Here is a 288,358-nt window from a genome sequence, read left to right as displayed (position 1 = left end):
GGAGGCCCTCGTAATCCCATTCAAAGTCCCTGAAAGGCTTCTTCCCAGCCTCTGCTCAACTCAAAGTTTCCTTGTCAACTCCTACAGGTTCCTGCAGCTTCACCTGGTGGTTTGTGCATGAAAAACTCTAAATGCCTCAGTTGGCATATGAATAAAGGAAATGTTTTGGTTTTTTTTTTAAATGTTATTTACGTATTTATTTATGGCTGTGTTGGGTCTTCGTTTCTGTGCGAGGGCTTTCTCTAATTGCGGCAAGTGGGGGCCACTCTTCATCGCGGTGGGCGGGCCTCTCACTATCGCGGCCTCTCTTGTTGCGGAGCACAGGCTCCAGACGCGCAGGCTCAGCAATTGTGGCTCACGGGCCTAGTCGCTCCGCGGCATGTGGGATCGTCCCAGACCAGGGCTCAAACCCATGTCCCCTGCATTGGCAGGCAGATTCTCAACCACTGTGCCACCAGGGAAGCCCAGGAAATGCTTTTTGTTCAAACTAAAACCTTTGAAGAAACAAGCCAGGGGCTGACATAAGAGAGCAGCCTGACAGTCAGCACAGGCCAAGTAAATAGACTAACAGTATTAATAGAACTATGTGAACAATAGGAGGCACCATAACTCTCCCACATGTCCCCAAATAAACAAAGCCCCAATCCACAAGCACCACAGACTGGATGACAGCAGGCTGGAAAATGCTGCCTAGAAATCAATCCCCAGTCTTTGTTCTGTTTTCCAAATCATTTAGCACAGAGACATTTGCTACATTGGACCTTCTGACATGAAAGCCACCGCTAAATAGTTCTGACAATTCATGAGTGCTATTTATTGTAGTTTATGACCTCTACAAGGGAAAAGCTTGAAGCTGCTCTTCGAAACCCAACACTTTTTTAAACCTTCATTCACTTAACAAATATTTACTGGACACTCACTCTGTGTCAGACACTGAACTAGATCCTGAGGATCTAGCAGCAGCAAACAAAACAGAAGTGGTTCCTGCCCTCAGGGAAACTATATTCTAATGGCACAGACAGACAAAAGCAAGTAGACAAAGAAACAAAATAATTACTAATTGCGGTAAGTTCTACAAAGGAAGCAAATGAGGAATTGACATGGGAAATAATAGTAAAGTTTGAGGAAAGAGATAACATTTTAGCTAACATTCAAAGAACAAGGAAGGAAAGCCATGAAAAGAGATGGCACTTGTATAATTGCATTTGTATAGAATGTCCAGAAAAGCAAATCTATAGATACAGAAAGTAGATTAGTGGTTGCCTAGGGCTGGGGGTGTGAATGGGGAGTGAGTGTAAACAGGCATGAGGTTTCTTTTTGGGGTGATGGAAATGTTCTAAAATTAGATTGTGGTTGGTGATTGCACAACTGTAAATGTATGAAAATCACTGAATAGCATATAAAATAGGTGAATTTTATGATATAAAATTATCTCAATAAAGTGACAGAGACAGAAAATGGATGGATGGATAGATGGATGGATGAATGGATGACAGATAGATAGATAGATAACAGAAATATACAGACAGATAGATGGACAGATGGATGGGTAGATTGATGATAGAAAGAGAGAGAGACTGAGACAGAGACTAAAGCCGAGAATACAGTCTTTTCTGAGGGCTCCTGAGCAGCTCTCACCAAACTCACACAGTGCTTCTCCTGGGTTAGCCAAGATTCTGATCCCTGATATCAGTATGGAGGTTCCTTAAAAAATTAAAAATAGAATTACCATATGACCCACCAATCCCACTCCTGGGCATATATCCAGACAAAACTATAATTCAAAAAGATACATGCACACTTATGTTCATTGCAACACTATTTACAATAGCCAAGACACAGAAGCAACTTAAGTGTCCATCAACAGATGAATGGATAAAGGAGATGTGGTACATATATACAATGAAATACTACTCAGCCATAAAAAAGAATGAAATAATGCCATTTGCAACAACATGGATGGACCTAGAGATTACCATACTAAGTGAAATAAAGTCAGACAGGGAAAGACAAATATCATATGATATCACTTATATGTGGAATCTAAAAAAAAATGATACAAATGTACTTATTTACAAAACAAAAAGAGACTCACAGACATAGAAAACAAACTTATGGTTACCAAAAGGGAAAGGGGGGTGGGGGAGGGATAAATTAGAGGAGGTTGCGATTAACATATGCATACTACTATATATAAAATAGATAACCAACAAGGACCTACTATATAGCACAGGGAACTATACTCAATATTTTGTAATAAGCTACAAGGGAAAAGAATCTAAAAAGGAATATATATATTAGTTAGTTCCTGAAACTAACACAATATTGTAAATCAACAATACGTCAATAAAATAGATAAATAAAAATAAAATGGAGAAAAAAAATATTCTGATCCCTGAATTAAAGGGACTCTATAGGAGAGAACAGAGGTTTTTTTCCTTACTTATCTTTCTGGTTGCTTCAATTCAAAACAGAGACCATATATTAATTACTAAGAGTCATACTTAATCTGAGCCTATCTGCATAACAATTAAACTGTTCCTGAATTTTGGTTCAGGAGAGACAGAAAGAGAGATGGGAAGATCATCTCAGGTGGAGGGAACAGCATGCACAAGTGTTCTCATGAGGGAAGGCACCTGGCACGTGCGAGGACTGAGGGAACCACTGTTCTGGACTCAGCGAGAGGTAGGCAAGTGAAGAGAACAGGGCCACCAGGTCACACGAGGCCTCCATGGCCATGGTAAGGAACAAGGTGCTTTCCACTCTACAAAGTGGACTCGCTGTATTCGCCCTTCAAGTTATTCATGTTTTGATGAAGAAACAAAAGGCAGAATATAGAGAGATGATACATCCTTGATGTTTTATAATGTCCTGCCCGACACAATCTCCCATTGGCTCTGCCAACAACCCAGTCAGAAGACACGGTTTTATGAACTTCAGTTAGGAGATGAGGAAACTGATACATAATAAAGTTAAACTGACTTGCCCAGGTTGACACAGACAGTAACATGGAAGCTAGGAACCACCTTTATTTTATAAACAAATTCTCCCCATTTTCAAACTTGTGGTTTACCAAAATCCACATTACCAATCTCCCTATATTAGTTATCCAACTCAGCATAACAAACCTCCCCAAAACTCAGTAGCTCAACACAACCCTTAATGTTGCCCAGGAATCTATGGGACAGCTGGGCGATTCTGTTGATCTAGACCAGACTCAACCAATCTTCACTGGCCTTGTTCACATGTCTGTCACCTGGCTGGTCAGCTGGGATCCAGCTGGTCTAACTAACATGCCAAGCCAACAGGCTGACTGGTGGCTGAAGGCAAAGGAAGTGATTGGGCCACATATATTTTATCATATCGTATTATAGCAATAGGCTAGCTGAGGCGTTTTACATGGCAACCATAAGGTTCCAAGCGAGCAAGTGGAAACATGCAGTGCTTCTTGAGACCTAGGCTTAGAACTGGTACCCACCTCTTCTGCTGCATTTTATTGGCTAAAGAAAGGGACAAGTCCAGCCCAGAATCAAGGGGAAGAAAAACAGATTTTACCTCTTAATGGGAAGAGGTACAAAGACCCATTGCAAGCCAAGAATACAGGGAGGAATGAAGGATTATTACCATTTTTGCAATCTACTAAAATCCCATTCCCACAAAGAGCAAGAAGTAAAGTTCCCCTAAAGGACTACTGATCAGGAATTATTCCTGGAGTCTCACTGCCCTCTCTGGTCATCTCTGGTTGTGAGGAAGCAAGAGAGGATTATAATATCTGTTCATCAGTTTTTCTTCCCCTACCGACACCTCTTTCTTAGAGTCTCCTTGAGGGCCTCTGGCTCAACCCCTCCACCCTGGCCATAGCTCACCAGATGGATGGACAGGATGAACATTTCACGCAACCTGGCCAAAGACACTGTATTTGTTCCCTAGGGCTGCTATAACAAAGTACCACAATGGAGTGGCTTGAAACAACAGAAATTTATTCTCTCACAGTTCCGAAGGCTGGAAGTCCAAAATGAAAGTGTTAGCGGGGTTGGTTCATATTTCATGTTCTAGGGAAAATTTTTGTCCCATGCTTCTCTCCTAGCTTCTGACAGCTCCTGGCAATGCTTGGCATCTCATGGCTTGTGGCAATATAACTCCAATCTTTGCTTCTGTTCCCACATGGCATTCTCCCCTGTGCCTATGTCTCTTCTGTTTCATCTTCTTATAAGGACCCTAGTCATTGGATTAGGGTGCACCTTAATCCAGTAGGACCTCTTTTTAATGAATTACATCTTCAAAAATGTTATTTCCAAATAAAGTCACATTCTGAGGTTCCAGGTCAACATGCATTTTGGGGGATATCATTCAACCCAGTACAGGGATTCTCTGTCCCAGGTATTTGGAATTAAGACTTGGAAACACTTATTTGTCTTTGTTAATTCTGGAACAGAAGAGACATGTAAGGAGCTGGAATGGCCACTTCCTTCCATGTATGTAAAACAGAGAAAGTCAAACTACAGAGAGGAAAAGAATGAAGCAGATTTTTAGAAAGAAGCAGAGATGACAAAACATGCTGAGATGGACAGAAAGACAAAGAGAGACACAGACCTTCCATCTTGGTTTCTCAGGGTCTTCAGAGCCCTGGCTCAGTTCCTCACAGGACCAGGTTGCACTCTCTACCTTCAAACTCCAATAGATACTGTCATATCCTTCCAATAAACTTCTCTCTTTGGTGTAAGTTAGTGTGAATGGATTCTGTTACTTGCAACCTAAAAATTTCCACAAAGCCAGAGATGACTTCTTTATCCTGCCGAGATGTTTCTGGTGGCCAGCCTGGCTGGGGGTGCCACAGGAAGATGTCAATCATGAAGTGGACAGTCTTATCCTGGATATTGCTGTTGTCTCTGTTCATTGCACAATGTTACACACGGTGGTTAGGTTCCCAGACCAGCCCCCAAATGATCTTTAATCTTACAATGCTGTTAGCATGCTAACTCAGTTACAGAACAAGTAGATTAATAAGTCAATGTATAAAACTGCATTCAAATATGTCAAATAAACTCACAAAATCTCCTTTACAGCCTGCCAAAATTAGGGATGTCTCCTCTCCCTACTCATTTTTGTCTTTTGTTTTGTTTTTAATTTTTCAGGAAACAGAGATAGAGACTGCTCAAAGTGTTTTCACTCTCCTTGTAATCTCAATTGCAGTGTTCAGTGATGTCATAATATGTAATGGACAATTTGGCCACTCAGTATCCTGTGAACATCCGATAAGTCCATCATTTCCAAGGAACAAGCCAGAACTCACTTTCCCAGCCTCCCTTGCAGCTCAAGTTTAAGTGTATGACCTCGCTTTGCCAACCTGATACAAGTAAGCCTTAAATTTGGAAAGGAACCACACGGGAAAGCAGCACTATGCCAAATCCACATTTTAATGAACAAAGTTGTGAAAGTATCTAAGGGACATTTGTGACAGAGCTTCTGTTCCTAACATTACCAGTGAAAGCACCAGTTTTTATGCTGAGCGGTTGTGCTGTCCTCATTGTAGTGTCCCCACAGTGTCATTTGGGCTTTGTTTCTGAATAAATAGCCAGCCTCAAGCTTCATCTCTGGCCTTCTCTGAGATTCTGTGAGCCTCCTGTGTCCTTTAATGAAACCCTTTCTCAAATAAACCAGCAAAAGTGGATTCTGTTGCTTTGAATTAAGAACCCTGACTGAGGGCTTCCCTGGTGGCGCAGTGGTTGAGAGTCTGCCTGCCAATGCAGGGGACACGGGTTCGAGCCCTGGTCTGGGAGGATCCCACATGCTGCGGAGCGACTGGGCCCGTGAGCCACAATTGCTGAGCCTGTGCGTCTGGAGCCTGTGCTCCGCAACAAGAGAGGCCGCGACAGTGAGAGGCCCGCACACGGCGATGAAGAGTGGCCCCCGTTCGCCACAACCAAAGAAAGCCCTTGCACAGAAACGAAGACCCAACACAGCCAAAAATAAATAAATAAATAAATTTTAAAAAAAAAACCTCTTTTAAAAAAAAGAACCCTGACTGAGAGAAGATATTTCTGGTAGTATTGCTCCTACCTTCTACCAAAAGTAGGATTCTTCAACCATCTAGACTATCTTGAGCACTTGAGCTGGATTGTCTCACATAGCCTCAGATGTGGGTAACAGGACTGTTCTGACACCTTTCATTGTTTGCCTCTTAAAAGCAACTTAGAATCCATGGCGGCATCCCCCATCAAAACTGAAAGGTATATTTTTCATATATGTTATAAAGATATAAATACAAATAAGCATAATTTCTAAATATTGGGGCTTTAAACAATGATTTTTCAGAAACTATATAATCTATCCCTTATTACAAAAATGCAGCCTATCTTTTACGAGGGGCACCAAGACCTCAGCTTATCTTGCTTGACAGTAGTCATCGTAGTCTTTCAAACTCATCTGTTCTCACTGGAAGGAAAAAGTATGACATTCCAGTGACAGGTGTTTCAGGTTCCACAAAGGGTATCTTTCCAGGGGTCTTCCATAACTCAATCCATTTGTACATTTCTTTTTCTGTGAATTTAATTTTTCTGTGATATCTGATCATGCCACTCCACTGAGTAAAACTCAAGTCATTCTGTACTGACTTTGGAAAAAAGTCCAAATTCCTTAGCATTATACATAAGGCCAAACAATGCCTGTCTCTCCAGCCCCATGTCTTGCTATGCTTTAAAACTCTACTCCTTGTCTCCAACATTCCGCTCTCAGCTATACTCCACTACTTGTGCTTCATTCACTGAATGGGGTATACTGTTCCTTGCCTCTGTAGCCTTGCTCACACTGCTCCATCTGCCAAGAGTCACCTACTGTACTTTGCCCAAATGATAAACACTTATCCTTTTATCGATACCCAACACCAGTGTCAACTACTCTAGAGTATCTGCATATTCACATATGGATTTCATTTGATAAGAACTCTTTCATTTGTAAGTTAACAAATCATTCATACTGTCTTGAATTGGGAAAACGATTTGAACACTTTACAAAAGAAGATTTACAAGTGGCCAATAAGCACATGAAAATGTATTCACTATCATTAGTCATAATAGAAATGCAAATTAAAATCACAATGAGATACCATTTGACAACCATTAGAACGGTTAAAATTATAAGAACTGACAAAAAGAAATGTTGGCTAGGATATGGAACAACTGGTACTCTCAAAAATTGCTGATGGGAGTGTAAAATGGTATAGGTACTTTGAAGAACTGTTTGCCACTTTCTTCTAAAATTAAACACATATCTACCTATGACCCAGCAATTCCATCTCTGGATACTTATCCATGAGAAATAAAAATATAAGTCTACAAAAACACTCATACAAGTATATTCAAAGCAGCTCTATCATAATAGTGTAAAATGGAAATAATCCAAATACCCATCAATAGGAAAATGATAATCACATGTTATATATTCATACAACTGAATACTACTCAGCTGTATAATAGAACCAAACTCTAATATACACAACAGCATGGATGAATCTCAAAAACATTGTGCAGAGCAAAAGATGCCACACCAAAAAGTAAAGACTGCATGATTCCATTCATATGAAATTCTAAAAAAGGAAAATATAATCTATAGTGACGGAAGTCAAAAAGTGGTTGTCAGGGGAGGGGGCAGGAGGAAGATTAACTGGAAAAGGATACAAAGGATGACCTCCTGAAGTGATAGAAATGTTTTATATACTGTTTTGGATGGTGGTTGCTCAAGTTATATATTTGTGGAAACTTGTCAAAATGAATATTTAATCTGTACAATTTTTTTTAATTTAATAAACAGTACTTATTAAAAGTACATAGATCATGGAAGTACTTTTAAATAAGCAATCTCTGGGATGTGGGTTCACAAGACTCAACCAAGTGAAACCCCTGCAGTGAGTTCCTTCTTTTGGGGGGAGGGGTAGAGAGGTTAGAGTTCTAAAATGACAGTGACAATGATGGCAGGAGTCAAGAGTAAACGATAAGAAAGGTTGTTCCTAAGGAGGGAGCTGAGAGAAGGGAAGCTTATGGGCTCGCTGGGCTGTACCATCAGGGCTTGGTGTCTTCAAAGGTGTCAAGGAAGAGGATGAACAAGGAGTCAGGTAAGACTTGCTAGTGTGGTGGGAATTAGTTCAAAGAGTTACACGCATAGAAAATCAGAATGCTTGGAGTATAATTAGGAGGCTGGGAAGTTATTCTAAGGAAGAAAATGGCTGTGTTGTGTGTGCTATTGGGAAAGCGATTCTGAGTTGGTTACTGATATTCAAACACCTGCACAATTAGGTGTGTTCATCTGGTATGAGTGGGGTGAACTTTGATAGACATTCCAGGTGAGGGGGGAAAAGATGCAGGGTTAAAGCTACTTTGCGAAACCTAGAGTGGGAGGGAGACATTGTGAAATAACATTAAAAGCATGAGCTTTGGAAATCAAATGGATCTGAATGATAATTTATTTATTAACCAGATATTTGGTCAAATATTCTGGGCGTTTCTGTGAGGTGGGTTTTCAATGAGATTAACACTTAAATTGGTAGACGACTAAAGTAGATTGCCCTGTATAACGTAGGTGGCCCTCAGTCAGCTGAAGGCCTGAAGAGACAAAAAGGCCGACTCTCCTCCGAGTAAGAGAGAATTTTTCCTGCCTCATGGCCGTCAAACTGGAACATCGGCTTTTTCCCGCCTTTTGGACCCAGAATGGAATGATACCTTTGGCTCTCCTGGGTCTCCAGATTGCAACTCACCCTGCAGATTTTGGGACTTGCCAACCTCCATAAGCAAATGAGCCAATTCCTTATATCCTTATAACAAATATCTCTATATATGTATATATTATATATACACACACATATATCCACATCCTATTGGTTCTGTTTCTTTGGAGAACCCTAATACAACCTGGGTTCAAATCATGGTTGTTTCTTAATAACTGTGTGACCTTAAGCAAGCCCTTTAACCTCCCTGAGCCTATAAAATGGAAATAATTAAAAATCCATTTAGCACAGGATTGTAACAAGGATTAACTGAAATAATTTCACAAAGCATTGAGCACAGTATCTGACACATAGTGATCAATAAATGGAAGTTGTTGTCAACATTATTTTTATTATTATTATAGAAGGCTCTCTTTTGAGGAAAAAATGCAGGTAAAACAGGACCTAAAGATGTATTTTTGGTGAGGGTGGTAGGAACGTGCGTAGGAAATGTCAAAGCTTTACCTAGTCAACAGCAAAGAGTCCCTTGTTCTTTCTTGCTAGTGTTCTCCCCTATTTTCACGAAAGCTACTTCTCTGTTTCATCTCTCTCATGTAACTTATTATGGGAAAATTCAGCTGAACCACTTTCTAAAACCCTAATTAAAATCTTGTTAAAAATCTTCCAAATATACATCACTTTTTCTTGACTTAAACATAGTGGATGTAAAAATGTGGCCCTTCTGATTTAGGATGTCGCAGTGGTACTGAGTTTTTACAGAAAATATTAGTAATCACTGTAATGCATGATGTATTTTCAAAACTAAATCTCTCATAGCAATTTATTTTGCTGTCAGCCTTTCATAAAATTAAGTGTGGCATCAATTCCAGTTTACTAAGAGTTTTGGCTAGTAACACTTTATTGTAAAAATCCCCTCCCTTTGACAATTTTAAGGAAGAGAATAATATCTTCATTTTATATTCTTAAATCTTTTCTCAGGATAAGCATGAAATATCATTGTGCAGAAACTGATTCCATTTCAAATGTAAACATTTCATTTAGCAACCAGTCTTAACTATCCACAGATGCAGCTGAGGTTCTGAAATTCCCATTTTTTAAAAGAGTAAAAAGACTGGCCAACTCCTCTGTGAAAAGAACCTGATTAATGCCAGTGTGTGGATTAGTTCTGGCCTGGAGAGCAGACAAAGTTCTATCATCTTGAATCTAAAACTACAGCACACTACTGAGATCCCAAAATAACTTAGAGTCTGGTCGTTGGTTTTATTTTCCTTGGCTCCTTCCTCATGGGTGGTGGTGGTGGGACTGGGGGAGAGGTTAAGGTGGGCCTGGAAAAGAAGGGAACTGTGTTCGCTACAGCAGCAATATAGGTCCACTGCCCAGTCCTCTCAACTATAAAAAAAACTCTCCCTTCCCAAAATGGGCAATCTGGTTTGGAAAAATCACATTTACTCAATGAAACAAAACTACAAAAACTGTAGCTCTGACTACATGCTAGCCCTATTCTAGATGCTAGAGATACAAAGATAGATACTAGTTCATAGCCCCAAGAGTTTAGTCTAGTGGGAGACACATGTTAGTGAACAATCACAGCACAGTGAACAACTGAATAACACATGTGACTCAAAGAAAGCAGGGACAACTTGGGGAAAGGGAAGACTTCACAGAAATGCTAACAGGCTGTCTTCAGGATGCAGGTGGTCCATTCCAAGGTTAAGTATTTTTAAAGCAAGAACTCAATTTCCAGACTAAAAACCTTAATTTCTGAACGTGAAAACTTTACGTTCAGGTTCTTATAATCTATCATATACACACACAACAATAACCCAAAGGGAAATTAGCTCAGTTTGAGAACATGATTCATCATCATTCACACCTGCTCAATTTAAGTCCCTCCCCAAATACGCATTACACTGAGGAATATGTGGTAGCAACTCCCCAAAATTAGGACAGAGAGACTTTTGTTGCTATAGAACAATATAAAACACTACGCATACCTCTGGATGTGTTCAGTTGTTGGATTGTAAACTGTTAGTCCTTTTTAAACTCTGTTAAGATGGATACCGAACAAGGAATAATGCCCTAAACTCTTGCAGTTTCCATATTTATATCTGAAAAATCTCCAATTTACCAAGGCCAATGTGGTATTTCTGGAAAAAGAAAATGAAAAACTACACATTTGATTTATGGATTTCTGTCATTCATTCATGTCATAATCCTAAAAGTTACCTTTATTCCACAACTTTCCACCATTTCTTTCTAAGAAAAGGGCATATGAAAAGGTTTTTTTTTTTTTTTAAGGTTGTAGCCTTCAAAAACTTGAAATATAAATTTGAATGATCCAACAATTAGAAAATGTTCCCCTACTACCATCTGACATTCCCAGTTTATCATTCTATTTAATATTCTTTTGTAACATCTAACACCCTTCACCTAACAAGGTCAAAGGTTCCTTGAACACTGTTTTATAAGCTGCCTACAGACACAATCCCTGTGAAACCTGAGGATGCCACACCAACAGAATGCAGGTCACTGTGATACGGCAGACTGCTCCGCAAAGTCAAAACTGTAGTTCATTTTACACTGACAGCTTCTTTCCAGAACTCCCTCCCCGCCCCCAGCCTCCCCCCACCCCAAAGAACGGGAAAGTGTCGATTTTATAAGACGTCTGGCCCTGCTTTCTTCAAAACGAAGCTTTTATCTGATTCCTGAAAGGTCACCTCGGTACTCCCAGGGCTCAGGATGCAGCGCCTGGGTTTTTGACCATGGGTGTTGGCTCCTCAACCGGTGACCTTCAGGCCTCTGTGCTTAGCCCGACCCCTGGACGGCCTTCACACCACAGAAGGCACCATCTCTACCACTGCCACTGATTCAGACACGGCGGCTCAGTGGGGGCCCGGCCGCCCCCCCAAACCACTGTTGGCGACGCTGGCCAAGCACAGGGCCCCGCTCAGAAAGGCTGAGCGACCGCCCCACCGAGGTCACCTAGGACCGACGCCCCGATGGGCTCGGTCCACACCGCCTGACCAAGCCCTTGCCGAGCCCCGCTCCTGTTCTGACTTCAGCCCACACCGCACCCCGTCCACCAGGTAACTTTCCAGAACCCTGGCCCTCTCTGGGAAGTCCCGACTCGCATCCAGGAGGGAACCCCAATTCGTTTATTGAATGCCTACGCTGAGCTCAGGGCTGGGCTGGCACGCGGAGGAGACCCTTCGCCCTGGCCTAAGGAAGCGCCGGCGTTCCAGCAGCTCGGGCTGGGGCCTGTCCTCCAGGAGGACCAACAGCGGGGCAGCAAGGGACCGGGAGAACCGCGCCCCCAACCCCCAGGTCCCCTCTGCCCGCCTTTACCTAGCCAGACCCCACCAGGGCCGCCGGAGCTAAAATTAGAAACAAGTGTGAAGCGCGCTCACGTGCACTCGGCGCAGCTGGGCCAGGGCCGCGGCCGGGTGAGTCACGGCTCCGCCCCCACCCGCCGAGGACCTAATCTGTACAATTTTTAATGTAAAGTATACCTGAATTTAAACTGGCTTTAAAAATGAATCCTCTCCATAGATCCATACATGTGTATACACACATTCTTCCTGTAATTTCTGTATGTTCCCAGACCACAGAAGTTCACACACCCTGGATTAAGAACTCGTGGACAACATGACTCCTAAGAGCTTTCCAATATCTCACATTCTCTGAATTCTCTGAAGAAAAAACAATTCTGGAATCACAAGGTAATTACAAAGTCAATGGGGAAAAATTAGTCCCCCAAATTCCATTCATTCCCATTTCACCTATAACATAAACCAAGAAACACACACACGGTCTTCCTTGGAGGTTACCTGCAAAGGTTAACATCTTTATCCGCGCCCTGTGGAGCAGAGGCGGAAGTTAGGGAACTCATTGTAAAGAACAACATGGATTGGAGACCGCTGCTAGCCAGAGGAGACACAGCATGAAACAGAAGCCCTGGTTTGGAGCCTCAGTTTTACCACTAACAAGCTGAAGAACCCTAAAGGAATTCTGGAATCAATCAGGCCAACTGTCTCATTTCAAAGATCAACACTCTGAGTTCCAGAGAAAGGGATTAACTGGCTCAAGGTCAAATAGCAAGTAAGTAGCAGAGCCTGAGTTAGAACCCTGTCTTATCAAACCCAACTGTTGTGCACCCTGTTGTTTTGTTTGGCCAGTGTCTATTTTCTAGGAATTTCTTCTTTGTCCCATTATACACAGGGCTATAGTAGAGCTGCTATGTTCCTTCAAAGCAACCCACACTACCAGGCCTACAGTTTATGGGTCAGAGGGAGAGGGGAGAGGAAGGAGAGGAGGAGGAGGAGGAGGAGCAGGAGGAGGGAAGAGAGAAAGATTCCATCTGTTTCTTAAATTTTATTTATTTATTTATTTGTATTTTTTTCCTGTTAGAAGTTCGTCTTTTGAAGTTAGTTTTGTTGTTGTTGTTGTTTATTTTTCATTGAGGTATAGCTGATGTACAATAGTATACAAGTTTCAGGTGTACAACAGTGATTCACAATTTTTAAACGTTATATTGCATTTTTAGTTATTATAAAATACTGGTTATATTCCTTGTGTAGTCCATCTGCTTTTAGATGCTTGTACAAGGAGCCTGTGGCAATGGCCATTACCTGCAATGGTCTGGAAAATCCCTAAGTCAGAGGTACCCAAGGACTAGGCCTGTTAATCAGCTTACAGATTATTTATATAGAGCTTTTGAGAGTTCAGAGAATATTCAAGAAGGTATTTAGTAGAAGAAATTAGAAACATAGGCAGGATGCGCTTAGACATCAGTTTTAGTGTTTTTTGGGGGGGGGGGATATGTCTCCTCAGGCAAGGGAAACAAAAGCAAAAATAAACAAATTGGACTACATCAAACTAAAAAGCTTTTGCACAACCAAGGAAACCAACTAAATGAAAAGGCCATCTACTGAATGGGAGAAGATATTTGCAAATAATATATCCAATAAGGGGTTAACATTCAAAATATGCAAAGAACTCATACAATTGAACATCAAAAAAACAAACAACCTGATTAAAAACGGAGTATATGAATAGACATTTTTCTAAGGAAGACATACAGATAGCCAACAGACACATGAAAAGATGTTCAACATCACTAAGCATCCAGGAAACACAAATCAAAACCACAATGAGGGGGCTTCCCTGGTGGTGCAGTGGTTAAGAATCCACCTGCCAATGCAGGGGACAGAGGTTCAAGCCCCGGTCCGGGAAGATCCCACATGCCGCGGAGCAACTAAGCCTGTGCACCACAACTACTGAGCCTGCGCTCTAGAGCCTGCGAGCCACAACTACTGAGCCCATGTGCCGCAACTACTGAGCCTGCATGCCGCAACTACTGAAGCTCACGCCCCTAGAGCCCATACTCTGCAACAAAAGAAGCCACTGCAATGAGAAGCCCGCGCACTGCAACAAAGAGTAGCCCCCGCTCACTGCAACTAGAGAAAGTCCACACATAGCAACGAAGACCCAACACAGCCAAAAATAAATAAATAAATTTATTTAAAAAAAAAAAAAAACCACAATGAGATATCACCTCACATCTGTCAGAATGGCTATCATCAAAAAGACCACAAATAGCAATTGTTAGCTAGGATGTGGAGAAAAAAGAACCCTCACGCACTGTTGGTGGGAATGTAAACTGGTGCAGCCACTATGGAAATCAGTATGGAGGTTCCTCAAAAAAATTAAAAACAGAACTACCATATGACCCAGCAATTCCACTCCTGGGCATATATCTGAAGAAAATGAAAATACTAATTAGAAAAGATATATGTACCCCTATGTTCATAGCAGCATTATTTAAATAGCCAAGATATGTAACGAACCCAGTGTCCAACAATAAATAAATGGATAAAGGAGATGCGATATACATACAAAACATAAACAGAGTTATAGATACAGAGAATAAAAAGGTGGTGGCCAGAGGGGAGGAGGGTTGGGGGAGGAAATAAATAGATGAGGGAGACTAAGAGGTACAAACTTACAGTTGCAAAATAAATGAGTCATGGATATGAAATGTACAGCATGGGGAATATAGCCGATACCTATGTAATATCTTTGTATGGTATTACGTAACTAGATTTATCATGGTGAACATTTTGGAAATGTACAGAAATAGTGAATCACTATGTTTTGTAACAGGAACCAAAAATAGTGTTGTAGCTCAATTATACTTCAAAAACAAAAAAAACCATACAAACAAACTCATGGATAAAGAGATCAGATTTGTGGTTACCAGAGGCGGGGGTTGGGGGAGGGGGAACTGGATGAAGGCGGTCAAAATGTACAAGCTTCCAGTTATAAGACAAATAAGTACTAGGGATATAATGTGCAACATGATAAATATAATTAACACTGCTATATGTTATATATGAAAATTAAGAGAGTAAATCCTAAGAGCTCTCATCATAAGAAAAAAATTTTTCCTATTTCTTTAATTTTGTGTCTCTGTGAGATGATAGATGTTCACTAAACTTATTGTGATAATCATTTCATGATATATGTAAGTCACATCATTATGCTGTACACCTTATATATTGCTTTATGTCAATTATATCTCAATAAAACTGGAAGAAATGAAAAAAGAAAAAAAAGGTGTTTAGTCCAGAAACCATGAAAAAGTTATGAGGAAAATTACACCTAATGGTGGCAACAAAGTGTTCGTATGTGACTAAAAACGGAATCCCTCTGAAGCTAAGATTCCTTATTTTAACTATATTGTTCATCATATAGTTATCACATTAGCAAAAGTTAGAAATCATCTAAATGTTCAAAATGGGAAAAGTGTTCAATAAATTTTGATGTAGCCCTATGAAAAAATATTATATAGACATTAAATAATCCTGCCCTAGAAGAATATTTAATGATTTGGCCATTGCTTTCCAAAAATGTTGTTTAAACAACATAATACACAACTATATAAAACATAATAATCCCAATTCTGTAAAAAAAAAAAAAAAAAAGAGAGATACCTATTTAGATTTATATGCATAGAAAAAAGACTGGAAGGAGAAAATATGCTAACAGATGTCATCTGCAGTGAGTCAGATCATGGATTTATTTCAATTGGTCCCTGGTTACCTAACAGAAATAAGGACAGAGAAAAACAACTTTCTCTATTTCCGCCCAAACCATCCAATTAAATTCAACCCATCAAATGCCAGCATTCTTAAAAAGAAAGCAGGGCTTATTTATTGGAGTTGCAGACAAATAAAGAAAAGTTGGCATCAACTTTATGTTTTTCTAAATGTTCTACTCTTGGTCCCAGGCAGGATGTTTTCAAGATCCTAAGCATCACCCTCCAGCTAATTAATCAACATAAATCACCCTTTGTGAGTCCAGTTTGCCTTGCTCCCAGGTTCCTGCCAAAGATGCTTGTTCTGGGGAAACCAAAGTGGTCAAGGTAGCCTCAATGTGCCCTCTGATCAAATGAAGGTAACCTGTAGCGTCCCAGCCCATTACCTGGGTTTTGTCCTCTCATAGTACCCACCTTGCTCCTATTATCACTGGTCTCCCTCTCACAAAACTGACTCTACAGAAGCAAGGGCATAGTTTTCACTGGTTATTTACTCATATCTAACAACCTGATTGGCACATCTACCACCCAATTAGAACAAGTACAGGCAACAGCTCTAGAGGAGTGTTCTGGAGGCCTTCGCTGAGTTTGGCATTAACCTTTCAGTTCTGGATCATGGGGAGGGTCAGGGACGTGGTCTTTAAGGAGGACCAGGTCAGCAGGAGTCCTGGGGAGGGATCAGGTGGGTCTCAGAGCAGCATGTATTACCAACCATAGGGATGTAACTCAACATTTTTAACAACCACTAGGGTCACATCAGTATACAGTACCACCCAGAGACTGACAGGAAGGGTCCTACTCTGGCCCCCACATTTTAGAAGACCTCACACGTCAGAAAAAAATATATTCCTTGAAGAACACATGGGCACCTTTGTCCGACAGTGTTCAACACTATAGCAAGCATGGCCCGTTCCCTAAATACCTGCTTTTCAGACCAATGCCATTCAGGCTCCAGGGAAGCAGTTCTGCTCACCTCTTGCCCCATATCCTTGAAGAGATGGCTGAGTCCGAATGCCACGAAGGTTTGTGGGTCGTGGCTCTGCTGACATCAAAGACAGGAAGGCAGAGTGCAGGAGGGTTTGTGTGGTGGGAGTGCTTACGTTAGAGAAAAGACTAATTAATTTGTCAAATCCTTCCACAAAGATAGCATAAATGTGATAGATTCTTGAATAATGAAGTGTAATTTCCCAGTAGTGCTGAGGGTCCATTTTCTTTTTGCTTCTTTGTGTTCTAATATGTTATTCACAAATTAGCATGGTATTCATAATTGCACATGGTGACTAACGAATATTTGGCATATTAAACAATTCATCTGTATGTACTATCATGAAAAGACGGCCAAAATGTCTTAAGTAAAAAAATAAGATGTAGAATAGTATGTACATTATGTTCCCTTTTTTCTTTTTTCTTTTTAAGTTCATATACACAGAGATACACAATTTGAACAAAGTAAATTTCTGGACTTTCTGTCTGGAATTTTCTCTTTCTGGGGGTCCACTGAGAGGGCATCTTACTGTATTTCATGCTCTTCTAAAGTGTTTGAATGCTTTTTACTGCTCATAGATTACTTTTTCAATTTCAAGAAGTAGTATTTAATAAAAAAGAAATTCCTTATACACTGAGTAAATTAATTTTCTTTTTTGTTTATCTATTTTCTGATTTTTCTACATTGAACCTGTATTATTTAGTATCGTCTAAACAATTCACTTCTAGTGAATTCATAAAAGCTATAAAAGTTATAGTCACTAGTCACTTTCCCTCATTAACCACTGTGCTTCCACAGGATTTTCTGTCTCTATAACTCAGAATGTGGGTTTCTGGTTATGCTGCGAAAGGAAGCCACGGTGCAGGGTGTGTGTATGAGAGAGAGACACAGACAGATACAGAGACAGAGGCTGACGAAAACAGAGACAGCGAGACAGACAGAGAACAATCACAATAGCTGCCACAATCTCCCCAGAGTAAACCCAGGAAAGCAGCAAAGATAACACCTTGAGAAAAATATTTCCACCTGGGGGTGTCCAGAGAATCTTCCCGGCATCACTCCTCTGGAAATCACAACTCCCACACTGCTTGGGGAGCCTGGCTAAGAGAAGCTGAGGCAGAGAGAGAACACAGTCCCAGCAGTTGATGGTAGGTTCTAATCAGCCCTTCAGACTGCAGAGGCCACTCATACCCGCCAGCTTGCTAAAACCTCCCCTGTGCCTAAGCTTCCCAGTCAACCCAGCACACACTGCCAACCCCCTAGCTTTGCACACAAGCTGTCCAAAACTCTGAAACCAAAGCAAGAAGTCTCCACAGTCCTGAGTTTCAGACCTCCAGCTCCAAACCCTTCTCTTTAAAAAATGCCTGTTAGCTCCATTTCATCTCATCTCATTCTAAAATCCACTAATTCACTGGGGGAAACAGAAGCCTTTTGATCTCTGATTGCCTGGCCATTCATAATAGATAACCTGCCTTGGGGAAAAAAAAAGTCACCATTAGCTGTTCCATTTGATATGCCCCAGAGCTTCAATTATGGAACCCTACTAGTGGAACAGAACTTTATTCTAATGAGGCGAATCAATAATGGATGAGGGGGCAGGGAAGAGCAAGAGAGAGACAGAAAGAAACAGAGAGACAGACAGAGACCAAGAGTCCAACCAATAGACATAGAGGGAGGAATCAGAGAGAGGATGAATGGATCAAACCTCCAACAGCCAAAGCATCATCTAGGAAGGTTTTTAGCACAATCCTGGTTGTTTTCCAAACCCAGACTTGGTAAAAACTGCCCTGGGACTTCTTACTTCCTTCATCACAGATAAAAATGGGAAGCAGGGCTTCCTTTTCCTGACAGTTCCACAACTGCCTAGACCCTCTCAGCAATGACCTTCCAGTGTGCAGAGCCATTATCTTAAAGGCCTCAGCAGCCGGCAGCCTTAAGGGTGAGCAGTAATGGGGAGTCCGTGCACACTTCAGGATGCTTAAGTCATGAAAGTTTAAGTGTAAAGCAGATAAGGCTGGGGGGAAGGAAGCGTGGGGAGGTGGTTCACGGGGAGTGGGGGAGAAACCTGGGAACAAGTTCAAAGGAAACACACTTTACTACCAAGGACTTTGAAGTAATCAAGCTCTTCTCTAAAGAAAGCTCTGTTACTAGGTCATTTATATGTGTCTTGGGTGCAATTTCACTACTCAAGAAATATGTGTACAGGGTTCAATCACATCAGTTCTGGTGATAGGGGAATGCTTAAGATATCTGAGCAGAAGGTGCTCTTCTGGAATATTCTGTTCCAATGCAAAACACTAAATACACACACACACACACACACACACACACACATATCAAGTGACCTGACCCCAGGATATTTTCAGAGGCATCCAAAAGCCCCAACAGGGTGATTGCCCATACCAAATCTTATCTACAGAGGCTCAGTGGGAAAGAAAGTTGGAATTCAACCCGTACAAAAGACAGCTTGCAGAACAGGGTTACGGCGTCTACTTAATTCCTATCAATTTGCTTTGAAAAGCCTGACACACACATTTTTGAGCCCTAAACAGGGTAACTGCAGCTCTCCTCAGAAAATTTGATCAGCAAGCTATTTGCATTCAAAGTCCAAATCTCTTAATCGTGGGTACCATGTTTTCAAATAATGATACCACCTGGAAATTGTACAGCACTTTATATTTTTACAGTGCCTTCACCCCCCTGGTCTCCCAGTGCTAGCAGCCAGGCAGGGCAGGACACGGAGAAGGAAGCCACTCAAGGCAAGGTTGTGCCTAAGGTCACACACGTGGGAAGTGATGTCCCAACTCTACATGCGGTTGAGTCAGGGACAACTGACTCCACGGATCTTTCTGCGATGCCCGGAAAGCGTTGTACGTTGACAGAACCTCACATTTTAAATGTCATTACTCTGCTGGCTCGCATGGACATTCACATTCACTACCTCTGCTCCTCCCTCCTTCTGCCTGGAACGCTCTTCCCCCGGGGAACAGCCACTCTTTATTCACATCTTGGCTCAAATGTCATCTCCCCAGAGAGGTCCCCCCTAACTACCCTTTCTAGGAGGTAAGTCTTCACTCTGACATCCCTTGCTTTATTGCCTACATAGAATTTAGCACTTTCTGAAATTGTTTTCTAAACTGGTGATCATGTTAATCACCTGTTCCCCCAGCAGAACCATGAGGACAGGAACCCTGCCTAGCTTGTGCACCACTATATCCCACATGCCTAGAACAGTGCCTAGTATACAGTAGGTGCCCCCAAATATTTTCTGAATGACTAACCTATTTCATTAATACTCATAACCAACCTTGTAAAACAAACACAACAGCATTATTATTCCCATTTTACAGATGAGGAAACTGAGGCCCAGAATGATTGACTTGTTCAAGATTGACTTGTTCAAGATCTCAGCTAGAAAGTGACAGAGTTGAGAAAAGAGCCTGGGTCTTTGACATCCAGTCTACTGCTACCTGCACTATATAGCTTTTGTATACCAAAAGTTTGAGAAGTGAGAAATTCTTATTAATCAAGAATTACTTTACATACCATTCATTTATTCAACAAAAGATTCTGAGCAGTTACTAAATCCAAGAAATATATTAAACACTACGGGAGATAATAGGATATAGGCAAGATATATTTCCTGCCTTCAAGGAACTTACCATCTTTTAGGGGAGTTAAAATAAGCACACAAATATCAATAAAATAAAATTGAAAGTTGTAAGTGCTGTTATGGACTGAATTGTGTCCACCCCAAAATCCAAATGTTGAAGTCTGAGCCCCCAGCACCTCAGAATGTAACCTTACTTGGAGACAGGGCATTTTAAAGAGGTAAAGGTTCAACGAGGTCATACGGGTGGCCCCTAAACCACATAACCGTATCTGGAGATGCGCTTCAAAGAATGATTAAGTTAAAATGAGGCCATTTCACATATATACAATGGAATATTACTCAGCCATAAAAAGAAATGAAATTGAGTTATTTGTAGTGAGGTAGATGGACCTAAAGTCTGTCATACAGAGTGAAGTAAGTCAGAAAGAGAAAAACAAATACCATATGCTAACGCATATATATGGGATTTTAAAAAGCAGTACTGATGAACCTAGTGGCAGGGCAGGAATAAAGACGCAGACGTAGAAGAGAACAGACTTGAGGGCAAGGGAGGTGAGGGGAAGCTGGGACGAAGTGAGAGAGTGGCATGGACATATATACACTACCAAATGTAAAATAGATAGCTAGTGGGAAGCTGCTGCATAGCACAGGGAGATCAGCTCAGTGCTTTGTGACGATCTAGAGGGGTGGGATAGGGAGGGTGGGAGGCAAGCTCAAGAGGGAGGGGATATGGGGATATATATATACATATAGCTGATTCACTTTGTTGTACAGCAGAAACTAACACAATATTGTAAAGCATTTATACTCCAATAAAGATGTGAAAAAAAAAAAAAAAATGAGGCCATTAGGGTAGAGCTCTAATCCAACAGGACTACTGTCCTTATAAGAAAAGGAAGAGACACCAGGGAAGCTAAGGAGAGAGGACTCAGGAGAAACCAAACCTGCCTACACCTTGATCTTGGACTTTTAGCCTCCAGAACTGTGAGAAAATTAATTTCTGTGTTTAAGCTACTTAATTTGTGTCTCTCTCTCTTCTTATAAGGACATCAGTCACACTGGATGACTAGCCCACTCTGTTCCCGTATAACCTCATTATAATTTAACTAATTATATCTACAACAAAGCTATTTCCAAATAACATCACATTCTGGAGGTCAGGACTTCAGCGTATCTTTGTGGGGGAGGGGGGAGATACAATTCAACCCATAACAATTGGGTGGTTCAATCTTACTCAAAAAGACTCTTTCTAAAACTTTTTCTGGAATTAATGGAAAAGATAAACCCCACAAGGCTTGGGGCTTCCCTGATGGCACAGTGGTTGAGAATCTGCCTGCCAATGCAGGGGACAAGGGTTCGATCCCTGGTCCAGGAAGATCCCACATGCCGCGGAGCAACTAAGCCCATGTGCCACAACTACTGACCCTGTGCTCTAGAGCCCGTGAGCCACAACTACTGAGCCCATGAGCCACAACTACTGAGCCCATGTGCCACAATTACTGAAGCCCACACGCCTAGAGCCCGTGCTCCACAACAAGAGAAGCCACCACAGTGAGAAGCCCACGCACCACAACGAAGAGTAGCCCCCGCTCACTGCAACTAGAGAAAGCCCACGTGCAGCAACGAAGACCCAATGCAGCCAAAAATAAATAATTTTTTTTAATTAAAAAAAATAAACCCCACAAGGCTTGATGTAAAGATTACGTTAACACAGAGTGGTCAGGGCCCCACCAGCCCACCACTGGAAAGAGACTGGCAGAAAGCAGAGCCTGAAGAGGGAGAGATAGAACAACTGAAGAGGGAGAGACAGAACAAGTCCTGATGGCTTTCTCTGAGCCCCTGGATCCACCCACGCCTGATGCTGGTATTCCTCAACAGAAAAAAAAAAAGAACGGAGCAGGCCGGAGCTGCTGCCATCACCATGACCCGTGGTAACCAGCACGAGCTCACCTGCCAGAAGAATATGAAAAAGCAGAGCGACTCGGTTAAGGGAAAGCGCCGAGATGACGGGCTTTCTGCTGCCGCCTGCAAGCAGAGGGACTCGGAGATCATGTAGCAGAAACAGAAAAAGGCAAAGGAGAAGAAGGAGGAACCGAAGTAGCTTTGTGGCTTCGTGTCCAACCCTCTTGCCCTTCGCCTGTGTGCCTGGAGCCAGTCCCACCACGCTCGCGTTTTCTCCTGTAGTGCTCACAGGTCCCAGCACCGATGGCATTCCCTTTGCCCTGAGTCTGCAGCGAGTCCCTTTTGTGCTTCCTTCCCCTCAGGTAGCCTCTCTCCCCCTGGGCCACTCCTGGGGGTGAGGGGGTTACCCCTTTCCAGTGTATTTTATTCCTGTGGGGCTCACCCCAAAGTATTAAAAGTAGCTTTGTAATTCAAAAAAAAAAAAAACCTTTTTTTTTTTTTTTGGTGAAAAAAACCATCCAAAATTTATTCTCCAACAGACAGCATCAGCAGGTAAAAACTACAGTGGTTTCTCCATAGATCATACATTCACAAGGCATTATTACCTTAACAAGTGAGAAAGCCTCTCGTGTATTTTCTGTAATAATATCTACTTCACAGTGTAAACAGGTACTATTATTGTGTTCACTTACAATTCCAGAAGGAAAGGCACAACTTGGCAAAACAAATTTTCTTTGGATCCTAAAGTCAGGTGCAATGACCGAGAGACAGACTTGAGAACAGTCGCAATCCACTTTTCCACATAGAAGGGCAAAGACTTCACCCAGAAATGTGGGTCTTTCTTTCTCCTTCCTTGTTAAATCCTCAAGAGTAACGCTTCATCGTCTGCTTAATATCACACATACAAAAGAGGGATTAAGAAAAAAAGAATCACAACAACATCTTGAACTTCCAGCTGCTCCCATCAATACATCAACTCTTAGGTTTACAACTGGGCCTAGGAACACTTCAGCGGTCATCAAATAAGAAAATAGAGGCTATAGCTACAAAAATAACACATGAATGAGGTAGATAACTTAAAGCTTTCACATCCAGTACTTGCCTGTTCCAACTTGGTAGCCTTCATGCAATACTCAGAAGAAAAAAAAAAAATCTTCATAATTACTTGGCATAAGTCACAATCAAGGAACTTCTGGTACAAATTAGTATAAGAAGTTATTAGTTATTAGACTTAACTGAAGTAGGGGTTAAGTCTGTAGAAGTGAAAAAGAAACATCATTCCAGGTAGGAATGCTTGGCATATAGTTAAGTGCTCAATTATGATTTTTTAATGAATGGTTAAGGAAATGGAATGATAGAAGACCATATATGTTTGGGGAGAACCAAGAGACCAATTTGACTACAGGGATCTCACTGAGACTCTGTACACTTTATTTTTATTTTTTCTAATTTTATTGAGGTATAGTTGATTTACAATGTTGTGTTAATTTCTGCTGTACAGCAAAGTGCCTCAGTTATACATATATATATTCTTTTTCATATTCTTTTCCATTATGGTTTATCATAGGATATGGAATATAGTTCCCCATGCTATACAGTAGGACCTTATTGTTTATCCATTCTATACATAATAGCTTACATCTGCTAACCCCAAACTCCCAATCCATCCCTCCCCCAGACCCCCTCCCCCCTGGCAACCACACCTCTCTGTTCTCTATATCTGAGTCCATTTTGTAGATATGTTCATCTGTACACTTAAAATGGGGAAATTGTATGTTATGTGAATTGTATCTTAATAAAGCTGTTTAAAAAATTGTCCAAAAAACCCAGTTATTCAGGTTATTACATTCTCTCTGTTCATTAATCCAACATAATTGGATAACTTAAAAGCAACAGTCCCAACTAATAAAGAAAATAGAATCAATAAGATTTGACAAGTACACGACAGCAGGAAAAGGAACGACAAAGCTACCTCCAAATCCAAGTTATTGGGAGGAAGTAGGGACGAGAATGGACAAAGGGAAGTCTATAGGAAGAGTAAGTTAGGGAGGGAAAGTAATGGGGTTGGTTTTGGATTTCTTGAGCTGAAGATTCTAGGATGCCATGAATGGAGCTATATGCTATAGGACATAGGAAACATAAGATCAGGATCCATGGGAGAAAGATTATTACCTCCCATAAGTGCGATTTGTGCTAACACAGAGGGGTGTGTCAGAGTTCAGTGCAGGAAACCGAAGTCATTCTATGTGTCAAGCAGGAGATTTAATACAGGGAATTAATTACTCAAAAAGAAAAAAAAAAAGAGCACTGGAAGGCTAGAAGGGGTAGAAGTCAGGGGGTCTCCAAGGGACTGGGGAGATCAGTGACATGCTACCATAGCTGCAATCCCACCTGCTGCCACCCCTACCCCTAAAGCCCCTGGAGGCTGGTGGCTAGGCATTGGGATGCTGAGTGAGTCACCACGGCGGCCTCTTAACACATTTCCACCACCTTGACTCTCAATGGCCATGGCTGCAGAGAGATCTCATGCAAGGGCAATGAATTGGGGGAACTTATCTTGCATCTGGAATCCTAGCTGCAAGAAAGATGAGTTACCTTTCCAATCTCTCCAGGTAGAAGGAAGAGGAAATGGCAATTGAGAATGCCAAGGCATGGCTTCTACCACAAGGGATACATGAATACGATGACAAACTAGGTAAAAGAGCAACTAATTGTCAGTGTGATCACTGTACAGCTTTGAACAAGTGCTTTCACACACTGAGTCTGTTTCCCCATCTCTAAAATGAGGCAACTGAACTAAGCAATTTGTAAGGTCCTCTTCAGCCCAGCTCTTTTAGATGTCTGTGAAAGCCACTCAAGTCCTGACCTAAACAATTTTCTTCCTGGGAGTATTATCTTCCCAGACAACAGAACAGCCCTACACATTTGAACATAATCATTAAACACCTGGCAAGAAGTGCCACCCCACATACAGTTTAATAACTCACATTCCAATCCAATTACTGTGCGTTTCATAAGCAAGTACTTATTAGAATACAGTTGTTTCTCTGAGCAAGCAGGATTTTTAGAAGGGAAATTACAATGATGATCTTCCAGATACAGGCATGAATAATGTAATTATTCCTCCTCTCTCCTCATTGTTATTGTTTCCCTTCCAAGCTGTCTTAGATGGGAGGCTTCTAGCCAGTGGCTCAATGCACTCACCTTTCCCACTCTGGACCCTTTTGCCTCTTCCACTTAGGGTCCTCCCTATGTCTTTATCAAAACACATCCGTCCTGGGTCCTAGAGGAGCTTAGGGATTTGACAAGGGTCCTACTTATTACCTCTTCTTCTCTGACTTATGACTGCATGTGAAATTGGAGGGAATTTGCGGGGGAGACAAGCAGCAGACTGACAGTGAGGCAACTGTATGGTTTGGAGCATCTGTGACTTCTTCCTGGGTCTCTGAATCCCCACCTCTACATTAAGAGGATTGGATTAGACTAGGAATTCTTAACCTGGGATACATGGGCAAGCTCTGGGGGATTTAAGGATAAGCCTAAATTATATGAAGTAGGTCATGTGTGTAAGGAACATTCGTGTCCCCAGTTTCTATCTGGGGGAATAATGTGGTCATATCAGCACCACAGCAGAGCAAGTGATCTAGCTAAAGCAATCAGTGCTCTCTATTCCCTGGCAAAGGTACTGGTTGGGAGACGAGCATGTGCCTAAAACTTACAACCAGATCAAATCTTGTGACTTTTATTGGGAATGCTAAAACAGAGACATTCTTTCCTGCTAGACATATACTATTAAGAATGAAGTGCCAGGAGCTTCTACCAGCCATCATAGAACCCACAGGGGAGCCAGCCTTGGGATAAAGCTGACATTGTAGGAGGCAGAGCAGAGAGACAGAAGAAATGAGTCTTGGCGAAACTGTTGAAGTGCTGGATCAAGGTTCACCTGATACCCCTAAAGTTTTTAATTACATAAACCAGTAAATTTCCTCCACTGTTTAAGCTGCTCTGAATAGGGCTTCTTCTGTACCTTGAAATTAAAAGCAACTTAAATGATAGTATTATGTTTATCTGTGAAATGCTCTAAGGAGAGAAGCCACAGTTTTCAGGAGATCTTCAAAGGTGACCCCCCCAAAATATTTTAAATCCTTAAACTAGGAAAATCTTTAAGGTCTCTTTGCAGCATTAGCATTCTGAAATCTTATGACTCTATGGTATTCTAAATTGTTGGTTTGACTGATAATGTGTAACCTGCACCATTCTAAATATAGTTTTAAAAATAAAAGTTGATTTTTTCCATTACAAAAGAAAAAGATGCTTATTACAGAAACTTGTAAACTATAGAAAAAAAAAAAACTAAACAGAAAGACAACCACTGTTAATATTTCTGAAGTTTCCATGAAATTTTTTTATTCTTCTATGCATAATCTTAGGGAGATTTTCATTCAGCTGAGTTCATACTATATGTGCAATTTTGTATCATACTTTTTTCACTTGACATCATATCGTTCCCACATCATTATAAACCCTTTGTAAACAGCCTTTTTTAACAACTTCTTAACATTCTGTTGAATGAATATTCTATAATTTACTTTATCATTCCCCAAATGTTGGGCAAAATGAGGTTGTGTCCAGGTTTTGTTTCTGGTTGTTTATTTTCTTGGGCTTTTTGTTCTGTTTTGTTTTTGCTATTCTATTTCCTTTTATAACAGAAGCCTCCTTGCTGAATGTAAAGGAAGGAGGCACTGGTCCTGGAGTGCCTATCACGATGTCAGACCTCATGGGGAAAGAGGTGGAGCGCCTTCTGGACATGGGGCAGCCTCCGCCTTGCCATGGAGACAACTCCTGGGTCCCTACATCAATCCAATGTTAAGCCACCTCTGTCCCTCTCGTACTTCTTCCATTTGGATGGGGCGCCACAGACAGCACTCCTGGCCTCTCTCCACCTCGAGATGGAGTGTCTGCCCTGATCGGTGAGCTTGGGAAGGAGCCCCTTTCACTGAGGACCAGCACAGCCCTCTGTTCCTTCCTGCTTGTTTTTAGCAGGTCAGGCCCCAGTTTGGGCAGCTCTGCAGTGATCCAGCTTTGTCTGTAACAGGGTGAGCAGTCTCACTCTGTTGTCCAGCAATACAAATTCCCTTTAATCTCCAAAATCTGTCTGATTGGGATAAAGGTGATATTTGGTCACCTATCTCCTTAGTTTTTCTCTAATTTTTCCATTGGTTCAAGCAAAGAAGGATGCTATTTATCCAACCCCTTCAAAACTACAACTAAGACAACAAAATCCTCCACTGTTGCTGAATTTCTTCTGTCCTCATCCCGCAAGCAGGCTGTTGGGATTTGGGATTCTGTTTAGAGGACTTAGCTGAAGGTAAAACGTCTTGCTACCTGTGGATCTTGGCAATCAGTACTATGCTCAGACAGATACCACAGATAATAGAATTTACTATTATTTATAACAGCCACTCCTGTTTCTTGAGTGGTAATCATGCACCCTGCATTGTGTTAGATGCTTTACACACTTAGTTCAGGCTAACAAACACCCTATGAGGCAGGTAGTCACCTCCATTTTACAAGTGAGGAAGCCACAGCTCAGAGAGGTCCCGTAACACCCAGATTCACACCGGCAGCAGTGGCCAGGCTAGCATCCACACTTAGCTCAAAGCCCATGCTCTTAACCTCCTGGCAGCCCAATGGGTTCCTCTGAGGAGGGGTAAGGACAGGGGCGGGCAAAGGAGGACGGACCCCCATACTCCCTCAACACTCAGGCCAGGGAACCGCACCAGGCTCAGAGCCCCAGCAGAGCCTTCATCTTTCCCGAGGCCACCTCCACAGGATCAGTGTGGTTTAAAGGGAACTGCGGGGGTGGGGGGTGGGGTGTTATTTATTTTGGGCTTCTGTTTTTTGCGGTAAAATTCATATAACATAAAACTCACCATTTTAGTTGTACAATTCAGTGGCATTTAGTACATCCACAATGTGTGCAATCACCCCTATCTAGTTCCAGAACATTTTTATCACCCCGGAAGCATACCTTATTATGCAGTCATTCCCCATCCCCCCTGCCCCCAGCCTCTGGCAAGCACTCATCTGCTTTCTGTCTCTATGGGTTTACCTTTTCTGAATATTTCATATGAATGCAATTACCTGTAGATTTCTCATGGGTGATAGTAGCTCACAACTCATTCATTCTGTAGATAGGGAAGCAGTCCTCAAAGCACAGGGTAGAAAGAATTCTCCTCTCGCTGCCTACCCTGACCTCCTACTTTGCCACTGGGCTGAGCATCCACCCCTTCTCCCTACCTCCCTGATACATTCACTCTAAAAAAAAAAAACTTTCCCAACCAATGAGCCGATGACTAGGAAATCTAATGATTCAACCCTTCTTCTCCTGGCTCAAGAAGGTCAAGGCCAAAATGACAAGAGTTTTAGTCACAGTTTCAATTTCATTACTTGTGATTGGTCCATTCATATTTTCTATTTCTTCCTGGTTCAGTCTTGGAAGGTTATACCTTTCTAAGAATTTGTCCATTTCTTCCAGGTTGTCCATTTTATTGGCATAGAGTTGCGTGTACTAGTCTCTTAGGATGCTTTGTATTTCTGCGGTATCTGTTGTAACTTCTCCTTTTTCATTTCTAATTTTATTGATTTGAGTCCTCTCCCTCTTTCTCTTGATGGAGAAACAGTATGGAGGTTCCTTAAAAAACTAAAAGTAGAATTACCATATGACCCAGCAATCCCACTACTGGGCATATACCCAGAGAACACCATAATTCAAAAAGACACATGCACCCCAATGTTCATTGCAGCACTATTTACAATAGCCAGGTCATGGAATCAACCTAAATGCCCATCGACAGACGAATGGATAAAGAAGATATGGTACATATATACAATGGAATATTACTCAGCCATAAAAACGAATGAAATTGGGTCATTTGTAGAGACGTGGATGGATCTAGAGACCGTCATACAGAGTGAAGTAAGTCAGAAAGAGAAAAACAAATATCGTATATTAATGCATATATGTGGAGCCTAGAAAAATGGTACAGATGAACCAGTTTGCAGGACAGAAGTTGAGACACAGATGTAGAGAACAAACGTACGGACACCAAGGGGGGAAAATGGAGGGGGTGCGGCGGTGGTGGTGGTGGGATGAATTGGGAGATTGGGATTGACATATATACACTAATATGTAAAAAATGGGTAACTAATAAGAACCTGCTGTATAAAAAAATAAATTAAATTAAATTCAAAAGTTTAAAAAAAAAAAAAGAAGACCAAAATGGCACTGATTATGTCAGAAGTTCAGCAGTCCAAATAGCCTGGGCTCCTACAGGAGTCCTCAGTCAATTAGCACACAATTCCACTGTCATGTCCACCTCCACCCATGCTAGCCTTCACCCTTGGCATAGGAGCTCTGAACACTGTATACATTCTTATAATGTGTTATCTCTTCTTTCAAGACGAATTCAAGTCTTCCTGCAGTAGCTATAGCAGTGAGCAGTGAGCCTGGTTCATCATTCCTGTCTGTGAATGGAGAAGGTTGGAGAAGGCAGAGGAGAACTTCAGAGTTACTCAAAATGAGACTGCCAGAGTACAGAGTAGGAGAGGCAGAGAAGGACTGACTGATGGGAAGGCAGGACCAATGAGGCCAACAGGGGATGGAGGGATTCTGTGCTGGAAAAGGACTTCTACATCTTTCAGGACCATCCTGTGGAAACATGAATTGAGACAGAGACCACCTGGCTGTCTCTGGCAAATTATACAGGCACACAGCATTTCCCTGGAATTTCTCTCCTGGTCAGCACCTGACATGAAGAAAAAGGTATTCACTAAGGACTTATAAATTCCAACAAGTTCCTAGGTCAGTTCCAAATTCTCTGCATCTCAGCCCAACAAGAGAACTACCTATATTCACATGACAGAGAAGGGGAAGGAGGGAGACTTAACAGGAGAACTGGGACAGATGAGACACAGCAGCCCTTGTCCTTGGTCCTACTGTGTCCCTTCCTGCTTTTTCTGAGTGGCATTCTGTGAACCTGAATGTCCAGTCAGGATCATGAAGGCTCCTCGCTCTCATTAATCGTAGAACTCGTGTCACGCCCACCACCATCACCCACCCCCAACACACACACACACACACACACACACACACACACACACACACACACACCCCTCCAGTATCACTAAGTCTGTAGGCAAATACCCAGGATCTCTTTGGAAGGTTACCATTCAATGGATTGAAAATACAGAAATGAGTGTTCTGTAGCTAACAATCCTAACCCTAGAGGCTTAACTGGGAGCACAGAACACGCCCCCCTCCACTGACACCCTGTTTCCTAGGGCTGCCACAACAAATTACCACAAACTGGGAGGCTTAAAACGACATAAACTTATTGTCTCATAGTTCTAGAGGCTAGAAGTCCAAAATCAAGGTATTGACAGGGCCATGCTCCCTCCAAAATCTCTAGGGAAGAATCCTTCTTGGCCTCTTCTGGTTTCTGATGGTTATTAGTAACCCTTGCCGTTCCTTGGTTTGTGGCAGCATCGCTGCAATCTCTGCCTCTGTCTTCACATGCTGTTCTCCCTGTGTGCCTGTGTACACATTTCCCTCTTCTTATAAAGACACTAGTCATTGGACGAGGGCCCACCGTAATCCAGCACAAGCTCATCTTAACTTGCAAAGACCCTATTTCCAAATAAGGTCACATTCACAGGTTCAGGGAGTTAATACTTGAAGACGTTTTGGGGTAACATAATTCAAACCCCCACACCCTCTAATAAGGACCAAACCAGAGGCCTGTGGCATGTTAAAAGTAGAAAGAGTTCCTATTATCAGTTCCTTGGACCTCAAAAATAGATCATCATTGACACTACAAAACAGCAGTATTTATTTAGCACTTACCAAGTGCCAAGCGCTGTGCTATTTTACGTGGATTTTCTTGTTAATCCTCAAATTGACTCTGTGAAGTAGGAACTATTATTAGTCCCATCTGAAAAATGAAGAAATTGGAGCTTTAGAAAATTAAGTAACTTACCCAAGGAATATAGTGATCGATCCAGGATTTGAACCCAACTCTCTCTGACCCCAAAGCCCACCAAATTTCTTCCATGCTTTATCTTTCACGCCAAGCTGTGTGATTCGGGGCAAGTGAGCACCCCTCTCTGGGGCTTCAGTAGCCCTATCTGTAAAAAAGATCAGTTCCCCTAGTTTTCTAAGGGCTCTTCCCGCTATGAGTCCAGAGCTCTTTGAGTCTTTTCACGCAGGGTAAACAACCACTCTGGCCAGCTGATCCACTTTTAAAATCCACTGCAGAACGGTCTGCTCCCTGACCCCCTCCCCTCCCCTCCCCAGCAGCCAGGCATCTTGCAGAGTGTGTTTACGCATGATTCAAATAAACAGGACCGCAAATAACTTTTCCAAATTCCAATACCGGGTTCTGACAGCCTCATCAGAAGCAGGAATCACCTCCATCTGCACATACACTTCAGGGAGAGCCTAATTGACCCACAGGGAAAGACCAGCTCCACCAGCAACACACATCTTTACAGCACTTGGAAAAAACGAAAAAACCAAAAAACTTGGATTTCTAATTTGTTTCTCATCAGCTGTGTGCTTCTGGAGCTAAGCAAGAACCATCAAGTACGCAGAGTCTTTCACTTGACTTAAATGAAAGTTCAGGTTCCAATTCCGCATTTCCTGACCCCCTCCTCCTGGCATTTTCCCTCTGCTTTTCATTCCACTTTCCAACTAGGCCACATCTGTGGGGCTCTAAACATCACCACAGGAGAGAAGCAAGCAAGGGAAGGGAATGGGGAATAACTAAAAGATTAGGGGCAGTAAAGGAGCTGGTGGAAGCATAAAGAACATCTCTAAGAGGAGCTGGACCCAAAATGATCACAAAATCGTAAGATGAATCACATTTATTGGATGCTACTGGTTTCAGGCATATCTTCTCTTGTAAAGCTCTCAGCAATTGAGAGGCTGCTGTGTATGGTCCCACTTTGCAGATGAAAAAACCAAGGCTCAGCTAGTAAATGAGATTCAGAACCAGGTGTGGCTGATTCCAAAGCCTCTTTCTTCTACAATCCTGGAGCCCCCAGGGACCACAAAGAATAAAACAGTCCCTGTTTTGCAGTTTACACTGCTATTGGTGTCACAGCTGCCAACTTCCAAGAGTATACTCTCTTTTTCTCATGGAGGAAGAGACAAGATTTTATTTTAATGAAGCAATTAACAGATAAGATTACCTCAGATCTGGAGTCTCGGACAGAATCAACGCTTGTCGAGAAAGTGGTCATCTTCATTCTCCGTTCTCCTCCCTCTGGCTCCTGCGGCAATGTCAAAATCAAGGACTAAGGGATTGCTGAAACCTCTCCAAGCGACAAGATTTTACTCCCCTAAGCTACACTCCCCACCTGCTCCCAGCAGAAGTCGCACGTTGTGCAAACCTACGCTCGCGTCCTGGCTCCCTGAGCCTCCCTCATCTGTACGCTGAGGATGACACTGCTATATACATCCTGAATCCCACAGCTTCTCACTCCACCAATCCCTAAGGCCCTATCCAACCCCAATCCCCTACAATAGCCACCTAATTTATCTCTTGCCTTTCACTCTTGCTCCCTATAGCCACGCTGTCTACCCAGCAGACACAGCGATCTTTTTAAAATGTAAATTAAGTCACGTAACTGTCTTGATCAAAACCCTCCAGTGGAATCTCATCATGTCTAGAATTTAAAAAACGCTTTGTCGTGGGGGAATTCCCTGGAGGTCCCGTGGTTAGGGCTCCGCACTTCCACTGCAGGAGAGCGGAGAATGAAGATGACCACTCTTTCCAAGCGTTGATTCTGTCTGAGACTCCGGATCTGAGGTAGTCTTATTCGTTAATCGCTTCATTAGAACAAAGTCTTGTCTCCTCCTCCATGAGAAAAAGTAGAGAATGTACAGTCCCGTGGTTAGGGCTCCGCGCTTCCACTGCAGCAGGTACAGGTGACCAGGGAACTAGGATCCTGCATGCCACGTGGCTCAGCCAAATAAAATAAAAAATAAGATAAAATAAAATAATAAAATAAAACAAAATACTCTATGTCGTGGTCTCCAAAGCCCACTCCTGCCTGCTTCCCTTACACTCTCCGCCTTGATCCCTCCAAGCCAGCCACGTGGGCGCCTTCTATGGATAGTTCCTGAAACTGCCAAGTCATAGCTGTCTGCACTAGCTGGTCCTTCTGGCTGGCATTCTCTTCCCGAGTTTCACACGCTTCCTTCCTCACTTCATCTGGGTGTCTACTCAAATGTCCCTTCTCAGGACTTCCCTGGTGGCGCAGTGGTTAAGAATCTGCCTGCCAATGCAGGGGACTGGGTTCAAGCCCTGGTCCGGGAGGATCCCAAATGCTGTGGAGCAACTAAGCCCATGCGCCACAACTACTGAGCCTGCGCTCTAGAGCCCGCACGAGCCACAGCTACTGAAGCCCGCACGCCTAGAGCCCGTGCTCCACAACGAGAGAAGCCACCGCAATGAGAAGCCCGCGCACCCCAACGAAGAGTAGCCCCGCTCATCGCAACTAGAGAAAACCCGTGCGCAGCAACGAAGACCCAACACAGCCAAAAATAAATAAATGAATAAATAAAAAAATAAAAATTAAAAAAAAAAAAGTCCCTTCTCCGGAGAAGCTTTCCCTCGCCTCCCCAATTGCAGCTTCCCTAGCAAACTCTAAAAACTTCTTTGCCTCATGTTTTTCAGAACATTTAACACTACTTAAAATTTTACATGAGTATAAATTGTTCTGATTGGTCTCTTCCACTAAAATATGAGCTCCATGACAAAAGGAGTCTTGTCTACGTCATTTATCCTTGTCAAACAGTAGGTGCGTAATAAATATTAGTATAATGAATGAATGAATGAGACCACATAAGTTTTGGCAATGACTGCTAGCTGTCTCCAATATCCATTCTCCCCTCTTCCTTTAAGTAATCAAAACCCCAAGCTGTAGTTCAACACATTACCACTCACCTAAAAACTATGTTTCCCAGACTCCCTTGCAGCTAGGTGTGACTATGTCACTAAGTTCTAGCCAATTAGGGTTGCCAGATAAAATACAGGATGTCCAGTTAAATTTGAATGTCAGATTAACAACCAATAATTTTTTACTACAAGTATGCCCCAAATTAAAAGTCCAATAATTGTTTTAGTATAAGTATGCCCCATTAGGACAAAAAAAGTATTGGTTGTTTATCTGACATTCAAATTTAACTGGGTGTCCTATATTTTTGTTTCCTAAATCTGGCAACTCTATGGCCAACAGAATATAAGAGAAAGTAATGTCCACAACTCCGAGGTCACACCCTTAAAACTAGGGGACATGTCCTCACTTTCTTTTCCCCTCCTTGTTGGCTGAAACACAATCGTAGAGGGGGTGTGAGTCATCTTTGACCCTGTAGACCAGGAGTCCAGGCCCCGGACTGATATGATGGAACAGTGCTGCTCTGCTCTCCAGATCCACCTGCTACCTCAGACTTGTACATGAGAGAAAAACTACCTTCTGCTTCATTAAAGCCTCTGTTATTTTGTTCTCCATTAAAGCAGCTAAATCAGTATCAGAACAAACGCAAAATTATGAATGAATTATGGTAATTCGTGTGCCTGCTAGATCATCAGAAAGCCTCAATAAATGTTTATTTCCTCTTCTCCTCACTAACAGCGTTGTCCCCCCTTTACCAAATTTCACAGCCCTGTTTTGAAGGAATCTGGCATCTTCATGCTTTATCAGCAGCTCTTGCAAGCGCAGACTGTTTCAAAGCGGGGCTGTAGGATGTAGGAATTCAGCAGCCAGCAGAGGCTGTGCACCCTCTTGGCCTCTGAGGAGAGGGGCTCAAGGTGAAGCTTATTCATAGGGTAAAATTAGGCAAAGGGACCAATAAGATTTTCAGTTCTCCCAGCATTGATTGCCAGCTGCCTGGAGAAGCTCCGGAGTTCCCTGACACACAGCTCTGAGCTCTGGAAATACTCTCATCTATGGAAGCCCAGGGAAAAGAGAAGCAGCTCAGAGTCCTTCTGCACGGGCGTCACCATCAGCTAGCTCAGCCACAGTCACAGACGCCCAGACCGGGGAGGAACCTCCGGGTCTCCGTGGCAAGTTCTCCCCTCCACGCCCATCCACTGCTCCCCACACCTTCAGATAGCTGGTCTCTGCTCCAATGTCACCTCTTTAGAGATACCTCCCCTGGCCACTCCATCTAAAGGAGAAGGCCCTGTCACCCTCCATTCCTGCCTTGAACTTTACAGCATCTATCTCTTCCTATTGATATTATATATGTACTGGGTTATCGTCTGCCTTCCCCACTGAAAGGTAGGCTCCCTGAGGGCAGGGAATTTGTCTCTCTTATTCACTGCTTTACACCCAGCACCTCAGACAGTGCCCAGGCGATGAGGAGGTACTGGATAAATATTTCTGAATAAACAAACAAATAGAAGATAAATATGGATACAGATATAGATGTAGATATAGATCTAGATATAAATATAGACATATCGGGGTCACAAACAAGCCAAGCAGATTTTACCAATGGCTTCCAGCACAGGGTGACAAGAAAAGTGACAAAACCTCCATGTGCATGATAATGCTGATGTTTTGTTAAAGAAAACTCAGCTTTTAGTGTAAGGTTTGACTCCCTATTGACATAGAAACCTCTGCTGGGTAGAGGTAATGTTTGCACAGAATGTTAGAGCCAAAGGCATCTGAAGTTCAAGTGCCTGATGGGGAAACAGAGTCCAGAGAGATGATGGGGTCACACTAACAGTAGCAAGTAATATCTGCAAAGCACTTTTTAGTTTTGGAAGCATCTTCACTTCCTTATTTCCACTTGATCCTCACAACAATTCTACTGGGCAAGTGGTAGTAATATTAATAGCATTATATTATTTACAATTGCCAAAGTATGGAAGCAACCTAAGTGTCCATCAACAGATGAATCGATAAAGAAGATGTGGTATATAAATACAATGGAATATTACTCAACCATAAAAAAGAATTTAAATTTTGCCATTTGCAGCAACATAGTTGGACTTGGAGGGCATTATGCTAACTAAGTGAAATACATGAGACAAATATTGCATGATATCACTTATATGTGGAATCTAAAAAAATACAACAAACAAGTGAATAAAACAAAAAAGAAGCAGACTCACAGATATAGAAAACAAACTAGTGGTTACCAGTTGGGAGAGGGAAGGGGGGAGAGGCAATATAGGGGTAGGGGAAAAAAAGGGTTATTATGGGACTACATGAAATCATGTGTTTGAAACTTGAAAATTGTAAAGCAGTATAGAATTTAAAGAATCTTTCATTCAATAAAAAATAATAATACAATGCAATAAAATAAAATTAAAATATTGGTAACATTATAATTATATTGAAATATAATATTTAGCCTCCTGAACTGTGCACTTAAAAATGGCTAAGATGGTATATTTTATGTTATGTGTATTTCACCACAACCAGAAATTAAAATTATATATGGGTATATATATAAAACTATTAGCCACAACTCTATTTTGTACATAAAGCCAATAAAGCTCAGAGAGGCTGTGACTTGTAAAAGTCACACAGTAAGGGATGTGTGGGGAAGCCAGCCTCACATCAGGACTTGCTCTGGACCTTTTCTACAGGGAGAGGGAAACTTCACTCCACAAACATGCCAAGAACCAACCTCAAGTTAGAAGATCAGTGCCCTGAGTTTTCTAAGGAAGCTTCTAATACACTTAATCCAGCACAGCTGTTCACGCAACTCTGCTGGAGAGGCCTGCCTCTTGTGTGATACTGTGCCGAGGGGTAGCTGATCCAACAGACAACAGCTCAGTACAGACTTGCGTGTCATTTACTCTCATTTCATGACGATTAATTTGCTTGGGGACCAAGGGTGTTCAGTGGTTACATTAAGATGCAAAGAAGAAGTAAACATTCATGCATCCTTTATCTCCTCATTTCAAGACAGATAAGTCCCATCAGTGTCTGCAGAAGATATTCTCATTGACATTGTTTATCTGTTCCACTTGACTCCAAATTACACTTGAGAAACAAGAACTATCACATCACGGTGTTTTTATACAGCAGTGGTGACTACAGGGGGCCAGATATTAAAGAGAAAACATCTAGCCTGAGATTCTACTGCAGCATAAACTCAGTGAGATATGACACAAAGAATCAGGCCCAAACATGCAGGAGAGCAAGAAAGCCTTCCTGGAAAAACCCATCTGGGCTTGAGTCCCTGCTTAATATGCAGCATTGTGCACGTTGGGTTTCATTTCATGTGCCAACTTTGCTCCAACATCTAAATCACTGTGTTAAGAAAGAGTCTGAGGCCTAATCAGAAGCTACAGTCATAGCATGGAGCATAGTACATCATAAGTACCTGTGTTCTCGGGTTCGAGCCCTGGTCTGGGAAGATCCCACATGCCGCAGAGCGGCTAGGCCCGTGAGCCACGACTACTGAGCCTGCGCATCTGGAGCCTGTGCTCCGCAATGGGAGAGGCCGCGATAGTGAGAGGCCCGCGCACCGCGATGAAGAGTGGCCCCCGCTTGCCACAACTAGACAGAGCCCTCGTGCAGAAACAAAGACCCAACACAGCCATAAATAAATAAATAAATAAATTTATAAGTACCTGTGTTCTGATCCTCCTCCAGCTCTCCCACCTCACTTAGATCAGGCATCTCTCTTTCATACCAGCTGTCTGGTCTTGATTCAATATCAGGCTTCTCAAGATAGGGTGGCAAAATGGTTAACTTTGGAACCAAAGAGAGCTACAATGGAATCTCAGCTCCATCACTTACCACTTACATGACCTTGGGAAGTTACCTAACCTCACTGATCTTGTTTTCTCATCTCACAAAAGGGGAATAATATTGCCTACCCCATAAGATTGTTGTGTGAATTAAATGAGATATTTTGTGCAAAGCACTGGGTACGGTGCCTGGTGGCAGCAAGGGTTCAATAACTGGGCTATTCATGATGCCCTACTATGCCTTGCACTGTTAACCCCAGAGCACATTTTCAATAAGCATTTATTAGCGGTTATCTCAGGGTCATGAGAATGAATGATCTGTTGGTTGGTTTTTACTGTACCTCATTTGAATTATGCTTTATTGAGCACATATTATGTGCTAGACCCTGCTGCACGTGGTTTGTGTCTCAACTCATCTAATCCTCACACAGTCCAATCATTCTGTGGGCAGGGTGAGCAGGAACACACACCCGGGCAATCTGGCTCCGGCACCTGCCCTCTTAACCACTACTGCCTTTGCCCAGGAGCAGCTGCTTCTTGTTTTGTAACCAGAAAAGCAAAATATTTTAAAAACAATTTAAGACAGTAAATACACACTTGTTGAATGATTGTCAGCTCTCATCTGAATTTGCAAGAACCTGATGATTGAGAGATTGACACTTCTTTTTAATTCAGTCGAAAATTATTGAGAGCAGAGTGTCAGGTACAAAGCAAGATGCAATGGGAAATATAATAGAAGAAATGATGCCTTCCCTCAGGGCCTTTAGATGTGGAAGGTGAAATATTACTGCTAGTAGCTGACATACATTTACTGTGTGCCGTGTGCCTTGTCACTGTGCTAAACACTTTGTCTACATTATCTCATTCAATCCTCATGACAAATCGATGGAATAGGTATGATTAACGCCCCCATTGTGCAAATGAGGAAACCAAAGCTTTTAAATCTTAATAACTTGCTGGGGGTTCCAGGAAGAAAAACCTGCACAGGTTAAGTGCCACGTGGCTGCCACAGGCAATGATTCACATCCATCTTTCTCTTCCCCACTGTCTTAAAAAGCAGGCCACCTGGTGGGTGCTTGAAACATTCCTGGCAAAATGAATACTCACTTTTCAATACACTCTCATTGCTAAATATCCGTGCATTTACCAGACATTAAACTTTACATGCACATAATTACAGAGTCAGTGAGTTCTAAAGAATTCCACCTTCAGAGTTTATGGGCCTCTTCGTACATCCTCCCCACCAGCATCTCCTCTTCCACCTTCAGCATTTGGAGATGGGCCTGAAATGGAAAAGACATTGCCATCTCCCTGCTCTCGCTTGTTAATTCTCAATTTCAAGATGTTCTATTACACCTGATTTATGGTCTGACAGAGCTCATTCTAGCCCACAACCTTGAGCTTGTCAAATGCACGGGGGAAAATTTACTAACGCCTGTGTTCATCTTAATGTACTGTAGGGAATTTTTTAAGTGAAAAAGCCTCAAGAAGCAGGGACATTTCAAACATCCAATTATGAATAACAATCGTCTGATGGCTGAGCACTGTAGATCTTCCAGCTCACTCGGTTTTCATCTAATTAAATCTTTCATTTCCACGGGCAGCATGCAGTACAAACTTGTGCCTGCTTTTGTCAGCAGGAGATAATCAATAGGAGACATGTGGATGCATTTCAGCATTTATTAGCAGCTCAATCAGAAGTTGTTTTATTTTAATAACATCCTTGCCTTCGTTCTGTTCAGGATAAATCGACAGCTTTGATGAATAACAGACAGAAAACTGGTTTATATTATGCCATTAAGAGTAAAGAAATCAGAGAATGAAAGGGAGCTGAGAAATTGAAGAACACTTCAAAGCTGTATTTTCCTTGTTATCAAGAAAAGGGAGAAACGAAAATGCCTTCCATTCACTCTAAAGTATCACCAAACCTATTTGACTTCAGCTAGATATCCCTTCCAGGACCAAAACAATAAATTCCCTCATTCTGAAGCTTTCTACTGCTTTTATTTGTTGATCATAGTTAGTAATTCTTGGTTAATTTCCACTGGAGCTGCAATATGGATCAGAAAGGGGAGAACCAGGTACAAAATGTCATTCGTTCACCAGAAATGAACCCAAATGCCCAAAAGCTCACATCCTGAAATAGCAGGCACAGTGGCAGGGGCCGGATGCCTTAGAACAAATACACAAGGTTCACCATGGTGAGGCATTTACAAGAGCCTGCTGCACACCTTGGTCAGTGGAATTTAAACTGATCTGTGGGCCAGAAGACCTCTCTTTGAAAGCTCACTTGGTATAGCCAACCATTTACTTGACAGTGCCATGGAAATATCTCTCAGGCACCTCAAATATAACATCTAAAAATCTGAATGTTTTGCCACAATAAGACACCACTTCATACCCATTAGGATGGAGGTTATCCAAAAAGTTAATAAATAACAAGTGTTGGTAAGGAAGTGGAGAAACTGGAACCCTTGTGTACTTTGAGTGTGAATGTGAAATGGTGCAGCCACCGTGGAAAACAGTTTGGTGGTTCCTCAAGAAACTTAAAATAGAACTACCATACGATCCAGCAATTCCACTTCCAGGTATAAACCCAAAAGAAGTGAAAGCAGGGGACTGAAAAGATATTTGTACACCCATGTTCATAACAGCATTAAATAACAAGCAATAAGCAAGAGCTGAAAGGTGGAAGCAACCCAAATGCCCATCAATAAAGCGGATGAATAAATAAAATGTGGCATATACATACAATGGAATATTATTCCGCCTTAAAAGGGAAGTTCTGACATAGCCTACAGCATGGATGAACCTGGAAGACATTGTGCGAGTAGAATAAGCCAGTAACCAAAGGACAAATACTATATGATTATATGAGGTACCTAGAGCAGTCAAATTCATGGTGACAGAAAGTAGAATGATGGCTGCCAATACTCGGATTTTTCTTAGTGTGGTAAGACATATATTACCACGATAAGAAAAATCCGAGTATCGTAACGCCCAGGTATAGTTGCCCTCTGATACTTCCCACCTGAGCACACGGTGCATCCGTTCACTCAGGGGCTCCAGCCAGAGAGCTGGGAGCCAGTCCCGGTACCTCCACACTCAAGCCCCGAGCCCTCCAGGCATTTCTCCACTAGCAGCCAGACTGGGCTTTTACAGACCTAAACCGGGTCCTGCTACCCTTCGGCTTCGAGCTTCCCCTTGCACTCAGAATCCAGTGTGGACTCCTCACTCTGAAGCCAGGTGACCTTGCCAAATTCTTGTGCCACATCCTCCCTCACTCTGTACTTCTGTGCTTCTCCTCACACTCTGTACTTCCATTAGTTCCTCAAACTAACCAGGTTCCATCCCCATGCAGGGCCTTTGCCTGGAACATTCTCCCCTCATCCTCTGCAGGCCAAACACTCCTTAGACTTTAGGTCTCAGCATAAATGGAACTTCCTCAAGGGTGCTTCACAGCTGCCACATTGCAAAAAGAATGCCTCTGCTCTCCTGTCAAGTGCTCTCTTAGCCCCCTGGCACTTTCTGCATGCCTCTATTTGTATATCCCTCACTACCCAGGAGACGGTCAGATGCCTGAGGTCAGCGCCAAAGTCTGCCTTGATCCACAGTCCCAGCACTTATTGCAATGTCTGGCACATAGTAGGTATGCATTTGTTGATGAGTGAATAAACAAAGGAATGCATGTTCTTTTAAATCACCCAATCAACGGGAAGCAGAAACCCTGCCTTTAACCCAAACAGCCCCCACCTTCTACTTTCTTAGACACCCAGACAGGCCTTTGTACAGTAACGTGAAACACGTCCCACCTCCACTATCCCACATACCTGCTCATAACGACTGGCACTGGACATTCGCACCCAACGGCACCCTTGCAAAGGGGCCTTGCTTTTCCTGAGATGGGGATGAGAGTGATACCTGTCGAAGACAAGGTAATTGCTTGAGTTGTTTCCTGCAGTGATACAAATCCACTGACAAGCGCCACACAGCTGTTCCCATACTCAGTTCTCAATGGCACGCTGCCTGCTGTATTAGTGAGCAAATTCCTTGAAACAACATGAGATCGGCAATATTGATGGAATATAAAATTAGGTATGTAGCTGCCAAGCACCCCAGAAAGGTCCCGATTCCTTACCTCAGCAGTAATGATGAAGCCGGAGGCTCCCCGGCCATTCTTCCTCCCTTTGGCAAGCATCTTCCCCTAGGTAATGCTCCAACAAACAGTAACCTGGGTTACAGTGATGATGATTATTATTATGGACTCTATTTTATTCGCATTTAATTAGTAATTATTTTAAATTACATGGCTGAAGAGCTGCTACAATGGGTGTTTCCTGGCAGTCAGGGGTTAATTCTCCAAAAATGCAGAAATATGGGCTATTTTCAGTTCAGCCGTTAGACGCTGTAGTGATGAACGCCTCTCACTGCCATATGGTGTAGTCTAAACTTAGTGTCTTTTCACAACAATAGTTTCACTTCTATTACCATTAGAGAGAAGTATGTAAAAACAGTTTTCTCTCTAAACAGAGCTCCCATGCCAGCAGGCCCTGGAGTATCCTAGAGGAGGAAAGCAAACAATCCTGCAGCACAGATCGGTGCCAGTTGCTTTCTGCGCCCCCCTCAGGGATGCTCAAGTTTACAGCTGATATTTAATTGGCCATGAAATGCACATGTCTTCTTTTGGACTCACGAATCCGGTAACAAACCAGGGGTGAAATCCCAAACCCATGGGGCTTGCTGGTGGTGGATGCATGTGAAGCCACCTGGTAACACCCTGTTTTTGCATTTTTGACACGTAGCGGTGGCTTTATTTCTACAGATGAATACGCTCTCCTCAAATCACTGAATCCAGGGAAATAATAAGATGAGCCTGGAACATCTTTTTGTGTCATAAAGTAAGAAAGTCCTCAAACAATGATGAAGAAATGTCAAAAGGACACAGGAAGCAACTTGCAATGGCTCCCACTGGCCAAATCTGGGACATTTTGAGCATGAAAAGAAATACTGATAGCAACAGATTAGTATACAGTGAATGAAGTAAGTACTCATGAAGCTATACTGATAGAAATAAATGAATAAATAAATTAGAAAAGAAAGCTCTTCTTTATAGTAAACAACTAATAAATGCAAAAGAAATGATGGTTATTAGAAAATCACCATTTACTAACCATCATAGTAATGTTTAATTTAGTCAAGAAACATCAAAGGATGCTAAACTCTAGTGGGTGAGAGATTGATGAGGAAAGAGATACTTACATAGTCTCAAAGTATCTCCTCACAAGATACTTATTAATTACAAAGAGACTTTACAATAATTTTACAGTAGAGACACCTGGCAGACAGCAGCACAATAAGTGAATCAAAGTTAAAAATACCAATAACCAGGGACTCCTCTGGTGGTCCAGTGGTTAAGAATCTGCCTTCCAATGCGGGGGATGCAGGTTTGATCCCTGGTCGGGGAACTAAGATCCCACATGTCGTGGGGCAATTAAGCCCGTGCACTGCAACTACTGAGCCCACGTGCCACAACTAGACAGCCCGTGTGCCACAACTACAGAGCCCACGCACTCTGGAGCCTGTGCACCACAACTAGAGAGAAGCCCGTGTGCTGCAACAAAGGAGCCTGCGTGCTGCAACGAAAGATCCTGTGTGCTGCAACTAAGACCCGACGCAGCCAAAAATAAATAATTTTTTTTAAAACGATAGTAACTTAAAAATAAAATACCAATAACCAAATAGACATCGTGTGCCACCCTGTGGGGTGTGATTAAAAGAAAAAAAAAGCATCTTTGGCATTCCAGTCAAAACACATAACCTGAGTCTAACCATGAAGAAACTGGTCAAGACCAAACTGAAGGAGATTCTACAAAATGACTGGCCTACAATCTTCAACCATATCCATGTCACAAAACATAGGATTATCATATGATCCAGCAATTCCAATTCTGTATAAATACTCAAGAGAAGTGAAAGCAGGGACTTGAACAGATATTTGTACACTCGTGTTCATAGCACCAATATTCACAGTAGCCAAAAGGTGGAAGCAACACAAGCCTCCACTGAAGGGTGAATGAATAAACAAAATACGATATAGTCATACAATGGAATATTGTTCAGCCTGGAAAAGGAAAGAAATTCTGAAACATGCTATAGCATGGATGAACCTTGAAGACATTACGCTACGTTAAATAAGTCAGTCACAAAAGGACAAATAATGTATGATTATATACATTATACAATAATGTATGATATATGAGGTGCTTATTAGAGTGGGCAGATTCACAGAGACAGAAAGTAGCATAGTGGTTGCCAGGGGCTGGGAGGAGGGAGAAATGGGGAGTTCATGTTTAATGGATACAGAGTTTCAACTGGAGAAGATAAACATTTCTGGAGATGGAGGGTGGGGATGGTTGCACAACAATGTAAGTGTACCTAATGCCATAAAAATGTACACTTAAAATAGTTAAAATGGTAAGTTTTGTGTTGCATATATTATACCTCAATTAAAAAAAAAAGTATTCAAGCTTTCGAGTCAAACCTGGGTTCAAGGGCTGGGAGGAGGAGATGGGTAAGTTTATGGCTCTGACAGTAATGATAGTTTCACAGGTGTATACTTATCTCCAAACACCTCAAGTTATATACATTAAATACCTATAGCTTTTTGTATGTCAATCATACCTCAATAAAGTGCTGAGGAAAAAAAAAAACCTGGGTTCAAATTCTGACTGTGCTCCTAACTCACCGGGTGACCCTTAGGAAAGTTATTTAATTTCTTTGAACCTCAGGCTTCTCATTTATAAAATGGAGACGATATTCAAGCCTACAAGATAGGATTGTTATGAGGCAGAAGATAATACATTTAGCACAATGCCTGGCACATAGTAGGCACTGGATAATATTAGCAAGACGATAAATGTCCCCACACATGAGATAACATGCCACGTTTTTAGAGGGCTAAAGCTACTTTGGTGTGGTTGGAGTATGTGGCGCTGAGCGAAGGTACTAGAATGAAAAGCAGATCTTTTATGCCAAGATGAAGAGTTTACACTTTGTCCTGAAGCCTGTGAGGAGTCACTGGAGGGTTGTAAGCAGTGGAGGGAAATATTAGAGAAGAAGAGAGAGAGGGCAAAGACATCTGTATATTTCACTCCGTCATGGGCTTTCTCCTCTCCATCAACACAGATAATTAACACCACTGGCTTCAGGGAAAACAAACCATTAACGGAAACACCACATTTAACACTCTCACTTTGCAGCAAACACCTTACCAGAACAGGGAACTCGGATATAAAGAAGTAACTAGCCACGTAATAAAGTTAGGCTTAAGCACAAACTCCAAGAAGACTGCTCTGCCTTTATCTCCCACTTGAATCACTGGGTGGAGGGTACAGGAGCTTCCTGTGCTTCTATGACTTAACCAAGGCTTCCCACTGCCTTCTCCATCTGTCCCCTAACCCGTGCCAAGCTTCCTCTGACCCCTTAACATCTGTGATGAGCAGGGCTGGGTCAGAAGCATTTTGCTCGGGTTCAACCTGCACATCAAGAATGGCCTGTGTCACATAACCTCATCTCGTTTCAGTGTTCTAATGTGCTCACGTTTTCACCACTGTCGCTGAATGTCATTTTAAATAGCCGCTCTCTACTGATTTTTCTCTCCATCTATAACGCTTAAGCGTTTAGGTGAAACTCAAGGTAATGAAAGTAGCCAAAAGCACACATTTCTCCTGGCTAAACTGCATTTTTCACCTGGTTCTGCTCAGTACTCTAAATGAGATTTATTTTTGATTTTACTGTTTTATTTTCTAATTACCTAAGTAATATACATTCCACCTAGAAAATATCAAAAATATAGAAAAGCAAAAAGGAAAAATAAAAATTACCTATAATCTTATCAACCAGATATAATACGCTTAAAAATACTGGTATACATCCTTCTAGGTTTGTTTTTTTTTTTTCCTAGTTTCCTATGCATATTACTACTTGCTCTTTTGAAAATTGGACTCATGTTGTACACACTGAAAAACTTACGTTTTAAATAATAACTAGTAACTAGTCTTAACACTTCACGTTTTATGTCATTAATAGCATATTGTGAACCTATCCCTATGTCATTCAAAAATGTGTTTTAATGACTCCGTAGCACACCATCACATTGTGTGTATGAGAGCCATGATCTCCACTGTCGAAGCTGTTGCCTGCACAAGCTGGTAGGCCTGGCGTGGGGTGGGGTCCCCCTGGAATAAGAGGAGCCTTTTTTCTAAGTCACACAATGGTGCGCATTTTAGCTAGAAAACGCCCAGGTACACAAAGGGAACATAACCTAGCCAGTTCCTCATCATTGGAATGTTTTAGGTCATTTCCAGTTATCTTTATTATGAATATCTTTGTACATATCTTGTTAAATCAAAGAATATACAATTTTTGAGGCTCTTGTTAATGTTGCTGGACTGCTCTCCTACCAAGTGTTTCAGAGTGTTCTTTTCTCTACAACTTTCCAATTCTGGATGCCTCCCTTCTTTTTAATCCTGGACAATTATATATGTGACAGGTACACACTTTTAATGTGTAACTATTTGATTACTAGGGAGAATGAATATTTTTAAATGTTTATTAGTAATATGTATTTCTTCCCTTAAAAATGCTCTATCCATATTTCTTGCCTGTTTTTCTATTGCAGTATTGGTCTCATTGATTGTAGGGGCTCTTTGCATTTCAAGAATGTTAACCCTTTATCTGCCATATATATATATATATATTTTTTTTAATTTATTTATTTTTGGCTGCATTGGGTCTTCGTTGCTGCACGCCGGCTTTCTCTAGTTGCGGTGAGCGGGGTCTACTCTTCGTTGCATTGCGTGGGCTTCTCATTACGGTGGATTCTCTTGCTGCGGAGCACAGGCTCTAGGCACACAGGCTTCAGTATCTGTGGCACACGGGCTCAGTAGTTGTGGCTCACAGGCTCTAGAGCACAGGCTCAGTAGTTGTGGTGCACGGGCTTAGTTGCTCCGTGGCATGTGAGATCTTCTCGGACCAGGGCTCGAACCCGTGTCCCCTGCATTGGCAGGCAGATTCTTAACCACTGCGCCATCAGGGAAGTCCCCTGCCATATATTTTTAAAACATTTTCCCCAATTGTACGTTGTCTTTCAATTTTTACTTTGATGTTTTAAAATTTGTACATCATTTTTAACTTGGGAGTAATCAAATCTATCGATCTTTTCCTTATGTCTTCTGCCTTTACTTTGATATTTAAAAAGGCTTTCTCCATTCCAGGTCAGATTGATTTCACCCATATTTGTTTAATTTTTTATTGTACACCTCATAACTGCAACCTAGGTTCTTTTAAACTGGGTTTGGTTTATAAGGTTCAGAGTCTTTTAACCTGTGCTGAACCATGTGGCTGCTTTGGCTGGTAGAGCATTGGATAGGGAATGGGGAATTGGATGAGGAAATGTGAGGATTATCTTCACCAATGGACTTGGATCCTCTGTGCCTAAATCCTCTGTGTGTAAAATATAGGAAATTATATTTGGAACCCAAGTTTTACCTTTTTTAAAATTATAAAATATGGTACATATACAGAGGGCCGCACAGTGTGATGAACAATCATAAAACAAATGTTCATGTAACTGCTATCCACATTACTGAGATGGAGAGGGAGGGAGAGGGAGGGAGGGAGAGGAAAAGAGGGGGGGGAGGAGGAGGCGGAAGGGAGAGTAGAGGGAGGGAAGGAGGGACGGAGGGAGAGAGAGAGAGAGAAGACAGAGATTCCTACAATGGGTTCTTTCTCAAGGACACACTCCTTTTATCTCTTGATAATCACTATCCTGACTGTTGCAGTCTTCACTTCCTTGTTTTACTTTATGCTTTGCTCTTCTATATATTCATCACCTATCTTCTCTGCATATTTTTAAGTTTCTTTTTTTTTTTTTTTTTTGTTTTTGTTTTTAGTCATGGTTTTTTTTTTTGTTTTTTTTTTTTTCACACACACACTGTATTTTATTTTTACAAGAGATAAATCGACTGACACCAAGCATTGTACATGGATGACCACAACAAAAGCAACAATGATTGCAATTACCAAACATGAAACACACTCATACTATGTCATAGTATTGACATTCAGTCCAGTAATCCTCCACTGTAACAGCTCCTTTACTTTGCAGTGAAAATTGATTTGTATATTCTTTGCCTCTGAGTCCGTGTGGAATTTTTTTTTTTTTTTTTTTTTTTTTAATTCAGACAGAAAGTCACAAAAATTATACTCATCCTCATCAGTTCACTCAGTCCCATGTAATTAATTTTTTTTTTCGTCTTGATCTTTTGTTAGCACTTTTATGAGTTCATCAGTTTTTCATTAGAGTTCTGAAAATGCTTATTCATTCAGTTCAGCAGTACAGTCCGTTACCAGAAACCTGTACTTGTCAGAGTCTTTTCCATGTATTTCTTGAAGATGAAACCCTTTTATAGGAACATATTTGCAAAATCATCAGAGTACACCCAGAACTGTCTGTAAATGACAAAAGACTTAAAAATGACCACGGTTAAAGATTTGATGACAGTTCATAATAATGCAGTTGACAAGAAAATTAGTTATTTCTGAGATATACATTTTAAAGTAATAACTAGGATTATTACTTATAACATTATACCAGAACATATAAGATTTTTAGAACTTTCATGTAATGTCTGAAACATTTATATTAACATATTTCCATACATATTTCCATACAAGTACAAATATAAGATTTTTAGTAATTTCATGTAATGTCTGAAACATTTATATTAACATATTTCCATACATATTTAAGTTTCTAATGGTTTGATTTTTTTTCACTCTTATTTATAATCCATTTGGAATTTATCTTATCATATGATGTGAGGAATCAAAAGTTAATTTTCCACAAATGGTTTATCAATTTTTTCAGCACTGTTTAGCATAATACTTTCTTCCTGAATCAGTTTTTTAAAGTCAGATCTCTCAAGATGTAATTCATCCTCTTTAAGATTATAATGCCATGAACTTTGACAAATACATAATGCATAGTCACAACAATCTAGACATACAGATGGAGTATTTCCATCATCCCAAAAAGTTTGCTTGTGCCCTTTTGTAGTCAATCCCCCATCCCCACCTGCCAGCCCCTGGAAACCACTGATCTGTTCTCTGTCCATACAGCTTTGCCTTTTCCTGAATGTCAACCGAATGTAATTATACAATGTATAGCTTTTATTTTTTTCCCAATGCTTTTTCCAGCCTTTTGAGTCTGGCTTTTTCACTTACCGTAATGCTTTTGAAATTCATCCAAGCCGCTGCTTGTATCAGTAGTTCATCCATCTTATTGATGAGAAGTATTGTAGGGACGTACCACAATTTACAGATTCAATCTTCCAGCATTAAGTATGATGGTAGCCGTAGGGTTTTTGTAGATGTCCTTTATCAGACTGAGGAAGTTCTAGTTTGCTGAGTTTTCATCATAAATGGATGTTCAATGTTATCAAGTGCTTTTCATGCAGCTATTAAGCAACATATCTTGGTCTGTCTGCCCTGGGAGTAACAGACTCTGCCACTCCAGAGACTTGAGGTTGTAGTCTACTGTCCAGGGAAAACTGTCCAGGTTAGTAGGCAGGGCCTTGGGCCTCACATCCATTGATCACTTTGAACCCTGTGAGTAACTGAGTTTGCTGCCCTACCTCCAGTAGCTTAGAGCTTTTGATCCCTAAAGGAGGAAAATTCAGGGAAGCCAATGGCATTTTGTGTCCCCAACATCGATTGATTGCCTCCCTCTGCCTGGACCTCAGAGGTGGGCTCAAGAGGGCCAGCCTCCTGCCCTGCCCCCAATATTTCTTGTGAGCACCCAGTGGAAGAGAGTTTGTAGCTGAGTGGGAACTCCTCTTCTACCTCAGCTTTCCCAGATTTACACACTCACCCACACATGGATTTTGTGTTACAATTTAGCTGATTTCTTCTCCCCACGTGGATAGTGGCTGTGCCTCTCTTCCCCACGCTCTGCCAGAGTGGAGACAGTTGTGAAGCCCATTTCTCCTCGGAGGGGCTTGTCTCTCTTCTGAATGAAGTTACTTGGTTGCCTCACAACCTCATCTTTCTCATGAGCTCAACAAAAGGAACGATTTTGTAGTTTATCTGTCATTTTCTCATTATTAGGACAGAAGCGATGTGCTGAGCAGCTTTCTGTATCTTAAGCAGAAATACAAGAACATTTCAATTCCACCTTTATCCTAAACCATATGTATATACTTGAGCTTGTTCGGCGGGCTATTTTTATTCTTACACAAGAATCATGCTACTTTTATAATAAATCTTTCTTTCTAGCAGTGTAAGTCACCTCTCAATCCTCTAAAAATTCTTCAGCCTTTTATTAAGATTCCCAGGTGACCTTAGGATTATATTGTCTAGTTAAAAAGAAAAATACTTTTGACATTTTTATTAGAATTGAAAAGGCTGAAGTATTGAGTTACGACATCCAAGAATGTGGTATGCCCTACCATTTATTTAAGTCTTCAAGTCTCCCAGGAAAGTTTTACAGTTTTATTTATATGGGCCCTGCATACTTTTCTTATGTCAAGTTTATTCCTAGATATTTTCTATCTTAGTCTCTATTTTAATGCCTTCTTAAAATTGTATATTCTGATGATTGTTGATTTAAAGCATAAGCACTGACTTTTGTATACTGATTTTTTAACCAGCTGCCTTACTGAACTCTCCTTACTTCTAATCATTTTTCAGTTGGTTTTCTTCGGTTCCTAGGGAGGCAATTACACGCAAGTAATAATTTGTCTCTTCCTTTCCAAAGATTTTTCTCTTATTCCATCTTACTGCTTTGACTAAACTTTTGGGAAATATTAAATAACCATGTATAGTGGGCATACTTGACTTGTACCTGACTTTGGTGGGAAACTCCAGAGCTTCATCATTAAGTATGATGAAACCTGAGGCAGATACAACAAATTCGCTTACTGAACAGTCGCTCAAATTCCCTTCCAGCCTGTACTTGAAAAAGAATAGAAAAGAACAGCCCCTGACATTCAGAAGCTGGCCAGGCACTCAACGCAGTTATTCTCTTTTTGGACGTAAACCAGGTATCTCACAGAATACCAACTCAGACAAGGTCATTCTGAGAACATGATTAAATCAGATAAAGCAAGTCCACAACATAATTTTGTCTAAGCACAGACAAAAATAAGGTTGCTGTGCCATCCACATAATACCAAACATCACCCTCTTTTTGCTAAAATGAGTGACTATTAATTCTTTATCAATTAATTACACCTGTTTCCTCACCCTAGTCTGCCCTCCCTATGTATATAAAATTTGAGATAATCATAGAATTCCCCCCACACACGCTTTCTGATGGCATCCAATCCAGAGCAAACCTTAGCTTCCTTAGACTCTCCACAACTCAATCAACCAAAGCCCAAATCCTATGAAGTCACTCAACTAAAGCCCAAATCCTAATATCCTCTTGCTGAGGATTCCCCATGGTTCCCCACGGTGTGTGTTCTCCCTTGCTGCAATAAGTAATAAACCTGACTTGTTCAACTATAATTGTGATCATGGTGGTTTCTGGCTGGAGGACACTGACATGTTTTAAGAGGCTAGAAAACTAGAAAGTACATTTCTATACTCCTTTATAGCTAAGGTTCAGTCCTATGACATTTCTGCCAGTCACTGATACCCATGCTTAAATTAGTCTAACAATATGTTGGAATGGGACACTTGCTACCTTAGTGTGGTGTCTTAGACTGAGGCACCACTGTGATAGGTATCAAGATGCCAAAATGATTGTGAGAGAATCAATTCTAACTCCCAATTATGACTCAAGTTCATCTTTTGATCAATTCTAATCCAGAACCGTACAGTGAAATAGAATGATCCAGCTCATTCCTACAAAGAATTTTAAATTTTTTCTGTATGTTTTATACCCTTGTCTCATACGTATTTTTTCATTTGTATTTTTTTTTAATTGAAGTATAGTTGATTTACAATGTTGTGTTCGTTTCTGGTATACAGCAAAGTGATTCAGATACGTACATATATATACACACACACATATACTCTTTTTCATATTTTTTCCATTATAATTACAAGATACTGCATATAGTTCCCTGTGCTACACAGTAAGACCTTGTTATTTACCTATTCTATATATAGTAGATTGTATATGCTAATCCCAAACTCCTAATTTATCCCTCCCCCACCCCCTTTCCCCTTTGGTAACCCTAAGTTTGTTTTCTACGTCTGTGAGTCTGTTTCTGTTTTGTAAATCATTTGTGTCATATTTTAGATTCCACATAAAAGTGATACCATATGGTATTTGTCTTTCTCTTTCTGACTTACTTTACTATGATAATCTCTAGGTCCATCCATATTGCTGCAAATGGCATTATTTCATTCTTTTTTATGGCTGAGTAGTATTCCATTGTATATATATACCACATCTTTATCCATTCACCTATTGACAGATATTTAGGTCACTTCTGTGTCTTGGCTATTTGTATCATTTGTATTTCTTATTGGACTTACAAGATCTGTCCATTTCAATGATTCTTTCCCCCAAAGAACCAAGAATTAGGAGTGTTTTATTATCAAGTAGATTATGCTTAAACTTTTTTTTAAGAACAAATTTCTGGTTTTAGGGCACTATGATTTTAAAAAGTGATCTAGGGCTTCCCTGGTGGTGCAGTGGTTAAGAATCCGCCTGCCAATGCAGGGTACATGGGTTCGAGCCCTGGCCAAGGAAGATCCCACATGCCGCGGAGCAACTAAGCCCATGCGCCACAACTACTGAGCCTGTGCTCCAGAGCCCGTGAGCCACAACTACTGAGCCCACATGCCACAACTACTGAAGCCCGTGCACCCAGAGCCCGTGCTTTGCAACAAAAGAAGCCACCACGATAAGAAGCCCGCACATCGCAACAAAGAGTAACCTCCGCTCATCACTAGAGAAAGCCCATGCACAGCAACGAAGACCCAATGCAGCCAAAAATAAACAAAAACAAATTTTTTTAAAAAGTGGTCTATATAATTCTTATTTGAGAGAATGTGAGGCCTTCTTTGTAAATCAATTTTACAATTGTAGAATCAATTTAGAGTCTGCAACTGTAGAATCTAAAATTTGTAGAATCAATTATACAAATTGTTACGGACATTTGAAAAGGATAGGTATTCTTAAGAGGACAAAGTTTGATGAAATATTTATCACAGCTGCTACTATGTAGCAAACTACCTCAAATTTCAGTGGCTTAAACAATAAGAACTTACTAATTTCTTCATGAGTCTGTAAGTCAGTTTGGGGTGATTTACCTATTCTCACCTGGGCTCATTCATGCTTCTGTCATCAGTTTTTGCTGCATCTGCGGCTATGCTGATGTCTGCTGGGCTCTCTCATGTTTCGTGGTTGGCTGGCTGTAAGCTGGGGCCCACATCTCTTCCACGTGGTCTCTCCTCCTTGAGCAGATCAGCCCGGGCTTGTTTACATGGAGAAGCAGAGGTCCAAGAAAGAAAGAGGAAGCAAACAGGGCCAAGGCTGGAAACCTGTCAACTGTCACTTCTGCCACATTCTATTACAAAGCAAGCCCAAATTCGAGAGGTCAGACAGACTCCACCTCATAATAAGAGGCGCTGCAAAGTCACACTGCAAAGGGCATGGATATAGAAAGAGTCAAGAACTGTGGCCAGAGAAAATGAAATTAAATCATTTCTTATGCTGGGGTCCACTATGGAAACTTGGAACTTTTCAATGACCTTCAGGAGGTTTAGAAATGGTTTCACATTGACTGCAGAATGTATTCCTCCATATGTGCATTAAACAACACTTTTAGGTTCATTTATGCCTTTCCCTTAAATTCCACTTTGTGTGATATTGCCATCCCTTACTTTCCAGAGTGGAATTTTTATGAGTCTCCTTGGGCCATAAGTGAAAATAAAAATTCATTCAAGTCCCTATTGGACAAAAATAAAAAATATTTTACTTGACTGCACAAGTATGGTTCATTTCCCAATATTTTCTCTCTTTGATCCAATGTATTTGTGATTCCATACAGATAAATCCTAAGTTATGTACTAACATAACTCAGAGTAGGCTGGTTTGCTTAAGAATAAAGGCTAGAACCTCTCTCATATAGAGATCTGACCCTAGACAGTTATATCAGAGACACTGGGTTAAGAAGAGATGCCTATTCCTAGAAGTGTTAATAATGTCATCTATGTAGTTTTGTCCTGCTTTAGAATCTTTCTGGAAGCTCACCTATGCCAAAACATATCCTGTTTTAAACCCACACATGTGACTGAGCTCTTCTTAATCAACTAAAATTGTAATTACAACCTCTGCACTAAAATGAAATGCATGGAAAAAATCTAATCGTTTTCATCACATAGAAAAACACATCCCTTTTATTTTGCAATGTTTGCAGTATACTCACTTCGCATGCCTTTTCCCTCAGGGTTAGCTGGAGCCTCATAAAGTTTGGTAACTCTGAGTCAGCTCCAAAGACAGTATATTCCCCAACCGCATCACACATCCCACATCTTACTTCTGGAAGGATGAAGTGGTCTTAACATTTATAGAGTTGAAAACAAAGCCCAAGTCGGCATTCTGACAACATAACCCTTTACTGATCCATATGACATTTGTCATTTTACCCTTTCCCCTCACTGTATCTTTAAGAAAATAAACTTTCCCAAAAATCCAATGACTGTTTCCAGGTCACCCTGATGTCTGCTCCCATAGGCCCACGTCCCTCTGCTTTCGTAACAGCACAGTGAAGACTTGTAATTAGTGATTTACTGAATTACTCTGCCTTTCCCAGCAGACTGTGAGCTCCAGGAGCAAGGGCTGATTCCTCTTTCACTACCTGTATCCTCAGCACCAGGCATATAATGGTTGCCCAATAAATTATGTTGAGTTAAAGAAAACAAAAGCTAACATTTTTTAAAAAAAAAATCTATCATATGGTAGCAGTCGGGGTGATGGTTACCTCTGGGGAAGACAGGTGGGTAGTGACTGGGAGAGGGTATGAAGGGGACTCAGAGTTGCTATCACATTCTATTTCTTCACCTGTTTACCTGGGCACGTTCACCACTTGATCAATTGAGCTAAACTTATGATCTGTGCACTTCCTGAATGTGCTACACACCACTAAAAAAGTTTAAATCTATCATAATTCTCTGACAAAGAAAGAAGGAAATCACAAGCATTCAGATATTGCCATTAAAGAATAATTAAAACATTAGTTTCTGAACCATGTAAAGTTAAGTTTAAGTGGGGACCAAAATGTTCACTTATGTTAGAAAGTGCACTCTCAGCCACGGAAACTAACCAGATGTACTTAGCAACAGTCACAATGGGAGAGATTCATTGAGAAAATGTATATATACGGTGCTTAACACAGTGCTAGGTACCCAGTGCCGCATGTTAGCAATTAGTACACTTTAACAAACCAGAAGCAGTTCCAAATAAAGGCTGAATCTTAGATCACAAGCAAACTTTCTTCATTAGAATCCAAGATCTGTTTTGTCCTTAACTCTTTCAAAACTCTTTCAAAACAGCTTTAATAGCCTGATGAAGCAGCAACCTCATTTACGTAATTTATAGTTACGGAGTCCACATCACCACCTGGCGTGTTTCAGTCACACCCGAGGAAGTCAAAACTCAAGGCTAAAACTCATGGAGCATCTGCACTGAAAGAGAGCCCAGAGACCCTCTGGTCCAGTGATTCTCTAGCTGCACATCACTAGGGCATTCATTACAAGTGCAAACCCCCTGGTCTCCCACACCAGATCCTGACTCACTAAGTCTGAGAGTAGGGCCCAGGGATTTGGATCTTTAAACAAGTCCTTCAAGTGATTCTGAAGAAGGTGGTCTACAGACAACACGGAGCCTCTTATCTTCTAGATGAATGAAATGGAGGCCAGGGAGGAGACCTGCCCAAAGTCTTATTCTGGTTAATGAGTATGCCAGGACTAGAATGAAGTTCGCTTTCCACCACTCCAGTGTTATTTCCATGATTCCATGCTATAATAGCTTAGGACCCAGAATGAATCTGCCCTAAATCTCAGTGGCTTATTCCACTGAGCTCTTTACCTTTTTACCCACACATTAAGGTAACTGCAGAGGCCCAGAAACATACCTGCACATTCATTAGGTATGCAGAACCAGGTACTTAAACCTAGAGTTTAAATCATAGCTCCAATATTCACAAACTGTGTGACCCTGAGACAGTTATTTGTAAAATATAGCACGGAGCATGTCAAATAATGAGGTCCCAGTAAATAGTATGTATAATTAATGCCATCTTAAAACATGGCACTAAAGCTACATTCTTCATTTGACTAGAGGGATATTCTCAAGAACCCCAAGTTCTTCCTCTACATACAAACGTTTGAGAAACAACGGACTAGGGCTGTGGACAGAGTGCCTCTTGTCAATGAAAACACATGTATCAATGAGAACCAGGTAGTGCTGAACACTCTAACAATTTTCTGCTAACAAGAGGGAAGTGAGTGCCACCTACTGCCTTATTTTTATTTATTTATTTGTTTATTTATTATCATTATTTTATTTATTTTTGGCTGCGCTGGGTCATCATTGCTGCGCGTGGGCTTTCTCTAGTTGCGGTGAGCAGGGGCTACTCTTCGTTGCAGTGCGCGGGCTTCTCATTGCGGTGGCTTCTCTTGTTGCAGAGTACAGGCTCCAGGCACGCGAGCTTCTGCAGTTGTGGCATGCAGGCTCAGTAGTTGTGGCTCACGGAATCTAGAGCGCAGGCTCAGTAGTTGTGGCACACGGGCTTAGTTGCTCCGCAGCCTATGCGATCTTCCCGGACCAGGGCTCAAACCTGTGTCCCCTGCACTGGCAGGCCGATTCTTAACCACTGTGCCACCAGGGAAGTCCTGTGCATTAATTTTGTATCCTGCAACCTTACCAATTCATTGATTAGTTCTAGTAGTTTTCTGGTGGCATCTTTAGGATTTTCTATATATAGTATCATGTCATGGGCAAACAGTGACAGTTTTACTACTTCTTTTCCAATTTGTATTCCTTTTATTTCTTTTTCTTCTCTGACTGCTGTGGCTAGGACTTCCAATACTATTTTGAATAATAGTGGCAAGAGTGGACATCCTTGTCTTGTTCCTGATCTTAGAGGAAATGCTTTCAGTTTTTCACCATTGAGAATGATGTTTGCTGTGGGTTTGTCGTATATGGCTTTTATCATGTTGAGGTAGGTTCCCTCTATGTCCACTTTCTGGAGAGTTTTTATCATAAATGGGTGTTGAATTTTGTTAAATCCTTTTTCTGCATCTACTGAGGTGATCATATGGTTTTTATTCTTCAGTTTGTTAATATGGTGTATCACACTGATTGTTTTGCATATACTGAAGAATCCTTGCATCCCTGGGATAGATCCCACTTGATCACAGTGTATGATCCTTTTAATGTGTTGTTGGATTCTGTTTGCTAGTATTTTGTTGAGGATTTTTGAGCCTATATTCATCAGTGATATTGGTCTATAATTTTCTTTTTTGTGATATCTTTGTCTCGTTTGGGTATCAGGGTGATGGTGGCCTTGTAGAACAACTTTGGGAGTGTTCCTCCCTCTGCAAATTTTTGGAAGAGTTTGAGAAGGACAGGTGTTAACTCTTCTCTAAATGTTTGACAGAATTCGCCTGTGAAGCCATCTGGTCCTGGACTTTTGTTGGAAGATTTTTAACTGAAGTTTCAATTTCATTACCTGTGATTGGTCTGTTTATATTTTCTAATTCTTCCTGGTTCAATCTTGGAAGGTTGTACTTTTCCAAGAATTTGTCCATTTCTTCCAGGTTGTCCATTTTATTGGCATACAGTTGCTTGTAGTAGTCTCTTAGGATGCTTTGTATTTCTGCAGTGTCTGTTGTAACTTCTCCTTTTTCATTTCTAATTTTATTGATTTGCATCCTCTCCCTTTTTTTCTTGACGAGTCTGGCTAAAGGTTTATTCATTTTGTTTATCTTCTCAAAGAACCAGCTTTTAGTTTTATTGATCTTTGCTACTGTTTTCTTTGTTTCTATTTCATTTATTTCTGCTCTGATCTTTGATTTCTTTCCTTCTACTAACTTTGGGTTTTCTTTGTTCTTCTTTTTCTAGTTGCTTTAGGTGTAAGGTTACATTGTTTGAGATTTTTCTTGTTTCTTGAGGTGAGCTTGAATTGCTATTAACTTCCCTCTTAGCATTGCTTTTGCTGTGTCCCATAGGTTTTGGATCGTTGTGTTTTTGTTGTCATTTGTTTCTAGGTATTTTTTGATTTCTTCAGTGATCTCTTGGTTATTTAGCAGTGCACTGTTTAGCCTCCACGTATTTGTGTTTTTTACTGTTTTTTTTCCTGTACCTGATTTCTAATCTCACAGTGTTGTGGTCAGAAAAGATGCTTGATACGATTTCAATTTTCTTAAATTTTCCAAGGCTTGATTTGTGACCCAAGATGTGATCTATTCTGGAGAATGTTCCATGTGCACTTGAAAAGAAAGTGTATTCTTCCGCTTTCAGGTGGAATGTCCTAAAAATATCCATTATTTTAGAATGCAAGGCTGAGACTGGTTCAATTCTCCTCTCCATAATTGAATTCACTCTGAAAAATGAATCAATCCTAAACAAGACAGCCAAGCAATAAAAAGCATTGTTGGTAGGAGACATAAAAATAGTCATTATTTAAGTAAAATAAAACTTTCTAAGTTAAATGGTTTTTGAAGTTTTAGATTAATATATCTAATAAACTCCTGTAATTTCAAGTTACTGCTAAAACAGTAAAGGAAAATATAATCCCTCATCCACTGGCCTATGCCAACAGTGAAAGGAAAAACTGAACTACAGAATGCCCTAAAATACTGCACTGAAACAATGTGCAGGGATGCTCCCGTCCACCACCCCCTCCCCCAGTTCCAGGAGAAAAATCAAGTGAAATAATAAGGACAAGTTTTCTTATCCTATAACTTTCTACTCAAGTCCAGTATCAAAACTACCACCTGCAGGGCACAAGCTAGAAAGCTAACATTGCCTTCAAACATCACTCAAAAAAGCCTTCTGAATTATATAGTCTGTCCCTATGTTTAAAGCTGATTTCTCCTTCCTAGTTGCAAATACATAAAATATACCCAGAGGCTCAAGAGAGATAGGCAGAGCTTTATAAATATTCATGTAAAACTAGCAGTTGTACTTCATATTTCAATAATTCAATGACAAATCATAAAAAGCATCTGTCTTTAATTTTTGTTGGTTTTAGGAAATAAATGGTAAAATATATACACTGTGGAGTCTTAATACCCCCATCATAGAGTGTGAATGATGGTCCGGTTGCGAAGCTCCTGGATATACTCTTTGGCGTGGGTGATTGCTGTCTTTGGTGCCTCAGGTGGAGGTGGAGGGCCTTCCACCAACTTCACAAAATAATGGCAAAAAACCTTCTCCATAATCCCAAAGCGACCTCTGCCATGGTATCGGATGCGTTTCAGGTATTGGCCTCGCCCTGAGGTGGACTGAGCTAGACAGAGAAGAAAAAGAAAATTAGAGGAAACAACTGTATCCACAAGATTACAGCTTGACCAGCTGAGCAATTTCTGCCCTCTCCTCAACTGGATTCTAAGACTACATGAGCTCACTGGCTGGCTAGAGCAGGCTTGTCTCAAGACAAGTATCTCCTGAGTCTTTCCTTACTAAGGACCAGGCTCTACTCCAGATGCTGGAGAAATAGGAGTGAACAAGAATAGCAAGGGCCCTGGCTCTGTGCAGTGCACACAGAAAGAGAGGAGAAAGAGAGAAAATAAACATGATCATTTTAGTTAGTGGCAAGTGCTATGAATAAAAGAAAACAGTGATGTGACAGAGACTGATGGGGTGTTGGGAGGCAACTTCAGACTGGGGGGTGTCAAGAGGCATCGTTGACGAAGAGACATTTGATCCAAGACCAGAATGAATCATTCATGCAAATATCTAGAGGCAAGGTGTTCCAAGAAGAGGGAACAGCAAGTGCGAAGGCCCAATGGTAGGAACATGCTTGGCTTGGTTTAGGAACAGAACCTGCTGAAGCATAGTAAGCAAGAGAAAGAGTGACACAAACAAGGGGAAGAGATCAGAGATGAAGGCAAGATTACACAGAGCCCTGGAGGCTGAGGGAAGACATTCTGATTTTATTCTAACTGTATTATATTCTAACTGTTCCTTTGGAACCAATGATTCCCAAATGCTGTCCTCAGGCTACTACATCAAACTAACTTAGGGAACATATTTAAAATGCTGATGCTGAGATCCCATCTCTAGATACTCTGTATTTGAAGTGGGCTTTGAAAATTAAATCCTGAGCAAACAACACTCCCCCCACCCCAAGCAATTCTGATTCACAGCCAGGCTTAGGAACTCCTGTATCACATCTGTCCCCTCATCTCCCCTCCCCCATTCAACATGTCAAAGTTTGACCCTGCAAAATTTGAAGAAACCTTTTAAACAGTACAAGAAGAAATCTGTTCACCTGTTCACCCACAGTAAATCAGGGTAGTAATTACCTTCTACTACCTTCTGAATTTACTTAGTCTTACGTTTTTAGTTAATTTAATAAGCCTTTTAAAAAGGTAAAATCTATAGCATATGTAGCAAATTAATTCACTTCAATACTCACCATTCTTTTACTGTGACAGAACTTTATATTGCAGGGACCATATCAAGGTATGTGCTCCACAACCCTCTAACTACAAACCTCTCATGAAATGGTTTCAGCAGAAGCACCCTAGCTTTGCCAAAGAGAAAGCTAAGGCTGAAAGTGATTAAGAAAACTGCCTAGGGTCTCAGTGAGATAAGGAGAGAACTACCACCCTTTTATCAACTTCATCTACTGGCACTAAAGAAATGAATTTAAGAACTTCCAAAGATAGGGGTGGGGGTCAGGTGGGTGAAATGGGTGAAGGGAGTCAAAAGGTACAAACTTCCAGTGATAAAATAAATAAGCCATGGGGATGTAATGTACAGCATGGTGACTACAGTCAATAATACCATATTGCATATTTAAAAGTTGTTAAGAGAATAGATCTTAAAAGTTCTCATCACAAGAAAAAAAATTCTGTAACTATGTATGGTGACAGATGTTAACTAGACTTGTAATCACTTTGCAATATTGAATCATTCAGTTGTACACCTGAAAGTAATATAATGTTATACGTCAATTATACCTCAATAAAAAAAAAATCTTAATTTTTCCAAAGAGAAAGCAGCATTACACAAATCACTTTATAATAAAGTACTACCAGGTGCCCTGAATCCACTTGTCAGGAGGAATCCTACAAACAAAAACAGTGACACTGGGAAGAGTGTAGAAACTTCTAAACAGATTTTACAAACACGATAGCTAATTTTATCCAAAACTGCTACTCTACCCAATTTGAGCACCAATTTCCAAATACCCTGAGAATAAGGAATACTACTCCAGTGAAGGAAGTATCAAAATTAGCTAACTGTGCAGGACTACATAATCTATCAAAACACAATGCTCAACTCTATCAGGGTCTACGTTAACTACCATTTTCCTTCCATCTCTCCCAAAATACATAAGAAAAGACACTCAAAACCTGCTAAATGCCAGTTATGATTTCCTCCTTAAGCCATAAAATATCTGCTTACCTTTATGCATATAATGCCATCCCTTTTTTATGTCAAAACAAAAACATTAATTCTTCTGAAACACCAGGATTCTTTAACACTCTGGAATGGGAATACCCAACACAGCCACTCGGAGATCTGAATGAAATCAGGGCTTAGAGTATAAATTCCAAATTCGTTTTTTTTTTTTGGCCCCACCGCACCGCATGCGGGATCTTAGTTCCCTGACCCGGGATCGAAGCCGTGGCCCATGAATTGGAAGCATGGAGTCGTTTCAAACTGCTTTAGTACGGAACCATTTCAATTAAATGAAACAATATGTAGACGACTACTTTCATGTGAATCTGTTAAGAATGAAACAAGGGTGAGGACAGATCCAAAACTGCTGCCATTCATTCACCCAACATATAGAAATTCCAAGTTCCTGCTGGGTGTGAAGCTCTATCCTGGGCTCTAAGGATACAGCAGTGACCAAGATATCAAGAAGCCTTTCTGCTTGTCCCAGGCCCCACCCTTGGAGGCCTCAGAGCACAATTTCAAAACCAATGCTTAGAGTTAATAGTCTTAAGACACTGCCTTAATAACATAAATCTCTTACCCAAAAACTTCCTGTGGTTCCGCTTCAATACTGTTTTAACCAAATGCCACAGCTTGCCATGTTCAGCCCTCTGGAATCTAGGTCATGTTCACCTTTTCAATTTCATCTCCTCTAGGTTAAGCCTCTACTTCCTCTGCACTGTTCTACTCACTGTACCACACACTTACTGCTCATCCCAACCTATGTGCCTTTGCTTAAGTGGTTACCTCACTTTGAAAATTTTTCCTCTTGGATACTCCTTCAGATCCCCAAAAGCGTATCTTTAAAAACCAAAATTTTCTAGAAAATCCATGACTATTTTAACCTATACTGACCTTCTCTTCTCTATTCCAACAATACCATTTACCTGTTATTCTTTTTGGTCCCAAACCATATGCTACCTTGTGTAAGTGTTCATGTTTCACCTGTAAAAGTTACTTCCTCAACAAAACTTACACTCCTCTTGTATTGTCCCCAAAGTTCATGCCCCATAAGGAACAGAAATGATTTTGAAATACATCTTCTGCTAATTAATATCATTTTTTCAATACAGATGTCTCTGGTAAATTTGCTCAAATTCTAAAATAAATTTCAAAGTTTTCCAAGTACATACAATACTAATAGTGTACATGGTTTTGTTCCAACTAGGGAGAACAATTTATGTATTCTTCCAAAGGACTATTACTGTCAAAGAACAAAACTACTTGTGCTAAATGTTTTAAATTGCTAGAAAAGATATACTGTCACCTAACTGTGTGCGTGGTATACCCACTGAAGGCACTCAAATACTTTTTGAATGAAAAACATAAAGACATCTCAAAAGTAGAAACGACCTTCTAAAGATAATGCCCAATATAATGCTCTTCTAAAAATAATGCCCAGCAAGTACCATCTATTTAAAATATTGTCAATATTTCCTATTACTTGTATTTAGGTAAATACGAATCTTGACATTTTAACTTTAGAAACTCTCCCCCTTCCTCCTTCATCATTCTTAGCCCAGAAAACTGATTTACAAAGTCAATCGTTCACTTTCCCTGAAGTGAACTACTTTAGATGCCATGAATCATGAAGCAGTGACATTTTATTACTCCATGTCCACTTGTTAAGGCCTGTTCACAGTGTCATTAGTCATCATTTTAAGTTTGAAAAGGAAATGAACTTTCAAAGTCTGTGGTCATGCAACACCGGGTATTAGCTTTAGACTGATGACAAGCATTTGAGGGAATTACTACATAATGAGAACATATGCTACCAAAAAAGCAAGTCCCTTAAAATGCCTGTACTTACTTATTTCAGGGGACTGAAAGAGCTATTGCTGAGCCGAAACAGTAGCCAACAAGTAACTAGCCTTTCAAAGCTCTAAAAGAAGTCTATGGAATAAAATGTCTAGGCCTTTTCAAAGAATGTAAGAAGATAATTCCATTTCCCACATTTTATAGGTAAGAATGAATAGAACTTACCCAGGCCTCTCCCCTGGGGTTTCAGATTCAGTAAGTCTGTGGTGAGGCCTGGGAATCTGTATCTTTAATAAGAACCTCAGACGATTCTTATCAGGGAAGTTTAGCAAATACAGGGATAAAATGCCTGATGTGTCGTGGTCAGATACTTCATCTTCCTGGGGGTACTCATCTCTCTTCCCTTCATAATGGAATTAGGCAACAAAATACTTAGCAAATGAGTTTTTAAAATCAAAAGACAAATCCAAACTTATTAGCCCTGCTTAAGAAAAGAGATTTTGACCCAGAACTAGATGAAAGGAAGGTGTAGGAGGGGCAGAGGTTTTTCAGCAGAAATGTGCCTAAAGAGACCAGTGCATTAAAGGACCATTCACATGTGACTGGTTAAGTTGATTTTTGCTTAAAGGCAACATTGGACTTTGCTCCTTCATTTGGGAAGACAGGATTAAGCTCCTCACCCTCTCTCTCTATAGTACTACAACTGTTGAAAGAGATTTAACACAAATTCCATTTCACTTGCATCTAATTTCCATTATGAAATGTTGCCTATCAGCTAAGAAGCCAATATTCCTCTAAAATTGAACAAAATTAAATAAATTTGATTTGATATTCAGTCATGGGGCAGGAAAGGTCACCAAGAGGTTTTAAGCAAACGGTCTTGCTCTTCATTTCATCTCTTCCAATGATTCTGGGTCCTTCTAGCATTATTTATTCATGCTGCTCCCAGAAGAAAATGCTTATGATTAATTACTGTGGACTGCATCTTCTGAGTTGCCATTTGATTCCCCTCTGTATAAGAATATAATTAGTTATACAAGATTCAGCTTTAAAATAAGATATTTCATGGGCTTCCCTGGTGGTGCAGTGGTTGAGAATCCGCCTGCCAATGCAGGGGACACGGGTTCGAGCCCTGGTCTGGGAAGATCCCACATGCCGCGGGGCAACTGGGCCCGTGAGCCACAACTACTGAGCCTGCGCATCTGGAGCCTGTGCTCCGCAACAAGAGAGGCCACGATAGTGAGAGGCCCGCGCACCGCGATGAAGAGTGACCCCCACTCGTCGCAATTGGAGAAAGCCCTCGCACAGAAACGAAGATCCAACACAGCCAAAAATAAATAAATTAATTAATTAATTTTTAAAAAAAATAAGGTATTTCAGTTGCAAATCATAATTCATTTGAATTTCAGAAGTAGGTGTGGTTGCCGGCATCAATTCCAGGTGAGTTGAGGTAAGATATTAACTAAATCAGAATAAATATCTCCAGTAGAGCAGAGGTTATATGACAAAGTACAATTTAGATGTTTTTTTAAAATTCTGATTGTTAAAAAACTATAAGGCACGGCTAACTTCCCCCAGAATGATTCAGCCTTTTACCCTCCATTTGGAGAGTAGCAGTTCCCATATCTTGAGTTTAAAATATCTTTAGGTAAAACAGTCCTTCTTATATGCAGGTTTGGCAGATTGAGAAAATTTTGCTTTGACATCAACATCTCTGTTTGATTACAAAACTGCTAAGGTTAGCAGTAATTGCTGCAGTAACTCCAGCCACTGCTCTACTTTACTGTGGTGTTAGGGGAGCGAGGGGAGAGCTTTGTAATAACCATTGATCTCTTTCTAGAGCAGTAAGAAGGTATGCTACCAAAATATCCCTTACATTTGTACAGTGTACCAGGCTTCCCAAAACATTTTCACATACATTAATTTAATTTGATGTGGAACAAGCATACAAAACCAAGATAATGCTTCAGGATGTAATAACAAAGGGGAACCAACACATCTGGGTCATCTGAGCCTTCGAAGGCTCCTTGGCTTTTATAATTCAACAGATTTTCCATTCTGGTAATTGGAAGACTAACTTATAGGATACCTTTATGGATTAGGCACCTGGCTTGGCACATTATAAATAAAGATTTTTTTAAGTCCACCTGTGATCCTTTATATATCTCCTTTGGGTTGACAAAGAATTAATTTTTTTAAAAATCAGTTACATTCTTCCATAGTTTCATTATGATTAAAGGACCACTCTATGTATCATCTCGATATCCATTATTTAATAATTATCAGCAATAGGTTTCATGATCTCAGTCTCATTACGGAACAGGTAACAATAAAGCAGTAAAGTTAGGACCATTTACAACTGACTAACATTACCATGCTGAAGGCTGAAGAATAAGCGATTACCAGCAATTTTCACTGGCAAACACAGTCCAAAGTATTTAGATATCAAACACTGTTATTAGATGAAGAACTTGGCATCACTGTTGGAAGCCATTTTCCGAAGCTAAGAATATTAAAGATCTTACCTATATATAAATTGGATCTGAATTCCACATTGTGGTCTCTCACTGCCATATCTTGTGCTTCTAAGAGAACCTTAAATAAAAAGAAAAAGAAAGGCATTCATTTGGCTGACCTGAACTAAAACAGAATTAAATTTCTCATTTCTTATTGTTATCTCTATGACTGCTAATCACATGCCTTCCTATTGCAGTCAATTTTAAAAAGAGAATATCAAATTATAACAGTACTAAGGAAAAGGGATACAGTGAGCTTTCCTTCCTCAGACAAGAACTGCAAATGCAAAGAACACAGTTCATCCTGCTAAGTTTTAAATGGAATGTGTAAGCTGTAAAGGAGGAGATAGCAACACTTGCAACAGTACCCTTGGTAATGGGCATTATGGCTTTGAGTCATAGACTTGCCAAGAAGTTCAAGAAGCTCAAGGGCTAAATCTTATTGAAAATTCTTAAACTTTAGATCCAAAATAACCATTAACAACATCAGACAAGTGGAGAAAATCATACTTGAAAATTTCCTTTAAGAATTATTAAATTTGGGACTTCCCTGGTGGCACAGTGGTTGACAGTCTGCCTGCCAATGCAGGGGACACGGGTTCGAGCCCTGGTCTGGGAAGATCCCACATGCCGCGGAGCAACTGGGCCCATGAGCCACAACTACTGAGCCTGAGCGTCTGGAGCCTCTGCTCCGCAACAAGAGAGGCCGCGATAGTGAGAGGCCCGCGCACCGCGATGAGGAGTGGCCCCCACTCGCCGCAACTGGAGAAAGCCCTCACACAGAAACAAAGACCCAACACAGCCAAAAATAAAAATAATAAATAAATAATAAATTAAAAAATTAAAAAAAAAAAAACACTCATGTGCCTAGAATGAGTCAGCACAAATACCAACAGTCACGTGCACCTAGTGAATCAGCTACATTTAGAGCTAGAAGTGTCTTTAGAGATCATCCAATCCAACCCCACCTAGTTTACAAATGAGAAAAATGGAACCAGACAAGTGTCTTGCCCAAAGTCACAACAGAAACTGTCAGAGAAAAGATAAGACTCCCAGTCCCCTGAGTCCCAGTCCAGTGCTCTTTCCACTCAACTAGTTACAAAATCCCAAGCTCTCAGTTGTGGAACTGACAAAAAAAAATCTTTTAAAAAATTTATCAATCCCCCAATCATTAAAAATAAGATGTATCACTTCACTTCACAGACAGACCATAAAATATAAATCACTATCTGGTGCAAGTAAAAGCATCTCAGGAAAAAAAAATACTTAAAGCACAGAACATTCCTAAGGTATAAGGACACTAATAAAACTGAGTCCCCTCCCCTAAATCTGTATTATATAAACTGTGCATTTACACTAGCGAATTCAGGATTTAGGCAAAGCTTACTAACACCTGCAAGCCAACTATTCGCTCCCTCCCCATCAAACTTAGTTTACCTCTTTAATTATCTGGGCCCCTTTTTTGTCACTGAATTCCAACTGAGCCAGAGCCTGGTCAATGGACATTCCTCGTATCTAGAATTAAAGGGTAACAGACAAGAGAAAATAAACAAATTAGTTTACAAAGTCAGCATTCCCTTTTCAGTGAAAAGTAAAAGTCTTACATAATTCAAATAACTTCTAAAATTAGCTAACTAGTTACATGTTAATTACATCTCAATAAAAGTGGGGAAAAACATTTTTCATTAAGAATAAAAATAGCTAACTAAACGCAGGCAAAAGAGAAGAAAACAAGTTTGAGAAAGGATGCCACCACCCTCTGTAGGTCAAAATCAAACTTAAAATTTTTAACCACTAAACCTGGATTATAATGGTTTCAATAATAAAAAAAGAGAGCAGACATGACAGAGAAAGATCACAGGTTGGCAAGGATCACAGTAGGCACTAAAGGCATCTCCTTCTCCTACAGAAGAAATGTATTACATGTGTATTTGCTGCTTTTGTCTTCTCTCATATATAAATTTCATTTTCAAGGTAAAAAACTTAAAAAGGCAACAGTTTTGAAATAGGTTGAATCAACTTTTACAGATACGTAAGTTTGCTTCCTGGATTCTCTAACTATAGCCAGGTTCTTGACACCCTTCTTCTAAAGTATCTATGTATCCAACATGATTTAGTTTGTCAGGTAAAAATTAAGCAAAATCACCAATCTCTGAACTATCATTTTTGGATTACCTACGAAATGTCTAAAAATGTAATTATATTCCTCACTTTTTGGAAAAAACAGGGCAAGTTTTTTTGCTTTTTTCAAATCCTGGGGTAAAATTTGTAGCTTCTTTCCCTATGTATTACACGGTAATAGTCATTTTTGCTTACCAATTTTGCCAAATACCACATCTTGTCTTTGCTGTACTTTATTTGTCTTCGACAATGGTAGATTTCCTTACAAACAGGAAAAAAAATTAAGCAAGTTTATCAAAATGACAGTAAAACACTGTTAATAAAGTTTTTACTTTCTGTGCTTAATGAAAAGGCTGCCATAAGAAATAAAAACATTATTAAGAATTTGGAAGACTTCCCTGTGGCGCAGTGGTTAAGAATCCACCTGCCAATGCAGGAGACACGGGTTCGAGCCCCGGTCCAGGAAGATCCCACATGCCGTGGAGCAACTAAGCCCGTGAGCCACAACTACTGAGCCCGTGTGCCACAACTACTGAAGCCCATGTGCCTAGAGCCCGTGCTCTGCAACAAGAGAAGCCACTGCAGTGAGAAGTCCACGCACCTAGAGCCCGTGCTCCACAACAAGAGAAGCCACTGCAATGAGAAGCCTGCACACCACATGGAAGAGTAGCCCCCGCTCACTGCAACTAGAGAAAGCCCACGCGCAGCAACGAAGAGCCAAGGGTAGCCAAAAATAAATAAATAAATAAATAAATAAAAATTTTTTTTAAAAGAAAGAATTTGGGGACCCTTTTTCCCTATACAAAGTTATATTTTTCCAAATTCTCACTATGTTATAAAGATTACTAAGGGAAAAACAAACTGTAAAATGGCTAGTTTGTGACAAAATTTGCAACGCTTCTATACAGAGGAATAGTAAAAGACTTAAACTAAAGTATTTTAAAAACATTTAGCTGGCTAAAAGAACAAAAGAAAAGGTACAAAAAGGTTTCTTGTTAGTGAGGAGAACAATGGCAAAATGGATAAAGTAACTATTTTCATAAGAAAACCAATATTGTAAGTGTTCAGTCAAGAGCACAGGTTCTAGAATCAGACTCCCTGGGTTAGAATCCCAGCTCTACCATTTACCAGCTACAGAACCCAAGCTACTTAACTTCTCTGTGCTTAAGTTTCTTCTTCTTTAAAATGAAGATAATAGTACCTAACACATAAGACTATAATAAGGATTAAATAAAGTAACCTACATAAAGTAAGTACTTTACAGTGTCTAGCACATGGTAAGATCTTAGTAAATGTTAGTTTTTATTATCTTTTATTTATAGTGGTAGGTATAGCCTACTGAATTTTTTAATCAATCATCCATTAAACAATTTATAGTTCACAAAGCACTTTTCAAGTCCATTATTTCATATGCTCTAACTCTATGAGTTGGGAGAAAAAACATTTTAAAAAGCTTTTACAAAATGAAAATCAGAGAAATCAAGTGACTTGTCCAAGATCGCAAAGTTTGTAAGCTAGTGCCACCCAGGGAGGTATGTGAAGGGCTTAATACAATGTCTGGCAGGTGTATCTTTAAAGTTCCCCTCATGACTCTAAAACCCACATTCTTCCTACTATTATACCATAATGCCACTTAAAAAAAAATTAGAAAACATTTTTCAAGGCAAATAAAAGCAGAGAAACCTCAAAACTTTCTAACATTCTGACTCCTGCTAGAAGTTTACAAATGCCTTAGGATTTACTCATTGCCCCATCTACTATTATTTAACTACATATTCCAAATGCTGAAGATCAGAATGAGATAGAATAGTAAATATTATCTGGTCTTCTTCTAAACAAGAGATAAAACTAATTTTTAAAATGTTTGCAGGTAGCAGATTGGAAAGCCTAAGGGACACTGCAAATAATGGCACAGTGTATCAACTATGTGGCTAGGTGAGCAAATTATTCCCTGTTAATAAGCAAGGTGTTTATAAACAGCATTAATAATTTACTCATAACAGGTATAACTGTTACACCAAAATCAATTTACCAAATACTATTTAAAATCAGAAAATGTTAAGGCATTTTCCAAAAGTCTTAATTTGTCCCAAAAAAGGATTACTCCCTCAAACAAAATTTGTGCAAAATAGAGAATTGAATTAGGTTTCTCCAAAGTGCCTATATAAAATCTAACCAAATGTCTTCACACAGGCTCTTACAGAAGGAGTATATATGATGCAAAAGTTAATCAAAATAGTTTCAGTAAATTACAATATATAACAAATGATTTAACTGACACTGTTCTTCATTTACTAGAGTCAGGTAGATGATCTACTATTAACTATTTGAATTGTGCTATTTAGGATGTATCCTGAAGTGTGTTTAACATCCAAAAAGACTGGTACTTACAAAATACAAAATTTTGCTTTAGATTCTGGACCTGACAAATACTATTATGATTTCTTTATTTCCAGTTAAAGCCAAGTCCACAGAGCTCAAGTAAGAAGTAAAGAAAGCTCATTAATTATAGACATTATATATTTTTTTAAATTTTTACTTCACTTTTGGTTGTATTGGGTCTTTGTTGCTGTGCGTGGGCTTTCCCTAGTTGCGGCGAGAGGGGGCTACTCTTCATTGCGGTGCGCGGGCTTCTCATTGCGGTGGCTTCTCTTGTTGCAGAGCACAGGCTCTAGGCACGCAGGCTCAGTAGTTGTGGCGCATGGGATTAGTTCCTCCACGGCATGGGGGATCTTCCCAGACCAGGGCTTGAACCCATCTCCCCTGCATTGGCAGGCGGATTCTTAACCACTGTGCCACCAGGGAAGCCCCTAGAAAATATTTTATTTATGATATTTGTACAAATGTGTAAATTTTTGTAAATTTTGCTTGATTACAAAATGGAGTCAATGCTTAATAGCACAGATTCTATGACAAATCAAACTTTTAAGCTCTGATGGCATAATAAAATATGAAAGTTAAAAACTCATTTGTTTAAGCTATTAAGATCTCTTTTTCTTCTCAGTTCCCAATCAGGTAGGAGGTCTTCAAATCAATAAATTAACTCCCCTAAATGAGAAAAAAATAACCCATAAAACTGTACTAATTCAGACTAATATCTAGATAGCAACTGAATTTTAATAAAATGCACGCTGTCAAGTTCATATAAAAACTAAGCAAATGACATTACTTAGATTATATTGATTATCCAGTAGCCTTAAATCCCAAAGGACCTTAAAAGATGTTTGCTAAACTGAATGATTTTTAATTAACACAGTAATTCTATTTCTAAAGTACTTATCACAGTTCATTTTCTTAAGGATTCAAATGTTCCCACCTTGTTTATGCTATTATTACTTACTTAAACTTTTTAACAGATGGGTATGTATCCCACAGAAAATTCATATTAAGCTAGAAATTTGTCTTTTATTTCAGACTAGAGCAATCTCTAGCAATTTGGAGAGGGCAAAAGGATTCTGAGCAACTAAAGGTAAGTTAAAGTCTGGAAGGAATAAGGTATCCCTGGAAGGAATCCAATGATTAAACTCAAACCTTAGGTTCAAAGGTTTGTAAATTACAAAAAAAAAAGGGAAGAAAAACCTCACAACCAAGTGTGTCTATACTCAAGTATAAAACATTGCAAAATCATACATATGATTTAAATATTGGCCAATGGCTTAAGCCATTCTTGCCAACCCCTCGTGCTCCATTATCAAGCCTCTTGGAGTCAAAAATCAGTCGAAATGTCTCAAGTTATTAGCTCAGTTTTAGAGTTAAGGTTCCTATCCAGGAGGTTAAGTCTAGGCAAATAAGTAAAACAAAGACAATCATTTTAACTACAAAAAAGACAGATCTGGAACATTTTCTGTACCAATTAAAGGATCAAGCAAATTCCTGTATAATTTTTTTGTTTTCTTAACATGGAATAATAAATCGCTGCTAGCCACACAAGAGCAAGAGCACTTTACCAAAATCAAGAGATTAGTTCTACCCACAAACTTACAGCTGGTCTCCGAGGTTCTCCAGGCAGTTGTGGAGGATAAACAATTTTATTCTTCTTCTCCCATTTTCGAGATATTTCAAGAGAAGCACTTGTGTGAATATGTGATTGGGGTAAAACGCTGTGAGATGAAAAAAGCCTGTAAAGCAACAGACATTTAGAATCTTTTCCAAAGCTTATCTATCTTCTGAACCACATCAGCTCCATTTTGATGGAAACTATTTAAGGATCACAAGTGGAAACATTCTAGACATATTTGTTAACAAAGAATCGGGATTACATAAAATACCACAAACAGCTAGTAGTTTACTGAAGGCTAAGAAGAGTGAAAAGTCAGTAACTCATGTAAGTCAAATAATAAACAGATATTAACCCAAGATTTTAATTGAGGTATAGCTGGTGTACAACATTATGTAAGTTTCAGGTGTACAGCATAGCGAGTCACAATTTTTAAAGGTTACATTCCATTCACAGTTATTATAAAAGTTTGGCTATGTTCCCTGTGTTGTACAGTATATCCTTGGAGCTTATGTATTTTATACATAGTAGTTTGTACCTCTTAACCTCCTACCCCTGTTTTGCCCCTCACCCCTTCCCTCTTCTCACTGGTAACCATCAGCTTGTTTTCTATATTTCTGTTTCTTTTTTGTTATATTCACTAGTTTATTTTATACTTTAGATTCTACATATAAGTGATATCATACAGTATTTGTCTTTCTCTGTCTGACTTATTTCATTAAGCAGAATACCAACCCAAGTCCATCCACGATGTTGCAAATGGCAGAATTTCATTTCTTTCTATGGTGGCCAATGACTATTGATTCTCTACTGTAAGTCACCTCAGTCCTAAAATAGATTTAAAGACACAGAGGATCTCTGACATGATCTGTGGAATTCCTCAACTTTGTTGAATGATCAAGACAAATAACATCACTTTCTAATCCCTAAGAAATTAATGCATAAAGGTGGCTTCATTCGCCTCCTAATGTAAAAAGACACCACCCACCATCCATGAAGTAGTCCTTCTGCAAAAACAAACTTGAATTAATCAGCCTCTAGATTCAATACAGAAAATACAGAGACAGGGAAACCTGTTAAACATGAAGGGGATGCACTCAGCAAACTCCAAGCTGTACAAAACTCTACAAGACGAACAGCCCATTTTCTTCAACAAATAAATTACAAGGAGAAAAAAAAAAGAGCTGAATAAAGGACCTACAGATTACGAGAATTAAGAAAAAAGTCAGTTAATGGGTGGACTTTTTAAAAAAATTTTATTCAATGTATTTAAACTAAAAAAACAAAACAAACAAACAAAAAAACCCAATTCACCCATTTCTGTCACCCCCAACCCGCTGCCTCTTGCAACCACCAATCTGTTCTCTGTACCGATGAGCCCGGTTTGGTTTTTGTTTTGTTTTGATTTTTTAGATTCCACATATAAGAAATATCAAATGGTATTAGTCTTTCTCTGCCTGACTTATTTCACTTAACATAATACCCTCTAGGTCCATCCTTATTGTCACAAATGGCAAGATTTCATTCTCTTTTACGGCTGATTAATATTCCTCTGTGTTTGTGTGAGTGTGTGTGTGTGTTTATATATTTACATATATCACAATTTCTTTAACTACTCATCCACTGATGGAAACTTAGCTTGTTTCCATACCTTGGCTATTGGAATGCAGCAATGGACGTGAGTGTGTAGATATCTTTCCAAATTAGTGTTTTTGTTCTCTTCAGAAGTGGAATTGCTATATCACATGGTAGTTCATTTTTAGTTTTTGAGGAACCTCTGTACTGTTTTCCACAGTGGCTGCACCAATTTACATTCCCACCAACACTGCACAACAGTCCCTTTTCTGCACGTCCCTGCCAACACTTCTTATTTCCTATTTTTTGATAATAGCCATTCTAACAGGTGTGAGGCGGTATCTCATTGTGGTCTGGATTTGCATTTCTCTGATGATTAATGATATGGAGTATCTTTTCATGTACCTATTGGTCAATGGCATGTCTTCTTGGCAAAATAGCTATTCAGATCTTCTCATTTTTTAATTTGATTGTTTGCGGTTTTTTTGCTATTCAGTTGTATGAGTTTGTTGTATATTTTGGACATTAGCCCTTTATCAGATATATGACTTACAATTATTTTCTCCCATTCAGTAGGCTGCATTTTCACTTTGTTGATGGTTTCCTGTGCTATGCAGAAGACTTTTAGTTTAATTAGGTTCTACTTGTTTACTTTTGCTTTTGCTTTTGGTGTCAGATTCAAAAAATCACTGCCAAGACCTATGTCAAGGAGCTTACTGCCTGCTTTCTTCTAGGAGTTTTATGGTTTCAGGTCTTACATTCAAGTCTTTAACCTATTTTGAGTTAATTTTGGAGTATGGGGTAGGATAGGATCAAATTTCATTCTTTGGCGTGAGGCTGTCCAATTTTCCAAATACCATCTGTTAAAGAGACTGCCCTTTCCCCAACGTGTATTCTTGCTCTACTGTCATAAGTTAATTGACAACATATGTGTGGGATTATTTCTGGGCTCTATATTCTGTTCCATTGATCTATGTGTCTGTTTTTATACCAATATCATACTGTTTTAATTACTATACCTTCGTAATATAGTTTGAAATCAGGTAGCATGATGCCTCCAGCTTTGTTCTTCTTTAAGATTGCTTTGGCTATTGGGGTCTTTGGAGGTTCCACACAACTTTTAAGACTGTTCAGGCTTCCCTGGTGGCACAGTGGTTATGAATCCGCCTGCCAGTGCAGGGGACATGGGTTCAAGCCCTGGTCTGGTAAGATCCCACATGCTGCAGGGCAACTAAGCCTGTGCGCCACAACTACTGAGCCGGTGTGCAACAAATTCTGAAGCCCGTGCGCCTAGAGCCTGTGCTCCGCAATAAGAGAAGCCACTGTAATGAGAAGCCTGCGCACTGCAATGAAGACCCAACACAGCCAATAAATAAATAAATAAATAAAATTTTTAAAAAACAAAACAAAACACTGTTTGTTCCATTTCTGTGAAAAATGCCATTGAAATTTTGATAGGAATTGCACTGAATCTATAGATTGCTTTGCGTGGTATGGTCATTTTAACAATACTAATTCTTCCAATCCATGAACACAAAATATCTTTGCATTTATTTCTATCTTCTTCAATTTCTTTCATTAATGTCTTGTAGTTTTTAATATACAAGTCTTTCATCTCCTTGGTTAAATTTATTTCTAGGTATTCTATTCTTTTTGATGCAATTGTAAATGGGTTATTTGATTAATTTATCTTTCTGATAGTTCTTTATTAGTATAAAGAAACAAAAAATTTTTGTTTGATTTTGTATCTCGCAACTTTACTGAATTTGTTTATTAGTTTTAATAGTTTTTTGGAGTCTTTAGGGTTTTCTTATCATGTCATCTGTAAATAGTGATAGTTTTACTTCTTCCTTTGCAATCTGGATACCTTTTATCTCTTTTTTCTTGTCTAATTTCTGCAGCTAGAACTTCCAATACCATGTTGAATAAAAGTGGCGAGAGTGTACATCGTCGTCTTTGTTCCTGACCTTAGAGGAAACGTTTTCAGCCTTTCACCATTGAGTATGATGTTAGCTGTGGACTTGTCATATATGGCCTTTATTATGTTGAGGTATGTTCACTCAATACCTGCTTTGTTGACAGTTTTTATCAAAAATGGATGCTGAATTTTGTCAAATGCTTTTCCTGCATGTCAATATTGAAACGGTCGTATGATTTTTATCCTTCATTGTGTTAACGTGGTGAATTGCACTGACTGGTTTGCAAATGTTGAACCATCCTTACATTTTTGGAATACATCCCACTTGATCACGATGTATGATCCTTTTAATGTATTGGTGAATTCAGTTTGCTAAGAATTTGTTGAGGATTTTGCATACATGCTCATCGGGGATACTGCCTGTAACTTTTTGTGTGTGGCACCCTTGTCCGGTTTTGGTATCAGGAAAATGCTGGCCTCATAAAATATGTTTGGAAGAATTCTGCCCTCTTCTATCTTTTGGGAGAGTTTGAGAAAGACTGATTTTAATTCTTCTTTTAATGTTTGGTAGAATTCACCAGGGAAGCCATCTGGTCCTGGACTTTTGTTTGTTGGATGGCTTTTGATTACTCATTCAATCTCCTTGCTAGTAATCAGTCTGCTCAGATTTCCTATTACATCATGATTCAGTCTTAGTAGGTTATATGTTTCTAGGAATTTCTCAATTTCTTCTAGGTTGTCCAATCTGTTGGCATATAATTATTCATAGCAGTCTCTTAAGATCCTTTGTATTTCTGCGGTATCACTGTCACACTCCTCTTTCATTTCTGATTTTATTTATTAGAGTCCTCTCTCTTTTTTCTTGTTGAGTCTAGCTAAAGGTTTGTCAGGTTTGGGGTTTCTTTTTTTTTTTTAATCTTTTCAAAGAATCAGCTCTTAGTTTTATTGATCTTTTCTATTGTCATTTTAGTCTCTAGTTCATTTATTCCTGCTCTAACCTTTGTTATTTCCTTCCTTCTACTAACCTTGGACTTCATTTCTTCTTCTAGTTCCTTGAGGTGTAGAGTTAGGCTGTTTCTTCAGACTTTTCTTATTTCTTGAGGTAGACATTTATTGCTGTGAACTTCCCTCTTAGAACTGCTTTTGCTGCACTGCATAAATTCTGCTATGTTACATTTCCATTTTCATTTTCCTCAAGGTATTTTTTTATTTCTTCTTTGACCCACTGGTTATTCAGTAGCACATTGTTTAATCTCCTGAACTCACATCCTCCTATAGACACACTGAGTCTACAGCTACATGTGGAACAACTTCCTCTTAAAAAAAACTAAAGGCTGGCTGGGTGACAACTACATATCAGGCAAACAAGAAGAAAACGACATCAAAGCAGGTAGGAAAGGTTGGCTCACAATCCTGTCATAAACCCCACCCCCAGTATGGCAACCCACAACTGGGAGGGAACTCAAAACCCAGAGCTTCTCCCTGAGAAACAAAGGGTTCAAACCCCACATCAGGAACTGCAACTTTTAAGACACGCACTTGAGATGAACCCCCAAAACACCTAATTTTGAAAACCAATTGAGCTCATGGCCTGAGACCCACAAGATGGAGACAATCAGAGAAACACCTCTTAAAGAGTCACGCTCAGAAATTCACCTGCCCCAATGCCCAGCTCAGGGGCAGCTGATTGCACCCATACGTAAAGTAAAGGAGGCTCACCTGCTTACAGTAAAACCTCAGGCTAGGGGGACTTCCCTGGTGGCACAGTGGATAAGACTCCACGCTCCCAATGCAGGGGGCCTGGGTTCGATACCTGGTCAGGGAACTAGATCCCACATGCGTGCCGCAACTACGAGTTCACATGCCACAACTAAGGAACCCGTGCGCCACAACTAAGGAGCTGGCAAGTCGCAACTAAGGAGCCCTGGAGCCGCAATTAAGGAGCCCACCAGCCACAACTAAGGAGCCCACGTGCTACAACTAAGGAGCTGGTGAGCCACAACTAAGGACCCCACAAGGAGCAACTAAAGAGCCCTCCTGCCACAACTAAGACCCTGTGAAACCAAATAAATAAATAAATATTAAAAAAAAAACCCTCAGCCTGGGGACTTCCCTGGCAGTCCAGTGGTTAGGACTCCACACTCTCACTGCTGAGGGCCCAGGTTCAATCCCTGGTCGGGGAACTAAGATCCCACAAGCCATGTGGCACAGCCCAAAGCAAACAAACAAACAAAAAAAAAACACCTCAGCCTGTGGATCAGGCATCCAATTTAACACACCCATTTAGGAGCCTGCTGGAACACTCACTCTATGGGGATGGAGACTAGTGGGCACCATCTTTGCCCTCTCCCTTTGCCGTGTCCCCTGCATTGGCAGGCAGATTCTTAGCCACTGCGCCACCAGGGAAGAAGTCCCCAGGAGATAACTCTTGATTGCCTGGCTCTGGAGGTCAGGGGAGCTTGCGCTCCTGGTAACATGGGACTGTAATAATAGGTGTCACCCAGAAAGGAGCTCATAACCCTGTTTGGCACCATGATTTTTATGACTGCTGCTAGGGGACACATCTACATCGCCTGACTCTGGTGACCAGTAGGGCTTATGCCTGTGGGCCCCCCAGCACTGTAACCAACAGAGAAAGTGTTCCTAAACAGCTGCCACCCCCAGGGCACAGCAAGAGGCAATAGACCTTTGAGGTCTGTCTTTTTGTGAAGGAGGCCTATTAGCTAATCATCACGACTGTGGCCTGGGGGCAGGCTTCTAATTAAACAGCATATGGAGGGGCTGACTGTAATCCTTTACACACGGCTGGTGCAGTTTCTGCAGCTGACATCCAGAGGATGCCCATCACCTGGCCCTGATGGCCAAAGGGGCTTGTGTTCTGGGGTCTCATGGGACTGTGGCAATTGGGGAGGGATGGTTCTTGGCAGGCTACCATCCTCAGGAGACTGTGCAGACAGCAGACCAAGACACACTCCCCATTCTTTCTGTGAAGGAGGCCACTCTACCTGTCCTGGAGCTTTCGACTGAGTGGCAGGCCTCAAGCCTGGCACACGTTTGGTGGCCTATGGAGCTGCTCTCAACAATGCAGGCTGTAGACACCATCTTGGTGCTCTTTCTCTGCCTTGCTCCAGCTCACCAGTATCTCCCAAAAAAGTTTATACACTCATCTGGACAGTGTATCCTGATTTCTGCAACTGCTGCCCAGGGGACAGATCATGTGGCTCTGGGGGCCAGCAGGGCTTACATTTGTGGCCTCCCAGAACTGAATATATCTGCATACTTATAAAGCTGCTGCCTGAGGGTCTAGCTTCCAGTCCAACTGAATCTAGGTGCTGAAACCCTCCTCTTTGGGACACTGTCTATTCTTGGCACATCCTCAACTACTGGGAGCTACTAATAACGTAACAGGATGCTTGGACAAGCACAAAAGTTTGAGAGATGACCAAAAGCTGGGGCAGGGCTGAATAAAAACTTTTATCTCTTACATGAGGCCACTCCTTCAAGACTGGGAGAAGTAGTCGTTTCTTCTACTGTATAGAAACCAACACAGAGAGTCAAGCAAAATAAAGAAACAGAGGAATATGTTCCAAGTCAGTTAACAAGATAAAACCTCAGAAAAATATCTTAATGAAACAGAGATAAGTAATTTACCTGATAAAGAGTTCAAAGTAATGGTCATAAAGATGCTCACCGAACTGGGAAGACAAATGGATGAACACGGCGAAATCTTCAACAAAGAGATGGAAAGTATAAGAAAATACCAAACAGAAGTCACAGAGCTTAAGAATATAATAACTGAACTGAAAAATACACTAGAAGTGTTCAACAGTAGACTGGATAAAGCAGAAGAAAGAATCAGTCAACTTGAAAAAAAGGCAGTGGAACTCACCCAAGCAGAGCAGCAAAAAGAAAAAGAATGAAAAAATTTGACTATAGCTTAAGAGACTTATGGGGCAATATCAAACAGACTAACATTTGCATTATAGGACTTCCAGAAAGAGAAAGAAAAGGGCAGAAATCTTACTTGAAGAAATAATGGCTGGGGAATTCCCTGGAGGTCCAGTGGTTGGGACTCCGGGCTATCACTGCCAAGGGCCAGAGTTCGATCCCTGGTCAGGGAACTAAGATCCCGCATGGCCAAAATAAATAAATATGTAAATGAATAAATTACTATCCCTCTACTCTACCATTAAAACTCCTCTTAAGAATGGACTTGAGGACATGGGGTGGGAGGGGGAAGCTGGGGCGAAGTGAGAGTAGCATGGACATATATACACTACCAAATGTAAAATAGTTAGCTAGTGGGAAGCAGCAGCAAAGCACAGTGAGATCAGGTCAGTGCTCTGCGGATGACCTAGAGGGGTGGGATAGGGAGGGTGGGAGGGAGGCTCAAGAGGGAGGGGATATGGGGACATATGTATGCATATGGCTGATTCACTTTGGTGTACAACAGAAACTAACACAGTATTGTGAGGCAATTATACTCTAATAAAGACCTATTTTAAAAAAAAACAGGGCTTCCCTGGTGGCGCAGTGGTTAGGAATCCGCCTGCCAATGCAGGGGACACGGGTTCGTGTCCCGGTCCAGGAAGATCCCACGTGCCACGGAGCGGCTAGGCTCATGAGCCACAATTACTGAGCCTGCGCGTCTGGAGCCTGTGCTCCGCAACGGGAGAAGCCGCGACAGTGAGAGGCCCGTGCACCGCGATGAAGAGTGGCCCCTGCTCTCCGCAACTGGAGAAAGCCCTTACACAGAAACAAAGACCCAACACAGCCAAAATAAATTAATTAATTAATTTTTTTAAAAAATTTGAATTTAAAAAAAAAACTCCTCTTAAAAAAAAAAAAGGGCTTCCCTGGTGGCGCAGTGGTTGAGAATCTGCCTGTCAATGCAGGGGACACGGGTTCGAGCCCTGGTCTGGGAAGATCCCACATGCCGCGGAGCGACTAGGCCCGTGAGCCACAATTACTGAGCCTGCGCGTCTGGAGCCTGTGCTCCGCAACGGGAGAGGCCACGATAGTGAGAGGCCCGCGCACCGCGATGAAGAGTGGCCCCCACTTGCCGCAACTAGAGAAAGCCCTCACACAGAAACAAAGACCCAACACAGCCATAAATAAATAAATAAATGAATAAATAAAATTAAAAAAAAAAAAAAAAAAAGAGGGCTTCCCTGGTGGCGCAGTGGTTGAGAATCTGCCTGCCAATGCAGGGGACACGGGTTCGAGCCCTGGTCTGGGAGGATCCCACATGCTGCGGAGCAGCTGGGCCCGTGAGCCACAACTACTGAGCCTGCGTGTCTGGAGCCTGTGCTCCACAACAAGAGAGGCCGCGATAGTGAGAGGCCCGCGCACCGCGATGAAGAGTGGCCCCCACTCGCCGCAACTGGAGAAAGCCCTCACACAGAAACGAAGACCCAACATAGCAATCAATCAATCAGTCAATCAATCTAAAAAAAAAAAATTTAAAAAAAAAAAAAAAAAAAAAAAGAGAGAAAAAGAAATAATGGCCGAAAACTTCCCTAACTTGGGGAAGGAAACAGACATTCAGATCTAGGAAGCCCAGAAAGCTCCAAGTATGATGAACCCAAAGAGACCCACACCAAGACACATTATAATTAAAATGTCAAAAGTTAGACAAAGAATATTAAAAGCAGCAAAAAAAACCAAACAAAAAGTCTTGTTACATACAAGGGAACCCCCATAAGCCTATCCACAGATTTTTCAGCACAAATTTTACAGGCCAGAAGGGAGTGGCATAAAACATTCAAATGGTTGAAAGAAAAAAAACTTTCAACCAAGAATACTCTACCTGGCAAAGTTATTCAGAATTGAAGGAGAAAGAGAGTCTTCCAGACAAGCAAAAGCTTAAAAGGGTTCCTCACCACTAAACTGACCTTATAAGAAATAAGAAATGTTAAAAAGACTTCTTTAAGTGTGGACTACTATAATCTTAAAAGTACAAAAGTTATTTAACCATTGGAAATTTGAACATTAACTGGACATTTGATATTTTTTAATAAGATACATGGTGAAATATTTATGGATGAAATAATATACTATCTGGGATTTGTTTCAAAATATGATGGGGAAGAGCAGGGGCTCTAGATAAAACAAGAAAACAAGATAGGCCATGAGTTAATAATTGTTGGAGTTGGGTGATGGGTTCATGAGGGTTCATCATATTGTCTACTTTTGTTTACATATGGATATAGCCAAATAACAACAAACTTTGGTGTTTCCCTACTGCTCAGAATATAGTCTAAACTCCTTAACAAGACACAGAAGGCCTTTCATAATCTAACACCAGCCTGGCCATCTCAGCTTATTCACCTTAAAGCCTAACCACACAAACATTCACTGTTCCCTGAACAAGCCACATTCTTTCATATCTTTACACTTTTGCTCATGTTGTTTTCTCCTCCCTTATTATCTCCTGAATGAAACGCTTGTCCTGTTTTAAGTCCCAGCTCAAGTGTCACTTCAATGTGAACCTGATCCCTTCTCCAAGACAACCAATCCCCCTATTGCCTTAGTACTTTGTTCTTGCCAGCCATATAGCAATGAGTTGTACTACTCCTGAACTGTAAGGTGGCTGCAGAAGAATGAGTTCCTGTAGTAAGTGTATCGATTTGAGCATTTGGAGGGCAAGCATGACATCCTTTGTATTTTAGCACCAAAGACAATATCTGGCACATACATACTGAGTAAATATTTAACCCAGACTTAAATATTCAAAGTTGTTGTATATTGGCAGATTCTCACACAATATATGCAATTAGATTATATACTTGGCAAAGTCTTTTTTTTTTAGTCCTCAAACCATTCAGGCTAAAGAATTTTAAAAATCTATTCTTCTAGTGGCTCAATTCTCCTACTCTACATCAAGTTCACTGATCAGTGCCATCAAAATACCTAACAAAATCTGTACTTTTGCCATCCACATTTAGCTTGCACTATTTTAACTGAAAAGCACAAAACCAGAACATATGATGTAAGAGGACAGAATTTTCTAATAAAACTATAAGCCAGGTGATGAGGGCAGAGACTACAGAGTCAACAAGACCTGGGTCTAAATCCTAACTCTAATACTAGATGAATGGCCTTGGGGAAGTCACATAACTTTCTAGACCTCAGTTTTCTCATCAGTAAATGGAGTAATAATAGTAATTACCTCATAGGCTTCTTTTTTTCTTTTTTTAAACGGATATTTTTATTAATTAATTTATTTATTTATTTTTGGCTGTGTTGGGTCTTCATTTCTGTGCGAGGGCTTTCTCTAGTTGTGGCAAGCGGAGGCCACTCTTCATCGCAGTGTGCGAGCCTCTCACTATCGTGGCCTCTACTTGTTGCGGAGCACAGGCTCCAGATGCGCAGGCTCAGTAGTTGTGGCTCACAGGCCTAGTTGCTCCGCGGCATGTGGGATCTTCCCAGACCAGGGCTTGAACCTGTGTCCCCTGCATTAGCAGGCAGATTCTCAACCACTGCGCCACCAGGGAAGCCCACCTCATAGGCTTCTGTTTTTTTTGGCCACACCCGCGAGGCATGCGGTATCTTAGTTCCCCAACCAGGGATAGAACCCACGCCCCCTGCAGTAGAAGCGCAGTCTTAACCACTGGACTACCAGGGAAGCCCCCCACATAGGCTTCTTAAGGAGCTCAAATGAGATACTTTAAGTAAAATACTTAACCTGACACATAATAGGGCTCAATAAATTTGAGAGTATTACTTTTAGAATGAGAAGAATACCTACTTCATTCTGTTGGTGGTATATAAATAATTAACATACAACACCCTACAAAGGCTAGCACAAGATAAACACTGGTAGCTAGTATTAACTTTAAATTAGGCCCTCTGAACAGTTCATCTCTCCTGTTCTCAAAAAAAAATAAACAGTTTGAACTGTTTGAATTGCGTAAACTTCGTATTATACAATTTCAAACCTTCTTCTCATGTTTATAATCATGATCATTTGTTTCTATGAAGTTGTAATTCGTGGGTACACTAAGTTTGTCAATTTCTTTATCTATGAGAAGAGGAATTGGTGTACTTCATCTCCAGGGTCTCTCCAAACCTTAATTCTTCTTTCATCTCATGGATGACAGCAGGATTACAGAAATATGAATGCCTTGGCTTCTCTTTAACTCTTCAATGAAACCACTACTATACGAAACAGTCTGAAAGACTGCTTGAGGGTGAGGCCCATGCCTTCTATATCCCCCATATCTAGCATAGTGTTTTATACTCCTCAAATCCTCAATACACATTCAGTGAATTAAATACAATGGCTAATAAATTAAACACATGATGAATTAATAATGACAAAGCTTTCTGAATGCCTACAATACTTTCAGGGCCCAAATGCTTCATAAAATGAATTATCAAGCAAATACTAAACAACTGTAATCAAATTAAAGTAAAATATGATTACAAACGGGGTCTTTAAATCAGAAGTGTACTAAATCAATAAGTTTTATGCGCCCTCTCCTGGCCAACTATTGGAATAACACTAAGTTAAAGCAGGAAATGAAGTGCTCATAAGGTACAATTGAAAATAAAATTAATTCAAAATTTAAGGCTTTTTTTTTTTTTTTTTTTTGCCATGCCACTCGTCTTGCAGGATCTTAGCTCCCCGACCAGGGATTGAACCCAGGCCACAGCAGCGAAATCACTGAGTCCTAACCACTGGACCGCCCGGGAATTCCCAAAACTTAAGGCTTTTATGAGACCATTTTATGTAAGAAAGCCTGTGAAGAGTCACTAAAGAAAACAAATTCAAGAAAAGGAAGTTGGGGGACTTCCCTGGTGACACAGTGGTTAAGAATCCGCCTGCCCCATCATCAAAAAATCTACAAACAATAAATGCTGGAGAGGGTGTGGAGAAAAGGGAACCCTCTTGCACTGTTGGTGGGAATGTAAACTGATACAGCCACTATGGAGAACAGTATGGAAGTTCCTTAAAAAACTAAAAATAGAACTACTGTACAACCCAGCAATCCCATTACTGGGCATATACCCTGAGAAAACCATAATTCAAAAAGAGTCATGTACCACAATGTTCACTGCAGCTCTATTTATAATAGCCAGGACATGGAAGCAACCTAAGTGTCCATCGACAGATGAATGAATAAAGAAGATGTGGCACATACATACAATGGAATATTACTCAGCCATAAAAAGAAATGAAATTGAGTTATTTGTAGTGAGGTGGATGGACCTAGAGTCTGTCATATAGAGTGAAGTAAGTCAGAAAGAGAAAAACAAATACCGTATGCTAACACATATATATGGAATCTTAAAAAAAAAAAATGGTTCTGAAGAACCTAGGGGCAGGACAGGAATAAAGACGCAGACATAGAGAATGGACATGAGGACACGACGATGGGGAAGGGTAAGCTGGGACAAAGTGAGAGAGTGGCATGGACATATATACACTACCAAATGTAAAACAGATAGCTAGTGGGAAGCAGCTGCATAGCACAGGGAGATCAGCTCGGTGCTTTGTGATCACCTAGAGGGGGGGATAGGGAGGATGGGAGGGAGACACAAGAGGGAGGAGATATGGGGATATATGTATATGTATAGCTGATTCACTTTGTTATAAAGCAGAAACTAACACACCATTGCAAAGCAATTATACTCCAATAAAGATGTTAAATTAATTAATTAATTAATTTTTAAAAAAAAGAATCCGCCTGCCAAAGCAGGGGACACGAGTTCGAGCCCTGGTCTGGGAAGATCCCACATGCCACGGAGCCCGTGCACCACAACTACTAGAGAATGTGCTCTAGAGCCCGTGAGCCACAACTACTCAGCCCATGTGCCACAACTACTGAAGCCCACACACCTAGAGCCCACGCTCCGCAAGAGAAGCCACCGCAATGAGAAGCCCGCGCACTACAACAAAGAGTAGCCCCTGCTCCCCGCAACTAGAGAAAGCCCGTGGGCAGCAACGAAGACCCAATGCGGCCATCAATAAATAAATAAATTTATAAAGAAAAGGAATTAACAAATGATAGCATGGGTTATTGCTAGAATCCATTTCCTTCTGTAAAATTTCTTCCAACAAATATTAGATTTTTAACTCTGCCTAGAGCTCTAGCTTACTGTTAGCATTCTCAAGAATGAAAATAAGTTAAAATCTTAAAAACAACAACAACAACAAAAAAAAAGGCAACCAGGATCAACTTTTATCATTTTGAAACTCAAATATCACTACTGGTATTTACTATACCCTTTCATTTACTAGGAAACCCAAATTCCTTTAGCTTCACTGCATCTCTGTAAACTGGGTGAAGGAAGGTAGGCATGAACCACCACTCCAGAGCGCTTGTATACGAAACACACACAGGTTCCCACAGTACAGTGAGACTGCCTGAGCTCAAGCAGAAAGTGAATGGTATGCTGGAACTAGCATATGAATTTCCCTTCTCTCATTATTCTGGTGTTTTCTATCTACCAATACTTGAGGATTAAGTTTAAGTACCATGTTTCAAATCCTGCCCATAGTCATTAGGCATTGAAGAGTAGCAGATACAAGCCAAATTTTAGGATTAAGAGTTAACTCAGATAAGACAGAGTATCTGAAACTTCCTAAAGTCACAATTTGACAGAATACTTCCTCTTTGTTCCTCAAAGTTTACTTTGAAATTTAGTACAAGGTATACTCAAGTCCCAAGTGAAGATAATACTGGCCTCAGGCTCAATCTTAAGAAACTCATGTTATTAGATGCATCAAGGTAAAAAGTTCTTTGTTCCAAATTTACTTCAGATAACATTAATCCCACACTTGAGGCTGAATAAAAGAACATCCTCCCTCTTGCCTCCATTAAAATCTAAAATAAAAAGCTGAAGTGATATGTATATTCTCATAACTCAGTATAATTTTAGTACTTTGTGAAAGTCAAGGACAATCAAACAAGGAAACAAGAATTTAGCAAACAAAAAAAGTGAAAGCCCAGCAACCACGGACCATGATAAGCTCAGAGTTTTTCCGACCTCGGCATTATTGACATTTTAAGCAGGTCATTCTTTGTTGTGAGGGCTCTCCTGTGCCTGTCATAAGGATGCTTAGTGGCATCCCTCACCTCTACCCACTAGATGCCAGCAGCACCCCCTGCCTTGTGACAATCTTGCAGCGCCTCCAGATGTTGCCAAATGTCTCCTGGGGGGAGGTGAGAGGTAAAACTGCTCCCAATTGGAAGTCACTATTAGCTAAAGCAGCATTAAAACAAACAAACAAAAACAAAACGACAGTGCTAGTTTTTGCAGACTAGGGAGCATGACTTCTCTGTTCCAAAAGGTTCCAGTTATCACGCCATACACATGTGGATGGTTAGTAAGTCAGATTTTCTCACTCTGTAAAGCAATAATGACTAACTGCCTAAATTTTACATTCTTATTCATCAGAATAAGTGGGCCCTTAAGGCTGCCTGGCATTCCTACTGTATTTCTCTAGTCCATTTACTCTCCTAGCCCCTGTAGACAAACTTCATACCTCCTCCTTGCTAGTTAAACCTCCCATATCTCCTCCCTCATCCTCAGTCTCAGCTGATAATTGTGCTTATTCCCTGAGAAAATTGAACAATCAAAAGAGAACTTCCAGGGGACTTCCCTCAGTTAAGACTCTGAGCTCCCAATGCAGGGGGCCGGGGTTCAATTCCGGGTCAGAGAACTAGATCCCACATGCATGCCGCAACTAAGAAGCCGGCAAGCTGCTACTAAGGAGCCGGTGAGCTGCAACTAAGGAGCCTGCCGGCCGCAACTAAGAAGCAGGCGAGCCACAACTAAGAAGCCCGCCTGCTGCAACTAAGACCCAGCGCAACTAAAGAAATTTAATTAATTAATTAATTAATTGTTGCTTTAAAAAAAAAAGAAGAGAACTTCCACAAGCTCCCACCACCTAATCTATATACCCACCGGCATCCATAGCCATACACACTTACTATCTTCACTTGTTACTATGAATGCAAGTCTATGCCCTAATCAGGACCAATCTCGTCCCTTGCTCCCTAGATCCCATTTCTTCCCATCTACTCAAGGGCACTGCTTCGGCAATTCTTTCCTCCCCCTTTAAATCGTCAATTTTTCTTCTCTATTGGAACACTACCATCAGCAAACAAATATACTCTAATATCTCCCAACTTAACTGTCCCCTGACCACCTCCCTCTAGCTACTGCTGCAAAACTCCTTGATTGAGTTACCTAAACTCCCTGTCTCTAATCCCAGCCCTCCCATTCATCCTTAACCCTCTCCCATCATTCCACCAAAACTGCTTTATCAAGGTCATCAAAGATACCTGTGTTGTAAAATCCAGTGGACAATTCTCAGTCCTCATCTGAGAATGATCTAAGTATCCCTGGTAAAAGGGCTCTCTGACTACCCAACAATTCCAGTGTTGGAGGGTGGTTCCTCACACCACCACTAAGTAATGCTCTGACACCAGCTGGGTGTCCTACAATTAAATTCAATTCTGACACTCTCTACCTGGGGACAGCATCACATTAAGGGCTCTGTCCCACAAGACGACCCTCCACTTCAGATGCCAATTACAAGCTCAGGTTGTTACCTGTGCTTCTGACCAACCGGCTATAAATCAAGAGGTTCTCATGATGCCCTTCTTGGGTTTGATTAATTTGCTAGACCAGCTCACAAAATTCAAGAAACCCATTTACTCACTAGATTACTGATTTTTTGTAAAAGATATGAATCAAAAGCCAAATGAGGAGACACACAGGGCAAAGTCCCAAACAAAGGAGCTTCCGTCTTCGTGAAACGTGGGGCCCAGCACAGTGGCACATAGAAGCATTCTGGCTCCCCACTCAGAAGCTCTCTGAACCCCCTCCTTCTGGCTTTCTATGGAGGCTTCATTACATAGGCAGGATTAACTAACTCATTGGCCTTTGGTAACTGATTCAACCTGCAGTCCTTCTCCCCTCCCTGGAAACCAGGAGGTTGTAGGACTAAAAGTTCCACCCCTCTGTTCATGGTTGGTTCCCCTAGCAACCAACCCCTATCCTTAGGTGCTTCCCCAAATTCACCTCACTAACATAAACCCAGTTGTGGTGGAAAGGGGCCATGTCAGGAATAACAAGACACCCATTTCACTTTATGGCTCTGAAGCCATAAACTGAGGACAAGAGAACAAATATGATGACAAAAGAAGCTACCATAACCCTATGGCTCAGGAAATTCCAAGGGTTTTGGGAGCTGTGAGCCAGAACCATGGACAAAGACAAAATATACATGAGAAATATATTGTGGCCTATTTGTCATAAATCATAATATCACATCTGGTCACCTGCTCTTCCTTGAGGCACTTTCTTTACTTGAGTTCCAGGACACTACACACTCTGGGTTTTCCTCTCACCTCTCTAGACACTTCCCTAGTCTCCTTTGTTTTGTCCTCCTCAACCTGATCTGTAAATGTTGGCTGCCTCAGGTAGGAATCAATCCTTGGACTCTTGTGCTTTCTATCTACTCTCATAGTGAAGTCAACCAGACTCATGGCTTTTTAAATACTGTTCATACACTGATGACTCCCAAATCTGCAGGCCTTCTATGAACTCCCAACTCATATATCCAATTGCCTCCTCACATCTCTACTTGTATGCTTACCGGCGATCTCACACTTAACAAGCCCCAAACTGAGCTCCTGATAGTCTCCCAAAACTTGCTCCTCTGGAAGTCTTCCTACCTCAGCAAATGGTAACTCCACACTTCCATCTGCTCAGGTCGTAAACCCTGGTGTCACCCTTCTTTCTCACACCCCACATCCAATTCATCAACAGGTCCTGTCAGCTGTTGTTAATGCACTGCCAGAATCCAACCATTCACCCACCTTCACAGCCACCCTAATCCAAGCCACCATAATCTCAAACTTGAAATATCCAATGGTCTCTACTTCTATCCTTGCTCCTCATCCCCACTCTGGTCTGTTCTGAACACAGAAAGAGCCACCACCCATAAACATAAGTGCGATCATATCACTCTTATACTGAAAACCCACCAATGGTTTTCCATCTCACTAAGAATAAAAACCAAAGTACTTACAATGATCCATAAGGCTCTACATGATCTCCTATTCCTTCTTCTGACCTCATCTCCTACTACCATCTCCCCTCCTCACTCACTGCTTTTGACCATACTAGGTATGTTCCCTCCTCAGGGCCTTTGCACTTATGTTCCATCTCTCTAGAATGGTGTTCACCCAGATGTTGGCAGGCCTTGACAGCCTGCTCCCTGGTTTCTTTCAGATCTTTACGCAAATGCTATCTTAATGAGGCCTTTCCTATCTAAAACTGCAACCTCCCTCTTGTATACACACACTTCCTATTCCCATTCTCTGCTCTCATTTTCTCCTAAGCAGTTGTCACTATCTAATATACTCTGTATTTTACTTATTATTTGCCTCCCTCACTAGATTGTACACTCCATGAGAGCAATGATTATGTTCTTTGTTCACTACAAAATTCCTAGTGCTAGAATAGCCTGGCACACAGCAGACACTACATACATATTTGTAGAATGAATTCGAGAATACAGGGGACAGCCAAGTAATACAAATAAGAGGGCTGGGTATAGGTACCTATGTAAAAATTTCACATTTGGCTGGAAAATGAGGAAAACTTAAGAATATACATCCCATCTAAAGAGTGGTACACTCTTCTGCTCTAGAAAATTGTTGCCATGCTTTGCAATGTATAATAGAATCTAGAAACCTAGATTTTTATGAGAAAGCTACTACTTTTTAAACACTGATTGAAAAAGAAGGTTTTAAACACAATATAACATACAGACAAAGCATATCTGTAGGCTTGATTCATCAGACAGATCTCCAATCTGTAACCTCTCGGGGTAAGATAGCACAGCCCCAAAGTGGCTATTTAAAATGTTTCATTCTTCCCTGCCCCCATGTTACTCTTCTTTTTCATGATATAGCACATATTTATTCATTTACTTTTATTTTTATTTATACTTATATACTCTGGGGAGTTTGGCCCACTATAGAGGGGATGAGAACAAATTTTAAAAGTCACAATTCTCAGCAGAACAATTTTTAAAAAGAATCTGAGAATAAATCAAAAAGTTTATAAATATATTATTGTTCAACCTCCTAGTTCACAGATCTAACACCTTCCCTCAGAAAAGCTAGTGGAAGCCTCTGGTGTCAATAATCATGTGAAAATAAGGCATTAAACCTTTCAGATCACTACTGTATCATTCAGAGTAATAACAGTCATATTCTAGTGAGTAACTAACTGCATGGGTATATAAAGCTTCTAAAGCCCTCATTTTGTCCTAAGGAATACTTAAAAGAATTTGTATAATCAGCATAAACTATTCTATTACATAAAGCTGGAAATCTGTACCTATACTTAATTTGCCATTAGGATTCCTTCTTGGCACTGGAGTGGAAAAACCTGAATCTCAATTTCTGGCAATCTCTCAGACTACAACTTGCATCGGTTCAGGCTGACTGATGGTTCAACTTACACTTACTGACCAAGTAATAAGGATAGGGTACTACAGGTACTATTCTAGGTGATGGGAATGCAAAGAGACATAAAACCTATTTCCAGCCCTCAAGTGATTTAAAATTCAGTTAGAGAGATAAAGGATTAACCATAATGTGCAACAGGCATTAAAATGTCAGAAGTCACAGGAGGGCTGGGGTAATCAGGATGGCTTTGAGGAGTTGGGGTCTGAGCTGAGTGTTGAACAAAGTATGGACTTCCACATGCAGAAACCTGGGAAAAGAGCACTCCAGGTTAAAGGCATAGCAAAAGTAAAGGTGTGATTTACAGGGCATCTTTCTGAAAAAAAAAGACCTGAAGATGATACAACAGCCCTCAGAATACAGTGGGCTGAATGGTGGCCCCAAAGATATGTGCACATCCTTACTCCCAGAATCTGTGAATAATACATTCTATAGAAAAGGAGATAATTAAGTTAGCGATCTTGAGAGGAGGAGCTTATCCTGGATTATCTTGTTCGGCCCTAAATGTAAGTCTGTTTTTCTTAATGAGAAAGATGCAGAGAAAGTTTTGAAGCAGAAAAAAGGAGGGAAAGGTGAGGTGAAGACAGAGAGAAGCCGGAAGAGGCAAGGAATGGATTCTCCCCTATAGCCTCCAGAGGGAGTACAGCCCTACTGACACCTTGATTTTGGATTTCTGGCCTCCAGAACTGTGGGAGAATAAATTTCATTTGTTTTAAGTCACCCAGTTTGGGGTAATTTCTTACAGCAGCCCTAAGAAACTAATACAGAAACCTTTCAGATCCATTGAGTTAGACTTGAAGGAGATACAAACTCTAATTGAAAGAAGAGTCTTGAGAGTGCTTTCAAAGGAATAAAGTGTCACATAAACAAGAGACTCACTAAACAAACATAAATATTATGGAATTGAAAATGTCCATCTATAAGGTCTCCTTGTTTTAGTGCATGGCCATTTTCGGGCTTATTGTCAAGCCTCAATACTGGTCAATTTTTCTTTTTTCAAAAGTAAATATCAGGGAATTTGCGTGGTGGTGCAGTGGTTAAAAATTTGCCTGCCAATGCAGGGGACACAGGTTCGATCCCTGGTCCAGGAAGATCCCACAAGCCACAGAGCAACTAAGCCCGTGTGCCACAACTACTGAGCCCATGCTCTAGAGCCCACGAGCCACAACTACTGAGCCCACACGCCACAACTACTGAAGCCCACACGCCTAGAGCCCGTGCTCCACAACAAGAGAAGCCACCGCAATGAGAAGCCCACGTACCGCAACAAAGAGTAGCCCCTGCTTGCCACAACTAGAGAAAGCCCGGGCACAGCAACGAAGACCCAGTGCAGCCAAAAATAAACTAAAAAAAAAAAAAAAAAGTAAATGTCAGGGAATTCCTTGGCGGTACAGTGCTTAGGACTCCATGCTTCCACGGCAGGGAGCACAGGTTCAGTTCCTGGTCGGGGAACTAAGAACCCACAAGCCACACAGCGCAGCCCACCCCCCTCAAAAACAAAAAGTAAATGTCAGCATACACTTGATTTCTATTTAAATCCTTTTAACTAAAACATTAAAATAAAAGATCATCAAATTATACCATTTTGATCATGGTTTGTGGTTCTTGGGGACTGTTGTCACTTTTAGGAAATACAACCTGAAGTGATTAGGAGTAAAGTACCATAACGTGTACAATTCACTTTCAAATGATTCAAGGAAAAAAGCATGTATATTTATAGAGTTATGTTTACAACTGATGAATCCAGCTGAAGGACACTGTAATCTTTCAACTTTCCTGTAGGACTGAAATTTTTCAAAGTATATTGAGGAAAATATTTCACCCATTAACACAAGGGTCACTGCCTGACACACTTTCCAACATACTTTACACCACTAATCATTACTGTGTAGTTACGTTTATTATTGTGTATCATTATTGTCCTTTTGTTTAGTTATGATGTCCCAGTGCAAAGATTCCTATACTAAGGATTATGAAATTACAAGCCAAACTATGAATGTGATATGCATTTTTCTGGGAACATTTCTTGTGGCTTTCTTCATACTCTCAAAGAGGTCTGTGACTCAAATTTAAGAACCACTGTCCTAAAGGGCAAGGAATCACAAGCCCTCAGATCATAGGGTAAGATTTATTTAAGAGAGCACAAATCAGCGGGTCTGTCAAATCTGCCGGCCATGACAATCAGAACACTGAAAGCATTGATGCATAAAAACAAGAGATAATTTCTACCCCTTACACTGGAAAAGTCTCTTAAGAGTGACTCAACTGACCAGGCTAATGTATATTTCAGTTTCTTATCTTCCTGCCAATTGTTCTACAAAAGTAGGGCTGATAAATGAAATATGTAGTCTCATCTAAGAGTGTTAAGTAGCTACTGATTGGTTCCAGCATTAAATCTGATTCCTCTCAAACAACTTCACAGCAATATCATCCCCAGTCAAAACACCTCCACAGTGCCAGGCGCTAAAATAGACATTTAACGTATTAGTCTCTTAGTTCTCGCAACCATCCTTGAAGTTAAATATTATCCTCATTTTTTGATATGAGGAAACTGAGCCTCACAGAAGTTAAGCAAATGGCCCAAGACCACAATACTTGTACCTGACAGAGACCTGAAATCCAGCTCTATCACCTGAAGCCCAGTGTTTATTCAAATATATCACACTGTTCTCATCATTTATCCACCAAACTGCTGATTCATGACATTTCCAACTTGGTTTTTCTTATGGAGAATTTTAACCTATGTACAGCTTAGTAACCAGTGCCTTCAAACTTTTAAACCACCAAAATATACTCTTCACTCTTTAAACTTAAACTCACCTCTTCCAGAAAGACTCCCCCGACAAACCCCTTCAGGGCTCATCACTCAGTCCCTCCCATGATGTGATACAGCACTATTTTGAGCCAGAGAATTTTCTGTTTAGATCCTAGGTTTGCCATGTAACCTTCAGTAAGTCACAAAAATTCCCAAATGCTTGCATCAGTAAAATGGGAGACTTGAAATTCAAAGGTTGGAAATTGTCAGTCTGCTACCAAATATAGCCTGCAGAAAAGTTTTATTTGGTCAGCAGCATTTTTTTAATCCAATTCAATGCCTTTAGAGGAGAAATGCACTCTATGACTGCCACAGGCCCTACCACTCTCTTTTTACAAAGACCACTTCTCCTAGTTCATTCATTTCTATTACCTGTCTGGCAATTGGTATGTAATTACATTTCCAACCACTGAATTAGATATCTCTAAAATTTTACACGGTCATCATAAGCATTAGTTATGCCTTTTCTACTTAGATTTCATGTGGTCATTTCCCCACTAGAAAGTTCAGAATGGGGACTTGTAAAATCATATAACTTCAAAATTAGAAAGAGCCTCCAAGACTACCTAGCAAAATCCAACCCTCTTGTATTACACAGATGACAAGACTGAAGCCAAACTGCTTTAGTTACTTGCTCAGAGCCTCCCAATATAAGTCAGTGTGGGACAATTTAAATCAACAAAAATCAACAAAATATTCACTTTGTGCAAGACCCTATACTGGAGCTACAAAAAGAAACAAGAAGTGCCCCTAACTGTCCAGGATACACAAGGTAGCAGAGGACACAGACACATATATATGAGGCCATTATTTAAGGAACACATACTAAAGGAAAGGAGAAATTGATTTCTTTCATTTTTAGTGAGATCATGAAGGGGAAACAGTTAAAGAGGAGTCTGAATAATGAGAACTGCTGTTATTGACAGAAAGTGAGGGAAAAGCATGAAAAACCAAGAAACAAGTAAAGGCACAGCATACTCAGAAAAAGTAAGTAAATCAGCATGGCTGGGGGTAGAGTGATAGAAGATAATCTACGAAAGCAGTGAAGACAAATCCTAAGTGCCAGTACTTCCTACTTTCTTCTTTAGCCCACCTCTTCCTCCCTCGAGCCGAGAATCTAAGACAAAGCTAGATATAAGGGGAACTCAATAGTAGTTTATAATGATAAAAACACTAATGGCAGCTAAGATTTAGGGCGGGATTATTATACACCATGCACTGAACAAAACACTTCATAAGCCTTATCTCATTTAATCCTGATTAAAAATCTATGAGGTAGTACTAATTTTCCTCTCATATCATAGAAGATAACTGAAGCTTAGGAAGAATAAGTAACTTTTCCAAAATCGCAGTTAAAATGTGGACTCACACTCAACTTATCTGTCTCCAAAGTCTATGGACTAAACCAAAATTAATGTTAACAAATACATCGATCAGAAAATTTACAATCAGATTATCAACCTTCAAAGAGCCACAGCTGTACTACAGAAGAAGAACAATGAGAAGGGAGCAGAGAAAGCCTCTTGCCAGTACTGACTTCAGCTGCGTTCCCTAACCTTAAAGAACGCTTTGTCCTGAGGTCAAAGAATGCTCTAAAAATACAGTATAAAGCTTCAAAAGTCCTGTAACTGAGGGACCTTGGGCAACTTACTTTACTTGGCGGGCTTCAATTTCCTTGTCTGAAAAAATGGGTATAGCAGTACCTACACTACGTAGGATGCTCTGAGAAAGAGATAAGGCGTACAAAGATTTTAACACAATGTCAGGCACGATGTAAACCGCATCTGTCTACAATACAGCCCCTGCCCATATAAGCAAATAATTACAGAGATAACTAGAAAAGTACGCTCCCAATTTGGGTGGGAGAATCTAACCGTATCCAAAAAGATCAGAAAAGAGTGTTCAGAAAAGACATTTACAACGTCCCTTCGGTCATAGATAATCCTGATACCCGCAGGGCTATGCAATACGGCGGTGAAAACACAGGGTGGCAAAGCAGAGACTCTGGCTGTCTCGTTCGCTAGCCTCAGAGCCTAAAGCAGAGCCTGGCACTTAGGCTCTAAGTAACTGAGACTAGTAAGACTGAGGCTTGGACCCTTCCCTAACTCCGAGGCGAAAGACTTACCCCAAGGCCAGCTTCCCCCTCAGATTCTGCATCCATAACGCACCTGCAATATCAACACACGCCGTCAATTCAGACTCCCACCTCACTCCCTTCCTCCACCCACCAAGAAATCCTTACCCAAACGATCCAGTGTTGCCGCCGCCATCTTGCTCCCTCCCTCTACGGAAGCCTCCGAGTTCAGATGCCGTGTGGGCAAAACGCATGCGCAATTCTCCGGATTTAAACCCCTCTTATCGCGAGACCGAGCTGCACCGACACCCGAGGTGTTGTCATGGAGACCGTGAACACGCGGCCGGCGCTTGGTCAGACCAGCGCCGGTGTGGTCAGACCAGCCTTGCTTGGGAATGAATTACTTAGCAAAGGTCAAAGACTAGCGAGTTTCCGAAAATTCGTCGGGATCCAGAAAAACTGCGAAGCCTCACCTCACAAATGGTCTGAAAGGATTAGGAAAACAGAGACAGTGAACCAAGCCAACTAACCTGGGAGGGCTTCAGGTTTCTCTAAAGAACTAAGTATCCCTACGGCACAGGCTTGTGAAGATCACTAGAGATTGTGTGAAAGCTCTTTTAAAGAACAAACATACAAACTACTATGTATAAAATAAATAAGCTACAAGGATATTTTGTACAACACAGGAAATATAGCCAATATTTTATAATAACTTTAAATGGAGTATAATCTTTAAATATTGTGAATCACTATGTTATACACCTGAAACTAATATTGCAAATCAACTATACTTCAATAAATAAATAAAAATAAAGAACGAACAGTTCAAATACAAAGTATGATGCTAATCTCCAGGTTGACCTCCAAGAGATAAGAGTTAATAATCAGCAGGCACTTGTTACCATATATGGCCAGCAGGCATTTCACTAAATCTCATGTATTCCTCACAGCAATCCAATTAGACCTGTATTATCAGGTCTTCAATTGAAAAAAAAGATTTAGGATAGGTTAAAATCTCTCAGATAATAACTGGCAAAAACTGGTCAATCTAGGGTTGGGTGCCTCCAAAGTTAGTGCTCCCACCCACATCCGAATAAGTAAATGTATATATATATATGTATATATATCTTCATTAGCATAGACAGCTCAGGTTTCGTTTGCTACATATGCAAGAGTTCCAGGTATCCAATGCAAACAAGCAATACGGAGTAGAAGAGTGTAAGCGCAGAAACTGAGCATTTTAGGACGTTTGAGTTGGAAGGAAACTTTGGTTCTTTTTCCTCCACAGCACTTAACACATACAGTCCCTTCATAGAGTTGGTACTTAATCAGATCAAAAGAGAGTCACTCTATTCTGCTGCTTCTTGAGTATCAAAAACCAGAGCCAGAATTTCCACCCAGTTGCAGAAACCCTTGTTTTTGGTTTCTGATTCGAACTTTTATCTTTTTGTTAATTGGCTTCTTGTAGATACGTTTAAAGCATCTCCAGAGCTACCAAGGCGCCCCGGCACATAGCTTTAAAAAAATATTTGATGGGATAGGGTTGAACAGGTCCAGAGAATAAACCAGCAGTGCGGGGAGGTGACTCCATCAGTCTAACCTCTTAATTAACCTTCCTTGCTGTAGCAAGTGACAATACCTAACCAGCAGCACCAGACCCTCCAGCCGCAGGCGGCATTGGTGGGGCAAAGAGCCGCCCGCGGAGCCCAGCCTTTCCCAGCCCCGAGGCCGCAGGAGCGGCTCGCGCAGTGAGACCTGGACCTCCGCGCGCGCCGTAGCGGCGGGCCCCAAGAGGCGGGGCTGTAAATTAACACCGCCCCCTTCCCGGCTCCGGCGTAGGGCTACGAACTGTCTGCCTCAGAGCCTGCTTCCCTCATCCCTGGTTGCTCGTGATCATGGGACAGGAACCGCGCACGCTGCCGCCCTCCCCTAACTGGTACTGCTCCCGATGCAGCGATGCCGTGCCCGGGGGCCTCTTCGGCTTCGCGGCGCGGACCTCTGTCTTCCTTGTCCGCGTGGGCCCGGGAGCGGACGTGATCCCAGGGACGTCCCCATTTCGAGGTAATTCCCCACCTCTTGGCCCCCGCCTTCCTGCACTAATTGCGTTCCCCAGGGGCGCCGAGTGGGCGTGTCCAGCCACCCCCCTCTCTATAGATGGGGAAACTGAGACTCGGGCAGGGAGAAGGGTCTGCTCACGGTCATCTAAACTGAGTCGTGTCCCGGTCTCCAAGGTTGGCTGTTCACCACGCTGTGGCTGAGTGATCCCGCCTCCTGGCGCTCTCACGTGGATCCGCTGGCTTACTGAAAAGTTATCCATGTGTCTCGCCAGGCATTTATAACACCTAGGCCTTCCTCCCCAACCCAATGCGTGCGGGACCCCTGAGAGCCTTCCTGGGGTTGGGTGCTGCCTACAGCTCCAGGTCCTAAGAGAGATCCTACAAATATATGATACTCATTTCTGTAAGATGAATGACTTGAGCCGGATGCTTTCAGGCTCCAAACTAGGTTTTGATTATGCCTTGGGATATGGCATGCCAGATATTTATTCTTTTCCAAATGACTTCTGGCCAGATCTAAATAGGAATCCCTTTTACATTCTTCACTTGAGCTGCTCCTCAGCCTAAGAATTAGGCACATCAAGTGATATGAATGGTATTTTACAGTTGAGAAGACCGAGGCCCAAGAAGATAAAAAAACTTGTCTGAAGTCAGGTGGCAGAGCCAATACCAACACTTGGGGTTTCTGATTGTGAGTCCCTGGAAATTTTTGTTATTCCATGGGATAAGTGAGGCCCCAATCACCATCTAACAGCAGAAGGATTCTGCCAGGAATCCTTGGTAGCAGTTTAATCTGGAGTCTGGTTTTGCTTGAAGTCATAGGGGAGTTGGTGGGACACACCGAAAGGGTGTCTGGCTTCACGTTTTGTCATCACCCGGGTCAATACAACCTCTGCGCCACCAGCTCCGATGACGGGACTGTGAAAATCTGGGATGTAGAGACAAAAACAGTTGTGACGGAACATGCGCTCCATCAGGTACCATGACTTGCTGGTTTCTCAGACCATTGTTATTTATCTGTGCCAGAGTTCTCTTCCTTCAAGTATAGTTTTGCTAGCTCATCTGCTCAAGGTAACTTTTATAATTGTGTTTGTTGATTAGATTAGAAGCTCTATATTGTAAGGTACCTCAAAACTTTTTTGGAAGGAGATGCATATAAATCAGAGGTCAGCAAACTGCACTGCTGCCTGCTTTTGTGAATTCTTTCATTGGAATACAATCACAGTCATTCATTTAAGTACTGTCTACAATTTTAAGTATTGGCTGCTTGCACAGTACCGTGGCAGAGTTGAGTAGTTACAACAGAGACAATATGGCCCACATAATCTGAAATATTTACTCTCTGGCACTTTACCATGAAAAAGACTCCTGATATAAACTGTAAGTGAATGAAACTTGTTTCCAAACTAGATGTTTAATTGATATACCTGCCTAGAGAATGTAGGAAAGGACTCAGTTAATCTTAGTAAGAACTTTGCTTTAATCTGTCAAAGAAAGAAATTTTTTAAATGGCTCCTTGATCCCCAGTAGCCTAAATTCTCCTATCATTTGGTTATAATGTAGTCTTGCTCTACAAGTGGTCCTGACAGTATTTATTAAGTACCTATAATGTGCCTAGCATTATACAGGTTAAAAACTAAGTAAAAAAAATTCAGCATTGACAAATGAAAAGCAAAGATATCTTTGTTTTGTTTTAAAGCATACAATATCAGCATTGCATTGGTCTCCTCTAGTAAAGGATTTACTAGTATCTGGAGATGAAAAAGGAGTAGTTTTCTGTTACTGGCTTAACAGAAATGACAGCCAGCACCTCTTTATAGAACCCAGGACAATTTTCTGTCTTACTTGCTCACCTCATCATGAAGATTTAGTAGCCATTGGGTAAGTACTATGCCATCTGCATTGATGATCTATTTTTATGATCTTATTTTGCATTTTCTTTGCCTTCTCCTGTCGCTTTATTCCTCAGAGAAAACCATTTACAGGTATTAACCACTCTCTCTTCATCCCTGGTATCATTTATTCTTGTGACCTCTGGGTCCTCACTGTCTCTCCCATTCTATTTTTATTTCCTTGGTTTCCATGATACTGTACTTTACTCATTCTTCATATCTGATTTCTTCAGTCAACCTCCAAATGTCAGAAATGTCCTCTTTCATCTTTTTTCCCTCCATACTTACCCTTGGTTATAACATTTACTCCCAAAGTGTCAAATGACTCAGCTCTGTCTCTGGTTCTCAGCTCTCCCACTCAATTGGGAAAGCGATCTGGCATTGGGATCTGTCTCCCCAGTGATCACCAAGGTTGTTTCACACGAGCTGCCTGAGAGCGCAATCCCCACTCCTTCACCACTCCATTTACTTCTCTCCCAAAGATGTTCATTCTCTCTAGTTTGAAGACTAGACATAAGCACAAGAATGTAGGAGGAGAAAGTTCAACTGGAGTGGATTCAAGAGACTGGGAGGTGAGGTAGATACACATGGAGACAACTTTTCCACAGTTTGTTGTGACAACGTGCATATAGACATGAAGCCAGAGGAGGTGTATGGGGGTCAAGGGAGTATTAAATGGAAGATAACAAAGGCATGTTTTTATGCTGATGCTGAGGCAGAAAAAGGGGAGCCTGTGGCAGGGGTGAACAGTGAAGAATACATGAGTGATAATGGGAGGTCAACAGGGAACTGGATCCAGACCACAAGTAGAATGAACAGCTGAGAATGTGGAAATAGGTGCAAGTAGGTTCACAGATCTTGTTGGAAGAGGAGGGCGTTTCATTCTGATGGCTGCTGATTTTCTTAGGCAGAAAGAGGTGGAGAAGAAGTCAGAGGTGGAGTCAAGTTCAGGGTGGGGAAGGAGCTGGATGCAGGAAGAAGGTATGAAAACAGTCATCTCAGAGAAGAGGAAAATGAACTTACTGAGAGAAACTGCAGGTCCTGTGGTCCTGGCTGAGTGCCAAGCCAAGGATCGTGGTCATGAATTTTAAGTAAACTACTCAAACTGGTTGAGAAAGGAGATGGTTGGATTCAACCAGGTTTGGGGTTTTGTGGAGTAAATACCCCTGAGAGAAAGGGGGAACAAAGGAGATAAGGGTGTTTTTTAAGGAGTGATTATAATGATGGATCATGAAATCTGCACTGCATGGGGAGAAGGGCAGGAAGACAGGTGTGGGTGAGTTAACAGTGAAAATGGAAGGGGTCTGTGATTGGAGGTCTCCATGAAATGGGAGCATTGTCTTGGTGGGAGTACAAGAGAGGGAGCAGAAAGGGTGGTAGGCAGGGGTCAGAGAAGGGTGAATCAAACTGACCTTGAAAGATGAGCAGGAATTCAGAAGAAGAGAAGAGTCTTTCAGGTGGAAGACAATCAAACAGGATTGAATCAGAATTTGTTTTTAGAGGTTCTTCAAAACAGTCCCTGACGTCTTGACTGAAATTGCAAAACAGGTTGATCACATGACTATTAGGTTATATATCTTGATGGTTTTTCAAAGTCTGTGTCTTCAGAGATTTGATATATTCTATGATTTCATTTTTTTTTAAGTAAAGCTGTAATGGGGAAAATTTTTTTTAATAAAAGGAGAAAAATAAATAAAGCTGTAATGGTATTTTTCCCTGTAGGACTGTCTAGTGTATAGGAAATGTAAACAGGTATGTCCACTTTGGAGAGCAATTTTGCACTTTCTAGTAAAGCAAAAATATGTATATCTTAACATCCTATTACTAGGCATCAAACCTGAAACTGGCTTAAGTGTGTATAAAATTATTAATAGCATTTTTTGCTTGTGATAGTAAAAACCAAATGGAAGCCCTTCAAAAGGAAAATGAGTAACTAAACTTGTGGTATATTCATACGGTGGAGTACTATGCAATAGTATAAACGACTGACCAGGAACTAGAGTTACACGTGTCAACATGAATGACTCACAAAAAGAATGAGTGAAAAAAGCAAGCTACAGAAAAACAGACAACATGATACCATTTATATGAAGTCTCTAAATGTACAAAGTAATTCTGTATCTTATTTAGGAATATATACAAAGAAGGGCTAGGACTAATGTAACACAAAATTTAGGAATAGCAGTTTACCTCTGGGGAAGAAAGGGAGAGAGGTTTGATTGGGGCGGGATGTACAGAGGACTTCAACTGTATTGGTAATATTTTTTTTCTTAAGCTAGAGAGTAGATATTTCTTGTGTCTGAAATACTTCATCATTAAAAAAAAAAACACTATTACAATTTCTAAGTTTCTTCTGAATTCAAAAAATGACAGCCTTGGAATATCCAGATCTAGAAGTTAGAATTCTGCAGCTTTTGTTAGAAAAGTAAGATCATTTGTAAAACTAAGGAGATATTTTTAGTTTATTAGGACAAATTCATTTCCAATTAGGGAAATTGCTGGGCCCCTGTCAGAACTATTCTTCTGTAAGTTCCCCCTGAGCACAGGCATGGTCCACTGTTTGACCTTCGTGCCAGGCAGTGTGTATAGTATAACTTAATGCCAGGAGTTTGGCACGGGGGAGGGTTTTTTTAAAAACCAGAAAACATGAAATAAGTACTTTGGAATAAGGACAGAACAAGATTATTTCTTGCTCTTTTTCCTTCCCCCCACCCCAAATGCACTTAACTTTTAGAAATGCACAATAACTCCTAAGCCAAAATGTTTCCTAGAAAGACAGTCTGTCTTCATTTTTCAGTAGTATTTCTAACTCTTGTTTTTTAGCTACAAGGATGGCATAGTGGTTATAATTGACATCAGCAAGAAAGGAGAAGTTATACACAGGCTTCGAGGCCACGATGATGAGATCCACTCCATAGCCTGGTGCCCCCTGCCTGGTGAAGATTGTTTATCCATAAATCAAGGGGAAAATTCAGGTAGAGATGATTTAAGAGGGTTCAGTACTCTTTAGACCTAAAGAACAAAGTGGGTAGAATAGTATAATTTGAATTATGTTTAAAACTAGATTTTACAGATCAAATCTATGAAAACAGTAACTAAGTTTCAGGAACCCTTGCAAACTAATTTTTCTTTGGTAAGTGCATGTTTAATGCAAATTAAAAACAAAATTACCATCTCTACCCTAGAAGAACTTGAAATCCCCAATGGGAAAGTTATAGCACAGACTCCAGTAAAAAAAGGCTGCTACTTAGCCACTGGAAGCAAAGATCAGACCATTCGTATCTGGAGCTGCTCTAGAGGCCGAGGTAAGACTGACATTTAACGTTTCCTTTGTGATATAACCTATTATCAATCCAGTAGAAGTAGAAGCTTATTATTTCTTGTTATCCTCAGTGTGTGTCATCTGTCAGAAAGCAGTTCTTTACTTTTCTATCCAGAAAGTTTTAGCCTGGGCTAGAACTCTCTGCACTCTGAACATCTGGCTTTGGTGTTGGCAATGAGGTTTTCTATTGCATTCACAGAAAGATCACTGTTTGGCCTGGAGGGCAAGATGTTTGTTATGAGAATGGGAATATCTAAACTTGGCAAGGCCTGGATCAAAGAAATGGAAAAGATCTCTAGAGCTAGAGCTTTTAATGCACAAATGCAGAATTAATAATGTATACCTAATATAGAAGTACCTGTTTAAATGTAAAAGCTCACTTTACCCAAATTACATAGACCCTCAGTCATCTAGCTTTCCCAAGCTTCTCTTCGAACAGAACTTTTACCTTAAGTTTATATTGAATAGATTGAGAGGAACTCCAGGCAGAATGAATTCTACCTTTACAGTAAAAATCTAGCTTTTCTCTTTATAGCAGTCTTCTTTCTCCAATTTATGTAAAACCATGGAAGTTTTTTCATCTTTGTCCAAATGCATTAGTACACGTAAAGCAAGTAGCACAGTGCTTGGCACATAGTTAGGGTTCAGTCAGTGGTAACTAGTAGTATAATTTTGGAAAGCAGAATTTTTTAAGGTTTGTGGACTGCTTTTGGACACACTTTGTTTGGCTGATACTCCCTAGTGGGGAGAACATCCGGCTAGGAATCCCTCCAAAAGGGTAATCTCTGAACTTACAGATGTCTAATACAATGGTATTCAATTCTGGTCATGCAGCAGAATCAGCTGGAGGTGCCTGCACCCCACCTCGAATCTGCTGAATCAGAATCTCTAGGGGTAGAGCCCTGGCATATGTATTTTTAGAAGCGCCAGTGGTAGTTCTCATACACAGCAGGGACTAAGAACATCTGGTCAGTAGCATGTCAGGAGTGGAGAATTTACCACCGCAACTGCCAAATTTGTCCCCTTTGTTGGATTTCTTGCCAACTAGAAGATGGAGTCCTACTCTCTGTCCTTCCGACTTTGAAGAATCTTGGGTTGTGTTACCACCTGGGTTCTCAATCCCAGTTGGAACCTTATTTTCCCAGACACACCATATTCTTAATGTTTAAGTTGCCAAGACAGCCTGTAAGAGCTTGTTTGACCAAAATTTGCTAGACTGGTATTAACCACTATATGTGTAAATTTCCATGAGAAAATGAGGTCTGAATTCTAAGCAACCAAACTAACAAACTTTTAAACATGAACTGTATTGTGAACTGCTGGTGGCTTCATGCATGTACTTTCATTGTCTTGACTGTCCATGGACCTTCTTTTAATCTGCAGGGGTGATGACTTTGAAATTGCCCTTTCTGAAGAGAAGAGGAGGGGGTATAGACCCAACTGTTAAAGAGCGCCTTTGGTTGACACTCCATTGGCCCAAGGGTCAGCCAACACAGCTGGTATCCAGCTGTTTTGGGTAAGTCTTTTTGGTCATGCTCTCTGACATATTTTGTTCTCCTCTCTAGCCTCAGGAATTCCTGGGCTTCTCTTTCTAGACACAGAAGACGGAGAAAGCAATGACTAAGGTTTATATTATAATGGGCCATTTGTAATGGAAAAATCATGGAACTAATACCTGTGCTGTCTAATAAGAGTTGTGAAAAGATCAAATAAGTACGGCCTGGTGGTTAAGTGTGGACTCTGAAGTCAGGCAGAACTGAATTTCAGAATCAGTCTGTTACTTACCAGCTGTTCATAAGCAAGACCCTTCACTTTTCTGAGCTTCAGTGACTTCACATGAAAAAAGGGGAGGATGTAAGTGTTTCCTCTCTCTTAGGATGATTATGGCCATTCATTAAGCAAAATTTATTGAGCACCAGCTTCTAGTTGCTTGAGATGATAAGTGAATTTAACAGACAAGTTCCCTGCTTTTAAATGAGGTAATACAGGCAAAGCATATAGAAATACCCCAAAGTGTTAGTCACAACCCAACTACCCCCACTGCTCCAAAGAAGACATACTATGTCTTAAAGCCTTTGTGGCTCTGCAAATTATGGTGGCATTTTATAATTAAAGCTGTTAGGAAAATCTGTTCAAAAGGTAGTCCCGTACATTTGTATAATTCAGAAAGAATGAAAGGATATAGTAAAGCTCCCTTTTTGTTTTTTTTAATATTTCGGCCACACCACACAGCTTGCGGGATCTCAGTTTCCCAACCAGGGACTGAACCTGTGCCGCCGCAGTGAAAGCACCAAGTCCTAACGACTAGACCACCAGGGAACTCCAAAGCTCCCTCTCCACCTCTGTCTTCGCTACTTGGTTCCCCTCCCCATAGGCAGTGACTTTTTTTGTTTTTGTGTGTGTTTTTCCAGAGATATTTTGTGCCTATTTCAGAATATGTAATTTTTATTTCCTTAAAGGAACAATGAACAGAAATTATTTTGCAGCTGAGGGCCCACACTCTCTGGCCCAAAATCACTTGTTTTCAGATTGCTCATGAAAGAGAACTAATACTTATTTTTCCTTCACAGAGGCGAACTGCTACTATGGGATCTCTCTCAGTCTTGGAGACGGAAATATACCCTCTTTAGTGCTTCATCAGAAGGGCAGAATCATTCAAGAATTGTGTTTAATTTATGTTCTCTACAAACTGAAGATGACAAACAGCTGCTGCTTTCCACATCAATGGACAGAGATGTAAGAACAGCTTATTTTGCATTCAGCACTGTACAGCAGTGATTGAGGACTTGCATGGGATTAGAGGGCTTTTTCAAATCATACATCATTTCTCACACCTCACCTTGCCCCCATGTTCCAATTTCAGAGTTACTGTTACTGATTGGCATTAAATACATTAGCAGCAGAAAAGCAGGGGAAAGCTGAGGAACCACCAAGATGCCTTTTTGTTAAAGCGGTACAACAAGGAAGAGTAGATGTGTCCACGGAAGGCTGTGTGAGATCATCAAGCCTGAGCTTTCAAATACCCTCATCTATGGTTCAGGAAGCAGAGCCATCTTCTCCCGGCACAGTCTCTATAAGAGACAATTGGCTTTACTTGAGACACCTTTCTGTTTTACAATAAGCTAGGCTTGTTTGACAGACCGTTTTCTTCCAAGTCACTGTTAAACAAGTGACGATTAAAAACTTAGTCCTCTTCCACTGCCTATGATAACATATTTTGCTTTTGAAGATAATGATTCTGATTCTTCCACTGTCCTAAGGCCACCTTTATCCTTTTTTTTTTTTAAGTTTTCCAAATGAGAAAATTACCAATGCTGTAATACAGTGATACAGTAGAGTGGAAAGGCCGCTGAACTCTGGGAAATAGGAAGCCTGGGTTCTAGTTTATTGTGCTTTCAATTCACTTGGCATCTTAGGGAATAAATGCATTCTAAGATCCCTCTGAGCTCTACAATTTATAACTGATTTTTTTTTTTTTCTCATTCCTACTGGAATAGTTAAGTTACATTATCCTGATGTACTCTGAGCCCATCCTATTTGAAGTGTTGATTGTTTTTCCTGTTTCTTGGACCTTCTTTATAAAGACCCTAACCCTTAATCTTTTCAGGTAAAATGTTGGGACATGGCCACCCTGGAGTGCTGCTGGACCCTGCCTTCCCTTGGTGGGTTTGCCTACAGTCTGGCTTTCTCTCCTGTAGACACAGGCTGTTTGGCGATAGGTGCTGGTGATGGCATGATCCGTATATGGAATACATTCTCCATAAAGAACAACTATGATGTGAAAATTTTTTGGCAGGGTGTCAAGTCCAAGGTTACAGCGGTAAGGATGCTTTCTTTGAGCTTGCCACGAACTTTTTTCAAATAACTAATTCTGTTTTAGAGAATACCTATTCATATAAATAAACTCTGTTGGGAATTCAGACTTCTTCAAGGGTATTTTCGATGCAATTTGAAAGTGGAACAGCAGAAGGACTCTCTCTGACCAAACCCGTTACATACCTCCTAATTCAGAAATTTGGCTTTGTTTGTAAAATTAAGGTTTTGTTTGAGTCACACTATTTTCTAATAGTAAGAAATTAGAAATAACCTGGATGTGCATTCATAGGAGATATATTAAATTATAATATAACCACATGGGGATTAGTATTAAACTATTAAAAGTGATAATGTAGATCTTTCTTTGATGTGGGAAGATGTTAATGATTCATGAAAAATGCAAATTATAAAACATGGAATGCAGATTATAAAACAATATGTATAATTTTTTTGTTTTTCTTCAAAGTGATATCTTTTTGTTGTGGCTATTTAGTCTAAAAGCAATAAAGGTTTGTGGTTCAAAACGAAAACCATAGTACAGAAGTGTAGGAAGCAAAAAATGTTTCCTACCTCACCCTTGACTCCATTCTCCCACTTCCATCATCCAGAGAACCACTGTTGACAGTTTGTGATGTATCTTTCCAAGCTTTGTTAATGATGAATAGAATCATATTTTCTAAATTGTTCTGGAATCTTTTATTCCCCACTCAACAATGTATCATGCACATCATTTAAATGTTTGAACCTATTTTTGTTTTTTCAATTATATATAAAGTTCATCCACAAAAAATGTCTAGAAAGATACAGAATTGCCAATGGGGTGTTTTGGATGGTGAGATTCCAGGTGACTTTTACTTTGTTTTTAATACTTCTTTGTTTCTCTCTTTTAAATAATGAGAATTTGTTACTTTTAAAAGTAGAAGACAGAAAGAACAAGAAAGTTTTCCCACTGAACACTTGAAGTATAACCTAAGGATTCCCTTAACACTGCACCTTTCCTCATTTTTTTGTAGCTGTGCTGGCACCCAACCAAGGAAGGCTGCTTAGCTTTTGGAACTGATGATGGAAAAGTGGGATTGTATGACACCTACTCCAACAAGTAAGAAATAGATGATTCCTATTTAGCCCATTGACCAAATTGTCAGTGAGTTAATTTTGAGTTCATAAACCTGGATGTATATCATAATAGGCCTGGGAAGCATCTTTAAGATTCTGATACTGAGACTAGGCTTAGAACTCAGAATTTTATTTAAAAAATTTTTTTCAGGTCATGGTGGTTCAGCCCATCTGACCTGTGGGAACCACTAAAATAAACCATTTGCTTTTGTTTTCCCTCAACATTTTTTTACAAAAGTTTTCAGGCATTGAAGAATGTTAAAAGCCGAGAACAAAGAACATCTCTGTACCTTCCATCTTGATTTACCAGTTGTTAACATTTTGCCATACTTGCTTTATTTGTCTACACTTAACAAAAATTAACAGTAATCCATAATATGAGCTAATATCCAGTGTATATACAAATTTCCTCATTTGAGCCAAAAACGTTTTCCCTAGTGGTTTTTTTTTCAAACTTTTTTCAATCAGGGATCACACATTGTATTTTGTTATGTCTCTTTAGTCTCTTACTCTAGAATAATCCCCCACTTCTTTCCATAACATTGCCTTTTCAATTTGAAGATTCCAGATAAGTTGTTTTGTAGCATATTCTGCATTGTGGACTTGTTAATTCTTTGTGGTGACTTGTAACTCGTTTCACTATTCCCTGTATTCCCTATATTCCTTGTATTCCCTGTATTTCCTATAAACGGTCTAGAGCTGCACTGTCCATTACAGTAGTCTTTAGTCACAGGTGGCTACTGAGATGTGCTGAGTGTAAAACATACTCGAGAGTTCAAAGGCTTAGTCCCCAGAAAAGAATGTAAAATGCCTCAGTAATTATTTATTTTCATTATATTTTATAAGATAATACTTTTTATATACTGAGCTAAATAAAATACATTCTTAAAATTGAATTTCACTTGTTTCTTTTACTTCTGTTAACTTGGCTACTAGAAAGCTTTGAGTTGCAGATGTGGCTCACAGTATAAATCTACTGGGCACAGCTAGTCTAGATGCTTGATTAGATTCCAGACCTGCACTGTTCAGTTTGGTAGCCAATGGCCATGTGTGGCTATTTATACTTAAAGTAATTAAAAATAAATAAAATTCGAAATTGAGTTCTTGTCGCATGAGCCACATTTCCAATGCTCAAGGGCCATATTTGGCTAAGGGCTACTTTACTGGACAGCACTGTTCTAGGCCAGGGATTAGAGAATTATGGCCCATGAGTTAAGAATAGTTTTATCTTTTGAAATAAATGAAAAAGAATCAAAAGAATATTTCACAATGTATGAAAAGTAAATAAAATTCAGATTTCTCTGTCCATAAGTAAAGTTTTATTGGAGCCCAGCCACACTCTTCTTTTTTTTTTTTTTGGCTGCGTTGGGTCTTTGTTGCTGCGCATGGGCTTTCTCTAGTTGCGGCAAGTGGGGGCTACTCTTCATTGCGGTGCGCGGGCTTCTCATTGTGGTGGCTTCTCTTGTTGCGGAGCACGGGCTCTAGGCACACAGGCTTCAGTAGCTGTGGCACACGGACTCCGTAGTTGCGGCTCGCGGGCTCTAGAGTGCAGGCTTAGTAGTTGTGGCGCACGGGCTTAGTTGTTCCGCGGCATGTGGGATCTTCCTGGGCCAGGGCTCAAACCCGTGTCCCCTGCCTTGGCAGGAGGATTCTTAACCACTGCGCCACCTGGGAAGCCCCACACTCATTTTTTTTACCTCTTGTCTGAGGCTGCTTTCATGCTACCACAGCAGAGTGGACGAGTTGTGACAGAAATTGCATGTTTCACAAAGCCTGAAGCACTGACTATCTGGCCCTTTACAGAAAAAGTTTGCTTAAAGATCATTTGCATCTAAGTGAGAATCATTCATTATACTGTGCAGCTAACCTTTTTATATGCCAGTTTTTTAGGTACTTATGTATAACTGAAAACGCGTTAACTATTTTTCTTCGTTTCTAACTTTTTTTAAAAAAGGCTACACTATTTCAAAGAAGTATTTAATAAAACTACGTATCAATTTAAATAGGTTTGTGTCATCACAAAACTGCTGACTAATTCTAGTAAATTACTATCGTTTGGTTATTATAAGCTGAATATCCAAACTGATACCAGCAAAGGTATGTAGTAGGAGGAAGGATGTTGCTGTAGATATATTGTTAGTATTCAGCCAGAAATGCTTATTCTACTTCTTTCAGCCAAAGAAAAACTGGTTCATTGTCTAGAGTGATAATGATAAATGTATCAGATACATGGAAATAAAGAAGTCAACAGCTAAGTTAGTTCAGTCATAGGTTCTAGAATACTGGAATTCTAAAATCATACAAAGAATACAGTATATGTTAAAGGTAATAACCGCACTGCCCTGTCCTGACACATCACATATCATTAATCACCACAGCGACCTTCAAAAATACCCTGAAGAGCAACGTTTCTTTAAAAAAAAAAAAAAAAAATCAGAAACTCAAAAAGAACTACCATATGATCCAGCAATTCCACTCCTGGGTATATATCCAAAAAAAACCAAAAACACTAATTCGAAAAGATACATGCACCCCAGTGTTCACAGCAGCATTATTTACAACTGCCTAGATATGGAAGCAACCTAAGTGTCTATCAACAGATGAAAGGACAAAAAAGTTGTGTGTATACACACACACACACACACACACACAATGGAATAACTACTCAGCCATAAAAAATAATGAAATTTTGCCATTTGAAGCAACATGGATTGATGTGGAGGGCATTATGTGAAGTGAAATAAGTCAGACAGAGAAAGACAAATAGTGTATGCTATCACTTACATGTGGAATCTAAAAAATACAACAAACAAGTGAATATAACAAAAAAGAAGCAGACTCACAGATACAGAGAACAAACTAGTGGTTGGGGTAGGGTGGACTCTAGGGGTGGGGGAGTGGGAGGTACAAACTCTTGGGTGTAAGATAGGCTCAAGGATGTACTGTACAACATGGGGAATATAGCCAGTATTTTGTAATAATTAAATGGAAAGTAACCTTTAAAAACTGTAAAACAAATTTTAAAATTTTTAATTAAATAAATAAATGCATTATTAGGTAGAAAAGATGGAAGAAATGAATGTTTGTGAAGAATAAAAATATTAATCCAGGAAAAAAAAACTTTAAAATCTATCTACTCTAAAATCTTGGGAATTCCCTGGCGGTCCAGTGGTTAGGACTCTGAGCTTCCACCGCAGGGGGCACGGGTTCAATCCCTGGTTGGGAACAAAGATCCCGAAAGCCGCAAGGCACAGCCAAAGAAATAAAATGAAATAAAATCTTGTCTTAGTTTAAGAATGTGATGTTAACGACAGGGTAAGCCAAAAATGACTTCTAGTCTTTTACTTGACTATAAGGTGGATACATTTGCATGGTGATAATATATGCTTAGCAGTAACCCTAGTTCTGGGCTTAACAGTTTGCATTTTCTGTCTTGTCCTGTTTTTCTCTAGTTGTGATAGCCTTTACACTGTTATATAACTACAGTAATATTAGAATATTTGACAGAGATGGGGAAAATGATCCCAAGCTGGCCAGTTGGGGAGGTTAATAACAATTTTTTACTGGGTGAAGTATGTTTGGGACTTAATTATTTTGTTAGTAGCTATCATTACATGGTATATTATTTAAGTGTTTGCTTGTTTACAGTCAGTTATTTGGAGAAGGGTACTGTTAAATTATTTTTCTTTAATATCAGCAACTAAGTTTATATAACAGGCAACTTTTTGAAAAAGATGGTCTGTTTTCCACTATATCTTTTTGTTTTAAGTCTTTCTGTTTGTAATCCCCCTTCCCCCCAGACCTCCACAGATTTCTAGCACATATCACAAGAAGACTGTATACTCTTTAGCCTGGGGGCCACCAGTACCCTCCATGACACTCGGTAAGTGTGAGTCATTCTGTAACAAACGTGAGAGTATTCTCTTTCTTTCAACTTAATCCTAGGATATGCAACCTGGAAAGAGTCATAAATATTCTAGTGCAGTGATTACTTAAGCAAGCTGCTATGTCCCCAGGGGTCCTTGAGGGCAGCTCTAACAGGCGATAAATTAGAAAGCATTCACCCAGAATAAGCCTCTCCAAACTCCAAACTAAAGCATATTTGGTCTCTTTGAGCTGAATTTTTTCATTGTGAATATAGTTATCTCATGCTGGGTCCTGATACGTAGTCTAATGATTTTCACTAAAATTTGCTATCACCTTTTAATTTTATCAGAATTATAATGTTGGGAATTCCCTGGAGGTCCAGTGGTTAGGACTCCATGCTCTTACTGCCAAGGGCCCAGGTTCATTCCCTGGTCCAAGAACTAAGATACCGCAAGCCGTGCAGTTTGGCCAAAAAAATAAATAAAGTAAGATAAGCAATTTATTAAAAAAACAAAATTTTTTTTAAAAAAGAATTATAATGTTAATGATCATCTGTTTTCACCTACAGTTAAAGCAAACTTAGAATTTCTCAAATGATCTCTTGTTGCCTTTGACTGTATTCTGACCCTTTTCCTTTTCTAGCCCCTCAGCCTTATCTTTCTCTTTCTTATGCCTACAGTGGTAGGTCTTGCAGAATTTTAAAAATGAGTGTGTTCAGCAAAAGTCTTTGGTAATCTTTTCTTCACCATCTATAATGGAACATCTGTAAATTTCCATAATAATGTAAACGTTTACAGTGTAAATCATCAGAACTCAAGCAGCATTGCAGTGGTAGTTCATTCATTCATTCATTCAACAAATGTTGATCCTTGATTTGTGCCAAGCATAGTTCTAGCAGTGGTGAAAATAAAACTTGCCCTTACAGAAACCCACCAGAACCACTGTTTGCTTCTTAAAAATCAACATGATGATTGCTGTAACACCAAAGAAATCATTGCTTTGAGTACAGCTTCTTACACTTAGTCATAGCAAGTCCTGCAGCTCCATATATTTAAATGCCCAAAGAGTACTTGTTTCGGTAAGAGAAGGTAAATTCCCCAAAACTTTGAAAACATGTTTTCTGATCCCAGCTTTGGCACCCCTACTATTTTGAGTGGCAGAAGAATGTTTAAAGCAAATATGTTGTATTATAAATATTAATGTAGAATTAATATACCCTGTTTACTTCTGCCCCCAACAACTGTGTTCAGATGCAGAGAACAGTGACTTTATTCCAATATATTAATGCAGTTCTTTTAAAACATCTCATAGTATGAAATGGTCATACTATAGCAACAAATAGTTAAGTTGGTGAAATACAAAACTGATAAGCTTTCTTTTCTTATCTCATATAGGAGGAGAAGGGGACAGACCTTCCCTCACTCTATACAGCTGTGGAGGGGAAGGGATTGTCTTACAACACAACCCCTGGAAGCTTAGTGGAGAGGCCTTTGACATCAACAAACTCATCAGGGACACCAATTCAATCAAAGTGAGTTCTTGTGGTCTAAAGTCTTCTCATGATCTCTCCATCTTCTTGGCTTCTCATCTTGCATGATAAATGCCATTATAAGAGGTATCCATTATGCTCAGGCAGATTTCAAGCTTCTCTCAATTGCAATGGTGATTTATTATAATCCGATCTTGAATATAAAGCAGCCTTTTCACGCCAGCCACTTTCTCCAGAGTGAGGTGTTCGTAAAAATATTTTTTTAATATGGTATTCAAGTGCGGCTATAAGGTATTTTGCTCAAGACAGAATTGCATTTTGTTTTTAATTTTTTAGTGAAATAATTACAGATTTACACAAAAGTTGCAAAAATAATACAAATAATTTCCTTATATCCTTGACTGAGATTTCCACATTTAGCCACTTTTCTTTACCATCCTATCAATGTATCTGTATGCCAGAACTGTCTTTTTAAATGAAACCATAAATGTTGAGATTTCCTTACTCTTTCAAATGAGCATTTTTTACTGTTGCTCATTATTTTGTATGGCTAGCATAAAAATAACATTTAATCATAAATTGAATTACTTTTGTTGACTGTATTCCTTCATGTCTTAAATGTTATCTGAACATTAACATTCAACAATGAATAAAAGAGACAAAATTCCTATTCTTAACAAACTTTTAGTTTTGTGACAGTTAAATGTATGGATCAGAGGCTCATGTAAGGAGTTTGGGCTGGAAATAGAAATTTGGAGTCCCTTCACATGAATGGTAGCTAAAGAAGCTGCGGGTATGTATGAGGTGATCTAAAGAGACAAGTAAGAAAAGAAGAGGGCCCAGGAAGCTTTGGGGAACACCAAAAAAAGTTAGAAAAAAAAAAAAAACGATTCTGGAAAAGAAACAGAAGAGATAGGAAGAAAAAAGGGTAGTGTGTATGACTTCTATTAAAAAGGCGACCACCCCCATGTTATCAAAGCCAATGGATATGTTTCATGTCTTACTGTGGGACAAAAATCATTTTAATTAAGTTCATTTCACAAGGTTAGACACTGCAGACATTTAGTATTTACTGGCCTCTCTTTTTTATCCCATTTAGGAAATTGTATTTCAGATACTTCTCTTAGTAACTCTTTGGCGAATTATGTAGATTATTTATAAGAATGGCTGATGTACAATAAGAACATTTTTAAACTAGGGATTTTCTTTTTTTCCCCACACTGTCATCACTGATTTGTAAGAAGAACAATGTTTTCAGTCAAGATTGGTTTGTTTTGCTTTCTAGTACAAATTGCCTGTACACACAGAGATCAGCTGGAAAGCAGATGGCAAAATCATGGCTCTTGGCAATGAAGATGGGTATGTGTTTGTTTCTTTAAAAAAAAAAAACTTTGTAATTGCACATATATTTGATCACAAGCTAATGCCATCTGTAATGTTAGTTGGGAAAACCTAGTTGTATTTGATATTCTGACTTATCCTGGATATCCTTAAATGACTCAGCTCTCTGCACCTTTGAGAACTGCAAAATAAGTTAAATATTTTCAGCCCAAAGAGAATGTTTGCCTACTCCGTGTTTTGGCTATTGTGTGCTTCATAGAATCCTCATCTCCAGAATTAAACTGCCTAAATCTCCCTTCATTTTTTTTAAAGTAAACCTAGGCAGAAATGCTTTTTAGGCTTCACCATGCCCTTTCCAACATCTTTTTGTTTTTGTTTTTTTTAGGGTTTTTTTTTCCCCTTCCAATGTTGATCATAGTAACATAGTCCTATTTCAGCCATTGGTTTATTAATTCTTCTTTTAGCTTCTCCCTTGCACCACTTATTATAAGAGCCTGATAAACACAACTTTCCAGAGATTGTTGAGATTTGTGAAAACTGTTTGAAAGAACTAGTTTTTGTATCTGGTTCTTTGTGAGAGAGTAACCTCTGCAGTTTATATAGGGTTATCCTATTCCATTTCACCTTTTTTTGACTGATGGAATGAGGGAGATACCTGTTTGCATTGGACTGTAATTTGAGCATCCATCTTTCTTGTCTTGGTGTGTTTCTTATTCCAGATCAATAGAAATATTCAAGGTTCCTAACTTGAAACTGATCTGCACCATCCAGCAGCATCACAAGCTTGTGAATACTATTAGCTGGCATCATGAGTATGGCAGCCAGCCAGAGCTGAGCTATCTGATGGCCTCTGGGTCCAACAATGCAGTCATTTATGTGCACAACCTGCAGACCGTCATAGGTAACTTTGGTTTCGTTCCATATTGGGGGTGGTGTATGTGTTCCGCTACTTCTTGTTGCAATTTCTGTGCCTTTTTTCCTTTCTTTTTGGTATTAAAGTAAATACTACTTTTCTTATTTTTCTGCTTTCAAAAGTAGTATTTAATATTTAGTATTCACCTTATTTAAAATACAACAAAAGTTTCAAACATGACGAAATTCCCTAATCCCATTCCTCAGTAAAAACCAGTGTTATTAGTTTGCTGCATGTTTTCTCCAGATTTTCTAAAGTATAGTTATTGCTATAGTTATTCCAGGCCAGGGGTAGGGATATGACTTTGCATCTTGTGTGAAACTGTCGCTCTCCAAAGAGATTTTGCCAGTTTATATCCCCTTCCCTCAGTGTTTCCATGTGTGACTGCACCTAATTCTCACAGTCCTGGGAGGTAGGTTTTGTTATCTTCATTTTCCTGATTAAACTGAGGCTCAGAGGGGTTAGCTCACTACCATAAGTCCCACAGCTAGTATATGATAGAGCCTAGATTCAAACCCAGATTGTCTAATTGCAGAGTCTGCATGTGTTCTAGCAACTACTAGTCCCTGCCTGGCACGTTGATCTTTTTCATATTTTCATGATGTATTCCTTAATGAATCTTAAACTTCTCTGAATTTCTTCAGCACCCAGAAGAACCATAAGTGGTCAGAGGCGCCTGTTCTTTTAATGGGAAGGAGATGTAATTACTTTTTTTTCTAATATGAAGAAATTATAATGTGACACTAATCTGTTTCCAAAGTGCTGGAGAGTATGTACTGTCAACCATAGTGAAAATTTCAAGCTGACATTTTAAATTTCTCTAGAACTAATTTCCAGTGATTTCCTGAGAATCTTTATTTGTAATAACAAAAAAATTTTTATTCTAGCAGTGACTCTCAAGTTAAAAGGAATATAGGAAAACTAATAAAGTATACATAGATTTTTCTAATAATAAATAGTAGACAGTTTGTAACTAATAAGCATGATATGTTAGAAAGCTTATCCTAGTCCTCTGATTTCAAATTAAATATCTACTTTGGCAAAGAACATAAACTTAATTTTTTTAAACTGAAGTATAGTTGATTTACAATATCATATTAGTTTCAGGTAGACAATATAGCGATTCAGTATTTTTATAGATTATATCCATTTAAAGTTATTATAAAATAATGGCTATATTTCCCTGTGCTATACAATATATCCTTATTGCTTATTTATTTTATATACAAGTTTGTACCTCTTAATCCCACACTCCCATCTTGCCCCTCCCCTCTGCCCTCTCCCCACTGATAACCACTAGTTTGCGCTCTATATCTGTGAGTCTGTTTCTTTTTTGTTATATTCATTCATTTTATCTTTTAGATTCCACATATAAGTGAAAACATATGGTATTTGTCTTTCTCAGTCTGACTTATTTCACTTAGCATAATACCCTCTAGGTCTCTGTTGTTGCAAACAGCAGAACTTCCTTCTTTCTTATGACTAATATTCCATTGTACATATATACCACATCTTTATCCATTCATCTGTTGATGGACATTGAGGTTGCTTCCATATCTTGGCAGTTGTAAATAATGTTGCTATGAACATTGGAGTACATGTATCTTTTAGAATTAGTGTTTTCATTTTTTTTGGATATATGCCCAGGAGTGGAATTGCTGGGTCATATGGTACTTCTATTTTTAGTTTTTTGAGGCACCTCCATACTGTTTTCCATAGTGGCTGCACCAGTTACATTCCCGCCAATAATGTACTAGAGTTCTCTTTTCCCCACATTCTCACCAACATTTGTTATTTGTGTTTGTGTTTTGTTTTGTTTTGTTTTTTTGGCTGCGTTGGGTCTTCGATGCTGCACACAGGCTTTCTCTAGTTGCAGCAAGCAGGGGCTACTCTTCGTTGCAGTGCATGGGCTTCTCATTGCAGTGGCTTCTCTGTTGCAGAGCACAGGCTCTAAGCGCGCGTGCCTCAGTAGTTGTGGCACACGAGCTCTAGAGCACAGGCTCAGTAGTTGTGGCACACAGGCTTAGTCACTCCGCGGCATGTGGGATCTTCCCGGACCAGGGCTCGAACCCATGTCCCCTGCATTGGCAGGCAGATTCTTAACCACTGTGCCACCAGGAAAGTCCCTATTTGTGTTCTTTTTGATGATAGCCATTCTGACAGGTGTGAGATGATATGACTGTGGTTTTGATTTGCATTTCTCGATGATTAGCGATGTTGAGCATCTTTTCATGTGCCTTTTGGCCATATCTTCTTTGGAAAAATGTCTATTCAGGTGTTCTGCCCATTTTTTAATTGGGTTGTTTGTTTTTTTGACACTGAGTTCTATGAGCTGTTTAGGTATTTTGGAAATAATCCCTTATCAGTCATTTGCAAATATTTTCTCCCATTCAGTAGGTTGTCTTTTCGTTTTGTCGATGGTTTCCTTTGCTGTGCAAAAGCTTTTAAGTTTAATTAGGTTCCATTTGTTTATTTTTGCTTTTGTTCCTTTTGCCTTAGGAGACGGATCCAAAAAAAATACTGCTATGATTTATGTCGAAGAGTTCTCTTCTAGGAGTTCTAAGGTTTCAGGTCTTACATTTAGGTCTTTAATCCATTTTATTTTTGTATACAGTGTGAGAAAATGTTGTAATTTCATTCTTTTACAGGTAGCTGTCCAGTTTTCTCAGCATCACTTATTGAAGAGCATTAACTTAATTCTTAAGAGCAGTGCAGATCTTTTTCTACTGTAATACTGTCACCCTAGTTTGTTTTTTATTTCATATCTACTGAATAATAGAAAAAGGAAATAAATGGCCAGAATCCATTTCATTTTATTTTTACCTTCTTATATTTAAATAATTGAGACTTAGAGGAAAGTTGCAAGAATAGTACAAAGGACTCCCATATACCCTTTCACAGATTCAACAACTTATATTTTGTCATATTTGCTTTGTTCTGTGTGTGTGTGTGTGTATGTATGTATTTTTCCAAACTGTTTGTGTTGCATGTGTCATGCCCCATATCCCTTAATATTTGTGTATTTTGTAAGAATAAGGCTATTCCCTTACATAACCATAAATTCCATTATAAACTTCAGTTAATTTAATACAATAGTTTGATCTGCCATGCTTTAGTCTAGTGTTGTCAATTGATCCAATATTGTCCTTTATAGCTAGAACAGTCTCTCAGCCTTTTTTTTTTTTTTTTTTTTTGCCACACCACGCGGCCTGTGGAATCCTTGTTCCCCAACCAGGGATCAAACCCGTGCCCCCTGCATTGGAAGTGTGGAGTCTTAACCACGGGACCACCAGGGAAGTCCCTCATCTTGATTTTTTTGAAGAATACCAGCCCATTATTTTGTAGATGTCCCCTCAATTTGGTTTGGTCTCCTATTTTCTCATGACTAGATTCAGGTCACACATTTTTAGCTAGAGTGCCATATATGTGATATGTTCTTGGTATCACATCCAAAATGTATTACTTTCATTTTGATGGCTTTTAGAAAGAAAGAATGATAGCTAACACTTCTTGCAGTAAGCCCATGTGCCAAGCACTGTGGATATGCCTACACGCTTAACTACTAAACAACACTGCCCACATAGAAACAATATTGAAAATCACACAGAAAGCACGTGGCAAAATCTTGACTCTTGCCATGTTAATACCCTCCCTTTATGTCTTTCTGTTGTTGTTGCTGGTAGAAATGACATCATCCCCTTGTCTTACAGAGAGCAATCCTGAATCTCCAGTGACCATTACAGAGCCCTACCGGACCCTCTCAGGGCACACAGCCAAGATTACCAGTCTGGCATGGAGCCCACATCATGACGGAAGGCTGATATCTGCTTCCTATGATGGTACAGCTCAGGTACTAGTGCATCCTTGATTCAGTGGGTTCTTCACTATGTACTCTAACTTAAACTCTTCCCTCTTTTCCCCCAGTTTTGTACAGACTCCTTCCCTCACCATTATCTTCTATAGAAAGGGATTTTTCTGAGCTCTAGAGGGCATTTTAGTTTATTAAACATATCTGGGCCCTTGGCAGGCTAAGTTTGGGGTGTTTTTTACTTAGATGAAAGGGGAAATATTAATAGGAACTAGCTAAATTCTGATGTTTTTAAAGATTTCATTCTGACCTACTGTCAGTTTAATGGACTAAAGTTGATGTGAAAAGTACTCCTCCCATTCTGTTCTATCACAGAATGGTGACTATAAATAATGAAAAAATATTTCTAATAATAAATTGGTAACTCAATTTACCTCAATTTACCAATTTTGAGACCTCCAAGTTCTCAAAAATAAAGATGAGATGCCAAACCAGAGGTATTGGGTGAGTTTCGGATATCAGAACCAGAAGAGACCTTAGGAACTGGGGATCTATCATCTGTGATGGATGTCTGTCTCAGTAGTGAGTGGTAAATGAGCTATCGGCACAGAGCTGAGAGCCATGACGGGCTACCCTTTGTGCAGTGCAGACTGGAGTAATTCAAGAAACAGCAAGGAAATTGATCATTTGCCCACAGACAGAAGAATCACCTGTGAGAAGTTAGAACCCTAAGCATCCATCACATGTGCAGGTGTGGGCTCTGAATTAGAATTCTCTTCATGGTATCTGAATCCCCAGCCCAAAAATAACATACGATACTGGTTCAGGACAGTGAAATCCATAGGGCACCGTTAAAGCTTGCTGAAAATCATCCACATGGGAATGCCTCTATATCCCAGAATACATAAGCCTCCCACAGGAAATAGCACTTTCTGAAACTGAACTCCTAAAAGTACAAATCACAAGAGGAAATAAGAGTACACAGATTTTTAAGATTTTTTCAAAAATGTATACCCCCCAAAAAACAATAGAATAACCAGAAATTATTCTCTTGTGTGACTTTTGGTTTTAGGTGTGGGATACTCTCCAGGAAGAGCCTCTATGCAATTTCCGAGGACATCGAGGTCGACTGCTTTGCATCGCATGGTCCCCGTTGGATCCAGACTGCATCTACTCAGGGGCAGATGACTTCTGTGTGTACAAATGGCTCACTTCCATGCAAGAACATTCCCGACCTCCTCAAGGTCAGTCAAAACCTGGAGCCCATAAAGGCTTGCCTAATTCCCTTTCTCCTTTCCTCAGTAAATGAGTTGACTGGAGTCAAGCAAAGAAGACATTCGTGCAGGGCGGCAGCAACAGGATGGTAGGGTTGGAAGCCCAAGCAAGGATAGCAGCCATGAGGGGCCTGAGGACAACACCCAAATAGTAACAAGTAAACCTAGCACCCAGAGCTTGTTTTCTAAATATCATTCTCCATTAAAAGGGACCGACCAGGGCTTCTGGAGAAATGGCTAATTCCAGGTTAGGACAGGAAAAATACAAGATGAGCCTGCAACATCATATGCCACAAAGGAAGGAAGTGCTCAAAGAATAGAGATCATCAAAAGGACAAAGAAGCCAGCTTGAAGGGGCTGGCTACCCAAATCTGGGACAATCTGTACTTGAAATAATTAACAGAATTCCATTTCTGGCTATAAAAGAATAACTGGTACCAGATTTGCCCACTCACCAAAAATAGCTAGAAAACTAGACAGAGTATATAAACAGCTAGAAATATACCCGAAGAAATGAAATGATACATCCATATAAAGACTTATAAAAGAATGCTCATAGCTTTATCTATAATTGCCACAAACCGGAAACAACAACCCAAATGTACATCAGCTGGGGCTTCCCTGGTGGCGCAGTGGTTGAGAATCTGCCTGCCAATGCAGGGGACACGGGTTCGAGCCCTGGTCTGGGAAGATCCTACATGCCGCGGAGCAACTAGGCCCGTGAGCCACAATTGCTGAGCCTGCGCGTCTGGAGCCTGTGCTCCGCAACAGGAGAGCCCGCAATAGTGAGAGGCCCGCGCACCGCAATGAAGAGTGGCCCCCACTTGCCACAACTAAGGAAAGCCCTCGCACAGAAACGGAGACCCAACACAGCCATAAATAGATAAATAAATAAATAAATATTTTTTTTAAAAAAAAAAAGCCCTTGACCCTGCCTCTTCTCCATCAAATCTAAAAAAAAAAAAAATGTACATCAGCTGGTAAATAAACTGTAGTATATACTGTAGTGGAATTCTACTCAGCAATAAAAAGCAAGTAACTACTTTTAAACACGACAAAATGGATGAATCTCAAAAAGGATTATGCCTAGCAAAAGAAGCTGGGCACAAAGACTAAATACTGTATAGCTAATACAGAGTATGAAATGTAGTTATAGGGCTTCCCTGGCGGTGCAATGGTTAAGAATCCGCCTGCCAATGCAGGCAACAGGGGTTCGAGCCCTGGTCCGGGAAGATCCCACATGCCGCGGAGCAACTAAGCCCATATGCCACAACTACTGAGCCTGTGCTCTAGAGCCTGCGAGCCACAACTTCTGAGCCCACATGCCACAACTACTGAACCCTGCGCACCTAGAGCCCGTGCTCCCCAACAAGAGAAGCTACTGCAATGAAGAGCCCATGCACCGCAACAAAGAGTAGCCCCTGCTCACCGCAACTAGAGAAAGCCCGTGCACAGCAACAAAGACCCAATGCAGCCAAAAATAAATAAATAAAATAAATTAAAAAAAAAAAGAAATGTAGTTATAAATCATATGAATTTCTAAAACAGACAAAACTAAACTACAGTGACAGCAAATCAGTGATTGCCTATGGCAATGAAATGCATAACCTAAATCTAATCATGTAAAACATAAGGCAGACCCAATTTGAAGGAAATTTGACAAAATAACTGTCCTGTAATCTTCATGAGTTTCCAGTCATAAAAGTCAAAATAAAATCTGAGCCTGTTCAGGCTGAAAGAAAGTAGAGACATAACAAGCCAGTGCAACATGTAGTCCTGGATTGACTCCTTTTGCTATAAAGGACATTCTTGGTACAACTGGCAGAACTTAAGTGAGGTGGGAGTAGGCAGGAGTAATGTATCATCGTTAATTTCCTGATTTTAATGGTTGTGCTCTGATGATGTAGAATATCCTTGTTTGTAGGATACACACTCAAGTATTCAGGGGTAAATGGGCATTGTGTTTATGATTTAATGAAATCCCAAAAGAGTTTGGTTTGGTTAACATTTTGATAATATAACTAAGAATTCATTGGGAAGGAATGGAAAGGGTAAGAATGTTATCAAAAAGAAGAGAAATAAGGTTTTGGAGATTATCTCCTAGAGTGCTTTTAACCAAGAATATATACTTTAATCTATCCTTTTCTGAATTGTGATTTCTACAGGCAAGAAAAGTATTGAATTAGAGAAAAAAAGGCTCTCCCAACCTAAGCCAAAGCCCAAAAAGAAGAAAAAGCCCATCTTGAGAGTGCCTGTAAAGCAGGAATTGTGTAACGGGAATGAAGAAGAGAGCGTAACGGAGAACTCAGGCCCTGTTGAGAACGGAGTGTCAGACCAGGAGACTGAGGAGGAAGCCCGGGAGCCAGAGCTACCCTGTGGTGTCACCTCGGCAGGTATGTGGCCAAATCCTGTGTTTCACTAACTCTCTAGGACTTAGTAGTCATGACCAGGAAACTAAGCCAGGTCTACCTTTGAAGTGTTAAGGGGATCTAATGGATGATTGGGATGGAAATAGTGAAGTTCTATAGAGAAAACTTCTTATCAACTTGAGCAGGGTAAGACTGTGGGACAAAGTGAAACTAGGGCAATGTATACATAGAAACTTACATGGGGAAAGTTTTAACAATATGATGTCATCAGCCATGTTTACTGAAAGAAACCATTGTCCCTTACAAATATCTGACCTAGAAACTATCGCCACTCTGGGAACTTGCAGGCAAACAATATAAATAGGACTGACTCGTTTAATTCTACAGCAGAATATTTTGATGTGACAGAATTTAAAATGGCCAAAATATATGGTACAGAGTTCTCCCTGACCCTCTCCATCCCAAGGGATGGCCACTGGGACCCACAGTTTGGGTAAATAAAGATCTAAAAAGTTTAATGGATTTATTTTTTAGATTCATCAGAATACTTCTTTATCATAAAATGTTCTTTTACCCCTGTAGATCAACAACTTAGTTTGGGATTTTTGTTTTTTGTGTTTTTTTTTAGTTCATGGTGTGTACACTCAGGATTGTGACTCTGTATCCCATACACTTTAAATTTCTATTGGTAAAATTGTTCCTTGTTTGTGTAATTAAATATACAATTAGTACTTTGTCACCCAAGCCAAGTTTGGGAACTCCTAGACCTATGGTATAAAGCTGTGGAGGCTAGAACCTTTATAACTTTTCCTTAGATCAATTAGTCAAGAGTTCTAAGTGATAAACCTACAGATTCCTGGAAGGCAGTTTGTGAGATGGGGAAAGGGAGACTACCCATGCTTCCTATCTGAAATATTTCATCTTATATTTGGGGTAATAGATAAAATCACACCATTAAGACTGGTATACTCTTAATTTTTAAAAAGAACTAGATTCTACATTGTTCTTATCCAAATTTTTTTCTTTTTCCCCATGATGTAGTTTCTAAAGAACCAGTTATCTGCACTCCAGCATCCTTAGGTTTTGAAAAGTCAAAAGTCACCATTAATAACAAAGTCACTTTACTGAAAAAGGAGGCACCTAAAGAAAAGCCAGGTTGGTATTTAATAATTAAAATATTTGGGGGGACTTCCCTAGTGGTGCAGTGGTGAAGAATCCGCCTGCCAATGCAGGGGACACGGGTTCAATCCCTGGTCCAGGAAGATCCCATATGCTGCGGAGCAACTAAGTCCATGCACCGCAACTACTGAGCCTGCGCTCTAGAGCCCGCGAGCCACAACTACTGAGCCCACGTGCTGTAACTACTGAAGCCTGCGCTCCTAGAGCCCGTGCTCTGCAACAAGAGAAGCTGCCGCAATGAGAAGCCCGTGCACCGCAACAAAGAGTAGCCCCCTCTCACCACAACTAGAGAAAGCCTGTGTGCAGCAATGAAGACCCAACACAGCCAAAAAATTTTTAACAAAAGAATAAAAAACAAATTTATTTGGCTATTACAAATAAATAAATAAAATATTTTGTTAAAGTATCCTTAAATATTACATGCAACTGAAAACTCAAAAGTTTTCAGTTTTTCCTTTTGTTTTAGATTTTAAATATTTGTAAGTGTTTTGATTGGTTCAATTTGGGGTCATTTTTTTAGTACTTGAGGAACCGTCATTTTGCAGTTGTTGATGTTGCTTCACAGGTGTTCACAGGGACACGTTTGTGTGTGTTGTGAACACTGCCCCCAGCTAATTTAATTTGAAAGCTTCCTTACAAGAGTGGGAACTTTCTCTGCCCAGCAGTATCCCTCCAGTAGGTTACACACACAATGGGCATGCATTCAGTTTTGTGTTTTTGATCAACTCTTCTTCAGACAGTCTGTACTTTTATTACATTTCAGAAGCCTTAATCAAGAAGCGAAAAGCTCGTTCCATGCTTCCACTGAGTACAAGTCTGGACCACAGATCCAAAGAGGAGCTTCATCAGGACTGTTTGGTATTAGCCACTGCAAAACACTCCAGAGGTACAGAAATACACTTCCTTGGCCCATCCGTAGTCTTCTGGGAACTGACACATAAGAAGTGCTTGTTTATATGTTACATGAATGAGCCAACAAATGTCCAAAGTTGTTGTGTTTCTGCATCATCCCTCCCCCACACCCCGCTGCCAGGTTCTGTCCGCGCTCTGACCGCTGTCAGCACTCTCCAGTGCCTTGGAGGCATAATGCTCTGCTTTTCTATTATAAATCAAGTTGTTGCCAGCCATATGGGTGCTGGAATTGGTATGATGGCTTCAATATCTCAGCGTGAATCAATTCCATCAACTGTTTTTCCCCAGTAAACAGCATGTACATGTAGAAAAGAAAGTCACTTGCTCATTGGAAATAACCCTTAATACAGCAGTTCCTTTAAAAATTTTTGATGGAAGTTTTTGTTTATAGAAGGTTTTTTGGTTTCAGTTTTTCAAAGCCCTCACCTAATGTGTGTTATTTTGACATTTGAGCAACTTTTTTTTTAATTTTGAATTTTATGTGTTGAAAAGGGATGCACATGATAAAATGAAATTCAAACAGTATAAAACCTGAGCCTAACAAACCTGACAAACAAACCTAACAAACCTAATGAAGTATTTTCATATTTTGCTATCTTTGTAACCAGCAGGGGTCTCTGTTAGGGTAAACAAGGGCACAGGTCTCTTTTTCTCAGCATCTGAAATGGGTGTTACATACATTCGGAAGTAACTGGACAGAAAACAGTAACCTATTAAATGACTTCATCTGAATTTTTGTCTTTTTGAATTAGCAGAGCCAAAGGAGGATGTGTCTGCTGATCTTGAGCAAAGGTTTCACCTGGGGCTTTTCACAGACAGGGCTACCCTGTACAGAATGATTGAGGTTGAAGGTGAGACTAGTCCAATCAACAGAATCCTGTCCATCTTTATGCTTCCCTAACGCTTTATACATACCTCTTATACGGCTGCCATCCTGTGGTATGGTAATGGTTAGTTTTACATGTCCGCTAACTAGGTTTTGAGTTCCCCTATTTGCATGTTCACAAACACCCCTCACTCACATCTGTCACAGGACCCTAAACATACAGTGTCCATTCTGAGTGTCTGAGTGCAAGTGAAAGTGGGTGGACAAGTGACTGAGTGGGCTTCAGGCCCCATTATGAACACTCTGGGAAGTGACTTACCCATGAGCCAGTGACTACATATTCTAGGAATTTATTCCTGTCGTTCATCCTGCCTTTCTTTTTCTAGAAGACAGTACAGACAGATGTTTCTGAAACATCTTCCAAATATTTCTCCTCCAAATAGGAAAAGGTCACTTGGAAAACGGCCACCCCGAATTATTTCACCAGCTCATGCTTTGGAAAGGAGATCTAAAAGGTGTTCTTCAGACTGCAGCAGAAAGAGGGGAGCTGACAGACAATCTTGTGGCTATGGCACCAGTCGGTATGTTCTTTTCCACAAAAGCCCTAGCATCTCTAGGATACATCCACTAAAGATAGACATTGTCTTGAAGGACAATTTGGCCATGTCGAATAATTAAATTTAAAATCCACATCCCTTTGACCCAGCAGTTCTAACTGTAGGAATTTAACTGCACCTACACATGCAAAATGGCAGATACATATGGACTGGGATTGCAGTGGTATTTGTAATAGCAAAAGGTCGCAAGAACCTCTACGTCCATCAGTGTAAGACTGGTTAAATCTTGTATGTCTATACAGTAGAAACTCCTATAGATACCCAAAAAATGAGGCAGCTCTGTACATTCTGATACAGAACGGAGCTCCAAAATTTAGTAAGTGAAAAGAATCAAGGTATAGATGCACAACAGAATATTTAATACTGTCATTGATACTTATACATGTGTGGTAATATATTCATAGATTATTGCCAAAGGTTTCAAAAGAAACTAATAATAACGGTTGTCTCCAGGGAAAGGAATTTGGACAAGTTTGGGTAGTAGGGTGCCAGGATAACAAGGAAATTTTTTATGCCATGCCTCATTTTTTAGCTTTTTATTGAAGTATGCCAGAGAGAGAGAGATGGAAGTACACAGGTCATAAGTGTACTTGAATTTCACTAACTGAATACACCCTTGTAACTAGCACCCATATCAAGAAACATAACATTACCAGTACCCTAGAAGCTTCTCTCATGCTCCCTTTCCGTCAGTCTACATGCACCCCAACAAGGGTAAGCACTGTCTGACTTCCATACTCATGTACATTTGAATTTTGTACTATTTTTTATGTATTACATAATCAGAGAAACAATTTACATTTCAAAATGTAGGGATGGGGAGAGGTAGATGAAACAGATGATCAGAGGAAACAACAACTGAATTACTATCTAAATGTTCTGCTTAATGCAGTGACTAACAACAAGCATTTTCAACCCAAATGTACATGCTTTTTCCCCTTAAATCTGCTGTTTTTTTTTGTTTGTTTGTTTGTTTTAAGCCGGTTACCATGTGTGGGTATGGGCCGTGGAAGCTTTTGCCAAACAGCTGTGTTTTCAGGACCAGTATGTCAAGGCTGCCTCTCACCTACTTTCTATCCACAAAGTGTATGACGCTGTGGAGCTGCTCAAGTCAAACCACTTCTACAGGTCTGTATGACCCAGCAGGTGAACCAGCAGCTGGATGTAATGTGAAATCAATCTACATAACAGTTCTGTTTCATGATAACCACCATAAAAAATTTATTGTAATTAAACATCTCAAATGCACACAAATGTATGTTCACTAGCTTAAACATCAGTGCACCCACCACCTATACTTAACAAATGTTAACTTTCAGCAATATTTGCTACTGATTTTTTTTTAATTTCTTTACTGTTAAAGTAATACAAACAAAGAAAAGAGCATGATACAAATGAACAGCTTAATAAATTACTAAGAGAGGAACTTTTTTAAGCCCCACCTGTGAAGTGAGAAGTATAACATTCCAGACTTAGTTGAATTGCCTTTCCCCAATTCTGTCCTCATCCCTTCTCTAGCAGTAACCACTCTTCTGAGACTGGTGTGAATCCTTTCTGTTCAAGTTATTATTCTTCCACTACAGTACATATTTAAGTACAGAAAACAAAAGCAACAAAATATTTCTTGTAGACAGCATACAGTTGGGTCTTGTTTTTTATCCAGTCTGATAGTCTCTGCCTTTTAATTGGAGTGTTTTAATGTAAATATTAGTGCAACTGATTTAAATCTACCATCTTGCTATTTCATTTCTTCTTTTCCTGCTTTCTTTCAGATTAGTTAAATATTTTTTTATCTCCAGTACTGGCATGTCAGCTGTATTTATTTTTTTTAATGGTTACTTTAGGGTTTATGATGAGCATTATTAACTTATCAGTTTACCTTCAGATAATACTGTACCACTTCTTGCATACATCATACTTCTTTCTTTCTTCCTGTCTCTTCCACTATTGCTGTCATATATTTCACATACTATATACATGTTATAACCCCACATTACAGTATTAGAATTCTTGCTTTAAACAATTACCTTTAAGTTTTTAAACATTTTCTTATATTTGCCCATATATTTATTTCCAGCACTTTCCATTCTCTTACGTAGATCCAAGTTTCCAATTGCTGTTAATTCCTTCTTTCCCGTGAAGAACTTCAACATTTTTTTTGTAGTGTGGTCCCGCTGGTGACATATTCCATCAACTTTTGTTTGTCTATAAAAGTCTTTAATTTTGCCTCTATTTTAAAGGATCTTTCAGTGGGTGTAGACTTCTAGATTGGAAGGTTCTGTCATTCTGTGCTTCATAGATATCATTCCATTTTTTCTTGGCTTGCATTGTTGACTTGACTACTGCATTTATTCTTATCTTTGTTATACAGGAACTATGTCTTTTTTCTCTGACTGTTTTTAGGACTTTCTCCACCACTGATTTTCAGCCATTTCATATGATGGCTTTGGTGAGACTTTCTTTTTATCCTATTTTGGTGTGTTGTCTTCCTTTAGAGAATGCCGGACTCTGTTTTGGCAAGCCGTAAAGTTACCTGCAGATCAACTTGATCTTTTCCTGGCTGTTTTAAGCTTTTTTAGGGCAAGTTCAGAGAAATCCATACTCTAGAATTAGTTTGCCCTCCTGCCTTCTGGTGTCTTTACCGAATGCCTTGTGTAAGTCAACAAATCAGAACTCAAATGTCTGGGTGGTCAAAACTCGTAGGTCTCCACACCCTGAGTGAGCCCTGGGAATTATTCAGCTTATCGTTCCCTGATTATTCTTTGTACAGCCTTAAGGACTTTCCTACATATGCACAGCTTTGTGTTCAAACCAGAGACTCAACAGGATCCCTAAGCACCGTTGTGGAGCTCTTTCTCTGGACAGCTTCTTCCTTCCTACTCTCCTGCCCCACAAATTCCAATCGCTTCGTCTCCCCTCAGCCCTGACTGCTGAAGCTCTGCTGGGATTCCTTCTGGGAAAATGGTTTTAGGCAGAAAGCCAGGGCCATGATTGGGCTCACAACATTTGTTTCCTTCTCCCCGGGATGACAGTCCTGTGCTGCCTGGTGTCCAATGGCTGAAAACAGTTGCTTCATACCTATTTTCCCCAATGTTTTAATTTTGCAACAGGAGGATACGTCTGGTCCTATTTGTCACTCCATCATGGCTGGAAGTAGAGGTCTCAAATTATGTACTTCTTAAATATTGCTGTGTCTAAATCACCTTAGTCTAAAACACTTTTATTCCAGCTACGACTTTATGTTGGCTGCAACTCAGAAGTTGTATGTCATTTGGAAAATAGTAGTTCAGTCAGTTAACACAGATCCTCCAAATGTTAACACATCTCACTATAAAATATCAAAAAAAAATCACATTCCTTACTTCATCAGAAAAGTCTTTAACTTTGGGGAAGCCGTCAAGCTCACAGTGGCAGGCACAAGTTTCCTAAAACTCTAATTTTCACCTGAAAGCTCAAATTTTATCATTGGCAACAGTACTGTTGGTTGTTTTCCGTGAAATGACAGGCTTACTTTGTTCATTTTTGAGAAAACATCTGCCAAATACTCAACACTAAATAACTATAGTTTGTTAGTCATTCTTTCAAGAAGTCATGAGATTCCTTCAAAATAAAAGCAACTAGTTCAGCTTGCAATTCGTTCATATAAGTTTTTCATAGAACCATTGTACTTTGGAATTCAGCAAAGAACACAAAACGTTCTTCCCATTTTGTCACACAGAATATTAACAGGATGTGCAGGATTTTGTGAAATTCATCATTTTTCCTTTTCAAGGAAATTTACCTTTTTTTTTTTTAACAAGGGCCACTAACTGGATTCTTGCTCCAGATGCCAGCAGTTTACCCACCATTGCTTTCGCATAATCAGTACAAATGTCAACACACTGAGAAAAGGCAAATAACCTCTTGGCATTATTGTGAAAATAGTCTTGACCTCATGAACCCCCGAAAGAGCCTTTGGAACTCCGGGAATCCACAAACCACACTTTAAGAACTGCTGACATAGGTGAAGAATTGAGCACAGCACGCAGTTCTAACTTGCCCTGTAATGCAGGAATACAGTTTTTTTATGGGAAGTTGGAACAAGACAGACAACACAAAGGGAATGGCTTATCCTACCTTGCAGCCCCTCCTAGGGCCTCTTTCAGATTGCCTAATTACCTATTCTTGCCTCTAGGGAGGCTATTGCAATTGCCAAGGCCCGGCTGCGCCCAGAGGACCCGATCCTGAAAGACCTGTACCTCAGCTGGGGAGCCGTCCTAGAAAAAGACGGCCATTATGCCTTAGCAGCCAAATGGTAAGTCTGAGGGGAACAGGAGTGCACCCAAAGAAGAGCTTCTGAAAGAGCTGGACAAGGATGGAAGAAAGAAGTTTAGAGGTGGGGGTGAAGTAACTAGCAAATTAAAAAGCGTATACATATTAAAGCCAGCTTCATAAGATTCATCAGGATCTACCTACTTGGTATTTATGTAAATCACCATAACTTCAAGAAATCCAAGTCGTCGACTTGGAAATCACTCCTTTCTTTAGGGATGTCTTGTATCATTAAATATGGGAAATGGGAGGGAATGATTCCTTTGCTTGGGTTCAACTCAGCAACTGCTGAAGTTCCTTTATCTCCTTAACCTGTATAATGCTGCCTCTTCAGCTTCTGCTGCACTGGCCTCAGCCTTCACAGGGACAGCCACAGGTAATGACACACCTGGGACCACAGGAAGGCACGCAAGGCAAAGTGGACAGAAAGAAATGATTCGACCCTCTGGGGAGCAGGAGTAGGCGATCTGTTTATGACACTTTGCTTGAGTTTTCTTTTGTATCTTAGCTATTTAGGAGCCACTTCAGCTTATGATGCAGCCAAAGTTTTGGCCAAAAAGGGGGATGTGGCATCACTTAGAACGGCTGCAGAGTTGGCTTCCATCGTAGGAGAGAATGAGTTGTCTGCTACCCTGGCTCTCAGATGTGCCCAAGAACTGCTTCTGGCCAGGAACTGGGTGGGAGCCCAGGAAGCCCTGCAGCTCCACGAAAGTCTGAAGGTTAGTCTGTTACTGCCTCTCCGGCTTTTAAGAGGGATGAGCCCCAAACCCTTTTCTAGTCAGATTCCAAGTGAATTACCCAGTTGCACAAGCTGTACCAATTTGGTAAGTATCCTTAGAAGTGTCCAGCAAGCCCTGGCCATATTATCCCATTTAAGTACTGTGGCTTGTCAGTTGCCACATTTAGAGTAAAAGATAATGTGGTTATTGACAGTAATTCCCACTGCTTAGCAGTCGAATAGCCTTTAGTCAGTTCAGCCCCTGTGTTTCTTCATTGATGTCATCAGCACAGAAATGAAGAGGAAGAGGGTCTGCTTTGAAGAAGATGGATTGGCTTTAACAGAAATCATGGTGCTCTGCCTGTAGCAGCCCTCTTCAGCTATAAGCTGTAATTCTGCCTATATGAAACAGAGACCTTCCCAAGCTTAAGTGAGAAAATATTATAGGGATATACAAGGAATCTCACGGCAACTGAAAACCCAGCAAAAGTAGGGATTTTTTTTAGGCCTTTTCTCTGTGCTCTCTTCTCTTCCAGCTGATTCCCTCTGTTAAACCTACTTGGATATAGCCCCTAACCACTCCCCCAGCTCTCAGATCTACACAGCTTGTCTGCTCCAGCACCTTCTGCCCACGATGCTTTAACTTCTGTATGCCTTAATCTGAAGTTTGGGCAGAGAAAAGAACTAGATGAGTCCAGCCCATCTTTTCTCAAACTGGGCCACAAGTCTTAAGTGGCTGGCCTGCATGTGGCTGAAATTTCAGTGAGTAGGGCTATAGCTGGGGTGTCATATTACAAATATGGTTGCTAAAAAAAAAAAAAAGTAATAAATACGGTTGCTTGAGCTCCAAGAGCTGTGGGTAGGAATCCCCCAAAAGGCATTTGGAAAAACTGTCTGTTAGATCACCTCTTTTCCCCCTCCCACAAGACTCACTGGGCTGGCAGCACACGGAGGGGAAGGCTGCTGCAAATGCAAAGGTGGGGGGGGGAATCTGAGAGACTGGGGAGAGCTCTAGACAATGGAGCACTTCCCTGCATAACACCTCCTCTCCTTTGCTATTGGGTTCCAGGGCCAGAGATTGGTGTTTTGCCTTCTTGAGCTACTGTCCAAGCACCTGGAGGAAAAGCAGCTTTCAGAGGGCAAAAGCTCCTCCTCTTCTTACAATGCTTGGCCCGCAGGCAGCGAAAGGCCCTTTGTGGAGAGGGTGACTGCAGTATGGAAAAGCGCCTTCAGCCTCGACTCCCCAGAGCAGTACCAGGCAGCATTTCAGCAGCTGCAAGATATCAAGTACCCATCTGCTACAAGTAACACTCCCTCCAAACAGGTACCCCTTCTGCATGAGCTTTTGATATTAATCACTCAGTAGGCTAAGACTTCTCTAATCCATGTCTAGTAATAATAAGGAAACATGTAGAATGCCAGTTTGTATTTCAGAAAAGATTAAGCCAGGCCCAGGAAACCTGGAAAGATCCCTTCAGATTAATTAGAGCCCTTTATCTTTAAAGTTAGTCTTCAATCAGTATTCCCTTCTAAAAGAAAAAGAAAAAAGTCTAAAAACAAAGAAAAGCACAGAAACTAATATAATAAGTACCCATCAATTAGAATTAGAACAGATGTTCACATTTTGTCATTTTTGCTTCATGGAGTCTTTTGGTTTTGTTTTGTGTATTCTTTTGCTTTTGGTGAAAGAATCAAGTTGAAGTCCCTCATGTTCCCTTCCCCAGTGCCATTTCCCTGCCCTAGCTCACAAAAATTTCAGCCCCTGCATCAGACCACATGTGTTATTTTGTGGCTTCCTTATGTGATCGTTGTTTATAAAATCTTAAACATACCTGTGCACGATGACACCCAGCAACCCCATTGCTTAGATATTTCACTAAAAGAAGTGAACCCAGGTGTCTACACAGTCTTGTACAGAAATGTTCATGGCAGCTTAGTTCATAATAGCCAAATAGAAACAACACAAATGGGGGCTTCCCTGGTGGCGCAGTGGTTGAGAATCTGCCTGCCAATGCAGGGGACACGGGTTCGAGCCCTGGTCTGGGAAGATCCCACGTGCCGCGGAGTAACTAGGCCCGTGAGCCACAATTACTGAGCCTGCGCGTCTGGAACCTGTGCTCCGCAACAGGAGAGGCCGCGATAGTGAGAGGCCCGCGCACCGCGATGAAGAGTGGCCCCCACTTGCCACAACTACAGAAAGCCCTCGCACAGAAACGAAGACCCAACACAGCCATAAATAAATAAATAAATAAATTAAAAAAAAAAAAAAAAAAAAGAAACAACACAAATGTCCATGAGCTGGTGAATGGATATACAAACTGCAGTATATCCATATAGTGGAAAACTATACTATGCAACAATAAAAAGGAACAAATTACTAATGCAAAAAGAGTATCAGTGAATCTTGAAAGCATTAATGGTAAGTCAAAGAATCAAGTCACAAAAGACTACATACTCTACTGTTCCATTCATATGAATTATAGAAAAGACAAAATTATACTGGCAAAAACTAGATCAGTGGTTGCCAGGGGATGGGGAGAGGGGAGTTGAATGCAAAGGGGCACAAAGGAGTATCTTACAATGAAAATGTTCTATGTCTTGAGTTTGGTGGTAGTTACACCATATGTATGTGTGTGTGTATATATATATATGTATACATATATATATACACACACATATATATTTATTTGTCAAAACTCATCAGATTGCACACTTAAAATTGATAAATCTTAATTACACTCCAGATTTTTTTTTAATTACAGCTTTTAATTCAAGAAACTCACTTTTTGTTTAATTTTTTAAATTTTGTTTTAATTTTAATTTTTTGTTTTAATTTGCATTTAGCAAATGTCAAGGCATTTTCTTAGCATGAACAGACTTTAACACCAGACAGTGTATGTTGCTGTACAACTAAATATGAAAGTTTCCAATGAGGAAGCAAAAATGGGTGGTGGAGATAGGAGGACCTTTCTTAAATGTGGACTGTGTGTACTTCCCAAATGCAGTTAATAGGAACATTTCTGGTGTCATTCCCAGTGCCTGATGTGAGAGGATGTTTAACTGAGACTCTGGCTCCTCTCTGTAGCTCCTGCTTCACATTTGCCATGACCTGACCTTGGCAGTGCTAAGCCAGCAGGTGGCCTCCTGGGACGAAGCTGTGGAAGGACTGCTTCGGGCTGTGATCCGGAGCTACAACTCAGGAAACTTCACCATCATGCAGGAAGTGCACTCAGCCTTTCTTCCGGAGGGTAAAAGACCCCCAGCTCTGCTGGAGCACACCCACTAAAGGATGATATAACCACCGCCAGTGTTGTGGCACCAGGAGTACATAGGTTATTGAAAGACAGACATGGGCCAGTGTGTCATTTAGTAGAAAGTTTGAATTCTCTTACCCAACCTCCTTAAGAGGTAGCCAGAATGACTAAGCTGTTTTCCTTTACCTGGTCCTACCTACCTACCTCACTGCCTCCTATATACTTTCCTACACACAGCTCTAGAGAAATAGCAATGTGCTCACAAGTTATTAAGAATGGAGAAGACATTCCTTGAGCTGCACAATTAGTCACTAACCTAAAACACTGTGGTTTTTCAGAGACACAGTGGGATCTTACCCCCAGAGCCTTCAGTGGGACAGATGAAATACTTCTTTTTCTATCATGCTTTAAATGGCCTGTAGCAATGAGGACACTGCCTTAGGCCAAGACATGTTTAGCTCTGGTTGGCTTCTGGTGGAAAGCATGTGGTCCCAGGGACCACACATGCTGTTCTGTTTCTTGGGATCTGATCTGCCTCTTGGGTGATAGGAAACAACATGCGGGCAGGAAGCCAGATTTCTGACAGATAAAGAAATGAACAACCCTAAATCCTCTTCTTCTCTCCTAGGCTGTGACCACCTAAGAGACAAACTGGGTGACCATCAGTCCCCCACCACACCAGCTTTCAAAAGTTTGGAGGCCTTTTTTATTTATGGACGTCTGTATGAATTCTGGTGGTCTCTCTCCGGGCCTTGCCCCGAATCCAGCATCTGGGTAAGGGCTGCTCACAGAAGGACAACTTCTGTTGAGCAGAGCCAACAGCTTGACAATGTCAGCCCTGAAGAAACTGACCCCAAAGCTTCCCAGCCAGAGCCAAGCAGGACTCTAGAACTAGACCTGAGACTCACAGAAGAAGGTGAGCAAATGCTGAACGCCTGTAAGGAGCTCTTTTCAGAAAAGCACGCTGGTCTCCAAAATGCACAGAGAACCATTGCTGAAGTCCAAGAGACCTTGGCAGAAATGATCCGCCAACACCAGAAGAGTCAACTTTGTAAATCCACAGCAAATGGCCCTGATAAGAATGAACCTGAACAGGAAGCAGAGCAGTCCCTCTCTAGTCCTCAGAACCAGTGGTAAGTACTGATTCAATACAACATGGAACTAAAATACCCTGCTGGATTCTCACATAGTACTTGATGAGACTGATCAGGTCACTTGGAAGCACCACAATGCAGTCATTAAGGCACAGGCTTTGAAGTCACATGTGGGGTTCCAATCCTGGCCCTGTTCAGTGACCTCAGGCAGGAATCTTAATGTCTCTGAGTTTTAGTTCCCTCATCCATAAATGGAGTACCAACTCCATCCTTGCTTGTTTTGAGAATTAAACAGAATCACAAATATTGTTAATAACAACAGTACAATAAAACCCTACTTTTGTGCAATAGATTCCTAAATAATCCATCATGTAAAATAGGGAGTTGCATTATTGCATCATTAATGAAAACCATTGATTTTCTTTTTTTTTTTTTTTTTTTTGGCCGTGCTACGCGGCTTATGGGATCTCAGTTCCCCAACCAGGGATTGAACCCGCACCCTCGGCAGTGAAAGCAGAGAGTCCTAGTCCTAACCACTGGACCGCCAGGGAATTCCCAAAACCATTGTTTTTCAGTTGTTCAGTACTATCCCAAAAAATACACAAAAAGGGTAGTGTACAGAATTACACACTAAACTGTAAAAAACCCCAGATGATCAGATTGCTGCAGCATCCTAATCATTTCCATTGAAAATAAGGGCCAGGTAGATATAGATGATTATTAATCACTTTAGAGCCCTTCTGCATTATCACAGGGCACTTCGCTATGGGCATTTGCAGTGATTAACAGTTGCTGATTAGTTGTTATGCCGAGTGCCTTTACCTTGATTATGTCCCCCCCAGCACAGGGCCTAAAATACAGTAACCAGCACAGTCAATAAACTTACAGCTATTATTACTAAACTTTTAAAAATTAAAATTACATTTGTTGCTCTAAAAATACTACGAGTGAAATCTTGAGTCAGAGTTTTGAGTTACTTCTCTAGTGAGCTACCACACTCTAGGCAGCACTTTATGTTTGGTTTTAGTAACAAGAAAAACACAAAAAAGTTCTCTAACCCAGCGGCTCTTAACCTTTGGATCAGAGGGCCCCTTTGAGAAGCTTAAGACACCCTTCCCAGAAAAATGTGCATCCATACACCCTGAGGGTAGGAACCCCGGCTCTGTCTAACCTATTCCCCAGAGAAATCCAGGCCCTTTGCATTTGGCTGCAGATTGAATCCCCTAAAGGTCCTTAATTTTCATTGGAGCTCTATGTCTAAGAAGTGGGGATTTGGAAAGTGGTGAGGAACAATACTGCATTTTGAAAATTTTATATCACATCACATTAAATTCCCTTCTCTTAGCCTTTGTATTTAAAGATAAGAGATAAAGACCCAGGTGACAAAGTAATTTTATTTACAGGATAATAGATTTAAAAGTTACGTGGGGCAAGACATATAACTTGTGCTTTTATTATTATTATTATCACTAGCAAAGAAGAAAAAAATGAACCAGTTTCTTTGCCTGAATTAACCAAAAGGATTACAGAGGCCAATGAGAGAATAGCTAAGTTCCCTGAGAGTATTAAGGTAAGATTTATATAGCAGTTCATTTGGTAAAACATTACTTTTTATGTTATCAATTGACTACACCAAATTCTTTAACGTCATCTGAAATCTGTACGCATTTGTATGTGCTTAAAAATTGAAGATCCAGTTGCCTTTGGTGAGCTAAAATGTTTTGTGAGAGTAGAATTATTGACACCACAAGCAATTTTATACCTTAGCCTTCAGAGAAATCTAACAAATTTTCTAATTACGAGGTAAAGTAAAATTACAGTTGGTACCATGTATTTGATCGCTTACAAATGGATAGGTATATTTGGATGTGGCCCTAGTAGTAACAGAAGCATCATGTTTTAAATTCATTTGAGTAGGGCTCTAGGAAAAGATTGTATCATTTGAGAGGGACATCTCAGTTTTGAGTTTCATCTCTCCTTAGAGTAACTGATGAAGTCTTAGGAGAGAAATGGCTCAACCGTGCCAGAGAAGTGTCATTAGATAAGATTTGAGACACTCATGCCTTCTGTGCAGGTGTTTGTGGCTTTTTTTTTTGCAAATACTTCCTTGTTTATCCCTGTGTCATCTTTCAGACCTGGCCCTTCCCAGATGTGCTGGAGTGCTGCCTCATCCTGCTTCACATCGGGTCCCAATATTCTGGCTTCGTGACCCAGGAAATGCAGCAACAGGCTCAAGAGCTCCTTCAGAAATACGGCAGCACTAAAGTTTACAAACGACACTACCAGACCCTGTGCATGTGAACTTTCAAGGACCTCTAAGAAACTGTGCCAAATTCAAAACATCCAACACCTTTCAGCTCTGCATTTACACCTCGCCAGAGATTCACTTTGATCCCTACATGTTTCTGCAGTGATCCAAATAATACAAATGAGAGTCAAGTTTCAATCAACTCTACACTTAAACACAATGAAATCTGACTTTGGACTCAATTGTGGTTTCCTACTGGAGGAAAGATCATGAAAAGCCAGCAGTAGTTACTCAGAACTAACACCTGCAAAGTGATTGTTGATAATCTCTAAAGCCTTATGCAGGTTTCGCCCAAAGAGGAGAAACTTCTTTTTTAATCACCCAAAGTGTTACATTCTTAAACACAAGCTACCTTTATAAATGCTTTGCCTGACCATAAACATGTACACTCTTGTTGGAGGGTAGAGATTATGTCTTCCCTTTACTATTTTACCCCTAGCACTCACTTAAGAGTGTCTAGTATCTAATAGGTACATAATGGAAACTTTAAACTGAGTAAGTTGGGAAAATGAAAGAATGCTCATTAATAGCTTAGACTTAAAGGACTCTAACCTGAGCTCATTGATACCAGCACTGGCTGACAACTAAGGCTTGTGATTGGTAGTCGACCTTACTGCGTTAGCAGAACACAGGAATTCAAGAACATCTGGCAGTACAACAGCACCCCCCTCAGCCACGATTTCACTTTCCACAGTTTCAGTTACCCCCAGTCAACAGCAGTCCAAAAATACTGAATGGGAAATTCCAGAAATAGACAACTCATAAGTTTTAAACTGTGGCCATTCTGAGTAGCACGATGAAATCTCACGGCGGTCCCACTCCGTCCTACCCAGCACATGACTCATCCCTTTGTCCAGCATACCCATGCTGTATACACTACCTGCCCATTAGTATAGGAAAAACACGGAGCATACATTATAGGGCTCAGTACTACCCAGGGTTTCAGGCCTCTACTGTGGGTCTTGAAACATAACCCCCACAGATAAGGGGAGACTACTGTATATGGAGGGGCTGAATTACACCCATAGTTAGTATTCTCTTGGTTACTGCTCAGGACCATCTCTTTCTGAGGATGACCACTAACACAGCCCTACACACACTCACATATCTACAAGGCAAAGTTCTTTACAGTTCTACTACACTTGTGCCCCTTCTTTAGCACCACTTTAATAAGCTGTTTCTTATCTCTCCCATGCAATGAGCACACCCCTACTCAACACTGAGTTCCTCAACCCTTCATCTCAACATTTCTCCTGACATGTCAGTAAGCCTGCTGTCAACTGTGGCAAAAATAAACACCTATTTTAATCCAAATTTGTTAAGGATATATGTGTAGGGCTCAGTCACCAGCATGCGAAAGCACCTTGGTTGAGAACCACTGACCTATGCTGCTTTACCACAAATCTTAACGATAAATATATCTCTTCCACTATGTGAACATCCCAGTCAAAATCCTAGATCTGCTCCTGTACCTGACTTACAATCCCACATTTTTGGGCCAATAGAAAGGATTGGAAACAAAGTCCTGAACCAAGTCTAGGATATCAGACGTTCAATTTATCCAAAAGAAGTCCACTAATTAATAAGTGGATCTACCGTATATAATGGAGTAGCACCAGGAAGTAGAATTAAAACTGATTTCCTAGTAAGGCCCAATAATCAGCGAGGCATATGAAGTAAAGAGACAATTCCGTTTACACAGCTGCTCATTAAAAGCTTCCTACAAAGTGAGACATTTTGTATGCAAGCCAACTTGTGGAAAATGGAGGCAAGAGTTAGAAAACAGACAAGATGCTTCCATGTCACTGATAGCAAACAACCGTCTTCTAAAGCCAGCAATTCAGAGCTTTGAAAGACCAAACCTTCATGCCAGTGGTTAAAAAGAAATCTTTATTTTACAAAATTAAAAACATAAATAATATTTACAAGCATCTTAAATACCAGCTTATAATACTTGACATTTTTGAATCATTTTAGATTGAGTTTTCCATAAGCTTTTAATATGTAAGACTATTCAACCACTTCAGTGAGCTACCAGTTTTCATTTCTACTATTCCAAAGGAGTTTTTGGTTTTTTGAAATTGTCCACAGTGTAGTCATTCAGAAAAAATACAGTGTACTTTTTAAATGACTAGTTTAAAAAAAAAAAAAAAAATCACAGTCCTGAGCTTCCTACCCCAGTTGTGGGATATTACTCCAAGAGAACCCTATAAACCAAATTCCTTACTGTCCTGTTTACATGTTACCACTATAACTTTTTAAAGACTCACATTTCTGGTACTCACCACAATCCATCTCCCTAACTTCTCCTCAGTTTGCTGCAAAGGAGAGGCAGGGAAAACAGAGAAGAGAGGCAGCAGAATACAGATGACCATCTGAAATCACATTACTAAAAATGTAACAGACTTATGATCCAAAAACCTGCTCTTAGTAATTTCCTTCGGGATCAAATCCAAGGTATTTTATGAAATGAAAACTTAAAATGATTTCAAATGACGCACACGTGACAGCAAATCTCAGTGGCACAACGGAACACAGACTTAAAGAAAGTGGTTAATTTAATACCCATTCTGGAGTTCCTTGTGAATAAAGGGTAGACAGATTCAGTAGAATTTTGTTTTTAAGGAAAGTTTTCATTATCGGGTCTTCATATTTCAGCACTGAGTAATTCATTTCCACGGAATAATACATAAAGACCAACAAAGTGTGAGGAAAGCAAATGTTCTCGAGAAGGGTCAAAATAAACGAAAAGGAAGGAAAGGAAAGGCTCAACATCTATAACCCACTTCACAAGACCACCACTTGGTTCCACTTTCCCTTGAAGCCCTCAGCTCAGCTGAGAATCACAGCAAGAAGTCTTCATCCTCAGAGATTAGCAACAAATTTAAAAGAAAAAGAATGACACAGGTAAGAGTTATATACATTTTACTAGTTTGTTTCTGACTTGTCCTGGATTTTAGAAGGTGTCAAATGAGCCATGGATGCTGGTGGCAGGAGGCAACTGGAGAAGAGAGGCTTAGGGATGAGGAATAGGGAAGACGTGTTTACAAATTCAGAGCAAACTCCCTTCTTCTGGATCTAAAATAAAGACATCTTTTGTCTTCAGTAAAACAAAAGTCTTTCTGTCAGCGCAGGTGGTAGGTACAGTTTGCTCAAAAGACGCGTCTTCTCTTGGGGAGGAATATAAGTGTACACAGTCAGCACATTAAGCACCGCTCTGGGGCCAGGCCCACCCGCAGAGCCTCGCCGCCATCACTGCTGCATGTTGCTGATGATCGCCAGGATGCTCATCTTCTCCTGGGCAGAGTCCACGTCCTCGTTCTGCTTCTGGGCCACTCCCGTGCCCAGGCCATAGAGCCGCCCACAGTACTTGGCATCGTCAATACTGTCCTCAAAAAACAACTGCAGAATAGGACAGAGAGCCCCTGGTGAGAACCATGCCAAGAGTCATGCCAAGAATCAGGCCAAGCCGCAACACTACTACATCAGCACCTCCCAGCTCTCTTAAAGCCTTGAACACCTAGCCAACTAGAAACTAACTTCATAAAGAAAGGCTCCAGACCTTTCCTACACAGTCTTTTCATGCTCCTTTCTCTCTACATAGGCTCCCCTTTCTGAATAGACTTCCACTTTCCATGAGTTTTTACTGCCAGGATCCCTGTGCTGCTGTTGCTGTTTATTAATACAACTGCCTCTATCTCCTCCCTTCTCTTTAACAGGCAGTGCAATGGTTAAGAGCTTGAGCTCTAGACTCAGACTGACTCACTGTGTGATCTTAGAAAAATCACTTGAACGCTCCTTAAGCCACGGTTTTGTATCCATAAAATGGGTAATATAACAATAGGTTGTTACGAGTGAGAAAATGGCCAGGAAGCACACACACAGCAAGGTATCTCACCCTTTTGGGCACTACTGGGCAGGTGACTCTCTGCTGGGGGGTGAGGAAGGCTGTCCAGTGTATTGTAGCACTGTAGGATGTTCAGCAGCATCCGTGGCTAGTAGCACACAACCCTACTCCCCCAGGTTATGACAGCCGAAACCGTCTCCAGACATTGCCAGAGGTACCTCAGAGGGCAGAACTGGGAGCATGATGCTGCCAGCTTTGTTCTTCTTCCTCAAGATTGCTTCGGCTACTTGGAGTCTTTTGTGGTTCCATACAAATTTTAGGATTATTTGCTCTATTTCTGTGGAAAATGCCACTGGAATTTTGATCAGGATTACATTCAATCTGTAGACTACTTTGGGTGGTATGGACATTTTAACAATATTAATTCTTCCAATCCATGAGCCCGGAATATCCTTCCATTTATTTGTGTCTTCTTCAATTTCTTTCATCAGTGTCTTAGAGTTTTCAGTATACTGGTCTTTCACCTCCTTGGTAAAATTTATTCCAAGGTTATTTTATTCTTTTTGATGCAATTGTAAATGGGATGGTGTTCGTAATTTCTCTTTCTGATAGTTCACTATTAGTGTATAGAAACAACAGATTTTTTTATATTAATTTTTTATCCTGCAATTTTACTGGATTCGTTTATTAGCTCTAACAGTTTTTTGGTGGAGTCTTTGGGGTTTTCTATATATGTCATCTGCAAACAGTGACAGTTTTCCTCCTTTCTGATTTGGATGCCTTGTATTTCTTTTTCTTGCCTAACTGCTCCAGCTAGGACTTCCAATAACATGTTGAATAAAAGTGGAGAGAGTGGGCATCCTTGTCTTGTTCCTGATCTTAGAGGAAAAGCTTTCAGCTTTTCACCACTGAATATGATGTTAGCTGTGGGACATTTGATAATTAATAGAACTTAGCATAAAATAAGTGGGTGGTTTCACAAATGTGTTCATATTATAGAAATCAGAAGAAAAGCAAATAATTGCAAGGATAAGAGGTGCTAGGAACACCAAGTACACTTCTGAGTGACCTCCATTTCAAAATGCTTCTTTGCCTCCCAAATCACATCTAATATACTGAACATATGCATAACAAACAAACCAAAAAAAAAAAAAAAAAAACACTGCTTTCAAAGTGATCACCAACTTCCAAGAGAAACTATAAATTTTCAACAAACCTCAGCCCAAAAAACCTTTGCCTTACCTCTTTCATCCTGAAGAATGCCATTCCCGTTAGCAGTGAGTCAGAGCCTGCCTGGTGCTGCCTTCCAATTCTCTGCAAATCCAACTGATCAGCAACTTCCTGAAGACCTCCCTGGAGATGTAAGGAAACAAATATAATATTACAGACCCAACTTCTCTACTGGAGTCAACTATGTCTATTCTTGAGTTTACTTCTTGTGGTGACAGGAAGTAGGAACAGGCCATTTACTTAACAGGTCTTCCCCAGCACTATCCCCTTTTTAGCCCTCCAAATGATACACTGTGTTATATTCCACTTTTCACTCCGTTCGTTCTTTTCTGTATTGTTAATTCTGTCAGACCTCCGCCCCTGAAAGTCCTCACTGCTGTAAAACAAGGTTGGGGAAATAGTAAATGCCAATCCAATTCTAGATGGCCAACCTCTTTTATCAACAATTTATTAGAGGAGGGAGTTCTTAAATTGTCTAGAGCTAAGAACCCCTCTGAGAGTCTGGTACACTGCAGACCCCATTCCTAACGAATCATACATATACCTCATGTCTCCAACTGTTTCACTAGGTTCGTGGGCCCTAAGTGAAGAATGCCTGCCTTAGGGTGAGAGTAGCAGAAGGCTCCCTTCATGCCCAGGTTAAAGACAGTTACCACACAAATCCCTGTGCCAGTCAACTCTATATATACCCTGTCTAGCACCATGCTGGCACCTAGCAGGTACTCAAGGACACATGCTGAACAAACTGCAATAAAGCAAAATGACAAGTCTGCATTTTTGTCTTCTTGTTGTCGTTACTACTATTAAGAAAAATATTGTGTACCTTAAGATTTTTGCAACTTTTCATCAGGTATTTCACATCATAAATGGATGGGAAGAAAAGGTTCAGAATGTGAAAGAATTCATGTTCCTCTTCTGGCAAACGAGAATCCGTAAGTAACTTTACCATGTAGCCAAAGTCATAGCCACTGCGAGGAGAGAATGAGGCAGTAAGGTGAAAGAGCAGGAGTTAACAGGCCCCAGCATTCAACTGCTTCATTGCTCAGAGCTTATGATGCTACCTCACGTTAGGAACTTTCAGTTTTCCAAAGTAGTTTATCCTGTACTCTGAACTTTCCATTAAATAACCACATAACAGATTAATATGAGAGATACATTAGAGAACCCAAGGGTTTATAAACGTGGGTTTTATTCATCAAAAATTCAAACGTACTGAAAGGTATGGAGTCCCCTGGTGGGCTAGTGGTTAGGATTTGGCACTTTCACTGCTGTGGCCCAGGCTGAATCCCTGGTCGGGGACTGAGATCCCACAAGCCATGCGGGGGGACCAAAAAAAAAAAGAAAAGGTACTGAAAGGTAAAATAACCTCTCCTAAGGGGAATTTGGCCTTTGAGTACCCAGGAAACTCCAGGCCAGCCTTTTAAATGACAAGAAAAAGATGACCAAGTGCTTCCATCCTTCCCACCCTCCACCTTTCCACCTGACATATGCCCACTGCAGCCACATGATACAGCCTAGTACTGTGTGAAATAAACCAGTATGCGCTCCAAAGTGTTTTCTGAAAAACTGAAATGTTACCATTTCAACTCTGTAACTGCTAGTGAGCAACAAAAGAGTGCCAAGAGGACTGCAAAAACAACATAAGAATTCAATTCCTTGCTTCCAAAGGAAGAGAAAAACACTCTCTTAGACTGACCTGTGAAATGAAAGCCATTTGACATTGTCACAGAGAACCACTCCTGATGTCATAAGCAGCTCTGCAAAGTGCAATGTGTCAATCCCTTCCTCTTCATGCTTCTGAAACTGCAGTCCTGAGTTAGCAAGGAGATCTATGGAATCCTGGGAGTACATGTCCTCTCTGAAAAGAGAAGGTGTTTACTTCTTAGCTGGTGGTAAGGTAACAGAAGTAGTGGGCAACAATATTACCATCACCTTATAAATTATAGAATAAGTATTCTTTTTTTTTTTAATTTTTTTTTTTTATATTTTATTTATTTATTTTTGGCCGTGTTGGGTCTCCATTGCTGCACGCAGGCTTTCTCTAGTTGTGGCGAGCGGGGGATACTCTTCGTTGCAGTGCGTGGGCTTCTTATTGCGGTGGCTTCTCATTGTGGAGCACAGGTTCTAGGCGCGGGGGCTTCAGTAGTTGCAGCACGCGGGCTCCGTAGTTGTGGCTCGCGGGCTCTAGAGCACAAGCTCAGTAGTTGTGACGCACGGGCTTAGTTGCTCCACGGCACGTGGGATCTTCCCGGACCAGGGCTCAAACCCACGTCCCCTGCGTTGGCAGGTGGATTCTTAACCTCTGCGCCACCAGGGAAGTTCCTAGAGTAAGTATTCTTGAAATACTTTCATAATTTAAGAATAAATCAATTCATTCCTTCCAGTATTCTAGCAAACACACAAAGTAATCTTACCTGTGACAGAAAGAAAAACGGGATTTTTCCCCCACAAAATAAGTGTCTTAATAATGAAAGATCCACATTTTCTCATTATTTAATGAAAAGCAGGACTTCCCTGGTGGCGCAATGGTTAAGAATGTGATCTTTTGTGTCTGGCTTCTTTCCCTTAACATAATGTTTTCAAAACTCATCCATGTATAGCATATGTCAGTACTTTATCTCTCTGTACTGTGCAGTAACATTCCATGGCACGGATATACCACATATAGCCATTCCTCAGATCACAGACATTTGGACTGTTTCCAATTTGGGGCCTTTATGAATAATGCTGCTATGAACACTCACATACAAGTCTGACATGGATGTATGTCTTCATTTCTCTTGGGTGGAATTGCTGGGTCATATGGTAACTCTATTTTTAACCTTTTGAGAAACTGCCTGTTTTCCAAAGAGGCTGCATTATTTTATATTCCCAATAGCAATACATGAGAGTTCTAATTTCTCCACACCCTCACCGACATTTGTTATTATGTCTTTTTGATCACAGCCACCTAGTGGGTATGAAGTAGTATCTCATGGTTTTGGTTTGCATTTCCCTAATGACTAATGGTAGTGACCATCTTTTCATAAGCTTATTAGCCATTTCTAAATCTTCTTTGGAGAAATGTCTATGCAGATCTTGTGCCCATTTTTTTAAATTTATTAATTTATTAATTTATTAATTTATTAATTTATGGCTGTGTTGGGTCTTCGTTGCTGCGCACGGGCTTTTCTCTGGTTGTGGTGAGCGGGGGCTACTCTTCGTAGCAGTGTGCGGGCTTCTCATTGCAGTGGCTTCTCGTTGCGAAGCACAGGCTCTAGGCAGGCGAGCTTCAGTAGCTGTGGCTCGCAGGCTCAGTAGCTGTGGCTCGCAGGCTCTAGAGCACAGGCTCAGTAGTTGTGGCGCACGGGCTTAGTTGCTCCATGGCACGGGGAATCTTCCCAGACCAGGGCTCAAGCCCATGTCCCCTGCATTGGCAGGCAGATTCTTACCCATTGTGCCACCAGGGAAGTCCTTCTGCCCATTTTTAATTAGGCTGTCTTTTTATTGTCGACTTGTAAGAGTTCTTTAAGAAGGACTTTACTTTTTGAGATTCCTTACTCCATCTTCTGCTTGACTACTCTCTCCAACCCCTACTTGGGTTTGGTGGAAACAAAACTTAAAATTAATAAAATCAGTTAGAAATCAGTCTGCACAAATGTAGCACATCTAAGAATAACTTTGAGAAGTGTCTCAGACACTTACGTGAGGTTGAACTTGAAGTTGAACTGCCAAGTGTTGATTCCAGAAGGATATTCTCCCTTCTCATTCGTGAATGTAAGGCCCAGCTGGATAATTTTTAAAAGGTCAACATTGCACCGTAAAAGCTGATACTGGTAATCTATGGAACTACGAAATTCACCAATGGGTCGCACCACAACACCTGGAAATTCTGTGTCCTAGAAAAGGAAAAAGTCTCTCATCGTAAGGTTTCACAAAACTTATGCTGACTTGACCATTCATAAATAAAAGTTTTACCTCAATTTATAAAAGTTATGTGACAAGCCCCAAGCTCAGGCACAAAAATTCACCTTAAAATACTGATTTCATTGATCTATACAGAAGGAGCACTAGAAACACAAAGCTTTACACAACAACTTGGAGATCCTAAGCAGGATGTGAATAGAAGTAGTTGACTAACTCTAGGTCTATTAAGAACATTCTAGGTTCGGGAATTCTCTGGCGGTCCAGTGGTTCGATCCCTGGTTGGGGAACTAAGATCCCACAAGCCACACAGCACGCCCGCCACCCCGCCAAAAAAAAAAGAACATTCTAGGTTCATATACAGTTAATTAGGAATGGTCTAGGTTGAGAACGAAACACTATATAAATAAAAATGCAAATATAGGAAAGTGGAACAGCCATTCAACAAAAGTAATAAATAGCCACATTTGGCTTAAAGTAAAAAGCCTGGAACAAGATCAGAGAGAGTTCTGAATACCAGGCTGAAGACATAATTCTACACCCTCCACAGCAGGAGTTGCAAACTCCAGGCAGCTAACGTAACAGAGTAAAGTGTGCAGGGTGTTAAAATGGTTATGAGTAATGGGGACTGGAGCAAACTAAAGGGTACATGCCTCCCCTAAAAGAGGCTCTTGATATCACTATGATACGTGCCTCCCTCCAGCCACTCAGTGTCAGGCAGGAATGTAGACCCTATAATGCCAGATCTGTCCATTTCTTCCAGAGATACCAGAAATCTGGAATTTAAGTAAGGTCTCTTGATTTTTAAATGTTGGCAACTACTTTTTAAAAACTGCTTTAACACTGCCAGTCAAATTCACCATACCTGTGGAATAGATGTGCCCTATGGACTGAGACAACTTCTATTTAAAGACTTGCAAACAAAAGTAACATCATAAACACTAGATACTAGAGGTTACATCCTTTTCAGACACACAGGCTACCTTGATGTTTCATAAAAGCAACATAACCTTCCATCATGTTTAATTTACCACGGCTTTAGTGTAATCATTTCTTTCAAAAATCTCACACTGAATATTCCCTAAGTCCATACCAGAAGGTGAGTCAAACAGAGCAGAGCTCTTTACCATGGCAATATAACTGTAACTGAGCACGATTTCTCGGATCTTCCTCATCTCTTCTTCTAGATTGCTGGCCCAGACTTCACAGATGACCTGGCTGTTCTCCACAAGTGCCGCAGGCATCCTGAAGAAACGTGAAGTCGCTTTCAGCTGACTGTGTTAGAGGGCAAGTCAATGGTTGATCTGATCTACATTCAAAAACATATTTTGAAATCACATTAATTTACATACTGGCATTAAGACATTAACAAAGACATCAAAACAGTATTTTACCATCACTTCATCAGCTTAAGCTAAAACATTAGGACTATTATATTTATTCTCCATTTTATATGATGAGGGAACCTGCCTTTGTCAAAACAGACACACCCACAAACACACACACACACACTCACTCTCCCTCCCTCAGTTCTTTAACCTGAAGAAAATAAACTTACTTAAGAAACATGAAGAAACTTTTGCCCAAGCTGCCCGTTAGCACAGAAATGAAACCATTGCCCTAAACCAGTTTTTGAGCCCTCTCCAGACTACCTAAAGACTTAAATAGTCCCCTGTTAACACAAATATGCCCTTACCATGACTTTCACATCACTTTGCACAGGGACCAAATCATGGAAACATTTCTAAAGGAATCAGTTTAGCCAGTTGAAATGTACTGGGATCTCCAAAAGCCTGAAAGAATGTGGACCTGAACTCTCACACTGAAGTCCTAACACCGTATGATGAATATGGATGTGGGACTTGCCCCTCCACTCCCCCAAAAAAGGAAATTCTTTTTCCCGACAATCCAAAAGTCAAATACAACTAGAGGCAAATAGATCATGAAGTGAGAGATTTAAGTTGTAAAAACCAATCCCAAGTTGAACAACCACAATGAAAATCAGAATTTATTAATGTCTACTTTTCAACATACAATATTATAAAGAAACAAAGTATCAATTCAACAATAAAAATAGAGAAGACAGCAGGTATAAATAATTCAACCAGAAGCAGAATGATTTATAGTGTATATTCTGGGAGGAAACTGGGGAGGCAACAGTATTCTACACGATAAAACTCAACATGGTTCAGCCTCAGAGTAATGCTGTTACTATAGCAATGATATGCTTAGTTATAAAAAGACGAAAAGGAGCTTATCATCATAAGGGGATTTACTTAAAACGCAAGCCCACGCACAGATCCTCAACACAATGTAAGAGTGGGCTCCAGCGCATATATTTAAGGGACAATTCCTAGAAAGAGTAAAACGAACCTTTGCTTTCTACTTTCAAGATAGGCAGATACAACAATAAGAATCTGGATCAAAACAAAATTGGCATTCTCAAGTGTCATCATTTCTCTGAGACACTTCTGAGAAAACAATCTATTGGTTTGTCACCAACCCTTGAAGATTCCATTTATTCAAGTTACTCTACACTTTGACAGATGCTTCTCTGAAATTATAGTAGACTTACTGTAATTACTCTGAAACTTAAGTAGACTGTGGTAGCTTCCTAACAAATACGGGTGAATACTTCTTAAAGGCAGAATCCATTTCTTCTCATTTTTGTTCTATGCACAATGGGCATGAATTAAAGGCATGCAGATGAAGAAATCAAGAACATCAGAAAACGGCAGAAGTTCAGACTGAGCGTGGAGTAAATTCCACTCTCTGACCATAATCAAGAAAATGTTGGGGGAATTCCCTGGCGGCCCAGTGGTTAGAACTCAGCGCTCTCACTGCGAGGGGCCACAGGTTCAATCCCTGGTCGAGGAACTAAGATCCCACAAGCCAGGCAGCAAGGCCAAAAAGACAAAAAAGAAAATGTTGGGGCTCAGAACTTTAGATTCTAAACCATGCTTAAGGTTTTCCCCTGCAAAAGGGCATAAAACCATTTCTATGCCCATTAATGTTAAATCAGTACCACTTCGCTTCCTTATTTCCCTAACTGAAACAAAGCACTCCCTTTTTGGTGTCACGTTAAACACAACCATAAACTACTTTAGGGGAAGTGGGTATCACTGATTGAAACATTTCCATAAAAGCAAAAGCAACTAAAGGGACTCAAGCAAAAAATGTCTTTGGCCTCCAAGCAGCAAAGAGCAGACTTAAAAAGAGGGCAGTTAGATATTTACATTAAACCCTTAGAACAAGGCTCCCCAGCTAAGAAGCTCTTAAGGTTTTATCAAAAGAACTCAGGAAACAATATGAAGAGGCTCCCTCTCGTCAAATAAAATATGATATGAACATCATTATGGATAATTACTACGATGCATCACGACTTTTCAGATAGAGATTTAAATCCAGGAGTTCATAATGAACTAAGAAAATAAATTTCATTGGCCACCATTGGAGAATGCTAATGAATGGACTTATTTTTAAAAATAGGTATCTTGTCTTTCCTATATAAACTGTAACCCCAAGTAACCAAATAGTTGAAGGAAAGTTTCTCTTTATAAAAGTGGTATAAATAAAAATAAATAGGGAATGACAGACTATCACCGTTTTGTAACCCCTAATGAATTTAGAGATCTGGGCAATAATCATAATGGCATTTATATGGAATTTCCAGAAAAGGCAACTCTATAAAGGCAGAAAAGACTACGTGGTGGGATGGGACTGAGAGTTATATAAATGGGAATGAGGTATCTTACTGAGATGACAGAAATGTTCCCAAACTCCATTAAAATGATTATTGCACAGCTCAGTAAATTTACTAAAAATCACTGAGTTTTATATGAAAATGGGTGAGTTTTATAGTATGTACACTATATCTCAATAAAGTTGTTAAAATAATCACTAGGGCTGTAATCATCACAAAAAGAGACCACCAGGTATTATGTGCCTCAAAACAACACATCACCACTACGAAATAGTCTTGACCAAAAAAAAATCTAACTTGCATCTGACCAAGCCTCTAGATTTAACTACCAATGTACAGAAAATACAGACAGAGAAACATATTAAGTGACACCAGAGAAATGCAATCAGCAAAATCCAGAAACTTCTATAGGAAACTAGAGAACCCAGCTTCTTCAACAAATAAATTACAAGAAATAAAAGTAAAAGACTCTCAGGGGACCTATCAGTCAATCAAAACATACAGACCTAAATTAAACCCTGCTTTAAACAAGTGATAGGAAAAAAAAAAACAAAAAAAAAAACTATAACATTTTTGAGACAAGTAGAAGTCTGAACAATGCCTGATTTGGGTTTTTTGTTTCAGGGTTTTGTTTATTTTGCTTTTTTTTTCTTTCTGGTGTTATACTGTGGTTATGGTTTTTTTTAAAAAAGAGTTCTTACCTTTTAGAGATAATGAAAAATAGTTATAAGTGATACGATATGAAACGTGGGGTTTGCTTCAAAATAACAGTGAAGAAAACTCACAATAATTTTGTACAGTACTATCTTTCTCTACATTTTACAGATAAGAAAACTGAAATGCAGAGACATTAATTTTAAAAGGTAGTGTCCATAGCTTCCATTTCCAAGAAAATTCTTTTTACAATATAGGGGTTGGGGATTAAGAGGTACAAACTATTATGTAAAAAATAAGCTACAAGGATATATTGTGCAACACAGGGAATATAGCCAATATTTTATAGTAACTGTAAATGGAGTATAACGTTTAAAAATTGTGAATCACTATGTTGTACATCTGTAACTTATATAACTCTGTACATCAACTATACTTAAATTTTAAAAATTTTTTGGATTATTTTTAAAAGCTAACCATTGTTATACATATCTGACAAACAAGGAAGTCAAAACCAGACCAGTGGCAAAACATTTAAGACATTCTTCCATCAAACCCTTACCTAGGAAAACTTGCAAGCCCCAAATGTAGTGCCACACAAACACTGAAAAGGAATCACATTGCACACATTTAACTTAGCATAAGTTACTGGATATGCTAGCCAAAAAAGAAATAATAATAATAATAAAATAATACTAGCAATTCTGCCTGCCACTTTCCACTCAGTGAGCACATGCTCCAGTATGAGCCTAAAATGAGGATCACAAACATACCATTCCCCTTAGTTATTAGTCTTCCCCCTTCTAAGCCTCTCAGAGCCAGCACTGCACAGTGCAGAATGACTCTATGCCATTCACTTATGTTTATTTGTGCAACACGGCCCCTAAAGGTAAACCTAACTACTCTACCTGGGTTACAACCAAAGAAATAGCAACAAGTTTCAAAACTGAAGGAAAAACGACTGTGCTGGATTTACTGAGAAACACTATGGCCACCTCCAACCCCGCACCTTCCTAAGGAATTATTAAGGATAATTTTGGTTGCATGCATTGCTTGCCTTGCAGGCTGACTTTAAAACTTGACTGCCACATGAGCTACTCTACATGAAAGCAAAATACAAGCCCTGATACCTGCTGTTTCCCAGTACTAGACTGTGTAAGAAGGTCACCCAGGAGTTACTGAGGTCTCTGCCCTGCGTTCATCTGTAGAACAAACTGTGCAGTTCGCCCCCCAATGATATACAGTGTAAACTTCTCCAAAACAAAACTCCTTGCTAACCCAGGAAAGCTCTCAAGAGCAAGTAAATGATAAAGGCAACCGAAAGCTTTCTCTGCAAGCAATCCAGAGTGCCAGACCTTGCTGGAGAAAAGCATGTTTTGGTTTTTCTGATTTTGTTTTGTTTAAGGCTAAGAGTGCAAGGAAACAATAAACATCACTTCCCCATTCTAGACGACCGGACAAAGGCTTTGCCGCGCATGGGTAAGATGGAAAAGGAAGTAGCAGCACTTCAGAAGAAATGGCAGCCGCTTGGAAGAGGGTTCTTTCCATCCACGGCCGCGGGGGTCGCAGTCTTTCGTCCCCGCCAAACACAGTATCCCAAGATACCACCCTCGACCGAACCGCAGTTCAACCAGTTCTTCAAACCACCCACGTGGCCCAGGCCTGTGAGCTGGCTCCTCCAGAGCCAAGAGCTCGGGTTCATAAAGCCACCGAATAGCAAGGAAAAGTTGCGGGGACGCAAGAACCAACAAGGGGGAAGCCCGCAAGGTTCCAAAGTCAGGTCCTCTGACTCACACCGTCTCTCGTCATCCTTCTCTTCCTGTTCAGGATCATTCTCCCTCTTCAAACCACCCTCATCCCTCTCCTCCTCCTAACTCCCTTTCTTCTCTTTTTTTTTTTTTTGTAAAACGAAGATTTTTAAATTGCATGTCTTAGGGCCAGAGAGACCTAAATTCGAAGCCAGGGCACGGACGAGCTATGTGGCTTTGCGTAAGTTACTTAACCTCTCTCATGCCTCAGTTTTCCCTTCTTGTAAAATGGGTCGTCTACTGGTGGTGCACACCTCGGAGGACTGCTGTAGGGGGTAACAGAATGAAGCATATAAGGTGCTGGCACATATCACTAGGACATTAATATCGTGTGGTAGTGGTGGTTATTATGACTACTATCCGATGGACCTCTTTCTCTTTTCACACACCCTGTCCCTCTCGCACGCTCCCACTCCCCTTCCTCCCGCAGGCCCCCGATGGCCTCCCACACTCTCTCATCTCACGCTCCTCTCTGATAAGCGGGAGCCCGCTTACCCTGACCGGCAGGGCCCGCGAAGCGCGGGCAGACGGGCTGGCGAACAGACTACCCGGGAGCGGCGTGACCCAGTGTTCTCCGCCCGCTGCCCCGGATCGGCTCCTAGAACCGAGCGGCCCAGTGAGATGAACGCCCTCATGCCCAGAGCGACCTTACGCACAGCCCTCCAAACAACCTGGCCGCACCGCTCTACCCACCCGATCCTCCCGACTCGCCTGCTCCCTTCGCGTCACTCCAGGCGGGCGCGCGCCTGACGCTGCCTGCCCCGCCCCTTCTGCGCGCCCTGGCGACTCCGTGCGTGTTCGCCCAACCTGTGAGCTCGCGGGAGCGGCGCGCAGGCACAAAACCAAGAGGGCGCCGCGAAAACGGCGGGGCGGGGCGACCTCAGACGACGCAAGTGAAATACGGCCCCCTACGGCCTTCGCTGAGTTAGTTTCGCTGGTTCAATTCACCAGGATCACCGCTCCTCCATTTCGGTTCTACTTCTGTGCGCTCAGAGGCGGCGTGGTCTAGAACTAGCCCCCCGTGGTGGGCGTGGCCTAGCTAGACCAAAGGCCGAGGAAAGGGCGTGGCCCGTCTGACCAAATCCTCCAAATTACAACCTCCTAGTCTACCTTCTTCGAAGGGCCATTAATATCGACGGGAGCTGACTTGGGAGGAGGTTCGCTGGGGGAGATCCTGACCGCTTCCTTCTGTACTAATGCGGCCCCCTGGAACCTTCACTTACAAAACCTCTACCATACGGCTTCCTTTCTGGCAAACAGTGGGTTGGGGGTGGGGCAGCACCCCGAAACCGAGTCTGGGTGACGTCAGCCAAGGCCCGCCTCCCCCCTCCGAGCCTCGGGGAGCTGAGCGAGCAGCGTTACCATAGCAACCGGGCCGCTAGGGTCCGCTCGAGTTACAAAGAAGATGCAGCCTAGGCTGGGGAGACGCAGGGCGAGCGCTGGCGCCCTCCTGCTTCGCGAGAAGGTCCGAGACCTCGCGGGCGCTAAGCGAGCTCGTCAGATCTTCCTTGCGAGACCAGTGGGGTCCAGGCCTAGCTTAGGAGGTTCCTTCAAAGCTCCCACCCGCCCTACGATTCTCTGTGACTCCTGTTTGGAAAGAGAGCTCTTTGCCAACGCCTGTCCTTAGCAGCGTTTGTCCTCCAGTGGTGGGAGAGAAAACAAAGCACTGACTTCCCGCACACGACTGTCAGTTCCGGGCCGCCCTCCTAGTCCGTCGCGCAAGACCTCCACCCTGTCCCTACGAGAAGGGGCGGACTCCCCAGAGCATGGCTGTGGTCATACTCCTTGATGCCTTCCCTCGAAGGGGGCTGTTGAGTGGATAGCAAATTCACCCCCAAGTCCCTGCACCTTCCTACTTTTAACCATTTCCCCCTAAAGAGGCTCTCCAAAACCCTACCTCCGTTTCCGAGACTGGAGGCAGGGCAAGTCTTCAGCGGCAATTCCAACCTGGATTCCCAAAAGCTAGTCTCCAGGGACGTGAACCCGCGCCCCCCCCCCCCCCCATCAAATGCACTTTCTGAACACTCCTCCCCTTCTCCCCTTCACATGAGTGTCTGTCTCCTTATCTGTAACATACGGATATGAATAACTATCTCAGCGGATGTTTGCGTTAATAAATGGAAAAACCACCCCACACTGTAGAAGATATATAAGTGTATTCAATAAATAATTGTTTCTGGCCTGTCTCAGTTTGTTATCCCCGAGATATTCAGTGTTTGTTAGCTCTGCTGCAGACTTAGCACTTTTGTCATTCTGTTCAGCAATACAGTGATGGAGAAAGCAGGTAAACCACTCCCTTCCCCCTATCCTGTGAGTTTCTAATATCCTGTAATCCACTCTGTAATTACATTCAGGAGAGCTTAGGCCTATCAGCAGCTAGTCACATGAAGAGCAGCCTGTTTTTTCCTGCAGCACTGGGCCTGGTGTGCACTGAAACAATCAAGCAGGAAACGTACCCCATCTCCTTCCCCCTAACGCCCCCTCACCCAGAACTGATTGTTCATTTCTCAGGTTACTGAATACAAGGGTAACACAAACACAATGATGGCTTGTGTTTCCAGAGACCTTGGAGTGTTTGTTGCAAACAATGGATTTTATGCTGCTCTTATTGCAAAATTAGAACAATTGTGTAAATCACTGATTCCGGATGGGAGGGAGGCCCCAAACAAATAAGAGGGTAGTTGGAGTAGAATATATTCATTAATATAATATCACATTTGAAAAAAACCCTATTGCTTCTGAACTACAAACTATAGAAAGTAAGGCTTAAACATCTTCTCAGCTGGGAGAGTATAGGTTTTAAAAAACCGAGGAACATTGGTTGTAAAATGGGTCTCCTTAAGAACCAGACAGGGTGATTTCCTTAGCCAGCCAAGCCTTTCCGTTATTACCAATTCTAAATAAACCTAACAAGATGAATTTCTTAAACTGGAATATGTATAGGAAGATAAAATCTAAAATACATATTTGGGTTTGAAATATTTTGAAAATGGAGAAAAAGGTAAATGCCTCCAGGCATATAGTACTTCTATATGAGCCCAAATCTCAAAAACCTTTATAGAGTGCTGACACACCTAGATGCCTGTCAGCTGATTAATTCCATTCCATTACAGTACCCACTGCCCCAAGCTTAGACAAGGTCTGTCACTTTGTATAATGTTGTTTTTTTATCATATAATATATAGATATATCTTTACATTCAACTGAAGATGCATCCAGCTGGCTGGTTTCCTTGGTATAGTTGGATAAATTTCCTGCTTTTGAAGTGTGTTGTCCCTGCTTTTCCTACATAATAGAAAAACCTTTTGACTCTTGACAATTATCAGCAGAGCATCAAACTTCCCCTAAATGTAAAGCAAAGGTCATGTTTCATGACTAAGCATTTGAGTATTATTTTGATCTTTTGATTACAACCTGAAAAACCTTCTGATCTCTGATTAGATCAGAGATCAGAGTTCATTTTTTTTTTTTTAATTTTTAATTTATTTATTTATTTATTTATGGCTGTGTTGGGTCTTCGTTTCTGTGCGAGGGCTTTCTCCAGTTGCGGCAAGTGGGGGCCACTCTTCATCACGGTGCGCGGGCCTCTCATTAACGCGGCCTCTCTTGTTGCGGAGCACAGGCTCCAGACGCGCAGGCTCAGTAATTGTGGCTCACAGGCCTAGTTGCTCCGTGGCATGTGGGATCTTCCCAGACCAGGGCTCGAACCCGTGTCCCCTGCATTGGCAGGCGGACTCTCAACCACTGCGCCACCAGGGAAGCCCCGGAGTTCATTTTTTAAAATCCAGAAATAGGTATCATTTTATTTGTATCTCATTTGATTTTCCTTCTCCCTTCGAGCCTACTAAACTAACAACATTTCAAAATCTACCTGTAGTAATCATAAGACTTATTTCCACAGCTGAGAGGGTCCATCAAGGTGTCCTAACTAATACATTCCCCTAATTTCACAATAATTAAATAATTTTAGGTTACCCAGCTCCCAAAGATAGGACCAGGATTTGAGTCTTCTGATTTCCAGTCCAGTATGGGATTGGGTGTTCATCCAATCAGTTGTGTTTATGGTCCATTTGCTATGGGCAGGGCTGCATTTTGACACTGGAGGATGCACTGGTGAATGAAACTGACATGGTTCCTGGCCTGGTGGAGCTTAACATTTGGTGGCAGGGACTGACAATAAAACAAGTAAGCAAGCATTCAAGTAAATAAAAGGATAATGAAAATTTTGATAGCCATCACGAAGGAAACTAATGAGGTAAAAGTCATGGAGAGTAACTGGATTGGGGGAAGATATAGGCAATTACTTAAAGAAGACCTCTCGGAGAAGGTGGCATTTGGGCAGAGATGAGAAGGACAAGAAGGACGAAACGAGAGAGAGAGAGAGAGGGAGAGGCATGAGCAGTTGGGAGCAGTAAAAGGATCAGAAATGAGTTTTCTGTGTTAGAGGTAGTGAAAGGCCAGGTCAGCCACCAAGAGGTGGAGCGAAGGCAGAGTGGCTCCACAGGAAAGCAGAGGCCCAGTGAGCCTAAAGGCTGGGAGGCTTTAAACTGCACTCTGTTCAAAGTGAATCAGGAAACCCAGAAGGATTTTACTTACAGGAATGACCTGATCCAATCCATGTTTGTTTTTTGTTTTGTTTTTTGGGTATTTTTTGGCCACGTGGCACGTGGGATCTTAATTCCCCGACCAGGGATTGAACCCATCCGTGGCCCCTGCATTGGAAGCGCTGAGTCTTAACCACTGGACTGCCAGGGAAGTCCCCTGATCTATGTTTTTAAAGATTACATTAAAAAAATAAATAAATAGGGACTTCCCTGGCGGCCCAGTGGTTGAGAATCTGCCTACCAATGCAGGGGACACAGGCTCGATCCCTGGTCCAGAAAGATCCCACGTGCCGTGGAGCAACTAAGCCTGTGCACCACAACTACTGAGCCCGTGTGCCACAACTAGTGAAGCCCGCGCACCTGGAGCCCGAGCTCTGCAACAAAAGAAGCCACCGCAACGAGAAGCCCGCGCACCACAACAAAGAGTAGCCCCCGCTCGCTGCAACTAGAGAAAGCCCACGCGCAGCAACAAAGACCCAACACAGCCAAAAATTAAATAAGTAAATAAATAAAGATTACCTTGACTCTCAGGGTCAGAGAATGGAGTAAAGGCAGAAACATCTTAATTTTTTTTATTTGAATTACAGTAAATTTGATAAGAAAAGAAAGCTAGCTTCCCCCAGGCATGATAAATATGTTGCCTATGGAAATATTTGATGAAAACTTAGGTAATTTTACTAGGTGAGTCTAATTAAGAGTTACTTGCCACTACTTCTTTTGATTTTTGTTACTGTGAAACTCGTCAAGGCTGCTAACTGAATATTCAGTACTTTATAAAGAAGAAAGTTGATCTCTGTCTGTACAGAGCGAGGCAAACAGAAATACAAGCCAATGGAAAGAGAGCAGGAAAGCACATCAATATAGATAAGAGTAAAACTTTTACTTTGGGGCTCTCTAGTCACCTCTGAAAATCTCTTCTCTAGCTCCTCCTTCCTCTCCCTGTTTGTGAATGTAACAAACCCATCTCTGGTGTTACAGCCAGATCTCAAAAGACCCCTGTGATTTTTTTTTTTTTTTTAATGTGACCAGTGTTGAGAATCTTGTTTTGAACTTCTGTAACATTCTGTAATTTTCTAGGAGAAATGGGACCCAAAGGCTTCAGAACATCTCTGAAGTTTCTAACCAGATGTGTTTGTTTGTGGGATAAGGGATATATTCCAGAAAAATTGGTAAACACCATGATAAATCTCAACTCCATTATAAATACATTGGGCCTCAGGGATCCTCTAATCCAACTGGCTCATTTTACAGGTGAGGATACTGAGACTCAGAGAGGCAGAGGTCACAAAGCTGGTCAGTGGCAGTGCTCAGTTTGAACCCAGATCTACCTTCTTCCAGGATCTCAGGGCCTCTCCTCCCTTTAAAGGAGATCAGCTAAGGGAGGGGCCATCTTACACAACCTTGAAATAACAGGAAAGCTAAGCAAGTCCTCAAAATTAGAATGGAAAGAAAACCCAGAGGACCAGAGAGATATTCTCGTTTGTGCAAGCTCTACTGAGAACCCACTATGTGTGAGAGTTATTAGAGCCATGAAGATACATAAAGCTCCTATTTGACCTGATTACAGAAAAAATTACCTGCTACTCTAGGGAGTGTTAAACACATAAGCTAAGAAAGTTCAGAAAGAAAAGAACAAGTGATTTCCCTGGTGGTGCAGTGGTTAAGAATCCACCTGCCAATGCAGCGTACATGGGTTTGAGCCCTAATCCGGGAAGATCCCACATGCCACAGAGCAATTAAGTCCGTGCGCCACAACTACTGAGCCTGCGTTCTAGAGCCTACGAGCCACAACTACTGAGCCCACGTGCCACAACTACTGAAGCCCGCACGCCTAGGGCCCATGCTCCGCAACAAGAGAAGCCACCGCGATGAGAAGCCTGTGCACCACAGCGAAGAGTAGCCCCCACTCACCGCAACTAGAGAAAGCCCGCGTGCAGCAACGAAGACCCAACACAGCCAAAAATAAAATAAATAAATTTATATATATATTAAAAAAAGAACGAGAGGCAGAGTAGTGGTCAAGACCAGGAAGGAAATTCTAGGTGGGAGAATTAGTATAAGCAATTACTTGGAGGTAGGCATGACTGAAAATAGAAAAAGTTTTTCTGTACATAGCGATCAAGAAATATTTGCACATGACAGTGATGCTTAGAGCATAGGAAAATAGGAAGTAGTGAGGAATAATGTTATATGAGAGGAGCTAGATTAAGGCAGGCCTTGGAAGTGAGGTAGCAAAGGTTTGATCAGTGCACAAGGCAGACTTGGATGGCCAAGAATATATACATTATACAAATACCTGGAATATTGAAAAATATATTGGTACCTCTAAAAGGAGAGACGATGAAAAACAGGAACAAGTTGTACAAAATAAAATTTGTAACAAACATTGAATGTTTACTGAGCTTTGTGCTGTGCAAGGAGTTAGTCAGGGAAAGATGACTAAGATATGGTCCTTTATTGGCCAAATACAGTATGACACATCTAGACAACGGGACAGCACTCAGCCTTAAAAAGAACATTGTAGCTCTTAAAGGTACTTTATGGAACAATCTCCATATGTGCGTGCTAAGTGGAAAAAGCAAGGAGCATAACAGCATATATGGTAAGCTGTTTCTAAAGATGGGGAGATATAGATATGTTTCTATTTACAGAGACAAGCTCTGGATGGATATACAAAACACTCGTCCCAGGGGTTGCCTCTTGGGAGAAGTAGAGGACTGGGAAGGAGTAAAAAAAGACTTGCTTTTTACTGTACACTCTTTTGACCCTTTTGTTTTTTACATTAGACATACATATTGCCTATTCAAAAATAATTTTTAGAAATTTAAAAATAAAAGCTCACTTCTTTTTCAAAGGTCTCACCTTTTTACATCACGGGTCATCCTGTATTCTAATTTCACCTGTTTCAAAGTGTAAACTTCACCTCTCCAGGGGTTCCTTTCCTGCATCTAGACTGAACAGTAGTAGTTGATACATCTCTCCTCCCTTGGCTGCCCTCAGCAGCAACAGAAGCAATCAAAAATGAGAAAATGAGGCCCTGTGGTCCATGTCACCTTTTTATCCACTTGAACTGCCCATCTTCTGCCTTCAACATGATCTGACACCCATGCCTCTTATCGAAACTGCCTCCTAGGGGACAGCGACATTTTCTTAAGTTGAGGAAGATGCAGGAAGTTTTTAAAAAGAAGAAAAACAAGCCCAGAGGTCAGCCAAATGTGCTTTTTCCAGCTCTGGCTTGAACTGCGCATTTCCTCTCAGCTTTCAGTAGATGTCCTTTGGCAAGAAGGGCGCTTTTGTCTCTCGTCAAAACAGACCCAAATTCTTTCTCCCGTCACGTGCCCGGCCAGAGCCAGTCGGCTGCGCTGTAACATGATCACCTTGGCCAGCCTCCCAGCCTACCGAGTAATAACAGGGTGAGGCGGCAGCACGGCGACAGCAGCTGCCAACGTCGGGGCTGAAGGAGGAGAAAGCGGGCTTGAGCTGTGCCAGGACCTTGGAGGAGCTGGGAGACAGCCCACTGCAGAGGTGAGCGGGAGCTGCAGGGCAGGGAAGCTGGCCGCCAAGGTCAGGACGCGTCCAAGTTCACTTAAAGAAAGGCAAAGCATACCCTTCTCACCTCTGCCACCTCTCTGTCCTCTCCACTTACAGGGCAGGTGAGATCTGCCTCTGAACAATGTCCAGGGATGTTTTCTTAGTACACAGAGTCCCTTCCTGTCTCACTAATGTCTGCGTCCTCTGCCCACGTTTGTACAATCTACCTCCTCCGTAGTCTTGTTTTTCTAGCAATTGACAGGTAATTCTGTCAAACGGACTGGCTTTGGCTTCAAAACCACATGAAAGAGAAAATCCCAAATCAGAACTCGAAAACCCTACTGGAAAAAGACTGCCAGGAAGCAACTGTGGTTGAATTGCTTCTCCTCTCTAACCTGCCAGGCTCACCTGGAAGGGATGGGGCCAATTACAACAGTCTTAAAATTGCAAAGGCCCCAGGTCGATGTGGGGACTAGATGGTGGACAACCATGTCAAAGCTGCTTTGATCGACATACCGGGATTTATCAACAGATGCTCCCCTTTCAGACTTGCTGATGTCCTGGTAGTAGCTCAGGAAGGATTCCCACAGAGGTTACCGAGGGAGAGGAATACAGTGTGTGTAGGTGGGTGTGAACAATGGGCCACTGGTTTTCAGGATGCTGTACGGGTCTTTTGGGGCATAAGGCAAGCAAGACAAGATAAGAGACTTGTAGGGTGCTTCAGTTTCATATGCAATTCCAACTAACTTTCTCTGGTTGGGATATAAAGATTCAATTCAATTTGGTAAAACAAATGCTCTGAGCATTAGCTTCTGACCTTAGAAAGGTAAGTGGGTAGCATAGGAAAAGGTGCTGAAACGTTCAAGAGCAAATGTTGGACACATTCTGAGGGCAAAAAATAAGGCTTTTAATTCTTTTCTCTTTCTTTCGTTTATTCAACAAATATTTCCTGAGTATCTGCTACATGCCAGGTTTGTGTTTGGTACTGTGGATCTCATAGTAAACAAAATAGGCAGGCTTTCAGCCTCACGGGCATGCAGTCAAGTGGGGCAGTAAATCATAAAGGGTATAAGTACCCAAGGCAAAAGCAGTGAAGGGAGCATTGCTAAAACTGTCCAAAGGGAGTAATTTTTGTCTCAAAATTCAACCTTTTCCTTCATGCATTTTACCTTCTTGAATGAATATCTTTCCCCTCTGTAAAAGTCTCACGTACGTACAGAACTTGGTCATAGCAGCTCCTCGAAACCCTCTTCATCAGAGGCTTTAAGCTAGAGGCAGACTGTTCAGCTTTTCCCAAGAATACAAACAGCCTGAGAACAGAGGCTGAAGTAATGGGAGTTTCAGTCCTCAGGAGAGTAGCCCTCTCCCATATGAAATAGAATTTATGCTCTTCTGAAAACACATGTGGCACCAGGCAAAGTGTTAGGAAGCCTGGATTTTGCCAGAAACTGTGTGGAGTTTGCAACAAGTCAGTTCTGCTATCTAAGCCTATCTCTTTAGCTATAAAAAAAATGGAAGGGTAGACCAGATGGTCCATCAGGTCTTTTTTTTTTTTTTTCCTGATAATTTCATGAGATATTTATGAATAAACCATGCACATTCACATAAAGATAATATATCTTGTACCTATAAAATGGGAACCTTCCTCAACCGTGCAGAATATCCAGGAAGCTAGAATCTGAAAGAATCAGGCTGCAGACAAATAAAAATTAAAATTAAACTGTCTACTTCTCCCACCCTCATCCCATTCCCCTGCCCTGTCTTCAGATTTTTTTAGGTTGTGAACATGTACTATAGCCTCACTGTGCCACTTACCTAGATTGGGGATTCTGCAATAAATCATTGCTTTCAAAACAGTCAGAATCATCTGCTTTCAAAACAACCACACTAAAAAGTATCTAATTTGGATAATCTTATAATATCTATCGAAATCCCTTTAAGGGAGAATCAATTCATTGTTATTAAGTATTAGAATATTTACTTTTAGTGCATTTAATTTCTTTCTCTCTCTGAATGCATTCTCATCATAAATGTTATTTCATATCCTCCTCCTACATACTTTCTCACTTGGAAATTCAAAGTCATATACTATTACATTATTAAATAGGACCAAGAAGCATGTCTTATTCATGTTTGTATCCTCTGTAACTAGCATTGTATCTGGCACACAATAAATATTTCTTGAAAGAATGATTATTATCTTAGAAAAACCATGCTCTATTTTACCTTTTGTATTAAAAAAAAAAAGCACACACACACACAATATCTAATCCATTATTTGTGGCTAATAGAGGCTGATCTCATTCCTTTGTGTCCTTTTACAATCCAAATGCCCACCCTGCATTCACCGACATCAGCACATTCTATACCTTTCGCAGACTTAATCGGTATAATGAGCACTGAATTCAAGTTCTGCCACTAAATACCTGTAATTTGAAGCTGAATAATGAAGATTTCTATGCCTCCATTTCTTCAAATGGAACATGGGGGCATCAGAATAGATGAGCTTAAGACAACTTCTAGTTCTTAGATGGGAGACTTCAAAAGGTAGAGAAAAAGAGAGGAGGTACCATAAAAATGTAATTATTATAGTACCTTAACATAGTAAATATTTAATAATTGTTGTTGTTGATTTTGTTTGCCAAAATTTCTAACTTGAACAATACCACTGGCAAACAATGTCAAGGAAATTCTTTGGGTGAATACACATCGGCCCACCATGTTTGAGGTCCCCCCTGGAACCTTTCTGACTGACTCTGTTCAGTTAAAACTGAAAGCAAGTCTACAGATGTAGAGAGGCACAGAAAACAAGCTGCTTTGTCATAAAATATTCAGAAGAATGATATGGTTGTGTAGCTTAGAGGAGTCAGCTACCTAGACAAATATCTCAGGAAATAGCATATGGGCCTACTGGCTTAGCCGAAGAAAAATGGCATATCAGGAAATGTTTCATTGCTTCTAATGAAGTCAGATGTCAACAGATAAATGCTATGACTCCTGCAGCCAAAGGGCCTTCTTACCACCAAAAGATAAAGAGTCACTTTCCCTTTGACCAGAAGGCTGATGTTCCAAGGTTAAGCTTATGTATCAGCCCCTAATCACTCAGTCTCAGCAAAACAGTTTCTCTAAGGCATCAGCACCCTGCCTGTGGAGTCAACAGAGCCGCCACCTCCCAGGGTCTTATTGTACTGACAGCCATCCTAGTCTCACTTAGGTGTTTAATTTTAATACCTAGTTAATACTTTACATCCAGCCTCCATCTCAGAAGGGTTTGAGATAGCTTCCAATAAAAGGATATATGCAGTAGAACAGCTGCAGAAAAATAAAAACTGATTAGAACCCATCAGGCACTCAATAAATACCTTTTATACTGTTTTGATGTTGGGGGGTGGGCAGTGATCTGTAGAGAAAAGAACCAGGTGCTTTACTGCTATTGCTTTGCTTTTGGACCATGTAAAATCATTACCAAAAAAAAAAAAAAAAAGAAGAAGAAGAATAAACAGGGCACTGGTCCTTGTCATAGTTACCTTTAATAATCTAATGAACGCTATGACTATGAAAAATGAACATGGAAAAATCAGCATAAAATTTCAGGGGAGACAAAGATTTCTCAAAGCCCTTAAGGAACTGCAATTAATATGACGAAGAGTAAAGTAAAAATGAATTACTCTGTGAATCTTCAATAAAATATTTCCTATGAATGAGCACTGAATTCATTTAAAATTTTTAATATTTCTGTAATTTTCTGAATAGGTAAAATATACTCATGGTACAAAATTCAAAAGGCAAAAAATAAGGCACATTGTAAAAAGATAGCCTTCCTTCTGCCTTGTCCCCCAGCCACCGAATTCACCTCACCAGAAGCTACCACTGTAACCAATTTCTTATATATTCTTCCAGCAATAGTTTAATATTCTATGTATACATAAACAGCACACACACACACACACACATGTTCCATACATCACTTTTTCACCTAAGAGTTCTGGAAAGTACACATAGGGCTGCCTTATTCCTTTAATGGCTACAGAATAGTTCATACTAGATGTACTATAATTATTTAACCAACCTTTATTGATGGAATTCAAGGTGTTTCCAATTTTTAGTCATTAAAAACAATGTCACGATGAACATCCTTGGACACACATCATTTTTTATATACTGGATTATATAAAAGGAAAAAAATCCCAAGAAGTGTAATTGAGCATTAAATTTAACTCTGAACTTACAGGCAGCCAAAGCAAAAAGGGGTGAGAAGGACTAAAATGGATTGCCTTTTTGCATTCCACAAGTAAGCATACCACTTCTTCCAAAGAGGAGAACTTCTTTTAAAAAAAAAAAATTAATTAATTTTTTTAGTTGAAGTATAGTTGATTTACAATGTTGTGTTAATTTCTGCTGTACAGCAAAGTGATTCAATTATACATATATATACATTCTTTCTTTTATATTCTTTTCCATTATGGTTTATCATAGAATATTGAATATAGTTCCCTGTGCTATACAGTAGGACCTTGTTGTTTATCCATTCTCTCTATATATATTAGTTTGCATCTGTTAACCCCAAACTCCCAATCCATCCCTCCCCCATCCTCCTCTCCCTTAGCAACCACAAGTTTGCTTCCAAAGAGGAAAACTCCTGTGCACTAATTTCTTTATAAGAATTTATCAGCTGTATTCTCATAAAAAGTGCACTACTTCATTTGGGGAACTAAATAATGGGGTAAGGAATATATTCGATGGCAGTTTTGATATTCATGTGGCAGATTCTTACATCTATCTTGATTTAAAAAAAAAAAAAGTATGATATAACTAAAACCCAGCATTCCTTGGATAAGCTAAAATGCAATTTAGGAGGAAAAGGCTTGGAGGAGACCTTTCTTGTGGTCTCCAACCTTAAGGTTGGAGACCACAAGAAAGCCTGGGCACTGTGCTCCTTTAAAGATTTCTTGGGCATGCCAGATCTCCTGCCCTACTCAGTGTTTTCTTAGCTCTGGACCAGAACTTAGGCTAGCACTTTTCATATGGATTTTTGAAATGATGGGTTCATGTACCTAGACTGAGAGTTTGCACCTCCAGGAATCCTTGTACATAGTAAGTTCTTCGTAAATGTTCCTGGAAGGAATAGATGAGCTTCAAAAGGTCAAAGACCGTGTCTTTTTAGCTTTGCAAGCTCTTGGCAAAGATAACGGTGATGATAAGACATCGGGGAAAAGCTAGATGAGACTTTGACTTGTAAGTGAAGTTCCTGTGGCATGGCATGGCAGAAAGAGTCCTGGTAGCTAAAGAAACAAACAGGCAAACAAAGAAACAAACCAAAAATCCCCTCAGCTTCCATCCCAAACAGGATGGATATCTCGACAGGGTCCACAGAGCCTTTCACACTTCCTAACAAGCACTGAGGAGGGAAATCCATGGTGATGTGAAGGTTCTACCTTTCTGCACATGGTTTGCAGACATTAAGATCTCCAAGTCGTTCCCAACTTGAGGTGTTTCCTTTAATATTTGGTTCCTTGTCATTAAGACACTTTACAGGCTTAGCCCCCAAAGTACCTAGCACAACTAGGTACTTAAAGATCTGTGTTTTCTGGGACTCCAGGCCGAAGGCAAACTGCCAGATTGAAAATGACCTGCTTCATCCCAGAATTCTACCACTGTGTGAAAGGTAACTTCATGAATGGGACCGTATCCATCTTGAGGATGTGGGCCAAACTTGGGAACTGGGCCAATAGGAATTGCTCAGCACAATGAAGGTGGAGAAAATCACTATCTAAAGGAGAATTCTTAAGGACCTACTGTATACCACAGCAAACTCTACTCAATACTCTGTAATGGCTTATATGGGAAAAGATCTAAAAAAAGAGTGGATGTAAGTATATGTATAACTGATTCACTCTGCTGTACACCTGAAACTAACACAACACTGTAAATCAACTATACTCCAATATACAATTTAAAAAAATTTTTAAAAAGGATAATTCTTGGGAATCCTTATAAATTCAGGTTACTGAGTAACATCTGTTGTCCCCAATGTGGGGCAGGGCCATTTACCATAGTTTGGGGCTGAGACTTGTCATCCTGAAACGCTTGTGCAGTTCTCCTCTGGAAGCTTCAGGCGGTACAGAATATGACTATAGAGCACCCCTAACACTCAGGTAAGCAAAGGAATCCTGACTGCCCTCCTGGGTCAGAACAGGGAGTGAATGCCTGCAGCTTCACTTTATTCCTTCTCTTCTATTGTGTGTTCTTTTTTCTTTTTTTTTGAGAACTCAGCACAAGGTGGAGCTCCACACCTCCGAGCTACAGCAGGTTCTCCTGCTGCCGGCCAGGCAACAGAGGGTGCTGGATGAGGGAGCGGAGGTGACAAAGACGCAGGCCTGGTGGGGTGGGGCTCGGGGGGGCTATAGTGTGGCTGAAATCCATTCCCCTGCCTCCAGGTAGAGACTGGGCTGACACTGCACCAAACATTCAGGTGCCTTTTCTTAAACCAGATGCTATCTCCCTGACTGGGAATCAAACCTCCCAGTATTTCTCCCTGACAGGCTTTTCCTCTGAGCTGACTGCCTCCCTTCTGCTGTGATGTGATTCACAGTAGAGCTGGTGAGCAGCTTATCACCTCCCTCTGCTGTCCTAACTTCTCAAACCCCTGGAGGCACTTTATACGTCACCATTCCTCTCTTCCCTTCTCCAGCCTAAGTATTCTGTAAGAAATGAGGGTCAAGGGGAAGCTGTATCTCCTAAAGTCAAAGCTGGTAAAAATGCGTCTAGAATAATAAAACCAAGCATAATCATCCACAAAAGAATAAAACATCCTTAGAGATATTGGAAGTTGGGCCTGATCCTGGCTCTGCCATCTATAAACTCACCTGGCCTCCTTTCTCTAGGTTCCTTCACCCTTGTCACATGGCAAGACGATGATCTGTAATGCTCCTCTTCAGCCAGGTTATGACACTATTCGATAGCAACAATAATAAGTGTTGGTGAGGATGTAGAGAAGTTGGAACCCTCATACATTACTACTGTTGGGAATGTAAAATGGTGTAACCACTTAACATTCCTCAAAAAGTTAAATATAGTTACTATACGACCCAGCAATTCCATTCCTAGGCATATATCCAGGAGAAATAAAAACGTGTCTACACAAAAACTTATGCAGAATTGTTCATAGCATTATTCATAACAGCCACAAAGTGGCAACAACCCAAATGTCCATCAACAGAGGCATGGGTAAACAAAATATGATATATCCATATGACAGAATGTTATTTGTCAATAAAAAGGAATGTGCCACAGCTACTGAGCCTGCACTCTAGAGCCCATGAGCCACAACTACTGAGCCCGCGTGCCACAACTGCTGAAGCCCACGCACCTAGAGCCCGTGCTCCGCAACAAGAGAAGCCACCGCACGGCAACAAAGAGTAGCCCCCACTCACCGCAACTAGAGAAAGCCCGCGTGCAGCAACGAAGACCCAGTGCAGCCAAAAATAAAATAAATAAATAAATAAATTTATTTATTACCATAAAAAAAACTTTATGGTAAGACAAGTAGGGGGACAGTCAACCAAGTCAAGCTGGGCAGCAACTCAGGGTAAGTGCAATCCCCAAGCACCCTCCCGCCAAACCCAGCCACCGTCCCAGGCTGTCACCTTCACAGAGAAGTCATGGCCTTATTTCAAATATGGAGAAACACAAAGTTTGTTGCAAAACACTTAATAGAAATGCCAAGACATGTGATAAAGAAGAGACTGAAAAAGGCCAAGATCTAAAAGGTCATTCAGATTGGCACAGAGAAGTCACAAGAACACACGCCAAAGACACAAACCATCAGAAAAACTTAGCACTTAATTTTGTGAGAATAAAGCCTAGGATAAATGCTGTGGCAGCTGGAGACCAAAGTGCAGTAGCAGTAAGCAAAGGCAAGTCTGGCCGGTGTAGTCAGATCTTTGGATGCTACATTGAGGAGTATGAACACGGACAAAGACTTCTGCCTTGAAGGACAATTTGAACACCGGTTTGAAACACCGGATGTTCAAATGCAACAAATGGAAGACACAATGAATAGCATTTCAACCCTAACAACACCACAAAACCAAGAGGCTATGTCTCTTCAAGAAACACACCAACAGCAACAACAACAAAAAGAAACAGCAGATGGCACTGGCCTTGACCTCACTATGGAGCAGGGTCAGTCAGGTGGTGCTGGCACAAGAACAGGATGAACTGTCAGAGACGTACCCACATCCGTGATCAAGTGTAAGGTGTAAAGAACTGATGCTTCTGAAATATTCCCTGGGTGTATATGTATATGAATGTGTTACACTAGAGTTACATTGGAAACACTGCCTGAGTCAGCATGCATACTTGTCTACAATGCTTTCTTTTGGCTTGCTGTACCTTGAAAATACACTGGAAGATTCCAGAAAGTTTCTACCTTGCCAGATTTTATAGTTCTGTACAGTTTGTGTGTAAGTGTGGCAGATATACTTTTGTAGATGTTTTTGACAGTATAGAACTAGCTTGTAGTAAGAGGAATATCATCCTCAAAACTTAGATCAAAACTCTAGGACCAAAGTATTGTATAATCTTTAGAATAAAAGTTTTTATTTTTTAAGTAAAAAAAGTTTATCTCTGTATGCATTGACTTGTGATGCATAAAAATAAAAGCAGGGAAAAGCACACTTAATATGTTTACATGGCCATAAAAAGAAACGAAATTCAGTTATTTGTAGTGAGGTGGATGGACCTAGAGTCTGTCATACAGAGTGAAGTAAGTCAGAAAGAGAAAAACAAATACTGTATGCTAACACATATATATGGAATCTAAAAAAAAAAAAACAATGGTTCTGATGAACCTAAGGTCAGGACAGGAATAAAGACACAGAAGTAGAGAATGGACCTGAGGACACGGGGAGGGGGAAGGGTAAGCTGGGACAAAGTGACAGAGTGGCATGGACATACATACACTACCAAATGTAAAATAGATAGCTAGTGGGAAGCAGCCGCATAGCACAGGGAGATCAGCTCGGTGTTTTGTGACCACCTAGAGGGGTGGGATAGGGAGGGTGGGAGGGAGACGCAAGAGGGAGGGGATATGGGGATATACGTAGGCATATAGCTGATTCACTTTGTTATACAGCAGAAACTAACGCAACACTGTAAAGCAATTATACTCCAATAAAGATATTAAAAAAAATATGTTTACATGGCCAAAAATATCTCATTCAGCATATATTATGGACAATGCCATTTTTTATACTTTTTGTTTCATTTTGCTAAGTAGAGATGCAATTGGTTTTTAATCTGTGTTCACCACCTTTTGATGTCAGAATTTTTATTCAGTTGTCTAATAACTACTATTTGGATTCCTTAAAATAACTTTTATTTTTCATTTGATCATTATCTTTATATAACCAGGAAAATTCTGCAACATCACATCAGAAAATAAAAATGATCAAACCTTAATTTCTCCACTTATTAAATATTGGTTTTATTAAGACTTCCAGAAAGATTTATCCTGTCATACTTTCAAATGGAGATCTCAAACGCATTCCTAATTATTCTCCTTCTAGCCAGTTCTTGTTTGACTGCATTTTAGAAGGAGCTTCATGCACGGCATTCCTATCCATTTACTTGGCCATAGAATTGTTGACTGGTTTCAGAAAAACCTTGGTTGTTGTTTTTAAACTGACAAGTAATAACAAAGAATACAAAATTGAACCAAGTCAAGTTAGACCTACTGTTTAAGTCCCGGTTAAGAGTCCATTGATATTCTTTTATCTCACAGGAACAACTCTTTAATACCTTGAAGAAATAAGAAGAACATAATTAAGTTTTTTAAAAAGCCTTATAATGTGTTTTAAGAGTTGCTAGACCTAGTATCCCTTGTGCCTGCCCCTCCTCTACTCTTCTGCTGTATTCCTGGCTATTCTTGCTTATTTGTTTCTCCATGTAAATTTTAGAATCAGTTTTTTTGGTGGGTTTTTTTTTTTTTTTTTTTTTTGTAACTCTCAGGTGATTTTAATGAGTTGCCAGCATTAAAAACCACTGCTGGCCATTCACCTCGACCCCCTCTCTTCCTTACTGCCTTGGTTGCATGTGAAAATGACATCCAGGCTCACCTGTGCTTTTTTATTCCAGATGAAGGGAGAAGCTGGAAGTGTGCCACACAATGAGAAGCAAAAGCAGGTGCACGTGAGCACCTCACCCACCAGACTGGTGAGAATGCGGTCAGTGACCCTTTCCACATCTGCGCCTGCGGCATAACTGACAACACCCCCACAAGGTTTCGGGATAGCTGACACATTAGTGAAGTGCTCGCTTCAGTAGCTGAGCAGAATCACTTGAGTCTAGCTGCCTGCTTATAACTCCAGCCCCTTTGCCTGCATGAAGGTAGCTGAAGAGCCCCGTAGCTGTCCCACCAAGGTCTCTTGGCCCTTAGAATGCCCCAGGCTCAGGCCTTTGGAACCACCCCTTTCTACAGCTGCTCTGGGGACAAGAGAGGCCCACTGGGGGCTGGGAACTGGGGGTGGGAACCAGCTGTTGACCCCAGATAACTTCCATGCTGCATGTTCCTGCCCTTCACAGAGACCTTTGCCCTGTCTATTTACCTGGCCCTCAGGCTGCTAGAGAGAGAAAACACCACGATCCCTGAAAACACATCTAATCTTATATGTGAAATTGAGGTTTTAAATTTGACTTGACTTGATTTGATTAAACTCAATTGAAAAATCCCTAGTGAATCTGGAAAGCTCATGAAAAGGGTCCTTTGAATCCTAAAAAAGGAATAATTGCAAAAGCCCAAGATGAACTGTCTGGAAAATTTGGGGGTGACCTTTGAACAGCCTGTGTAAAAGAACAAGTTTCTGTGGTCTTGGCAATCCAGCCCTTAACGGGGGGAGACAGAGAGAGAGAGAGAGAGAGAAAGAAACAGAAGGTCATTTTCAGAGCTCAGAGAGAGAGAAGGTCATTTTTCAAACCTCAGGACCCGAGGAGTACTAGACCTTTAAAAACATTTCACTAGCCATGGAAAATGACTTACTAACTTCTTTTTGGTCTTCTGATCAAAAGTGGGATGGGGTAATCAGAGAAGAAAAGAGTCAGTGCAGATTCAGGTTGCTCTGAATGAGTCAGTCAAAACGGTCTGCTCCTTTAGATCTCCAAAGGCTGGATTAAAACATGGCCCCCCGTTAGATCTGCTTCCCCTACAATAGTGTATGTGACCTGGTTCACTAACTGCACACACCTATAGGGACCACCACCTCCAGTCCTCTCCTATGAAAGAATATGAGCAGACTGCATCTGGGCTTAGAAACATAGGCTGTAATGGACATTTGTCATTCCTGCCCAAGGTACTATAGAAACTGGTGACACACCTGGCAGCCAGGGTTTTCCTTCTGCAAGTCTGGGACCTGCTGGTTGACCATCGAGCTCGCAATGACCACTGTTTTAGGCTTTTGGAGGAGAACATGTAAGGACTGCCCAGTGATGGCCAGCGGTCTGTTCTTTGCCCCTAGAAGCCATCATTGTCCCGTTCAGCTGGCAGCCCAGACTAATATCTCTGGAAGGCAGAGGACATATTACAAGTCAGAAAATATGTTTATTTACTCTCTTCTTCAAGGGCAAAAGGGTGATGGGCATGGGAAAATAGGCCTGGCTCAGGAACACAGTTGAAGTCCCTGTGGCCTCATCAGGGATTCTGCAGATCCCTCTGTGATGGCCATCCCAGCTTTGCCTGTCCATTGGAATTAGCTGGGGACCTTTAAAAGACAGGGAGGCCCAGCCCCACCTCCCCTGCCCCCGCAGAGACTCTTATGTAATCGGGCTGGGGAGTAACCCAGATACTGGGATTTTTTGAAAGCTCCCAGGTGATTCCAATGTACAAATAATCTGCATCTCTGTTCAACAAGAAGACTGGTCATGAAATCCCACGGCTCTTGGAAGGCTCACCTGTCCTTCTCTGGGTGACGGAATTGCGTGCTAGATTCTCTGGATCAGGTTTTCTCTCTTCCCTCCCCCAACCTTAAGCTCTAACTTTCATACTCACCTCTGCACACAGCCTGAGAGCTCTTGATAAGGGAGAGCCTTCCACGGAAGTTGGGAAAAGGTCAGCAGATGTGCCATGGTGGCACGATTGAGATCCTCATGGCACCTCACTCCTGCCGGGCTCCAGCAGTGAGCTGCGTGTGAAGGCAGGAGGCTTGTTGGGACCTGACGCTTTCTTGTCCTCCCCTAGGAGGGACACATCTGGGGCTCCATGAGGAGGACGGCTTTCATCCTGGGCTCTGGCCTTCTCTTGCTTGTGGCCCTCTGGAACTCAGTCACATGGTGAGTCTTCTCGGCCAGCTCTAATTCGGGAGCTGGGGGCCGTGCGGTGGCGGTCTGTGGGCAGAGCATGGATTTAGGAGCTGTCCACCCACCAGTCTTCACCCACAAACATGAATGAGTTTTCTTTCAAGGCATCTTCAGAGATTTTGGGGTGCTTCTGGCTACTTCTGGCAAGCCCAGTGGGAGAGGCTGCTGTCTACATTCGAAGGGAAGGAGTGGCTCCTCTACATTCTAGGTGAGATTCCCAGACCACCAGCACTTAGGGTTTGGGTACATGGTTATAGCTTAATTCTTTTTCTTTTGTTCTCTACTTTGGGACTTCTCAGTTTATTACTCTAAGGAATGAGGACTTAAAGTTTAAGGCAGTGGTAACCCCAGAGTGCTAAATTTGGGGGTTAATCTGGAATGGATGTTTAAGGATATCTAAGAAAAGAAGCTGAGACACCTCCTCCATCCCCCCAAATAGAAAAATCAAAAAAGAAATAGTTTCTGTGAAAATGAATGCTTGTGAGAACAGTAATCCTGCTTCTAGATGTCAGGTCCACAAGGGCAAAAGGCTGTTCTGTCTCATGTGAGGCTGTGTCCTTGGACCTGGTGCAATCTAGCTACCTCTTGGGCCTTAACAGCAAATGTTCACTCAAAATGTATTTACTGACAGTGCCAAAGCCTGAAAGCAAGCTCAAAACATAGTAGAAGAAAAAACCTATTTTAACATAGATATTTATGCCAGCATTATCTACAATAGTGACTGTCCTCTGTCATACATTCATTCACTCACATAATATTTATTAAATTATTCTGTGCCAAACTCATTTGTAGGATATAGAGATATTTAAGATAAAGTATTAGGGTAAAATGTCTACCCTATTAAAAAACTATGTCACCGTTTGACTGGAAGAAAATTAATAATTACAAAACAAACAAACCTCAACCAAAAAAACTTTGTCACAGTCTAGAATGGGAGATTAAAGAAGTGTCAGCTGTCACAAAGCAAACATAGAAATAAAATGTTTCTGATAATTGTTTTCTTCTAGGAAGAGAACTCTGAAAATGGGCTGAATATTAAACATGACAGGTTAATGGAATCTTAAGCACTCATTGAAAAGAACAATGCAGATTGCAAATATACATGGGGAGAGTGGTGGGAAAACATTTTATATGTTTCTGTTACGATGATGGGAAAACCACCTATCACCACTGATAAGCAAATACCAGAGAGAAAAAATATTTGCCATTTGAAATGTTAAAACTGGAAAAAAGTTCAAGATCACCTCTTGTGATTTTCAGTCGGTATTCCTCAAGGAGCCCTTGGATTGACACGTAGGCGGGCACCTCAAAGGGTGGCCCGCTAGGCAACCACCAACTTAACCTTTTTTTTTTTTCAAAATAAAGTTTCTTATTTCTGAGGATAAAAGTAAATACATGCTCACTGTTAAAAATAAAAATCACACAATTCAAATAAGCATAAAGAAGGTGAAAATCACCTACCTCTCATATCCATGAAATAACCACTGTTAGTATACTGCATATTTGGTTAAACTTAAAAGACATCTACCATTTTTTAAAATTTATTTATTTTATTTTTGGCTGCTTTTTTTTGATCTTCGTTGCGGCACGCGGGCTTTCTCTAGTTGCGGAGAGTGGAGGCTACTCCTTGTTGCGGTGCGCGGGCTTCTCATTGCGGTGGCTTCTCTTGTTGCGGAGCACGGGCTCTAGGTGCTCGGGCTTCAGTAGTTGTGGCTCATGGGCTCAGTAGTTGTGGCTCACGGGCTTGGCTGCTCTGCAGCATGTGGGATCTTCCTGGACCAGGGCTCGAACCCGTGTCCCCTGCATTGTCAGGCGGATTCTTAACCACTGCGCCACCAGAGAAGTCCCGACATCTACTATTTTTTTAACTTTTTTTCATTGAATTGATTATGGACATCTGTCCATATCAACTGATATAGATTTGATCAATATTGTAAGCTGTCCTGTCTATTCCATTGTGTGGAAATATTCTAATCAATTTAGTCCATTCTCTGGGAATTCCAGTGGTTAGGACTCGGTGCTTTCACTGCCGTGGCCTGGATTCAATCCCTGGTCAGGGAACTAAGATCCGGGACATTTAGGCTACTTAAATGTTCTTGTACTTTTTTTTCAATTGCTGAGATGGACATTTATGTGCATGAGTGTGTGTATGTCTTTTCTTTCTTCCCCTCTTTCTGTCTTTGTCTCTGTCTTAGTCTGTCACTCTGATCTTTTCCTCACTTCAGATACTGCCAAAGTGCCCTAAGGATGTTTGAGCCAATCACATTTCCTCACAGTGCTAGCCAAGTATTTTTCAGGTATCAACTGCCAAATGGCACAGTGATTGCTGGAGCAAGAAGGGTACTGGAGGAAGAATACAGAGACAGAGAATTAAGTAAAACACCCTTGCTCCTTGGAATATTGAAATTAGAGGAGGCGGCAAATCAAGGAAAAATAAAGTTAATAGTACAAGAGTTAGGTAACACTACAACGTCACTTGAATAACTGCCAGCTGGGGTGGACAAAGTGCTTATTTGTTCACAGGAGGAGAACAGAAATACTTGGGATGACTTCATGGAAAAGTGGGATGTGGCACAAAAAGCCCTATCTAAATTTGTGTTGATGGGTATTTTCTAAAATACCCTGCAGAACATCAGTTCTATCGGAGGTTAATGGGTTGGGGGACCATACGACTTATCATCGAAATGGGACATTTGTGAGAATAAAGGAGGGGTTATTAATAATGATGCTGGAATGATGGATACATATTGAAATTGTCCTGGGCAGACAGGGACGAATGGCCAGTCTGTTCTGAGATGTTCTGAGAAGACAGAGTGCTGGGTAAAGAAAGGCCTGAGAAAGGTTGAGTTTAACAAAGTCAAACAGGAATTCTCAGAGCCGTGACCACACTTGTCTGGACCCTGACTCTCCAAGAAGGTAGGGTGTGAAGACTGTTTTAACCAAGGAGCCCCTTGAGAGGTAGGTTTTCCACTTTGGAAAATACTCATTGGACGCCTGAAGTACCCCTGCGCATGTCATCAAAGGGTCATGGTGATTGGGGAACCCAAGTGCCCGTGGTGAGTTGTACCCTACCAAACTCTTCCTCTGCTTCTCCCTTTGCTTCTCCCTTCCTTGGCTATTCTTAAAGGGCTCAGTGGGCACAGACGCCCAAATGTCAACCAAAATTCATTTCTGTTTGGAGTGTATCATACATCTTAACATAATTTTGTGTTGTTTTTTTCTCCAACCACCTAGAAGGTTGTTGTCCTCGTTCTACAGCTAAGAAAAGAAATAGAGACACTCCTTAAGTGACCCATCCAACTCCCCACAGCTGATTTGTCACCCCAAGACTGAAGGCAGGCCCCCAGCCCCGAGCACCAAGACACCAAGGCCCTGGCAAGGGCCTGCCTACAACGCAGCCTCAGTTACCACCGAGCATGTGTTCAGGGAATACGTGCGCCGCCAGCTCCTGAAGTTGTCTTGATGGTTTCCTTCTTCTTCCCAACCTTAGGTGCCACCCAGGTGCCCATTCTGTTCTTCTGGACCTTGAGTGGACTTCTACTGGTGGTTGACACAACTGGAAAGCCTAACTTCATCTCCCGCTACCGAATTCAGGTCGGCAAGAATGACCCTGTAAGTGTTGCTGCAGCTTCTCCTGGTCAAAGCACAGAAAGCAGGATCTAAAGCCACATTCTCCAAATTCTGCTGGCTGGCCCAGGAGAGACCGTGGCCAGTGGGAGCCAAGTGATTCTGTACAAGGCTCCCCCAGGTTAGAAGGTTAGAGAGAGGAAATAATATGCCCCGAATCTCAGAGCCAGCCAGCCAAGACTAATGTCAGTCAAGACTAATCTTCTGACTCCCAGGCTTGGCTCTCTACCTGCCTGTGCTGGCCTACGGCACTGTGGTCAGCATTTTAGGAACAGAAATGATTGTCTCAGCCCAGCACTGGACCGAGTCCCAGATATGTCAGGTAGGTCTCCACCTACCCATGGGAGAAGGGACAGCAATAATTAGATGCTGAAAACACAGATAACAGCTGTCCTTGTGAGGGAGGGACACAGCTGCTGAAACAATGGATAACCCCACTATCATATTAATTGTGAATGTGTTGGTGGTGGTTGTTTTTTAAGCAGGTCCTCCTTCCCAATTATTCAGTACCACCAATAGTACGTAGGTCATCCATGGTAAACAAGGCCTGGACCTTTGCTGACAAGGAACTCCTGGCCCAGAAGGAGAGAAAAAGCCAAGCACACATCTTGGATGTACACAGGCCGGGGAAGTGAGCCCCACTGTTCACTGCTCCCTGAGCCCGGCTTGCCTGCTTAGTGCTCTGACAACCTCAGAAGCCTTTTCTTACACAACAAGGAAGAAGTTGATTCTTAAACCCAGATTTTTTTTTACCCCAGCTCCACCAAAACCACATCCTGGCTTCTTTCCCAGACAAGACAATCATTTTCTTTCTTTTCTTTTTTTTTTTTTAATTATTATTTATTTATCTATGGCTGTGTTGGGTCTTTGTTTCTGTGCGAGGGCTTTCTCTAGTTGCGGCAAGTGGGGGCCACTCTTCATCGCGGTGCGCCGGCCTCTCACTATCGCAGCCTCTCTTGTTGCGGAGCACAAGCTCCAGACGCGCAGGCTCAGTAGCTGTGGCTCACGGGCCTAGTTGCTCTGCGGCATGTGGGATATTCCCAGACCAGGGCTCGAACCCGTGTCCCCTGCATTGGCAGACAGACTCTCAACCACTGCGCCACCAGGGAAGCCCCCCTTTTTTTTTTTTATAAATTTATTTATTTATTTGTTTTTATTTTTGGCTGCGTTGGGTCTTCGTTGCTGCGCACGGGCTTTCTCTAGTTGTGGTGAGTGGGGGCTACTCTGCGTTGTGGTGCGCGGGCTTCTCATTGCAGTGGCTTCTCTGGTTGCGGAGCACGGGCTCTAGGCGCGCGGGCTTCAGTAGTTGCGGCTCGTAGGCTCAGTATTTGTGGCTCGCAGGCTCTAGAGCGCAGGCTCAGTAGTTGTGGCGCACGGGCTTAGTCGCTCCGCGGCATGTGGGATCTTGCCGGACCAGGGCTTGAACCTGTGTCCCCTGCATTGGCAGGCAGATTCTTAACCACTGCGCCACCAGGGAAGCCCAGATAATTATTTTTAATTATCTGTCCAGGTGCCTGGGTGAGTCACCTCAGCTCTCAGGGAATTCTACCCAGGCCAGCACTCTAGAAAGTAGAGTGGCTGAGAAACAGTGCCCTTGATCCAGGCTTTCAGAACAGTCCCTTCCTGAACCAGAGCTACTGGCCTGGCTCACAGGTCCCCTCACTTGAGACGGCAGGGGCCTCCTCCATGTGCAGCTCAGCAGGCAGGGACCAGAGCCAAAGGGTTAAAAGCAGGGCTTGTTCCTTGAGAATGTTTCACCTGTCAGACCACGGAGATCTCCTTACCAGGCACCACTGACTAAATGCGTACGTCTTCAAGGCCAAGTACTGTAAACATCTTCATCATTCAGAAGAGAAAGCAGAGGCTTTGAAATGTGACATGGCTTAGAACCATGATTCACACTCAAGTTTTGTGACACTGGGGCTTGTGCCCTGAACCACTAGCACATCAGCTCTCAAGAGAATCACCTAGCGCAATCAACTTCACAGTCTACAATGAATGGAGGGCCACACAGAGAAGGTCTTGTGGCATTTGGCAGAAGCTGAGGTTCAGAAAGGTGCGCTGACTAGTTCAAGGTTAGACTGTTCTTGGAAAGAGAGCCAGGGCTCGTCTCATCTGCTCCTACACTGTGTGCACCCTCAGATAGTCACACAAGGAAGAAGGAAGCCCCAGACGCCATTTAGTCTTTGGCCCATTCCAAGAAGGTCTGACCCCTGACCTAAGACATCAGAAACAGGTCATCGAGTGGGACTTGAATGCAACGGCGTTCACAAGACACCAGCACCCAGCCCCGCCGCCCCGCACTCGTTACCCTCCCACTCTCCCGGACTGGATGGCTAGTTCACACCTCTCCTCCCTCCTCAGATCCTCAACACCTCCTCCTGTCACGTCACCTCCTCCAGAGGGTGGCCTTGCCTTCGAGCAGAAGACAGCTCCCACAGCCGTGCCCCACCGCAGCCGGGGGGCAGCACTTGCGCACACGCTCTGCCTGCCCACCTGCTGTGGCCCGTGGCCTCTCTCTGCTCCCACGCCGGCCCATTCCTCCACTGTCTGCACGCTACACCCACCACCTCTTGTTTACTCCAGCAAGTTGCTCCAGCAATTCTTTCTTCTCTTTCTTTTGTCCTTTTTTTTCTTCCTCTTCTGGATTTTACTCTCTGGCTTATTACAAACCTGCTGTAATTTTTCCCAGCTTAAAACCAAACCAAAACCAAAAACCTTGCGTCCATCTCCCATACTCACTCCCACTCATATTTTTGCCCCCCTTTGCAGCAAAGCTCTTTAAAGACTTGTCTATACAGTTTCTGATTTCTCTCTGTCCACTGTCTTTTCCCAAAATTTCATAATTATGAAAAATTGAAAACACATATACAGAAGTTGAAAAGGTAGTAGTACCCTGATCACTCATTTATATACCACCTAGATTCTCCAGTCTTAAACATTTTACAACATGTGCTTTTTCTGTATATAAAAATATAAATATCTATGCATCTATAATTTTTTGCTTCATCATTTGAAACTAAGTTCAGACATCATGAAACTCTAAATCCTTCAGCCTGCACTTCCGAAAATAATCACAAAACAATCATCTCACCTCCTCTGGAAACCTCCTCGCATCAGGCCTTCACCTCCACCGCTCCACCACAATTGTCCAGGGCAAGGTCACCAGTGCTCCTGTCGCAGGCCTGTCTCATTAGACCTACCAGGACTGTTTCCACAAGTTGCTCATCCCCCATCCTGTTGTAGCTTCTTATACCGGCTCCCAAGGCCCCACTCTGTCCTCACACCTCACCACTCACCCCTTCACAGTCTCCTTTCTGGTTCCTCCTCAACCTAACCTCCCCAGCCTCTTTATGTTGACACCCAGGGCACAGCCCCAGTCGTCTTCTCCGTCCTCATCCACTCAGCATCATGACTTTAAACAACCACCTCAACGCCAACAGTTCACCAACTTACCTCTCGAGCCCAGAACTCTCTCCTGATCCAGGATTAAATATCCAAATGCCTCCTGGACATCTCCAATCCAACATGAACCAAAGAGGATTCCTGATCTCCCAGCCCCCAAAGCCTTTGATATCCACAGCCTCCCCAGTCTCAGTTGGGGAGCATCTCAGTCCAAAGGCCTTGGAGTCACCCTTGACAACTCTCTTTCCCTCGTACACCACATCCAATCTATCAGGAAACCCTACTGGCTCAATTTCCAAAATGGATCCAGGACCCAACCATTTCTCACCACCTCCATCGCCACCTCCCTGGTCTGAGTCACCATCCTCTCCTATGCGTATTTTAGCACTTCTAGTCTTCCCGTTTGTATTCTTGGTCTCCTACTGTCTATTCCCAACACAGCAGCCAGAGTAGCCCTGTAAGATCCTGTCACTTCTCCGCTCACAACCTCGGGATGACCCTCGCTTCTCTTGGAATAAAAGCCGAGGTCCTCAAAGTGGCCTACGGGGCCCTATATGCACTGGCTCCTCCCTACCTCTTTGACCTCCCCTCCCACTTCTCCCCACCTCACACCTCACACCTCACTCTTCTCCAGCCACGTACGCCAGGAGTGTGGCCTGTCATAGAGCCTTTTCACCAGCTCTTCCCTTTGCCAGAAGACACTTCCCCCAGATACCGGTTTCCCTCATCTTTGTTCAAATCTCACCATCTCAATGGAGCCTACCCTGACCATTCTATTTAAAACGATAAGAGTATAAACTCAGTGAGGGCAGGAATCTTTGTTTTGTTCACTGCTTCCTTCCCAGCACATAGAACACTGCCTGAAACATAGAGGGTGCTCAATAAATATCAGCTGAATGAATGATCATATGTCACACCCACCTCCTGGTCAAGGTTGCCAGAAGAGGTGTATGGCTTCCTCTGTGGTGCTCTCAAACCAAGGCTGCCCAGACCTGGCTTCACCGTGGGATGGAACTGAAGGTTTAGAGAGTGAATTCTGGTCCATCAATACACGCAGGACATGGAAAAGCCAGAGGAACAGGCAGGCCTAAAGTATGAGGACCACGCTGAACCCGGCCTCACCTTGGAGCAGAAACCCTCCAGCTTGCAGACATTTCTCAGGAGGGCATCCCCTTTGAGAATGCCAAACCAGTTCATGAGGACCAGCAAGTGACCTGTGGTCATGGGGCTACTCCCAGGAGCTCCAGGGCTCTGACAAATGGAAGGGTCAGGGGTTACTGGCTCCCAAGGAAACGCTGGCTGTAGTCTTGAGGTTCAAAGGGATGTGAGCACGTGGGGCCAGCTCTCCACAGCGATCTGGGGAGAATGCGCAGGCAGCCCCTCATCCTGACAGCCCCACCCTGAAAACCAGCAAGACCTGCTCACAGCAAGTGGGACAAGAGGCCAGAGAGCAGCTCCCCGGCTCCTCCCGTCCAGTGAGGCTGGACCACATGAGGAGGCGGGCGACCCTGATCTCTGCATCTGATCCTGGTCAAGGCTCTCTGGACGAGCAGGGACCAAAAGGCTGAAGAAGGAATGAGGCTGGGAGCCTTCTCCAAGCACCCTGGAGGCTCCCCAAGATGCCTGTCGGGAGTACGTGGGGTTGGGCCTGGCCAGAGAAATGGGGAGGACAGTGGTGGAAGCTGCAGAAGCAGGAAGGAGCACGCAGCTTCAGGCAGAGACCAAGGCCGGGGGAGGGGAGTTTCCAAAGGCAGCGCATTACCAGGTGGTTCCGCCCCTGGGCTGCGCAGCACTCAGGGGTTGCTGGCTACAGCCAGACATCACTCCTAGCATCCAGCCCCGAGCGAGGGCCTCCCGAGAGCTGGTCGCAGAGGAGCCTGGTTCCTAGAAGGGAAAGACCTGCTTCCCACACTCTCGTCCACCTCCTTTCTTCCTTCTTCCCCCCGGGCAGGTGGACCCCATGAAACTACGCCAGGCTATCCACACGGTTCTCTTCAACCAGTTGGTGATCTCTTTCCCCATGATGGTCTGGCTCTATCCCATCCTCAAGTTGCGGGGAGACCCCTGCCGCCGAGAGCTACCCACCTTCCACTGGTTCCTCCTGGAGCTGGCAGTCTTCACGCTGATTGAGGAAGTGCTGTTCTACTACGCACACCGGTGAGAGCTTTCCTTCCTGAGCCCAGCCAGCTCCTCACTCTCCCAGGTTCACCCACCAGTGAGGGTGAAACCTGGCCTCCTTGGAGTTGTAGGGGTGCGACCAACAGCACCTGGCATCAAGAGCCTCCCGCTAACTAGTAAACACGAAGACGACTCTTCGCTCCACAGCTGACAGTGTGAGACCACCTATGAGTGTCCGGAATCTCCGTTCTTGTGTGTGGCGGGGTAGTTTCCCATTCATTCCCTTAATTGAATCCTTTCTGGCCATCATCCCCATTTTACAGCTCATACAACTGAGGTAGAGAGAGGCAACGTCACCAGAAGAACTCACAAGGCAGGGCTGTCGGAGCACCAATCCAGTGTGTTTTCACTGGATGTGAAACTTTGCTCCATGGATACAACCCCAGTTCCTACCTTTGGTTTCTCGTGTTCTGGTGGGGGAGAGGGAGAGGGAGGTTGGCTGATTTATCAACTGTTAACTCTCTTCCCAGCCTCCTTCACCACCCAAAACTCTACAAGAAAATCCACAAGAAACACCACGAGTGGACAGCTCCCATTGGTGTGATCTCTCTCTATGCACATCCTATTGAGCATGTGGTGAGTAGAGCTCGGCTTCCCCAGAGGAAAGGGCAGCGGGCGCCAACCCCCTTCCCTAAGCTAGTCTCCTGCACAGAACGGGATCACACTGGCTCTTTCTTCTGCCCATTCAACAGCTACCATTTGTTGTTGGCATATGCCGGGCGATGCTAGATGCCCAACGTAAGTTATCTCATTTAATCCTCCCAACAACTGTTTAAATCCTCATTTTGCTAATGAGGAAGTTGAGGTTCAAACAGTTAATAACTTGTCCTAAGTTTCATGTCTGAAGGAGTCCAGCAAATCAAGTCCAGAAACTCATTCAGCTTCCCCAGATCTGTGTCAAGAAGTCTTCCCGGACACCCACCTGCGTCCCCTCCATCCCCTTGGGCCCCTCTTCAAACAGCCCTCTCCTTGCAGGTCTCCAACATGCTGCCGGCGATGGTGGGTCCAATAGTCATGGGTTCCCACTTGTCCTCCATCACCATCTGGTTTTCTTTGGTCCTCATCATCACCATCATCTCCCACTGTGGCTACCACCTACCCTTCTTGCCTTCACCTGAATTCCATGACTACCACCATTTCAAGTAAGGCACCCCTCCCCACTGTGGGTCTCTGGGCAGTAACCCCCACCTTTACTCCTAGAGCTCCTGACAGCAGACACTGGTGACTCAGTTTAAATGTGGGTCTAGTGGAGGGAGAGGTCTGCAGGTGGGGACAAAGGTGACCATCCTGGGACCCAGATCACCTTGCCATTCTCTTTCTGTCTGATATTGGATCTTCCTGCCACTACGGGTCTTTAACCTGCATTTAGGTCCTAGACCCTTTGAGGATCTGGTGTAAGCCATGGGCACTACCAGAAAGATGCATACATGCATAGAATTCCTGCAGGCAATTCAGTAGAAGTTGTGCGCGCTCTGAAAGCCTCCAGGCTCGTCGGCGTGGTCTAGTAAACTCCTGCACCAGAATCACCTGAGATGCTTTCCCTCAAATGCACCCTCTTGGGTTCCACTCCAAATACACTGAATCAAAGCATCTGGGGGAGCAGGCCTTGGCATCTGCATTTAGTTAAGTGTTCCAGGGGATTCTGATGGAGGTGGTCCCAGAACCTACCTGAACAAGCTGGCTTTGCCGCAGGTTCTGACTTGTGTGCATCGAAATCACAGAGAGCTTTTCAAAGGAAGAGCATAGCTTTTCAGTCTGGAATGGCCCCAGGAATACGTACACCACCGGCTGGGTTACTCTGAAGCAGGTGGGCAGCATGGTGGGGATGGGTGTGGGATAGGAGGGCTCAGAAATGTGTGCGAGGCTGGCACAGGTGAAATGAACGTGAGCTCGCCCGCCTCCAGCACCCTCCTCTCTCCTCCAGGTTCAACCAGTGCTATGGGGTGCTGGGGGTGCTGGACCACCTCCACGGGACTGACACTGTGTTTAAGAAGACCAAGGCCTACGAGAGACACACGATCCTGCTGGGCTTCACCCCGCTCTCCGAGAGCATCCCTGATCCCCCGAAGAAGATGGACTAAGACACGGCCCGAGTGCCATCCTAGCCATGCCCTCTGCAGAGGTCTGCTAAGGTGGCCTGAGGCCTCCTGGTCGCACCTACCAACTTGTTCCTTCAGGCACACACTCTGATGACAAACCACGAGGGCAGGGGGAAGGTCAGCTTCCTGGAAAAGCAGGCCCAAGGAGGGGACCAGGGCTCCCCCAACTGCCCCTATCATCCCAAAGGGGACCAGGGATTGGCGTAACGAAAAAATATAGCTCCCTGGAATGGAGGCCAGTCAGAGGGAAGAAGCCACTTTGAGAGGGCTCCTGGGGGGGGGGTCCCCCTGGTCCTCTGCTGTGGAAGGGGAGAGGGACACCAGATGACTCCTTGGTAGCTCTGGCAAGACAGAGAATGACAAAGGTGGCAGGAGGCCGTGTGGCTCCAGCCATAGCTCCTCCTGATGCCAGGGGGTGGGAGAACCAGAAGATACTGCTTTGCCCCTTCCTGTCCCCAAAAGCCTCTCTCATTCTCTACTCAGGCCAGGGCCAGGACACCCTGGCAACGGTTCTGGGATCAAGTCCCCACTGCTTCCCAACACACACACGCATGTGCACGTACACGCACACGCACAGACACGCAGTGTGATAAAGACCCCACTTCAACTCTGCCCCACTGCAATTGGACATCACCCCTCTCTGAAAAGGAAAATACCAATCGCAGGAGCTCTTCCTGGGGTTACAACTGAGATACCAAAAAGAGGCGCAGACCAAACCCCAATACCTTCAGCCACAGGCGGAAACCAAAGGCCAAACCCTGTGGCCCCGCTCAGCTGGGGCCCCCTTTAAGCCACAGAGGGTAGGGTCAGAGTTGCTGACCTTTGGGGACACCCAACGGAGGCCCCTTATTAGGCTCTCTGAAGCAGGACCAAAGGAGCTAGAACTCTCTTCCTCCACTAAGGCAAGAAACACACGGCTCACCAGAGGGTAAAATCCTTATTTCCCCCTCAAATGATGAACCAGTTGTTTCAGCACCATTTTCACAGGATGACTTTAGCAGTGATGCCTTTTCCAATGAGACCTTATCGTCTACAACAAAACCACAGAGCTGCCCAGGTGGAAGCAGTCCCCATGCTGGGTTCGCTCAGCTGCTTCTGACATTGCCAGGAATCCTGTGGCTCCCGGTATCAACGTGAAGTCACTCTGATTTGCAAGGCCACCATTATAGTTTCCAAAGTCTGATATTTTCCTGAACATTCAGTTCTCCTCTGTCCAGAAAACCACCCGCTGTAGTTTTATAAAATACTTTAACATCTGATAGGGCCACATCTCCAGGCAGAGCTATCAAAGAGGACGACCTCCTGCCACGGGCCCTAGCTCCCCAGAGGACCTGCCCAGGAGGCCGACCAGGCGCTTAGCAGGCGGCGTCCTCCTTGGGCCTGGGTGGGCCCAGCCCCCTCCCCGGGACCGCACGCCCTTCGCTTGAGCACCGCTCCTGGTGCATCCGTGCTGGACGTGCCCATAGCTGCTTACCTGCACCCACAACCTGTCCTACGAATAAACAAACAGTTGGAAAACAGTCCTTCTTCAGTGCACTGAGCGAGGGTCGGGAATGAGGGGCGTAGAGAAAGAGGAAGAATGGCGGTCTTTCTCCTTTTGACATCTGTAGACCTGGAGGTACTGCTGGGGCGCAGAGGGACGAGGGGCCTCGTTCTCTCACCCTTTTTCTTAGGCAGGTCGCTGGGCCTGGCCCGGACACTGGTTACCAAATAGCCTCAAGGAAAGGTCGAGGTCTCAACACTGGCAGCAGAAAATGTGAATGTGAAAGGAGAAAGCACGGAAAACAAACCGGTCTCCTTTGACTGCAGTGGATACTTGGGTTTTTCTCTCCCTACGTGATCGTTCCGGCATCGTGACCACATGGTATCTGGGCGCCACAGCAGCACAAGGAAACACTCTGTGGCTTCTTTCAGAGTATTCCCAGCAAGCCGTGGAAGTAAGGTTGAATGAACGTCTTCCTCTCCCCAGAGCGGCCTGCAGAAGCCCTGCCCACTGTCTCCTAGCCTCACCTTTGGCCCCTGCAGGCCATCGGTGCTGTTAAAGTTCCTGTTCACCTGACACAAGGTGGAATTGTCTGGAAAACCATTTCTGATGGGACGCCCAAGTGCCAGGCCCAGGAAACAAATAGCTGTCAGTGAATGAGTAAACGAGCCTCATTTTCAGTTTTGTAATGACACCCCAAGGCCAGGCCGGCATTCAGACTGTTCTCACCGCTGGTGCCTGGCCTCATGGGCCAGGGAAAGGCACCAGCGGCTCAGGGGCCAGTCCCGGTGGGAGCGCTCATCCTTCCTTCCCCGGCGTCAATCCTCAGGGCTCGGCGGCCGACCTGGATTCCGTAGGGCCAGAGTGTTGGTCCCTCCTTTATACCCCACAGGGAAGTCTGTCCAGTGAGGAGTCACAGCAACTTCTATCTTCCTGGCTGTGCCCCGACACCAGGCCAAGCCACAGCCAGTGCGTGACATCCCGGAATTCCAGCTGCTGGACTGCTGTCGCTCTGGTCTGTGGCACTGCCTACAGCTCCCCCATCTCACTTGAGACACAAGGCGGACACGAATTCAAGGCTGGCAGAAGCTCTCCAGATCTCCGAGGAACCACCTGGAAGCGCTAGCAGCCGTAGCAGCTGTGTCGGGAGCCCCTGCCCTGGGCAGACGCCCCGACAGCACGGTGGCAGAGCCCCGCAGAGGCTGCACGTGCACACCCCGGGCACAGGCTCCTCCGGATCTGCGGTCGGAAGGCGAGCCAGCCTCCACCCCACACCCCCAGCAGCTGCACCCCTCATGGGAGACCAGCCAGGCTTTTGCCTTTTCAAGTTTTTATTTTTATACATTTTTTTGTATTAAAAAGAAAAGCATAATTACCACAAATTACAAACGACTAAAGCAGGACTAGAATAATGAATGAATCACTTCAGCCTGGAAAGCAGATACTCTCAATAATATTAATGTTATAATACAAGCTCATTCAAGTATTTTACATTTTTTTGTCCTTTTAAGTGTGATATCCTAGCACATGGTAAAGATAACGTACTATGAGCATAAGGTGGAACCTTCTCCGCAAAGCCGGTGACGAGTTTTCCTCTCCAGTCAGAAATGGGCTGTACGTTCTGATCTTCTCTGCCTCTGCTATCAACACGGCTGAAGGAGAGGGTGGGGCTGGGGCACATCCAGGGCCCCGTGCACACAGGAGAGACTCTGGGGCCCCGCTCAGGAGGGCACCAGGTGATCCAGACCGCTCTACCCAGGCTTTTGGCAAAAAACCACCCCACCCTCCCTAGCTAGTCGTCCTTCTTGCCCCTCCTCCCCACTGCCAGGGCTTTCCGAGCAACTTTCTTTTTTAAAATCAATCATCAGGAAAGGGAAAAAAAGAGCTACAATAGAACAAAACAAAAACATAACAACTTTGACATGGGGGCTCTGCACCTGGATCTGAGCCCAAGGGGTCCAGGCTGGGGCAGGGTCGGGCAGCCCCTCTCTACTGGTAGTGCCTTTTCTCCCGGATTCAGGAGAGCACGAGAGAAACCTGCCCCTTAGCAGGGCCGAGGTACACAGACCTTCTGATGTTTGATGCCCAAAGGTTGTGTTGGCATGGACCAATCTTGGAAGGGTACAGGATGAACAGAAGGATTTGGGCAGGCTGTTGCTTTGTGTCTCCGATCTTGGATCCCCATGGAGGATGGTGCTTGTCACAGATACATCGGTCCTAAATTCAAGTGTCTTCAGAAAGTGAAGATGTAAACTACTCTTTGCAACATTAACTCTGAACATGTTACAAAAAAAAAAAAAAAAGAAAGAAAGAAAAAAAGGAAGAAAAAAAGCCCCCCCAACCCCAGCCTGTGTGTTGAGATGACGTCCTCACCTCCCCACTCAAAAGGGGCTTCCTCTTTGTGGGGTGTCTGTGGGGAGGATCAGGGAGAGGATGGCAGCCCCCTGGCCTGGGAGTAAACTCTAGATAAGAACAGCTTTTCCCCACACTCCCAAGGCTTCCTTGTGCCCCCAAACCCAGCAGAGGACAAACACTGAGGTTTCTGTGGTGCTGGATACAGTACAGGGCCGAGCAACCCAAAGGAAAGAAAGAGGCAATGAAGGGAAGGAGGAGGGCGTCCGGTGTCTGGCACATTGGGGGGCGGGCACCAGATTGGGCAGGGGGGGCCTCAAACCCCACTGTCAGAGCAGAGACCAGACACTCATCCTTGGCTTTCGAGACAACCGGCTCACAGGAACTAAGGTGGGCTTCCCCATACTAACTGCTGGGAGGGCAGAGATGGGGGAGGGCACCGGCCAAAGCAATGAGGTGCCCAAGACAGAGGGCAAGCCCTAGCCAGCCTGAGATACTGTCTCCGACTCCCAACTTTAGGGCCCGACAGAGGAAGCAGTTGAAAAGGGCCAAGAGGCGTGAGCACATGACCACCACCACCGTGGTGAGCGTGCTGTCACACCCACACGCAGCCCCGTTGGTGAGGGTCAGTTCTGGGTCACCCTCCCGAGCTCTGGATGCCAGGAGACTCCAGCCATTCCACTGTCATTCACAGCCCAAGTCAAGCAGTCAGTGGCTGGAGAAGTCAGGTATACTCTATGTCCACATATACCTTCCTGCCACAGGGCTTCTCCAACTGGCAGGATCCCCCCCACCCTCAAAGCCTCCTCAATCTCTCGTTCCCAGGCGGGGTCAACTGGAGGGTGGGCAGAGATGGCTTGCAGAGGGGGGACGCAAGATGGGGATACCCACCCGGCCCAAGGGAGGAGAATGGCATCTCTCTCCACCTTTTAAGAGACAAAGCCTCCTTGAGGTCTCAGAGATCTATCAAGGGAACGCAAGAAAAGTTTCCAAGCCTCAGCTGCCAAGTGTTCACCTTTCCCCTCTGTGGTGGGGGAGGCAGTCAAGCTGAGCACAAGTGTGTCCCAGACCCAGGCCAATGCTGTCCTCCAACAGTCTGAAGCAAAATTGGCCTTGGCGTTCCAAGGGTAGGATGACGAGTGTCACGGCAGGACGGGCCCTGGCGTGAGGCAACAGCAAGCAGGGCAAGGACACGACAGTGGCAGCAGTGTACAGACACGGGACGTCAGCTTCAAATGATGCAACAGCGGAGATATTTTGGGCACGGCTCCGATCTGAGCCGCCCCCAACTCTCTTGCCTACAGGCAGGAGGCACTGTACATGCAACTCAATCCAGAGACAGATTCTAGTCAATCCAGCCCAGGCACATCCAGAGAAGGTGGGAGCTCTTCGAGTTGACTCCACCGAGGAAAACAGGCATTTGGGTATTTCAGATTCCCACTCCACAATAAGGCAACTTTTAAAAAAATACTATTTCCAAGAACAAAACAAGAAAATTCCAAGGGTAGGGGAAAGACATCACTTTCTGTGGATTAGGTGGGGGTTTTCTGATGGTTTTTTTTGGTCTTTTACGGTCGATTTTGTCTTTTTTTTTTTTCTTTTTTTCTTTTCCATTTTCCCAAGGATGGAAAGGTCAGAGAAAAATAAAATAAATCATCTTTCAATAGTCTCTTCTGGTATGAGCAGCGTCTCTCTGGGCTGGGGAGTAAGGGGCATGGGGGGAGGGGAGTGGAGAGAGGCCGAAACCTTCCCCACCCCCACTTCTAGATCCTTTGGTTTCCTTCTCCCGGAAGATGGCAGGAGGGCGTGGTAGGGAGAGCAGGGAGAGAACAAGGTGATGGCAAGCCCCAGATGATCAAGGGGCTGGTGCTCATGGGGCCCAGGGACGCTGCCAGAGCCTTCTGTGAAACAGTGCTGGGCAATGGGGCCCACAGGGCCTTTCTGTGGGCTGCATAGTTGGCTGGAGGGGGAGCAGGAGGCAGCTGTGGATGGGGACCAGGGTTGCGGCCTACCAGCCGCGGGCAGGGCTGCAGAGTGATTTTGGTAATCCAGACGAACTATCAATAATTTAAAACTTGATATATATATATATATATATATATATATAAAAAAAAAATTTCCCCCCTTACCCTCCCCCCCCCCACCCCTCAGAAGAAGCTAGGATGTGAAGAAGAGCCATGGAGAGAGAAGAGGGAGGGGGTGTGTGGAGGCTCCTGCCCAGGGGCGCCTCTGAGAGCCCAAATGGTGTACACACTGCTACTCAGCACGAAGGCCCATCCTAATGACTACAGGCCTGTCCCTTCTCTGTCCCCTCTCCTGGGACTGGGCACCCCCACAGACTCTCACCTACCCCTTCCATCCCTTCTCCCCACAAAACCCCAGGGCTGAAGGGTTTTTCACTTTCCCAAAGTCTGTGTGTCCGAATGCTGGCTTGTCCATTTAGCGTCTTCTCGGATGGGCTGGCCAGTAGCTGGTGTGGGGGGTTGGCTGACCACGGCGGAGGGCCTGCCGGAAGACTGGGAGGGGCACCGCCTCCTGCCCTCGCCGCTGCCACCTCCTGCTGCCACTGGGTGTCGCTTGTGGTTGCCCTCCTCACCCATGGGGGGCTGCAACAGAGGAGGGAGTCAGAGGTGATGAGGCAGCACTACCCACACCCCCTTCCTTGCCAGAGCCGTCTAGAGACCCCCTAACTTCCTACCTCCCAGATGTAGATGATGAAGAGGTTCATAACCCTAAAAACTCGTCACCCGTTTTATTAAGCACATCTCCATGCCAAGAGGCCAAGCCTTGTGCTGGTTTATGCACATTCACTCCTGTGGTCTACACCACCCTTTGATGTAGACATGACCATCTGATTTCACAGACGAGGACAGCGAAGCATAGAAAACTAATTTGCCAAGGGTCCCAGAGCTTTTAACTGGTAAAGACAAAATCTGGACCAGGCCCATCTACCTCTGAAGCCCAGGCCTTTATCCACACAAGTTTCTGCTCCCCTTCTGAGAAGAGGTCACTGCTCAGGAGATGGTACATGGAACGTGGCACGCAGTATGCTGCAATGCCTCTGCTCAGAAGGCCCAGGTGCTCCTGGGGACTGCCTCACGCCCCCCAAGGCCCTAAAAAGGACACTGATCTCAAGAGTCAGACCGGGACCCAGTCTAGCCTCACCACTGCCAAAGGTCCTGTAACCCCGAGGACACTTCCTTCCCTTTCTGGGTGCCAAGGGTGGAGCCCTTTTGCTCTGCTCCCAACAGGTCTCCCCATTCTCTGCACATGTACTCCCCGCTCCAGGCCCAGAAAGGAGGAAGACCTTAAGGATGGAAGACAATGGACTCATCTTTTTGTCAGGACACCTGAGCAGCGCTGCCACTATCTCACTGGCTAGCCATGGGCTCCAGTTCACCCACTGCTATAGTGATAACAGTAACCCTGCTTGCTTCATATTATAAAGGTTAAATGAGGTCAGTGTAAGTGCCCAGCACAACCAGTGTCAATTTTTAAATAAATGTGAGGACTATTATTTACTTCTATTTGCCCTTTTGCTAAAAGGTTGCAAGGGAATAAGATGACTGGCATATCCCTATTACATTATAAACTCTCTGAAGGAAAAAGTTTTACTTATCTCCGGAGTCCCTGAAGCACCTAGCACAGAAGAGGAACCAGTAGTAATAACTTTGACCCACCACTGGATGTCACTGTTGAGTCACTGCTCCAAGAAGATGAAGTGGGTGGAGCAGGGAAGAATCGGACATATTTTATAAACTTCTGGGGTTAGAACTGACCTCTCCCAGAAAGACATTTACCTTGGGTACTCATCCTGATCACCTCTAACTAGGGCACAGCAGCAAGGAGGGTTAGAGATAACAGGGAAAGAGCATTACAACGGTTTAGCCACATCCACCATGGGAAAGGGAGGAAGGAGCAACCATACACCCTCCAATTAGCCTTCACTGCCCAACTTCTCACACCCTGTTTAACAAAGAAACTAAGGCCCAAATGGGGGCAGGAAGGGTCCCTGAGCTAGTGGCACAGCTGGGATCAAAATCCAGGTATCCTGATGTCTGGTCCAGTTTTCTTTCTAGGACAATCAGGGTGGGAAAGACGAGAGACATCCACTCACATCCACTCGGAAGTCTTCAAGACGTCGGAATTTGCCGAGGTATTCTTGAAGTTTGGGGTCAATGTCCAAATTTTTGGCTTTGGAATATTTCAAGAAGGCCCAGAACTTCTCCAGCCCATACAGCTGACCTGCAGGGAAAGAGGAGAAAGAGGTAGAGAGAGACTTGGCTGCTAAGAAGTTGAGAATAGAGAGGCTCAGGAGAGGGAGGTATGACATGATACAGACAAGCCCAGGCAGAGCTAGGGCCTGAGAAGAGAAGACTGAGATGACCAGGGCTCGCAGAGCCCCAACTCTTGACTCTTACCAGCTTCATAGTCCTTCACGGTTTCCTCCTGAAAGTCCTTAAATATGTCCAGCCGGAACTTCTTTTCCAGGCCATAACTGTAGTATCGAAAAAGGCACTCCAAACCATATCTGTAGAAGAACACAAGCCAGTGAAATTGGGACAGTTTCTTTATCTGTAAAACAGGAAATGCACCTGGATGATCGATGAACTATGAAACAGTTTAAACACATGGATTATTGAGAAAATGGTAAGCATACTTTGAGAAGGCTAACATTTAATGCTAGTCTAAATGAGTCCAGCATTAAATGTTTGCCAAGGATCAGCAAACTGAGGCCGAATGAACGACAGCATCCTGCCCACACCCATTTGCCTATGAAGTATCACTGGTTGCTTTCTGCTACAAGAGCAGAGTAGTTGCAACAGAGACTTTATGTCCCACAAAGCCCAAGATATTTGTTGTCTGTCCCTTATGCAAAGTTTGTCAATCACTGGCATGAACTCTCTGCAAAGCCATTTGACCATGCCAATTAGTAGGTTTCTTCATTTACCTCAGAAATTTCAATTCTAGGAACATATACCAGGGAAATGACCAAAAATGTAGACTTAGATTGTATAGATGTACAAAACTGTTCATAGCAGCATTATTTTGAAAAATTTAAATGTCTTAGAGAAGCGATTAAGAAAAATCATGGTAACTTTGTACAACAGAATAATATAATCTATTAAAAATTATAATGTAAATATACACTCATGGATACTGAGAGATGTTTACAATATATTATAAAGTAGAAAAGACACGTTTCAAACTGTTATATGTAGAATGAACCCACTGTTGTAAATAAATATATAAAATTTATATCTACACATGCACACAAAGTCTGGAAGGGCACAGACTACATATATTAAATATATTGACACTGGTTATCTTTGGGAATTGGGAATTGGGATTTTCAAATGATCTTGTCTCATGTAACAACTTCTGTAAGAAGGCAAAAAGGTTAAGTATTTTAACAACATGGAAAAATGCTCATACTTATAAATGATAAATAAGACATAAAAAGGCATTCCTTGCATGACCTAAATATATATAATATGGCAGAACATTAACACTGGTTGTCTCTGGACTAAAGGACATTTTCCCCCTGCTTCTTTAAACATTTCTGTCCTTTTCAAACTGCTTACAGAGAAAACATTTTACTTGGGAAAAAAAGTGTCCCTTCAAAGTTTTTTGGTTTTTTTTTTGAATAGCAAAATGTTGAAAGCAACCGAAGTATCTATTAATAGGAGACTAGTTAAATAAGTTATGGTACATCTATACACTGTAAGACCATACAAGTTATAAAAAAGAACAAGAAAGCCATTAATATATGGATACAGAATGATCTCTAAAATACAGCCTTAAGTAAAAAAGCAAGGTGCAAAATAATATCTAATAGAGGCCATCTCTTGTGTAAACAAAAGGGGTGTGTGGGGAGACTACATAGGTCTGTTCTTGCTTACATAAGCAAAGTATTTTTAGAAAGGACTCACAAGAGTCTAACAATACTGGCTGCCTGTGGGGAAAGGAACTAGACGGTTGTAAAACTAGGATAAGGAGACTCCTCACTCGCTATATAACCTTCCGACTTCTTTGAATTTTGAATATATTACTCATTATGAGTAATATTACTCATTACTCAAACTAATAATTTTTTTACAAAGTACATGAAATATATACACAATAGATTTCCAATTACAGTTCTGGAAGTAGACCCAACAGACAACCTTCACCACGCCCCCAAGCCCCAGCCAGAGCCTTCACCTCAATCCCACTCACCTGTAGCCTTCTTTGGCATCCTCCAGAGCCAGCTGCTTGAACTCCTCATACATCTTTTTGTTGAAGTGATCTCGGAGGAAGAAGGACCAGAAGCGGAAGAGAGTGTTCATCTCCTGAGACTGGCCAATGCCCAAGCGTTTCCGCTCTGATTGGGGAGGAAGGAGGAAAGATGTGTTTTGGAGTCAGGCTGCCTGTGCTTCAGGGGACAAATGATCCTGGGGCTCAAAGACATCAGTCTTTTCTCCTCCCAATTCCCTTCCTCATCACCTGCCCCCTTAAGTCTTTGGGGAAGTGTTTATTGAGGACTAACTGCCCTGCGTCAGGCTCTGCTGCTGGGCACTGGGCCTGAGCACCCAAGGAAGTAGGTGGCGTCAGCTTCTGAACCAGGTCATCCTGGTCTAGCTCTCCACCTCAAACGTTAACTGCTCTCAGTGTAGTTATAACAAGGAAAAGCATGAACAAATAATTTGTGCACTGCAACAAATTATATTCTTCACTATATCATCAGTACCGATTATTTCAGCAGTCCTACAATACTAATGAGTAAAAATGGTACCATTAAAAAATATATGTAGGGCTTCCCTGGTGGCGCAGTGGTTGAGAATCTGCCTGCCAATGCAGGGGACACGGGTTCGAGCCCTGTTCTGGGAAGATCCCACATGCCGCGGAGCAACTAGGCCCGTGAGCCACAACTACTGAGCCTGCGCGTCTGGAGCCTGTGCTCCGCAACAAGAGAGGCCGCGACAGTGAAAGGCCCCCGCTCGCCGCAACTAGAGAAAGCCCTCGCACAGAAATGAAGACCCAAAACAGCCAAAAATAAATAAATAAATATTAAAAAAAAAAAGTCTAAAAATTAAGAACCTTTGCTCTTAAAAGGACATGATCAACAAGGTGAAAAGACAACCCACAGAATGGGAAAAACTATTCGCAAATTATGTTACCTGATAAGGGGCTTGTACTTAGAATATATAAAGAATCATTACAACTTAATAATAAAGACAAACAATCCAGTTAAAAAGTAGACAAAGGATCTGAATAGACATTTCTCCAAAGAAGACATTTCTTACAAATGGCCAATAAGCACATGAAAAAATGCTCAACACTGTTAGCTATCAAAACCGTATCAAATCAAATCAAATCAAAACCATAAAAAGATATCACCGCATACCCACTAGGATGGCTATACTCAAAAAGATAGACTATAACAAGTTTTGGGAGGATGTGGAAAAATCAGAACCCTCACACACTGCTGTTAAGAATATAAAATAGTGCTGCCACTTTGGAAATCAGTCTTGCAGTTCCTCAAAATGTTACACAGAGTTACACTATGGTATGACCCAGGAATCCCACCTCTTCCACTCAAGATAAATGAAAACCTATGTCCACACAAAAACGTGTACAGGAATGTTCAAAGCAGCATTACTCATGATAGACAAAAAGCAGAAACCCAAAATGTCCATTGATTGATGAATGGATAAACAAAATGTGGTATATCCACAGTGGAATGTTGTTTGATACTAAAAAGGAATGAAGTACTGATACATGATACAACATATAATGAACCTTGAAATTATTATGCTAAGGGAAAGAAGCCAGTTACAAAGGACTACATATTGTATGATTCCAGGTATATGAAAAGTCCAGAACAGGCAAATCCATAAAGACAGAGAGCAGAGCAGAGTGGTGGTTGCATAGGCCTGGGAGGAGTTGGGGAGGTGGGGGGATGGGGAGTGACTAGTAAGGGGCACAGGGTTTACTTCTAAGGTAATGAAAATGTTCTAAAATGGATTCTAGTGATGGATGCACAACTCCTAAATATACTAAAAGCCACTGACTGCACTGTACACTTTAAATGGATGAACTGTATGGTATGTAAATTGTTATCTCCATAAATTACACACAGACACTGACACACACACACGCACACATGAAGAGGGAAGTAAGGTAGATGAACCAAGCATTTAGCAGCCTTGTTTTGCTGAATAAAAGGGGGTTGAGTGACTTAATAACTCTAAGTGAGCATTAAGATCGACTCTGAGCATCTTTAGAAACAACCTGACAGAAACCTACAGTTAAAAGCTATCTCCTCTGTGATAAAAGGTAACGTGTGAGAGCGTCTAGAGAGGATCTCTCCTTGCAGTCTCATCTAGAGCAGGGGTCAGCCATCTCTTTTTCTGTGAGAGGCTGGAGAGTAAGTATTTTAGGCTTTGCAGGTCACATATGGTCTCTGTCATAAATTCTCTACCTCCCCACCCCACAAGCACTCAAAAATGTAAAAAACTGTTCTCAGCTCCAGGGCCATACAAAGATAGGCTGCTGGCTGGATTTGGTCCACAGGCCGTCACTGTTCTAGAGAATATATGCTGTCTCATGCACACCCTTTTGTGACACTGGTGGTCTTGCCAGACACAGGAAAATTCCTGATATTTTTTATATAAATAGAGAAAGATCAAGGAACAGGAATGTTCTAAGCACCAGATTCTTTTTGCCTCCTGTATTCCAAAACTACCTGGCTATTATGTCATGTCACTTCTTGCTCTGAGGTTAGAGAAAATAGTCACCTGCTCCACCAGCCCTTACACCGGATCTAAGTAGTGGTCCAGGAAGCTCAGCCCTCTCCCTCTGTGCTTCTTACCGTTAAGGCAGCGCCTACGATACTTGTGGTAGACGTGTTGTGTGAAGCCGTTTTCCTTGAGCAGCTCGTGGGAAGGATGCTGGAACTTGGGCAGCGATTGAGGGGTACAGCCATAGCTGCCAACCGCAGGCGTGCCTTCTGAGGGGCTGGAGCTATAGAGACCATGAAACAGAGAGTGTCACCGGGTTCCTCAGAGCTGCCAGCCATCAAATAGGAGGGGCCTCTCTGGTCTCTTCCAGCAGCGAAGATCCAGCCTCTCACGGTGCAACAAACAAAGAGGCCCAGGTACTGTGCTAGGCCCGTAACTTATTATAGCCATGGGTCTCACTCTTTGTATCAACCTTTGGATGCTTTTTTAACAAAGAGGTCACTGGGGCTCACAGAGACTGGGAGTCTTGCCCTGGGTCACAGAGCTAATATTTAACTTCCCAGATCTGTACAATGCCCAAACCTGAGCTTTTAGCCATTTACTTATCCCGTGTTAACATTTAACTTTCCTTAATGAGCTGTAATGGGTTAACCCAAACATATTTTTCTTAAAACCATGCCTATCTTCGCAGGGAATAGACCGCATAGGTCAGTGGCTCCCAAATCTTGCTTTGGAACTGAGAACACTGGGGTAGTTTTCCTGAGGAAAAGAAAAAAGGAATCTGGGCCCCACTCCCTGAAGCTCAGTCAGGAGATCTAGGGTGGGGTCCAGGAATCTGTATCTTTATTCAACTCCCTAGCTATCTTGAGGGAGGCAGCAGACACCCACTTTTGAAATCAACTGAGCTATCCTCTTGAGAGAATGCCACGTGGCCGCCACACCTCAGAAGGCAGCCTTCCTCTTCCTGGGATCTGGATTAAGCTCTCTAGACTACTCCTGTTTTTTTGGATTTGGATGAGGGCCCCTCCCTTAAATTTGCTTTAATTTGCAGACCGAAGAGGTTCTCTCTGCTTGGTCCCATCAATGTTATGGCTCTGCTGCCTGCCCTGCACTCAGCCTGACCTCCCCTCCCCACTGTCCCATACCTGATGGAAGCAGTCCGGGGCCTGTGCTCGCGGGAATCCATCACCCAGCCCACGTGACTCTCCAAGGGTGGGTTCGAGCTGTGTCTGGTCTTCCTTTTCCGAGGCATCTGCAAAGGTCAGTCCGGGACTTGTTACTAATTGTACTCATCCAACTCTGAGGAGCATCAAGCATTTGTAGGACTAAGATTCCCTCCTAGGTGTGAGTTATCTCACAATTTATAAAGCATTTTCATGTCTATTTTCACACGATGTCCACAGCTGTAAGCTAGGAGCTGACACGCCTACGTCACAGGTGAGGAGATCGAGGCTTGCTGGTGACATGATCTGCTCAAGGACCCACACCTGGTCAGTCCTCCTTAGGCCTTACCATGGCTACATGCGGCCACCACTCCCACGCCCAGTCCATCTTGCAGATGTGTCACTCAATCCTGGTGGGCCCACCAGCCTAAGAATATGGAGCAGGTGGGGGACGTGGCACTTGCTTGGCTCAAGGCAAGAGAGAGAAGCAGAGCCCTGGAAGGCAGTGCAGTGAGCCCAAGACTCTTAGCAGCTCAGCAGGAACGCCTCACCTTAGCATCTAGCGTCCGACCTTCCTTCACCACTGGATAAAACCGTGACGTCTGGCTTGAGTCTTTGAGCTGCGGTGTCCGGGGAGTGCGAGGGGTCCTGGCGTTGCGATAGTTTGGCGACTCTGGGACAGTGGTTGGTAGAGAGCGGGCAATGGTGGAGGGCTCGGGGGCACCGAACAGCTTGTTGGCCAGGGCGTCAGTGGGAACTGCAGAGGCAGAGCGGGGACGGTAAGCAGAGGTAGGCCTGTGAATGCCTGTCCCTGTAGGGCCCCATCGGACGGCTCCAGACCCTCCCACCCAGGCCAGGGTCGCAGGTGTCACCTCTCACCTTGCTGGAAGCGAGGGGGTCCAGGAGGGACCTCTTGGTTGGGATCCACAGGGGGCTCAGGGGTTAGTGTGTCAAACTGCTCCCGACTGATCATGTTGACTTTCTTGAAGTTCTCGACTTCTTGCTGCAGAGGATATGAGATGGGGGGTGGGGGTCGGGGGGGTAGGGGGAGATGCTGGTAAGAAGACTGCCCTAGCCTGTTTAGGGATCAAGACATGCAGGAAGCTGAAGAGAGCAGCTCCCGCGACCACATACAGGGAGTTCTGGTCCCCAGGCTCTCAGCTGCCCCATGACTGCCTCAACCCCAGGCACCCAGGCGTGAGTGTGCTGACCCAGAACGGGGGAGCCCGTGCCCAGCCCTCTCTGCAGCAGCACTGAGGTCAGGACTCCGGCTCCCCAGGAACGTGCTGTCGACTCCCCCACCCCGATTCTCTTCCTGCAATTCTCTCCTCATCTCCACCAAACACACTACTACTCACAACAGAGGCTCACCAAAGGCCAACCGACCACCACACATACCCACTCTGTAAACACCTACTACACCAGTTTTGACTGTTTCCAGGTAGCAGTGATTTTTTAAAAGACCTATCTTTCCTCCATATTTCACACTCAAAGCAAGTTCCTCAAAAGGCTTTTAAACTTTTATATATGCCTAAATATTTAAGAACAGAAATGACAATCCAATCCTTATTCCATTCCTCACACAAGTGTCTAGCCAACTTAAGACATTAACCATGGATGCTCAAGAAGCAGAATAACCACCTCTTACACTGGCACAGTCTACAGTGTTCACGTCGAGCAGCACCCCCTTCTGTTAGATGAGGATGCTGAGGCTCTGTGCCCAAGGTCACAGGGCTCGTCAGCCTTCCTCTTCCACACGCTACAGGCACCCCAGGCCCCACCACCACTGCTACACCCAAGACTCACCTTGATCTGGGAATACTCAGGTTCAAACTTCTCAGTCCACAGGTCCTGCTCGTAGTAGAAGAGCCCGTCGTTAATGACCTTGGCCAGCTCAGCGCTCATCTTGGCACGCGAGGTGTGGTTGCCTGTGCGGTCCCCCCCCGGGTGCCGGCGCATGTAAGGTGGTGTCTGGGTGACAATGAGGATCTTGTTGACATCCCGGTCATCAATCTCATAGTCAGAGTCCTCATCAGACCAGGCGGTAAAGGTGTTCTTCCGCCCATCCATCTGCTCCATTTCCTCGTCAAACAGGAAATCCAGTTCCTCTTGCTCGTCTTGATCCTTGGACGTCAGCTGCTGAGAGGGCAGCTGCTGAGGCAGAGTGGTCGGGTGGAGGAACCTGGGCTCCTCTGACTTCTAACATGGGGGCAGACCGAGGAGAAAGGGAATCACCAGGGAATCACCTTATACCAGGCTCTGTCGCTGTCCCCTGGGAGAAGCCCTGACCCCTCCACATGGGACTGTTACAACTGCGGCCCTGATAATGCCAGCAAGTCACAGCTGTCAGCCTCAGAGTCAGCCTCATGGAAAAAGGATGTCCCATACGAGTCCAGGTTTCTCCGCTCACAGCTCACATCACAGTCATTCATAAACACTGAGATAACGAGTTCCCTGCATGTAGGAACTGCACTCTCATTTACCTAAATATGTATCCTCCACAGCACCTGGCCTGAGAGAGGGTACAAGTTCAATAGGCTGATTCATCCATTTGTCCATCCCCAACACCTCCCAATAAACTGGAAGCTTCATCAGGCAAGAACCACCGCTGCCTTGCCTTCCATTATATCCCCAGTACTTAGACAGGGATCTAGCAACAGCACATGTTCAACTACTTGATAAATGGGCAAGTACCCACTGGTACCAGGCCCTGTATGAAGACCCTAAAAGCAGAATAATGAACAAGACCAGGTCCTTGAATTTACGGAGTTCTCAGTTTAGTGGGACAAAAAGTCAACCAACCAACCAACTGCAGTGTGTTACGGTAAGGACTATAAATAGGTCTTGTGGGAGTACATAGGGAGTAGCACTTAACCAATTGGGGGTGGGAGTGGGGACAGTCAGGGAAGGCTTCCCAGAAGAAGTGACTATGAAAGGACGCACGTAAGTAAGCCAGATGAAGGCAGGGACAAAGATGGTGAGAGGCAAAAAACACAGCATGTCCCAAAGGCAAGAGAAAACAAGACTGCTTTCAGCCAAAACAAAGTATTTCAGAGTGTTGATAGGCTGAATTTACCTGAAATTTTGGAGGTAAAGCATTTGTCTACCCCATAGTATATATCTAAACGTCAATTCCCTGCTGTGCAAAGAGCTTTCTGTATAAACTCTAACCCTATTCTCTTTTGGAAGGTTCACGATAGGTCAGGTGGGAGTAGGGGCTCTAATTCTGGAATGCGGGCTAAGCGTGGCTCCACCTTTCCAAAGCCTTTGCAGTCTGCAGGACTGAACTGAACTCTGTCAGGTCCTTGTGCACTTACTACCCTCTCCTCATGACTCCAGCCTAACCTCTGACACTTTCTGGAAGACCGCAGCCAGAACAGACTGGGAAGTTGGGATATAAACAGGAAGGGAGGACGAAGGAGTTGAGGGAGGTGGTCAAAATGGAAAAGGGAGCACAGAATTCCATAAATCCAAAGTCCAAGGTCACCTCTGAGGCCTCCTCACAAGCCCCAGACCAAGAAGGTCTCCAAAAAAGGGATGGCAATGGGCAGGTGAATGGAGCAAAAGTCTGCTCCTGGAAAAGGGGCAGTAATTTTAGTTTGAGATTGAAACACTTCTCTAACAGGGACTAAATGTGAGCTATTCATATACTGCTTTACTATTTCTAGAGCAGTCTAATCCCTCCTTACTTCCATCCGAAGACGGAGAAAATGAAGCCTTGAGATATTAAAGAAGCTTCCCAAGGTCACCAGCCAGCAATGACAGGAGACCTGTGTTCTAGTCTAGACTCTATCCAGACCGTGTGTCTGCTCCCTCCCCCTCCCCTCTTCAGAAGGTCTGAGGGGCTTATATATGGGACAGTGAGGACAAATTCAGGGGGAAGGCACTGAAAATGCAGCCCCAGGGATTTAGATGGGGCCAAAAGAACAGCCAAGGGACTTCCCTGGCAGCCCAGTGGTTAAGACTCCACTTTGCCACTGCAGGGAGCATGTGTTCGATCCCTGGTCGGGGTACTAAGATCCCGCATGCCACATGGAGTGGCCAAAAACAAAAAGAACAGGCAAGTATTAAGAAACACTTAATACTTAATGAGACACTGCTGCCAGAGGCTGCATGATCTCCTCCTGTGAAAAACGCCATTCAGGATCTCACGGAGCTAAGGTTGCCCTGAGGGGTGATCGCCACTGGAAATGGACACAGGCCATATCAGCCTTCCTGCAGTCACTGGTGACCTCCAGCTCGCATTACAACCCTGAGCCACCCAGCTTGGCTGCCAGCCCCTACAAGCCCAGAGCTCTGCGCCTTTGCAACACCCCTCCCCACACTCCAGGCCAGGCCCCTAGAACCTAGGGTGGGTGGCAGGCCTCACCCACCTTGGGTCGTGCTGGGGAGGGCCGAGGCCTTTTCTTCACTTCAATCCAGTTCTCAGAATCCAGGTCAGGGAGGCTGGCAGACAGGCCCTTGGGCAGGGTCTTTAGGTTGCTGACCTCCTCTGTTTTAGTTGGCACTGGGGTGACAGCACGGGGAGAGCCAGGCGCCGACTCTAAAGGGTGGAAAGGGGAGATCCTCATCCCTCCAGCCCTCCTCCTGATGGCCAGAGGACACGGGCAACAGGGAGGCATCCACATGCCAGCAGGGTACCTACCTGTCTCCTTCTGATAGTGCTGGCGGGGGACAAACTCTGGGCAGTTGAGAAGCTGGGAGAAATCAGTCTGGGAATAATCCACTATAGGGGGACCAGGAAGAGGCCATTTCTCTGGCTCCTCCCTCCGGCGGACTTTTTCATCAACGATCTCCACCACCTTGCTGTCCTTTAGGGCCTGCAGGGGAGAAAGAGGGAGAAGATGCAGAGGAAAGACATGGACAGACTGAGATCCTGGAAGCTGGTGGATGACTGAGCCCCATGAGCTCAGGGATAAGTTTAGTGCTGGCAGGAGTATAAGAAAACTGGTACCATCTTCCACGACCAGCGGACGAGTGAGATGTTCAAACTTGTAGGAGGGTACCAACATGAAAAACACACCTGCCCTTTGACCCTGCCATTGTACTTCCAGGAATCAGCCCCAGAGAAATACTTGCACAAACAGGTGACAACATGTATAAGATCTGGATACAAGGCTGTTCATAGCAACACTGTCTGTAAAAGGAAAAAACTGGAAACTACCTATGCTTGCCACCACATAAGCAATTTAAACCAATTATGGCACATCCATTCAATGGAACACCATTCAGGCTTAAAAATCAGCTTCAAATGTGCTGAGGTGGTAAGAGTCACAAAAAAGCAGGTGTAAGTCAGTGAGTTTAAGATCCCATTGGGGGACTTCCCTGGCGGTCCAGTGGTTAAGACTTTGCCTTCCAGGGACTTCCCTGGTGGCGCTGTGGTAAGACTCCACGCTCCCAATGCAGGGGGCCCAGGTTCAATCCCTCGTCGGGGAACTAGATCCCACATGCATGTCGCAACTTAAAGAGTTCACATGCCGCAACCAAGGAGCCCGTCTGCCTCAACTAAGGAGCCTGCCTGCCGCAACTAAGACCCAGCGCCACCAAATAAATTAAGTAAGTAAAATGAAAAAAAGACTTCGCCTTCCAATGTAGGGGGTGAGGGTTCGATCCCTGGTGGGGGAGCTAAGATCCCACATGCCTTGAGAACAAAAAACCAAAACATAAAACAGAAGCAGTACTGTAACAAATTCAATAAAGACTGGAGAGAAAAAAAAAAAAAAAAAGATCCCATGGTGTTTGAATTTTTAAGTAAAAACATACTAATGCACACAAATTTTTCTAGGATTCACAAGTAAAGTGCTACAGGTGTTTATCTCTGGGAAAAAGGGTGAAAAATGGAGGGGGGAGAAGAGTTTTCTTCTAAAAATCTTTTAGGGGCTTCCCTGGTGGTGCAGTGGTTAAGAATCTGCCTGCCAATGCAGAGGACACAGGTTCGAGCCCTGGTTCGGGAAGATCCCACATGCCGCGGAGCAGCTAAGCCCGTGCGCCACAACGACTCAGCCTGCGCTCTAGAGCCCGCGAGCCACTACTGAAGCCTGTGCGCCTGGAGCCCATGCTCTACAACAGGAGAAGCCACCGCAACGAGAAGCCCGTGCACCGCAACTAAGAGTAGCCCCCGCTCACCGCGACTAGAGAAAGCCGTGACAGCAACAAAGACCCAATGCAGCCAAAAATAAATAAAATGAAATAAATAAATTTATTTTTAAAAAAATTAAAATTAAAAAAAAAATAAATATCTTTTAAATGGAAGAGGAAAACATTTCAACATGTGACAACATACTCTGTTGGTGAGGCTGGGGAAGAGGCACTCTCGTATACTGCTGGTGAGAATGCAAAAGGCACACCCACTAGAAAGGGAATCAGGTAACAGCTAGCAAAATTACATATGCATTTGCCTTTCAGTTCAACCATCCCACTTCTAGAAATCTACACCAAAGACACTGGCTAAAACATGAAAAGATTATATATATATATATATATATACCTGTAAATAAGAAGGAGTAGTACCTTTCTTCTACTACTACTACTACTACTACACAGTCAGCTCCCAGATATATTAAGTGAAAGCAAAAAAAACGTGAAGAAATACATGTGCTATATGTTACCGTTCATCTAATAACGGGGAAGTATATAATACACACAGAGGCATTACTTCATTTTTTTAATGGAAAGATTCAAAAAAGGTTGCTTATAGTAAAAGAAAGGGAAAAAGGTGTAAGTAAGAAAATTTTAAGTTGGGCTCCTATGAACATACCATCTGACTTTAGAACCACATAAATGTTTTCTATAAATGTAAAACAAATAAGAAATTAGGGGTAAGAAAGCAAAGCGAAACTAATGAAATTAATATATATTAAGTTAAAGAAACAACCACACAAAAATTATTTCAAGTTGAAAATAGTCACTGACTGTATAAATAGGAAAAAAAACTTTTTAGGAGTAGGAGAGGTACTATAAGTATAATGTACATAAACTGTAGAGTAAAACAAATGAATAGTTATGTTGATGTTGTTAGGAATTAGGATTTTTGGCATGGGAGAAAGTAGTAGTTACAAATAAGATACTTGGGGTTATGTACAGACCCTATAGAAATTTTAATAGAAAATATCAGTATAACCTCATGATGTATTTTATTAAAACAAACAAACAAAAACCTCTAGAAACAACGACCAATCAAGTAGCAATGAACACCGCTGAACAAATGAACAAACTGTGGTATCTAAATACCAAAAATACCACTTCCCCAAAATAGAGGACCTAGAGTTCCTTAAAAAAAAACAGCCAATTTCAGATCTGGGACAGGAAATGTACAAGATGAACGAGGGTCCCACTGGCCAAAGATGCAACAATTTGATTCAGCATAATAACTACAATAAGTTGAAATAAACAAAATGTTTGAATCTACAAGTTTGTAATGATATCAAATGATACTAATACAAGAAAAACAAACTCGAAACTCACTGTTCACCTTTGAAGGTTATTAGGGATCAGCTCGTAATTCTGAAAACTGGTTAACAAAGGAAAAGATCAAGCACTTATCTGCCCTTCCTGTACAAAGTACCTACTTCTTGGTAACCAAATACTTGATAATGCAAAGTACCTCCTTAAAGAGGTATTCCAGCTAACAAATAAAGACAGATTGATAGAATATAAACATTTTGTAGTCCCTAATGAAGTAACAGGCAGTGATTTGCAGCTTATATGGCAAAAAAGAGAACCAAGTGAACCATTAAGTGCCATCTGAGAGAATACATCACTATCTATAAAGTATTCTTGACGAGGAGGGGGGAAAAAAAAAAAACAACCAAAACCTGAATCTCATCAGGCCACTCAATAACCAATTTACAAAAAAGTTTCGAGTACAGAAGAACATGTGAAATGGTATCACTCTGTCCTATGGAAAATTCTACAAGATATACAATCTAGCATATTCAAAAAATAAACTGCAAGGAAAAAGAGAGGGAGAGGAGGAGACTTAATAAGACAATATATTGATTGGTCTTATCTGGATCCTGATTCTCATAAACTACCAAAACAAAACATTTTTGACAAGTGGGGTGAATTTGCAACTGACCAGATATTTGGTGATATTAAAGAACTGTTAATATTTTTACATGCAATAATGATATACTGATTTTTTTTTTTTAAACAGGCCTTTATCTTTTAGAGACAGATACTGAAACATGGATGAAATGTCAGATTACCGGAGATTTCCTTCAAAGTAATTTGGGAAAGGAAACATGAGGAGACAGATGGAATAAGACTGGTCATGAGCTGATAGATGCTGAGGCTGGGTGATGGGCTCATTATACCATTGTGTCTACTTTTGTAAATTTTCCATAATAAAGGGATGGGTGGGGGGAGAAGAAAGAGAGAGAGAGAGAGAGAGAGAGAGAGAGAGAGAGAGAAGGGGAAGGGGAAGGGGGAGGGACAGAGAGGCTGGCCGAGCCTTAGAATCTTAGCATAAGTAATGAGATGGGGACTCTTCCAGGGTTTTCTGCCTTGGCCCAAATTCCAGCTCCTTAAGTAAGGATGTTTCTTTCCTCTGCACCCCAGCCCCAGGGAGGGAGACATACCGCAAAAATGAGTGAAATGTCAGTGGTAAGGGCCTGTACTCGGTGGAAGGACGCAATAAGTGTGATGGGAAGGAAACCGTCAGCATCCATTTTCCGTCGCAGGAAGAAGTCTCGCTCTAAATTGTCCACGCTGAAGTAGTATTCACTGGGTGGAGGGGAGAAGAAGTGTGATTGCTTCATCATTTGTGAACATGCCTTCCTTGTTCTGTACACTCCAGGAAGCTCACACAGCCTCTGACCAACCCCGTCCCTACTGTACTTACAGTCCTAAAGGCTGAAAAGAGATGATGTTACCCTTTCATGGCTCCCTAACCTTGGGTCAAACTGCTCTCTGCCCTTCAGCCTCTTTGTATGCCTGACAAGCTCCTCATCCTCCTGTAAAACCCAGTCCCAATACTGTTGGTCACTTTCTCTTCTGCTCCTAAGCCTCTTATCACACTCTTCTGCAATGATCTGTTTCCTTGTATGGCTCCCCCACTGGACTGAGAAACAACATATTAGAGAGGCTAGGAGCTAAGGTTTTGCAAATCAGACAGAAATGGACTCAAATCTGTGCCTTGTCACTTACCAGTTAGGCAAGTTACTGGGCCTGTATGCTCATCAATAAAAAGGGGATAAAACGCAGCTCATACAAATTAAGTAGACAACTACAGGACTAAATAAGAGAATGCTTATAAAGCACTGAGCACTGAGCCTCACCAATATGCTAGCATTCTGACAAGGCTGCCGTTACAGATAAAGGGATAAAGCGGAGTAGAATCTAGACATTTTCTCTCCTTTTAAAAAAATTAACTAATTAATTTTTTAAATAGTAGTATAGTTCTCTCAAGTTACCTTTCTCAGCTCCAGCCAGAGGCAGCAACTGCTGCTAGCACCAGAAGGGCCTGCACAGCCCTACTCTACCAGGCTACCATCCTCGGGCAGCCCCCAATCCTACCCATGTCTCCAGGAGGAAGGCGCCTGTCCACTTACATCTGGCGCTTGATGTAGTCTTTAAGCAGCTCCTGGTCCACGCTGTAAAGCTCAGTACTGCTGACATTGTCAAAGTAGTAGGTGATGTTGTTCATGTACTTGGGGGTGCGCGGCCCCTCTGCACCATCAAACTTTCGGTAGCCAAACTGGTAGTCAAAATGGGCTAAGGGGGAAACGGGCGTCATGAGGGAGAGGAGATCCCTGCCCGCCCCCCACCGCACTCCCTCGGACATCCCGGAGCCCAAAGGGGCCTCACGTACTTCGAGTGCCACCCCGGCCGCGTCCCCGGCCGCGACCACGCCCCCGTCCACGGCCACGGAAGGAAGCCCGCGCCCCACCAGCCCCATCACTCTTCACACTCGATGTCTCATCCTGGTCGTGCCAGGCAGGCTCCGATTTGGTCTCTGCTTGCCAGGCTGGGGTGGGGGGGGCCACGGGCACGGGCACGTAGGTGGCAGGCTCAGACCCTATGGGGAGAGAGGGCACCGGGTCAGGCCTGAGGAGGAGCCCCATGCCCAGGCCCTCCATGGTGGGAGGCGCATACCTTTGATCTCCCCGCGGTTGGCAGGTGTGTGTCGTGGCTCCGGCGGGCGAGTAGGGCGAGAGGCCAGTTTCTCTCTGGGCACTTCAGGCTTCATGTCTATTTGCAACGGAACCCACTTGTGTTTGTTCCCTGGAGGACAGCATGGGTACAAGAAAGGCTTGAAGGAGAGGTCCCTCCTGGCCATCCCTACCCCCAACACTTCTGTCCCTGTCTGGGGTTTCAGGCCTGAATCACCATCTGGTGACTTTGGGCAAACTCCTTTCCCTCACTGGACCTCATTTTCATCTCTAAAATAAGAAGGTGGTGGACTTCACTGTGATGGACACTCTTGGTTGACTCCCAATATCAATTTCTCCACCGTCAAGAGAACCCCCTCTGGAACCAGACACATGGCAGCCCAGAATCAAGACTGCACCTTCAGCCTCCCTTAGACACGTGCCAAAATTCTGCCCAGGGGAGCTGAGTGGAAGCAGTCAATTCCAGGGTGAGTCCCTAAAAGGCAGGGAGCTACTCCCCCCTTTCCCCATCCTGCTAGGTGGAGTGAGTCACCTGGAATGAGAAGAGCCAACACACAGCAAGACAAAGGAATCAAAGAGCTGCACCTGGCCTACTTCCACCCAGCTCTCAGGTGAGAGAAATAACCTTCCATCCTGGTTAAACCACTGCTCCTTTGGATATGTATGAGAGCAGCCAAACCTGTACTCTAGCCATTTCAGCCAGAGCAATGGGAATTCCTGTCTTTAAATGATATCTAACACGGGACAGCAATACATCAAGACACACAAAGAACACTCTGAGGCAGAGACCCCTGCCCCCGTCTTCTGCACTGCTAGAGCCCCAGGGCTGAGGACAGGGCTTACCAAATGCTTGTTAAAGAAAAGGAACTGATGGACAGATAGTTGGAGTGAAGCTTGCTGACCCAGTGGCCTACACCCATCAGCCTCCCAAGGACTTCTTGCGGGGGGCTCCTGAGATTGCTCCAGCAGCCCTGGCGTTCTGACATTTCCTGGTTCTGCCCTACCACCTTCTCCCGAGTCCTGCTCCAGGTCACTCACCTTTCTTCTTCTGCCCGCCTCGCTGGTAGTCCTCGTCCCCATTCTTCTCCTCCCCCGATTCATCTGATTTGGTTTTCGGGCTCTCCTTACTATCACTCCCCTCTCCTTTCTCCTGTTCCTTCATGTCCTTTTTGGGTGGCAGCTTGCGGGCAGGCTGAGACTTGTGGGACTGTGGCTGCAGCGGGAAGCAGAGGAACAGGGAGGTGATGTGAGTCTGAGAGCCTCTTGGGATGGGAAAGAAGGGAGCTCCCCGTCACTGGAAGGACGGGGTTGAGGAGCTGGAGCATGTGACGGCGGGTTGGGCTGGATGTATTCTAAGGTCCTACTTTCATGCCTGAGATGCTTTTGCTGGGAAGAGTAGTCAAACAGGCAGGAGGTAGAGGACAACCTGTCTCTCCAGCTTCCTTAAGTCTAAATGACAGAGACAACCCCCAGGGCCGGGGCTGCAGCCTGCAACAAACAATTGTTTTACTCCCTACAACAGGACCACATAGTTCAGGTCACCTGTGGGACAGAGGAGATGCTGGCCCCTGGTCTGTCCACACCAACCCTGTCTGTGAACTGAAGGCCAGTGGCCAGAGCCGGTGAGGGACCTAGCTGTCAGCCCAGAATGAAAGTGCTGGGAAGGAGAGGACAGACCAGGAGTCCATCTTCTGCTAGGGCTCAGGGAAGTTATATAAGCTTTCCCATGACCTGTGGTCTGGAGGCGGGTACCTGGCCTAATGACCACTGACAGGCAATCCAAGTGCAGCGATGGAGAACACAGGCTTTGGAACAATACAACACACCTGACTTCCAATCCCCACTTGGCCATCAAGGGCCAATAATTAACCTTCCCCAGCCTCAGTGGCCTCATCTGTAAAATGGGAATTACTGAAGGACCTATCTAGGAGTCACTGAGGGTTAGATGAAATGGTGAAAAAACAGCACTTGGCAGTCCCTGACACACAGCTAGGGTGCAAAGAATGATTCTTAGCTATTTCAATGTTGCCCATATTGTACCAACCACGCCTCTTAAAAAAACAGAAAGGTAACACCTGAGGCTCTGAAAGCTTGAGGCCAAATGTGAACAGGTAGACAGAATTCAAACCTGCCCATCCCTCCCCACAGACTCACCTGCACACTCTTGTGGGCTATCTCTCCAGGTGTTGGCCAGTTGATTGCATCTCCAAAGTCACCAACCTGCAAGGCATATTCTATGAGGGCTCCAGGGTAACCCTGCCTCCACCATTCAGGCCCTCATCCAAAATACAGCTCCACCGAGAGATCAGAGGCCAAAATCAGTTTGTCCACGAGGACCATCCACAATGTAGAGACCCAGAAAAAGTGCCCCTGCTATTCAGAGAGAACCCAGAAGTACCTTGCAGCCCAGAAGCACTCACTACAACAGAAAACAGGCTACCACCTCCAGGAAGTCCCTGCTTGGGCTGGCAACTCCTATTTCTTACCTTGCTACCTTTGCGCTGTTTAGGAACTGCTGCCCTCACCACCTTGGCCGGAGCAGCATGTTCTGTGGGAACAAGAAGGGAGAGATAGTTATGCAGAGCCCATGGGAGGGGCCCACGGCCAGCTCCTCAACCTCATCACTACCCAACTCCACCAAGCAACCTGCAGCTTCCCAAAGGAGGAAGACGTGGTGGGGATGGGAAGGACACATGCTCAAACACCTCTTTCTGAAGAAATCATGGGAAGTGCGACCATGGAAGGAGCAAGCAGCCGAAACCCCAAGAACTCAACTCGGAGGACTCTCACAGCTCTATACCCTCTTGTGAAAAAGGGAACTGAGTCCATGCCAGGGTTTGCTCTGTAATTCAGGGCTCCTGAATTGCCCCAGATTCCATAAAGGGATCTGAAAGACCCCCTCTGGCTCTAACATTCTAGAAGTCTGTGTGTGAGCAGACTTAGGAAGGCAAGATACAAACCCTAAGTGGGCAATCCAAGGACCTCTTCTAAGCCCCACATGTCAGGGCCAGCCCTGTCCTCAGTGACCTGTGGTCAACAGAAGACTGAGCCATTCAGAGAAGATGTGCCTGCCTTCCAAGTTCCTAAAGAAAAAGTGAGACCCCCATTTGACTCAATGGTTCCACCTTTAGGGATTTATCCTAATGATACAAATTAGACAAGTGTTTAGGGTTATGTGCAAAGATGTTGAAAGGGCTATTCATAATTTCAAAAAAACTGAAAACAATACATGTCCAATAGCAGGGAACTGGCTAAATAAAAGTTCAACAACTTTTAGAATGGTCATAAAAAGATAATGATCTCTACTGATATGAAAAGATAAACACAATAAATGAGAAAAGTTATAACCCTATTTTTGTAAAGTAAGTAAAAACCGTATACGTACACATACACACAGTAGAAACTCTAGAAGGAGACATAACCGAGTATTACCAGGAGTTAAGTAGTATGTTCACAGTGATTTTGTTTGGGGTTCTCCAGTAGTTTCAACAAGGGCAGGCGGGGATTTTTGTGTTTTATGTTTTAGTTTTCTTTGGCTGTACTGCATGGCCTGCAGGACCTCCGTTCCCCAGCCAGGGATCAAACCCACGCCGCCTCTAGTGGAAGGGCGGAGTTTTAACCACTGCGCTGCCAGAGAAGTCCAGGGGCTTTTTAAAAAGAAAAAAAAATTCTTTTAAGGCAGTGGCTCTAATAGGTCTGATCCTTCCTACACCTACGCTTATTTTTCCAACTTGGTTCTGAAGACCAAGAGTTTCTGAACCCTTCCTCCCCCAGAGATCCACGGGAAAAGATACATACCCTGGGGCTCTGCTCACCCACTGCTCACCCGTCACTTTGCCTCCATTGTTGGCCAGCCATGCCAGGGGTCAGGAGCTGCCCCCAGTCCCTGAGCAGAGAAATTTGTCCGGCTGGTCTCAAAAGGAATGTTCTACGCCTTGATCAGACGCGTGTTCCCTTAACGCGTAGAGAGAGTCCTTGCCTGACTCCTAACTGTGAGGCCACTGCATTCTTGGCTTCCACCCCACACCGGAGCCACTGCCCCCTCAAGACACCCCACGTGCCACAGGAGAGCTGGGGCTCTGTAACCCAACCCACAGCATCCCCCATTCCCAGTGCTGGGCAGTGGAGAACCAGAAAACCCCTCTCAGTCCCAAGAGGATGAAGCCCTGAGGCCCAGGGAACTACTTAGTCCACACTGATTTTCTTGCTAATTCTGGTTTGGCCCAGAGAAGGCTAATACCACCTAGTTCCCTGACTAGGACCAGCAGGGGCAGCCACGAGAAGATGACCTCCCTCGGCTACACACGAGCTGTGGCAGCAGTCACTTCTCCAGGGACCCAGCCTCCACACTCCAACAGCACCGCCTGCATGCTACCAGTACAACAGCACGCCAAAAGGCCTGCAACGTCAACTTCATCAACACAAAGTTGGAAAGGGGGGTCAGTCAGAGGGCAAGGTGTTCCTGAAAACTACTGGAAAAGGTTTAAGGCAAAGTTTTTCAGGTCACTGTCTATTTCCTCTAATAAAAACTCCTTCAAAATTGGGAGGAATCAGATCCTGTAATCACCCTGCCTGACATTCTGTTCACCAAGATCACAAAGGGACATGGTAAAGTACTAAAACTTCAGTCTCCAATTAATGGGAGTGCCCTACTGCCACCGAAAGAGCCCACTGATTCCCTACTCCCCCACAATCCCAAGCTGACCAGGGGAACGTGACAACACAGGGGATAGGGGCACCCACCCCCGACATAGTCGAAAAATCCAATCGCACATCATGTGGGGCTGCTTTTACTATTGAAAAAAAACACATATAAGTGGACCCACACAGTTCAAACCTGTGTTGTTCAAAGGTCAACTATATTTTCTATATTGCTTGTTCCAGAAAGATCCTAAAGCTGCTGATCTTTTGGAAAAAAAGCTACCTAGAAGGGCCAGATCTAGGAGGTCTAAGAAGCGGGAAACTAGGGGAGGTTTAGGGGGAGAAGGCACGTGGGTGAGTCAACCTCATCAGGTTGTGGTAAAAAGAACTGGTAAGAGGAAAGGAAAAGCTGGAAATGAAACAGGGATGAGTGCAGGTGAAGTGAGATGGGGCCGGGTAAGATGGGAGAAGGCCTGCAGGATGGGGCTGGCCAAAGGGAACTACTAGGTTTCAGGCCTTAGTGCCAGGAGAAGAGGCGAAGGCCAAATATTTATTGTGAGGCTGGCATCATCTCCTAGAGATGAGCAAAGTATCTAAAAAGACAGAATTTACCCTGATCGCAAAGAACTTCTACCTTGGGGAACAAGGTAATTTGTAGGGGCTTAGGGGCTGCATTACTGGAGTTCATATCCACCTGCTGCCATATACCTGGCCATTAGGTCGACCTCCTTGGAGGAGTCCAACCAGATCCTAGGCCAAGTGCCCTGGCTCTGCACTCTCACTGCGTTGTGTTAGGTGCCTGGTTACTTATCTACCATTCAGCCCACCCCAGCCCTTAAGAGCAGGTACCAGGGTGCTTTCATAGCAGTGATCCCAGAGTCTAGCTCAGGGCCTGGCAACACGGCTGACGTTTGTTTAATGAACGGAGAGTTCACACACCCATCTCCTCTAGGATTTCACACTAGAGAAGAAAAGAAGCTTTGCTTTCCAGTTGCTAGTTCCTGAGTCTGTGGCCTCAACCCTCAGCCGGAGCCTTCCCCCCGGCAGAGAAACAAGTATCCTAGGCACTGCTGGATCCCAGGGGAACCCACGCCCCAGCCCTGCCTTGACTCCAGAGGCAACTGATCACCTGAAATCAGTCTTGGGTCCTAGTCCAGACTCCAATACTCACCAGTTGTATAACCTTGGAGACACTACCTACCACCCTTCCTGGGGCCTCCCTCACCTTCCTCAACTGAACAAAGGGAATTCACATCTAGAGGTAGAGGGAAGAAAAGGTAAGATCTCAACCGATGAGACTTCTCATGAAAGCAGAAGAGATGCTAGCAACAAGCCGTGGTCATAATATTAACGGATCACTTACTAGATGCCACACACTGTTAATATTAACACTGTTAGTATTAATATTAACGGATCACTTACTAGATGCCACGCACTGTTCTAATGCTGAGTTAGTTTCTCTAATTGGTCTCATTTTACAAATGAGAAAACCCAGGTACATGGTGGAAAGGTTATTTACCAAGATCACAGCCAGCAAGGAACAGAACAGGATTTGAAGCTAAGCAATCGGACTCTAAATCCTGTGCTCTCAGCCACTTGGAGGACGGTCCAAATTACCTCCTCGTCGTGGCCAGTAGGGCAGGCCCTCAATGGCTGGGCTGCAGGGTATCATTCTACACACTGGAGAAAACCAAGGCCCACTGCAGGGAGACCTAAGGTCACAGAGCAAGGCAAGCGACACTCCCAGGATTGGACACTGGCAACCTGACAAGCCCCTCTCCTGCACCCAGAGAGAGACAAGGGAAATTGCCACCAAGCAGGCCCGGAAGAAGCCCCACATGTGGCACCCCCCAGTCCCGTGAGGAAAGAGGCATTGCTTCCAGGCCCGCTTCCCAGTCCCTCCACTTCAGCATCTGCCCCAGTGAGGATGGGGGTCGGGGGCGGGGGTAAGCCCCCAGCTGACATGGATTCTGCCCCCACCACTGCCTGAGCTACAGCCCAGGACCCTCACTGTGGAAGGCAGAGACACCATTTAAGGGCAGGGAGAGAGGCCAGTAGGAGTCTAGATTACATCACCCACCTGTGCCCGTCCCTCCCAGGACAGCCTGGGGACAGAGTCAGAAAAGCCTGATGTATTTTCAGCTGTCATCCAGCCTGGGGGTGTGGTGGAGTCACAGAGGAGGAGCTTGGGGACCCTGGTCTTTTCATCCCATCCTCACTGATCCCAACGCCACCCCCACCCCCGGCAGGAACACTCTTTTACAGAATAAAAAAAAAAAAAATGCTGTGTTAACCATCTTCACCTTCTTCACTGATTCCTACCGCTGCCACCACCTCTCAGAAGCCTCTCTCTATCCAGCCTTCCCACCCCAAGTTCCCCCAGACCTGCAGATGAAACACGGGAGGGGGCTGAAGGGTGCCCTTATGGAAAGGAGTGGACAGAGAGAAGAAACCTTCGGAAGGTCCGATCATCTTGAGGCTCTGCTCAAAGGAAGCTTCTGAAGAGTCTGCGCCCCTTGGCCTGGGAGGAGGGGCAGGGGCGGCGGGCTCTGGTCACATGATACCACCTGGCCCAGCCCAGCTCAGGCTCGGGCCCCAGTCAACTATCTATAGCCTGCAGTGACTCTCCCTGCCCAGACACGGACTCTGCTGTCCTGGGGTGGCTGTGGTCACTCCCACTACTGGTACTAGTCCCTGAAGTCCCACCCCAAAGCTAATTAACTAATCATCATCACAGCTGAAATATATCAGCAGGCAGTGAAGCCTCTGGCCTCCGAGCACCAGCTCCCTAACCCAGCCTTTCTGAAGAGCACATCTGGTTCTAGTTAGAATGGTAATCGTAATAACCACCTTTTACTGGGTACTAAGTGCCAAGAACTGGTTTAACTTGCTATGTGTAATTTCACATAATTGTTTCAGAAAGACATTCCAGTTGTTCGGAAAATGAAACTGACGGAAGAGACTTGCCCAGGGTCACACAGTATGTATTCTGTGTGACACACAGATCTCAGCATAAATTCTTCTCAAGTCCTTCCCTAATTGCCCAACTAGCAACTCTGGATCAAGTTCTAATTCAGTCTATCATGTGGGATCTTCAGAGTACTCATTAGCCCCCGAAATGGTTGCATTTTTGTGCATCTCAACCCCACTAGACTAATCAATTGCTGAGTCCATACACTATCCATGCAAAATGCCAAAGTTCTTCTTCACATGCAGTAGCTCATTTATTTTTCACAACCACGCTAGGAGCTACGAGGCAGGTAAGATGATGAAGACTCCCAGTTTAAAGATGAGGAAATTGAGGCTCAGAGAGCCCACCTGCCTAGTAGGTAGCAGAGATGGATTGAAACCCAGGTACAGCCTGACTCCACCTTGGGCTTCACCAGCCGGCAACGTGCTGGATGTGTGGACGACGACTGGGAGCTCCACGAGGGGAGGGATCTTTCCTGCGTTTCTCACTGGCCGCTGGAACCCAGGACTGCAGCCTGTACATGGCTGGCCCACAGTAAATATTTGCTGAAATAAGAAATTTACTTCGGGATGGGTGCTTCTTGAAGGACTTTCCAGAGCGTTCTTTTCTGGGAAAAGAGGTTAATTACCCCTTTGCATTATGTCTGAACAGCACAGCTCTGCAGTCTGGCAACTGCAACCCCTTTGGAGTCTAGACCTATGCCCTGTTCTCCTTCAAGTTGTAATCAGCGTGCTTCAACCCAAACACCAGACATCGGCTGTGGAAAACAGAACAGAGAGCGTGTGCAGCAAACAAAACAGCACAGGAACTCCCCAGAGGTCCCAGACTTAAGCCGCCAGGCCCTGGGCTACACCATGAATCACAAGGCTGGCTGGCTGGCTGGGATGGCAAGCTGGGAAGCACAGACACCAGCTAAGAGGGCAGCACCCACTCAAGCGCAGTCGCAATGCCACCCATGAACACAAGCTTATGTTGCCAGAGCTTCCGAGTTTTCAAGAAAGGTAGAAAAATAAGTTTGACATGGAAGGGACATTTTCTGCTTTCTAAATACTGTTAATGAATTCACGTTAAAAAACAAAACCCTTCTTCAAGCCATATCCAGCTTGTGGGCTCCTGCACGCTCTCCTAAGCCCTGCCGGAGGAGCAGGCTCATCACCCAGCAGCTGGGCCCTGGATTTCAGAGCCAGTCCTCGGGCAGGCTGCAATGCTCTGTTGCCCCACTGACTCCACTGTCCTTCTGTGGGAGGCTGCTGACATCAAAGCTGGTTTTCCCTTGTCCCTGTGGTCACCCACCACACCTGAGGTAATGCAAACTCATTTTTACTGTCCTAAGTCTAAGGCATTCTCTGCTGCATGAGGCTTCTGAATCTCCAAGAAATTACTTTGGATTATCCCTGTTATTGGAGTGAAGAGGCTGGAAGGGACCTGAGAACTCATGCCATTGTACAGATAGGAAAACTGAGGCCCAGGAGGGACCAGGCTGTGCCCAAAGTGACCAGTGAATTGTTGTGGAGCTGACACTGAACACCCAGTTTCTGCCTAGTGATCCAGAGCTTTTCCCACAGGTCAGGAAGCCAATTTTCTCACTCAACGAAATATGCCTTGTGCACAACTACACGCACTCACAGGCTGGAGGGCAGGGCCTCAGGGACCCAAGCATTCCAGGTACCACTCCCCACAACCACTGATGGTGCCTATAACAGAGTCCCAGAAAGTCCCCGTTTTTAAGAACGGCTTCTCACATGGAGCTGGGATACATAACAGAAAAGGAGGGGTGCTCAGGTTGAAGTGGATCTGGGAGCGGGGCCCCACTTCCACCAGCGACTTAACTTCTTCGCACTTCTCCAGGGAAGGCTTTTGGCTGCATCTGGAAGACGTGGGGCAGGCAGGCTCTAGAGGTCCTAACCAGCCATCTATCCAGTGTGACAGGTTGGGCACCCTCACTAACCCTTAGTTTCCTGCTCTCTCCAATGACCGGGTCCTAACAGCTCCAGCCCTGCAGGCTGGGGACACTCAGTAACAGGGAAAACTCCAGCAGAAATGGGAGAGACTTGCCAAGTGTCCCAGAAGCACATGGGGAATTGGAGTTCTTGGGTAAAGACTAGTTCCCCCAATCCAGTTCAGCCAGATTGGCCTTGCTCCCCAAAAGCCGCTGATTTGTCCCTGCTGCTGAGTTTGGGCAAGGCTTGGAGGTCCCTTCAGTGCTACTTATTATACCCCAGCTGGGTAAGAGAAGAGCCCTGGGACGCCATGGATATGGAGACAAGCTGCCCCACCAGGAGACTCCCCGCCCTTGCTCACTGGTGCCCTATTTCACTCCCTCCCCCTTCAGCAAATGTAGAGGGGATGTGACCCCTACACTACCCACCCCCCTCCCCGCCCCACCCCACCCCAATTAGGCTGTTGGGCTAAGAGGCAGGACAGAGCAGCTGTTAACAGCATAGACTCTGGAGTCCACATGAGAATGCTCTAACAACCAGCTGCCGTCAAATAAGTAACTCATAAGGCCAGGGGAGACGGTCTTATCTGACCAACTCCTCATGCAGCTTGTAACTCGATAGGCATTAACAGGGCCACAGAGGAATGAAAGCCAAGCAAGCAGGTTCACCAGGAGGCAGAAAGGCACCCTGCATGGAAGATCCTAGAGTAAGACTTAACCTCTCATTTTCTGAAACTATGATAGGGGTTCGTGGCGGCTGCTAGCTAACAGGGTTGTTCAACAGCTTAAATGTGGGCAGAGTTAAACAGAAAAGTACCATAAATGCATTACAGTTATTTTTTTAAATCTCTTTGAATCAATTCTTGAATCTGTCTGGTGCTTCAAAAAAATTTTTAAGGATTACAGTTGCCAGATTTAGCGAATTTCAGATAAACAACACTAATTTTTTAGATTATGTCCCACATAGTATTTGGGACACCTTATACTAAAAAAATTATTTGCTACTTATCTGAAAATCAAATTTAACTGGGCATGGTGTATTTTTAATTGCTCAATCTGGCCACAGTAGGAAGGAAGGACCATTGCCCCATGTTCCATGACAGTGAGTCAGTGTCCAGAACATGGGGCTAGTAGCCGGGAGACTGATGCCAGTCCTGGTGCCGGCACTACAGCCCCTGCTATTGGAGCTTGGAAGAATTCCCCTCTGGGTGCCTTCAGTTTCTCTACTCAGAGGTCTGTTCTTGGGGTGTGGGGATCTTGTCATCTTTAGTTCTAACGCCCTTTAATTCTACCCTCACACTCACTGATCACCCTAACCACAACCTTAGATGAAACCAGCTTTCCAGGGGTACAAGCTACCTCTGAAACTACTGCTACAAAGGACTTGGACTCTAAGATTTCAGGATGCAAAAAATGTATCTATCTTCTGAGAAGCTTGTCAAAATGCAGATTCCTGGGTCCCACCCTCCAGAGATTCTTGCTCAGGAATGGTGGAGCCAGGAATCTGCTTAGTAATTCTAAGGGAGGTTTTCTCTGGACACACTTGCAGTTATCTTGATAGACCAAATGAGTTTCACCTGCTAATTTTGATAGGGGTTACTCAGAACCACAACACCACATTTAGTATTTTTAAAATTTTTTATGGAAGCATAGTTGATTTACAATATTGTGTTAGTTTTAGGTTATAGCAAAGTGATTCAGTTATATATATATATGTTTCAGATTATTTTTCATTATAGGTTATTACAAGAAATTGAATAGAGTGCCCTGTGCTATACTATACAGGAAATCTTTGTTGCTTATCTATTTTATGTATAGTATTGTGCATCTGTTGATTTTATGCTCCTTCTTCATCCCTCCCCTTCCCCCAAGTTTGTTTTCTATATCTGTGAGTCTGTTTCTGTTTTGTAAATAAGTTCATTTGTATTATTTTTTAGATTCCACATATAAGTGATATCATATAATATTTGTCTTTCTCTGACTTATGTCACTTTAGTATGATAATCTCTAGGTCCATCCATGTTGCTGCAAAATGCAGTATTTCTTCTTTTTTTAATGGCTGAGTAATATTCCATTGTATATATATCCCACATCTTCTTTATCCATTCATCTGTGGATGGACACTTAGGCTGTTTCCATGTCTTGGCTGTTGTAAATGGTGCTGCTGTGAACATTGGGGTGCATGTATCTTTTCGAATTAGAGTTTTGTCTATATACCCAGGAGTGGGATTGCTGGATCATATGGTAGCTCTGTCTTTAGTTTTTTAAGGAACCTCCATACTGTTTTCCTGTAGTGGCTACTACACCAGTTTACATTCCCACCAACAGTGTAGGAGGGTTCCTTTTTCTCCATACCCTCTCTAGCATTTATTTGTAGACTTTCTGATGACGGTCATTCTAACCTGTGTGAGGTGATACCTCACTGTGGTTATGATTTGCATTTCTCTAATAATAAGTGATTTTGAGCATCTTTTCATGTGCTTATTGGCCATCTGTATGTCTTCTTTGGAGAAATGCCTATTTAGGTCTTGTGCCCATTTTTTTGATTGGGTTGTTTCTTTTTTGATATTGAGCTGTATGAGCTGTTTGTATACTTTAGAAATTAACCCCTTGTCAGTTGCATTGTTTGCAAATATTTTCTCCCATTCCATAGGTTGTCTTTTCATTTTATGATTTCTTCTGCTGTGCAAAAGCTTTTAAGTTTGATTAGGTCCCATTTGTTTATTTTTGCTTTTATTTCTTTTGCCTTGGGAAACTGATCTACCCAATTAGTATTTTAAAATCAGGGCTGTGCTTTGTAAGAACTGGTAGTGGGTACATGGGTCCTCGTTTCAATGTTTCCCTTTTTATTTTACATTTTTGTATTAAATAATACTTTCTTGAAAAGAAAAATAAATTGCAGAACTATCCTGGGACTTCCCTGGTGGCGCAGTGGTTAGGAGTCCACCTGCCAGTGCAGGGGACACGGGTTCGAGCCCTGGTCCGGGAAGATCCCACATGCCGCGGAGCAACCGAGCCCCTGCGCCACAACTACTGAGCCTGCGCTCTGGAGTCCGCGAGCCACAACTGCTGAGCCCACGTGCCACAACTACTGAAGCCCACTTGCCTAGGGCCCGTGCTATGCAACAAGAGAAGCCACCGTAATGAGAGGCCTGTGCACCGCAATGAAGAGTAGCCCCCGCTCGCCGCAACTAGAGAAAGCCCGCGTGCAGCAATGAAGACCCAACACAGCCATAAATAAATAAATAAGTAAATTTATTAAAAAAAAAAAAAAAAAAAAAGAACTATTCTGGTGGAAATGGAACCCAAGCCCCCTTCCCACTATACCTCCCACTCAGCTGGAGTCCCTGAGCAGAAGGCTGTATGAAAAGCCCTCACCTCAGGGCTGTGGAAACTGGGACCAGTAAGCTAGAAGACTGGCAACACCACTTCCACAATCTAAGGACACCAGAGGAGGTGTGGGTGGGGGACCTTGGTTAAATGCAGATTCCTGCCTTCTCCCAAGCTCCAGAAAGCAGTCTGCCAAGAGGGGCAGAGCATGAGCATCTGCATTTTTTAACAAGTTTCCTGTGCAACGCTGGTGCCAATTAATGTTTGAGAACTGAGCTGCCAATGAGTGAGACTGGTGGTAAGGGCCCCCCTGGTCTCCAAGCCCCAGTCCAGGGTCTCATATTTATGGACAGGAAGTGCAGACGGGAATTAACCGGCTCACAAGAGCAGGAAGGGAATGTGTTTTATTTTTTTTCTTTTTTTTTTTTTTTGGGGGGGAACGTGTTTTAATTACACACACAGACAGCAGCCTGAGGAGGGATGTATGGGGAACTCACCACCATCCAATCTCCAGCGTCAAGAGCAGAGATTGGTCAGGCCAAGAAGCCACAAGCAGAGTGTCTTGACAGACGTGAGCTCACAAAAAATCAGTCTGGGCTGAGCTTGAGGTTGAGTTTTACAGTGAGCTCCCGACTATGGCTGTGCCAGAAGAATGAAGGCTCTGAAGGGACCTGTCTGCCTCTTCCTTACAATCAAATAGCTTCCACTCTTCCCCTACACATCGCTGTTTGCACACCCAAGGCCCTGAGGTCTGGATCTGTTAAATAATAATGGCTACCACTTACTAAGCATTTACCTCAGGCCTCCTGCTGCAGGCCTTTTGTGCATTTTCTAATCCTCTCAAGGGCAGAGCTATCCCAGTTTTAGAGGAGACCCAGAGGCTAGGTGGCTAGCCAAAGGTCACACAGTGAGAAGGTAGCTGACTCCACGGACCTGAAAGTTCAGGCTACCCTAGGCCTCTCAGCACTGCAGGAGATGACACAAGGTTCTTGAGGTCCCAAAGGGCTCCAGCTCAAGCTGACCCTACAAGGGACTGAGGCCATCAGCACCAGAATCCACTTCTCTGAGCCTATTAGCTCACCTGCCAGGCGAGGATAATGCCACTCAGCACAGGGGACAGGAGCAAAGCACGGCCAGCAATCAAAGCACTATTTATTGCGAAGGCAACGCTCTAGGGTGGCCTGCAACCCAAAGGCCTGGGCTCTGGCTGCACCAAGCCCAGGAGAATTTTGCCTCCTCCAGCAGATCAGAACGGACAGAATGGAAGAAACTGCAGAGCCCCCATAAGGACAAAGGACAGACAGGAGGGAGAAAGGGAGGTAGAAAAGCAGAGATTTTATGTAGGCTCTGCACCAGGGCATAGGGTAGAGCTGAAGAGAGCATAAACCAGCCATTCAGATAAATTACCTTTCCTTATCGTTGGTGACCAGGGCTAATCAGCTCATAAGGTCTACCTCAACCATCACTGCATCTAAATGTCACAATTTCAGTTTGAGGTAGGAAGGGTGGACATGGTTCTCCCCAGATGACACAATAAGACAGAACTGAGACACAGTGAGCTTCCTGGCTTGTCCCAATATCAACTTGTTTTTGAAGATGCCAGCCCTAGGCTCCTGCCGCTCTTATCATGAAACGTCACCACTGACATGAGGGATTTTGTGTGCCAGGCACTGGGGAAGTAATGGTAAACAAGACAGGCCCTATCCTCTGAGGGCTCAGTTTATATAAAGTCTTAATCTTAACTCCACCTGTAATTGGTTGATCTCAACTGCCTGGGATGCTGTACGGAGGATCCTCAGTAAACAGGCTCAGGAAAAGCCTGTGATCAATTAGCAATGTCTTTTGTGGGCATGAGCAGGGACAGCAGTCACAAACGTATTTATAATTCCAGTTTGGTAACAACTGAAAAATGCTCTTCATCTCAACAACCATTTAGCCCATACTATGTATTGTGGATACAGAAATGGGTAAGATTGCCAAGGGTCCAGCCCATGAAACTAATGACTGACATGAGAGCTGACATGGGTGGTGGTGGATTCAATGCACTTTCCCTCCAGGGACCACTCTGTCCTCACCCCCAGGTAAGACCTGCAACCCTTAGGCCTGGCCTCTCCCAGAGAGATTAAGGCAAGGCTCAGGAAGAACAAACTGCAGAAACACAAGTGAGAATTACGGAATGGGTGCCTCTGTGGAAATCTCACCTGGCTGCTACTTCCCCAAGGTCAGCCCGGATCACCCCACTTCACTACCAGCAGGGCAGTGCAATGGTTAAGAAAGAGCCTGGGCTCCAGAGTCCTGGTTCTGCCAATACTACCTCAGCGACTCTGGATTTCTGTAAATGGGAATAGAGTTTCTAACCTACTGGGATTCTGCAGATTAAATGAGTTGATATTTGTAAAGCACTTGGGGAAGCACACAGGAAGTACTCATTACTTGTTGGCTATTATTTGGAAGTTCATACACATCTCTGATTAAGGCCACTGGCAAACTTTTCCAGCCCATCTCACTCGTTGGTGAGCCTGTTAGTTACCTAATCCTGGCTGTGTGAGTGTCCTCACCCCTCCTAGCACCATGCTTTACGCGCTTTATGCTCCATCTTGAAGAGCTCATCAGTCAGGTAGAGTGGAAAGGGGCAGGTGCTGCTGTTATTGGGAAATCGAGAGCATTTCTGAGCAATACCTCCTCCATTTGGGCAGGCCTTCCCTGGCTTGCTCAGGGTGTGTCAACCGCTGGCCCAGTGTAGGGGAGGGAAGAAAGCTGAAGGCTTGTGTCTGGAGGAACAGGAGTCACAGCATCGGCACCGGGTCACCTTGGGGCACGTGCTGCCAGACCTAGTCCTCTTCTAATCTTCACTCCTACAGCACCAACCATTCGAAGGGCCTCCCATTTCTCTATCCTTGAAGAAACAAGGCAGAAGGAAGAGAGAACTAGCATGGGCATCCTGACTCCTTTGGTGCCACCCGGGAGACTTTGGCTAACAGATGACATCAGCTTTCTGCAAAATGAGTAGCGACCAGATGGCTTCCAAAAGTCCCTTTGGATTCTGGCCTTCCTCAACTCTAGGATCTGCAAAAAGCTGCCACCTCAGAGGGGCAATGACAGTGATGATGCAAGCCAGGGGCTGGGACAGGGAAGACCTGGAATGGCAGAGACCATCCCAGAGCAACTGCAAGCCCAGCTGCAGCCAATGGAGAACTTTAACAGCCAGCCTCTCCATTCCCAGCCAGGAGTCTGGCATCCCCAGGCTGCCACTGCCCTCACACTCCTTTCCCCAAGAGAACCTCCCGCTCAGTAGACAAACTGCTATCCCCACAGGTCCTTGATCAAGTCAACTATCTTTCTAAACAAATGATTATGCAGCTACTATTGAGCCCTTCAGTATGATCTGTCACTGTGCTAAGTGCCTCCCTTGCAATATCTTAATAGAAAGACTGATGCTTGGGACTTCCCTGGTAGTCAAGACTTTGCCTTCCAATGAAGGGGGTGCAGGTTCGCGCCCTGGTCAGGGAACTAAGATCCCACATGCCTCGGGGATAAAAAACCAAAACAAACACAAAACAGAAGCAATATTGTAATAAATTCAATAAAGACTTTTAAAAATCCCACATGCCACGGAGCAACTAAGCCTGTGCTACTGAGAGCCCGCGAGCCACAACTACTGAACTCGCGTGCCACAACTACTGAAGCCCGCGCACCTAGAGCCCGTGCTCCACAACAAGAGAAGCCACCGTCTACGCACCTCAACGAAGAGTAGTCCCCGCTCACTGCAACTAGAGAAAGCCCACACGCAGCAATGAAGACCCAACACGGCCAAAAATAAATAAATAAGATAAATTTTAAAAGAGGTCCACATCAAAAAAAAAAAAATTAAGAAAGGAAGACTGATGCTTACCTTCTTTTTACTCTCCTGAATTTCTTCCATATTAGTTGTGCTTTAAAGGGGTGGGGGTTGGGGAGGGGGACTGGCTCTGCCAGTTTTTAACTCTGACCCTGGGCAGTCCCTTAATCTCCATGAGCCTATGGAGAAGGAATTTCTCCATAAAAGGGGGCCAATTACCACCCACCTCAAGGGCACTGTGAGATAAGAATAAAGAAGTGTTCTGTAAAGTCTTAAGGGCTATCCCAAAGGCAGTACCAACCCTTCCAATCTAAGGACTTGATGAGTAGACTAGACTCCAGGAGTAATCAGAGGATGGCGGCTTAGAATCCTCAGCTCTGGCAGGCCACCTTGGGCAGTGTCCCGCCTTAGGGCAATAGAGTACAAACCCAGGAGTACAAACCAGCTGCCTCCCTGGTACCTGAAACAGGCCCCTCCCAGCCTGTGGAGACTTGGCTCAGGGCTGCTGGATGCTACAGTGATGGGGGAGAAAGGCTGGATTCCCTGGATCCACCCAGTCTTCAAAACCTCAGTCATCAGGAATCTGATCACCTTACCTGAGGCCCAATCCAAGGTCTGCTGCTCAACCCAGCCCTCCTATGAAGGGCTAGTGATTTGCCTAGAACGCAGCCCCATTCTATAGGCTGAAAAACTGAGGCAAAGATTTGGGTGTGGGGGAAGAAGGAAAAAAATGACACCAGGCTCCCACAAACCTCAGACCTGCTAAGAAATGAGATTCTTGCCACAAAAGCCGCCTGGTGTGAAGCATGTGTCCCTGCACTAGGGGGACAGCACTGCCTGACACACTAATCAATTATTTAGAGATTTCTAAGTTCTGACCTCACCCAGTCCAACCCATGTTCCTTTCTGCACTCACTCTGGCCCTGCTGGTCTTTTTCCCATTGCTGGCCAGCTTCCACTAGGGATGTGCTGTGGCCTTTGGGGTACCCCAGGACAAACCCAAGTGGAGGGCTCTGCCCACCCCTCCCGGGTTTCCTCTTTGTACTTTGGCTAGTCGCAAACCCAAGCAGTAAGCTCTTGGAAACCAGCCGAGAGTGATGGAAAGAGCACTGAACCGGGCATCGGAGTGCCTGTATTTTAAACAATGCACCCCTGTGCAACAGCCTCGGTCAGTAGCTTCCCCTGCGTGGGCCTGCTTCCCTCAGCAAAAGGGTGGTATGCGTGCGCGTGTGCACAGGGTACGTGTGAATTCTGGCCGGGCTCAGCGGTCTCAGATCAACTCCAGGCGCCTGCAGGGTGCAGTGGAGGAGCAGGGGCCTCGGGTAGAGAGCGGGTGTGTGCGTCTGCCAGGCAGCAATGTAGTACTGGCCAGCTCCTTAACCTTTCTCACCAGGAAAACGTAACCTTCCTTACCAAGGCTGCTCTGAGGGTTATAAGCAACTTTGAAAGCCTATGTTTTTAAGTGGGGGAAAAAATTTGGCTCACAAAATATCATGGTCCCATTTTTTTTAAAGGTGTGTATCTATACAAAATATACATATGTGTGTGTCTGTGTGTGTGTGTGACTCACAAAGAAAAATCTAGAAATGTGTTGTCCAATACAGTAGTCACTAGCCACATGTGGATACTGAACACATGGAACGTGGCTAGTCTGAATTGAGAAGTACTTTAGGTGTAGAAGACATACCAGATTTCAAAGACTTAGTAGAAACAATAATTTTTTATACTGACTATATGCTGAAATGATAATATTGTGATTATCCTGGGTTATATTATTTAAGTTGATTTCACCTGTCTTTACTTTTTAAAAATATGGTTACTAGAAAATTTTTAATTGTATACACGGCTTGCATTGTATTTCTATTAGGCAGCACTGATCTAAAAGGATATGGTTGCTTACTAGTATTTCTGGTGGCTGGTGGAACAGATTATGAAGGGATTTGTTTTCTCTTTGCTAAAACACATTTGGACGTTTTTTCTACAATGAACTGGTGCTGCTTGAATAAGTTGAAAAGATTTCCCCTTCGAAAGAAGTTAAAAGACCGAACACAACGACTTCCCTGGTGGGTCCAGTGGTTAAGAATCCGCCTTCCAATGCAAGGGACGCAGGTTTGATCCCTGGTCAGGGAACTAAGATCCCACATGCCGCAGGGCAACTAAGCCCGCACACTGCAACTACTGAGCCCGCGCACTGCAATGAAGAGCCCTAGTGCTGCAACTAAGACCCAATGCAGCCAATAAGTAAGTAAATAAATAAATAAGACCCAACACATAATAGTATTTTCCATCCGCTTTGACAACCCAGAGCCAGAGAGCCTCCCAATGCCAGCAGAGAACAGCCCCCACCCCTCCCACTGGCCCAGAGGCCATGCCCGAGAAACCACAAGGTCAGCAGGGCTCTTTCCAGCAGGCTGCACGTGGCCTGACAGAGCTGAAGAGGAACATCTCTGAGGGAAGAGGGGCCAGGGTTCCCCAGCAGGACCAGAAGTTCCAGGGCCTGGCTCACACTCACTGAGGGTGGCCAGGGCAGGCAGAGCTGGGACCTCCAGGCTGGGCCACTGGGGCCCACACAGACTCCTGCTGTCTGAAGATTTGTGTGGGTCCTCCCTCCCCCAGAAAGTTTTTCAGGTGAGATACGTATACTTCTGTGGTCTGGGAGAATGCAAAGCCAGACGGTAAGTCAGTCTGCCGTGAGCTGGAATCCCAGCTGCTAACAAACTACTATGCAGCCTTGAGCAAATTACTGAACCTCTCTGAACTCCTATTTTCTGGCCTGTAAAATGAGGATCATGACTGTAGCAGCTGGATCTCACAGGGATGTGAAAATGAACCAAGATCATGAACAAGATGTGTGTGATGGATCAGAAGTTTGTTAATCACGGGAGACGTGGAAGCTCTCAGGCAGTCTGGCATGGCTCCCTGGGGCATCTGGCTTCAACAAGGCAAGCGACCCATGAGGCAGCTTCTAGGACACCTGGCTAAGCCCAGGGACAAGACAAAGGCACATCAGCAACGGATGAGCAATGCACTCATGAGCATGGGATCCAATCCCTTCATACAAGTCGTGAGAAATGAATGTCCAGCCAGGAGAAATGTGAGAGCGGGGCTGAAATCAGAACATGGATCTCCAGACTTCCAGCTCTGGCAGCTTGCTCTGACCCCACCCTGAAGTTCTTACCTGAAAGTTTCCAATAAGAAGTCAGGAATGGAAAACTGTGACCAAGAGAGCCCATGTCGGGCTCATTCCCTATCTCCAGGCCTCCCTGTGCCTGACGCCATGCTGTTTCACCCACACGCTCCCTCCACCTCCACCCCGGAGCATGGAACCTGGGAGAGGCCAGGGGAAGCAGAGAAAACACTCATACTCCTCCTGGCTCTGGGGCTAAGAGACCCAGATCCAGGGGGAATATACCTGCCTGCCTCAGGCCACTCTTCTGATTAATGGACACAATACAACTGATCTGACTTCTGGACAGCACGAGAAGAGAGGAGGAAGTAAAAAATAGCAATCAGAAGACGTCCTCTTTAAGTGGCCTAGTCTGGAGGAGGGGGGACAGGACAGGGCACTAAGTTAGTTGGATGGCCCAAGTCACTATGCCATCGTCTGTTCCTTTCCATCTCTTTCCTGGATGCCTGCCGAAGTCTCCGAGGGGCCTCCCTGCAACTCACCGGGCCTCTTCCCGCCCCGACCCCAGTCCACTCTCCACAGAGTGGACAAACCCTAAAGCAGAAGCCGGATCATGTCACCTCCTTCCTTGCCTTTAGAACAGCAGCCAAACTCCCTAAGCTGGCCTCCGAAAGCCTCCCGTGTCAGCTGCTTGGAGAACTCTGAATTCATCACCACCTAGTACCTGCTGCTCCTCCAGGCGAGCGTGCTCATCAGCAGGCTGCTTACCAACCCCGTCCTGGCTCACCCTCAGAGGTATTCCCTGACACCCGGATTGAAGCTACCCTCACCCACACAACCCCCAACACTTCTCTATTAGCTTGTTTCTTTCACAGCACTCACCACTATCAGAAACTGCCAAGTAGTACTAGAGATGGTGGCAAACCGACATTCCTCCCATTGAAAAGCAGGGCCCATGTCCCCTCCCCTTCATTCTCAGAAGGGTCTGTGACCTCTACCAACATAACATGCCAAAAGTGATATTGTGCCAGTGCTCAGGCCCAGGACCTTAAAATACTGACCACACCTACTTCCTGTCTCTTGGAACAGCTCTCCGGGAGCCCCAAGCCACTAGGTAGTAAGTCCTACTACTCTGAAATAACCATGCTGGAGAAGGCACCTGAAGGCACTCCAGTTCTAGCTGAACCCAGCCATCCCTGTCAAGGTTCCAAACATGTGAGTGAAGCTGTGGTGGGCCCTGTATGTAGACCAGGACCTGCCTGCCACCTCTATCACTACCACAAAGAAAAGAAGAATCACCTGGCTGAGCCCTGTCCAAATCCTGCCCCATAAATCAGTGAATAAAAGGGCTGTTTTTGATATAACTAGTAGCCTCCCCTTCCCCACCCCGCAACCCCCCCCCCCCAGCGAAGATGGCCATGTGTCCTGCCCCCCATCCACCATACATGGTGGGGTATCGCTCCAGGACCTTGCTTCAGACATGTAAGCTCCCCATCCATTAAACCACTGATGACTCTGCTGCTGACTCCAGGATCTTTCTTCAGTCTTGAAGCTGGGCAACAGAGGCCTTGGAGGCCTGCAGGGTGCCGCCCAACAACCAGCAAAGAAATAAAGATCTGTGACAGGCTAGTTAATCTTCAGTCTTAGCAAACACCAAAATCACAACTAACTGCTGAACTACCATCGACAAAAAAGACCAAAAACAAACAAGCAAGCAAACAAAAAACCACGCTGGAACTTACCAAAAAAGATACCCTACATCCAAAGACAAAGAAGCCACAACGAGATGGTAGGAGGGGTACAATCACGACACAATCAAATCCCATACCTGCCAGGTGGGCGACTCATAAACTGGAAAACAATTATACCACAGGAGTTCTGCCGTAAGAGTGAAAGTCCTGAGCCCCACGTCAGGCTTCGCAGCCTGGGAGTCCGGCAATGGGAGGAGCCCCCAGAGAACATGGCTTTGAAGGCCAGCGGGGTTTGATCTCAGGATTCCATGGGGCTGGAGGAAATAGAAACTCCACTCTTGGAGGGCGCACAAAAGGTCGCATGCGTACCAGGATCCAGGCTGGTTTTGGGGTGATTTGTTAGGCAGCAATAGATAAGCAGAACTACCTTGCTGGTTTACGCTGTCATCCCACTAGAATGTAAACTATGAGGGCAGGCCCCTTCTGTCTTATTCCCATCAGTATTCCCATGGTCTAACACTTAGTAGGTTACTGAAATAAATGTGTTAAATGAATGATTTTCACTTTGGTGGCAGCCAAGTTAGTTCCTTCCAGGCAAACAAAGGTTAGGCTCAAGCCCTGGTGCTTCTCTAGATAAGCCTGAGGACTCTGAATACTCAAGACAATCTCTCTAGGGGAATTCCCTGGCGGTCCAGTGGTTAGGACTCCACGCTTCCACTGCAGGGAGCACGGGTTCAATCCCTGGTCAGGCAACTAAGATCCCGCATACTACGCGGCCAACCCCCCCGCCCCCCCCCCCGCCAAAAACAGAGACTCTAAATGAAATAGTCCTGGGCTATAGTGCTCAGTTTGGCTCAAATAAACCTCTTAAAAACAAAAAACAAAAAAACACAATCTCTCAAGATGGGCTGGCTTCCCCTCTCACTGAACTAGTTGATACTTCGACGCTGGCCTCCACCAGTCCTAGGTTCTAAATCTCAGGGCCAGAAGGGGGTTCTCAGCAACTGCCCAAACTAACCAGGTACAGAACCTCCTCAACAACATTCCTGCCAAGGAATGAGCCACTTTTTGCACACTGCTGGGGGCACTCAACAACTTTCTGGGGCAGTTCACCTCGGCCCAGAACTTCCCAGAAGCCTAGGGCAGAATGCCCCATGCCTAGGTAGAAGAATCCCACAGCCTTGGCCAACTTCTTGGGGATGACACTCTAAAGCTGGTCCAATCAGGTGGGGAAAAGCAATCCCCATTAGATAAAATCTTTCTCAAACTAGTCTTGACCTCTGATTTGATACATAGAACTTAATCCTAGCGGGAAAGGACCTTGAAAGGTCTTCTGGCTCGACCACTTTCATTTACAGAAAAGGGAAAGAAGTCCAAAGAGGTTCAGTCAGTCACCCAAGGTGTCTTAGCAATTGAGCCAAACATCTGGGACTAGAAGGCTGGTCCCAAATTCTCCTGCCCAGAGTTCTCTGTCCTAGGGCTCACACCCGTGGAGAAGCCTCTTTCCAGTGCCTGTTGCCCCAGAGAGAATTCAGCGCTCCAATGAGCCTTAGTTCCACTGCCCAAAGAGCAGGATCATGATGCACAAGGCCTCTAGCCAGCATCTCTCCCCTTTCCACCCGAAGCACACTAACATCTGCCTTAGCTGCTCTCATACCTGAAGGGTGTTTGAGCTAGAAAGGGCCTTAGAGATTGCTATCAAGGATGTTACACCCATTTCACACATGCAGGGAGGGGAGTGAAGTCTCATTGGGGCCTAACATAACCCGCAAGCTCACGCCTTAGCATTCAGACAGCTTTCTACTGCTGCTCTGGGGCCTCAGGCCACAATGCCCAGTGGTGTCCTGTCTCCCCATCACACCTGCTCTCCCTAAGAGAGGTGGGTAAGGAGACCCCTCCAGGGACTGCATGCAATTCCTGCCCTCGGCCTTAAAGTCTTCCCCACCCTTTCCTCTCAAATTCTTCTCGAATAAGGATGTTCTCAGCTTGTGGGCCGGACAGACTGCTGTCCTCTCTCCTTTGTATGATAAAACATACAAAGACTGAGCCCATAGGCCCAATGCAGGCATCCTCGTCTAGAGGGAGCTAGATCCTGACATTGGATAGTAGTCATAAAGGAACAGAGGCCCAGTGTGGCCAGGTCTTCTCATTTTTTTTCACAACAGCTTTACTGATATTATTCACATACCATGCTATTGACCCATTTAAAGTGTACAATTCATTATTGTTTTTTTTTTTTTTTGGTATATTCAGAGTCTGGCTTTTAAAAGAGGAGGTGCAAATCTCCAGGTTTCCAGATACATTTTCTTGATTTTAAAACACAGATGATTACTTTCAACTGTTTTTAAATGAAGAGTAATCAAACGCTGTCAGCAGGCTGAACTGGAATTGAGGCAGTAAAGGGAGTGGATACCCATTTGTAACTTCTACCTTTCAGGACAAAAGCCCCATCATGGCTTTTGTGTCTTATTTACCCCTGAATTCTGGAGCCTGATATGTAACAAGTACTCAAAAATTTCGGAATGAACAAATCTAGGAAAGTACTTTGCAAATTTACAGCTGCAGAGCCCTACAGGAAACTGCCATCCAAACTCTTTAAATAATACCACCATGTCAAGGAACCCAGTACCTCCTGTGGCAGCTGAATCTGTCGGGGGCACTACTGAAAGTTACTACTTGACCAGAGCCAAAGTTACTACTTGACCCTCCACCTCCCACTTGCCATCAGAGCTTTACCTGTAGGGCCACCTGAAGCAGATCTGTTCAAATGCTGTAGTTCAGAACAACCGGCATTTCCACCCACCCCAAGCTTTGATTCTCTGGGAAAAATAATCCTGGTTTCTTCAACCACCCCCCCCCCCCTCTTCACAGTAAGGTGAATGCGTCCCAGTGAGCAGCCACCTCTTGTGCGTTCCTGATTTCCCGTCTCCCTCCCACACTCCCTGGAAGCAGCATCCAGCCTCCCACACCCAGCCATGTCCAAACTCCACCCCTACACTCGGCTCCACTTTGGACAAAACCTAAACTGGGCTATTCCATCCACATAATTGGCCTCTCTTTCTTGTATCACTGTAAAGATATATAAAGAACAGGAAAAGCGCAGACCTCCACTCCCCCAAGCAAACCCAAAGCTGCAGAAAGATACCAAACATGGAGAAGGAAGGTTTCACTTCAAAGCACCTGAGGGGCTTCCCTGGTGGCGCAGTGGTTAGGAATCCTCCTGCCAATGCAGGGGACACGGGTTCGAGCCCTGGTCCGGAAAGATCCCACATGCCGTGGAGCAACTAAGCCCGTGCTCCACAACTACTGAGTCTGCGCTCTAGAGCCCGCGAGCCACAACTACTGAGCCCGTGTGCCACAACTACTGAAGTCCGCGTGCCTAGAGCCTGTGCTCCGCAAGGAGAGAAGCCATGGCAATGAGAAGCCTGCGCACCGTAACCGAGTAGCCCCCGCTCGCCACAACTAGAGAAAGCCCGCGCGCAGCAAAGAAGACCCAACGCAGACAAAAATAAATAAATAAAATAAATTAAAAAAAAAAAAAAAAGCTCCTGAGCTGGTCTCTCACAGACATTCTACCACTAGGGCACTCCCAAGTGCCACAATATGGGCTTCTCATGCAGGATTATAGCCCCAGTGATTCCTTAAATTCCTCTTCACTATGGAGTTGTTTAACAGCCTAGGGCAAGGTGGGATGAACTGGCTCTAAGTGACATGGGCTGCTTTCCTGTGTATGCTCAGGACCAAACAGCAGCAATAAGGGGCAGAGAGGACCCAGGAAGACAGAGGAAGCCTGGCTTTAGCACTTGAGCTCTATTAGCAAATTGAAGACCTCGAAAGAAGAACCACCTTCAAATTCAAGACCTCGAAAGAAGAACCACCAACACTCTTACGATTATCACTTATTATCTGCCAGGCTCTGGCTGAGCACTCACCTTCCCCTAGCTCACATTCACAGTGATCCTACGACGTGCTTACTCCAGATATAACTCCATTTTACTGAAGCCCAGAAGTTACCAACCTTTCCAAGGGCACTCACTTGGTAGGTGGCTGGGCTAACTCAAACTGGATGACTAACTCCGAAGTCGACATTTTACCACCCAATGCTATTTCTTCCTCCAGAGGAGTGAAAACAAAATCGGAGTAGATCCAAGAGACATGGGTTCAAGTTTCAGCCTTGCCTTGAACTGACTGTGATCTTGAGCAACTCTATTTCCTTTCTGGGCCTGAAGTACCTAACCTGTAAATCAATGGTTTAGATTCAATGACCTCTGGGGTCCCTTTCAGCTCTAAATACTCCTTCTCCTCTGAAAGGAGAGAAAGGAAATCCAAGCCCCTGAGGGCACAGCAATGGGAACAGAGTTATAAATGGGCATTGGTCAGGGTAAGCCTGGCTCTCTGAAGCCCAGTATTCTCAGGAACTCACTACAGCAGCCCATCTATGGGCAAATGCAAACCCACTGTTAGCATAGGTGTAAAAATGGTTGAATTCAGCTGAAGGGAGGTAGCTCTGATGGGAAGGAAACCTTGTGCACGTAGCTATCTCTGGAAAAGCCCACAGAGCCAAGCTGCAGAGAGGCTGGTGGCAGGCAGCCTAGATGTGGACCTAGAAGTCCCACCACATGGGTGCTTTCCCTGGTGGAGGTGGGGATTCCCATATGGAAGCCTGTCCCCCTACCAGGGCCGCCTCCTCTTTCCACCTAAACAGCTGCAGCAGCACAAGCAGGCTGGGGCTCTTGGCTTAAGCATGGACTCAGCCTAGGCCAGTCCATCAGCAATTGTGATTCTCCCAGGAACTGAAACGCATTCCAGATAATCTGGCCTTCTGAAAGGTCAGAGAAATCCCATACACTGGAGCTGCTCCCTACCCCTGAAGGATGACAGCTGATAACTGTCCTAGACATACACTTCAGGAATGACTCGGAAGTCTACTCCCTTTGTAATCCAGGAACCTTGCCCCAAAGGATCAGACAGGAAACCCCCAATCATCTATTCTTAACCTAAGAGGTTCTGACACGTGGCAAAAGCAATCTTTCAAAAGCAAAAATCTGACCATGCCACTCCCTCACTTAAAATCTTCAAAAGCTCCCTACTGCCTTCCAGTTAAAATGAGAATTTATACTACAGCCACAGGGAGTTACTCAGTTCTCTGAACCTCATGGCCTTTCCTCAACCAAGACAGCTCTCTTTCCAGGCCTTTGCTCAGATAAGTCTTACCTGTCCTTCCCATTTCAGGTTAGCCACTGCTTCCTCCAGAAAGACTTCTCTGACCTAGACTGAACTGGGTGCTCCCTGCTGCACTCCCAAAGAATCCCACAGCTTTCTTACACAGCACTTTCCATTATGGATTGTGAGTGTGTGTGTTCTTTGTCAACACAGATTTTTATTATTCACTGTGGTATTCCTCTATGCCAGACTCAAAATGTGAATGATGCTGTTAAAAGTATGAGATTCATTCATTCATTCATTAAATGTTCACTGAGCTGCCTACTATGTGCCAGGCATGCTTAGGTGCTAGGGATAAAGCAGTGGTCAAACACCAAAGACCCTCATCCAATGGTGATAAAAGCTAAGAAGAAAAATGAAGCAGGGTAAAGGGATGGGGATAGACAGTATGGGGTGCAGGCTTGCTATTTAATATAGGGTGGTCGGGGAAGGCCTCTCCATCTCAATGAATGGAACAGGAACCTGAAGTAAGTGAGGGTGTGGCCCATGCGGCTACCTGGGGGAAGAGCATCACAGAACAAAAGCCCTGAAGCAGGAGGGTGCACAACATGCTTCAGGAAAAGCAAGGACCAATGTTGTTGGAAGGGGAAAGTGGTAAAAGATGAAGTCAGAGCTGAGGGTCAGGGCAAGGGGACTTCTGGGGACCCAGATCAAGAAGAAACTCTAAGGACTCTGAATTTTACTCCGCTATAGAAGCCATGAGAGGACTTTAAGCAGGAGTGACAGGAGACCAGTTCAGAGGTTCCTGCAACCTTCTAGCTGAGTAGTAATGGTATGTGGACCAGACTGGCAGCCAAGGAGGCGGTAAAAAGAAAGCATTTAGCTTTGGTCACAGTTTTTCGGAGCCAAAAAGGATGTACTTGTAAATTAGATGTAAGGTGACAGAGAAATAGAGGTGCCAAGAATGACCCCAAGGTTTTTCGTCTGAGCAATTAGAAGGACAGAGCTGCTTATTAATCTCTCCTGAGTCTCACTTTCCTCATCTGTGAAGAGGGGATAAAAAGAGCACCTGCTGAGCAGGTTACACAGGATAATTGCAATATCACTATTACTTATAGTGGGGTTATCAGGAGCTTCAATAAGCTAGGGTATGTGGAAAGGAGAGCAAAAACCAGAGCTCAGGTGGACCATGCATCCAGATGGCTCCTGGCAACTGTGGGACTGAATTCAGTTCCTCTGAAAAGCTGAGAACTTCATTTTAAAGGAAGGAAGAGAAAAGGCTACCTGGAGTTGCTGGAATGTATGTTCAGACGGGAAGGTGGTTACCACAACAAGCTTGGAGGGTTATTACAAAGTACCCTGTACACAGGCCTCCGATGGAGGGGCCATCTGGGTTTACCAATAATACCTCAAATTGAGGTGGTAAAACCCCTCACTGTAGGTCAGATTTATGTGGCCGGCTTTACAAAATTCATCATAAAAGCCCACATACCTCACCTTCCACACCGGCTTTGCCAGTCCAAAGGCGCAGTCAAAGGAAAAGTGCCACATCAAGACTGTCCCTCTGATTCTGGGAAAGTCCCTCATGGAGATACCCTAGACTATCCGCCACGAAAAATTGGCCAGTTGGCCCTGGTAACTATTACATAGCACTGCTTGACAATGAAGTTAACTCCAGATTATCCATCCTCACTTAGGAAAGGCATGGATAACCCCTCAGAATGGGTAATTACCTCAAACTACATATACAGTTGACCCTCAATAACACGGGGTTAGGGCGCCAACCCCCAGCTCAGTGGAAAATCCATGTGTAACGTTATGGGTTGTGCGGGCGATCTGCTGTGCCTCCCTATCTGCGGTTCTGCATGAGCGTGGACTCAACCAACAGTGGAGAGTGTAGGACTGAAGTATTTATTGAAAACAATCCACACGAGTGGACCCATGCACTCGTGTTGTTCAAGGGTCAACTGAACCTGGCTTTGGAATGCATCTTCTGGAATCTAAACCACTTACATCTATCTGTGTGGGACATTTTAAGTCATGAACTGGGCTACCCCAAAACAAGGTATCAATTTGACCCTCAAAACAACCTCAGCATAGGGGTTAGTCCCATTCTGGGAACAAGAAAAACAGCATGTTCTGATTTACATCCCATCACCTACCCCTTTGCTCCTTCACCTCGCTGTTTCCTGTGCTTTCATTAGCCAGTTATCAAAACTTATTTTCTTTCACAAACCCCCAGCAAGGAAAACTGTCCTCTCTCCTGGCCACTCCCTTAGATCACTCTGGACCAGCCAGGGAGGTTTGTGAGCCCTCTGGAGGCCCCAACACCCTAATTACCCCCTTTTAGGTTGTCTTGGATTTTGCAAACAGGGGCACTCCCATCTGCCAAGCTCTACATGTTAAAGAGGTTTTTGTGGTTTCAGGTCCACTGCTCCGCCTCCTCTCCCTGCCCAACTCCCAAAGAGAGGGAAAGAGTGCTGAGTAACAGCTCTAAAATACTTACTCTAGCCTAGGCCCCACTGCAGACAGGGGTTGGGTCAGCCAAGAGAATCCCCCCTCCACTCCGCCCCCCAACCCTGGAAGGCTCAGAGTTCAGGACTGCTGAGACTCCCCCTACCTGCCAAGGGCCTAGAACCACCTCTAAAGCACCTCTCCCTCCCTAACAGGCACTCATTTCCCGGTTAGGTTAAAACTCAAACTCCCTGCCCAGAACAGGGGGCAGGCAGCTGAAGGTTCCTGGGGAAGGCCTCCTTCCCTTCTCCCCTTCAGAGGGTGTCCTAATTGTGTGCTTTCTTCACAAGAGAAGAAAGTGACTTGAACTACAGGAAAAGAGCTTCAAGCCCTCGTTTATCAAGGCTAACCTAACAGTTCTTTGCCAGAGGTGCACAATATAACCAGCTATGGAGTTTAAAACAAACAAAAAACAACCATAATGCCATCATCACCCTTGACAAATAATTCCTTAGTATAATCTAAACTGATCAGTTATCCTCAATTGTCACGAAAATTTCTTCTTATAGCCTGTTTGTTCGAATCAGGATTCAAACAAGATCCACACAATGCATCTGATTGATGTCTCAACTCTTTTCATCCATAACAGTTCCCTCTTTTAAAAATGTTTATTTTTTTAATTGAACGTGATGTACAATATTATGTTACAGGTGGATAATACAGTGAGTCATGATTTTTAAAGGTTATACTCCATTTATAGTTATTATAAAATATTGGCTATATTCCCTGTGTTGTACGATATATCCTTGTAGCTTATTCTATACATAGTAGTTTGTACCTCTTAACCCCCTACCCCTATATTGCCCCTCCCTCCTTCCCTCTCTCCCCACTGGTAACCACTAGTTTGTTCTCTATATCTGTGAGTCTGTTTCTTTTTGTTATGTTCACTAGTTTGTTGTATTTTTTTGAACGCCACTTATTTATTGACAAGATAACCTGTCTTGTAGAATTTCTCACATTCAGAAATTGGATAACTGCTACCTCATGGTCAATCAATGCGTTCCTCTAACCTCACAGATCTATGGTTCTATTAGGTGTGGGTTCAATTTTTATTTGGTGGAGGCAATTTTCATAGACAGCACTGTGTACTTTCTATTACCACATTCATTGTAAGGCACTTAGTGCCTAGCTGCTACACAGGTTGCTCTGATATGAACCCCCAAGCAACTGGCTTAGGTTCCTGAAGCCAGAAGAGTGTCTCTAGCACTCTCAGAACCTGGATTCAAAACTGGAGTTCTTAACCACTATGGCAGATATGAATATACACATTTAAAAAGCTTTGCTTCGTAAAAATTGTGAATTACTGTTGTACACCTGAAACTTACATAATAATAATTTTAAAAAAGGCTCTGCTTTGGTTTCTTTTGTGGGGAAGGGGTTTATCAGAGAAAAAGTGTTTTTTGTTTATTTATTTATTTATTTATTTGGCTGTGTTGGGTCTTCGTTTCTGTGCGAGGGCTTTCTCTAGTTGCGGCAAGCGGGGGCCACTCTTCATTGCGGTGCACGGGCCTCTCACTATCGTGGCCTCTCTTGTTGCGGAGCACAGGCTCCAGACACGCAGGCTCAGTAGTTGTGGCTCACGGGCCCAGTCACTCCGCGGCCATGTGGGATCTTCCCAGACCAGGGCTCAAACCCGTGTCCCCTGCACTAGCAGGCAGATTCTCAACCACTGCGCCACCAGGGAAGCCCAAAAAAAGCGTTTTTGATACTAAAAAAAACTTTGAAAACATATTCCAATTCCCTCATTTTACAGATGAAGAAACACAGGTACACAGAAGTATGGGGGTTGCTAGTGTCCACAATGCTGGACACAAGCAGAATTACAAGTGAAATGAACACTCCTAACAATGGTGATCATTTATTATAGCTAGCACTTATTAGATGCTCTGTACCTGGCATTAAGCTAAAGGTTATGCTAAACATCTTGATTTTCACGACCCTATGAAATAGTTACTACCATTACTCCCGTTTTGAGGATGAAGGAACAATGGTTTAGAGAGGCTGAGTAATTTGCCCAAGATTGCACACCAAGTTAGAAGCAAAGCTGGGACTCAAAATTACATACTGTGTAATTCCACCCAGTCCACTTCTAGTGGTGAGGAAGGAAGGAGCCAGGGTCTCAAGTAGCTCTGACACCGTGAGGTCTTCATGCAATGAAGACTGACTGATCCACATGGATGCCCTGCGGAGTACAACCGGTTGTGGGGTTGGTGGGGGAGGGAAGATGGGAAAGGGCCCAAACCCAGGAAGAAAACTGAGACTGGGAGTGGAGGTTTATTTGGGGCCAGTTCAGTGTGGTGGCAGATTCCTGGGGTTGCCATGGGTTAGCTGGGATTATAACCCTTTTTTATTTTGTGTCACCAGTTAGCTGCACTTCAAAGAGACAGAAAAAAATGATGCCCAGAATATAAATATTCAAGTCTCAGGCCCTGCCCCCGACTTTCCTCTAAAGAGAAATGAAGAAAAAGATCACAGTACTGGTGTTTTCTTACTACACAAAATTAGAAGTGTCAGACAATCAACCCACTGATTCCCTGCTAGGGTTGCTGGAAGCTTGTGGGGATGATATGCTCTCAAGTCTCTACCTACTACATGTACACCAGCCACAGCAAATTTTTAGTTCAGTTAGGCTCGCCTTTCCCCAAACCCTGAGAGCACATGAACACTCCGCCAAAAAGTAATCTTTACAAAAGGCAAATACATTAAAACTTATTTTTAAAACATTCGTCATAACACATTCCAAAGAAAAAACAGCCAATTACTTGGGTCATCAACCTTTAAGATTATCCATACTATGCCCTTCATGTCTGTGGATAAGCAAAAGCCCACTTTTAAGGAGACAGATCCCATATGTTTCAGGGAGTACTAATACAATACCAGAAAAGGAAAGTACAACACTCTCCAAACCCCTCATTTTACAGGTGGAGAAGACGGAGACCCAGAAAAAGTCCCAGAAAATCCCACAGTTTCAGTCTCTCAGACATGGTACAACAGAAAACACATGCCAGGCACCAAGCTAAATACTTCACACATATCATCACAGTGAATGCTCACAATGGCCACATGCGGCAGATAAATAATTTAATTTCTAGAATACAAATGGAGAGGCTGAGGCACAGAATGGTTAAGTACCCTGCAGAAGGAGGCACAGCTAAGCAAGTGGTTGAGCTGGCATTCGAACCCATGCAGTTTTGACCCCAGAACCTTTGCTATGTATCACTTCTTTAACTAAGACATCTTGCCTCTCTCATACTTAAAGCGTTGTGCCTAAGATAAGGAAAAAATATTTAATGTTTTCAAAATATTCTAGGGGAGGAAAATACAAAAAACCAAAATGCAAATCCCAAGATTTAAAACTACTAAGACACAGAAGCTTAAACCAGACTAGAGAACCCCGCAAGAAAGGGGGGATATAGCAAAACATCTTTTATTGCTAGTTACTGCATGTGTCCCTTAAAGAACTAAAATACTAGCATCTGAGCCAAAAGGAGAGCTAAAAATAGGCATTTGCAGCAAGCTTTGGAAAGCTTTTGGCTTGCTTATGAGGCACCCAAAACATATGCATCACAGAACACAAAATTTCCCAAGACCACACTGTCATTCCATTGGTGTCTCATTTAAACTTGTCCAAGCTGTAAATAAAATCAGGGCTGGAAAAGGGCCTTAGTGACCCATGTAAACTTCAAAGAAAGTGCCACCATCTACCCTGACCACAAAATTCTCCCTCAAAAAGCATCCAAGCCCTAACAACTGGCTTAAACAGAGAAGCTACTGAATTCAGAGTTTGTCTGTCAAAGACTATTCTGCAAGTTCAAAACCAATGAGTAGACAAGACACATTCTTACCTAACAAGAACAGAGTAAACCTACCCGACTCAGAATTTTGCTGTGGGCACTTTAAAGCAAGTTGGCTTTTCTAAGAACTCAGAGGTAAAGGCGAGATGCCAGCCAAGCTGTCCTCTTCCCACGATCAATAACCCCGGTGATGCACCCTATCAAGGGCCCCTGGACTTGCACAAAATGCCAGCTCAAGCACCCAATACCACCTGATGTCATGGCTGATTTAAAACCCACAAGGCAGGTTCACCATTAGCTAAGCAGCAGCAGCCAGAGTGAGTAGCCCCATTTAAACTTCTGAGGAGTGCTCTCTCCTGGGCATGATTATACCTCTTTGAGTTTAAAGAGGGGGGAAGGACCAAAGAGTGTCTTAAAGTTGCAATTCCTCCCTCTGTGGGTGGATCAGGAGGGATTTGCAAGAAAATGGAGGTTTCAGCACTGCCCTTTGCATAAGAGGGTTCTGGAAGGAACAGGGGGAAGGGGAGGAGGGCAAAAGGAAGAGAACACGGTTTGAGGTACTATTAGTAAACGCCAAATGTCCCCTCCTCCAAATGAGGCAACCTTAAAAGAAATAAAAATTACAACATGCCATTTTCAGAATTCGCTGTTCTGGTTCCCCTAGGACTACAAGGGATTCTATTTCCCTTGAATGTGAAGGCATTAAGCTTCCCTTTCCCCATTTTGATGGTTTAAACCAGTCAGCCTCAACCAGCGCTACAGAAGAGGAGGAGTTTTGAAAAAGCAATACGGCTATGGCCACAGGCCATCGTTATAGCTCCAAGCGTGTTTTAACACCGATCCACTACAAAAAGACCCTGAACCAAAGAATCCAGCCCCACTCTGCCTCTACGCGCCGGCAAAGGGAGCAGGGCGGGCGCGCCCCCTACCAAAGCCGACGATCTATTTTTGGCAAAGGAAGGCCGAGCCGAACCTCCATATTCTGCACCGCCTCTCTCCCCCCAGCGCCACTGACAACGCTCTGCGGGGACTTCCCACCTTCCCCAAGGGGCCGGGTCCAAAAGGACCCAAAGCCGAGGAGGGAGAGGGAGGGCGCGGGGAGCGCCAGTCGGCGGTCACATGCCACTCGCCGCGCGGGGTGGCACCACGTTGTCCCGGCTGCGGAGGAATGCCGGGAAGGAGGAACGCGCACTCACACCCGCGCACACGCACACTCCCGGCCGCGCCGCCCGCCCGCACCCGCCTTCCACCCCGAGCGCCGAGGCGGGCCCCGAACGCCTAGGCCGAGCGGTCGCGACCAGCCCGCGGGTCGGCGGCGCGGCGCAAGGCGCCCAACTGTCACCCGCCCGCCCTCCCGGCCCTGCCCCTCCCTCCCCCGCCGCCACACGCCCCTCGCGTCGCCGCATGCCCCCTTACTCGCCTCACATTTCCCCCTCACTGGATGCCCCGCACGCTCTCCCTTCGGCTCCCTCTCAAGACGGAAGGTCCCCGGGAACAGGGAGGGAAAGCACCGAATTCAATGACACGTTGGGTTTCCTCTTCTCCCCATTCTGCCCGTAACCGACCCCTGAACCCATCGCCAATGGCCATTCTACCGCCTAATACTATCTACTCGAGAACAAAACTTGTTAACTTTTAAATCCCGAATCCCTGTGGTCGGTACGAACTCATCGCCGGGCGTTTTGCTGCCTATGACATATACTCATTAAACATTTACAACATGGGGACGATCGCAACGCTACCAAAACGAGGAGCATGTGGCGGGGTGGTAAGAGGGGGCTTCCCCAGGAAGGTTCAGGCTGGAAACCGTCTCTTACACTAACATGCGGTAGGGGGAGAGGGCCCTTTTCACCGAAACCAGCGCCCACCCTCTCCCCGCGAGGTAGGCCCGGACCACGCCGTTGCCCACTAACCGCTGCGGCCCAGGCGGTGGCCGTAGCCTCCCGGAGGCCGGGCCCTCTGGCAGGGGCAGGTTCCTGAGTGTGCTGGGGGACAGGGCACGGCGACCCGAATGAGCCAGGAGATAATAAAAAAAAAAAAAATCCCGAGTCACCACGACCAGTGGCGGACCCCCGGGCCCTGGAGGCCGCTGGGGGAGGGGACGCCTATGTCCCCGGAAGAGGCCCCGGACCCAGGATACCAAGCAGAAAGACCCACCTGGAGGAGACTGTCCGTTCACGGTGGCCAGGACCGGCGGCAACGCGTTCTTAGTCCACGGGTTCACCTTGGGCGGAGGGGCCTCCACGAAGTCTCGGCGCCCGGCGACCGCGGCTCCGGCAGCTCCTCCGCCAGCGGCCGGCTCGCCGCCGCCGCCCTCCTCCCCGTCGCTGACGGCCGGGCCCTCGGCGCCAGGCGGCTGCGGCGGCCGCGGGCTCTCGCGCTCCAGCTGCCCTGTGCCCTCCTTGTGTGGCTTGGCGCAGGGCGGCCGAGGTCTCCGGGCGCCGCCGTCCGGCTCCCCCCCTCCGACGTCGTTCGCCCCGGGCTCGCCCTTGCCCTCGGACGACGGCGGCGGCTTCTTCCTCACCAGCCCCCCGTGCTCTTCGGCCTGCAAGAGTGGGGCGCCCCCCGGCAGCAGCGGCTCCACCTGAGTGGCCATCTGCGCGCCCGCCCCCCCGGAGAAGCCGGGCGCGCCCGAGGCTGCCTCCCCCGCCTCGAACTTGGCTCTCCGAGCGTCCGCGACGCCTTCCTCCGGGGCGCTGGGCCCCAGTCCCGGCGGAGAAGGGTCGGGGTTCACGCTAGGCGCGGCCCCCCTCCGGGTCGGATGCAGCCGCCGTAGATCCAAGGCCCGCTGGCCGGGCGGGGGGGGGGGACGAAGGCCCCCCACTATGCGGTCCAGGCCTCCTCGGCGCGCGTCCCCCCCCGCCCGTTCCTCGCAAGGCGTCCCCACCCCGAGCCTGGCAGGCTTCTCGTCCCGTCCCTCCCTCCCCCCCGCCGCCGGGGCGGCCCGGGCTTCCCGGCTCGGGGGCTGCAGCAATATGGACGGACGGGGGAGAGGCGCGGCGAGCCGAGCTGACCACGCGATCCGCGGCAGGCGGCGGGCGGGCGCGCGCCTCGCGACGCAGCGGGCAAGGGGAGGGGAAGGCGCAACGGGGCCGCGCCCGCCGGGGCCGGCAGTGGGCGACGGGAGGGCGAAGGCGGCGGGAGCGCGCGCGCAGGGCCTCGCAGCCCCGCCCCTTTCCCCGCCCCTCGCCTCCGATTCCTCGGCGCACCTCGGGGCTGGTGGGTGAGGGGTACTCAGACCGGACGGGGGCGAGCACGTGCCTGATGCAATTCGGGAGCGGCGGGGGGGGCAGCGAGCCGGGCAGGAGAGAAGGGATGGTAAAGAGGGGGAAGTGTCTTAAAGAGCCAGCGCGTGAGAGCGGCCGCAGGTGGAGCACATGGGAGTGGGCCACGCGGCCGGCCGGGCCTGCTCGCGCTCTTTAGGTTGGGTGCTCCAGATTCCGAGGAAGGAGCCATTAATGTCACCCTCCACCTACAGGATGATGGAGGTGGGTGCTCACGGCTCCCTGGCGTCCCGTGGGCCTGCCCCTTCCAGGCCCCGCCTGAGTGACCTTGGGCCAGCCGGCCTCACCTCCGCGGACTGTGCTCGGCTCCTCCCAGGCGGCCCCGGCCGGGACACTGCCCGGAGTTGGATTCGACGCCCGGCCTGGAAGGCGGGCCCTTAACCCTTGGGGGCATTGGGCGCCTACGAAAATGAACGGGGAATTACCAATAGACCCCCAACCAAGCCAAGCTCCGAAACCGAGTATTTATGGGCAGAAAATGTCTTTTTTCTCAAGTGGATTTCATTTACGAGGCTTGCTTGGGGCGGAGACGAACAAATGCCCTATTGGGACTCTGGAGATCTGAGATTTTATCCTGACCCTGGTTCTGCCCCTTACCAACTCTGCAGCAGTTGGGCCTCAGTTTCCCTAGTATAAAATGAAGGAATGGTGTATGACAGGAGTTTCAAATTTTAGTGCACATTCAATTAAATAAATATTTACTGTAGGGGTTCTAGGAAACAGGGTTTGGAAATAAACCAGACTTACAAGGACCCTATCCTCATGTAATTTACATTCTAAGGTGGAGAAAGAGACAGTAAAACAACTTTAGTGATAAACAAGTGCTTGTCTCATAGGTTAGCCTAGATCAGCTACTTTGGATGATGAGGAAAAACCTTGAATGCAGATTCCAAAGCATTTGGAATCAGGCATGGCTGGGATTGGACTCAGAAATCTGCATGTCTAGCAAGACCCCTTGGGTGCTTGTGGTCCCACACTTCACTTGGAGAAGTCCTGGCCTCTGGCTGGCTGTGATCCCACCTGCTTAAGACATAACAGACTAAAGTGTTGGCCATCTCCAAAAGAAGGATTAGAACACACGACCTGCTGGATAGAGGATAAAGCTTATTAAAAGGCTTCCTGAAACCCCCCAAGAGGTGAGGCCAGTTGTAGGGTTGCTGTAACAAGGACTGCTGGGGGAGGGGTGCTCCTGGGCACAGCCAGGCAATCTGATGTTTAATCCCAACTCTTCCATAACATGGCCTCCACACCTTGGCCAGCTTGCAGCACTTCCCTGGGCACCCCCCTTCCCTGGTGGAAAAATGGGGGTAAATTAAGCTTGACTTGCTTCTACCGTCTCAGCTTTTGTGAGGAGTCAAGTGAGACAATGTCAGTCAAAATGCTGTGTATGTTATAGAGACTGAGGCCAGTGCTTCAAAAGAGATAACAAGGAAGCTAATGATTAAATGATTAAAGGGATCTTGATGAATTAAAGCAGGATTCTTCATAATTACATTATATATACCCTTAATCAGAAGGTAAATTATTGTACATTGTCACCAGAATGCACTATTTTTTATTTTATTTATTGATAAATATTTCCTGAAGAGGATTCACATTAGAACCTCTCTGAATTTTTTAAAAGGGGACATAATGGTCATTGTTGGTCATTCTTTTCTATATTCCTTTTATTTTTTATTTTACTTTATTTTATTTTTGGCTGCATTGGGTCTTTGTTGCTGTGCACGGGCTTTCTCTAGTTGTGGCGAGCGGGGGCTACTCTTCCGTGCGGTGCACATGCTTCTCATTTCGGTGGCTTCTCTTGTTGCGGAGCACGGGCTCTAGGCACACAGGCTTCAGTAGTTGTGGTGCATGGGCTCAGTAGTTGTGGCTTGCGGGCTTAGTTGCTCCGCGGCATGTGCGATCTTCCCGGACTAGGGATCGAAACTGTGTCCCCTGATTGGCAAGCGAATTCTTAACCACTGCGCCACCAGGGAAGTCCCTCTATATTCCTATAATTGGAGGTAGAGGGGAGAAGTGCCCCCATACACTTTGTGAGGGGACCAGGGCTCTGTGTGGACAAGTAACTTGTTCATGCTACCCAGTACTCAGTCTGAGCTGCACAAGCACCACCTGGCCCTGTGTTCAGGCTGGAGGGGCACTGAGATCTTCACACCCTGGGCCTGCCGTGCCCCAGAGAGGGGCTCCTAAACACTCATGTGCCATTTTACAGATGGGTGAACTGGGGCCAGAGGAGGTAAGAGAAGGTAACCTGCATGAGACCACATCTTAAACTGAGGCTGTCAGAGTGGAAAAAGGAATCTTAATGATTACTCAGTCCCCTTGTTTTTCAGGAAACTGAAGTTCAGAGAAGTCAAGTTCCTTAACCAAGGTCACACAGCTAGTCCATGGCAGAGTCAGGTCTCACACCTGACTCTCCTGATCCTAAATCCAGTAGCTTTTCCTGCTGGAAATGATGGAATTGCAATTTGAATTCAGTTTTTTTTAAATTAATTAATTGATTGATTTTTGGCTGCATTGGGTCTTTGTTGCTACACGCGGGCTTTCTCTAGTTGCAGTGAGTGGGGGCTACTCTTTGTTGTGGTGCGCGGGCTTCTCACTGCGGTGGCTTCTCTTATTACGGAGCACAGGTTTCAGTAGTTGTGGCACGCAGGTTCAGTAGTTGTGGCTTGCGGGCTCTAGAGCACAGGCTCTGTAGTTGTGGTACACGGGCTTAGTTGCTCCGCGGCATGTGGGATCTTCCCAGACCAGGGCTCGAACCCATGTCCCCTGCATTGGCAGGCGGATTCTTAGCCGCTGCGCCACCAGGGAAGTCCAGTTCTTGTTTTTTTTAATTCCTGACCTACTGTGGCATTCTATATGCATGTGTTCAGTTCTAAATACTACTAATGACCAAACTGTTCAGAGTAGCTACTTTTATTAAGTAACTACTACATGCTAAGTTCTATGAGAAATACTTGACATACATTATCTCATTTAATCCTCACAATAACCCAATGAGATAGGTATTAATTTTTTCCACAAATATCTGTTATGTCCCTACTATGTGCCAGGCATTGGAGCTGTTATTATCTTTGTTTACAAATGAAAACAACTGAAGTTCAGAAGAAGAAAGTAAGGTGGGTGTCTAAGGTCCCAGGCAGCAGCTAACTCCCAGGCCTGTTTTTACCCCCCATACCACACTGTAAGGCTGCCCCTCTTCCCTCCATTGCCACATCCACAGGTATTTATGGAGAACTCATCAAATACATAGGACTGGGTAACATACTAAAAAAGTTGAATCCTGTCTCTCCAAAAGGTAATTTCTAATTGGGGGGAACCAAGTAATTAAGCAATAGGTGACCTCAAGCCAAAAAAGAAGAAGTTAAACAAGATATGCTTTAGGCAGAAAGCAACACGGATCAGACATTTTTTTTTTTTTTTTTTTTTAGCCATGCCGCACAGCTTGCAGGATCTTGGTTCCCCGACCAGGGATTGAACCCAGGCCCAGGGCACTGAAAGCACCAAGCCCTAACCACTGGACCACCAGGGAATTCCCAGGATCAGACCAGCTTGTGCTGTGCCCATGGCTTCAACACATCCTAGGCTTAAAACTCACAGACACACAGAGAGAGAAAATCAAACTTAAAAAATAAAAATTATAAAGCGGGTCCAGGGACTTCCCTGGTGGCACAGTGGTTAAGACACTGCACTCCCAATGCAGGGGGCCCAGGTTCAATCCCTAGTCAGGGAACTAGATCCCACATGCATGCCACAACTAAGAGTTCACATGCCACAACTAAGGAGCCCACGTGCTGCCACTAAGGAGTCTGTGTGCTGCAACTAAGGAGCCCTCGAGCCGCAACTAAGGAGCCCACCTCCCGCAACTAAGACCCAGTGCAACCAAATAAATAAACATTTAAAAATAAATAGGGACTTCCCCGTTAGCACAGTGGTTGAGAATCTGCCTGCCAATGCAGGGGACATGGGTTCAATCCCTGGTCCGGGAAGATCCCACATGCCACGGAGCAACTAAGCCCGTATGCCACAACTACTGTGCCTGCGCTCTAGAGCCCATGCGCCACAACTACTGAGCTCGCGTGCCACAACTACTGAAGCCCGTGTGCCTAGAGCCCGTGCTCCACAACAAGAGAAGCCACCGCAATGAGAAGCCCATGCACTGCAACGAAGAGTAGCCCCCGCTCTCCGCAACTAGAGAAAGCCTGCACGTAGCAACAAAGACCCAGCACAGCCAAAAATAAATAAATTTAAATTAAAAAAAGAAAAGAAACCTTTGCTTTAAAATAAATAAATAAATAAAGTGGGTCTAAATACCTATTTGTATTTAATTATGTGCTTGTTTGCCCCTGGTGCTGACAGCTTCCTAAAGAGATACAAGGAGGCTGAATGAGGGACTAGAGACAGGAGACCTGGTTTATAACCCGGTCCCATCTCTGGCTTTGCTGAATGAGTTGGGGCAGCCTCCTGAGCCTTCCTGGGCTTCCATTTCTCTGTTCACAAAACAGGAAGCATAATACCTGCCCACTGAGCTTATGGGTGTAAAGAAAGATACAGTTTCCCTGAAACTATTTTTTGGGGGGAACACATGTAAAAGGGGGATGGTTCCTTTATCTGTGCTTGTTACCTGTGCTTGGTTGGAAGGAAAATTTAACATACTTGGACATTCACTTTTATTCCTCGTTGAGTTTCATTTTCCAAAGGACCTTTTGTTTCTGGAAGAACTTGGGCCGTATCACTTATCTTCTTCTGATACCAGGGGCTTCTGGGCTTGAGGCCTCTTTATACCAACATGGAAGAGTGGGTGGGGTTAGCAACGGAGGGGCATTGGCCAAACAAACAGTATCAGCTAGAGAGTGTTTTCCAAAACCTGAAGACTTTTGGGCCTTATGGCACATGCCAAGAAATTTACTTCAGTTCACAAGAGGAGGCTCAGCCTAGATCTCTTCTTGTCAAATAGATGCAAAAAGCAATAGTTAACATGTAAGGGGGCTAAGAAGTAGGGGAGGGTACTGACTGTTCCCATAATACATGGTTAACCCTCAGGGCAACCCTTTTCTGTAAGTGTGATTATCCCCATTTTACAGATGAGGAAGTAGGCTCAGAGGCCGCCCAAGCCACCCAACGAGGCTGGTAAAAGAGGAGGACAGGGCTTCCCTGGTGGCGCAGTGGTTGAGAATCTGCCTGCCAATGCAGGGGACACGGGTTCGAGCCCTGGTCCGGGAAGATCCCACATGCCGCGGAGCAACTAGGCCCGTGAGCCACAACTGCTGAGCCTGCGCGTCTGGAGCCTGTGCTCCGCAACAAGAGAGGCCGCGATAGTGAGAGGCCCGCGCACCGTGATGAAGAGTGGCCCCCGCTTGCCACAACTGGAGAAAGCCCTCGCACAGAAACGAAGACCCAACACAGCCAAAAATAAATAAATAAATAAATAAAAGAGGAGGACAGATTTGCAAAGAAGGTCTGATAGAAAATCAACTTTTAACACATTCACCACTGAGTTAGAGACAGGCACCACCCCACGCCTCTTTCTACTCCATTCCACCTACACAGCCTATTCCCTCAGCCCCACTCCCCTCGCTGGTATTCCTGCACTGTCTCAAGTGGTCTCCTGATGAGCTTCCCCACCAACTAAATTCTCCTCCCTGCCATGCAGCCTACCACACTGCCTGAGCCAATTCTCTGGCTCTTTGATTGACGGGCCCTGCCTCTGCTTAAAATCTCCGCGTGCACATCCCTGCCTGTCCTGCTGCCTTTAGCCACACAGGCCTACGCTCCAGCAACAGTGGACCACTCACTGTTTGTTTTATTCTTTCATTCGACAAATATTTATTAAGCATCTGTAATGTGCCAGCTACTGTCCAGGCCCTGGACATGGAGAGGAGGGCAAGACACACATTCCCTGCCTTTAGGAAGCTCCCGTCTAATCCCCTGTGGGTCCCATGCTTTCCTGCCTCAAGTCATGTTATTTCTCTCACTCTGACATAGCTGTGAGGTCCTGAGCGTGAATCCCAGCTTGACCACCTCGTGACTTCGGGAAAATATCCATCCTCTCTGTAAGCCTCAGTTTCCCCATCTGTCAATTGGAGATGATAATACTACTTTCCTCACAGAGCTTCAGTGAGCCTTAAATGAGAGAATGTGTGTAATTTAAAAGCACAATGCCTGACACATAGTATATGCTAAGTAAATATTACCTTTCATTACTTTTATTATTGCCAATGATGCCTTTCCATTTCCACCTGTCCAGAATTTTACTGGTCCTTCAAGGCTCAGCACAAAATGCCAACTTCTTCACAAAAATCTTATTTAATCTCCATAGTTCGAATAGATTTCTCCCCTCTCAACTCCTAGTGACAATTTCCCTAAAGCATTTACTACTTTCTGTCTTCAATTATGACTACTTATAAATATGCCTTATCCTCCATCTAGATTAATATATTTCTTGAGGGCAAGGATTATACCCCATTCTTCTTAGTGTCGCTTATAGTAACCATCAGTGCTGCCTTTATACAGCTAGCCCTCAGTATGTTTTCTGGACAAAGGAATGAATGAATGAATGGATGCAGGATCACTGCTGATCACATCAATGTTTTGGTAACTAGAGCAACACTGTCAAGGGCCAAGCACTAAATTTTATATGTTTATTTATATATAAACATATATAAATACTTAATATATATGTACTTAATGTATAATGTATATAATAAATATATTTATTGTATATAATAAATATAAATTACATATATACTTTTAAATGATAAAATATGGGGGCTTCCCTGGTGGTGCAGTGGTTAAGAATCCGCCTGCCAATGCGGGTGAAACGGGTTCGAGCCCTGGGCCGGGAAGATCCCACATGCCGCAGAGCAACTAAGCCTGTGCACCACAACAACTGAGCCTGCGCTCTACAGCCCGCGAGCCACAACTACTGAGCCCACGTGACACAACTACTGAAGCCCGTGCACCTACAGAGCAAGAGAAGCCACCATAATGAGAAGCCCGCTCACCGCAACGAAGAGTAGCCCCCGCTCGCCGCAGCTAGAGAAAGCCCGCGCACAGCAACGAAGACCCAATGCAGCCAAAAATAAAATAAATAAATTTTTAAAAAAAAGATAAAATATAATACAAAATGGGCTAACTTTTGCAAGTAGAAAAAAAAATTTAAGTCTAGCAAAGCAAAACCCACATATAAGTTCACAACCCAGAGGCAATCATAGGCAAGCTGGTGTATTCTAGTCTCTTTCCTGTTTGTATTTTACATAATTGAGATCATACTGCACATTCAACAGCTTTATTTTTTGCTTTTTTTCCCCCTTAACATTGTATTATGAGTATTGTCTCCACATCGTTCCAAATCCCCTCCACATAGTCAGTGAGGTGTCAACTATTGAGCACCTATGGTATGCCTTACCTCACAGCAGCCCACCTTCTATTTGTACCACACTGCATTTCCCAAAGGGCTTTCACGGAGAGAGGACAGATGTGATTGTCCCCAGTTGGCAGCTGAAGAACTGAGCCCCACAGAAGTTCAGTGACTTGCTCCAGGATTCTGGGGCAGCAGAATCAAGATCAGAGCCCAGGTCTCTCCCCACCCATTCCAGACCCCTGCATCACACCACAGGAAACAGAGATAGCACACACTGAAAATGCAAAACTCCCATAGCCAAATGAAGGTAACCATGTTTAAACATTCCAGGGTCAAGAAACATCCAAGTTCATGGGGGCAGGTAGGAATCAGCAGTCAAAATGAAGGCAGAAGGCAATTTTACTGGCAACATGATCATAACTGAACTCCAGGACAGAAGGGCCCTGAGCTAGGGACTGGAGTAGAAACAAGAAAGGGCAAGACAGGATGGGAGGGGAGTTTTGGGGAGAATGGCTACATGTATTATGTATGGTTGAGTTGCTTTGCTGTGCACCTGAAACCATCACAACATTGTTAATCGGCTTTACCCCAATATAAAATAAAAAGTTAAAAAAAAAAAAAAAAAAAAGGAAAAAGAAAGGGCAAGACATGTTTTCTGCCCTGGGGAACAAAACTCCCTATACCAGCACACTGTTCTCTTCACAGACCACTTGCCTGTCCTTTACATATGGCACAGAAAAAAGGGCAAAGGGTTTGGGGTCAAAGAGTTGGGTTCAAGCTCAGGTTTGCCCACTTCCAAGCTGTGTGATATCAGTCAAGTTACTTCACTTCTCTGAGCTTCAGTGTCTCCATCTATAAAATGGTGAAAAGGGAAATACTTGCCTGATAAAATTCAGAGAACATTAAATGAACCAGTATTTGTGTAAGGGTGTTAGAGTCCCAGCTCTGCCACCCACCACCTCTGTAACCTTGGGCAAGTTCTTTCACCTCTCTTTGCCTCAGTTTCCTCATCTGTAAAATAGAGATGATAACAGCACCTACCTCTTAGGGTTATTGTGGGGACTAAGTAAGTTAATACTTGTAAAGTGCTTAGAACAGTGCCTGACAAATAGTAAGTACTGAATAAATGTCTGTCATTATTAAAAAGGATAGTGGTCACTGGCATAGAGTCAAGGCAACCATTCTTCAAATTTCATGAAGAAAGCAGAGCCAGTGTTACGCTAATTATAGATAAGGAAACTGAGGCTCAGAAAGATTAGGTATTTATCTGGACTCACTGCTAGTCGGTGGCAGCTCCAGGACTTCTAAAGATTCTAAATGCAATGCCTTCTCCTCCAGATAACATTCTAGCTGTTGCAGGCTGCCAGCCCACTGGCCAATTTCAGCCCACAGCATGTTTTGTTTGGCCCACACGGTATTTTTTTTTTTTTAATTGAGTTTAACTGTGATTAGATGGGCCCAGCACACACTAGTGAGCCTCAGGTCCCAGCCTCCTCTGGTGTTTGTTACTCCCAGACAAGTACCCTCATTTAGATCCCTGCACAGGCTGACGCCCTGCCAGTCACTAAATACATGGTACAGACAAGTTCAAGAGACTAAAGGGGAGGTAGAGAGGAGTACAGGCCAGAGGGACAGGGAAAAGATAGTTAGGGAAGACGTCTTGGAGGTGGCTGTACTTGAGTTAGGACTTGAAATTGGAGAGTGGGAATTGTTTAGATTAAAAGGGAGGGTAGGAGGTAAGGCAGATTGATTTGGCATTTGGTGACCTTCAGGGATGTTTATGAGTTTCCCCGCCAAGACTTCCTCAGCCCTTTTCCTTGGTTGAGAAGAGGAAAGAAATGAGTTGCCCTTTATCTCAGATGAGGTCATGTGACTCAGGAGGTCACACTGTCAATGTTTGATGATTGGATTACTGATCTGTGTCATCATCCTTGAAGACTCACTGCACTGCTCAAGGCACCAGGAAGGAGGTGTGGTCACCGGAGCCAAAGTATGAACTATGGCCTAACTATGGCCATCTAGAACTAAATTTCTTTCCATCCGAGCAGTCTTGATGGTAGTTTCTAACATTTCACACCTCTATGGCAAAGAAGATGAGTGCTGGTCGCAGAAATGAGATGGGGAAAGGCTGTGGCAAACTAATGAAGCTGCCTGACTGCCTGACTCAGTGACAGTCACTGGATCAGAGAGGTTTGCCAATTCCCACAGGGTCCCATAGCACTTGAGTCTCTGGATCTGTGACACATGGTAGGATTAAGGAACTTCAAATAACGTGAGTGGCCTAATTACCTAATGTGGGTAAAGTGCGTAGAGATCACCAAAGACAAGGCTTAGCCGGGCTCATTTTGCACTGATAGCGTTGCCTGCCGTGTTTTCTGCAAACCTCCAGGGTGACAGGGCTCCCAGGGAGCCCCTCCACCGGGAAAAGCACGAAATGTTACCGCACATCTGCCACTCCCGTGCATAAAACCCTCCAGTGGCTTCAGAGTGCAACAGAAATAAACTCCAGACCTCTCGTCTCGGCCCACAAGACCCCGTGTGCTCCAGACTCCATCCACCTCAAATTTCCCCTCTCTGCTCCTCTCCTCCGCCCTTGCCCTGTGCCAGCTCCTCAAACGCTGGGAACTCATCCCTTCCTGGGGGCACCACCTGGAACACATCCTCCCAACACACGCACACAAACAGCCTGCACTTCTCATCCTTCAAGCCTCAGCTTAAATGGCCCCTTCCCAGAGAGACCTCCCTTAATCGACTTGGCTGAAGTACTTCGTGTGCTTCATAGCACAGATCACAATCTCTGCTTTTTCCCATTTCCTCCACTAACATGTAAACTGTGAGCCTGGAGCTCGTGGCTATTTTGTTCACCCTTAGTATTCCCAGTCACAAGCACAGTGCTTGGCACAGCAGACCCTTAATATTTTGCTGAAGGAATGCTGTGTGGTCTCTGGCAAGTTGCTTCCCCTCTCTGGGCCTCAGTATCCCCACATGTGAAATGCAGTGGCTGGGTGAGGGGCTGCTGAGGGCCCTTGGCGCTCTGACTGTGGTTCTGTGACTAACATCTGGGCCTTGGGCCCAGGAGTGAGCCTGGCGTGCTGCATCTCCACAGCACTGGACGCTCGCGCTGATTTAATCAGGTGGCAGACACCCTGTAATTTAGTGCTCTGCTGTCCCTCCTCCCTAGTCCCTGGGCTGGAGACCATGCTGTCAGATTTCCAGGATGATCCATGCACAGCCACCTGTTCTCCCAACTCACTGATCCCAGTGTCCACGAGGAGGGGATGGTTGGCAGGCAGGACGGGCTGGGAGAGGATGTTCAAGCCAGAAGCTTGAGAGCCAGGAGGACTTGTCACTGTCATGAACTGAAAGATTGGGATCTATGAGAGATTTCGTCAAACCCTACACTCTCTGGTTAGAAGGGACCTTCCAGGACAACTGACCAGCCCTCTGCCTACACCCTACCTGCCCTAAACAGTGCTCAGTAATGACCACCATCACCTTGATTCCACTCGAAGTGCCCAGAATAAAGGCCTCACGCCCTCTCAGAGCTGCTCATCTTGTCAATCAACAGCTTTGTCAAATCAAAACTCTTTACTCGGCAGCACAGTGAAACAGCAGGCAGTGTAGCATGGGGGTGAACGGCCAGGGCTCTGAGCCAGGTGGCCTGGGCAGAATCTCAGCTCCACAACCTCCTTGCTTTGTGAGCTTGAGCAAGCCAGGAGCCCTCTTGGTGCCTCCATTTCCTCTTCTGTGAAACAGACAGAACACTCGTTGGGCTGCTGGGAGAACTGCAAGTGTTAATACCTAGTGGGAAGGCCATAAATGTTTGTTACTGTTAACTGCCACCTATGAATGTTCTTCTTGGTTTTGTTATTGTTTTTAGTTCTTCTTGGACTCTGTTCTCAGGGTTGGTTGATTTGTTTGCAAAAGAGTGGGGCACAGCCCAAAAACATAGGGCTGGGAAATCAGAGGGCTGTGCTCGCTGGTGACTGTAAGAATATTCACTTCATCCTTCCGGGCCTCAGGAGCCTCACCTGAAAAAAGGGGACGGATAATCCCTGTCCTGCTTTCTGTCATACAGAACAAATGAGAAATAGACAAGAAGGCTTTGAAAAGTGAAAAATGCTATCTAAATGAGAGGGGTTCATCTTATGTTGTCAGAGAAGCCCTTTCCTCTTTCAGCAAGGCACATTAGATTCCAAACAGCAAAAGAGCTAAACTCAACCTATTTGGCAAACAGTGTGTTTTGGGTACTTGTGAATTTGAAGCTAATCCTTTCAGAATCTTCTTTTATTAATGTACCAGAGCAAACAAATTTGAGAAGGGCTTACTTACAAGCATTTGGTACATTCTTACAAGATGTAGGGCTTGGTTTGGCTGATTTCTGCCATCTTTGTTTATTGTTATAATTATTGTTTCTTCAGTTTCTCTTCTTCAGCAATTTGATTGGCAGGATCCAGGTGATGCGCATTCACTTTTGCAAATATCAGCAGGACACAGTAGCTCTGCATAATGTCAGGAATCTTGTGTGACCTTTGTTCAATACCTGTTATGCCATGTGGACCCAGAGACAGCCTCTTCACTGTACAGATCAGAAACCAAGGCCTAGAGAGGCGAGGGCACGGGCCCAAAGTCACACAGCTGGTTAATGTGAGGCTTGACTTGGTAACCAGGTCTCTTGACTCCAAACTCCATACTCTTTCCAACAGTTCTGTGGACTCTTGCAATTTCTCTAAATTAGCTGACTGTGTATCAAAATCTTGTAATTCATAGGGGTTTATGTTTGTCAAAACTCATTGAACTGTAAACTTAAAATCTGTACAGTAAAAAAAAAAAAAGCAAAAATGAGAAAATCTGTACAGTATATTGTTGTAAATTTAACACAATTTTTTTTTTTTTAGGCCGCACTGCGTGGCAGGCGGAATCTTAGTTCCCCAACCAGGGATCGAACCCGTGCCCCCTTCAGTGGAATCGCAGAGTCTTAACAACTGGGACCACCAGGGAGGTCCCAAACACAATTTTTAAAAATGATAAAATGGTATGGCGGAGTTCTATTTCATGAGGGGATCAATGTCTAAGGTCAGCATTTATGGCAAAAAAAAAAAAAAAGTATACCATAAAGGGCTCAAGAAAAGTCTTTAGAAAGGTAGCACATAGGAGCCAGCATGGTCTCTCAGACATGGTTTCTTTGGGCATTTTAACAGCCGACTGTTTCTTCAGAGGGTCCAGATTAGATGCTGACTGGCATATAGGGGTCAGGTTGTGAGAAAAAGAATGTGTCTCCACAATAGGATGATATTCAGTGTGGGGAGATGCACACGTGGGAACCAAGTCTGCAAAGGAATGACAGCTTGTAGTATCTCACCTTAGACACACACACAGGCGCTCGCGCACATGCACGTGCAGACCTCCCCCCGCCACCCCAGCAGCTTCCTGGATCAGGTTAACCAAGGGCCTGAAGCCAGAGACAAAGATCTGAGGGTTCCTGGGACCCAGTGTGTGAGTGAAGTAGGGGAATTTCAGGGCCTCTGCCAGGGAGGGCTGAGGGGAAGGGGTTGGAACCAGGCTGGAAAGTTGGAACAATGGAAAATACCTCATTCAAGAGGAGAGGGCAGGGATGGGAACCAGAGAAGGAGGAGGAGATTAAAGGCTTGGAGGAGATCAAAGAGAGAGACATTGGGAAGTAGTTTGGTTTTTGAGAAGGAGAAAGCAAGTATCAAGGGCTGACCTGCTGCAACATCACAAAACTAGTAACTGTCCTTCGATAAGTAAACACCCTAAATTTTGGAGTGATGGGAGGCTTATCCACAAAGCAGAATATGTTTGATGAGATTAAATTTTATAAGCTTCAGAAAGGTTGTTAGTCATTTATACATAAAAAGGAAGATTCCACATTTCTCAGTATCAAAAGGGTTTGCTCTTTTGAGGATTTTAAGCATTCCCCCTAGGATTGTGTTAAAACAATATATATGTTCACCTCATACCCATTAGGATGGCTACTATCAAAAAAGAAAAAGAAAATAAGTGTTGGAGAGGATGTGGAGAAATAGGAACCCTTGTACACTGTTGATGAGAATGTAAAATGATGCAAACACTATGGAAAACAGTAGGTAGCTGCCTCAAAAAAATTAAAAATAGAACTACTATATGGGGACTTCCCTGGTGGCGCAGTGGTTAAGACTCTGCACTCCCAATGCAGGGGGCCCAGGTTCGATCCCTAGTCAGGGAACTAGATCCCACATGCACGTCACAACTAAGAGTTCGCATGCCATAACTAAGGAGCCTGCGTGCTGCAACTAATGAGCCCACGTGCTGCAACTAAGGAGCCAGCAAGCCTCAACTAAGGAGCCTATGAGCCACAACTAAGGAGTCTGCCTGCTGCAACTAAGACCCAGTGCAATCAAATAATAAATAAATATTAAAAAAAAAAAAAAGAACTGCTATATGATCCAGCAATCCCACTTTTGGATATATAACCAAAGGAATGGAAAGCAGGGTCTTGTAGAGCTATTTGCATATCCATATTCATAGCAGCATTATTCATAATAGCCAAGAGGTAGAAACAACATCAAACTCCATCAGTGGAGGAATGGATAAACAAATGTGGTCCATACATACAATGGAATACTATCCAGCCTTAATATGGAAGGAAACTCTGCCACATGCTACAACATGGATGAAGCTTGAGGACATTATGCTAAGTGAAATAAGCCAATCACGAAACAACAGATACTGTATGATTCCACTTATATGGGGCATCTAAAATAGTCAAACTCACAGAAACATAAAGTAGAATGGTGGTTGCCAGGGGCTGGGGGAAGGGGGAAAGGGGAATTGTTTAGTGGGTACAGAGTTTCAGATTTGCAAGATGAAAAGCTCTGGAGATCTGTTTTACAACACTGTGAATATACTTAACACTATTGAGCTGTACACTTTAAAATGGAAAATGTTATGTTAGGTGGCTTTTATTACAATAAGAAAAAAACCAGACAAACAAAAACCCAGTAATTTGCCTGTAGACCTCCCTTTACTCATTGAAAAATAGCTGGCTATAAAACAGCTTGTTCAGTGTGATACTATTTGTGTCAAATGTCCTTTTTTGTTTTAATACATGTATGTCATCATCATTAGGATATACACCAAAAGATAAACAGTGGTTATTTCTGAGTACTGATTTTGTTCTTTTGGCCAATCTGTATTTTCTAACTTTTTTAAACAGAGCATTCTGTTACTTATTAAAACAACAAAAAAAACTGCACCCCATTCCAGCCCCTGTCTTGATGTCCACAAAGTTTACAGAAGTTGAATTCGTATTTTTTTTAATTAATTAATTAATTAATTTTTTTTGGCTGCATTGGGTCTTCATTGATGCGCGCAGGCTTTCTCTAGTTGCGGCGAGCTGGGGCTACTCTTCGTTGTGGTGGCTTCTCTTGTTGTGGAACATGGGCTCTAGGCACGCAGGCTTTATTAGTTGTGGCATGTGGGCTCAGTAGTTGTGGCTCGCGGGCTCTAGAGCGCAGGCTCAGTAGGTATGGCGCACGGGCTTAGTTGCTGCGCGGCATGTGGGATCTTCCCGGACCAGGGCTCAAACCGGTGTCCCCAGCATTGGCAGGCGGATTCTTTTAAACACTCTTTTTTAAAAAAATAGATTTATTTATTTATTTATTTTTGGCTGCGTTGGCTCTTCGTTGCTGTGCGCGGGCTTTCTCTAGCTGCGGTGAGCGGGGGCTACTCTGTTGCAGTGCGCGGGCTTCTCATTGTGGTGGCTTCTCTTTGTTGCTGAGCACGGGGTCTAGGTGCGTGGGCTTCGGTAGTTGTGGTTCACGGGCTCTAGAGCGCAGGCTCAGTAGTTGTGGCGCACGGTCTTAGTTGCTCCGTGGCATGTGGGATCTTCCCAGACCAGGGCTCAAACCCGTGTCCCCTGCACTGGCAGGCGGATTCTTAACCACTGTGCCACCAGGGAAGCCCTGGCAGGCGGATTCTTAACCACTGCGCCACCAGAGAAGTCCCTGAATTCGTATTTTTGAGTTTTATTTCATATATAATTAGAAATCACTGCTAATAATTATTTTTAAGATAATAGTAATATTTCCTATGTAGGGCAAGCTTAATCTGTGCCAGACACTTGTGCTTTTCATGAGTTATGTCACACAATAACCCTCTGAAGTAGGTGCTATTATTAAACCCATTCTGCAGATGAGAAAACAGAGGTTAAGTGACTGGTGCAAATTGATTTATAAATGTCAGAGGTATGTTCAATCTCACAGCAGTCTGATTCCAAAGCCTGTGTTGACAGCCTGACTATTCTGCTAGACCCGCATGATGTGCTTATCTGTCATCCAGTTTATGAGTGCCTTGTCAGCCACAGACATATAATTTATGTGTTACTTAGATTGTTCAGACAATACCTCTCACTCTCCCACAGGTTATAGGATATTTGTTTCAAAGACAGGGCAAAGATCAACCTCCCTCCAGAAATCCCAAGCCATGTAACATTCCAGGTGAGTCCCGACAGAGCTAATGAGCCAATCTTGGGGACTCGGAGCGGTCTGAGACCCTGGTACAGTACCCAGGACATTCCCCTTCTTCACCTATGTACTGACTCCACTGCCTGCTACACCAATCGGGATACACACTCACTTCCTGGGACCAAGTTTAACTGGAGGGGAGGGGAATGTGCGACAGGAAAGGCTGTCAAATGTGGCAACTGTCATAATATGATTTATCTCAAAAGAATTATTACAATTATGTAATTAACACTTTGTATCCAGACATTTTCATCTCTAAGGATCTCTGAGAGTCTTACGGATAACTTAAATATATATCACATACATTGCTGGAGACGAAGTCTATAGTTTCAGAAGATAATTAAAACTCCTTCCCCTTTGGAATTAAGAGGATTGCCTATGGGATGAATATTATGCCCACCAAACACGAACAGATGTAAACCCAGGAACTCCGAACACAGGACTGGAAAGGATCTTGAAGAGGAATATGTCCAGGAAAGACAAATCAATTTCGAATGAACATATACCAATTACAAATCCCCTGCTCATGGCAGGAATTATCAGTCAACCATAGCGCCCTTCCCCACTAAGCCTGGCCTTGTCCTCAGAATCCTTCTTAACACAGCACTCGAGGCAGCCGCCACCACCTAATCAGAGTTGAACCCTATTTGCCATGCAGGAAATTAGTCCACTGTCATCTTTCCAATGTGACAGACAGGGAACCGAAGTTCAGAGAGGTAAATTAACTTGCTCAAAGTTACAGAGCTGGTAATACAAAGCTGAAGTTTCCAAATGTTTGTTTTTTTTCTTAATCTCTTCCCCTGCTCTTTGCTCTGTTCAAAATATACTTGGATTATATGCTTTGCACCAGATTTCTCTTTCCTGAATGAGCTGTTTAGAATGCCTCTTCCAAAGATTTGCTGAGTGACAATGGGCCTATTGCTTAACCCTTCCAGCGTCAAGGGCTTTCAAATTGAAAATGGAGATGGTAATCTGGGTTCAGATCCCTGCCTTCTTACTGGCAAACTGGGGTACTCTTTTGAGAAATGTGAGCTGCTGCTGAAATTTATATGACTATAGGGAAAGGATCAGACATTTTGACAGCACCTTCTCTAGGTAAGGTACTGTGTTCCTGCTGCAATGTGGTTTTGCTCTAGAAAGTGTAAAAATGAAGTAAGACACTGGCTGGCTATGGTGATCTGGCTATGTTATTTGGAAGGCTACTTGGAAGGAGGTGGCATTTGAGCAAGACTTTGGAGATCAATAGGATTAAGTGTTTCTTTTGATTATAAAAGAGTACATGGTCATTATACAACTACTGGGAAAGACAGTATGTCAAGAGGAAAAAAATCACCCCTATTTCCTTTATAAACCATGTCAACATTTTGTTTTATTTTTCTCTTCTAATATCTTCTTTTACTCCATGCATAGGTATTTATTTTTTTCCCTCCTTTCATATGGTTGTTGCTAATCTATGCATACCACTTTATATTTTGATTTTTTAAAAGTTTTAATATACTGTGAGAGTACTCCATACCCAATAATTCTACTCCTAAGAATAACCAACAGAAGTACATACATACATAAGTTCACCATAAGGCACGTGCCAGTAGTACTTTTCGTAATAGGGCCAAACTGGAAACAACCTACATATCCACCAATAGAATAGATAAATAAACTGTAGTATATTCACAAAATTGAAAACTATACAGTGATGAAAATAAACTATAGCTACACAGAGCAATGTGGATGAATCTCACAGATATAATTTTGAGCAAAAGAAGCCAGACACAAAAGAGAACACACTGTATGATCTATTGACATTAAGTGCAAAACCAGGCAAAACTTACCATGGTATAAGAAGTCAAAACAGTGCTTATCCTTGGGGGCATGGCTAGTGACCGGAATGGAGCACGGGGGCAGGCATCTGACTGTAGTTTACAAAGCATAATCAACTGGTGGAAATGTATCAAGCTGTAGGTTTATGACTTGTGTACTTTTCTACATAGATGCTGTAAGTCAATAAAACATTAATTAATTAAGTAGTTGCAGGAAGATACATTCATTAGGCAGACAGGGCCAAGAACGTCACTTTGGGCAGAGGGAACTGTACAGACTCAAGAGTGGGAAATGGAAAACATTCCAGATTACTCACAACGTTGGTATTACAATATTTTGCATCAACAAGCTATCTCAAAACTTAGGGCTTGGGACTTCCCTGGTGGCGCAGTGGTTAAGAATCCACCTGCCAATGCAGGGGACACAGATTCGAGCCCTGGTCCGGGAAGATCCCACATACTGCGGAGCAACTAAGCCCATGTGCCACAACTACTGAGCCTGTGAGCCACAACTACTGAAGCCCACACACCTAGAGCCTGTGCTCCGCAACAAGAGAAACCACCACAATGAGAAGCCCGCGCACTGCAATGAAGAGTAGCCCCCGCTCGCCGCAACTAGAAAAAGCCCACTTGCAGCTACGAAGACCCAACGCAGCCAAAAATAGAATAAATAACTTTATTGATTTATTCAAAAAAAACAAAAAAACTTAGGGCTTAAAAACAACTACATTCATTTGCACATAATTCTGAGAGTTGGCAGTTTGGGCTGGGTTCAGCTAGAGAGTGCTGCTAGTATCATCTGGGTCGCTCATGCAGTTATAGTCATGGAGACTGACTGGGGCTGGATAGTCCAAATGGCCTTGCTGTTCACCCTTTTTGCCTGCTCTAGGAAAATGAATCTGGGCCCTTTAAATATCCTTTTCTTGGCATGCTGCTTAATTTTGTCAGTAGAGGGAACTGGAGAGACATTAAAGTAAGAAAGATTTTTTGCTTCCTGGTTTCAGAGTGCAGGCTCACCAGGCTCCTGCACTGTATGTGGGTCTCCAGGCCCAGCTCCTCCAAAAGATGGCTTCTCCAGCATCAGGCTCCTGCACTTCACAGCAGCCAGAGGCTTCCCCGGGAGTTCTTGTCAAGGGATTTTTGTAGCAAAGTGTCTCTGGTGAGACATTTCTATATGAATGGCTTTCTTGATAACTGAGATGGCACATTTCCGGCAACTTTCAGAGGATGATTTCTACCAAGTCCACTGGCGTGACATGGTACCACAGTGACTTCTCTGCCATTCAGTGGGCACAGCCAAGTCCTCTCCAACGAGATCTGGATCTCAGCCCTGGGGCAAAGGGGGAGGCTCTTCCTCAGGTGCTCTATGTCAGCTCTAGGGATAGTTGCCGCTCCTTATATCTGCTATTCCTATATTCTTTAGAGTTCTCTTTACTTCTTATTAGTGAGTCCCTTGTTTCTCCAAACCTCCTGTTATAACGAATAATTATTTATATTAAACTTTCCCTGTTCAAATACTATGTAGTTTCTCTGTCCTGGTTGGACCCAGACAGATCCATGCCGCACTCATCTATCTGGTGATTGGTGCTGGCTACTGGCTGTGCCTTGCTCCCCATATGTCTCCAGCAGGATAGGCTCACATTTTTTTTACAAGGCAGCTGGACTCAAAAAGGGTTAATGCTGAAAATGCAAGGCCTCTTGAGGCCAAGGCTCAGACGTCCCATAATATCACTTCGACTGATATCTATTAGTCAAAGTGAGCCATACGGCAAACCCAGATTCAAAGGAGAAAAAATAAACTCTATCTCTTGTGGCAAAGTCATACTGCAAATGGGCATGGGTACAGGAATGGGAGGAACTGTTGTTCCCATCACTGCTAACAACTACCACAGACCCACTGCATCAGAAGCAGCAGAATACTTCCTGAAAGCAGATTCCTTGACTCTACTCTAGAGCTGCTAAATCCAAATATCTGGGGCAGAATATGAGTATCTAAAATGTTAACACTCCTCTCCCTATCCCAGCCTAGGTGATTCATACTCATATTAAAACTTAAGAACCGTTCATCTATACTCACACAATATTGATACTCACTTGTCACTTTGAAGATATCTTTCTATTGCCTTCTGGCTTTCATAACTTCTGTTGAGAACCTGTCAATATTATTGCCACTGCCTTCAAAAATGTCCCCCTTATCTTTGGTTTTTAGAAGTTATAACACAGTAGGGCCTAGTTCAGTTTCTCTATATTTGTTTTGCTTGGGGTTGAAAGTGATTCTTAAATCTGTGGCTTAATGTCTTTCACCGGCTTTGGAAAATCATTGACCATCAAATACTGCTTCTGGTATCGCTTCATTTCTCTTCAAGTCTCTCCCCTCCACCTCTACCTCCCCATTCTCCTTCTCCTTTCTTCCTTCATCCTTTTCTTCCTTCTTCTTCTATTCCTTCTCTTCCTCTTCCTCCTCCTCTTTCTTCTTCTTTTCCCTCTCTCCTTCTCTCTGCCTCCCTCCCAATGGGACTTCAGTTATTTGTATTTACACATTTTCACCATGTTCCATATGACTTGTATTACATGTGCTGTAGTTTAAATATTTTCTACTGACCTGTTTTTCAGTTCACTAATTTCATCTTTAGCTGTACTATATACTGTAATCTTACATACTTTTGAGTTCTTAATTTCAGTTATTGTATTTCAGGCTTAGAATTTCCATTTGATTCTCCTTGATAGATTCTAGTTCTCTGCTGAAATTCTCCATCTTCTCATATAATGTCTTAAACATATTAATCACGTTTTATTTATTTATTTATTTATTTATTTGGCTGCACTGGGTCTTAGTTGCGGCACGCAGGATCTTCATTGCAGCAATGCGGGATCTTTTGTTGCAGCATGCAGGCTCTTCGTTGTGGCACGCGGGCTTCTCTGTAGTTGTGGTGCACTGGCTCCAGAGCACGCAGGCTCAGTAGTTTCGGCACGTGGGCTCTCTAGTTGTGGCGCACGGGCTATAGAGCACGCGGGCTCAGTAGTTGCGACACAAAGTCTTAGTTGCCCTGCGGCATGTGGGATCTTATTCCCCCAACTAAGGAACCCAAGTCCCTTGCATTGGAAGGCAGATTTTTAACCACTGGACCACCAGGGAATTCCCTTTAATCACATGTTTTAAAGTCCATGTCTTATAATGCCAATATCTGGATCTTCTGTGGGCCTATTTCGATTGTCTATTTTTTCCTCTTGGTTTTCAACCATTTGCCCTTGTCTACTGAGATGTCAGGTAAATTGTGATTGAATGCTAAATATTGCGTATGAAAAAAATTATAGGAAAATTTGAGGCCCTTGATGGTATTATCTTCCTTCAGAGAGATTTTTACTTTTGCTTCTGGCAGGCATTTAAACCTAAGTCATACAAAGGAGATTTAACTGATTAGATGTTAGTCTTCAGTTCTGTTGGGGCTGGTCAATTTCTAATTCACTTCTACTCCTAGGGTGTAGCCCTTTGGGGGTTACATTTGAAAACTTGGAGTGTTTATTAGGGACACTCCTGCTTGGTAGACCTAGAAATCCAATTTTTATACCCCAGCTTCATAACATCTCCAGATGCTCTGCTCAGATTCTTAGCCATCTCTTGAGAAACAGCATACTGAAGGGCACAGTGGCAGCTGGATATGGGGCTTACCTCTCTGCGTTTCCCTTACCTCTGGAATCTTTGCCCCTCAGGTCATTCTTGTTTTGGTAGTTCTCCAATGTCTTCAAATATACATACATAGACACATTTATTTTTTTCAGCTATTTTAACAATTTCCAGTGGGAGGGTGGATCTTCAATAAGCTACCATAATTATTAGAAATAAAAGACTCTTGTTCACCTAACATTTATGTTATATTTTTCAGTGGGCTGGAACCATGCTTTATTCTTCTTTGCAGTGCCAAGTCCTCACTTGCTTTAAGTTCTTAAGAGACACTATTTGAATAAATGGATAACAGTTTGTAAATTGCTTTCAATTTCATAATTTTAAACTGTAGGCAGAATTAGAATTACCCTTCTATAATCCTAGATATTGGGCCCAGAGAAGACTTGCCCAAAGGTTCCCTGACTAAAGTCCATTAAGAAGTCACTGGCTTACCTGGGGCTTGACTCCAGAACCAGAACAGGGCTTTTCCCCACTCTGCCATATTGCACTACAATATAATGGTCAAGAGCCTCATGGGCTTGGGTGTCAAGGAGACCTGAGTTTAAATCCCAGCTCTGTCATTTGCCAGCTGTGTGGCCTTGGAAAAGTTCCATGAACTTTTGGAGCTTTAGACTCCTCACCTGGTAAAATGGCAATGATAATAACAGGAAACACTCAAGATAGCGCTGTTGAGAAGATGAAAGTGAGCCAATGTGTATAATAAGGTACTTGGCTGAATCACTGGATCTATAAATAGAGGTTATTTTTTTTTTATGTATTTATTTCGTTTGTTTATTTTTGGCTGTGTTGGGTCTTCGTTGCTGTGCGCAGGCTTTCTCTAGTTGCGGCGAGCGGGGGCTACTCTTCATTGCGGTGTGTGGGCTTCTCATTGTGGTGGCTTCTCTTGTTGCAGAGCACGGGCTCTAGGCACGCGGGCTTCAGTAGTTGCGACACGTGGGCTCAATAGTTGTGGCTCACGGGCTCTAGAGCACAGGCTCAGTAGTTGTGGCACACGGGCTTAGTTGCTCCGCGGCATGGGGGATCTTCCCGGACCAGGGATCGAACCCATGTCCCCTGCCTTGGCAGGCGGATTCTCAACCACTGCGCCACCAGGGAAGCCCTAGAGGTTATTTTTTTTTTTTTTTTTTTTACTTTTATATATTTAATTTTAAAAGATTTGTTGCAAACTTTTATATTCTGTTCTTTTATCACCGTCCCCCATCCACTTCTGTACCCAGAAAATTAAATATTCAAGGATTCCTGGGTAAAACAGACAACCACTGGATGGATAAAACTAACATTTTAAAAATACCTGTACATAGGTAAGTTATTGTTCTTCATCAAATAGAAATTAGCAATCACTGAAAATAACATTAAAAATTAGTGTGGGCATGAAGTAGGGAATTTTAAAACATCAGTTTACTATGCTGATTAATTCAACATTTATATTTGCATCAGAACTTAATAATCGCATAAATAAATAGAGCTCTCAGTTATTTTAAAAAATCAAGGGATAACATATGTATTTAGACATATTAGCAGCGTAAAGATGTATGCTTCAACACACTTATTGGGAAAACGTCTGAAAATATTACTACACTGAATTCAAGGGCACCCGCAGGAATCTGACATAAAAGTTCTCTAGAATACCAACATTTCAGGAAATTCCAAAAAAGGAAAAAGGGTAAAATAGGAAATAGCCTCAAATTAATCGACAAAGTTCAGTGCTTGTTCCAACTTCATTTTTCTCTTCATTGCAAAGACAAAAACAAAACCGAGTCTCAGGATGCGTGGGTGAATCACTTAGATGAAAGTTCATCTACTGGAATAAATGGAGAGGCCGCTTGGGCAGGTGACACAGGAGAGTCGGTGGTAGTGCTGACTTTCGCTGGTGAATTACAAGAAGATCCGGCACTGCTGCTGTTTCCATCAAGGGTATCGGAAGATACACACACACCAGGATCTGACAGCTGTGCAACGTCAGAAGAAAGCATGTTGGTGATGCCCTGGAAAAATCTCTTTGGCTGATATTCAGTTTCCATTTCACATTTTCTTTTCAATGGTCCAAGAACACTTGGTCTAATGCAATTAATTGGACTCTGGCTTCTCCGGGTAGTAAATCGGGTCGTTGGGCTGGGAATAGGACTTGGAGGCAATCCATTGCTACTCACAAAACTTTGCAAGGATGGTGAAAAACACTGCTTCCCAATTCCCCGGGTGGGTGACGGTGCTGGCGACACCGGAATGAAATCGATGCGTTTCGGGGAGGCGGATTTCTCCACTTCGTTGTCACTCAGGCTGAAACTTTCCTCCCAGGAGTGGCTTATCTGCATTGCGTTCTGCACCTCGCGCTCGTGGACGGTCTCTCGATTGATCAAGTCCATGCCCTCCTCCTGTTTGATCTGGTGCAAGCGGCTGCTGTGCATGCGGACGGGGGAGGCCGGTAGTAGCAGGCCGTGGCGGTTCGGGAACGTTGTGCTGTTTCGCCTGGCGCTCGGCGCCTCGGCCTGGAACACCGGCGAAGTGTCACTGAGGCCGTGGATCAGGGGGGCGCTGTTAGACCTCCTGAGGCCCCCGCCGCCGCCGCCGCTGCCGCCGCCCTCCGCCGGGCTCCCAACCGTGCCCGGAGGCAGCTCCAGGTCCAGCTCCATCTTCTCCTGAGCCATGTCGCGGGCAGGGAGGCGGGGGCGGTGCTCAAAGACCTAGGATTCCCATTCCCCGCAGTCCAGGGCCGCTGCCGCCGCCACCGCCACCGAGAATCTAGAGGTTATTTTTTAACGGAGGGTTGGCATGGTGAACAGGTGCCTTATTTCCATGAGTTTCGGAGGTAGTGAGGCACCCAATGATGTCTTACTACCTTTCCCTCCCTCGGGTGTGGGGACTATACTGCAGGATCATGGTTTTCTTCATGCAAAACACCCACCCCAAGTCCTGCTGATTATCTCACACCCATGAAGGCAAGGGTTGGGGTAGTCTTTACTTCTTCAGGGTCTTCAGGACCCTACTGCCTGCTTCCCTCCTGCGAAAGGTCTCCCCTTTCGCAGACTGGGCCTCCCCTTTCCTGGCAGACTGGGGTGGTTGGAGACTCAGCAGCCCTGATGTCAGGGAACTAGGATTGAAAGGCCCCAAATCTTTCTCTGCCACTAGTCCCCAAACATGTCCATATGGCAGAGCAGTTAAGAACACAGAATCCAGAGAAAGACAGACTCAGACTCAAATCTAAGCTCCACCTCTCCCTAGTTGTGGGATCTTGGCTAAGTCCCTTTAGTTCCCTGACTCGGTTTCCTCATCTGTATAATGGAGCTGATAATAATACCTACTTAAAGAACTCTTTGAAAGATACCTTAATAAAAGTACCTCTTATTTTTTTCTCCTGTTATCCCCCCCTACCCCACCCAGAATATACAAGTTAGAAGGAAACAGTACAGCTAGAACTAGAATCTGTGTCTTCAGACTCCCCCTCTCCCCACCTTCGCCCACACCACCCCTAAAAGTACTCGTGCCTTGGAGTGAAGACAGTGCTTCCTGACTTTTCCCATCACAGTACATGATAACATTTGGATACCCGCTGGGCTAACCTAATGAGCCTGTTTGAGGCCTGCAGGTGACTGTCCCAACAGAGCTGGGGGCTCTGGCTACCCTGGGCTCCACCTGGGACCTGAGGGTGTTATATCTCAGCACACTTGTAACCTGTCTCTGGGGACCTTTGGGTTAAGGTGTTGACAACCCCTGGTAAGAGCCAGCATTGCATTGCCTAGAAGTGACACATTAATCCACTGTTGGTAAATCAGTCCTGGGCCAGTTATTCAGTCTCCTGGTAGGAGTTCAGAGGCCAGAGCCGAGGAGATGGAGACTGGGAAGAAAATCAGACATCAGCTCCAGTCCAGGCTCTGCCTCAAACTCATGTGGCCCTGGGCAAGTCATTCCCCGTTTCTGAGCTTAACCTTTCTGTTTGAAGCAGAAAGGAGTTAGGCTAGAGGAAACATCCACAGGATCCCTTCTAGCTCTGACATTCTAAGAATCAGGGATTCTATGAATTCCCCACTGCTCAGCTGTACTCTGTTCCTGGTGACCTGGTTTTTGCCTCTGGTTTGGGTAAGCGTAGCAAATGGTCGACTCTCCCTGACTGGGCAAGGTGCTCCCAACTCTCTGCACCGTTGCTGGCTGGTCTCTGAAAATAACCCCTGTCTGGCCCAGACAGAGGACAGAGCCACACCTGTCCCCTGCCCCTATCAGCAGAACTCCTTGGAGTCCTCTGCACGTTCCACTCCCCTGCCCATCACGTCAGCCTCTGGTTTCCCGAATCCTCTAGTCTTCCCACAGCTCCCAGGGCTTGCACTATTGTCTGGGCTCAGGCAGAAGGCAGGGAAGCCTCCGGAAGCAGTGCAGCAGTTCCCCTGCAAGAGGAGGTGGGGAATGCTAGAAAAGGGAGGGTGGGGGAGGCTGCAGGCAGATCCTGAGGAGTTAGGGTTGCCCTGCTCTGGAGGCAGGACTTGGCCTTGTGTGCACTGAGGAGACATCACAGGCCTTGAAGCAGGAGGACATGGTCAAAACTTACGGTCAGAATGTGTCTGGGCCCCATGGAAGGCAGACTGGAGCAGAGAGAGAGACTGGGGGCTGTTAGAGAAATGCAGGCCAGAGATCATGACACAGCAGCAGGGACAAGAAAGAGGAGGAATTGAGGAGGTCAACTGGCAGACGAGGTGACAGGCCGATTGGCTGTTCAGCCACAGATCTGACTGCATCAGCGAGCTCGGTGACTGGGGTCGTACTGTGTGGGTGAGAGGGTTTGCTGGTGTTGCAAGAAAGACCCCAAGGGAGAGTTGAGAAAAGGGTCTCTGGCTTAGAGACAAATATATTAAAATCCCTTCAATAGTTCTTTGTGTTTCTTAAAACTTTCTCATTTTGCAAATACTGTATGATATCACTTATATGTGGAATCTAAAAAATGCAACAAACTAGTGAATATAACAAAAAAGAGGACTTCCCTGGTGGCGCAGTGGTTAAGAATCCGCCTGCCAATGCAGGGGATGCGGGTTCGAGCCCTGGTCCAGGAAGATCCCACATGCCACGAAGCAACTAAGCCTGTGCGCCACGATTACTGAGCCTGCGCTCTAGAGCCCACGAGCCACAACTACTGAAGCCCTCGAGCCACAACTATGGAAGCCCGCGCACCTAGAGCCCGTGCTCTGCGACAAGAGAAGCCACCTCAATGAGAAGCCGGCGCACCGCAATGAAGAGTAGCCCCCGCTCGCCGCAACTAGAGAAAGCCCGCGTGCAGCAACGAAGACCCAACGCAGCCAAAAATAAATAAATAAAATCTACGTTTAAAAAAAAGAAAAAAAAAAAGAAGCAGATTCCAGACATAGAGAACGAATGGGCAGGCAAGAGGTACAAACTTACCTCTTACAAAGAGGTATAAAATAAGCTACAAGGATATATTGTACAACACGGGGAATACAGCCAATATTTTATAATAACTATAAATGGAGTATAATCTTTAAAAATTGTGAATCACTATATTGTACACCTGTAACATATAACAGCAACTATACTTCAGTAAAAAAACAAAAAAAAAAACAAAAAACTTTCTCATTTTGTCCTCTCAACATCCATATATTATTGTCTCCAAGACGCTCCAGGTTGTGTCAGATCTAGGGCCCCGAATTAAGGTCTCCTGACTCTTTTGTTCCCGCACCTGGCCCCAGCCGACTGCTTCCTCGGAACGGTTCGCAGGCAGAGCTAGCAGGAAGTTCACCCCCGCCCAGCTGCTTCCCACCACCTCCTTGGACTCCACAGCCCGACCCTGCCACCACACGCCATGTGCCTCCAGCACCCTTCACTGCTCTAGGCCTTGGCTTTACTTTCTGTCACAGGAAGAGGCAGGCAGGGCTAAGTGAAGGTTTTTGACATTCAGACAGGAACAAGTGAACCCTTTTTTACAAAGGGGTCTCATATGAACCACAAAAATGAACTCAAATAAAAAATCTGCTCAGGCAAGGCAGAGGTGGTAGATTCAGAGGCTGTTTGTCTGGTTGGACAGTGGTCCTCCTTTTCCCCATACTTTGGCAGCCTGAGACACTTCCCAAATCCCCAGCGTTCCATGGCCCACAGTTTGCAAACCACTGGACTAGCAGACTCCCAATTGAACACCCTAGAGCAAGGGAGCCTCAGCCTGGGACCACAGACGGGATTCAGGGTGTCTCTGAGTCTGCATGGGAAAACTTCCATCTTTATTTTCACTACTCTCTAACTCAAGTTAAGTACTTCGTTCCATTTGAATGTAGGCGATGACCACAGTAATTCTGATGGTTCCTGTGACTGTGAAACCAAGAGAAATCACAGGTATTTTTCTATCACATTACAGTTGTCATAGATCTTTTATGTTCATTATTACTCTAAAATTACAATGGTTATTATATCTGCCGCCCAATCTCATTTTAAATGTATTAATGAAGTACATATTATATCATAAACAATTTTAAAACTATCTTGTTAACCATATTTCAGTATGATTGGTTTCCTTTGTAGTCCTATGTATTTTATTTTATGCATTTAAAAACACTCTGAGAAGGGGTCTGTAGGCTTCACCAGGTTGCCAGAGGAATCCATGGCATCAATAAGGTTAAGAACCTGTGTCTTAGGACTTCTCTTCCAGAACAGAGGGGGCTGGGAAGCTCGTTCCCAAAAGAGGGCATGTAGGACTCAGGATCCCAGGAGGCGACATGCACTCTCTGAGCCTGAGGAAAATGAGACAGGAAACTGGGGCAGGAGCAAAGGGACTCTAAGAAGTGGAACAGGAGCCAACAGGTCATCTGGCAGGGCTCGGTCTAGTGGGACAGAGCTAAATTCCTTAGCTCCAACCCCAGCCAGGCTTCTTGGGGGAACCAGGACTCCTGGGTCCTTGGCTTGCTTCGGTCATTTTCCCTCCTATCCTCAGTTTCCTTCTCTGAGCTAATATAGTGGAAGCAATAGTGGCTTGCAGGTCAAGAGAGATCCTGCTTCTGGATCTGACTTTTCCTTGTCTTGCTGAGTATTTCGGGTAAGTCATCTCCCCTTCCCAGCCCAGTTTTCATATCTGTATAATTTCTGGCATAAGTACTGCTACAACCCCTTGCCATGCCCACAGTAGATATTACTGACAGATCTCAGTATATGACCATTCCATGCTCGTATGTAGCTTCAGAAGCCTTTTCAATGTTCTACGGATTGATAGGAATCAGCAAACGAAGTAAAATATATTTGCTATTATTGGACTAGATGATCTACACATTTCCATCTCTACTATTCCATGGCTCTAAAGACCTGATCTCAGAAATGTGAACAAGACACTAGATAGATGGGAAGACCTATAAAGCATGGCTATTTCTGAACCATATGTATGTGTGTGTGTGTGTGTGTGTATGTGTGTGCATGTGTGTGTGTGTTTAACAGAGAAAGAGAAAACATTCTCAGCTGGGCTGTAGATTTTCTCTCACGCACCCTATAGTGAAAATGGGGTCAGAAGAAGATACTCAGATTTTGAAATCTCAATCTGGCTTTCTGGAACAGGTAAACAGAGGCACGTGGAAGTCAGACTCTTTGATCAAAGTGTTAGGAATGGGCACCACACCAGGATTGGTGCCATCAGGCCCTACCTGTCGCCAAATGTCCTGTCACCAGGGACATCACACATGTAGTGCAGTGGAATGATGGTGACAAAGAGCAAATAACACCAGCCACTCCTGGCATAATGTACACAGACTCAGATCCTGCACAGCCAGGTCACCAAAATGTGGATGTGCTGGAGACTTAGGGCTTTTCCCCCAAGCAGCACAGAAAGCCACTTAGGATGTTATTTCAGAGTGTTACCTAGCCCAGGTTACAGCTACAGCCCAGATAGATGCCATTACTTATTTGAAGTCATAGCCAGCTCAAGTGCTAGGACCAGAACGCAGATCTCCACAGGCCTGTAGGGCCAGACTGGTACCATAAACGGGAAAGTGGATTGGATGGAAGAGTAGGGAGTGGTGAGGACTGTGGCAAACTAGAGGTCACACGCCCTGTTTAAAGGCAGCTGCTGATCATCAGTTCTAGTTGATTGCTGGCTATGAGAATGTGGACCCATAGTGCCACGTCTTCCTTCTGATCTTTAAAGAGAGATCAGAACCTAGATTTTTATGTTAAATAGCTGCATTTTCAAATGTTGGCATCTAAATTTTTTAAATGTTACAACAAAACAAAATACTGTGTAAGCCAAACAAAATGCACCTGGGAACTTCAGTATTTGGCCTGATTTGCAACTACCAGTGGAATGGGTAAGAGACCAGGCTCTGGATGTAGACATATAAAGATCTGAATCACAGTTCTGTCACTTGTTAGCTGAGCAATCTTATTCAAGATTTGTAGCCTCGGGACTTCCCTGGTGGTCCAGTGGTTAAGAATTCGCCTTCCAATGCAGGGGATGCAGGTTCGATCCCTGGTAGGAGAACTAAGATCCCACATGCCGCGGGGCAACTAAGCCTGTGCACCACAACTACTGAGCACGCAGGCCACAACTAGAGAGCCTGCGTGCCACAACTACTGAGCCTGCACACCACATGTAGAGAGAAGCCCGCATGCTGCAACAAGGAGCCCGTGCACCGCAACTAAGACCCGATGCAGCCAAAACTAAAAAAAAAAAAAGATTTGTAGCCTCTCTGAGCCTCAGTGTTCTCATCTGTAAAATGGGAATAATAGAAGGGGCTACTGTGACGATTAAATGAGGTAATGAGTTTAAAACACCTGGCACAATCATTAGCTCATAATAGGCACCCCATAAATGTAGCTCCTCCAAAGTGCCTCTAAACTTCATGGTGATTGGAGAAAACCTCAAATCCCTCACCGCACTGCAGTCCCTCCACCTCATACTTATTTTTCTGCAAGGTCTGAGTGCTCAGTGCCCATAGAACTCTAACTCAGACACCCAAGGCCCTCAAACATGCGCACACATAGCCTGTACACACCCTGGGGAGGATTTTGAGATGCCATGGCTAGTTACCAAGGAAAGATGTTTAGAAGGCTTCCCTGGGGTACAGCTGCAACCTTCTTGTGTTGGTTAGAAAAGACTCCTGCCCAGAGCAGGGGGCTGGCTAACATGACCTCTTGGGGGCCTTCACACTCTTAGAATTTTTCAACTTGAATTTTGTTAGCTCATGTGCACACACACGCACACTCTCACACACCATCTGCCCAAAGCCTGGACAAGAGGGGCTCCCTTTCCCTTTCCTGGGAAGCTTCTATTCCAGCTCTCACTCCACCTCATCCTCCTGCAGCCTCGCTGGGAGGGGAGACACTGTCACGACCCCTGAACTTCATTCCCTGTGATTGATGTGCTCAGCGGGGAGCTGCGGGAGAGGGGATCACAGGGTGAGGAGGCTCAAATGACCAAACAGAAGGGGCTAGGACCGTGGCTGGGCCCCCAAAGCAAGGAGCAGCAATAGCTCCATGCACTCGGGGGAATTTACTGGTTCCAAGCACTTGCTTCTCCAGCGTCTCCCTGGAGCCTCCTTCTGCCCCAGAAGGTGACAAGGGTGGGAGGGGCCCCAGATGGGGAAACTGACTGCAGTGTCTTGCCCTGAATCCGTTTATCTGGCCCACTTGAATCTCCAAGGGTCAGGAGCCCTCTGGATCTGGGCATCTCTAGTGGAACATATATGTGGGTGCTGAGTCCCTATCCTACGTTAAACCCCAACTTATCAACAACGATGTCAGCCAGGACTTGTGACATTCCCCCCATGCCATTTTAGAATTTAGAAGAGACTGAAGCATAGAAAAGCACGGTGACTTACACCCAAGGTCACCAGTAAGTCTCCCAGCCTGCATTTGAACCCAACATTGCGTAACTCCAAAGTGCACGCTCTAACCACATATCATACTGCCTCACGTACTAGGGCCACATTCCAGGCCTGGGTTTCAGTTCCAGAAGTCATTAGAAAATACCATTACTCAATGAGCTGTTCTGCCCTGCTTTTTGTTTAAGAGTCTACGTTTCAAAAAATCCCAATAAACAGTACTTTTAAAAAGGAAAAGAAACAACAAGCAGTCACATTCCCTCATCACTGAAATAATTCTTTATCATGGAGGTCACATTTTACAGAACATCCATTACTCTACTGCATCGATTCTAAAATGCATGTTTGTGGTTCTTTTAATCTCTGAATTTTGGATGCATTTTAAAGACTGTGAAATTTAAGCTTCCATGAAATACACAATATTATTTGGCTCTAAGAATAATCCTGGTAGGTGAGCATTGCCAAGATTATAATCCCCATTTTACAGATGGGAAAACTGAGGTTCAAAGAGGGTAGGAGACTAGCCTGAGGTCACAGAGCTAGTCAATGCAGATTAGCCCTGTTTCCTGATTCCCAGCACAAGCTGTGTCCAACGTACCCTCCTGGCTTTCAGGCCCTGCGCTCACAGTAACTTGTTCCCATCACCTCCCCCCCTGACCCCCGGCTACCCACCAGCAGAGGCTTGAGGGAGACCTCAGTTCCCCAACCCAGGGTTCCCCAGCCTCACTCAGAGCTGGAGAATGAACCCAGTGTGGGGACACCTGGGAACAGTCCAACCCCACACAGTAAGTTTTCAGGCCAAAGGATCCCACTTTCAAGAATGCATCCCATGTGGCAGGCAGCATTGTGGAGATCAAAGCTGGGCTTGGGGTGTGAAGTCAGTATTTCTGCCTGGTACCCTCACACACCAGGCAAGCTAGATCTAGGGGCTTCTCACCTAGGGTCCCCATTCTCCGGAACTACTTGCCATGCCCTATTTCTCCTATTTCAAGAGGCCAAATGAAAATCAAATATTGCTTCTAGATAAGATCTCACAGACTAAAACACCACATTTCTTTGCTATGGTTAAACTTACATCAGCTCAGTGGTAATGCCAGGGTTTGTTCCTGCTGACCAGAAAACACTGATTGATTGTGATAGGGCCCCAATTAACATGCAAGGGGGGAAAACCAATTAACGACTTATGTAACAGGTACAGCTTGGCAGACAAAAATCTTTCAAAACAAGGAGTGTGACAGGCGAAAGTAATACAAGGGGCAAGCTGACGTGGAAGTGTGAGCTCCTCATTTTCCCAGATGGGACATGTGAGGTTCGGAGAGCTGGAGTGACTTGCTCAAGGTCACACAGCAGGGCTGGAACTGGCACCCGAGGTTTCTGCCCCTCAGGAGAGGCATCTTCCCACCCCACCCTTCTGTGATGAGGTTCGAGAAGGCCAGAGCATCAGGACTCACCGGGGTTGCTGAAGGGGATCAGGATAGGGAAATGGCTTCTCCCTGGCACCTGTGGGCTCCTTCCTGGCCGGCAGCTGCCAAGGCCACGCTGTCTTTCCTCCCCAGGTGCCTGCCGAGGCAGCTAGGCATGGGAGACTCCTGGAAAGCCTGCTCTGGGCAAGGTGGAGGAGGCCTCCCTGAAGAAAGCACCCTCCAGGACGTGGAGTGACCAGGCCTGGGGTCACAGCATGGCCATAGAGGGCTTCGCTGCATCTAGCTTGCACAGCTACCTCCTGGCATCTGCCCGGGAGCTCTCCAGATCTCAGGGCTGGTTTTCCTGCTAGCTGCTGGGTGCCTTTAAGAGAAGGACAGAAGTTCATTGGCTGAGCAAGGCTCCCCCTACCTCCTTACCTGAGCAGGTGAGAGCTGCTAGGCTAGGGGCAGACCAGGGAGTAAACAAACTGTGGCAACCAGCTGGCTCGCCCCTCCTCCACAGCCCTGGTCCTGGGCTTCCTTCCCCTCCCCAGCCCCCAACTCCAGGAATTAAATGGGAGTAAAGAAAGGGCAAAACATTCTGCAAAATGCTTAGTACTGTTCAGTTTAGGAAGCTTCATTATTTCACAGTCACCCTAGACCAGAGTTAACAGTACGCCTTCTCTTTCAGAAGGAAAAACCGTGCTGGGAGAGGTAAAGGGCTTGTTGAGTTCATCTGGCTATTCGAAGGAGGGTTGACTAGTGTGAGGACCCAAACCTGAATCCCCTGCTTTTGACTTCCCATACAGTGCTCTAGACCACACCACTGCCTTCTCTGTGAAACCTTTGGCAAGTCACTCACTGCCTCAGTTTCCACATCTGTAAAATGGCACAGTCATGCTTGTGTGTAAGTTCACACTCGCTGTATTGTATATTGTATTACACTCACACTTAGAGCTAGAAAGGACTTTGGAGATTCTCTAAGTCATCTATTCATTTACCAGGAATTCATTCATTCAATAGGCATCACTATTCAGCAACTATTTTGTGCCTGCCTGGCCTGCTTTAGGGCCTAAGGATACATCAGTGAACAAGAAAGTCAAGGATCCTACTCCTATTGAGCTTGCATTCTAGAAAGAGGGGAGCTAGACCTAAACAAGTAAACAGATCAGATAGGTAACAGTCCCCTGAAGAAAGGAAATAGGCGATACGACCAAGTAATGGCTGTTGCTATTGTACATTATGTGATCAGAGAGACTTTCTGAGGAGGTGATATTGAAGGTGAGACTTGAGTAATGACAAGGAACCAATCACTGGAAGAGCTGGATAGAGAGTGTTCCAGACACAGGGAACTACAAGTGCAAAGGCCCTGAGCAGGTGTGTTTGGAGAACAGAAAGAAAACTGCTGTGGCGAGAGTAAAGTCCAATCCCTGCCCCCCTTTTTTAATAGATAAGGAAATGATTCAGAGGGATGACTTGACTTGCCCCAAAGCCCCTCCTGCAAATATCTCCTTCCTCTCTTTATCCTCATGTATTAGGGAGGGGAACTGAAGCCTGGAGCTTACCAGCACACGTGGGTTACCAACCCAACAATCATCTCACCAGCCTACACTGCTATAACCTCCTGTTTCTCCATTCTCTAGACACTTAAAAGGGCAAAAACTATGATTTTAAGAGTTGATCACACTGAAGAACAAAATCCTGACCAACAGAATACAGTATTAAAAATTCCAGCAGTAATGCAAACTGCCACACAGTTATACGGGGTCAGCACAGACCCTTCCTGCTGAGGTCCTCTCCTGTTTCACTTTCAGAATTTTTCACTCTGATGTTTATAAAGGGCTGCCGGTTTTCAGTCATCGTATTGTTAGCGGCAGCATTGGAATTGTTATTGTGGGACTGTCGGCTAGGTAGCGTGGGATGAAGCAAGTGAGTCCTGCTGCTGCTGGTGTTGAAAACCAGGACTTGGCTCCAGAGAAAGGAGACACATATGAAGGAGGAAAGGGGTTAAGTGAAAATCTTATAATTCTGGGTTTAAAATGGAAGTTTCAGTGTGAATTTTTGATGCAGCTGATCTGAAAACAGACACATATTCCCTAGCTCTGCCTTCTGTTTTCAGGTCTAGAAACAATGAGCGACACTTTAGAAAGCAACTTCATTGTCCAGACTGTAGTCTCTAAATACTATTTCACACTAAAAGGAACCAGGCTCCTCAATAAACAAACAAACAAATGAATAGCTGATACCAGCTTTAGGACAGAAAATGCACAATATGTACTTAGACTATCTTTTAATGCCAAAAATCAAGGAAGCTAGTTATGGCAAAGAGACTCAGCAGGCAACCGAAGAGTCTCGCATTGGCCAAAGTCAGGACAATTTGCGCATCACTAAAGAAAATAACTGCAATTAGTTGAAAAACATCAAATATATTTTAATCCACGCGTCCACAAGGAAATTTTAAAAATAAACAAAAAAACCTCAGTGATCATCTTCAGAAGATATTAAGAAATCAATTCGTTATTTTGAAAACTAGTAAATAAAAGGAAACAATTAAGCACTTGTTCTGTCTTTCCTGTAAGAACTGTGCCTCAGCCTCAGGCAACCAAATAGTAAAGGAGAGGAAGCTGCTCTTTACATAAGAATTCCAACAAATAAAATGAAAAAGGAAGGAAGAAGGATTGACTTGGGATATCATCACTTGTTATGAATTAGTTGATCTAACTGAAAGTATTACAAAAACAGAAGTAACTTGACATAATGGGCCTTTTGATGGAATCAATACCACCTCCTATGAAGAAATCATGCCTCCAAAATCAAGCAGGAGTCTGATCAAGACTTTAGACGCAGGGGTTGACAAACCTTCTCTCTGAAGGGCCAGGTAACAAATATTTTAAACTTTACAGGTTATATAGCTCTAGTCTCTGTTGCAACTATTTATTCAGCTCTGCTGTTGAATAGTACAAATACCAGGCATAGACAATAACTAAACAAATGGGCATGGCTGTGTTCCAACAAAACTTTGTTTACAAAAAAGAGCAGGGGCTAGATTTGACCCATGGGCTATAGTTTGTTAACCCCTGTTCTTGACCTCACTACCAGCTTACAGGAAATACAGGGACTGCAGAATACATGAAATGACACCCCAGGGATGCATTTAGCAAAAGCTAAACTAGGAAGAAGTCTAACAGGAAAATCAATCTGATTTCTTTAACAAATAAATGTCAAGATACTAAAAAAGAGAGACAGATTTAACATATAGATTAAAAGAAACTTAGCAAATATTAACCAAACACAACGCATGGACCTTGGGATTTCCCCGGTGGTACAGTGGTTAAGACTCTGCACTTCCACTGCAGGGGGCGCGGGTTCGATCCCTGGTCGGGAAACTAAGATCCCACATGCCACACAGTGTGGCCAAAAAATAAAAAAAAAAAATAATAAAAATGTATGGACCTTGTTTGAATCCCAATTCAAACAAATATAAAAAAAAAATAGTGTAATTGGAGAAATGTGAACACTGACTCGAATATCTGATAATATTAAGGAATTGTTGACATTTGGTGCTGTTTGATGATGTATTGTGGTTGTGTTTAAAAAGGGGAGGTCTTATCTTTTAGAGATGTTGCTGAAACATTTACAGATGAAATGGTATGATATTTGGGACTCAGTTAAAAATAATGGGTGGTAGAATATAAAGGGAACAAAATTGATAAGGAGTTATTAATTGTTGAAGGTGGATGATAGGTACAGTAGAAGTTCATTATACTATTCTTTCTACTATTGTTTAAATACTTGAAAATTTCCACTATGTAAAGTTAAAATATATTTATGCCACTTCACACTCAGCCAACTGACAAAATTTTAAAAATCTGATAAACTTCAGTTTTGGAAGGATATGGGGAAAGGGTAGCTCTTACAGATGGTGGGAATGTAAATTCCTACAACAACTTTTTTTTTTTTTTTCAGAAATTTCATGTAATGTCTGAAACATTTATATTAACATATTTCCATACATATTTCCATACAAGTACAAATATAAGATTTTTAGAAATTTCATGTAATGTCTGAAACATTTATATTAACATATTTCCATACATATTTCCATACAAATACAAATATGATTTTTAGAAATTTCATGTAATGTCTGAAACATTTATATTAACATATTTCCATACATATTTCCATACAAATACAAATATAAGATTTTTAGAAATTTCATGTAATGTCTGAAACATTTATATTAACATGTTTCCATACAAATAACCCAATGAAAGTTTAGTATTAGTTGTTTTGTTTGTTTTTTTATACTGCAGGTTCTTATTAGGCATCAGTTTTATACACATCAGTGTATACATGTCAATCCCAATCGCCCAATTCAGCACACCACCATCCCCACCCCACCGCAGTTTTCCCCCCTTGGTGTCCATATGTCCATTCTCTACATCTGTGTCTCAACTTCTGCCCTGCAAACTGGCTCATCTGTACCATTTTTCTAGGTTCCGCATACATGCATTAATATACGATATTTGTTTTTCTCTTTCTGACTTACTTCACTCTGTATGACAGTCTCTAGATCCATCCACGTCTCAACAAATGACTCAATTTCGTTCCTTTTTATGGCTGAGTAATATTCCATTGTATATATGTACCACATCTTCTTTATCCATTCGTCTGTTGATGGGCATTTAGGTTGCTTCCATGACCTGGCTATTGTAAATAGTGCTGCAATGAACATTCGGGTGCATGTGTCTTTTTGAATTACGGTTTTCTCTGGGTATATGCCCAGTAGTGGGATTGCTGGGTCATATGGTAATTCTATTTTTAGTTTTTTAAGGAACCTCCATATTGTTCTCCATAGTGGCTGTATCAATTTACATTCCCACCAACAGTGCAAGAGGGTTCCCTTTTCACCACACCCTCTCCAGCATTTGTTGTTTGTAGATTTTCTGATGATGCCCATTCTAACAGGAGTGAGGTGATACCTCATTGTAGTTTTGATTTGCATTTCTCTAATAATTAGTGATGTTGAGCATCTTTTCATGTGCTTCGTGGCCATCTGTATGTCTTCTTTGGAGAAATGTCTATTTAGGTCTTCTGCCCATTTTTGGATTGGGGTGTTTGTTTCTTTGATATTGAGCTGAATGAGCTGTTTATATATTTTGGAGATTAATCCTTTGTCCGTTGATTCATTTGCAAATATTTTCTCCCATTCTGAGGGTTGTCTTTTCGTCTTGTTTATGGTTTCCTTTGCTGTGCAAAAGCTTTGAAGTTTCATTAGGTCCCATTTGTTTATTTTTGTTTTTATTTCCATTACTCTAGGAGGTGGATCAAAAAAGATCTTGCTGTGATTTATGTCAAAGAGTGTTCTTCCTATGTTTTCCTCTAAGAGTTTTATAGTGTCCACTCTTATATTTAGGTCTCTAATCCATTTTGAGTTTATTTTTGTGTATGGTGTTAGGGAGTATTCTAATTTCATTCTTTTACATGTAGCTGTCCAGTTTTCCCAGCACCACTTATTGAAGAGACTGTCTTTTCTCCATTGTATATCTTTGCCTCCTTTGTCATAGATTAGTTGACCATAGGTGCGTGGGTTAATCTCTGGGCTTTCTATCTTGTTCCATTGATCTATGTTTCTGTTTTTGTGCCAGTACCATATTGTCTTGATTACTGTAGCTTTGTAGTATAGTCTGAAGTCAGGGAGTCTGATTCCTCCAGCTCCATTTTTTTGCCTCAAGACTGCTTTGCCTATTCGGGGTCTTTTGTGTCTCCATACAAATTTTAAGATGATTTGTTCTAGCTCCGTAAAAAATGCCATTGGTAATTTGATAGGGATTGCATTGAATCTGTAGATTGCTTTGGGTAGTATACTCATTTTCACAATGTTGATTCTTCCAATCCAAGAACATGGTATATCTCTCCATCTGTTGGTATCATCTTTAATTTCTTTCATCAGTGTCTTATAGTTTTCTGCATACAGGTCTTTTGTCTCCCTAGGTAGGTTTATTCCTAGGTATTTTATTCTTTTTGTTGCAATGGTAAATGGGAGTGTTTCCATAATTTCTCTTTCAGATTTTTCATCATTAGTGTATAGGAATGCAAGAGATTTCTGTGCATTAATTTTGTATCCTGCAACTTTACCATATTCATTAATTAGCTCTAGCAGTTTTCTGGTGGCAGTTTTAGGATTCTCTATGTATAGTATCATGTCATCCGCAAACAGTGACAGTTTTACTTCTTCTTTTCCAATTTGGATTCCTTTTATTTCTTTTTCTTCTCTGATTGCCGTGGCTAGGACTTCCAAAACTATGTTGAATAATAGTGGTGAGAGTGGACATCCTTGTCTCGTTCCTGATCTTAGAGGAAATGCTTTCAGTTTTTCACCATTGAGAATGATGTTTGCTGTGGGTTTGTCATATATGGCCTTTATTATGTTGAGGTAGGTTCCCTCTATGCCCACTTTCTGGAGAGTTTTTATCAGAAATGGGTGTTGAATTTTGTCAAAAGCTTTTTCTGCATCTATTGAGATGATCATATGGTTTTTATTCTTCAATTTGTTAATATGGTGTATCACATTGATTGATTTGCGTATATTGAAGAATCCTTGCATCCCTGGGATAAATCCCACTTGATCGTGGTGTATGATCCTTTTAATGTGTTGTTGGATTCTGTTTGCTAGTATTTTGTTGAGGATTTTTGCATCTATATTCATCAGTGATATTGGTCTGTAATTTTCTTTTTTTGTAGTGTCTTTGTCTGGTTTTGGTATCAGGGTGATGGTGGCCTCATAGAATGAGTTTGGGAGTGTTCCTTCCTCTGCAATTTTTTGGAAAAGTTTGAGAAGGATGGGGGTTAGCTCTTCTCTAAATGTTTGATAGAATTCACCTGTGAAGCCATCTGGTCCTGGACTTTTGTTTGTTGGAAGATTTTTAATCACAGTTTCAATTTCATTACTTGTGATTGGTCTGTTCATATTTTCTATTTCTTCCTGGTTCAGTCTTGGAAGGTTATACCTTTCTAAGAATTTGTCCATTTCTTCCAGGTTGTCCATTTTATTGGCATAAAGTTGCTTGTAGTAGTCTCTTAGGATGCTTTGTATTTCTGCAGTGTCTGTTGTAACTTCTCCTTTTTCATTTCTGATTTTATTGATTTGAGTCCTCTCCCTCTTTTTCTTGATGAGTCTGGCTAATGGTTTATCAATTTTGTTTATCTTCTCAAAGAACCAACTTTTAGTTTTATTGATCTTTGCTATTGTTTTCTTTGTTTCTATTTCATTTATTTCTGCTCTGATCTTTATGATTTCTTTCCTTCTGCTAACTTTGGGTTTTGTTTGTTCTTCTTTCTCTAGTTTCTTTAAGTGTAAGGTTAGATTGTTTACTTGAGCTTTTTCTTGTTTCTTTAGGTAGGCTTGTATAGCTATAAACTTCCCTCTTAGAACTGCTTTTGCTGCATCCCATAAGTTTTGGGTCGTCGTGTTTTCATTGTCATTTGTCTCTAGGTATTTTTTGATTTCCTCTTTGATTTCTTCAGTGATCTCTTGGTTATTTAGTAACGTATTGTTTAGCCTCCATGTGTTTGTCCTTTTTACGTTTTTTTCCCTGTAATTCATTTCTAATCTCATAGCGTTGTGGTCAGAAAAGATGCTTGATATGATTTCAATTTTCTTAAATTTACTGAGGCTTGATTTGTGACCCAAGATGTGATCTATCCTGGAGAATGTTCCGTGCGCACCCGAGAAGAACGTGTAATCTGCTGTTTTTGGATGGAATGTCCGATATATATCAATTAAATCTATCTGGTCTATTGTGTCATTTAAAGCTTCTGTTTCCTTATTTATTTTCATTTTGGATGATCTGTCCATTGGTGCAAGTGAGGTGTTAAAGTCCCCCACTATTATTGTGTTACTGTCGATTTCCTCTTTTATAGCTGTTAGCAGTTGCCTTATGTATTGAGGTGCTCCCACGTTGGGTGCATATATATTTATAATTGTTATATCTTCTTCTTGGATTGATCCCTGGATCATTATGTAGTGTCCTTCCTTGTCTCTTGTAACATTCTTTAATTTAAAGTCTATTTTATCTGATATGAGTATAGCTACTCCAGCTTTCTTTTGATTTCCATTTGCATGGAATATCTTTTTCCATCCCCTCACTTTCAGTCTGTATGTGTCCCTAGGTCTAAAGTGGGTCTCTTGTAGACAGCATATATATGGGTCTTGTTTTTGTATCCATTCAGCCAGTCTATGTCTTTTGGTTGGGGCATTTAATCCATTCACGTTTAAGGTAATTATCGATATGTATGTTCCTATGACCATTTTCTTAATTGTTTTGTGTTTGTTTTTGTAGGTCCTTTTCTTCTCTTGTGTTTCCCACTTAGAGAAGTTCCTTTAGCATTTGTTGTAGAGCTGGTTTGGTGGTGCTGAATTCTCTTAGCTTTTGCTTGTCTGTAAAGCTTTTGATTTCTCCATCAAATCTAAATGAGATCCTTGCCGGGTAGAGTAATCTTGGTTGTAGGTTCTTCCCTTTCATCACTTTAAGTATATCATGCCACTCCCTTCTGGCTTGCAGAGTTTCTGCTGAGAAATCAGCTGTTAACCTTATGGGAGTTCCCTTGTATGTTATTTGTCGTTTTTCCCTTGCTGCTTTCAATAACTTTTCTTTGTCTTTAATTTTTGCCACTTTGATTACTATGTGTCTTGGCGTGTTTCTCCTTGGGTTTATCCTGTATGGGACTCTCTGCGCTTCCTGGACTTGGGTGGCTATTTCCTTTCCCATGTTAGGGAAGTTTTCGACTATAATCTCTTCAAATATTTTCTCTGGTCCTTTCTCTCTCTCTTCTCCTTCTGGGACCCCTATAATGCGAATGTTGTTGCGTTTAATGTTATCCCAGAGGTCTCTTAGGCTGTCTTCATTTCTTTTCATTCTTTTTTCTTTAGTCTGTTCCGCAGCAGTGAATTCCATCATTCTGTCTTCCAGGTCACTTATCCGTTCTTCTGCCTCAGTTATTCTGCTATTGATTCCTTCTAGTGTAGTTTTCATTTCAGTTATTGTATTGGTCATCTCTGTTTGTTTGTTCTTTAATTCTTCTAGGTCTTTGTTAATCATTTCTTGCATCTTCTCAATCTTTGCCTCCATTCTTATTCCAAGGTCCTGGATCATCTTCACTATCATTATTCTGAATTCTTTTTCTGGAAGGTTGCCTATCTCCACTTCATTTAGTTGTTTTTCTGGGGTTTTTTCTTGTTCCTTCATCTGGTACATAGCCCTCTGCCTTTTCATCTTCTCTATCTTTCTGTAACTGTGGTTTTTGGTCCACAGGCTGCAGGATTATAGTTTTTCTTGCTTCTGTTGTCTGCCCTCTGGTGGTTGAGGCTATCTAAGAGGCTTGATGGGAGGCTCTGGTGGTGGGTAGAGCTGACTGTTGCTGTGGCGGTCAGAGCTCAGTAAAACCTTAATCCACTTGACTGTTGATGGGTGGGGCTGGGTTCCCTCCCTGTTGCTGTGGCGGTCAGAGCTCAGTAAAACCTTAATCCACTTGACTGTTGATGGGTGGGGCTGGGTTCCCTCCCTGTTGGCTGTTTTGCCTGAGGCAACCCAACACTGGAGCCTACCCGTGCTCTTTGGTGGGGTTAATGGCAGACTCTGGGAGGGCTCACGCCAAGGAGAACTTCCCAGAACCTCTGCTGCCAGTGTCCTTATCCCCACGGTGAAACAGAGCCACCACTCGCCTCTGCAGGAGACCCCCCAACACCAGCAGGTAGGTCTGGTTCAGTCTCCCCCAGGCTCACTGCTCCTTCCCCTGGGTCCTGATGCACACATTACTTTGTGTGTGCCCTCCAAGAGTGGGGTCTCTGTTTCCCCCAGTCCCGTCAAAGTCCTGCAATCCAATTCCCACTAGGCTTCAAAGTCTGATTCTCTAGGAATTCCTCCTCCCGTTGCCTGACCCCCAGGTTGGGAAGCCTGACGTGGGGCTCAGAACCTTTACTCCAGTGGGTGGACTTCTGTGGTATAAGTGTTCGCCAGTCTGTGAGTCACCCACCCAGCAGTTACGGGGTTTGATTTTACTCTGTTTGCGCCCCTCCTACCGTCTCACTGTGGCTTCTCCTCTGTCCTTGGACGTGGGGTATCCTCCTTGGTGAAGTCCAGGGTCTTCCTGTCAATGATGGTCCA

At 43.4% G+C, this 288,358-nt stretch overlaps 6 protein-coding genes across 17 annotated transcripts; 2 read left to right on the top strand and 4 right to left on the bottom strand.

Annotated features, from left to right (window-relative positions):
* Positions 1–59,330: 59,330 nt before the first annotated feature.
* MRPL22 (mitochondrial ribosomal protein L22) lies at positions 59,331–96,342 on the bottom strand. Of its 2 annotated transcripts, none has more exons than XM_059917583.1 (7): positions 96,229–96,342; positions 96,112–96,154; positions 72,167–72,284; positions 68,380–68,445; positions 67,501–67,578; positions 66,073–66,142; positions 59,331–59,627 (listed from the first exon to the last, which is right to left on the bottom strand). In XM_059917583.1, exons 1-7 carry the CDS (start codon positions 96,254–96,256, stop codon positions 59,416–59,418), a joined length of 615 nt encoding a protein of 204 aa, XP_059773566.1. In that variant the 5' UTR covers positions 96,257–96,342; the 3' UTR covers positions 59,331–59,415. The 2 variants fall into 2 exon arrangements, with proteins under 2 accessions (XP_059773566.1, XP_059773565.1); XM_059917582.1 differs by having other exon boundaries at positions 72,167–72,302; positions 96,229–96,334.
* A 1,549-nt stretch (positions 96,343–97,891) lies between these two features.
* On the top strand, positions 97,892–144,394 carry GEMIN5 (gem nuclear organelle associated protein 5). 7 transcript variants are annotated; one of them, XM_059917569.1, is made up of 28 exons: positions 97,892–98,121; positions 98,934–99,094; positions 99,817–99,998; positions 102,833–102,984; positions 103,198–103,314; positions 104,715–104,847; positions 105,902–106,067; positions 106,939–107,151; positions 108,161–108,246; positions 112,064–112,146; positions 113,525–113,661; positions 114,905–114,978; positions 115,680–115,861; positions 119,584–119,723; positions 120,754–120,925; positions 123,121–123,348; positions 124,366–124,479; positions 125,267–125,389; positions 126,171–126,266; positions 126,685–126,822; positions 127,839–127,986; positions 131,033–131,152; positions 131,678–131,888; positions 132,957–133,211; positions 134,973–135,135; positions 135,770–136,274; positions 137,709–137,805; positions 138,369–144,394. In XM_059917569.1, exons 1-28 carry the CDS (start codon positions 97,956–97,958, stop codon positions 138,534–138,536), a joined length of 4,530 nt encoding a protein of 1,509 aa, XP_059773552.1. In that variant the 5' UTR covers positions 97,892–97,955; the 3' UTR covers positions 138,537–144,394. The 7 variants fall into 7 exon arrangements, with proteins under 7 accessions (XP_059773552.1, XP_059773551.1, XP_059773550.1 ...); XM_059917568.1 differs by having other exon boundaries at positions 126,168–126,266; XM_059917567.1 differs by having other exon boundaries at positions 103,195–103,314.
* On the bottom strand, positions 141,452–168,774 carry CNOT8 (CCR4-NOT transcription complex subunit 8). 2 transcript variants are annotated; one of them, XM_059917580.1, is made up of 7 exons: positions 168,690–168,774; positions 148,651–148,832; positions 147,305–147,498; positions 145,317–145,478; positions 144,444–144,588; positions 143,633–143,743; positions 141,452–141,945 (listed from the first exon to the last, which is right to left on the bottom strand). In XM_059917580.1, exons 2-7 carry the CDS (start codon positions 148,765–148,767, stop codon positions 141,796–141,798), a joined length of 879 nt encoding a protein of 292 aa, XP_059773563.1. In that variant the 5' UTR covers positions 148,768–148,832; positions 168,690–168,774; the 3' UTR covers positions 141,452–141,795. The 2 variants fall into 2 exon arrangements, with proteins under 2 accessions (XP_059773563.1, XP_059773562.1); XM_059917579.1 differs by lacking the exon at positions 168,690–168,774 and adding an exon at positions 154,184–154,318.
* On the top strand, positions 161,687–185,557 carry FAXDC2 (fatty acid hydroxylase domain containing 2). Of its 2 annotated transcripts, XM_059917577.1 has the most exons (9): positions 161,687–161,817; positions 171,961–172,038; positions 174,056–174,147; positions 174,279–174,382; positions 177,665–177,786; positions 183,158–183,363; positions 183,855–183,960; positions 184,360–184,526; positions 185,309–185,557. In XM_059917577.1, exons 2-9 carry the CDS (start codon positions 171,961–171,963, stop codon positions 185,463–185,465), a joined length of 1,032 nt encoding a protein of 343 aa, XP_059773560.1. In that variant the 5' UTR covers positions 161,687–161,817; the 3' UTR covers positions 185,466–185,557. The 2 variants fall into 2 exon arrangements, with proteins under 2 accessions (XP_059773560.1, XP_059773561.1); XM_059917578.1 differs by lacking the exon at positions 161,687–161,817 and having other exon boundaries at positions 171,961–172,049.
* A 2,722-nt stretch (positions 185,558–188,279) lies between these two features.
* On the bottom strand, positions 188,280–278,348 carry LARP1 (La ribonucleoprotein 1, translational regulator). 3 transcript variants are annotated; one of them, XM_059917574.1, is made up of 20 exons: positions 244,482–245,390; positions 240,596–240,712; positions 211,803–211,864; positions 211,471–211,536; positions 210,355–210,529; positions 209,300–209,428; positions 209,016–209,222; positions 208,756–208,918; positions 207,784–207,928; positions 203,850–204,024; positions 203,578–203,747; positions 201,011–201,403; positions 200,084–200,207; positions 199,756–199,961; positions 199,187–199,293; positions 198,173–198,324; positions 195,538–195,682; positions 193,740–193,849; positions 193,436–193,563; positions 188,280–191,924 (listed from the first exon to the last, which is right to left on the bottom strand). In XM_059917574.1, exons 1-20 carry the CDS (start codon positions 244,918–244,920, stop codon positions 191,715–191,717), a joined length of 3,423 nt encoding a protein of 1,140 aa, XP_059773557.1. In that variant the 5' UTR covers positions 244,921–245,390; the 3' UTR covers positions 188,280–191,714. The 3 variants fall into 3 exon arrangements, with proteins under 3 accessions (XP_059773557.1, XP_059773558.1, XP_059773559.1); XM_059917575.1 differs by lacking the exons at positions 240,596–240,712; positions 244,482–245,390 and adding an exon at positions 278,241–278,348; XM_059917576.1 differs by lacking the exon at positions 240,596–240,712 and having other exon boundaries at positions 244,482–245,388.
* Positions 268,159–269,941, bottom strand: LOC132363881 (PPP2R1A-PPP2R2A-interacting phosphatase regulator 1-like). Its single transcript, XM_059919576.1, has one exon. The coding sequence runs from the start codon at positions 269,641–269,643 to the stop codon at positions 268,777–268,779; it is 867 nt and encodes a 288-aa protein (XP_059775559.1). The 5' UTR covers positions 269,644–269,941; the 3' UTR covers positions 268,159–268,776.
* Positions 278,349–288,358: the final 10,010 nt, after the last annotated feature.

This window comes from Balaenoptera ricei, chromosome 3, assembly GCF_028023285.1.
Source record: "Balaenoptera ricei isolate mBalRic1 chromosome 3, mBalRic1.hap2, whole genome shotgun sequence".
Classification (NCBI taxonomy): Eukaryota; Metazoa; Chordata; class Mammalia; order Artiodactyla; family Balaenopteridae; genus Balaenoptera; species Balaenoptera ricei.
Note: the sequence above shows the minus strand (reverse complement) of the source record. Positions and strands in the feature narration are given on the sequence as shown.

Coding starts and splice junctions, on each gene's coding strand:
- MRPL22 (XM_059917582.1), bottom strand. CDS start 96,256: ATGGCGGCGGCAACACTGGATCGTTTGG. Junction 68,446..72,166: donor GAGAACCTCGGAGACCAGCT/GTAAGTTTGTGG, acceptor CCTGTTTGTAAG/GAAATCTACCATTGTCGAAG. Junction 59,628..66,072: donor CAGATCCAATTTATATATAG/GTAAGATCTTTA, acceptor TTCTCTGTCTAG/CTCAGTCCACCTCAGGGCGA.
- GEMIN5 (XM_059917566.1), top strand. CDS start 97,956: ATGGGACAGGAACCGCGCACGCTGCCGCCCTCCCCTAACTGGTACTGC. Junction 113,662..114,904: donor GGGACACCAATTCAATCAAA/GTGAGTTCTTGT, acceptor TTTGCTTTCTAG/TACAAATTGCCTGTACACAC. Junction 123,349..124,365: donor CTGTGGTGTCACCTCGGCAG/GTATGTGGCCAA, acceptor CCCATGATGTAG/TTTCTAAAGAACCAGTTATC.
- CNOT8 (XM_059917580.1), bottom strand. CDS start 148,767: ATGCCTGCGGCACTTGTGGAGAACAGCCAGGTCATCTGTGAAGTCTGG. Junction 147,499..148,650: donor GTTACAGTTATATTGCCATG/GTAAAGAGCTCT, acceptor TTCCTTTTCTAG/GACACAGAATTTCCAGGTGT. Junction 141,946..143,632: donor CATTCTTCAGGATGAAAGAG/GTAAGGCAAAGG, acceptor CCTATTCTGCAG/TTGTTTTTTGAGGACAGTAT.
- FAXDC2 (XM_059917577.1), top strand. CDS start 171,961: ATGAAGGGAGAAGCTGGAAGTGTGCCACACAATGAGAAGCAAAAGCAG. Junction 183,364..183,854: donor CTGTTCTACTACGCACACCG/GTGAGAGCTTTC, acceptor CTCTCTTCCCAG/CCTCCTTCACCACCCAAAAC. Junction 183,961..184,359: donor CACATCCTATTGAGCATGTG/GTGAGTAGAGCT, acceptor CTCTCCTTGCAG/GTCTCCAACATGCTGCCGGC.
- LARP1 (XM_059917574.1), bottom strand. CDS start 244,920: ATGGCCACTCAGGTGGAGCCGCTGCTGCCGGGGGGCGCCCCACTCTTG. Junction 201,404..203,577: donor CCTCCCCAGCACGACCCAAG/GTGGGTGAGGCC, acceptor CCCCCATGTTAG/AAGTCAGAGGAGCCCAGGTT. Junction 199,962..200,083: donor ACCCCCTCGCTTCCAGCAAG/GTGAGAGGTGAC, acceptor CTGCCTCTGCAG/TTCCCACTGACGCCCTGGCC.
- LOC132363881 (XM_059919576.1), bottom strand. CDS start 269,643: ATGGCTCAGGAGAAGATGGAGCTGGACCTGGAGCTGCCTCCGGGCACG.